The sequence below is a fragment of the Dipodomys spectabilis genome, unplaced genomic scaffold (genome assembly GCF_019054845.1).
Source record: "Dipodomys spectabilis isolate Male_0828 unplaced genomic scaffold, ASM1905484v1 ptg000095l, whole genome shotgun sequence".
NCBI lineage: Eukaryota > Metazoa > Chordata > Mammalia > Rodentia > Heteromyidae > Dipodomys > Dipodomys spectabilis.
The window spans coordinates 24,915,589-25,176,699 of NW_024870772.1; the positions used below are offsets into that span (position 1 = coordinate 24,915,589).

At 41.9% G+C, this 261,111-nt stretch overlaps 2 protein-coding genes, 1 non-coding gene and 1 pseudogene across 5 annotated transcripts; 2 read left to right on the forward strand and 2 right to left on the reverse strand.

Annotated features, from left to right (window-relative positions):
• Positions 1-22,851: 22,851 nt before the first annotated feature.
• Positions 22,852-130,753, reverse strand: Zmym2 (zinc finger MYM-type containing 2). The gene is given in 27 exon segments (XM_042685322.1): positions 22,852-25,296; positions 27,888-28,008; positions 28,531-28,782; positions 29,500-29,614; positions 39,900-40,051; positions 40,222-40,390; positions 43,337-43,431; positions 45,326-45,451; positions 49,138-49,306; positions 51,261-51,376; positions 53,380-53,509; positions 61,000-61,034; positions 62,018-62,183; positions 67,331-67,503; positions 69,999-70,149; positions 74,270-74,386; positions 77,606-77,721; positions 78,622-78,772; positions 82,595-82,666; positions 89,854-90,066; positions 91,961-92,055; positions 92,058-92,098; positions 92,100-92,126; positions 95,587-95,872; positions 101,483-102,339; positions 129,508-129,576; positions 130,704-130,753. Coding segments are annotated over 25 exon segments (4,128 nt in total). The 5' UTR covers positions 102,330-102,339; positions 129,508-129,576; positions 130,704-130,753; the 3' UTR covers positions 22,852-25,103.
• On the reverse strand, positions 63,354-63,472 carry LOC122112970 (annotated as a pseudogene).
• Positions 73,317-73,423, forward strand: LOC122112950. Its single transcript, XR_006148325.1, has one exon. It is a non-coding gene; the product is annotated as a U6 spliceosomal RNA (small nuclear RNA).
• Positions 130,754-207,562: 76,809 nt separating the features above from the next.
• Zmym5 (zinc finger MYM-type containing 5) lies at positions 207,563-242,706 on the forward strand. 3 transcript variants are annotated; one of them, XM_042685620.1, is made up of 8 exons: positions 207,563-207,659; positions 208,874-208,940; positions 217,617-218,109; positions 218,323-218,416; positions 236,117-236,399; positions 237,204-237,363; positions 238,630-238,839; positions 241,254-242,706. In XM_042685620.1, exons 3-8 carry the CDS (start codon positions 217,627-217,629, stop codon positions 242,004-242,006), a joined length of 1,983 nt encoding a protein of 660 aa, XP_042541554.1. In that variant the 5' UTR covers positions 207,563-207,659; positions 208,874-208,940; positions 217,617-217,626; the 3' UTR covers positions 242,007-242,706. The 3 variants fall into 3 exon arrangements, with proteins under 3 accessions (XP_042541554.1, XP_042541556.1, XP_042541555.1); XM_042685621.1 differs by lacking the exon at positions 207,563-207,659 and adding an exon at positions 207,694-207,730; XM_042685622.1 differs by lacking the exon at positions 208,874-208,940 and having other exon boundaries at positions 207,577-207,659.
• The last annotated feature ends 18,405 nt before the right edge of the window (positions 242,707-261,111 follow it).

Genomic DNA, 261,111 nt, shown 5'->3' on the forward strand with positions numbered 1-261,111 from the left:
TCAAGGCTAGCTACTTTACCATCTCACCACAATGCTACTTCCAGCCTTTTCTCAGTAATTTATTGGCAATAAGATTTGCATTGGACTTTCCCGCCCAGGCTGGCTTTGAACCATGATCCTCAGATCTCAGCCTCCTGAGATTAAAGCTGTGAGCCACTGGCACCAGTTCATGTATTAAAATCTGGATCCCAGTCCATGGTGATATTGGGAAATGGTGGTGGAACCTTACTACGTAGGCTTAGTGGGAAGCCTGATTGTTGTGGTGTGCTCTCAAAGGAAATATTAGGACCCCAGCCCCTCCTCACCTTTCTCCTAATACTGGAGTTTGCACTCTGGGCTTCTTTCTCTCCTCTGGCTTTTTAGCTCATGGCTGGCACTCAACCTCAGTAGGCCGTGTCCCTGCCATACCATGAGCATGAAACAATCCTTCAGTAAGAAGTCAATCTCTATTTAAAACCAGTTTTTTCTGGTTAATTGGAGATAAGAGCCCGGTAGATTTGTCTACCAGAGCTTGCTCTGAACCTCCATCCTCAGAACTCCCCCTTCTGAATAGCCAGGATTATAAGTGTGAGCCACCCGTGACCAGCCTCTTTCTCTCATTTTCTGGCCACCATATAAACAGCTCCTTCCATGTGGTGTACAGCTGCCTCTTTGTATTACAAGGTATTGGACACATTTTGCACAAACCCAGAAGTTCAGACAAAGGTTTTCTCTTTCATGTGTCTTGCCACAGGCCCAAAGGAATAGGCCACTCAGTCATGGACTTGAAACCTCCAAAACCAACTTTTTACAAAGTGATTTCGCTCAGATATTTATTATAGTAATTGCTAACACAATATATATACTTTAGATTTGACAGGATGATCCAACATAAATTACTTTTTATAACCACAAACTTCTAAAATGCACAACTTTATTTATTGTCTCCTGAATATCCTCTTATTTAATCCTCACAATAGTTAGGCAAAATAAATACTCCCATTACTATTTTATATAGGGAGAAGTTACAAATCAAGCCAAATGTGAAAATAACACAAGCACTCAAAGGTGCTGCTGCACTGAGTTCTTACAACAGGCCTGTGAGGTAGCTTCTACTGTAATCTCCCCTTTGCAGTTGGACACTGAGATACACAGTAGTTATAGGTCACCTGTCCAATATCAAAGAGCAAGAACTGTGGGGCTGTCTAGCTTCAGGTATGGTGGTTTTCCTTCTCTTCTTAGGCACATGACTCTTGGGGGAAAGTGTGAGCTTGTACACATCCAGTGACCTTACACCTGTCATACCATGTGGGCGTGCTAAGCTCTCAACAAGAAAGTCATATTCTCTCTCTCTCTCTCTCTCTCTCTCTCTCTCTCTCGCTCTCTCTGTCTCTGTCTCTCTCTGTCTCTGTCTATCTCTCTCTGTCTCTGTCTCTGTCTCTCTCTCTCTCTCTCTCTCTCTCTCTCTCTGCTGGTCCTGGCCAAAAAAAAACCCAAACTGGCACCAGTTGTCAATCTCTAATTTAAACATATTTGCTGTGTGCCATGACATGAACTTATAGTCCTAGTTCCTTCTGGGACTTAGGTTGGAGGATCAGCTGTGATTGTGACTTTAATAACATTGGGGTAGGGGAGAAGATGTGGCTTTTGGGGGGAATGTGGCTTAGTGGTAGAGTGCTTGCCTAGCATGCATGGAATCCTGGGTTGGATTCCTCAGTACCACATACACAGAAAAAGCAGGAAGTGGCACTGTGGCTCAAGTGGTAGTGTTAGCCTGAAGCAAAAGAGGCTCAGGGGCAGTGCCCAGGCCCTGAGTTCAAGCTCCAGGACTGGCAAAAACAAAAAACAAAAAAGCATTGTAGGGTTTGCACCGGTGGCTCATGCCTGTAATCCTTCCTACTAGGGTTGGTGAGATCTCAGGATGGCCGTTCAAAGCCAGCCCCAGCAGAAAAGTCCCCACGAGATTCTTATCTCCAATTAACAACACCAAAACTTGAAGTGGCACTGTGGCTCAAGTGGTAGAGTCCTAGTCTTGAGCACAAAGTAGCTCAGGGACAGTGCCCAGGCCCACTGCCCAGGCCCTGAGTTCAAGCCCCATAACCACCAACAAACAAACAAACATGTGAGCAAACATGGAGACACAATCTTAAAATCAATAAACAACATATTTAACAAAATTCAGACTATTGTTTTTATGTTGTTGTTGTTTTTTCTTTTTTTTTTTTTTCAGTCGGTCATGGACTTGAACTCTGGGTCTGGGCGCTGTTCCTCAGCTCTTCAGCTCAAAGCTAGTGCTCTACCACTTGTGCCATAGCACCACTTCCTGCTTTCTGGTGGTTAATTGGAGATAAGAGTCTCACATACTTTCCTGCCTGAGCTGGCTTTGAACTGCAATCCTTAAATCTCAGCCTCCTGAGTAGCTCAGATTACGGACATGAGCTACCAGCACCCAGCTTGGACTATTGGTTTTACAATCAAGTGATACTCTTTAAAATGAGCAATCAAATCCAGGAAGTGATTGTGTGTGTGTGTATACACGTGCACGTGTGGGCATGCACACCAATACTGGGAGTTAAACTCAGGGCCTCTCTAGCTTTTTCATTCAAGGCTGGCACTCTGTCACTTGAGCTCCACACTTCCACTTCCAGTGTTTGGCTCCTTGGAGCTGAAGGCCTTATGAACTTTTCTGCCCAGGCTGGCTTCCATCCATGATCCTCAGGTCTCAGGACTTGTGTAGCTAGGATTTGGAAGGAGCTACCAGCACCCGGAGAACTTTAGCTTTCATGGCCAGCGTCAAAGGACCTCCCAAAGAAGCTTAAAAATTAGAGGGAAAAAAAACAGAAATCTCTGCCTTTTAAAATGAAAGGAAACTTGGCCTATGTTGATTCTTGGTCTGAGTGGGAAGAGATTTTTACTACCCAGATGATGCATAATCTGTGCTCCTAGAGATTTGTACTTTACATTCACATCACCAGTGGGACAAAAACTTTTTCAGCTAAGAGTTGAGTGTAAGGTGCCTGAACACTGAGGAGCCTTGGAAACCCTCTCAGGGGGGATTGAATTTTATGCTTCACTTTGAAAACCCCCACAAAAGATTATCCAGTGAGCAGCCCTTGGAGAAGCTGTTCTCGCTCTCTCACTCTCATTCTCCCTCTTCCTTTCCCACTCCCTACTTTTAACAAGAAAAATTCATTTTTAAAAATTCACTCTGGCACAGCTCACAGATAAAACTCATTACACATGGGCTGGGAAGGTGGCTCAGTGGTAGAGCGCCTGCCTTGCATGCATGAGGCCCTGGGTTCCATTCCTCAGCACCACATAAGCAAAAAGAAAAAAGCCGGAAGTGGCACTGTGGCTCAAGTGGTAGAGCGCTAGCCTTGAGCTGAAGAGCTGAGGGACAGCGCCTAGGCCCAGAGTTCAGGCCCCACGACTGGACCAAAATAAAGAACAACAACAAAAAAACTCATTACACATACAAATAAATGAGACCCATGGGTAAGAATAAACAGAAACATGACATTGTAGAGGCAGACTTACAAAGACTTCTGATTTGATATTAGATTTGGAATGCAAAATGCTTCCGAACATGATATAAAGTAAAGTCAAGATGGCATATATGTGCTGAGAACATGAGATTTACAGTGATGACTGAGTAGAAGTTCTCAAAATTAACTTGCTAGATGCTAGTGGCTTGTGCCTGTAATCCTAGCTATTCTGAGGATCTCAGTTTGAAGCCAGCCTGGGCAGGAAAGTCCATGAGAACCTTATTGTCAATTAACCAGCAAAGAGCCAGAAGCAGAATTGGGGTAGAGCACAAGCCATGAGTAAAAAAGAACATCCAGCCCTTGGTTCAAGCCCCCGTCCTGGCATAAAGAAAATTAATAATTTAATAATAATTGAAATTTAAAATTTAATGGATGGATTTGACACACAAATGAAGAAAGAATTACTAAACTAAATCATTCAGGCAGAATAAATTATCCAGAATGAAGTATGACATAGAAATAAGTAGGAAAGGGCTGGGAAGATGGCTCAGTGGTAGAGTGCTTGCCTTGCATGCATGAGGCCCTGGGTTCCATTCCTCAGCACCACATAAGCAGAAAAAGCTGGAAGTGGCACTGTGGCTCAAGTGGTAGAGTGCTAGCCTTGAGCTGAAGAGCTGAGGGACAGTGCCCAGGCCCAGACTTCAGGCCCCAAGACCGACAACAACAAATAAACAACAACAACAACAAAAAAAACCCACACTCACCCCGCACATAATTAAAAAAAGAAAGAAAGAAGTAGGAAACATAAAAAGAAGACTGAGGGACATGAAGAAAAAGTGACAGGAAGTCTCAGTTCTGTTTATCCATATGGTAGAAGGGAGGAGACAGGGTGGTGACAGAAGTAATATATGAAAGCATTACAACTGAGAATCACATCCATAAATCCAAAACTCAATAATCACACATCAAAACCAACCATTTAGGTGCTGGTGGCTATGCCTGTAATCCTAACTTCTCAGAAGACTGAGATCTGAGGATCACGGTTCAAAGCCAGTCCAATCAGAAAAGTCAGGGACATTCTTATTTCTAATTAACTACCAAAAACCCAGAAGTGGAAGTGTGGCTCGAGTGCCAGAGTGCCAGCTTTGAGAGAAAAAGCTGAGGAGCACATTGGCCCTGAGCTCAAGCCCCAATACCATCACAAACACCAAAACAACAGCAACAACAAAAAATACATCATCAAGTCAGGGGACACCAGTGGCTCATGCCTTTAATCCTAGCTACTCAGGAGGCTGAAATGCGAAGATCACGGTTTGAACTCAGCCTAGGCAGGAAAGTCCATGAGACTAATCTCTAATACACTACTCAGAAAAAGTCAGAAGTGGTGCTATGGCTCAAGTTGTAGAGTGCTAGAGGTGAATAAAAGGAGTTCAAGGTCAGTGCCCAGGCCCAGAGTTCAAGCCCCAGAACTGGCAAGAAAAAAAAAAGCCATCAAGGTATATTCCAGTAAAAATATGAATACCAAAGCATGAAGATTATTGTTAAAAAGATTTCTCTTGGGCTGGCCACATGGCTTAGTGGTAGAGTGCTTGTCTAGCTTATATGAAGCCCTGGTTTTGATTCCTCAGTACTACATAAACAGAAAAAGTTGGAAGTAGCACTGTGGCTGAAGTGGTAGAGCACTAGCCTTGTGCAAATAGAGGCTCAGAGACAGGCCCAGGGCCTGAGTTCAAGCCCCAGGACCAGAAAAAAAAAAAGATTTCTCCTATTAACTTTAGATCATCTCTGTTACCATTTTTATTTATTGTCTTTGAGCTATTTTCTAAGTGCATGCTCCTACAAAAATAGGCTCATTCTATATATTTATCCTGTTATCTTTTTTATTACTATATCATGGAAATTTCCTATGCAAATGAATTTTTTTCAAAATTTTAATTCTATAGGCTTTATAAAATGATCATATTGGTGAGTATTTAAGTTCTTTCCAATTGTGTGCTATTTTTAAGGCAGGGAAAATGAGGCATAATTCAGAGAAAAACACTGATTACAAACACATAAGCACTTTAAGCTTTATATAAGCCTTATATAAGCCCTCATATGCTGCAGTATTAATTAAAAAAAAAAAAGAAGAAGAAGAACAATTCTCTCCCTCTGACCCTGCCTGCTTGCCCAAAATACTGTAATGGTGCGTTCTGAAACCTGAACAAGGAGAAACAAGCGCTTGGGAAAATGCTCCTCTTCAAACTATGTTTAAAAGATTTATTTCAAGGATAGACAAATGTCATGATGGGAGCGTGGTGTACTATCTTCCCATCTTTTTCCCCCTTTGCTTTACTAATAAACTTTCTTGGGGTTGGAGGTGTGGTTCAGTTGGTGAGTACTAGCCAATGAGCGAAAGCCTCAGGTACCGAGTTCAAATCCCAGTCTTGGACCTAAAAAAACCCTTCTTGGTCTTCGTTTTGTTGTGTTCTTAAATTCTTTGCTGAAAGAACATCAAGAACTCAGTACCCAAGGGCCAGGCAAAAGACTCCTCACTTTGGAAACCTCCTCCCTGGAGCATCACAAGTCTTGAATCTGGTTAGAGTTCCAGTAATGGTTGTAATTCTTTGATAATTCTTGGTTGTAAGTTCTGGTAATTCTTTGGCACAGCTTTCTAGACATAGGATTGCTGGAGTAAATGCTACAAAGGCTAAGGCTTCTGGTGTGTGTGTGTGTGTGTGTGTGTGTGTGTGTGTGTGTGTGTGTGTGTGTGTGTGTGTGTGTGTGTGTGCGCGTGCATGTGCGTGCACACAATTTCAAGTGTGTACTTGAATTCAGAGCCTGGACACTGTCCCTTGGCTCTTTGACTCAAAGCTAGCACTACCATTTGACCACAGCTCCATTTTTGGCTTTTTGGTAGTTAAGTAGAGATGAGTCTAATGGACTTTCTTCACCAAGCTGGCTTTAAACTACAATTCTCACAGTCTCAGCCTCCTGAATGGTAGGATTACAGGTGTGACCCACTGATGCCTAGTGTTTCTGGACATGTACTGCCACATTGATTTCCAGAATAGTCCATTGAGTCATCTAACCATACCCAGGTGAGTTCCAACAGGTTGGTGGACTTTCTCCCTGAATGCTGATTGATTTTCATTCATCTATTCCAAAACAAAAGACCTTAATGCTTACCAGCTAACCAGAGAACCCATGTGATACCTCACCAAAAACCCTAAGTCCCTCAAAAACATTAAAAAAAAATGAAAATGTGAAAACCTTTCAACAGTTTGTAAACTTTGCTTCCCCTACTTTTCAACATGGCTGCGTTTCATTTGCTTGAACAAAACATTTTAAAATGCAGTTGTCATCTATTCTATGGCTGGGAGAGTCAGACAGCACCCAGAGCTGGCCTCTAATCACAGTTCATAATCTCGTTTTCACATCTCTCTCTCTGGTTATCCTGCTTGACCCTGCTGACCCATGCACTTTGATTGTGCTGGTAAAAAGGGTAAGGGATTGAACTGCAACAAAAGCGAGGTCTGCATATTGTTTTCATGCCCTGTGCCCCATCCAGCCCTGCTGCTACATGAATAGAAACCATCTGGAGTCAAGCCAAAGCCACTTGATGGAAAACTCTGACTTCCAAACAGTATTCCTGGTGCTTAAAAAAAAATGCATCTTTTAGGTTGTCTCTTACAAATGTAGAGAAATATTTCTGATTTTGCTGGGCCCTGTGAGTTAACTAAAAATTTGGTATCTGTGCCCTTTGCTCTGAACTATTCTCTACTGCAGTCATTTTACAATCACCCCTGAGTGTCATGTGTGGAAGGCAAACCGCCTCTCAAATAGGCAATGCCTTCTTTTGTGTGTGTGTCAGTGTTGTTCAAATGTCATACAGCAAAAAAAAAAAACAGAGAAGTTACATTTTGAGAGGTTGAATTTGGAGCCTTTATTGGAGTGCCAGTGGTCTGCAGATGGACTCCTATCACAAAAGATCTGCACCCCAGTGAATATCCTTAACACTGAGCCATGAGTGCTGGGGCCAGGAGAGCTAGGGAGAAAAGAGCAGAAATACAATACCAACAAACCAGATCAACTCCAATGGGGAGCTGAAGTGGGACACCATGTTGACCAGAGAAGAGCCAAGAGACATGGAGACATGAACAGGAGGTTTGGCATCCTGGTATCTGAGCTGGTCTACACCTAAACAGGGTCAGGTCAGGGGCAGAGTCACAGGGAGCTTAAGAGGTCATGACCCAAATTTGGCAGGTCCAGTAACCTATTGTCCAACTCCCTGCCCTTGCCTCTAGGAATACAGGCACACCCATCACTTGGCAGGTGGGACTTCCCTTCTTCCACCATGAAGACCGGATGGACTGGGCCAGATTCAACTCCCTACCTTTGACCATGTGGCCAAGATGGTGCTGGCCAGATCCAGCATCCTTACTTTACCAGCAATGGGGCTTAAAGTCAGGGACGAGGTGCTATCCCTTAGCTCTTTTTGTTCAGGGTTTGTGCTCTACCACTTGACCCACAGCTCCACTTCCAGTCTTTTGGTGGTTAATTGGAGACGAGTCTTATGGATTTTCCTGCCTGCGCTGGGTTTGGTTCCTCAGTAGCTAGGATTAAAGGCATGAACCAGCAGCACCTGGATGCTTTCTTAGCATTTTAAAGAAAACAATCAAAAACTGGTGAGACCACCTGCCAAGCTAGTGGTAAAGTGATAACAACAGAACTCCAGAGACAAAGACTGAGCTAATAGCCATGCCAACTGTGACCTAGGACTGGTTTGATTCTCATCACTTCCCCCAATTCTTCCTATTTAACCTGAAGGCAATGCCCATCCTAAAGATGGCTGAAGATGTACTGAAGTGCTGTCTTCCCAAGGCTGCCATGCCAATATATCACCTTTCTCTGCCCGTTACTATGTCTCTTTATTTGGAAATATAAGGACAAGTGGCCCCTTGGGACTCCTGGACTTTGGGCCTGGGATTTAAAACATGTTTTCACTTTGATCTGTTATACAAAAATAAATCTTTACTAAAACTCCAAATAAGTAAATACAATTAGCCCAGGTTGAAAGAGGAAGAGCTGGCCATGCCACCTGGGATGCAGGGTTGGTTTGTTTTATGCAGAGCTGGATCTGAGGATCACAGTGTGAAGCCAGCATAGGCAAAAAAGTCTATTAGACTTTTATCTCCATTAAGCAGCAAAATGTCAGAAGTGACAGTATGCTCAAGTGGTAGAACACCACCCTTGAGCAAAAAAGCTCAAGGACAGCACCTAGGTCCTGAGGTCAAGCCCCAAGACTGACGCGCATGCACACACACACACACACACACACACACACACACACACACACACCAAATTACTCTTAATAACTGTTGGTAGCATGAATCTCTAGCCCCCAGCTGCATCAGTGGAAGGCCCCCCACCCAGACCTGCATTCCACCCTGACTTTCACAAAGAGGACTCTCCCTGGAGTTCCTGCCAGTTTCTCCAAGATAGGTCACATTCTCTCTGCCCAGACCTAACTGCCCACACAGTACCTCCTGCCTCTCACCCTGATGTTATAAGCATGCCCCTGAATAGGGAGAGGCGCCATTTCTCCTTCTCCCCTGGGGAGGGGGCCTTGTCAGCCTCGGCTGGCAATAAATTCCTTTTCCTGTACGTGACTTTATCTGTGTGGTCTTCTGGGATGGGTGCTTTCAATAACAACAATAAAGATAAAAACAGAAATGGTACTTTCTGTCCAATTACCTTATGCTTAGAAAAGAATAAGGGAAGTCAGGTGCGTGTGGCTCACATCTGTAATCCTAGCTACTCAGGAAGTTGAGATCTGAGGACTGTGACTTGAAGCCAGACTGCGCAGGAAAGTCTGCAAGACTCATCTCGAAACTACCAAAATACAGAAAGTGCAGCTGTGGCTCAAGTGATAGAGCACTAGCCTTGAGCAAACAACCCAGGCACAACACCAGGACTGGCACTAAAAACAAAAACAAAAACAAAAGCCCCACAAACAACAACAACAACAAAGTAGTGCTGTAGCTCAAGTGGTAGAGCGCTAGCCTTGAGCTGAAGAGCTGAGGGACAGCGCCCAAGCCCAGAGGTCAAGGCCCACAACCAAAAAAGAAAAAAAATCCCAGCCTGGGCAGGAAAGTCCACGAGACTCCTATCTCCAATTAACTACGATAAAACCATGGAGCTGTGGCTTAAGTGATAGAATGTTAATCTTAAACAAAAAAGCTCAGGGCAATATCCAGGCCCTGAGTCCAAGTCTACCCTCCCCTGCAAAATGCCTTTGTGTGTGTGTGTGCGTGTGTGTGCATGTGTGCGTGCGTGTGTGTGTGTGTGTGTGTGTGTGTGTGTGTGTATAGCAGTACATGCTCATGGGCGCCCACGTGCAATGGGTTCTGGAGCTGGAACTGGACCTACGCACTGTCTCTGAGCTTTTTTGCTCAAGGCTAGTGCTCTACCACTTGCACCAAAGCTCCTGGCTTTCTGGTGGTTCACTGAGGATAAAGAATCTCATGGACTTTCCTGCCCTGGCTGATTTCAAACTGCGATTCTCAGATCTTAGCCTCCAGAGTAGCTAGGATTATAGGTGTAAGCCACCAGTGCCCAGCAAATGTCTGTACTTTTATATAAATAGTGTGAAGATATGAAGATCATATGGAGGAAATGCTGGTGAGAGGTGAAATTTTATTTAATTTTTATTGTTATTATAAAGGTGATGTACAAAAGGGTTACAGTTACGTGAGTCAGGTAAAGTGCATTTCTCTTGGACAAAGTCACCCCTTCCCTCACTCTCTTCCAGTTTTGATGAGGGACAAAATTTTAGATATATTTTGTATTAAAATGTATCTCCTTTATGATTATAATTGTATATTCTGCTTTAACAAAGCAACGACTCAATTAAAAATAAAAAATCTAAAGGAGAATATTTCCTGATAAGAATGAGCATTGTGGCTGGGAATATGGCTTATTGGTAGAGTGTTTGCCTAGCATGCATGAAGCCCTGGGTTTGATTCCTCAGTACCACATATACAGAAAAGGCCGGAAGTGGTGCTGTGGCTCAAAGTGGTAGAGTGCTAGCCTTGAGCAAAAGAAGCTCAGGGACAGTGCCCTAGGCCCTGAGTTCAAGCCTCAGGACTAGCAAAGAGAGAGAGAGAGAGAGAGAGAATTGCCCAGAAAGCTGTAAATGTTTGCTGTCTCCATACAGATCTTTTTCATGTCCCTTTTGCTCCCCAGCTCTGATCTGCCCCATCAGCCTTTCATGACACAGTGGCTTCAGCGTTTTGTTCTGTTTGACTGAAAGCTTGAGCACATGACAGTCTCAGACATTTCATTCACTAGGACAGAGAAGCTTCTGGGTTGCATCATCAGACTCCGGGGAGAGGAGAAGCAAGAATAATGAGGATTTTAACAGCTACATCTGATCTCAGAAGGTTTGGTTCTCCACAGAAATATAACTGTGTAAAATTCTTTCCAACTTGTAGGACTACTAGAATGTGCCACAGAGTTTTCAGTTATTAAATAAAAACACTTCTCTTGGTAAATACTCCTCTGTGGCACTAGCTGACCTCATTCAAAAAAGAAATTCATTTTCAACATAACGACTTATACATCTCATTGTTGCAATGGGTCCACCTGTATCCCTCTTTAAACGATTTGTTTTTTCCCTTCCCCTCCACAAATTATAACAACATCAAATACAGTGAAAGTAGGAGTTATACCGTGGGGGAGGGACATACAAAGCAACAAAGAAATAATCTTATAAATGTGTTAGAAACAATCACATGAAAGAAAAAAATTTGAATACATATCTTAGGGTTCATTTCCCTAACATCAACTTAACTGACCTTTTCTGCTTGACTCAGACATATACTAGTTATTGCAAATAAGGGAAACCATGGGACCTATATTTCTTTGGGCCTGGCAACTTTGGCACAGAGGCGGGGGGGGGGGGGGGGGGGGGGGGAGGGGGGGGGGGAGAGGAGGGTTAGGTGGGGGGGGGTGGAGGGAGGATGGGATGGGAGGGGGAAACAAAGGAGGAGGCTACAATGCTTGATAAGAAATGTACTCATTATCTTGCCCATGTAATTGTAACCCCTCTGTACAGTATTTTCACAATTTAAAAAAAAAGAAATTTATTACACGGCCAGAGAGAACTCTCTTCCTCCTTTCCACTCTGGGAGAAATCATTGTAAACAGCTGGGCACCAGTGGCTCATGCCTGAAATTCTAGCTACTCAGGAGGCTGAAATACGAAGATCACCGAAGTCAGAACCACCAAAAAGCCAGAAGTGGAGCTGTGGCTCAGTGGTAGTATACCAGCCTTGAACAAAAAAAGACGCTGTCCAGGGTTCAAGCCCTGAGTTTAAGCTCTAGTACTGGTGTGTGCGCGCCACACACACACACACACACACACACACACACAAATGTTTTAAACAATGCCTAGGTGCATACCAATCATCCTCGTGAGGAGGGGCAGCTGTGTAATCTACTCTCCAATTTATGCCAAAATGAATATTTTTCACCCCGAAGGAGCAAATTCAAGACTCACATAGGCTCAAGGACACAACAGACCACAGAGTCTTACAATACAGAAAATTTCCCTTCAGGTTTGAGGGGAAAAGAGTATACTTTGACTCTTACAAGTTTTCAATGACAGAATGCTTTAGCTTCCTGTGACAACAAGAAGTTATAGTGGGCCAAGTCTGTGACTTTTATTTCTAATTAACTAACAAAGAACTAGAAGTAGAATTGTGCTTAAGTGGTAGAACACAAGCCTTAAGCAAAAAAGCTAAGGGACAGGAGCCCAGGCACCAGTTCAAACCCTAGTAAACACACACACACACACACACACACACATACAAACTGAACTGAATATCTGTGCCATTAAGCACACTCCTTGCTCCCCTTTTCCAGCCTGGGAGCCAGATGCTTCATGCAAGTGAAACTATGATATGTGTTCTTTTCTGTCTGGCATAATGTCCTTAAGGACAGGCTTCCTGAATAGTGTTCCATTATACAGATACACCTCATTTTGTGTTCATATTTTGGTAGACATTAGGTTGTTTCTACCTTATGACTATCGTGACTAATTTTTTAAATGATATATTTAGTGCCCACACACAAAAAAGTAATATATTGTCAGGCGCTGATGGCTCATGCCTGTAATCCTAACTACTCAGGAGGCTGAGATCCGAGGATTGTGGTTCAAAGATAGCCCAGACTGGAAAGTCTGTAAAACTCTTCTAATTAACCACCAGAAGACCAGAAGTGGAGCTGCAGCTCTAAGTGGTAGAGTGCTAGCCTTCATCTAAAAGCTCAGGATCAACATCCAGGCCCTGAGTTCAAGCCCCATGAGTAACAGAAAAAAAAAAAGTAATATATTTAAACAATTTAAACATAAATAGTACTAAAAAGCATATAATAAAAACTAGCAGCCAGACACTGGTGACTCATACCTGTAATCCTAGAGATTTTTTGCTCAAGGGTAGTGTTCTACCACTTAAGCCACAGCTCCATTTCTGGATTTGAGTAATTAACCAGAGGTAAGAGTCTCACAGGGGCTGGGAATGTGGCTTAGTGGTAAAGTGCCCTGGATTTGATTCCTAATTACCACATACACAGAGAAAGCTGGAAGTAGCATTGTGGCTCAAGTGGTAGAGTGCTAGCCTTGAGCACAGAGAGGCTCAGAGACAGAGCTCAGGCTCTGAGTTCAAGACCCAGGACTAGTTAAAAAAAAAAAAAAAAAAGAATATTACAGACTTTTCTGCCTGGGCTGGTTTTGAACCATAATCCTCAGATCTCAGCCTCCAGAGTAGCTAGGATTACAGGTGTGAGGCTCTGGTGCCCAGCTTCTTACCACAGAAGACCTGACTCTATACTGTGCACGTATCCACACAGATCTCCCCTCTGTCATGGTCCTGATGCAACGACGTCATGCATTTAGATACAATAATATCTTCATGTTTATAATATTTATTATCAGGGCCCAGGCAAGAGGCAGAGACAACACATTAGTGTAAACAAAAAAAGATTAACAGGGGCTGGGAAGGTGGCTCAGTGGTAGAGCGCTTGCCTTGCATGCATGAGGCCCTGGGTTCGATTCCTCAGCACCACATAAGCAAAAAGAAAAAACCGGAAGTGGCGCTGCGGCTCAAGTGGTAGAGCGCTAGCCTTGAGCTAGAGCTGAGGGACAGGGCGCAGGCCCAGAGTTCAGGCCCCACGACCGGACCCCCCAAAAAATTAACATAAAGTATTATTCAGTAGTTAGGAAATTATGAAGAGGGAAAAGGAGAACTCTAAAGAGGGCAGGTGCATGCAGCTACAGCTACCTCGTGGGTTCCAAAAGACACCAAGGCAGAGAGACTGGGCTGTGACCCACAAGCCTATGGGAGAACTGAGGCGGGGATATGCCACTGAGCTGCCAGTACAATTCACTAGGAAGCTTCCCCTTGGGCTCCCCTTGGCAGCCTCATCATGAAAACAAGAAAAACACAGCATGAGGCCCAATATAAACCCCTTTTCTTTAAATCTGAGATCAGGACTCAAACTCTGTACCTGACATGTTTGCTCACTGACTAGTGCTCTACCAACTGAGTCGTACAACGTCTATCCCTTCTTTTTCTTACAAATGCTTCCAGTGCTCTCTGCAGACAAGGCTCGACATTATCTTCAGTAAGATCCATACCACAGAGCGGAGAACAGGGATGGATTTAAGGCAGATTATAACACTCAGATTTCCTGAAACTTCTTTACCCATCTTCAGAGTATCTCAGCTTCTGTGGATTCCTATCTCCTCATCTTCTCATTGGGGGAATGAATAGAGCTACATTTATTTATTTATTTTTGTTCTTTGTGGGGCTTGAACTCAGGGTCTGGGCACTGTCCCTGAGCTCTTCTGCTCAAGGATAGAACTCTACCACTTTGAACCAAAGCTCTACTTCTGGTTTTCTGGTGCTTAATTAGAGAGAAGAGTCTGACTTTTCTGCCCAGCCTGGCTTCAAACCACAATCCTCACATCTCAGCTGAGTAGCTAGGATTACAGGCACCTTGCTTAGAGCTGTTTTTTGACAAAGGGATCTAGGAGGTAACTTTCTGAAAATGTGAATACAGTGAGTACAGAAAATGTGGTTGGTGCAGGTGGCTAATACTTGCAGAGTGCCAGCAAATGCCAAAGGCCCTATATTCAAGCTCTTACACCAGTGCATAAAGGAAAAACAGAATAAAACAAAAACACAAGTAAGGTTTTTTTAAGTGATTTACCTTCTGTTTTTTTCTTTTCAGATCTCCCTATACATACCAGATGATCTCCAATGCCAATCTTCTTGCTTCAGCCTCCTGAGTACTAGGATTATAGGAACACACCACTATGCCCACTCTTTTTCTTTACTCCATGAGTGATGCTTAGTTGTTTAAGGATTCAGTGCAGTTTAAATAATGATCTATTCCCTCTCCTCCAACTTTCTTTCGATATTAGAGCTACCCCAGTTCAAAGAATGAGCTTCTTTAAATAAATCTCTAAGCTAACTATAGCAAGAATATTTTCAAGTAAATAGGAAAAACACTAAATCAGTGAAATTTCTATTTAAAAAAAAGGTCTCGAGTGAAAAACCTGATCATCACTTTGCTGAAACAGCAGTCAAAAGCATCAAGGATAAACTTCACTTTTCCCATGAAAATCATCAATACTTTAATTAGTTTTAAAAAATTATTTTGTGTCAAAAAAAATTTTTTTTACCAGTACTGACATTTGAACTCAGGGTCTTGCACTCTTGCTTGTTTTTTCACTCAAGGCCATCACTCTACTACTTGATCTATGTCTAAACTTCTTGCTTTTATCATCAGATGAATTGGAAATTAGAGGCTTATGGACTTTCCTGCCCAGGTTGGTTTCAAACTGTGACCCTCAGATCTCAGCCCCTTGGGTGGCTAGAATTACAGCCACCAGGGCTCATCTCAGCTCCATGAATTTTTGTCAGAAAAGTTCAACAATCCTACTGGCCTGTCTATACATAGTTTAGCAGTGCTAAAGATTTATTGTGATGGGGGGGGGGAGAAATGGGGCACAACAAAGGAAGGGGCAACAGTGATTGACAAGAAATGTGCCCATTGCCTTACTCATGCAACCGTAACTCCTCTGTACAGCATCTTTACACTTAGGACTAAGCAGAAATTCTCAACATGAGAAAACAAACTCATGTTCAACCACTATTCCTAAACAATGAATAGCTTTGGAAATTAGTTTTTGGAAATTAGGCGTGGTGATGATGTTGATGCAAGTTTACTGAATTAAACCTAAAATTACAAGATAATCAGTACTTAGATGCAGAACTCATTACAATCCAGTGCCAGTGGCTCACACCTAGCTACTCAGGAGGCTGAGATCTAAGAATTACAATTTGAAGCCAGCCCAGGCAGGAAAGTCCATGAGACTCTTATCTTCAATTAAAAAGCAAAAAGAGCTGGAGATGAAGCTGTGGTTCAAGTGGAAATACCAGCCTTGAGTGAAAATGCTAAGGGAGTCAACTAGTGGCCACCACCCCCAGAAGAGGGAGTCTTGGATCTTGCCATTACCCATGTCAGCCCTCCTATATGCTACCACCCCATGGGAGGGTCTGGCTTTTTTCAAACAAACAAATCACCATCTGACAAATTGCCAAAAAAGGGAGAAAAGGGTAGGATGGGACAATACAAAGCAGAGGGTCCCTAATCACACAATGGACAACTAGTGGGACTTTCCAGGTCCCACTGCTCACTCTCCTGAGTGGCCTTTACTTTCTTTGGACAACTGTGGGGGTGGAAAAAGCAGGGATGACAATATCATTTCCATACACACTGACAAATGTATTTTCCAATCTCAAACTAACTACACTCCAACAATGTATTTTTTAGTATAATGAATGTGTAAAGACTATTCCCATTTTTCAAAACCCAACTGTGGGACTCAAGGATCTATGCAACTCTCAACTGGAATCAAATGACTAATCTGCAATGTATTGATAAGCCAAAAGGCCAACACTTTGCAAAGGGGAGACTCTAGCAGAATTCTAGAAATGCCTTTCAAGAGATGAATGTGCTCCATTAAAATCATTTGTTCATTGTTTAGTATCAGTATTCTGCCGTTTGAAATATTTTCTTTCATTCTTCCATGTGTATGTGTGGTGTGGTGTGTGTGTGTGTGTGGTGTGTGTGTGTGTGTGTGTGGTGTGCGTGTGTGTGTGTGTGTGTGTGTGTGTATCAGTACTAGAAATTGAACTAAGGGACAAAGTGTTGTCCTTTAACTTTCATTCAAGGCTGACACTCTACTACCTGAGCCACAGCTCCACTTCCAGCTTTCTGTGTGTTAAGTTGGAGATAAGAGTCTCATGAACTTTTCCTGCTCAGACCTGCTTCAAACCAGGATCCTCAGATCTCAGCCTTCTGAGTAGCTAGGATTATAGGTATGAGCCACTGGCACACGACTAAAAGGATATTCTCAGAGACAAAGTACTTAAAAACACCTAAGCTAGGGCTGGGAAGGTGGCTCAGTGGTAGAGCGCTTGCCTTGCATGCATGAGGCCCTGGGTTCGATTCCTCAGCACCACATAAGCAGAAAAAAAAAAAAAAGCCGGAAGTGGCGCTGTGGCTCAAGTGGTAGAGTGCTAGCCTTGAGCTGAAGAGTTGAGGGACAGCGCCCAGGCCCAGAGTTCAGGCCCCACGACCAGACCCATAAAAAAAACAAACAAACACCTAAGCTAGCAGACAAAGTATTTGCTAGCTTTGAACACTGGTTAAGCAAAATAAATATATATATATATATATCCATATATATAGTAAATTATTTCTACATTTTGAAATGTCTGTAAAAACATGTATTAGTGGGGCTGGGAAGGTGGCTCAGTGGTAGAGTGCTTGCCTTGCATGCATGAAGCCCTGGGTTTGATTCCTCAGCACCACATAAGCAAAAAGAAAAAAGCCGGAAGTGGCACTGTGGCTCAAGTGGTAGAGCACTAGCCTTGAGCTGAAGAGCTGAGGGACAGTGCCCAGGCCCAGAGTTCAGGCCCCACGACCGGGCCCAAAAGAAAACAAAAAACAAAAAACATGTATTAGTACCTACACAATATCTTCACAATGTTGCCAAAAGCTCTCAAAACCTAAACATACTGATTTTGGCTCTCCAGTTTCCAGAACCCTAAGCTAAGGGTAGAAGCATTGGACTTATGGAGGAGGCACAACACACAAATGCATGCAGCTGTGGAGGCATGTGTGCGGAGTGGGGGGGGGGGGGGGGGGAGGAGAGGTAAGTCAGGCAGGACAAGGACTCCAAGTGTCACTATTACCGAAACTGCTAAGGCCATCCCACTTACCCATCTGCTTTCAAGCTTGCAAGATTTCACTGTAATCGGCTACATTTTTGTCTTAGCATAAACTTGGCTAAACATGTTCTATCCATGAAAATAGTTCACCAGAAGCCTGGATTTCCTATTGCATTTCTGGCTCAGAACTAGACAGCCAAGTGGGAGTTAAGGAACACACACAGGCTTTCAGGCGCAAAGACCTAAATGTGTACCATAGCTCTGCATTTACTACTTGTACTACTTGCATGAGCCTAGGTATTTACTAGATCGTTAAATTTGGATAACATCAACAATACCTCATAGGTTGACACACAGAAAACATTCCAAAACTTATTGCTTTTATTCCCATAGCAGTGATCTCTCTCTTCCCCTCTCTCCCCCCCACCCCCACCCCCTTGCCCACTCCTCTCTGTCCTCCTGACTTTTTCCACAGCATCACTTCTGGCTTTTCTAGTTAATTGGACATAAGTCTCATAGACTTTTCTGCCCAGACTGGCTTCTAACCTCAACCCTAGAATTACATAAATAAGCAACTCATATCCAGCTCCATATGAACCCTTGTAGCAGACGTGTGTGTGCGGGTGATTTAGGGTAACCACTCAAATAAATTGGTGTTTCTAATACTGCATATTTGTTACAAGTATTTAATGATTATGGCAAAATGAGAGGCATGTATCTCTACAGCTCTTAAGTATCTGGACCTAGATGTGGATGAAGAGGTATCTAAAAACAATACTGGAGGCATAAACCAACACCCTATCTTTCCCTTGTCATTTCTCTTAGAAAGTTTCCTATGGAAGGATCTACAAACTTAAACAAACAAAAATCTCAAAAATGTATTTGCCAGGGCTGGGAAGGTGGCTCAGTGGTAGAGCGCTTGCCTTGCATGTCTGAGGCCCTGGGTTCGATTCCTCAGCACCACATAAGCAAAAAGAAAAAAGCCGGAAGTGGCGCTGTGGCTCAAGTGGTAGAGCGCTAGCCTTGAGTTGAAGAGCTGAGGGACAGCGCCCAGGCCAGAGTTCAGGCCCCACAACCGGACAAAAAAAAAAAAAATGTATTTGCCAATGAATGCACTTGCATAAAACTAGCTTCATGAAGAAAATATCTTTATAATATTTTATGTCATACTACTTTGTTTTTTCCTATAACAGTATTAGTGGTCTGTTGTGTGTGTGTGTGTCTGTTGACTCTGTAATTATTTGTGAGTTTTTAACCTATGTTGAAAATGCAACTTTTGGGGCCCATCCAGATCTACTAAATCAATCTCTAAGTAGATTTTTAAAAAACCTTCATTTTAACAACAAACATCACAAATATTTTGTTATTTTGTGTTTCAATCTTAAGTTGCCCCAAACCATCACACCCTTACACATTATCACAAGTCCCCAGGTTCTTACAAACGGAAGAATGAGGAACTCAAGTGGTACCAGTACACAGAACAAGTACATAAAACCAACACAAGTACCTAAAGCACAAAAAAAAGGGGAGTGGAGCAAGGGAGGAACTCCTTCATGCACCATAGGTCTTATTTCAAATGGTTCCTTTATTTTCAAAGTCCTTGAACTCAGAAGGTAATTTTAAAGCTAGGCACTGGTAGCTCTTACCTGGAATCCTAGCTACTCAGGAGGATCTAAGAATCACAGTTCAAAGACAGCCTGAGAAAGAAACTTCTTTGAGACTCATCTCAAAACCAAAACCAAAAACTGATTTTAAAGTTTTTAGAACTTACCTGGACTTTAGGGCATAGTTTATTCCAGTTACATGTCTGGTTTACAGCTATAGAAATAAATTGATTATGAGGGGTTGCACCAGACTCCTCAGGCAATTTTACATAATCAACAACACATTTCACCTCCCAAAAGAATATTATGCATTTCAAAAACCTCCAAGGATTTCAGCTGAAGGATGCTTTTAGGATAAACAAAATTGAAACTTTATGTTGAGAACTACTGCCACCTGCTGACACACATTCAGAACTACAAATACGGATTCAATGCAGGAAGATTTCATCTTGCATACTGTTAATTTTGCAAATGGTTTACTTATAAAAGCAACTGCTGGGGCTGGGAAGTTGGCTCAGTGGTAGAGCGCTTGCCTTGCATGCCAGAGGCCCTGGGTTTGATTCCTCAGCACCACATAAGTAAAAAGAAAAAACTGGAAGTGGCGCTGTGGCTCAAGTGGTAGAGCACTAGCCTCGAGCTGAAGAGCTGAGGGACAGTGCCCAGACCCAGAGTTCAGGCCCCACGACTGGACCCCCCCCCCCCAAAAAAAAGCAACTGCTGTGAAAGTCTTTAGTAAAGTTTTACAACAAAGCAGTAACACTGGATTTTGTGTTGGAATTATTTGTCTAGATACCTTAAAGTATTATTGCTAATGCATGATTAGGATATTCTAGCTAACACACCTTTGATATTATCCAGATAAGCCAGCATATCAGTGTCATTAAAATAATCAGAATCAGTTCTGCTTACCACTTCTAGCAAAGAGAGGCAACAGCAGTTGGAAGAACCTGAGTTTTAAGTACTCACAGGTAGCAATGACCTATGTATGCAATTCCTACTATAGACAATGTTAGCCTTGTTTTGGTGCCAGTCCTGGGGCTTGAACTCAGGATCTAGGCACTGTCCCTGGGCTCCTCTACTTCTGGCTTTCGGTAACAAAGGTAAGTTTCACAGACTTCCTGCCCGGGCTGGTTTCAAACTTCAATCCTCAGATCTTAGCCTTCTGAGCACCTTGAATTATAGGTGTGAGCCACCAGTGCCTGTTCATAGAAGCCTTTTGGAGTATTATGAAAATTATTTCTTCTCTATTCCCTGGGAGTTAAATGTATATTGTTTCTTGTCAATTCAACTCCCCACAAGATAAGAACTTTGAGCTGAGCATAGATGGCTCATGCCTACAATCCTAAATACTCAGGAGGATGAGATCTGAGAGCTGCAGTTCAAACCCACCCTGGGCATAAAAGTGAGACTTTTATCTTCAATTAATCACCAAAAAGCTGGAAATGGAATTGTGGTTCAAGTGGTAGAGTGCCAGCAGTCAGCAATAAAGCAAAATGAGTGCCTAGAGGTCATGAGTCCAAGCTCCCAGTAACAACCCACATGCGCCGCACGGGTGCGCGTGCGCGTGCGTGCAAACACACACACACACACACACACACACACACACACACACACACACACACACACACACTTTGGGAACACTAGTGTAATCTTTTTTTGTCTGCCCCCTTTAACTACCAGGGAGAATAGCAGTTCCTTGGCAAAAAATGAAATACATAGCAAACACTAAGCTGTGTGTCTATGGTTTATGCACGGGATTTAATTTTGTGTGTGTCAGTCATGGGGCCTGAACTCTGGGCCTGGGCACTGTCCCTCAGCTCTTCAGCTCAAGGCTAGAGCTCTACCACTTGAGCCACACCACCACTTCGGGCTTTTTTTTCTTATGTGGTGCTGAGGAATCGAACCCAGGGCCTCATGAATGCTAGGCAAGCACTCTACCACTGAGCCAACTTCCCAGACCACTGAATTTAATTCTGAGGAGTTACCTGAGGAGGGCTTAAAAGAAAATTAGGTCAGTTGATATTTCTGTTTCCTAGAGTAATATGTAACCTTGTCTTAAGATTCTAAGGTCAAAAATTCTTTATTCAAAATTCCTGGGACCAGAAGTGTTTCCGATTTTGGAATATTTGCATAGACTTTACTGGTTGAACATTTCTAATACAAAAACTCACTGTCATGTTGGCACTCAGAATGTTTTAGATTTTAGGCATTTTATATTACAGATTTTCAGATTAGGAACATTCAACTCATATTTTAGTTGCAAGTAAAATATTAGCTTCTCTTCTGTTTACTTTTTCAAAATGTCTAAATCCATGAACTTGTCTGAACTCAGTTAATAAAGACATCACTTGCCTGGGAGAGTGTTCTCCTAGTTCATTACTAAAAGGGCGGGGGGCGGGGAACACCACTTAGTGTATGTACCTCATAATATCTAATTTCCAAGGGAGGGAATAGTACAAATTTGGACACTCCACAGGTGTTTTTCTATTTTCTGCCCCAGATTGATATACCTAACCTGCCCTGAGTTCTGAACATCAGCTTATAAATTTTTTAAGTTCCTGTTAGAAAGATACCCCCAGAAACTACAACACAAAGTACCTGAATACTGGAAGACAGCCCTAAAGTTGATCTAATCCTAAAAACACAGAACATAGTAACAAATTCAGATGTTCTTTATGAGTAACCGACTTATTAAGGGGGAAAATTCAAAAGTACTATCATTTAGTTAAAGAAATTTATTCTTTTAAAATACTTTCATGTACACTTTCATGACTATTTTGAGGGGAACAAGATTCTCCTACAATCAATGTTATCTTAGAACAAAAATGACATATGTATAACAGTACATTTTGGAAGTAACTGGCAGAATAAAAATGTAAATGTCTATACTGAGTTAAGACTGCAACATATTTGCAGGTTAAATGGACCCACATTAAGAGTATGTAGTGCAAACCCAAACTTTCAATTTTTTGGCTTCTCCATTACTGTATTTAATACTATGCATAAATGAATTGCATCCATTTGCAAATCACAACTGGCCAAGACAAGGGGAAATTCCATCAGAAAAACAACGATCAATTTGAATGCATAGTACAGTATGCACCCTCCTCTTACTTCAGTAAGGTTAACACACTGGTAACAACTCCATTTAATAAAATAAAAACATAAATTACTATTAAAGCAAAAATATTTTCATGGGAAAAAACTGAGCTTCTTGCCTAAAAATAATATTGTTACCTAATACAGTAAAAAGCCTTCAAAAATGATTAATAATGATTCATTTTGCATGGGAAATGCACCTCCTTCAATATGGCTGATCATCTTTTTCACTGAATGATTTTAAGTGACAAAATCATTCTTCAGGACAGAAAAATATAGCATCTTCAATAGATATCTCAGGACAATAAAGCTGTATTTACAGGATGCTGTATTTACAGGATGCTATCTATAATTAGAAAACACAAGAAAAAATAAACTTCTACCATTTCACTTCCTTTTCCTCAGCACTCAGCTATAACCACACACACAAAGGAGATCCAAGCTTCAATAAAACCTGTTCTAGATGAAGTATCCCAAAACAAGTAGTTCTCACAAAATATTTTTTTTTCTTTTCACCCTGAGAATCAACTTAATCTATCATTGGATTACAATCATGATAAAGACAGGAGCTCTAAATCTTCTATGATGTCAAAATCAAACTGAGAATAGGCTTCACCTTAAAAAGCTAAAATATACAAATAAAGAAAATGTAAATAGCAAGACATGGTGCTTAATAGTAGTACCATGGGAGAAATTTATATTTGGTGAAATATACAAGACGTGACATTTGGGAAAATGTTTATTGCTGTTTTGATGGAACATAGCACCAGGTTGAAGAACAAAAAGATGGTTAGAATTAACCACCTTTTACTCAATATTATGCATTTATAGGAAAAGTGCATAAAGAACTTGCTCTGGAAAAAGGTAAGCTGGAGGAAATTTTTGTATCATGTTTTAAATGCTACCAACTTTTCTTCACAAAATAGACAGCAGTCTATTTTACTAAGGTAACTTGTTATCAGATTTGTTGTCAGTATGATTATCACTGAACAGATACAAAATTAAGGAACAGAAAAGTTATTTAAACCTATAAAACAAGTTATAATATGTAAAATTTGTAGGACAATAATTTGTCAGGTAATTAATTATTGTTTGAAAATAGTGATTATACCTGTGAATTTTTCCAAATCATGATGGGGAAAAGTTTGTTAGTGTGCTAACATTTATCCTAACAGAGAGAAATATCTAAGGGATTTGTAGATACTGACTACCTTCTTCATTGGAAACAGGCTGATTTCCCCTTGAACTATTCTTAATAACCAAAGTCACCAGGGTGACTTGGAACTTAGAAATAAGGAAATCACATGTTTGTATACATGCTAGACAAAGCTGGCTAAATAATTTAGTCTTTAGAAAGTAAAATTGTAAGTAAACTTCCTTATTCTAAAAGAAAATGTCTGAAGATATAAACTGCTATGCAGAAGCACAAAGTAGGTTTTTTAATGCAATCTTCTATAAGAAGTAATTAAAATTTAAAAGCCAAATAATCTAACATCAAATATGATTTTCTTCTGAGACAGATTTTCTCCATCAGTTTTTCTTTGTTCTTCAATTATTTGAAATAAAATTACTACATTGGTGATCTATATACTAAATGTGTTGCTACCTTAAAGTAACAGAACTTTCTGTAACAGCTATCAAGAGTAGCATTGCTAAAAATGATCTTACCTAATGTGTCAATCATGTCTGGGAGCAGGCACAATAAAAGTGGTTTAGACTACTATATAAGTAACATTGCAGCATGATCTTTATCTATAAAGAGGGTGGAGGGAGAGGGAGGAGCATAAATAAAAAGAATCTTTTACCAATAAAGGGGACCTTCAGATGTGTACGGTTGACAGAGAACTTATATTTTCATCAGACATTCTTACAGTGAAAAATGTCTTAATGATCCTGTTTTCAGCTTATCATCATTCTTTACATACATATATAATTAGATTATTGGTTGGGGTGATGCAGAAAGCCACAAATGAGAAAAGGACACTAAGTTTTAATAAGGGGAACAAAAAGTTGTTTTCACCAGCATAGATTCACATTACAGCACACCAATATCAACAGCATTCTCTTGTCTATTTTTGGTACAGAAGATGGTATCTCTCTACATAACCTTGTAAGGCTTCAAACTAAAACATAAAACAAACAAAAATAAAACCCAAACAAAACAAACAAAAAAAAAAACCCCAACCTATTAGTTTACAGTTTATTTAAAAATTTGTGAAAGACACTGCAAGTTCTAAACTTTTAGTAGTGCTACCCACAACCATCCGGTCAAGAACCCAATAAAAGCATCCACTCTTTTGAAGAAGCTTTGCAACAGTAGAGTTGTGCAATATGGATGTTTCGTACTACAAGAAAAAAAATTATACATGGCACATTCTCATTCATATTTTGTAATGTAAAAAGTTATAAACATACCTAATCAAATAAATAATAAAAAAGAATCTGAATGTATTTGTTAAGTATTCTAAAACCACTACATAGAATAATGGCAACTTTCACTCACAGATTATTTACATGGTAAAACCCAGTGTGGGTACACTGCTACAAAACTCAAAACAGGAAGAGTAAACTTGAAATGTTTTCCATAGTAAAGATCTAGCAGCATGAGTATCTAATGCTGTTTTATCCCGATTGCTTCTGAAACATTCCTTTTTAGTCTGTGTCTTCATCCAGTTCATAATTATCTTTATCATAAATATCTTTAACTAGAAGAACCCGTACAAGCATATTTTCCAAGGTGTTTCGGTCCAGTGAAGTCGATGTATACCAGACAGGGCTATCCGTAGAACTAGAGCACTCTGGTTGCAAATAAAAAACGTCCATTCTCTGATTAAGATTCTGTGGACTTTGGGGGAAAGGGAAAAAAAGTCAGTTTCACAAAATATACAAGAATTTCCCATACTATCCTTTCTTTCAAGAGACCCCCATAATCATATTACATAGCCAGATAGACTCTCTGCCTCGTTGCCTATAATAAAGTCATTAAAATAGACAAAAATTAGTTTTCGTGATAAAAGGATTACCTCCCTAGTACATTACAAACTGTAATTCAAAAACTCTAGACATCATTTTGTGTGTGTGTGTGTGCGCGCGCTAGTGCGTGCACTTGTGTGTGTGTGTGTAAGAGAGTGAGAGAGAGAGAGAGAGAGAGAGAGAGAGAGAAAGAAAGACAGACAGACAGAGTGTGTGTGAGCATGAGCATTGGCATGTGCTTGTCTGGGGTCTTGAGCTCAGGGGCAGGACACTATACCTGAGCTTTTGTACTTCAGGCTAGCACTTTAGCTACAACTCTCCACTTCTGGCTTTTTGGTGGTAAATAGAAGGTAAGCCTGCTTAGGCTAGCTTTGAACCCTAATCCCCAGGTCTCAGCCTCCTAACTAGCTAGGATTACAGGCATGAACCACTGGCACCCAGCTGAGACACCATTATTTTAATGGCAGTGATTATAATTTTAAAAATTCATCAACCTAAATATACATAAGTTTCAGGTTGAGGGAAATGTAAAACATATGACAGAAATTGATGAAACATAGCACACCTGTAAAAATCCTTACTTATAGTATTACACAATAGAAACAATTTCAAACACCGAAAGGGTAATACTAAAATTTTCTACCTGACAAATAGCCTCTACCATTGGAAGATCTTGATATCACTGTCATGGAGGAGACATTAATAAGTTCCTGATAGCTATCTTGGGAACTTAACTGGGATTTGTAAAGTTATTTAAATAAGAAAGTTCAAGATAACTTTTTGAAAATTAGGAAAGTGCTTAAACAATACATAATAAAATAATCTACGGTTCACAAATATTAAAAAAAAAAAAAACTTTGGTTGGAATCTGTTGGTTTCAGACTGGGGAAACCATCAGTAATAAAAATTAAAAGTAGAGCCAGGCACCAGTGACTCATGCCTGTAATTCTATCTACTCAAGAAGCTGAGATCTGAGGATCATGGTTCAAAACCAGGCCTGGCAAAAAAGTCCCCATGAGTCTCTAGTCTCCAATTAACCATTCAAAAACTGAAAGTGGCACTGTAGCTCAAGTGGCAGAGCACTAGCCTTGAGCAAAAAGACTCAAGGATAGTGCCAGGCCCTGCGTTCAAGCCCCACAACCACCAAAAAAGATGTGTCTGAATATGGTATGTCTTTCAAAACTTCTTAAATGAAAGCTTCATTTTTATCTTTACTTCTATTGTATCCTATATTTAAACATCTCTCTCCAACAGGAGTGAGCAAACTATAACTAGCTACTTGTCTGTGGAAAGTTGTATTATAACATAGCTAAGTTCCATGAATATGATATACACATACACACACACATAGACACACACATAGACATACTCACACACAGTCTGGCTGTTTTTGTGGTTATAACAGCAGAACAGAAGATACAACAGACTTAAAAGCCTTATGTTGGTCATGGGGCTTGAGCTCTTTAGCTCAAGGCGAGTGCCCCTCCACTTAAGCCACAGCACTATTTCCAGTTTTCTGGTAGTTAATTTGAGATCAGAGTCTCACACTTTCCTGCCCTGGCTACCTTTGAACCATGATCCTCAGGTCTCAGTCTTTAGAGTAGTTAGGATCACAGGCATGAGCCACTGGCACCTGGCAAAACTATTTCTTATCTGACCCTTTATAGACAAAGTGTGTGCCCCTGCTCTAAAATATGACAGCAGGGGCTGGGAAGGTGGCTCAGTGGTAGAGTGCTTGCCTTGCATGCATGAGGCCCTGGGTTCGATTCCTTAGCACCACATATGCAGAAAAAGCCAGAAGTGGTACTATGGCTCAAATAGTAGAGTGCTAGCCTTGAGCTGAGGGACAGCGCCCAGGCCCAGGCCCACTACTAAGGAAAAAAAAAAAAAAAGAAATGACAGCAGTAATCTTTTAGTGGTTAATTATTAACATATACTTAATCCTAAGATATGAAACATAAACTGGACATTTCATAATCATACTACTAAAAGTTATAACTGAATGAACTTGGATATAAGCCAGGAAAAAGAAATCTTAAAAATGACCAGTTAGCCGGTACTCACACCTATAATCCTGCTACTCAGAAGGCTGAGATGTGATACACTCAAATTCATGTTCAATACATTAGAAGAGGAGCTGGGCTCTGGTGGCTCAAGCCAGTAATCCTAATTATTCAAGAGACTGAAATCTGAAGATCAAGATTTGAAGCCAGCCCAGGCAGGAAAGTCCATGAGATTCTTATCTCTAGTTAACAACCAAAAAGCCAGAAGTGGATCTGTAGATCAAGTGGTAAAGTGCTAACCTTGAGCAAAAAAGCTCAGGAAAAGTACCCAGGTCCATAGTTCAAACCCCAAAAACATACACCCAAAAAAAGGATCAGTTAAAAATGTCACCTCTTAGTAGTGTTAAACTCAACCAACTTACAGTATTATTTTAAAAGGTCAAGTTCTATTAATGCTCACCTTTTGGATAAATAGCATTCAAACATTTTCACAGGACATCTTGAAGGATTGGCTGTGTTTTCTATTTGTTCAAATAATGGCTCATCATCTTCATGTTTTCTTTTTCCAGTAGAAATTTTATCTTAAAAAATAAAAATTAAATGTCTTAAAACTAATCTTGAAAAAAGACAGTGCTACTCTACCTTAGCTGTTTTAGCAAAATGGGACTAGGTGCCTTATAGACTTCTATATTGTAGTTTTTGGCAAAGTACAGTTAATTTCTCCAATAAAAGGAGCTGAGACATTATAAGAACACACAATTTGTCTTATTTTGTGAAAATTCCGTAGGTTCTTATCAAGATGGGTTTCACCAAGGCAAGGTTTGAATATTCCCACTACAGACAATCTTAAAAGATCTGTTACTGGGCTGGGAAGGTAGCTCAGTGGTAGAGTGCTTGCCTTGCATGCATGAGGCCCTGGGTTCGATTCCTCAGCCCCACATAAGCAGGAAAAAGAAGATGGAAGTGGCGCTGTTGCTCAAGTGGTAGAGCGCTAGCCTTGAGCTGAAGAGCTGAGGGACAGCGCCCAGGCCCAGAGTTTAGGCTCCACGACCGGACCCCCCCAAAAAATAAATAAAAAATAAAAAAAAGATCTGTTACTTTACCTTCAGTATCTGTTCCACATAAGGAAGACACTTGGTATCGAAGACATGCTTTGTTTTCCATTGTTAAAGGGTTTTTTTTCCAATGCCTAAACACAGTGCCAAAGGAAAGTCTTAAGTGTTGTTCCACTGTTTTCAGGCCAAAATACTTAGTGTTAAAGTAGAACAAGGTATTCAAAAGAGCTACTGGAGAGTGTGATCCTAGTTGTTTTATCCTCCAGAGATAGTCTTCTTCAACTCGAGAGAATATCGACCCTTAAATAGAGAGAACCACTTTAAAACAATTATCAACAATTATCATAAATAAGTTATTTCACCATCTAGAAATAAATAAATATATCTAACCCAAATCTCCACAAATAACAGGCCAACTGGAATAAATTTCAGAATTACCTATATAATAACATAGAGACTACGAAACTATCCCCTATCAAATTAGGAAGTGGGGCTGGGATGTAGCTCAGTGGCAAACGATTACTGTGCTCTGGGTTTGATCCATAGCACCAAAAAGAAAAAAGAAGGAGAAGAAGAAGAAGAAGAAGAAGAAAAAAAAACCCAAATCCAAAACTGATGTCTCCTGTTCTTCAATAGGATAAGAAGACAATGGTCAGAAAATAACTTAAATCTGTAAAATTCCTCAAAACAATAGGTGATTTCCATATACATACACATTTTTTTGAAACATCTGAAACTGTGGTTTAAGAGAAATTTACATCAGACTCTCCACTGTAAAGCTTAAGACATACATTTCCAGTTCTGTACTCCAGAGGAAGTTCATCACATTTCTTCCAAAGCTCTTATAAACACTACTTACTGACTCCATTTCTAGTTCAACAAGAGATGAACAGATATGTTTATGAATACTCTAAATAACTATGTTATCTAAATTATTTACTAATTATTTTTAACATACTTTCTGTAAATATAACAATCCCAGTATCGTTAGCATCACTTTTATTTAAATAGCATTACCATCTGGAAGTATGCTTGGTTGCCAACTTCGGAGTATTTTATTCAATTCTTGCTCAAACATCTGATATCCAGCATCAATAAATATGTTGTCCTTCCGATTACTTCCACACAAGTACTATAACAAAAATTATTGGAAGAAATTCAGTTGACTACAATGAATTTATCACACTTTGTATTCTCTATCACTCTTGATTTGCCAGTACTGTAAGCTTAATCCAGGACTCACACTCTTGCTCAGCTTACTTGCTAGCTCGCTTGCTCATAGCTAACACTTCACTACTCTTGAACAAAACTTCCTGCCCTTCTTTCTGCAGTCTCTAAGACTTTTCTTTTCCTGTTTGTGGGTCGTGGGGCTTGAACTCTGGGCCTGGGCACTGTCCCTCAGCTCTTCAGCTCAAGGCTAGTGCTCTACCACTTGAGCCACAGTGCCACTTCCAGCTTCTGTTTATGTGGTGCTAAGGAATCAAACCCAGGGCCTCATGCATGTGAGGCAAGCACTCTACCACTGAGCCATCTTCCTAGCCCCCAGACTTTTCTGGTTTGAGTGACTAGGATTAAAGACATGGGCCACTGGTGCCCAAGTATACTCTGTATCCTTTTTATTTCTGAGGGGTGAATGGGTGGGGATGGGGGGAAGATGTGGCATGCAGTCCTGAGGCTTGAATTCTGGGCCCTAGCTTCTTAGCTTCTTTTGCTCAAGGCAAGCACTCTACCACTACTTGAGCCACAGGCCACTTCTGGCCTTTTTTCTTTTTCTTTAACTTGAGTAGTATATAGGAGATAAGAGTCAGACTTTTCTGCCCAAACTGGCTTTGAACCATGATCCTCAGATCTCAGCCTCCTGAGTAGCTAGGATTATAGGTATGAGCCACTGGTGCCTGGCTTTAAAAAAAAAAAAAAAATTAAGGGGCTGGGAAGGTGGCTCAGTGATAGAGCACTTGACTTGCATGCATGAGGTCCTGGGTTCGATTCCTCAGCACCACCACATAAGCAAAAAGAAAAAAGCCAGAAGTGGTGCTGTAGCTCAAATGGTAGAGTACTAGCCTTGAGCTAAAGAGCTGAGGAGCTGAGGGACAGTGCCCAGGCCCAGAGTTCAGGCCCCACGACCAGACCCCCCCCAACCCCCCAGCCAAAAAAAAAAAAAAAAATTGAGTGATACTGGAGTTTGAACTCAAGAGTTACCACCACTTGCTAAGATACTCTATCACCTTATTTCCCAGCCAACATTAAAGAACATATTAAACACTAAAGTTTAGAAAATACACCTAGTGAGATTTAAAGAAAAAAATGTAAAAATGAATAATAACACTGACACAAAGAATGGGAGAAATTGGTAATTGACTATTAGATTATAAAACAACAGATTTTAATTGAATGTCAGCAATAATTACATAAATTTATATTCATATTTAATGTGAACACTTGGGTCTCTTAAAAGGCCTAAAAGCAAGGTCAACCTATCTATGTTCTATCAAGTTTTATTGGAACAGAAAACTCGACTATTGCCCATACAGCTTTCTTACTACAATGGTACTTTTCAATGGTTGCTGGTACAGCAATGCTCTATTAAGTCTAAACATTTACATGTGTCCTATTTAATTAAAAAAAAAAAGCAACCTCAGTCAAGATTCATTATGTTCATGAGCTGCTTTTTTGAATGGTAACTCCTTTGTATATAACTACTTAAAGATATTTTTTTTGGGGGGGGTGCCAGTCTTGGGGCTTGAACTCAGGGCCTGGGCACTGACCCTGAGCTTCTTTTGATCAAGGCTGGCATTCTACCACTTGAGCCTTACAGCTGCTTTTGGACCTTTCTGTTTATGTGGTACTGAGGAAATGGAACCCAGGGCTTCGCACATGCTAGGCAAGCACTCTACGACGAAGCCACATTCCCAGCCCCTAAAAAAAATTTGTTTGTTGTCTCTGTCCTTTTAATTACAAGTGTGCAATTAAAAACAGATACTGTCAAATTGGATTTTTTAAAAAATAAAGCAAGGCTTAATAAATAATAAGATACATACAAAAGAACCCTACTTTTAAATAAAGACTTAAAGTAAAAAGGAAAGGAAAAATGGTACACTCATAATCAAAACTGAGACTACAGTGTCATCATCTGAGTTAACCTAATATGATTAATATTGAAAACCATTAGAGTGATGTGACGACAAGTTCTTCCCTCCTTTGGGACTGGTCACAGGATAACCCAAATAGCATTTCTAAAAGTACTTTTTTCTAAACTATTGGGAATATTGGTTATGACGATAGTATTTCTTGGTTAAAATACCATGGTTCAATCTATTTGGAACTAATCAATATGCCTAAATTTTTATAAAGACTTGAGATTTTTAAGACTCATGTCTACTTATACATCACATAACTAATAAAATAAGTCACCTCTCCAAGTTTGGAACAGCATTTTAAATTTTTTGTTCTCATCATAAAACAATGCATAGGAAAAAATGAAGGAAATGACCTTAATATTTTTATCTATGGATGTAACAAAGTGAAAATTATTTCCATGCATTTAGAACCTTCAAAACAAGCCCTAAACTACTAGGCTCCAAATTTATTTCTACTAAAGCAGTTCTAAGCCAGCAGCCAGTGGCTCCTGCCTATAATCATAGCTATTCAAGAGGTAGAGATCTGAGGATCAAGATTTAAAATCAGCCTGGGCAGGAAAATCCATGAGACTCTTATCTCCAATTAATCACCAAAGACCCAGATGCTGAGTTCTGTGGTTCAAGTGGCAGAATGCTAACCTCAAGCCGCCCAGGAACAGCAACCAGGCCCTGAGTTCAAGCTCCAAAACTGGCACAATAAATAAACAAATAAAGCAGTCTTCTAAAAAGGTTTCAGGAGGCAATTAAATGATTTGCTGCTTTTGATGTTTCAAAATAAATACTTTTTTTAAAAAAAGTAAAATTGTTGTAGTCTTAAAAGCAATGCTATCATGTTGCTATTTTCCATTAAAGGCAGTCTCAATCATATAAACACTCACCCAACTTACCCATATATGGCTGCACTGTAATTCAAGCTTTTATAAACCATTAAGAACCTATAGAAATCTACAGAAGACAAGAAATCTGTGCTTGCAGAAACAGATCAGCATTTACTTAGAAATCCTGACAAGCCAACCTGAGCAGTAGCAACATTAGTAAAATTTATTTTTTCTTTTCTCTTCTTTTCCTGTTGTGTGTGTGCCAGTCCTAGAGCTTGAACTTATAGCCAAGCACTGTGCCACTTGAGACACAGCTCTACTTCCAGCCCTTTGGTGGTTAACTGGAGATGAAAGTATCACTTTCTTGCTCAGGTAGGCCTCAGACCGCATTCCTTAGACCTTAGCCTCCTGAGTAGCAAGGATTACAGGCATGAGTGGTACCTAGCTTAGTAAGATTTAGGGGTAGGTATATAGCTCAGTGATAGAATACTTATCTAGCATCCATGAAACCTCAGCATTAATCCTTACTACCATAAAACAGCAAAACTCAAGCATTTCATAGCATATATTATTTACATTAATTTATTTTATTTATACTAATTTATATTATATTATTATAAATAATTGTCTCAAATGCAAACTTATTTCCAAATCTTACTAGTCTCATTTTTCTTAGATTTCTTTGGATCCATGAAAGAACAAGAATTCCTCCCCCCTCCCCCAATTCTACTGCAACTGTACAGAACTAAACAAAAATATAATGTGCTGGTGGCTCACACCTGTAATCCTAGTGACTTATGAGGCTGAGATCTGAGGATCACAGTTCAATGCCAGCCCAGACAAGGAAGTCATCATCTCCGATTAACCACCAAAAAGCCAGAAGTGGAGCTGAAGCAGAAGTGTAAGCAAAAATCTCAAGGACAGCACCTAGGTCGAGTTTAAGCCCCAGGACTAGCACAACAATAATAAGTGAGCTACATATATATTTTAGTACTAATATTAAAAAATAAGAAATATGTATTCGAAGATGATTATTTTCCTTTATTCTTTGTTTTTTCTTCCACTGCTGGGAATCAAATCCAGTGCCTCAGAAAGCGAGGCAAATGTTCCACCAATGACCTATATCTAGAACAAAACATGCAATTTCAACCAATAAAAACTAATATGGGGGGCTGGGAAGGTGGCTCAGTGGTAGAATGCTTGCCTCGTATGCATGAGGCCCTGGGTTCCATTCCTGACCACAACAAAAGCAGAAAAAGCAGGAAGTGGTGCTGTGGCTCAAGTGATAGAGCGTTAGCCTTGAGCTGAAGAGCTGAGGGACAGTGCTCAGGCCCAGAGCTCAAGCCCCACAACCAGCAAACAAACAAACAAACAAATATGGAACTTCACATTTTAAAATGACAAATTCTTGAAATTTCATGCATTTTAGTTAGACTACTCCTTATTTCGGATTAGCCATGTAATCAAAAGGCCCTGTTTCTTCTTTTTTTGTTTGTTTGTTTTTTTGGGCCCGGTCATGGGCCTGAACTCTGGGCCTGGGCACTGTTCCTCAGCTCTTCAGCTCAAGGCTAGCGCTCTACCACTTGAGCCACAGCGCCACTTCCAGCTTTTTTCTTTTTGCTTATGTGGTGCTGAGGAATCGAACCCAGGGCCTCTGGCATGCAAGGCATGCACTCTACCACTGAGCCACCTTCCCAGCCCCAAAAGGCCCTGTTTCTTATTAATGTTTTGAGCTGAGTACTGATTCCTAGCTATTCAGGAGGCTGAGATCTGAGGACTGCTGTTTCAAGCACACCCAGGAAGAAAAGTCCTCGAGACTCTTATCTACCAATTAACCAGGAAAGAACTGTAGAAATGATCTCTGAGAATATAGCTTAAAGTTAGGACTGGAAGCCTGGCCCAAGTGGTAGAAGACTAGTCATGAGCAACAGAAAGCCAGGTAAGAGTCTTAACACTCTGTGATTCAAGAACCAGGATGGTTTTTTTGTTTTTGTTTTTTAGTGGAAAAAATAAAATGTTTTGTACAATAAAGCAGCATATGGGTAGGCAACTACTTAAAAATAGTGCTGCTTTTCTGAGAAACAGAATCAAAGTCCCATGAAAGTTAACAGACAGAGTCATTCGGTGCCTGTCAAATGATCCAAGACTCAAATTCCTTAGTTCTTCCAAAAAACAAATAACGTAAGTTAATTGAATATTGGGGAAATAGCAATACATTACAACTATGTACTGTCAATGAATGTTCTGGCAGGTTCTATCACACACATACCTAAAATAACTGTAAAGTTTAAAATACATTTAAATAAATAAGACATTCAGTTTGAGGGCTACCAAGTATACTTACCACATTCATGTGTCTAAAATTTGTTATTTTATTAAATGCCATTTGAATAAAGCTTTAGTTAAAAATATCACTAGTTTAACTACAAATCACTACTTCTGGAAAATAATTTACATTTCAGAGATAACATTTCAGCCTTCAGCTTCCTATGTCCAAAGGATAAGGGTGGGGGTAACCAGGTACCATCTTCAAAACTATTGAAGATTTAGGCTAAGGTGACAAAATACTTCCCAGTACACTAAAAGGCCTAGGTCTGACTCCCAAAACTGCAAAAGACAAAACAAACAACCCAAAAGCCACAAATACTTTTCATGTTTCACCCTGAATAGAAACTGAAGGTGTTTAACATATTGAGGAATATAGTACCTTTGCAGTATGGTGCTTATCTCTCACACCCCCCAAATCACCCCATCCCTATTTCTGCTTCCATTTTAAATCCCAGCTATACCAAGCAGTTCCTAGAAATCGGCATCCTTCTATTTATAATATCCAAGCTATGAAATCAGTCTAGGTACACAACAACTAATAATGGATAAAGAAAATGTACACACACACACACACACAGACACACACACACACACACAAAATGGAGTATTACACAGAAATAAAAAAGAAAAAATCATGTTTTTGCAGAAAAATAAACTGGAACATAGATTTAGAGAAGCCACGCTCAGAAAGATAAATTGTTTTTGCTTTCTCGTGGAAGCTAGAGAGAAAAAAAATATATCATGTATTTAAAATGTAGATTCTTGGGGGGAACCAGTAGGAAGAGGAAAAAAGAAGGTAAATGGGGATAAATATGATTAAAGCAAGCAAGCACACTCATATACACACACACATATTTAAAAACAATATAATGTAACCCACTGAAACCTGGTTAAAGGAGAGAGAGAGGTGAGGACAAAGGGAACTAAAAAACAGTAATAGGGCTGGGAAGGTGGCTCAGTGGTAGAGCACTTGCCTTGCATGCATGAGGCCCTGGGTTCGATTCCTCGGCACCACATAAGAAAAAAGAAAAAAAAGCCAGAAGTGGTGCTGTGGCTCAAGTGGTAGAACGCTAGCCTTGAGCTGAAGAGCTAAGGGACAGCACCCAGGCCCAGAGTTCAGGCCCCACGACCAGACCAAAAAAAAATAAAAAACAGTAGTAAAGACAGAATGGATTTGATGAAAAACATGATATATGGAAATATCATTATGAAATCCCTTGTACATAAAGGAAATTATGTCCTTATTTTCTTGTCTTTTTGGGAATGCCATGGCCTCTCTATCATCCTTTCTACCTAGTAAGGCTCTCTATTTACTTCAAAACTCAATTTAAGGGCTAAGTATGACAGTGTACACTTGCAATCCAAAGTACAGAATTAAGAGAAAGCAAAAGGGTTATGTTCTGAGGGTGACCATAGACTAAAATAATCTATCTGAAAAAAAAGCTAAAGCTAAAGGGGTTAGAGGTATGGCTCAAGTGGTAGAGTACTTGCCTAGCAAGTATAAGGCTCTAAGTTAAATCCATAGTACCAACAAAGAAAGAGTAGAAAAAGCAATTTAAAATATCTTCCAGCTTGTTATGGTTTTATTAGCACTATAAACTACCAATATATTTCTGTACTACCAATATACTTTAGGTATAACATTAAGCATTGTCTATTATACTGGTTTGTTGTTGTTTGTTGTTTGGTTTTGAAGACAGGGTCTCACTGTGGCCAAGACTGGCATTAAATTCACCATCCTCCTGCCTCAGCCTCCTGAGTTTGGGATTATAGGTACGTACTACCATTCCCAGTCTATAGGTCCATTTTAAGTAACTACTCATCAGACTCAAAATTTATTAGCCATATCACTTGGATAAACTACTACTTAACTATTTCAGAAAATAATGGTGACAATAATATTAGGATGCTAAACATAGAGCATCTCTCTAAGGAGCACAAGGCTCTAACTTCAATCCCAAGTACGGAGTGAGAGGGGATGAATACAACAAAAAACAGTAAACAGTCAATAAATTTAAGCTATCACCATTATTTTCTTAAACTCCAAAGTCTACTCCAATGTCAAGTAAGAACGCACTTAACTAATGTTTTCAGAATGAATCAATGAAGGACTAGCAATTCAAATGCACCTCATTATAGCTATTAAAAATCTTTAGTTTGAAGCTAGGTGCTGGTGTCTCACACCTGTAATTCTAACTACTCAAGAGGCTGAGATCTGAGGACGGCAGTTCAAGGCCAGCCCAGCAGGACAATGTGTGAGACTCCTATCTCCAATAAACCACCAGAAAACCAGAAGTGGCGCTGTGTTTCAAGTGGTAGAGTGCTCGCCTTGAGCTGAAGAGCTGAGGGACAGTGCCTAGGCCCAGAGTTCAAGACCCATGACAAGAAAAAAAAGAAAGAGGGGGGGGAGGGGAGGCAGGGAGGAAGGGAGGAAGGAAGGGAGGGAGAAAAGAAAGAAAGAAAGAAAGAAAGAAAGAAAGAAAGAAAGAAAGAAAGAAAGAAAGAAAGAAAGAAAGAAAGAAAGAAAGAAAGAAAGAAAGAAAGGAAGGAAGGAAGGAAGGAAGGAAGGAAGGAGAAAGAGAAGAGGAAGGGAGAGAAAGAGAGAAAAAAGAAAAAGGGAGAGAAAGAGAAAGAAAAAGAAAAAAGAGAAAGGGAGAGAGAAAGAGAAAGAAAGAGAAAAAGAAAGGGTGAGAAAAAAAAGAAAGAAAAAGGGAGAGAGAAAGAGGATAGGGAGAAAGAAAGAGAAGGAGAGGGAGAGAGAGAAAGAGAGAAAAAGAAAGTGTGGGAGAAAGAGAAAAGAAAGAAAAAAAGAAACAAAAGGAGAGAAAGAAAGAGAGAAAGAAAAGAGAGAAGAAAGAGAGAGAAAGAGGAAGGAAGGAAGGGAGGGAGGGAGCGAGGGAGGGAGGGAGGGGGAAAGAAAGAAAGAAAAAAAAAGAAAGAAAGAAAGGAGAGAAAGAAAGAAAATCAGTCATTAAGTCAGCTTATTATATTTTTATTTTAGTAAAAGAGTAAAAATATCTACTTATAAGTGACTTAACATAAAAATTTTTAAATAAGTCCAAGAAGGGAATTTGGAATATAAACCCAAAGGTTCAATCTAGAATAAACTAGGAACTTTCATGAAATAAAAAAGGGTAAGCATCTGAGGCAATGGGATAACAGAAAAGTAAAGGCAACAAACACAACGTGATCTTTAGTCCTTTTAGAAAGCAATCTGAAAAAAAAGAAAAAGAAAAAAAAAGAAAAGAAAGCAATCTGGTGCTAGCTTTAAAAATCAAAAATAAACCAGGCACTGGTGGCTCATACCTGTAATCCTAGCCACTCCTCAGGAGGCTGAGATCTGAACACTGAGGTTCAAAGCCAGTCCAGGCAGGAATGTCCATGAGACTTTTATCTCCTCCAATCAACCACCAGTAAACCAGAAGTAGCGCTGTGGCTCAAAATGGTAGCACACTAGCCTTGAGTGAAACAGCTCAGGGACAACACCCAGGCCCTGAGTTCAAGCCCATGACCAAACAAACAAAAACACTTTTCTTATGATTCAAAAAAACTTTCCCAGGAATCTTATCTCAGAAAAATACAGTGTTATCAGTACTTTAGGAGAATCAGTAAGATTGAGTGTTGAAAAGGAAACTTTTTATCTTCCACCATTTTCAATAAGAAAAAAACAAAAAAGTAGATACATGAGACTAACAATAATGTGGTAGGGAAAAAAAGCATCCACAGTTCTGGTGGTGATAAATTTGGTGTCAAGAGCACATGTTTACATACATAAGGTAGTATATGATGGGATGAACACATGAGTATGATACTTATGGCTAATTAATGTAAGAGTTTGATTTCATGTAACACTCTTCTTCAAAAGCTTCCATATGATATAAATATTGGACAATGAACATCATTCCTTCTTCAAAATCAGAAAGAAAATACATTAATTTATTTGTGAAGGAGAAAAACCCTTTCTATTTCATATATAGTAACAGTTAAACACTCAAAATTATGTTTAATTTCCCAAGGTACAGAAGAAGTAGCTAATTACTCCTATGTACATTCACAAGCTCTAACCTTTATAATTAAAAGCATCAGTTATTCTACAGATGTATATATCTAAGAAAACCATGCTCCCCACTTCACACCCTCCCCATCCTAGGACTAACTCAAGAGCCTGGGCACTATCTGTGAGCCTTTCTGTGTTCAAGGCTAGTGCTCTACCTACTTGAGCCACAGCACCTTCTGGATTTTTCCAAGTACTGTAGTTTTTTGGAGATAGGAATCTCACAGACTTTTCTGTTCAGCCTGGCTTCAAACCTCAACCCTGAGATCTCAGCCTCCTGAGTAGCTAGGATTACAGGGGTGAGCCACCAGCACTTGACTCACATACTTTTTAGCATTATCTTATTTCTAGTTTCCAATGTGAACATAACCAATTAATGCAACAGGCAGAATTACATGTACAACTCTTCCAAAAATAGCTTCTATTTCTGTACACACACTTGAAGTAATATTATAGTGCTGATTTTTGGAGTATATTTTAGATATATTTGCACTGAGCTTTGGAGACTTTTAAAGTTGTTTATAATTAAAAACAAACAAACAAACACAAAGCCAGGCACTAGTGGCTTACACCTCAAGCCTATCTACTCAGGAGGCTGAGATCTGAGAATGATGGTTATTAGTCATCCTGGGCAAGAAAGTCGGTGAGACTCTACTCCTATCTCCAATTAACTATCATAAAACCGGAAGTGGAGCTGTGGCTCAAAGTGATAATGTGCTAGACTTGAGCAAAAAAGTTCAGGGACAGTGCCAAAGCATTGACCTGCCCCCTCCCCCGCCAAAAAAAAAAGACTCATCTCCAATTAACCACTAGAAAGCCATCGTGATTTTGGTATGGTTCTGAAGAACTTTGAGGTTTTAAGAATATATGTACTGTGTTATAGAAACAAAAAGTACCTATGAAAATCCTTTAAAATATTCTAATGTTAACAAGTAGAACAAATTCTTCTCTTTCTTGATAAGCTCTAAGTTTCAGCAAACTATTCTTAATCTTCTACAGGTACAATTTTCTTTCCTAATACTACCACGGTGATTTTTTTAAATTCAAATTATCCTTGAAAGCAACCATCAAAATACCAACCTCCTGTATTCCAAGACAAAGATAATAGATACTGTCAGGTGCATAATTCTCCCCATTTGGTCTTCGGATCTCATTGACAAAATGGGCTAACCCATAGTTAAGCTCTGCTGTGGTATGAGAGAGTAAATCTTCTTTTAACTTTACTGATTTAGCTAAAAGGAAATAAAATAATCATTATTACTATGTCTTATCTAAGTTATTCTTTTAAGTATTTTAAATCAAGGCAGTTCAGATGTTGTAAGCTATAATTACAATTTTAAAATTAAAGGTAAAAACAGAAACTTTTAAATAGGTCTTAATAAAAAGCAATCAAAACACTTACAAGATTTTAACTCATCTAGTACCAGAAGATCTTCATCAAGTTGCCTAGTTTTGACCCAGTGCTTCCATGCATTTACACCATATGAATATTTGAAAGGAAAGCTGCATTCTGAGTTGTCAGAACTATCATCATGAGACTGGTATCCTGATATAGCTTTTCTCTTGGCTCCCTATTAAAAAAATTATTGTAAATTCTTGCTTAACACAACAGTACTTTATGACTTTATATAAACCATCACTCAACAAAGGCAAATTAAAAAGAAATATATTTACTTGCTTTAAAACTAGCCAGTATAATAGCCAAGATACGTAATTAACCCAGATGTCCCTCAGCAGACGAATGGATCAAGAAAATGTGGTATATATACACTAATGGAATTTTATGTCTCCATTAGAATAATATTGTACCATTCATACGGAAATGGAAAAAATTATGTTAACTGAAGTAAGCCAGATCCAAAGAAACATAGGTTGCATGGTTTCCCTCATTTGTGGTAACTAGAATGTGCCTATAAATAAACACAATGGATGGTAAACGATAAATTATACATAACTCTAGACATTCACACAGTGAGGTTAAAGGAGGACATTCTTAGAGGAGGATCACAAAGGCTCAAGAGCTATGTGCATATAAAATGATGTTTATCACCAACCACAATGGCTCATGCCTATAATCCTCACTACTCAGGAGGCTGAGATCTGAGGATCACAGTTCAAAGCCAGGCCAGGGCAGGAAAGTCAGTAAAACTTTTTATCTCCAATTAACAACCAGAAAACTAGAAATGGCACTAGTCTTGAGCAAAAAAGCTCAGGGACAATGCACAGCCCCAGGTCACTACTGATAAAAACTAAAAAAAATAGATAACATCAAGAAATGGAAAAATAAGACTTTTTGTTATTTTGTTCTTTGGTTGTTGTTTTCTCCTTTGTCTCTGTTTTTGATATCTGTACCTTTTGTTTTACTTGTAAGTTTATCTGTTTGGGGGAGGGTAAAGAGGAGCATAGAAATGGTGGGACAAAGGGTGAACAAATGTAGCAGTGATATTCACTAGACACTATGTTGGAAAAGAACCATTCAATGTGTGGGGGAGGAGAGTTGGGAGGAAGAAAAACTGGGAGAAAATGAGAGAAGAGGTGACACTGTTCAAAAAGAAATGTGCTCATTACCTGACCATGTAACCGCCACCCCTCTATATATCACCTTTATGGTAACAATAAAAACATTAAAAAACCAGCCAGGTGCCGGTGGCTCACGCCTGTAATCCTAGCTACTCAGAAGGCTGAGATCTGAGGATTGTGAAGATAGCTGGGGCAGGAAACTCCAGGAGACTCTTATCTCCAATAAACTACCAGAAAACAAGAAGCGCCTCTGTGGCTCAAGTGGTAGAGCACTAGCCTTGAGCTGAAGAGCTCAGGGACAGTGCCCAGGCCCAGAGTTCAAGCCCCACAGCCAACAAAACAAAACAAAACAAAAGCTACCTGGTATTAACGAATCTGACAATAGTTACTTAGAACATTTCATGAAATGCAACTCCTAGATTGTCATGTTTCTACACAAAGCACTTTGTACATTAAAGCAACAGTGAATATATTGAAAATGATTAAAAATATTAAGCTAACAATCTAGAATAAAAGAACTCTAATATTAATGCAGGAAATTTTGAACAACTCTTATAAAGAATGACCATTTTTTGTTTTGTTTTGGTGGTACTACAGGAACTGGTACATGCCAAAAAGCATTCTACAGCTAAGCAACATCTCTAGCTCCTGGATCTCACTGTTTAGCTCAGGCTGACCCTAAGCTCAACATCCTCCAAATATGGCACATGCATATAATTCTATTTGGAGGATGTGCTATCACACTTTCCATTTTTTGGTGGCATTGTTCTGATTTTTGATATATTATGATATATGCTTGAATTAGGGGCCTGGGTACACTCACTGAGTAATTTTGTTCAAAGGCTAGTCCCCTGCCACTTGAGAGCCAGCTCCACTTCCTGCTTTTTGTGGTTAACTGGAGGTGAATCTCTCAGACTTTTCCTGCCTGAGCTGGCTTTGAACCATGATGCTCAGCCTCCTGAGTAGAGCTATTATTTCAGGTGTGAGCCACTGGTACCTGTCTATTATCCTTCTTTCCTTTTCAAATTGTAGGTTTTCTAGCTAAGAAAAGTATGCTTATCATAGAACTATGAAGACTTTTTCACAAAAGTTTGTACTTTTAGCTGTTACATTTAGGTCTATGACCCATTTAATTAATTACTTTGTATGGTGTCAAATAAGAGTTCGCCTTCATCCTATTCCAAGTACTTCTTTTTCAGTTTTCTTTCTTTGGGGGTAAATTTATCAAAGCCATCTTTCTTATGGTGCCTTTAGATCTTCCCTTATGTTGGAAATCAAAAACAGAAAGTTGCTGATAGAATAATAAGACAATTACAACTACTAATACATTTATATGTATTAATAAGTGCTCTTACATGTTTTATGCTGACATGCTTAAAAGAGACCAGATATTATTAAACTGTGTACCTTTATTTCCTTGTTGGTCTCTCATTAAAAATAATGCCTATAATCCTAGCTACTCAGGAGGCTGAGATCTGAGGATCATAGTTTGAAGCCATCTGAGACAAAAAAGTCTGAGTCCAATTAAGCACCAAAAAAACAACAACAAAAAAGGCTAGAAGAGCAGCTGTGCTCAGGGGCTACAGAGCTAAAGCTCAGGGACAGCGCCTAGGTACTGAGTAACAAGCCCTGGGACCGGCACAAAAAACTAACAAAAATCAGTGAAAACTAAAATCACTCCCTTGTGTCTGTCTGTCTCTCTCTGTCCCTCCCTCCCTCTCCTCGCTCTATTGACTCAAAGTATCAGGGTCCTACATGCCTAGATCAGAAAATACACTTCTTAGCAAGTACTCTCTATTTTGAGTTTATCTCAAGATAAATTTTAAAGAAAAATTAAATGTCATGGTTCAAGTACAGTTCAAGACTTAAGTATTTTCCAATATAAAAAACTATCTTCTCATATACTTAGGCACAACAAATCCTTGCTGTATCTTTGTTCCGTTGGGTTACTGGTATATACAGACATTAAGAAAATACCATAAGGATGAATTTTGTACCTTTTTTTTAGACCGAGGTCTGGGCTGTTCTTCATATTCTTCCCCAAATACAGGTGGTAATAAAAACTCATTTTCCATATCAAGCTCCTCAGCAGCTGACAATTAAATCAGAAAAAGTTTTAGTTCAAATATAACAGTACAGCTTTGTCTAACATTCATACTTAAGCAGGATAACCTGCCTGGCGAGGAAGTTCATGTCTTACTGTACCAACCAAAGTCTGTGAGTGCTAATAAATCTATTCAGACTCCAAAAACACCATATATATGGCAAATACCAATACAGAATTTTAGAGGAAATATGTAGAATAAGGAAATTTATTACAATTTGAAATTCAGTTATACAATTTAGATATAAATGTGGTTGTTCACAAAAATAATCTCAGCTATTCTGAAGGAGAGAAAAAAGCATGACCTCCTTTAAAAAAAAAATTAAAACTAAAAGGGTTAGTGGTATAGCTCAAGTGATAGAACACCTGCCTAAAAAGTACAAAACCCTGAGCTCAACATCCAACTACGACCCCCCACAAAAAACATCCTGAAGAGTTGTGAAGATCTAAAGGGTAGCAGTGCCTGGTGCCGGTAGCTCACACCTGTAATAGTAGCTATTCAGGAGGCTGAGATCTGAGGATCATGGTTCAAAACCAGCCTGGGCAGGAAAAGTCCATGAGACTCTTATCTCCAATATAGATAGGAGGGAAGGAGGGAAGGAGGAGGGAAGGAAGGAAGGAAGGAAGGAAGGAAGGAAGGAAGGAAGGAAGGAAGGAAGGAAGGAAGGAAGGAGGAGGAGGAGAAGAAGGAGGAGAAGGAGAAGAAGAGGAAGGGGAAGGGAAGGGGAAAAGAAAGGGTAGTAGTGCCAAGTCTAGCTCAATTTACTCAATCTTCCTGAAACAATGTCTTATATTTTCATGTGCTCTACAGCCATTCACAGTTCAACAAAATAATGAAACTGGAGCACATGTTTTTTACTAACACCTGAAAATATTCTTTATGAATGCCATCAATGCTTTTAAATTTAAAAATAAATAAATAATACATAAATAAATAATTATTTCTGGGTTTTTTGTTTTGTTTTGTTTTGTTTTTTGTTTTGCCTGGGCTTGAACTTAGGGCCTGAGCACTGTCCCTGAACTTCTTTTGCTCAAGGCTAGCACTCTACCACCTGAGCCACAGTGCCACTTTCTGCTTTTTCTGTTTATGTGGTACTGAGGAATCTAACCCAGGGCTTCATGCATACTAGGTAAGCACTCTACCAGTAAAGCCACATTCCTAGACTATATATTATTTTTTCTCTATTTCAAAACTTTTTGTAGTGAACTTCTTACCATGGGCACACAATCATCTTATCTATGCCTCCCAAGTAGCTAGGATCGTAGATATAAGCCATGGCATAAGGCTAAGGTTTTTGGGGGTTTGTTGTTGTTTGTTTGTTTTTAAAGTTCAAAGGAGTTTGTCTTATATTCCTGTAACTCAATCCTATGTTTTATTGTAGAAAATAAAATATTCTTTTATTCGGGGGGAAAAAGAAAAAACAGAATTGTAGATACGGATCTCAGTGCTAAAGCACATCTCTAGTATCTGTTCATATACATATATTAAATATATAGATAAATATATTTTCCACATACACATTCTCTCACACACATAAGGAAATACAAGTATGGGGCTGGGAAGGTGGCTCAGTGGTAGGCTTGCCTTGCATGCTTGAGGCCCTGTGTTTGATTCCTCGGCACCACATAAGCAAAAAGAAAAAAGCCGGAAGTGGCGCTGTGGCTCAAGTGGTAGAGCACTAGCCTTGAGCTGAAGAGCTAAGGGACAGTGCCCAGGCCCAGAGTTCAGGCCCCACAACTGGACCCAAAAAAAAAAAAAAAGAAAGAAAAGAAAATACAAGTATGAACATAATAGGCAATGACATGAACATTAAATGGTGAACGATCTTAAGTATAGTTAAGACTCCCTAAGTAGATTAAAGTAACAAAATATTTTGATTACCTCTGGGGAAATCTATTTCAATATCCAAATCTGGTTCATATGGCACATCAGGCATGTTGGACTGTGTTTCTTGGTCTGAGTTCTTCATGAGATCTGAACCAATTATGTCAGTTTCAATAATCACATCTGTAATCAATTCATAATTTTATTAGAAACCAAAATATTGTTTTAAATCTGCCAAAAGGAAATTATTTAGGTATAAATACAATAAGAGAATACCTTTGTCATGAAAGAAAGAAGGATGCAGCTATCTGTAAATTACTATGAACTTCATAATTTTAATTAGATAATCTTTTAAGTACATAAAAAGTATTAACCTGGGCTGGGAATGTGGATTAGTGGTAGAGTGCTTGCCTAGCATACAGGCAATCCTGGGTTCTATTCCTCAGTACCACATAAATGAAAAAAGCCAGAAGTGGCACTGTAGCTCAAATGGTAGAGTGCAACCTTGAGCAAAAGAAGCTCAGGGACAGTGCTCAGGCCCTGAGGTCAAGCCCCAGGACAGGCAAAAACAAAAAACAAACATGTTAACACTATATAAATTTTGACTGACTCTTCTAAAATAAGTGTGCTGTGATAATAAAATAATTTATATTCCTTTCTCTTCTTTCTTCTTATTTTTTTTTTCTTTGGTGGGAGGAAGGAAGATGGTAGTACTGGGGTCTGAACTTGGGATCTTGCACACATGCTAGGTAAATACTCTATGACTTAAGCCATAACCAAACTTTATTGTTCAGTTATTTTTTATTTTAATAGAGTATCACATTTTTCCTTCAGGACCAGACTTCACTCATCCTCCAACAGGGGTCTGCTTCATACCACAAATTATATGTGTGTACCAACACACTTGGCCCAATATGTAGAATAATTCTAAAGGGACAATCTTGTTAGAGATTAACTGATGAGGACAAATAATTCTAGTTTTAAAACCCTCGAGTTTCGTGGGCTGGGAACGGGGCTCACTGGTAGAGCGCTTGCCTTGCATGCATGAGGCCCTGGGTTCAATTCCTCAGCACCACAGAAACAGAAAAAAAAAAGCCGGAAGTGGCGCTGTGGCTCAAGTGGTAGAGCGCTAGCCTTGAAGTGAAGAGCTGAGGGACAGCGCCCAGGCCCAGAGTTCAGGCCCACGACCGGACCAAAAAAAATAAATAAATAAAACCCTCGAGTTTTGACCTAAGAGTCTCTATCACTCAATATATATTTTACAATTTACAATTATTTACAATTAACGGCTAAAATTTCGATCAGCTGCTTTACATTTTTGTTGTAAACACAGTAATACACTTTAGTATATACTAAAGGGCAATTGTAGAAGATATAGAATTAGACACACAGTCATACAAACTGAATACAAATATTTTAGAAAAAATGCTTACACCTTCTATGAAGGATTTATGATATTTTCCTCCCTGTTATATTTCTTTTTTGGAGGAAAACTGGGGAACTAGGATTATAGCTCAATGATACAATGTTTGTCTATCACATACAAAGTGATATAACCAATCCAGTCACAGACAGACAGACACACCATTACTTTGGTGGTTTTTTGTTGTTGTTTGTGTGTGTGTGTGTGTCTGCCCCAGTCACTGGGCTTAAACTCAGGGCCTAGGCACTGTCTCTGAGCTTTTTGTGCTTGAGGATAGTGCTCTACTAAAGCGCCACTCTGGCTTTCTGGTGGTTAATTGGAGATAAGAAATCTCACAGACTACTGCCCAAACTGACTGTTAACAGAGATCCTCAGCTCTCAGCCTCCTGAGTAACTAGGATTATAGGCATGAGTCACTTGTACCTGGCCCTTCTTTTCCTTTGAGATAGGGTTCTTTTTTTTTTCTTTTGGTCGGTCATGCAGCTTGAACTCTGGGCTTGGGCGCTATCGCTTGAGCCACAGTACCCGTTTTCTGGTGGTTACTGGAGATAAGAGTCTCACAGACTTTTTTGCCCTGGCTGGCTTTGAACCATGATCCTCATATCTCAGCCTCCTTAGTACCTAGGATTACAGGTGTGAGCCACCGGTGTCCGGCTTCAGAGAGGGTTCTTGTATACAGCCCCAGACTTGCTTCAAATTTACAATATTCCTGCCCCAATCTCCAGAATGATGAGGTGACATATATATGCCACCATGCCTCGCTTCCACGTCACATTTAAATTTTAAACAAGTTTACAACCCATCAAATTACTTTCATAACCTTTGCTAAATACGTAATACTAGTATAATTATGAAATACATAGAGAACATCTATCCTCTAGGATAAAGGCAGCTCATGAACAAAATGAAATTCTGAAGCAAAAGACAAGAAGAAATAAATAAATTTAGAAACATCTACAACACGCTCATTTAGAATCATCATATACCATGTAGCAAGCAATGTACCAACTGAGGTTAAGATAAATTCTGGCATATATATGAAAATTATTTAACATAATAAATAATACTCACTTGGAAATTATTCTAAAAAGAACATCTGAATCATGTCTAAAGACAGTTTTATATCTGTTACTGTGTTTTATGTCTGTGTTAAGAGTAATTCTGAAAACTGGAAGTGGAGTTGTGGTTCAAAATGGTAGAGTGCTAGCCTTGAGCAGAAAAGCTCAGAGGCAGCACCCATGTCCTGAGTTCAAGTCCCACAACCGACAACAACAAAAAAACCTAACTAACAAAATATAGGGCTGGAGGTGTGGCTCAGTTGTAGAGCACCTACCTAGCAACTATGAGAAGCTTTGAGTTCACACCAAAGTACTAACTTCCCTCTGGCTTTAAAAAAAAGTCATGGTTTAATTTTTAAATCTTTTCATGAAAGTTCAAAGAAATATTCATTATTTTACTATTTATTTGTTTGTTTTGCCAGTCCTGGGGCTTGAACTCGGCCTGGGCGCTGTCCCTAGGCTCCTTTTGCTCAAGGTTAGCACCCACTTGAGCCACAGCACCACTTCTGACTTTTTCCCTGACTAATTGGAGATAAGAGTCTCACTCACTTTCCTGCCCAGGCTAGAGAAGCATTCAATTTAGAAAAGCCATTTCTGTGTGGAGATGGGAGGAAAGGGATGGTAGGGGAAAAACAAAGGAGGAGGCAACAATGCTTGATAAGAAATGTACTCATTACCTTGCTCATGTGATTGTAACTCCTCTGTACAGTATTGTCACAATAAAAAACTTATTTAAAAAAAAAATAGAAAAAAAAAAAAAAAAGAGTAATTCTGAGTTGATTTTGGGAATGAAATTCTATTACAACTAAAACAGGATGAGTAAGTCAAGTACAGTGGTTGCATTCTTCACATACTCAGAAGACCGAGACAGGAAGAGCACTTAACCATGAGTTCAAGACAAGCCTAAGGGTCTGGCAATGTGGTTTAGTGGCAGAGTGCTTGCCTAGCATGCATGAAGGCCTAGGTTCAATTTTTGAGTACCACATAAACAGAGTAACCCAGAAGTGGCGCTGTAGCTCAAGTGGTAGAGTGCTAGCCTTGAGCAAAAGAAGCTCAAGGACAGTGTATAGGCCCTGAGTTCAAGCCCCCCAGCAACATAGCAAGACCCTGTCTCAGAACAAACACAAAAACAAGGAGCACACAAAATCATTGCTTTGGCATTAGAGGATACCTGGTAGATAATAGTGTGGACCTCATAATACAAAAAACATTTTCATTATAGTAATTTCCTTTATACCAATATCATAAACATCAAAATATATCTGGAATACTGTAATAATCACAATGCATGCTCACATGAATGCACGCGTGCGTGCACACACATACACACACACACACACACACACACACACACAAAATGATATGCTCATTGACAAAGTGTAGCTCACTGTTGATGTTGGGTGACTCTGTTTTCCCCTCATTTTCAGTCATCATATCTGACATTGTAAGCAAATCTGTATCAAGAGGATCTGAAGAAACTTTGCTTTTTAGCTCAATTGCTGCAGGCATCTTCTCAGTGCTATCCAATGGAGCAGGCAGAAAAACAGGAACGGGCACCTAATTAATCAAATTATTTAGTGTTAGGTTACTGCATAATAAAAGATATTCTCCCAAGTAAATAATTACTGATACATTGTTTATTTATATCACTTTTTTTTTTAAAGCCTAGGAAAGAACATAAACTAAGATGTGAAGTCTAACAAAGAAAGCCCAAAATGGATATAGGTTATTACTTTTTGAAATACAAGTTGAAGATGGGAGCTGCTGGCTCACACCTGTAACCCTAGCGACTAAGGAGGCTGAGATCTGTGTGCAGTTCAGAGCCAGCCTGGGCAGGAAAGTCCATGAGGCTCTTTTTATCTCCAATTAACTGCCAGAAAATTAGAAGTGGTGCTGTGTCCAGGCCCTGAGTTCAAGCCCCATAACAAACAACAACAACAAAGCTGAGAGAAAATAAGGGTTTTTGTTTTTGAATGATGTTGGTTTGTTTGATGATGTTGTTTTGTTTCTTTTTTTCTAGTCCTAGACTTGAACTCAGGGTCTGGGCCCTCACAGTCCCTGAGCTTTTGTGCTCAAGGCCAGTACCCTACTATGGAGCCTTGGTTCCACTTCCAGTTTTTTTTTTTTTTGGTGGTTAACTGAGATAAGAGGATCCTGACTGGGCGCTGGTGGCTCAGGCCTGTAATCCTAGCTATTCACAAGGCAGAGATCTGAGGATAGCAGTTGGAAGCAGGTCTGGGCAGGAAAGTCCATGAGACTCTTCCCTCCACTTAACTCCCAGAAATCCAGAAGTGGTACTATGGCTCAAAGTAGTAGGACACTAGCCTTGTACAATAAAGCTCAGGAACAGTGTCCCAGGCCCTGAGTTGAAGCACCATGACTAACCAAAAAAAAAGAAAAGACTTCTGGGCTTTCTGCCGTGAGTAACACTGAGCCAAAATCCTCAGATCTCAGCCTCCTGAACAGCTAGGATTAGAGGTGAGTGCCACTGGCAGCCGGAAAATAAAATTTGAAATATTTCTTTCTTCCAGGTGAATGTAATATCTAAGATTGTACATAGTGTTCAAAGTATTACAAGTAATTTGGGATAAAATTCAGGTTTGGGTAGAAAAGTGTGTGTGTGTGTGTGTGTGTGTGTGTGTGTGTGCGTGCATGCACGTGCACGCATGTGTGTGCAAGCACATGAATGTGCACATAAACACATAGGTATGTGCATGCATGCTGGGCCTGGGGCTTGAACTCAGGGCTTGGGCACTATCTCTGAGCTTTTTTGTATTCAAGGCTAGTGCTCTACTACTTGCTCTAATTCTAGATTTTTGGTGGTTAATTGGAGGTAGAGTCTTAAGGACTTTCCTGCATAGGCTGGCTTTGAACCATGATCTTCAGATCTCAGGCTCCTGAGTAGCTAAAATTACAGGTATGAATCGCCAAGCCAACCAGCTAAAATTAAGTTGTTTTAAATAAAAGTCTAGGGCTGGGAAGGTGGCTCAGTGGTAGAGCACTTGCCTTGCATGCATGAGGCCCTGGGTTCCATTCCTCAGCACCTCATAAGCAAAAAGAAAAAAGCTGGAAGTGGCGCTGTGGCTCAAGTGGTGGAGCGCTAGCCTTGAGCTGAAGAGCTGAGGGACAGCGCCCGGGCCCAGAGTTCAGGCCCCACAACTGGACCACCACCCCCCCCCCCAAATAAATAAATAAAAAATAAAAATAAATAAAAGTCTAGTCTATGCTTCTGTTTTAAACCTTTTATCTTCACAAATATTTCCTATGAAAATAAGCCTAAATATAAACCACAATATGCACAGAGAAGATATAAATATTTGCTAAACTATCAAGAATAAATATTGAATTGATTAAGCATAAAACATGACTTAATGGAGATTTAACCAAATCCAAGTGGGAAGAGAGCCAAGGATGGCCTCCTCATCTACACTAAAAACTAAGTTAGCAACTGCAACTCACCCTGTGCCTAGAATAGAGTTTAAAAAATGGAAGAGAATAAATTTCAACTTACAGGAACAGGAACTGTAGTAGGAACAGGAATATTTTGGCTGTACATGTGCATAGGAACTGGGACATACACAGGCACTGGGATAGGCACTGGTACATATTCCGTTTTCCAATTTTCATCTAAAAACAAATATAAATATATCAGGAACAGTACATAAATAATTGTTCAGTGTTGAAAAAAAGCTAAGCAACACAGAAAAATTTAACTACTCCAGTACTCATTTAGTGGAAATTTCTAGTTACTGTAAGATTTGATTACTTAAAAACAGCAAAAATTAGCTAGCACCGGTGGTTCACGCCTATAATCCTAGCTACTCAGGAGGCTGAGATCTGAGGATCGAGGTTCAAAGCCAACCCAGGCAGGAAAATCCAAGAAAGTCCGTCAGATTCTCATCTCCAATAGATCAGTCAGAAAACCCGAAGTGGCACTGTGGCTCAAGTGGTAGAACACTTGCCTTGAGCTGAAGAGCTGAGGGACAGCATTCAGGACCAGAGTTCAAGTCCCATGACCATCAAAAAAAAAATAATTAAAAGCAGCTACTTTTTCCTAGAGAGTACAAGTAGAATTTTAAGGTGGCTCATGCCTGTCATCCTATCTACTCACAGGATCATAATTTGAAGTTAGCCAGGATAAGAAAATCTGTAAGACTTATCTCAGTCAACCATCAAAAGCCAGAAGTTAAGCTGTGGCTCAAGTAGAAGTACTCTTTCCCTCTTTCCAATCTTGCAGTATGTGTGTGTGTGTGTGTGTGGGGGGGGGGGGGGGGGGGGGGGGGGGTTGGGGGAGGCGGTTGTAAAAGAGACACCTACTAGCCTTTTTGCTGGTTAACTGGAGATAAGAGTCTTTGGGATTTGACTGCCCAAAATGGCTTCAAATCATGATCCTCCAGATTTCAAGCTCCTGAGTAGCTAGGATTATAGACATGAGCCACCAGCATCCATCTCAAGAAAATGTTTGATAGTTTTTTATGTGTTTTTGCATGTATGTATGTGAGGGTCCTGGGCACTGACCCTGAGCCTTTTTATTTAACAAGGCTTGCATTCTACCACTTAAGCCACAGCTCCACTTCTGCCTTTTTGGTGGTTAGAGATAAAAGTCCACAGATGCTGGGGGGGTGGGGGGGGAGGCTGGGAAGGTATGTGAAGGGTAAACAAAGGAGGAGGCTGCAATGCTTGATAAGAAATGTACGCATTATCCTGCCCATGTAATTTAACCCCTCTGTACAGTATGTTCACAAAAAAAAAAAAATTAAATTAAAAAAAAAATAAGTCCACAGATGTTAGGTTCTGGTGGCTCACGCCTGTAGTAATCCTAGCTACTAAGAAGGAGAGGGCTGGGAAGGTGGCTCAGTGGTAGAGCGCTTGCCTTGCATGCATGAGGCCCTGGGTTCGATTCCTCAGCACCACATAAGCAAAAAGAAAATAAAAAACGTAAGTGCCACTGTGGCTCAAGTGGTAGAGTGCTGGCCTTGAGCTGAAGAGCATCCAGGCCCAGAGTTCAGGCCCCACGACCAGACCCGCCCCCCCCCCCCCCCAAAAAAAGAAGAAGGTAGAGAGCTCAGGATCATGGTTCAAAAGCAGCATAGGCAGGAGAATTTGTGAGACTCTTATCTTCTATTAATCACAAAAATTTACAAAGTGGCACTGTGGCTCTAATGATAAAGAGTGCTAGCTTGAGCAAAAGGAGACCAGAGACAGCACACAGGCATAGAGTTCAAGCCCCAAGACCAGGAGAGAGAGAAAAAAAAAAAACTTCTCACAGACTTTCCTGCCCCAGCTAACTTTGAACTTCAATCCACAAATCCCAGCCTCCCAATTATCTAGGATTATAAGCATAAACCACTGGTTAAATTCCCTTTTTTTAAATTTGCTTACATTAGTTCTATACACAGGAAGGATTTCACTGATACATTTCCACACATTTACTTTTCTGGCCTTTATAAAAGACTATCTGATCATAAATGATATGCAATATTCAAGAAAACAGCCAAAGTTAGATAAGTAAAAATCAAAAGAAAATGACCCAACGATTCTATTCCGTAGCCTGTCACAAAACGAAAGTGTACATTTTTAGCCAATACGGTACAGGGTAGAGAACAATAAGGCAAAATTTCCTAAGTTACCTGTTTGGGAAGATTTAGACTGCATGTGAGGTTTACAGTAAGTAGCTTTTGTCATTGTCAAAGGTTTACAAAGAACCGCTTTGTTCTTCATCTCTTTGTTTGGTGTTGGAGAAGGGGGTGGTGCTGAACCCTACAAAGAAGCAAAAAGAAACATTTTTTTGACAGTCTTACCATTACTTCTTGATGCTTATGAATATATAGTTTCTAAGGCTTAAGGAGGAAACACACAGACAAGAAAAGTAATATCAAATTGTGTTATTGCTATGTGTACCAGTCTTAACTGTAGAGGATCAATGTAAATCTTAGCCTTAGGCTTGTTGAGTAGCAGGAATTATTTATTCTACAAATTTATGTTTCATTCAAAAGACACCATAGGCAAGCAAGTTTTTAAAAAATACAATTCTCTTTTACATACCAAATAAAGGTTATGAAGCTAAATTATGAAAATAATTTGGCTCTTTCTAATACCATCTTCCTTCACATCATCAAAATCTTCTCTAGTCATTCACAGTTGTATTTTTTTTCTTTTGTTACTCATGGGGCTTGAACTTTGGGCCTGGGTGCTGTCCCTCAGCTCTTCATCTCAAGGCTAGCGCTCTACCACCTGAGCCACAGTGCCACTTTGGGTTTCCTGAGTGGTTTATTTACTGGAGATAAGAGTCTCATGGCCGGGCTGGGAAGGTGGCTCTGTGGCAAAGTGCTTGCCTTGCATGCATGAGACCCTGGGTTTGATTTCTCAGCACCACATAAGCAGAAAAAGCCGGAAGTGGCGCTGTGGCTCCAGTGGTGGAGCCCTGCTCGCCTTGAGCTGAAGAGCTGATGGACAGTGCCTAGGCCTAGAGTTCAAGCCCCACAGCCGACCAAAAAAAAAAAAAAAAAAATCTCATGGCTCTTCCTGCCCAGGCTGTCTTTGAACTGCGATCCTCAGATCTCAGCCTCCTGAGTAGCTAGGATTACAGGCATGAGCCACCGGCACTCAGCTCATTCGCTGTTTTTAATAGTTCTGTTTTCTCTACATACTCAGTGACTTATAAGTCATTGTAAGTTAGGGAAACATTTTTTCTTCAGTTAAATGTTTGATGCTGTCATAGGCTGTCAAAAAAATAAGTTGTGGGCTGGGAACATGACTTAGTGGTAAAGGGCTTGCCTGGCATGCATGAAGCCGGGGGTTCAGCTCCTCAGTACCACATAAACAGAAAACGCTGGAAGTGGTGCTATGGCTCAAGTCAAGTGATAGAGTGCTAGCCTTGAGCAAAAGAAGTCAAGAACAATGCCCAAGTCCTGAGTTCAAGCCCCAAGACTGGCAAAAAAAAAAAAAAGTTGTGTAGAGGACTCACTTCCAATTGTACACTGTGGTGATATCCTTGTTAGAATCAAGAGCATTAAAAGTTACACTTGTCATGTAGTAACCCTTCAAAGGTTTTAGTACATAGTGATAATGGTTAAAGATTAAGAAAGATCTAAGAAGCTGGGTCCCAGTGGCTCATTCCTGTAATCTTAGCTACACAGGAGGCTGAACACTGAGGATCACAGTATGAAGCCAGTCTAGGCAGGTAAAGTCCATGAGACTCCATCTCTAAAAAACTAATCAGAAAAAGCTGGAAGTAGTACTGTGGCTCAAGTGGTAGAGCACTACTAGTTAGTTTCCAGCGCAAAGAGGCTCAGGGACAGTGCCCAGGCCATGCGTTCAAGCCCTAGAACCAGCCAAAAAAAAAAGAAAAAAGAAAGAAAGAAAAGGTCTAGGAGATTGGTAAGGCACATCTCTGTGTGTGTCAGTGATGTTGTTTCTAAAGACGCTAAAATCATGAGGGTTCAGACTTAATGAATGAATTAACCCCTTAATAGATTCATAATACTTACTGGGAGGTGGTGAAAGGCAGGATGTGGGGCCTACCTGAAAGAAGTAGGTGACAGGAGACATGTCATGGTCCCTTTCTATATTCCCCTGTTCTGCTGTCTACCATGAAGGTGAACAGCCTTTCAATCCACACACTTCCAATGCCATGATGTTCTGCCTTAGCATGGGCTCAGAATTAATAAGCCAAGCACTGTGGACTGAAATCTCTAAAATGGTAAGCCAAAATAAGTCTTTTCTCCTTTAGATTGATATCAGGCATCAGTCACAGTGATGAGAAAAGTAACTAATCTCAACATTTTGAAACTCAGGCTTTTGAAAGACAGTGTTGGGCCATAAAAAACTTGCCATACAAGGGTGTGTTTATTTTCAGTTCTCTGGAGCAATGAATAATTAACAATAATAAGCAATGAACAATAAAACTTTGGAAGGCAAAGTTTTCACTCTGGAGGTAGTATTCAACTTCTAGCATAACGCAGTTATAGAATCAGTCCCAGAATATTTCAAACATTATCCATGCATTTTTTTGTCATACTCCAACAAAAAATTTTATTAATCAAGTGCTCATGGATTCTGCGCACAGTATTTCATATGGTTTGTACTTAAAAGAAGTTCACAGTATTAAAGACAAAGTTGTGCAAACTGGATTATTTAAAGCTTCAAAGTTCAAGGGGCTGTGAAGACCACTTACAAGTTTCCTAACACCTTTATTTAAAAAAAAAAAAAAAAAAGCCAGGAGCCAGTAGCTCATGCTTATATTCCTGGCTATTCAAGATCTTGGTTCTGAGGATCTTGGTTAGAAGCCAATTTGAACAAGAAAGTCCATGAAACTCTTGTCTCCAATAAACTACCAAAAAAGCTAAATGTGGAGCTATGGCTCGGGTGGTACATGCTATCCTTGAGCAAAAAGGCTCAGGAAAAGCAAAAAGGCCCCGAGTTCAAGCTCTAAGACAAGCGAGCACACATGCATACAATCTGATTAGCACTAAAAACTAGTTTTCATAACCCTTTCCATGTGTAATACTTAGTATAATATTCTCTAATAGTGTCTGATCAACAGAACCCCCTCACCTCAGCAAGCACTAGATGAGGAGTTAACATTTTCCTAATCCTGATTAACTTGTTGTGCACCCAAAGTCTCACAACAATGCTCTTCACTATGTTTCTGTAAATGGGTCATAATCAGATCAATCTATACATTTAGGTAGCTTTTGAAATGGCCTTGTGCAATGATTCTTCCTTTGATTGTTATTATTTCATTAATATTAAATTCACAGCATTCTAACTCATGACTGTATGGACTTTTTTGTATTCAGGGATGCTTGATAACAGCATTTCAGCGCCACACTTGACAGCCCTTGTGGACAGCAAAATCACCAATAAAAGCACAAAAATGGGGGGGGGAGGGGGGATCAGAAACAAAACACGATACTAGTTCACAGCATGGAAGATGAAACCAGAAGGAACAACTGCCCTGATCTACCTCAAGTGGGAACATACATGTCAAGTGAATATGCAAACACATCAAAGTTCCATAGATGCTGATCCAGGAAAGTGGAGAAATTCACAGTCTCCAGAAGTAATGAAAGCTAGTTGTACTAAAAGAATCTTTTTCAGGGGGCTAGGGGTTTAATGCTGTGGAGAAAACATGACCTTGCATAGAATTGACTAGAAGAATCGGGTCCTTTTGTTTTAAAAGTCTGCAAAGGTATGTACTAAAAGTGAATAGTTCATTAACTTATACACACACACACACACACACACACACACACACACACACACACACTTACACACACGCAGCCAAGGAGGCTGGCAGAGAATTAGTTACTATATATTAATATCAGAGACAGGAAGTCTTGAACACAGAGCTAAGGAACTTAGTTCTAACGCTATTAGACCTTGAGTGAATCAATAGCTAGTGCTATACTCTTCTCAACTGTATAATGGGGGACAAAAACTTAACAGTCAGTGTCAGGCACTAAGGGGGTTTAAATTTTATATTCCCAAGGAAAAAAAAACTGATATTCTCATTTAAGAACAAGGAAATTAGCCGGGCGCCAGTGGCTCACGCCTGTAATCCTAGCTACTGAGGAGGCAGAGATCTGAAGATCGCAGTTAAAAGCCAGTCTGGGCAGGAAAGTCCATGAGACTCTTATCTCCAATAAACCACTAGAAAACCGGAAGTGGCACTGTGGCGCAAGCAGTAGAATGCTCATCTTGAGCTGAAGAGCGCTGGGACAGCGTTCAAGCCCAGAGTTCAAGCCCCATGAACGACCAAAAAAAAAAAGAACAAGGAAATTCAAAACTTACAAATGTTCTAGAATTATTTAATGTATCTGTGGCAATTCAGCAGTATTACATTATGGTAATTAACCATAGAAATTGCTCTAGTCAGGTGACAGGAGCTCAAGTCTTTAATCCTAGATACACAGGAAGCTGACATCTGGAGGATTATCTCTTTTCAAAATAATCTCCAAAAAGCATTGCTGAAATTATAAAGTGGCAGCCTGGCAAGCACCAAGGCCCTGCATTCAAACCCAGTACTACCACATAAAAAGGGGAGAAATTAAAGTTGGTGACATTTGCAGACATCAAACCTGTAAAAATTGGTGCTCTATAATCTGGCAAGGGTCACAGTGTTAGAATTCAAATAGATTCTTCCGATGTTAAAGCCTGTATTATTAATTACATATACTGCACCTATACGTGTTCAGGAAGAAAAATGACTAACATGTGACAAAGCTGAGGTGAAAAAAAAAACAATTCTATCTTGATTCTATAAATGAAAAAAGCTAAAGAAGAGTGAATTAAGTTGCACAAAATATTAAAGGTAAGATAGTTACATGATTTCAAAGGAAAAATGGGAGAGGGCTTTATAAAACAAAGCAATAGCCACAATGGCACTCTGACGTCTTTTCACTAATCATTTTGTCATATTATATGGCATACAATATGGTTTAAGATGAAAATAATACTTAGTTTTTTTATATATACTTTCAATGTATTTCAAAATTATTCCCCTGTCAGACTTACCCTTCACAAAAACTTTTGAGAACACTTCTTTTGTTTTGCTATTTTTTTGTTTGTTTCTAGTGCCAATACTGGGGTTTGAACTCAGAGCCTCTTACTCTCCCTTGACTTTTTAGCGTTAAGAGCCTTACAGATGAGGCACTGGTAGCTCCTGTTTGTAATCCTAGCTACTCAGGAGGCTTGAGAGCTGAGACTAGCAGTTCCAAGCCAGCAAGGTAGTAAAGTCCATAAGACTCTTTTCTCCTATTAACCAACAAAAAAAAAAAAATCTAGAAGTGAACCTATTGCTTAAGTGGTAGAGCAAAGCCTTGAACAGGGGGGAAAAAAAAGAAAAAGAAAAAGCTAAGGGACAGACCCTTGACCTTGAGTTCAAGCTCCAGTACTGGCAAAAAATAATCCAAAACACAACAACAACAAAAACCCACAGTGCTGGAAATATGACTTAGTGGTAGAGTACTTGCTTAGCATGCATGAAGCCCTGGGTTCGATTCCTCAGTACCACATAAACAGAAAAAGCTGCAAGTGACACCGTAGCTCAAGTGATAAGAGTAATGAGCAAAAGAAACTCAGAGACAGTGCCCAGGCTCTGAGTTCAAGCCCCAGGACTGGCAAAACAAACCACACACACACACACACACACACACACACACACTTCTCACAGACTTTTCTGTCCAGAATATACACATACACACACACACACACAACTTCTCACAGACTTTACTGTGCAGGATACACACACACATACACAAACACACACACTTCACAGACTTTACTGTCCAGGATGGCTTCAAACTGTGATGCTCAGATCTCAGCCTTCTGCATAGCATGAGCCACAAGGACATGGCTGAGGGAGAGTTTCTTAAAGGACTCTCCCACAGGGTCCTGGAGCACCAAACTAGGCAGAGGCTCAAATTCAAGGGCAATGTAGTTGCCTAACAGCACAATTTAAATCATCTCTAGATGATTTGTAATACTTAAGTGCAAATGTTATATAAATGGTGGTTATTTAGGGACTTTGTAAAGAGTTGCCATTTACTAGCTTAGGGACTCTACCTGTTCAATACAGACACAATCGCAAGACTGTCTACAAAGCTTAAGATATTAGGCGATCAGTAAACAAGGATTGCAGAAGAGAGAGACTGAGTGTGAAATGGCAAGAGGTTATCATAGGGAATGCTTACATCACTTCATGTGTATAAATTCAGCATAGTGCTTTGCATATGACAGTTTCAATTTGTGGGGGGAGGGAAATGGATGGGGGGGCCTGCGGTTCTGGGGCTTGAACTCAGGGCCTAGGCACAGTCTCTGAGCCTCTCTGGGCTGGAAACTAGCACTCTACTGCTTGAGGCACAGCACTACTTCTGTTTTTTTCTGAGTAGTTCATTGAAGATAAGAATCTCACTGATTTTCCTGCCCCAGGTGGCTTCAAACCGAAGATACTCCAATCTCAGCCTCCTGAGTGGCTAGGATTACAAGCGTGAGACACCAGTGCCCGGCTCAAATTTTTATTTTTAGAATTTTCTGGATTTTTTTTCCCCTCCAGTATTTGCAATACTAGTTAGTTAAATCATTTGGGAAAGTCAAGAAACAACTATGTAGTTAATGATTTCATCTCTGGCTACATATTATAGTCAACTGAAGATGATTCTTAGTCTTCTAAAGTAATATAAAGAATTTCTGGGCTGGGAAGGTGGCTCAGTGGGAGAGTGCTTGCCTTGCATGCATGAGGCCCTGGGTTTGATTCCTTAGCACCACATAAACAGAAAAAAGCCGGAAGTGGTGCTGTGGCTCAAGCAGTAGAGCACTTGCCTTGAGCTGAAGAGCTGAGGGACAGCACCTAGGCCCAGAGTTCAAGTCCACGACCGGCAAAAAAAAAAAGAATTTCTAGGTTAGAATTAAAGAATTTGATTCTTGCTAGATCAAGGAACTAAGAACTGATTTATTCTAAAAAAGAAAAAGAACTAAGCTGGAAGCTTATTGTAATGGAAATAAAATGCCTAAAGCACTTCATTTACTCGCTTACAGGTGATAGAAATTTCACAGAGTAGGTATATCCAAAGCAGGCAGCTGTATATCAAAAGTACTGCATTGACTTTTTAGTCTTCATTACATTTTAAGATTTCTTAAATGCTAGTTAATTTAAAAGCAAAATTCTTTACATTATAAAAAAAAAAAGGAAAAGATTAAATAAAAGAGGACATGTCTACAACTGAAACTTAAAACACTGAACAGATTCTAGCTAGCAACAGAGATCTTTAAGGCCTCTACTTAAGAAATAAATAATCTATCATAACTATCCTTTCATCCTCACTTGTCTACTATTCTACCAAATTTCCGTTTTAGGAATGATCCTTGTGTATAGTTCTGACAAACATGCAAGTTTTTTATTCCTCTTAGTCATACCTATCCACCTAGCAACTACTCAACTGTTTATAGTCACCTTATTCATATTCTTTAACAAAGACAGTCTATCATTTCAAACACACTATTACTACTATTTTATTAGAGAAATTTCAACTCAAATAGCATTTATATATCTATTTCCCTAATGTAGGTAGAAGCTATAATTAATTCATTATATATTCTTAAGTATATATGGAAGTCTCTGGTACTAGTAATTCAGCTAAATGCTTCTACTGTCTCAAAGGAAAGTATAATTTTATGGTAATAATCAGATTAAATTGGCCAAATCATTACAAAATTACAACTTAGTACTCTACTTAAGCAATACTTACTGTCATTTTGGTTCGTGATGTCTGACAGCCCTGATCTACAAAACACAAATGAACTTCATTAAGACAAATAGCACTTTCTTGAGTTTTTCAAAATGTTACTAACCAAAAGAATTTTTAACTATGTTAAGAAAAAAATTCAAATTTGAGTAGACTGTAAATAAATGTACAGTTACAGAGGAAGAATTAACTCTTCTCATTTTACTCTGAGTATACATACATTGTTTTGGATACCTACTATGTCCTTAGATTTAGTTTTGATTTAAATAAAATCAAAAGTTACTGGTTAGCAGGCCACTGGTAGCTCATACATGTAATTCCAGCTACTTAGGAAGCTGAGATCTGAGGATCAGTTTGAGGTCAGACCAGGCAGGAAAGTCCATGAGACTCTAATCTCCAACTAACCACCAAAAAACTAGAAGTTGGAAGTATGGCTCAAGTGGTAAAATGAAAAGCTAAGGGACAGCACCCATCCCATGGGATCAAGCCCTAAAATTGGCAGCATACATGTACGCACACATGCGTGCACACACATACACTTACAGGTTATGAAAGGTTTTTGTTGTTAGAACTTACAACATAGACTTAGCACATAAGACACTATTTGCCAAAAAGTTTCATTTAAAATTACCCAACACAAAACACTTTATTTACACAAGCAAAACTAATTAAAATTACATGTCACTTGACAGCAAAGTGATTATTCTTTCTAAACTTCTTGCCGTAATTGTTTAGCTTCTCTCTAGCCTAACTAAACTTTATTTTTCCTATACTTTAAAGATTTAAAGTATACTATTACTTTTAAAGATTTCCTATATGAAAACTTTGAAAGTGAATAAGTAAAAGCCAATGTAGCTATAGAAACATTATAGGGACTACTTTCTCCAGGAGAAACATGGAATTTGAATTGCTATTAAACTATCTCTAAAATAAGCTGTTATCAGTGCTATGGATTCAAATTTAAGAAAAAAGCAATTCTGACATAGATTGTTTACGAGTTACCACAAGAATTGCAACATACCATAATGTAAGTTTTCAGGTCCTTTCTGGGTTGTCATGTTGGGCTCATTTTGCTGACAGTAGAAACGTAATAAGCAGTGTTGATCACAAAAATGTTTCATTTCCCCACGCCACTGCACTCGCTCTTTTAGAGTTCCTTGAGATTTGCAACAGTCACACCTTGCAGCCTTTAATAAGAAAGGGATTTCAGACACTTAAAATTACAGTAATTAAAGTATCACATTTGTTAAGTATTCATGACTGATTAGTGATTACTAACAAATATGATAAAACTGTCTAATAAAAAATTGTAATTTGATGGGTGCCGGCAGCACTTGTCTATAATCCTAGCTACTCAGGAGGTTGAGATCCGAGGATCACAGTTCAAAGCCAGCTTTGGCAGGAAAGTTCATGAGACTCTTAGCCCCAATAAACCACCAGAAAACTGGAAGTGGCGCTATAGCTCAAGAGCGCTAGCTTTGAGCTAAAGAGCTAAGGAACAGCACCCAGGCCTAGAGTTCAAGTCCCATGACCGAAAATTTAAAAAAAATTATATATATAATTTTACACATGGATAGATTTTACTATCTACAATATATAAAACTGGAATGAGAAGCCCCCTTTTGGGTACAGGGGTTTGAGCTTATACTTTTATTATCTTTAAGCACAACATGTCAGTTTATGGTACAATGCATGTTGATCAATAGCATTCCTTTCACCATTCTCCCATTCCCCTCAAAGCCTCTTGCTCAGCTTTGCTTGCTGAAAGGTGCTCTGCTACTTGAGAGAGCCAATGTTGTTTTTTGTTAGTCATTTTGGACATGGAATCTCAGAGATTTTCTATGATCCTCTCAAACTCAGCCTCCTTTAGTACTTACAGTATCAGGTATGAGCCACTATTGCCAGGCTGACAGTCTTTTTCTATATTTACTAGATACCAAAGACCAATATTAAAAATGTGAAGATAATGAACACTAGTAGATCAAACTGATATAACCAATTTCATTATTTTAAAATAATTTTCAAGCTTGGCTTGGTAGCGCATGTCTATAATCTCAGCACTTGGGAAACTGAGGCAGGAAACCTACAAGTTTGAAGTCATTCTGAGGTATGTCTCAAGAACAAAGCAAAGCAAACACAAACATTAAAAGGCAAATAAAATAATTTTGAGCAGCATAATATTATTCAGGTAAAAGTCTCCTATAATTATACCATTTGGAAACTTTTAATGAATAAATAGATTTACTTTAGTTGTATAAGTTAATTTTAAAGCAAGCCAACAGACAATTGATAATATTAAATTATTTTAACTTTCTAATGGTTTAAAGCTTTTTTTTTTCCTTTTCTTTTTCCTCATCTCACGTCTCCCCATTTGCAATATAGACCAGGCACAGGGCCTGGGCTGAGTTTTACTCTGCCTCCTCTTTCTATATATAATCAGTGTAAGAACATAGCCTGCGGTTAGCACTAATAGGCCTGGTTTACAGCTTTTGTAAATACAATGAATTTTAATGGAAGTATCTTAAAACACTCAGCCTATTTGACAAAATGCTTCTCTTAAGACATTCAAGCTGACCTGCATCTAGTAATATGATTAGGAACAACTAATTTATGACTTCACATGAAAAAACCCAAACTTCATGCATACAATTACACTTGCAGGACAGGCTTTAGTTTTTAAAGAACTTCTATTTTCCTGAGATTTTGTCCATATTTATTTACTATTTCTTAACATATCAATCAGTGAATGGACCAAAAGGCATGGGATTCATTTCAAATATAGTTCTTTTCATAATTATGTTTACTGTAACTCTTAAATTCAATCTTTAGTTTAAAAACTTAATATTTGTTGCTTTATCAAAATTCCTAAGTACTCTGCAGTTCATAATAACAGTGATTGTGATTGCTCTAAATAATGGGGTGTTCTATATTGTGGGATTGTGAAATCTGTTTTATGAACTTCAATTTTCAAAATTCTTAGTCAAAGGGCATGAAGAGGTAGTAGTTCAGAAGTAAAACACTTGCATAGATTAGATGTGGGCTTAATCACCAGTACTACCCCCCCCCAAAAACAAATCGCCATCTAGGATATTAACAAATATTTAATCATTTATCAGACTTGTTTACAAGTCTTTAGTAGTCTCATATACTTGTTTACAAGTCTTTATAAGTCATAATAATAAACATACTCTTCCAAGTATGTCATAGGCTCTCTTTTTTCTATGGGTCAGATATATATCTTGCTGAATAAATATTAAACAAACACTTAATTTTACAAACTACAACAATTAGCTGAAGATTTTTAGACAAAACACTTCTCAAAAACTTACGAATCTTGGGGCTGGGAAGGTGGGTCGGTGGTAGAGAGCTTGCCTCCCATGCATGAGACCCTGGGTTGAATTCCTCAGCACCACATAAACAGAAAAAGCCGGAAGTGGTGCTGTGGCTCAAGTGGTACAGCAGTAGCCTTGAGCTGAAGAGCTGAGGGACAGCACCCAGGCCCTATACATTGTTGTATTACATGGTAAGCTCAGTAACAGCAGCACTGAATACCTACCTCAGTCATATAATTTTTTTTAAAGTCCCCATGTAAAATATTTACCCAAAGACCACACTTAAGTAACCACAGTGTTCTAGGTTCCAATTTCTTCTTAGTTTTTAACTAATTATAGTTGAGAAAAGTTAAACAAAAGGAGGTGAAAAGGAGGCAGATTTGAAAGAAATAGTGATGGTGTGGCTTGATTATCTCATTTACTGAAAAGCTAAAGTAAAAGTCCAAAACTAGCTGGGTGCTGGCAGCTCACGCCTGTAATCCTAGCTACTCAGGAGACTGAGATCTGAGGATCATAGTTCAAAGCCAGTGTGGGCAGGAAAAGTCCAGGAGACTCTCATCTTCAATTAACCATCAAAAAATGCAAAGTAGAGCTGTGGCTCAAAGTGGCAGAGGGCTAGGCTTGAGTCAGGGACTATGCCCAGGCCCTGAGTTCAAGCCCCACAACTGACAAAAAAGAAAAAAAAAAAAGCCCAATACTACTAAGTACTGTTCAGCTCTCAAAGTATACTTACTGTAAATTCTTTCTATAATTTTCACAAGAGCCCTGGAAAATGGGTAGTAGGAACTAAAATTCAGAATACTAAATTACTTGGGTAACATATTAAAAATGCAGGAAGGATGTTTTTCTTTTTGTACAATACTAGGATTTGAACTCAATGCTTTGTGCTTCTATGGGAGAGGTGTTAAGGCCTGAGAAGTGCCCTCTCATCAACTCCCCCTTTTTTTAAAAAAAAAATTTGGGGGGCCCAGTCATGGGGCCTGAACTCTGGGCCTGGGCGCTGTCCCTCAGCTCTTCAGCTCCAGACTAGTGCGCTACCACTTGAGCCATAGCACCACTTCCGGCTTTTTTTTTCTGCTTATGTGGTGCTGAGGAATTGAACCCAGGGCCTCATGCATGCAAGGCAAGTGCTCTACCACTGAGCCACTTTCCCAGCCCCCAACTCACTTTTTCGTACAGATACGGGGGCTTAAACTTAGGGACAGGATGTTATCCTTTAGCTTTTTTGCTCTACCACTTGAGTCACAGCTCTACCTCCAGGTTTTTGCTAGTTAAGTAGAGTCTCACAGATTTTTCTGCATGTGCTGGCTTCAAACTACAATTCCCAGATCTCAAGCCTCCTAAGTATCTCAAATCACAAGCCTCCTGAGTAGCTAGGATTTACAGGCTTGAGCCATCAGTGCTGGCAATCTTTTGAGCTGTGACACTCAAGAAAGATTAAGGAAAAAGGCAGGCATGATAGAACTTTGAAAGCTTAAGATACCAAAACTGGGTGCCAGTGGCTCACGCCTGTAATCCTAGCAACTTAGGAGGCTGAGATCTGAGGATAGTGGTTCAAAGCAAGCCTGGACAGAAAAGGCTGTGAAACTCTTATTCCTAATAAACCACCAGAAAACAGGAAGTGGCACTGTGGCTCAAGTAGTAGAGTGCTAGCTAGCCTTGAGCTGAAGAGCTGAGGGACAGAGCCCAGACCCAAAGTTCAAGCCCCAGGACAGGAAGGAAAGGAAAGGAAGGAAAGGAAGGAAAGGGAAGGAAGGAAAGGAAGGAAAGGGAAGGAAGGAAAGGAAGGAAGGAAAGGAAGGAAAGGGAAGGAAGGAAAGGAAGGAAAGGAAGGAAGGAAGGAAGGAAGGAAGGAAGGAAGGAAGGAAGGAAGGAAGGAAGGAAGGAAGGAAGGAAGGAAGGAAGGAAGGAAGGAAGGAAGAGAAAACTTGTTGGTATCTTTTTTTTGTTTTGATTGCCAGTTCTGGGGCTTAAACTCAGGGTCGGGCTCTGTTCCTGAGCCTCAAAGTGCTCAAGGCTAACATTGTACCACTTGAGTCACAGCACCATTTCCAGTTTTTTTTTTGAGTAGTTAATTAGAGATAAGAGCATTCTCATGGACTTTTCTGCCTGGGCTGGCTTCAAACAATGATCCTCAGATCTCAGCCTCCTGAGTAGCTAGGATTACAAGTGTGAACCACCAGTGGCCAGTTTGGGATGAGTGATTTTATTATAACTAGAAATAAGTCTGGTAATTGTCATAAGATATAAGGTACTTACCTGTCATCCCAACTACACAGAAGGTATAAATAAAAGGTGTGTGTCAAGCCCTAGTTTTACTAAGAAGAAAGCAAAACAAATAAACAAAAAAAAAAAAAAAAATCCAGGTATTTTATAAAATAACTACTCAAAACAATTACCGGTAATGTTCAACATTAATAATGGAATCATCAAAAATATTTCCATGTAAGCCAGGTGGTGATGGTGCACGCTTATAAGGAGGATGAGATTTGAGGATCGCAGTTCAAATCCAGCCTAGGCAAGGAAGTCCGTGAGACTCATCTCTAATAAACCACCAGAAAACAGGAAGTGGCCCTGTGGCTCAAATAGTAGAGCACTAGCCTTGAGCTGAAGAGCTGAGGGACAACACCCAGACCCTGAGTTCAAGCCCCATGACAGAGAAAAAAAAATGTTTCTATGTAGTGAAATAAAGTCAAAATAAATTCTGGGGAAATAATTAATCTACTTTGTTAAAACAGCTGTATCTCTGAGAACAAGGAGAACACAGACACAGCCTAAAGGGCAAGCAAGTTGGAGGAAGGCACATGGGCACATATGTATGGTTGAGAATTCTACTTAAAGTTATAACAAACTGAACTGACAAAGTAATTTAATATACAGTATGGTCAGAGCCAGGCAGAAAGTGTGTTTATGGTAAAAATAAATGAGTTACTATATTTGTTAGGGTAATCACTACAAAGATTTCGAAAAGATTCGACAAAGTAATAAAAGTCATTACTTGCCTTATAGTACCAATCCTGAAATTTTTTACAGCAATCTTCACTACAGAAATCTCTCACAACACCATCAAGTTCTTTAGTTGCACCTTTCTTACACAGCTGAGAACAATAGTTGCATGTAACACATCTTAATCCTAAACGCCTTGCAAAATCCTGCTTGTACAGTAGTTTGCAGCCTGAAAAATAAATATTAAATATTTTTTAAAAATTAAAAAATTTTTCAGCTGAGACAAAAATTACAATTTTATTAGTTTTTTAAATATCCAATGAATTTGCATATAGTTCTATCTCTTTCCTTACTGAAACTAAATTTACCATAATTTCAGCCTGTAAAAACTAGATCAGAATCTATTAAAAATATATTACATATAAAAATATGTTATGTGGAGTCAAGAAATTACTGCTTTAAGATTAATTTCTCAGGACTGTTCTTCATTCCACTTCAATAGAATCTTAAACACTAAAGTAAGTACCCTACAAAAAGCATTTTAGATCATGTAGACCACTGAAAATGGATGGATGTTGCCTAAGGAGACATGTCAGCTAAAATTTCTTCCTTTACTGAAGGAATAAATGCATTGTTTTAAGATATGATTAAGGTTCCACTTAGTTTTTTTGTTTGATTTTTGTTGATCATAGGGCTTAAACTCTGGGACTGGGTGCTGTCCCTCAGCTCTTCAGCTCAAGCGAGCGTTCTACCACTTGAACCAAAGTGCCACTTCTGGTTTTCTGGTGATTTATTAGAGATAAGACTTTCATGGAATTTCCTGCTGGGGCTGGCTTTGAACTGCAATCCTCAGATCTCATCCTCCTGAGTTGCTAGGATTACAGGTGTGAGCCACCAGCATCCTGCAGTTTTGGGGAGCTTTTTAAAATTTTGTGTAATGACTTTTTTGGTTTGTTTATGTGGTACTAAGGAATTGAACCCAGGACCTCATGCATGCTAGGCAAGCACTCTACCACTAAGTCACATTCCCAGCCTGCACTTAGTTTTTAAATTTTCATATATAGTTCATGCTGGCTTTGAGCTCTAGATCCTCATTTATACACTATTCTTGAATTATACTTTAAAATATTTTGTAAGTTTACCTCTATGAGCTTTATTTAACTAGATTTTTTTTTTTTTTTTTTTTTTTTTTTGCCAGTCCTGGGGCTTGAACTCAGGGCCTGGCACTGTCCCTGACATTCTTTGGCTCAAGGCTAGCACTCTGAGCTACAGTGCCACTTCTGGCTTTTTTTCCCTGTGTTATTTTTCCCTGTGTATGTGGTACTGAAGAATTGAACCCAGGGCTTCATGCATACTAAACAAGCACTCTACCTCTAAGCTACATTCCCAGCCCTTAACTAGATTTTTACTTAACCAGGTGTATATCTCATTATTTCTGAAAGGTTTAAAAGAAAATTAGGTGCAATAAGAGAAAGGAGGACAAAAAAAGCCATTCAATTTTTTAACATATATATATCCTTTTAAGTCTGTTATTATTCATCTAAATCTTTAAGGCCCTTCAAATGAAACCTATATTTTATTCAGTGTAAATTATGTATCTACTGCTCTTAAATCATTTTAGTAAAACACACATTGAAATTTAAATGCTATAAGATCACTGATACACATGTAATCAACACCAATAGGTTCATATTTATGATTTGGTAAGACTGCTATTAGATAAAAATTCAGGTGCAAAATAAGTACATTTAATATTCTTTTAACATTTTTAGGATTTTCATTTTTGTTACAGCTTTGCTCTTCAATAACAGTGAAACATGGCTGTTGGTGAAATGTACCAATTAAACTTAAATAGGAATGCTAGTTTCTTAAGAGGTACCACCTTACATACATAACAACATTACAAATGAAAATTGTGACATACTAATAATGACAAAAACCCTAAGCTCTGGGGAAAGTAGATTTAGAACTAGAGTTCTTTTTTACAATCTGCTTCCTGACACTACAGTAACAAAGTGAAAAGGAAATTCTCCAATATGCTCTATATAACAGAATCCAATGCTCCCCCTAAGTTTTCCCACTATAGAACTGTGGCTTAATGTAATTTTCTTTCTGGTATATATTAAATTACCTGAAGTACTTGAAACCAGAAGAATTTTGCATTTTGGAGATTTCTGTATTTGGGAATACTGGCATAGTCTTCAGTGATTTGAGCTTCCCTAATCTAAAAACTTTTTAAAGCATCATGTTAATGCTCAACAGTTTTGATTTTAAGTAAGGATGTTCAACTTACAGATAGAAATTTTGTAGGCTAGGTACTAAGCTAAGAAAGGAAAATGGAGCTAATGGGAAAGAATTCTAACTCACTTGGAAAATCATCTTTCAGGCCATAATGTAGAAATTTAAAATGACAGGGCATATCAGTGCATTATTATTAAAATTTACTTGCAATGGGAAAAAGTGGATAGTATATTTTTAGTGGTAAAATATTAAGAACCAGAAATCTGCAATACATGTAAAATAACAAGTCAGTTAAAAAAGTAAACTTGTTTTGTTCAGTGGCATTAAAATTGTGCAGCTACTCTGAACATCTGTTCAGAATCGTCTGGCAATGTCATGTTTTTAATGGTAACCACTTTATACTACTAAAGATAATAAAAATATAACAAACAGAAAACATTAAAGATCAATATAAATTATGACCAATACTATATATACACTTGCCTTCACTACAGAAAGGTCTCTTAACTCCAGAGAAATTTACTGTTTCATGAAGAGTCTTCTCCTCTTGACAGTATTCACAATATGTAACTATACAGTGCAACTTCTTATAGTCATCTGAACAAGTTTTGCTGCAGAACTGATGCACTTTGTTCTAAATGCACAATGAGAACCTTGGTAAGTATTTGACAACCAGCTCAAGAACAAGTTTAAAAAATTAACAAAACAAAAATAAAGTATACAAGCCAATTTAAGAGAAACATAATGAAATAATTTGCCAATTTAATGTTAAGATATTTGGAGATACATTTTCTTCAAACCACAGGCATTTAAACGAACCAATTCACTGCTAAATATAAACACAGCTCCAGCTGGGTGCTGGTGGCTCACCCTAATTCTAGCTACTCAGAAGGCTGAGATCTGAGGTTCACAGTTTGAAGAAGCCACCCAGGCAGGATAAGTCCAAGAAAATCCCTAAGACTCTTATCTCCAGAAGTGGAGCTGTAGTTTAAGTAGTAGAGTACTAGCCTTGAGCAACAGAGCTCAAGTATAGCACTCAGGCCCTGAGTTCAAGCCCCACAACCCACCAAAACAAAAACAAAAACAAAAACAAACAAAATTCAACACTACTGACCATTGTAAAATTACTCAGTTAAAGGATGAAAGCTATTATCATAAAAATATGAAGGCAAGCTGAGCACCAATGGTTCACATCTGTAATCTCAGCTACTCAGGACACTATGGTGGAAAGTCCATGAGACTTTTATCTCCAATTAACTACCAAAAAGCCAGAAACAGTCCCAGACATTGTTGGCTCACACCTATAATTCTAGCTATTCAGGAGGCTGAGATCTGAGGATCACTGTTTGAAGCCAGCCTGCAAAATAGTACCCGAGACTCATAAACCATTCACAAAAAGCCTGAAGTGACACAGTGGCTCAAGTGGTAGAGCGCCACCCTGAGCACAAAGAGGGTCAAGAACAGCACCCAGGCCCTGAGTTCAAGCCCCAGGACTGGCCAAAAAAAAAAAAAAAAAGCCAGAAATAAAGCTGTGGCTCAAGCAGTAGAGCACTATCCTTGAGCAAAAAGAGCTCAGAGACAGTGCCTAAGCCCTAAGTTCAAAGCCCCAGGACTGGCATTCCCAAATCCATACCCAAAAAGAGAAAAAGAACCAATCTATGACAATCTGGAATGGATATAGAAGGAAATAAAGGGAGATACAATAAAGAGAGATAACTACAAAGAAATACTGTTCTTACTGGTAGAAAGGAAAGAGGTGACATTATCCAAAAAGAAATGTACTCATTACCTAACTTATGTAACTATAACCCCCTCTTAAAAAAGTAAAAATTGGGGGCTGGGAAGGTGGCTCAAGTGGTATAGCACTAGCCCTGAGCACAGAGAGGCTCAGGGACAGAGCCCACGCCCTAAGTTCAAGCCCTAGGATCAGGGGATGGAGGGAGAGGGGGAGTAGTTGTACAAAGAGGTTACAATTCCATTAAGTAAGGTTATAAATGCAATGCATTTTGATCAATGTTACCCCATCCATCATTCTCTCCATTTTCCCCTTCCCATTCCTAATCTCTAGTTACACAGTTCAACTTGTACATATTTTTTGTATTTGCTCACTCTTTCTCCCTTCATTCATGTGTCCAGCCCCCCTCCAACATGTTCTACTTCTTGGTATTAATGTTGTTAAACCATTCATTAGTTCTTCAGGAGTTACACCTTTAGATTTCTCCCCTAAGTATACCATATGTTAGTGAGTTTGTGTCTATATGCATAAAACACTGCATATGTCATCATGTTTGTTAGTATTTTAGATGAGAGAAATATGTGCCTGGTACATCTTAACAGTAACAGGTCTATCATGGAATATTGGCACAGACTATCACATGGAATGTGCAAAACCTGAGAGTAAGTAGTTCGCTCAAATGGAACATAGTTAGCAACTGTTAAATTATTTGTCCTAGTCCCAAACCCACAACAGGCAAAACTACTTTTCAAGTGGCCACTCAGGCAGTTATTAACAATTTAAATTTCAGGAAGGCAGATAAGTGTTAGTCTGTATTTTCTATTAAAAGGGAAGAAAACCTAACACTTATCAGACACATGAGGGCCAAATAACCTTGGGCAAAAGAACTCAGGGACAGTGTCAGGCTCTGAGTTCAAGCTCCAAGCCCTACAAGCCCAAAATCAAAAAAGAGGGGGGGGGGGGGGGGGAAGGGGAGGGGCTGGGAAGGTGGCTCAATGGGAGAGTGCTTGCCTTGCATGCCTGAGGCCCTGGGTTCCATTCCCCAGCACCACATAAGCAAAAAGGGGGGAAAAAAAGCCAGAAGTGGCACTGTGGCTCAAGTGGTAGAGCATAGAGCACTAGCCTTGAGCTGAAGAGCTGAGAGACAGCGCCCAGGCCCTGAGTTCAGGCCCCACGACCGGACCCCCCCGAAAAAAAAGGAGGGGGTGTCTAGGAATGAATTCAAACTCATTGGAAACATGTTCCAGTTTGAATATAAAACTCATAGGAGGAAAAAGACAATAAAGAAACCACAAGTGGCAACAATGCAATAATAAGCAAGAGGACTTTACAGACTCAAGCTTCTGTGGGATAAGTTCAACTCTAATTCACCATAATAGTATCATTTAACTGATTCCAACACTTAATATCCATGTAAACAGAAGCAACACATCAAGAGTACAAAACTTGAGTAGCAATGATGAACATGGTGAAAAGAACCTAATTTTCAAGAATTATGAAAAATCAGTTTATGTAGGATCTTGAAGTCCCCATAAATACTGTTTCTGCATGGATTTTCTTTCTTCAATCCCCTTTCTTGTTGGAACTTGAACATTATTGGTAGTATCACTTAAAGAGGTATTAGTCACTAAAATCACTAGATGTGCCAAGCAGTCTCAAAACAATGACTGGTATAAATGCTCTGAAGAGAACAACAAACAAAACAATAAATAATTTTCCAGGCACTAAAATAAGAAAATTAGAGCTTTTTAAATACTTCACAAATCATGTAGTTCACTTCAGTCTAAGACACAGATACCGAGTAACTTACCAATCATCACTAATAAATGATGGCTCAAAAAACAGTTTGCTATTAGTTCCACACCTTGTATTTCATTATATACAGTTCATGCTATACCTCTCACCCCATCACAACACATCCCAAAAATTGAAAGAAAATAACAGCCAAAAGTAAGAGCTCCTTAAGATATAGTGGGCAGTGAAGGTCACACATCTACTAATGTCCCCTTTATGAAAACAAAAATCAGCACTCAGAACTGCTAGGGGCAAAAGAATATGGCAAAGTAGTGCTCACTTCAACAGCACATACACTTAAACTGGAACAATACAAAGAAAATTAACATGGTTCTGCAAAAGGATGACACACAAAATTTGTGGCAATTAGGAAAATCAATGAAGGTAAGACTAATAAACATTTCAAAATTTAAAGGTCTCTATTCTTTTATTTAAACACAGTTATAAAAAGTTATGGTAGGGGGCTGGGAAGGTGGGTCAGTGGTAGAGCGCTTGCCTTGCATGCATGAGGCCCTGGGTTCGATTCCTCAGCACCACATAAGCAAAAAGAAAAAAGCTGGAAGTGGCACTGTGGCTCAAGTGGTAGAGCACTAGCCTTGAGCTGAAGAGCTGAGGGACAGCGCCCAGGCCTAGAATTCAGGCCCCACAACCGGACCCAAAAAAAAAAAAAGTTATGGTAGCCTAGCTCACATCTGTTATCCTAGCTATTCAGAAGACTGTGATTTGAGAATCATGTTCTCAGACAGCTTGGGGCAGAAAAGTCTGTGAGTCTCTTATCTCCAATTAACCACCAGAAAACCAATAGTGCTGTGGCTCAAAGTGGTAGGTAGAGCATCACCCTTGCGCAAGAAAAGCCCAGGAACAGTGCCCAGGTTCCCAGTTCAAGCCTCATGACCAACAAAAAATAAAAATAAATGCATAATTTTTTTACAGTAGGGTCTGGGAAGCTGGCTCGTGGAAGAGTGTTTGCCTCACATGCATTAGGCCCTGTGTTTGATTCCTCAGCACCACATAAACAAAAAAAGCCAGAAGTGGCACTGTGGCTCAAGTGGTAGAGCGCTAGCCTTGAGCTAAAGGGCTGAGGGACAGCGCCCAGGCCCAGAGTTCAAGCCCCATGACCGACATTAACAAAAATAGCTTTCCAGAGACAGAAATACCATAATTATTTTATTTACTGGACTTTCATTTTAGCACCAGATAACATATGTAAGAAAATATGACTTACCTCCCATTCTAGAATTTCTGGTTTTGAACAAAAGGAATTTTTGCAGTAGTTGCATTTCAGCTGAATATCACTTGGTGCTACAAACTGGCCATTTGAAGATGACTGCATGCTTAGAGCCTAAAATAAAGAACAAAACACAATAAGCCTGGTATTTTAGAATTTCTACTTGTGACAAACATCTACTATGTGCAGAGAAAAAAAAGCTACCTTGTTAAATATTTTTAATATATAAACTATAAATTTGAAATGTCCTTAAAACATATTTATAAAACTGAAATTTATTTTTACAGAAGTATTACTATTTACCTAAAATAAGAAAATAATATGAAAAAGAAAGCATAATTCAATTATAATTTTCTCACTTGAAGGAGATAACATGTTAGCTGCAAAGTTCTGAACTAGCAAACAAATAAGTTAACAAAAAATAGTCAAGGAACAATGAAGCTAGGCACCTGTAATCCTAGCTACTCAGGAGACTGAGATCTCAGAATCATAGTTCAAAGCCAGCCTAGGCAAGAAAGATAGTGAGACTCTTATTTCCAATTAACAACCAGAAAACCGGAAGTGGCACTGTGGCTCAAGTGGTAGAGCACTAGCCTTGAGCTGAAGATCGCAGGGACAGTGCCCATGCCCAGAGTTCAAGCCCCACAACCAACACCCCCCCCCCAAAAAAAAATATCAAGGTACAATGAAGAGAAAAAGAAACCTAACATATACTTTATGTGTTTTCTGGGGAAAAAAATAAATCAAGTAGATTTAAGACATATACTATCAGGTGAATAACATTTTTTAAATTAAAACAAATTGAACCTCATTAAAGCTGACTGTTTCTCCAAAACTAAGTACATTAGAATCTGTGGACACTAAAATTCATATGCTAAAATATAAACCCTCCAAGATGATAATAGTATTAAGAGTTATACTTTGGGGGGGGCAACCTCCTAATTTAATTAGTGTTCTGATTTAAGGGAGTATGGAGAAAGAGGTCTGATGAACCATGTACATCTCTTTTTCTCTTATCATGCCATGAATTGTAAGAAGGCACCATCTATAATGAAAAGGCCTTTACCAGATATACATCCACCAAAGCTGCACCCTGAACTTTAAGATAGAAACTTCTGCCACAAGCTATCCATTCTAAAGCATTTTGTTCTAACAGCCTAAACAAACTAAAAACACTATCCTATCATGTAACTTTGAATATAAAGTTATCTGGTTGGGCATCAATGGCTTGAGAAAACTCCAAGTCTCCATCTCCAAAATAATAGCAAAAGCCAGGCTGGAAGGGCGGCTCAAATGGAGCATATCAGTCAAGCAGGTAAGCAACTCCAAGGTCCTAGAGTTCAGTCCCAGTACTACCAAAAACAAGTAAGTATAGATAATAAACTAATAAAGATATAAAGTTAAAAAAAAATAGCTAGAGGCCAGGTATCAGGGCTCATGCCTATAATATAATCCTAGTTACAGAGGGATATGTGGATCATGGTTTGAGGCTAGCATAGGCAGAAAAGTTCCTAAGACTCTTATCTCCAATAACTACTCAGAAAAAGCCAAAAGTAGCCCTGTGGCTCATGTGGTAGACCACTAGCCTTGAACACAAAGAGGTTCAGGACAGTGCCCAGGCCCTAAGTTCAAGCCTCAGGACCAACCAAAAGAAAAAAATAATAGTACACACACACACACACACACACAATGTAATGAGTCCCATCAAATTACAGGTACATTTTAATGAAATGAAAAAGGTAGTTAAGATATTTTCTATTATTAACTCCGTGGACCCAACAACATAAAAAAAAAAAAAAAAAAGATTAAAAACATTTAAGATTTGACAAGCAGCATATCAGATACTGTCTTCAATTACTTAATCTAATGATACTTTAATTTCTGGTGTAAAAAAGATAAACCAAGGCTGGGTGCCAGTGGCTCATGCCTATAACCCTAACTACTCACGAGGCTGAGATCTGAGGATCTCAGTTCAAAGCCAGCCCAGGCAGGAAAAGCCGTGAAACTCTCTCAAATAAATCACCACAAAACCAGAAGTGGCATTGTGGCCTAGGTGGTACAGCGCTAGCCTTGAGCTGAAAAGCTGAGGGACAGTGGTCAGGCCCAGAGTTCAAGCCCCATGACTGACCAAAAAAAAAAGACAAACCAGAAACAAACATTATATATAAAGTCTATGAACATGATCTCACGTTCTAAAACAGAAGTTTAATCATGAATGAATTGTCATGTAAAATATAGAGGATATAACTTAGCAAAGATAGCATTCATCTGCCTGGATTCAAACAGCTCAATTTAAATACAAATAAAACTATTGTAGGAACATTTTAAAGACTCTATTTTCAGTTTAAATAAACATAGAACAGTTTCTGGAATAAAGTAGAATTGTTGGATGAATTAACACGTGAAGCACTGATTTGAACCTTTAGGCAATACCTGAAATTTTCACACAAGAGGTAAACCTCAGTACTACCTACCTAATGCTTGAAAGAGGTACACCTACTAGTACTACCTAACTAATGCTTGAATTCCCTCTAAACTATTCCTTCCAAGTGGTCAACAGAGGAAGTCTGAATACTTTCAGTAACATATCTTCTGAGATTATCCATACTCCAACTTCGAAGAAGTTTGTCAGAAACTTCATTATAGTTATAAAGCTAAAATAACTGAAATTGATCCCATATAAAACTAAGGCCTGTCAGGTGCTGATGGTTCATGCCTGTAATCCTAGCTAATCAGAGGCTGAGAGCTGAGGATCATGGTTCAAAGCCAGCTGAGGTAGGAAAGTCTGTGACACTCATCACCAATTAACCACCAGAAAACCGGAAGTGGAGCTATAGGTTCAAAGTGTCAGAGTGCTAGATCTAGCGAAAGAGCTCAAGGACAGCACCTAGGCCCTGCATTCAAGCCCCATGGGAGAACAACGACAATACAACCCTAAGGTCTACCATAAACATCCAATGGCCTCTTGTTATGGCTCATCTCTAATATGGGAAACAAGAATGCTTCATGTTTCTAGGACAAATCTACCTACATACTATATTTATTAAAGAATAGTTTCCCTTTAAGAGTTTATTCAAATCATCGAATAGAAAATATTACACATCAAGGCCTAAATTTGACATTAAAATTTATTTCCTTCAAAATCTACATCACAATAACAACTTTGAATTCAATGTTATTTGTGCTAACAACCAAGTCTTCTGTGACTCATCCCATTTCTATTCTCTGATTTGATCCTCAATAAACTACATAAAAATTAATAAAGATACAGCATATTAGAATGATTATTTTCTATATGCATTTTATTAGGGGTTGGGAAAATAAATAACAAACCTGAAATTTAGCCACACAACTGGAATTGCAAAAGTTATACAGTTTTCCATCAGGCATTGTGGCTTGGTATTGAGGTAAAGAGGTTCGCTTACAAAAATGACAAATAATTCCCAAACCTAGGAAAGAAAAGACACATATCAATACCTTTACAAAGTAATGGAAGTACTTGTCTAAATATTAACTGACTTGAAAGTTTTAAATGGAACCTCCTATGACCAATTCTTATTACTTATATGTTCAAGATTATTTCATACAAAAAATACATTTTAAACATTTAAGATTACTTCATACCTTAAAAAATACAGACACTGAGGGAAAAGGTGACACTATTCAAAAAGAAATGTACTCATTACCTGACTTACATAACCGTAACCCCTCTATAATAATAAAAAACCCAGGCACTGGTGGCATACACTTATAATCCTAGCTACTCAGGAGGCTGAGATAGGAGGCTTGCAGTTCAAAGCCAGCAGGAAAGTCTGTGAGACTTTTTTTCCAATTAACCACTAGAAAGTGGAGCTGTGGCTCCAAGTGGTAGAGTGTTAGCCATGACCTTCAGAAGCTCAGGAACAGTGCCCAGACCCAGACCCAAGCCCCAGGATAAGCTAAACAAACAAACAAGTAAATAAAATTTTAAAGAAACTGACATTGAGCAAACAGGCATTGTACAAAATGAAACATAATCCCTACCTGACTTATGAAACAGTAACCAATCTGTACATCAACTTTATCATAACTATTCTCAAAAAATTTAAAATATTTTTCAAAAGACTGTTATGTCTCTAAACAAACATTGATATATTAAAAATCTGCTTTAATGCCGGACTAACAATTGAGGTAAATGCGTAACTATAAAGAGAACATCAGTATGTTTAAAAATTAAAAATGCAGAATGATCAAATTTATTGAAACAGTTTGCAAAGAAGGAATTAGTATAAGCAAGGTAAATAAAAGCAAAAATTGAAAGCAATTATATTATTGAAAGTTTTCACTTCCTAAATACCTGAAAGACTTACTTTGAGATTTTGCATATTTTGTCTTGTGACTGTTCATGCAAGCAGTTGAACAATATGGCTCCATATATCCATTTGGACCTATACACTGAGTCATATCAAAAAACCTGCACTGTGTCCGGCAACCAGTACAAGTTGTCAGTTTTCCATATTTCTAAAATTAGAAACATAAAAATAATTTTAAAATTAGACCAGAAAAAAATATCATATGCTTCATCTCCCCATATTTTTCCCTTGAGACATGGCCTTGCTATATATCCCAGACTGACCTCAAACTCCTGATCCTTGTGCCTCACTCACCTGAGCACTAAAATTACAAGCACAAATCAACATTCATTATACGTTTGGTGTTACAAGAATAATCATTTAATATCTAATCAGTTTCAGAGTAACAAATCTTTACCTACCTAGATAACCTACCTATTAGTTTCATGACTACTAAACTAGGTTCAAATATTTCAATTAGCATTGGCTACTTCTCTATAATTTAGCTTGAGTTATCTCTACATATAAATAAAACCTAAAGAGATAGCTATTTCAGAAGCTAAGATTTGAGGATTATGGTCTGGAGCCAACTCTCAGCAGGAAAATCTGTGAGAGTCCCATTCCAATTAACCACCAAAAAAACAGGAAATAGAGATGTTTGTGACAAGTGTAGAGTACTAATCTTGAGAAAAAAAAGTTCAGGGACCAGTGTCCCGGAGGGGAATGGGAGGTTGGGGGAAGGGAGGAAAGGAGGGAGGGAGGAAGGGAGGGCAGAAAAATCTTAAATTATCTACGTTCTGTAAATTTTTAAAGGGGGGAATTATATTGGGGATTCAAATCTGGGCCTTGTACTAGGCAGATGGCTGGTTGCTTAAATTATGCCCCAAGCCTTTTTTGCTTTATTTTTAGATCAGGTCTCAAGCTTTTTGCATGGGGTGTCCTCCATCTTTCTGTCTACTACCAACACTTGCCAAGTAGCTAGGATTACAACTGTAACCCACCAAGCCAAATGTTTTTTGTTTTATCTTTAAACTCCTTCCTTCCTATGTTCTTTACTTCCTCCCTCCCATCCTAGTGGTCCTCCTTCCTCCCTCCCTCTCCTCCTCCTCCTCCTCTCTTTCTCCCCCTTTCCCTTCTCCTCTGAGGGCCTGGCCTGGGTGCTGTCCCTGAGCTTTTGTGCTCAAGGCTAGTGCTCTACCACTTGAGCAGCTCCACATCTGGCTATTTTTGGTAGTTAATTGGAGATAAGAGTCTCAATGGATTTCCTGACTGAGGTGGCTTTCTCAAATCTTAGCCTGCTGAGCATCTAGAATCCTAGCTGCTCTAGTTAAGCATAAACCACTGGCACCCAGCACAATTATCTTATCACATACATATTCTACTTCGGTAGTTTTCAAAGCTTTTCTTATGGACAATGGATACTAAAAATGATGGATCCGGTTGCAAATATCTGTAATACCAATAATACTGGAGAAGCTGAGGCAGGAAAATCTAGAGCTGGAGGCCACCATGGGCTATACAGGAAAAACATGTCTCAATACATAAATACATACACACAAAAATAAAAGTGGGTTTAAAGTTGGTTGAATAAGGTATTTACTGTTTCAAATACACTCCCCAGCTCCCCAAAAATTTTACCATAGATGTAGGGAACAGTAGCAAAATTAATTAGGAGAAATTGGATATGTATGCTCTTAACCAAACAAAGCAAGTTGCATACAGTAATGTTAGAGTCATTAGAATCATGTGTCTCCTGATAATATGCACCTAAAGACACATTATCACAAGACTAACAGCCCCCAAATATATCATCTTCATGAATTCTGAGAAAGTACTAGACAAACACAAACTGACAGGCATCCTACAAAATGATCTATTCAAAATTATCAAGATCATAAAAGATTAAAAAATGAAGAGCTGTTTAAGTAATTCCCAACTGATGAAGAAACAGAAACTAGACATAACTTTACATCTCAAACAATTAAAAAACTAGGTAAATTATATGAATTAACTGTTCTGATTATACAATTCTCTAAGGAAAGGAAAATAAATGAAGTGGGTCCAACAGCTACCAAAGTTTGTAGACTAAAGGCAGTTAGGTGATAGGGTATACAAAACAGAAACAAGTAATTTCACTGGGCTGAAAAACAGGTGACGCTCTCAACTAGAATTTGGGAGTAATGAAGACAAGAGAACTACCTAAAAAAGAATCGTGACTATCCAAAGAGAGTTCCTCTTAAAAGAGGCATGAGGTGTGAGAATTGTTAGTTCTTATCAATTCTGATTTCTAAAATTTTTAGTTCCATCTCACTTTTAGTTCAAATAAAATATATAATATTCTTGCTAGATTATGTATGATCTATGTTCTACAAATGCACTTTTATTCTTCCTTAGTTATATGCAAAGCAAAAGATATTACATATTCTTGTAATCTTTTACATCAAATAGTTTTATGCATCAAGTATTATATTAAGATCTATCTTAACATTAAATATTTTTATGGTTAAACTTTGTACAACTGTTTGAAAATACTTTCTAAAACTGCCCTCCCCAAACAATAAAAAAGAACTATGTAGCCAGGCGCTGGTGGCTCATGCCTGTAATCCTAGCAACTCAGGAGGCTGAGATCTGAGGATCGCGGTTCAAAGCCAGCCTGGGCAGGAGAGACCGTGAGACTCCTATCTCCAATAAAACCACCAGAAAACCGGAAGTGGCGCTGTAGCTCAAGTGGTAAAGCGCTTGCCTTGAGCTGAAGAGCTGCGGGACAGCATCCAGGCCCACAGTTCAAGCCCCACGACCGACAAAAAAAAAAATTAAAAAAAAAAAAAGAACTATGTAATGTCTTCAACAAGCATCTTTCCACCTCTTATAAACTTAATGAATATAAATTTCAAAATCTTCATAAATCCCTACCTATATTTTGCTAATTTTAAAATGGTACATAATTTTATTTATTCATTCATTCATTTATTTTTGTCGGTAATGGGGCCCGAACTCTGGGCCTGGGCCCTGTCTCTCAGCTTTTCAGCTCAAGGCTAGCATTCTACCTTTTTTTTTTTTAATTGTGAAAATACCGTTCAGAGGGGTTACAATTACATGGGCAAGATAATGTGTACATTTCTTATCAAACATTATTGCCTCATCTTTGTTTCCCCTTACCATCCCTTCCCATCTCCCACCCCCTCACACACACACCCAAATGGTACATAATTTAAGAGATGCTGCTTGGTATATAGAAAATAAAGCTAAACCATAAATAAACATACAAATAAATGAGGTGTGAGAAATGATCTTTGCATATATGGCAATATAACAACTGAGGGCCAACTAAGAGCCATAGAACCACATGAAAGAAGCCAGATACAGCAGTCAGTGCCTGTAACACCAGCACTCAAGAGACTGAGGTAAGGAGGATCTTGATTTCAAATCAAGCCCAGGTTACATAGTGAGACTAAATAAAAACTTCCAAAATAGCCAGGTGCCAGTGGCTTATGACTGTAATCCTTGCTACTCAAGAGGCTGGGATTGGAGGATCATGGTTCCAAGACAGCTTGGACAGGAAAATCCATGAGACTCTTATCTCCAATTAATCAGCACAAAGGTGGAAGTGGAACTATGTATGGCTCAAGTGGCAGACCATTAGTCTTGAGCAAAGGGGCTCATAACAGCACCCAGGCAGAGTTCAAGCCTCAAGACCAAAGTCCAAAACACCTAGCAAAAGTTCATCAGATGACACAGCCTCAAAACCTTAAGATGGGAAATAAGCCAAGTAATTCTTTTAACTAAAAACAAAGCAAAACAATAATAACAACAAAAAGAAAAGCTTCCAAATGCAGAACAAAGTAACAGAGGGAGAGAGGGAGAAAAGGAACAAGTGAGGCAATTGAGATTCATGTAAGTTTTTCACACACACACACACACACACACACACAAACGGTGCTTGAAAAAATACCTACTAAAGGTCTTAAATCCCCTCTACCTTCCTACTTACCTCAGGCTGCATTAAGAAAGAGTCCTGCATATGTTCCCGAACCTCCTTCAGGAAGCTTGGATGGCTACCTACCTAAAAAAAAGATTTTAAAAGACTTTATAAATACATAATGGAAGGCTGCTAGATTCAAAGGTAAATAAGTATTCTACAAAAGTTCCTTTTACAAGGATGTAGGGAAAAAGGAACACCACTGCACTGTTGGTGGGAACATACATCACATCACAAGACACCTGCACATCTGTGTTCACACTTTTCACTATAGTCAAGTTGTGAAAATAGCCCAAGTGCCTTACAATAGACTATGGATTTTAAAAAATGTTCTTATACACAGTGGAATTTTACTCAGCAATTAGAAAGAATAATAAGTCATTTGCGAGGAAATGGATGGACTGAGAACAAATCATGTTAAGTGAGGTAAGCCAATTTCAGAGAGACAAACAGCAAGTGTTTCCTCTCATATGTTAAGTTAAACCTAAAATACACCAGGGTATGATTAATTATACATGTCTAGGCATTTATAAACAGTGATCAAAGGAGGATACTCTTAGGAGACTAACAGAAAAGCACAATATCTATGTGTATCTGATCATACAAAATATTTATCAAAATGAACTCCAGGAAATGGAAACAAGGTTTGTTCTCTTTTGCTGTTTTTCTTTTCTTTTCGTCCTGTTTGTTTATGTCTTTGGCAGTGTAAGGAAAAGCACAGAAATGGAGGGGGAAAGGATGAAAAATGCTGAAAAGGTGCTCACTGGACACTACACAAAAAATAAACATACAACTTGTGGGTAGGGATGGGAAGGAAAAACCGGGTGAGGGAAGGGATGACACTGCCCAAAAAGAAATGTACTTTTTACCTGACTTATGTTAACTTTAATCCCTCTGTACATCACCTTTATAGTAACAATTAAAAAAATTTTAAGTTCCTTTTAATGCTCTATTAAGACTTATAAATTCATTCCAACTTTTAAAAATGTCTATCTAACTGGGAGAAAGCAAAGGAAGCGTGACACTGTCCAAAAATAAATGTACTCATCTGATTTATGAAACTGTAACCCCCTCTGTACATCACCTTTATAATAACAATTTTTTTTTTAAAAATTTAATTCCTATTAAAGCCAGGCATGGGTGACTCACACTTGTAATATTAGCTACTCAGAAGGCCAAGATATAAGGATCCTGGTTCACAGCCAGCCCACACAGGTAAGTCTGAGACTTATATCCGATTACCCACAAAAAAAAAAAAAAAAAAAAACAGGACTGGGAGTGTGGCTTAGTGGTGGAGTGCTTGCCTAGCATGCATGAAGCCCTAGGTTCGATTCCTCATACCACATACACAGAAAGAACCAGAAATGGTGCTATGGTTCAAGTGGAAGAGTGTTATCCTTGAGCAAAAGCAGCTCAGGGACAGTGCCCAGCCCTGAGTTCAAGCCCCAGGACTGGCAAAAATAAAAATTAAAAATAAGTTAAATAAATTTAAATTTAGGAAAAAAAAAAAAAATTCAGGAATAGCGCCCAGATTGAGTCCAAACCTCAACACCGCCACAAAAAAAAAAAAGGCTATCTGTCCTGTCCTGTTGTTTTTTGGTTTTTTTGTTTTTGGGTTTGTTTTTTTTGGTTTTTTTTTTTGGGGGGGGGGGATTGGTTTTGTTGTTGTTGTTGTTGTTTGCCAGTTCTGGGGCTGCTTTTTGCTCAAGGCTAACACTGTAACACTTGAGCCACAGCACCACTTCCGGCTTTTTCAGTTTATGTGGTACTGAGGAATTGAACCTAGGGCTTCATGCATGCTAGTCAAACACTCTATCACTAGGCCATATTCCCAGGCCCCTGTTCTATTGTTACTGCTGTTCAATATACAGAATTACCAATTTATTATTACCAATTTAATTATCCAAGAAAAAGTAATGAAATGATAAAACATAGTATTACAATGGTAAAAGGAAATACAGAAGGTTTGCCCCTGAAAGTCACTTTTCTTAAATGACTTAATATATTCAAAAATCTCTTTAAAACATATAAAACTATGATAAAACCTCAAAACTTTCTAAAGTATCTTAAGATTACAATTCTCATCATCTGCAAAATAATGCTTCCAGTACATAATATAAATTTATACCCTTCTTCCTTACAGAAAAGTTTTAAAAGATGTTTTCTGCTTTCCATGAAAGAACAAAATGTTATACTCTAAGAGGGGAACTAATGAAAACCAATATGCCAATAATATGCCAATACCAGTATCTAAATATATTAGATATATCTAATTAGATACATCATAAAATTAACAAATATATATTTTACAAACAAATATAATTGTGACATAAGGACATAAGTTAAACAACAGAGTTTGTTGATGCTATTTTTGTGGGGAAGGGACAAGGAGTGTGACACAGAGGGTTGAGATTCATTGGAATACATTTTAAATGTGTGGAGATATGACAATGAACCCTCTCCCCCACTTACAATATAAGCTCAAGAAACAGAGAAAGAGAGAAGTCAAAGGAACATGTTTTTCTGGTGATGGTCATCATTGTCATTGTGGTCTTGAATTCAGGGCCTGGGCATTATCCCTGAGCTTTTACACTCAAGGATAGTTAGTGTTCTACCACTTAGAGCCACATCCACTTCCAGCTTTTTCTGGTGATGGTGGTAACTGGAGATAAGAATCTCTTGGACTTGGGGCTGGGAAGGTGGCTCAGTGGTAGAGCACTTGCCTTGCATGCTCAAGGCCCTGGGTTCGATTCCTCAGCACCACATAAGAAAAAAGCCAGAAGTGGTGCTGTGGCTCAAGTGGTAGAGTACTAGCCTTGAGCTGAAGAGCTTAGGGACAGCGCCCAGGCCCAGAGTTCAGGCTCCACGACCGGACCCCAAAAAAAAAAAAAAAAAAAAAGAATCTCTCGGACTTTCCTGTCTGGGCTGGCTTCCAACCACAATACTCAGATCTCAGCCTCATGAGTAGCTAGGATTACAGGTGTGAGCCACTGCCACCTGACTTAGGAAATATACTTTAAAATTCACCACACAACTTCTGTTCCCAGGGTATGTAAAAATTTTTCTAGCTAGGCCCTGGTGGCTCACGCCTACAGTCCTAGCTACTAAGGAGGCTGAGATCTAAGGACTACAATTCAAAGCCAGCCTGGGCGGAGACGTTTATCTCCAATAAACTACACAGTAAAAAGCAGATGTGGTACTATGGGGCTCCATAGTAGAGCACTTGAGCAGAGAGAGGCTCAGGGACAGAGCCAAGGCCGAGTTCAAGCCCCAAGACCATCAAAAAATAAAAAAATAAAATATTTCTAGCACATCTCACATAATGATCTCAAAACCTGTTGGTGATTTTCTTTATCAATAAAAAGGTATGCATGGTCAACAATGTATTTAATTTTAAATTTTGAACATAGGTTACAGGAATTCTAAATCACAATTGTGTGTGTGTGTGTGTGTGTGTGTGTGTGTGTGTGTGTGTGTGTGTGTGTGTGTGTGTAAGTCGCAGGGCTTTAACTCATGGCCTTGATTCTGTCTCTGACCTTATTTTGCTCAAGGCTAACACTCAACCACTTGAGCCATATCTCCACTTGTGGCTTTTTTGGTAGTTTAGTAAAGGTAAGAGTTGTACAAACTTTCCTGCCTGGGCTGGCTTCAAACCATGATCCTCAGATCTCAGCCTACTGAGTAGCTAGAATTACAGGTATGAGCTACTGGAGCCCAGCACCCAGACTTTTTGCTCAATGCTAGCAGTCTACCACCTGAATCACAGCTTCATTTTTGCTTCTTTGGAGATAGGAGTCTTATGGGCTTTCCTACCTGGGCTGGCTTCAAATTGAAATCCTTAGATCTCAGCTTCCTGAATAGCTAGGATTACAGGTGAAATCCACCAGCAACCATCATTCTTAAGATGAAAATATTTTAAGATAACTTTAATAATGATGGAGCTATGGGATCTAGCTCAGTGGCAGAGCATGGGCTTAGCCTCTGCAATGATCTGGGCTCAATCTCTGGCATACAACAAAAATGATGATAAAGAATACATTCTATATCCATTAGAATAGAATCACTTGGTGTCAGTAGATGTTATCCGGAATAGTAGATGTTATCCCGGAACACTGAGGAATTCTTAGTCCTCTCAGTCAAGTTAGTATCATCAGCCAAAGGGCAGAAGAGAATCAGAACTCCATACATTTTATGATAACAAAGGAGGTCAAGCAGAGAGGCTGGAATTCTATCTGGCAATAATAAGGCTATGGGCATTCTATCCCATGCCAGAACACTGTCAAATGAAGCCAGCTAAAATAGAAGGGTTAAAAATCCAGGGCTCCATAACATAAAACCTAAATTTTAGTCAAAAAATCATTATAAGAAAACTACAAATCAAATTTAAGACAATTCTCAACACCACAAAAGCAAACAAACATAACCTTGAAGTTCAATAAATTTAAAGTCAAACAATGCCAATACCAAAACTGCAAAAGACGTTAGAACTATTTGGCAAAGATTATTAAAGTTATCTTAAGAACACTTCAATCGGCAGGGCGCCGGTGGCTCACACCTGTAATCCTAGCTACTCATGAGGCTGAGATCTGAGGATCACGGTTCAAAGCCAGCCCAGGCAGCAAAGTCCATGAGACTGTTATCTCCAATAAACCACTAGAAAACTGGAAATGGCACTGTGGCTCAAGCAGTAGAGCACTTGCGTTGAGCTGAATAGCACAGGGACAGCGCCCAAGCCCAGAGTTCAAGGCCCACGACCGGCAAAAAAAGAAAACAAAAAAAAACACTTCAATTGTTGAGAATGTAATCCCTGGCAAGATGATTTAGAGTTCCAGGCAATACTGTGCTACATAGTGAGACCTTGTTTCCAACAAAACAGAGAATAAAACAAAACATCCCAAGAAACAGACAACCAGAACTGCTAAAGAGATCTGCAGGGCTGAAATAAAAAATTTAACATTCATGTCACTGAAGTCTTAAAAAGAGATGGTCAGAAAAATTCTCAAAGAAAATACTGTTTCAAAAATGTCTCAACTTAGGCAAAAGATGTAACTATATAGATAGAAGCTAAGCAAACCACAGAAACACAAAGTCACATTACAACTTGCTCAATCAAAAACTAAGCATAAAATCTTAAAACAAGGAAAAAAAATTTCAAGGGGGGGGGAACATAACTTAATGGAAAAGTACTATCAACATGAAGCTTAGTACCAGGTGCTGGTGGTTCATGCTTATAGTCCTAACTCTTCAGGAAGGTAAGATCTGATGATCACAATTTGAAACCAGCACAGGAAGACAAGTTTTCTGCTTGTGTGTCGAATACAAATTAAAGTAACACTGAAGATGCAATTTTTACCAATTAATGTTCTGTTGGTGAGACTATAAAAGAACAGGCACCTCCCTACATTATTGAAAACAATGTAAATGAGTACAACTCCAGAAAAGTTAAAAACAATATCGAACAGACTTCGCTAGCATAGCTAATCCTTCTCCTCAAAACCTACTCTAAAAGTATCTCTTTCCAATATAGCATAAAATAGTTAAGAGGTTAATCATCATCTACAATTTTGTAATGTGCAACTGGACATAACCAATCAACAATAGTAAACTGATCAAGTAGATTGCTGTACAGCTCAAGACTGTCATATACTGTTACCACCAAATCTTGGGAGCCACAGGTTAAGACCATGATTTGCTGTGAAAACATTCCCACTATGGCTAATTCAGATTACCAATACTAAGCCCATCATGAAATTAAAAAGACATACACAGAAACATGCATTTTTACATATGTAATTCCCACTACAGAAATGTGATCATCATGAATATCCCAACAATACATACAATATTAAAATGTAATGTCAGGAAGTATAGTACAGGTCAATAATCTCAGCATTAGGAAATTGAAGTTTTAGGGATCACAAGTTGGATGCCATCCTGGGCTATCTAGATACCCTAGTCTAAAACAACAACAAAAAGAAAAGTAGCTGGAAGGCTGGGAAAGTGACTCAGTAGTAGAGTGTTTACCTTGCATGCATGACGCCCTAGGTTCGATTCCTCAGCACATAAGCAGAAAAAGCCAAAGTGGTGCTGTGGCTCAAGTGCACTAACCTTGAGCTCAAGAGCTCAGGGATGGATGGAGCCCAGGCCCAGAGTTCAAGTCCCACAACTGACCAAAAAAAAAGTAGCTGGGCATTAGTGGCTCACGCTTGTAATCCTAGCTACTCAGGAGGCTAGATCTGAGGTTCACAGTTCAAAGCCAGCCTGGGCAGCCAAGTCCATGAGACTCTTATCTCCAATTAACCACCAGAAAGCCAGAAGTGGTGCTGTGGCTCAAGTGGTATAGCACCCACCTTGAGCTGAAGAGCTGAGGGAGAGCGCTCAGGCCCAGAGTTCAAGCCCCACGACCAACAAAAAGAAAAAAGAAAGAAGAAAAGTAACAAGTGATGTATTTTTATTATCTCCATTTTTATACAATATTAAGTATTAAACTATATATTCCTCATGTCCCCCTAAATGTAATTCCTGTCTTAAAACTCCAGTCTTCAGCCAAGTGCCAGTGGTTCATGCTTATGTCCATAATCCTATCTACTCAGAAGGCTGAGATTTGAGAATCATGGTTCAAAGAAAATCTGTGAGACTCTTATCTCCACTTAACCACCACAACGTCTGAAGTAGAGATGTGGCTAAAGTGGTACAGTACTACCCTTGAGCAAAAAAATCAGGGATAGTGTCTAGGGCCTGAGTTTAAGCTAGAGGACTGACATAACAAAAAAGATTGAAATTGGGGAGGAGGATTGGGTGGGGGCGGGGGAGGGGAGGGAGGATGAGAAGGGATGGGAAGGGGAAACAAAGGAGGAGGCTACAATGCTTGATAAGAAATGTACTCATTATTTTGCCCATGTAATTGTAACCCCTCTGTATAGTATTTTCACAATAAAAATTTAAAAAAGATTGAAATTAGCCTGAAAATTTAAATATAAACAAGCTAAGTTTTAATATTTTGAAGAATAATTGTAGAACTTCTAAAACTCATAAAAATGAAAATTGAATGGGAATCATGCTAATCCCATTTACCATCATGTGTAAGATCATAAGTTTATTTCCAATGACCTATGTATTTATTCATTTCAGATAGGTAATACTTATGACATGAAGACAATAATGCAACTAAATGAGAATCTTAAAATAAATCTGGTTAATAAATGCTATTAATAATAAAACTATCACAGTATAGCCAAAACAATGTCCAATTTTAATAGTACATGAATTACCTGTTTGTACTCACTGACACAACTTTGACAACAAAATCTTTTCTGTTGACCGTCAATCACCAGAACGTTATTTCCGGCACCTTTACTAGGTAAATATTCTCCACACTGTTCACAGCAATTCATTATAAGACCATTGGCCATTCTATATCTATTAAAGCAGTGGTCACTACACAGCTTATGAGTCATATTTTTAAAACTAACTTCATGGCGAATCTAAAAGAAAAAAATAAATATTTTTTAAAAAGATCTACTTTTAAGTAAATAACAAGAATGACCAAAAAAATTAAAATAAGTCCAATAAAACTTGTTTGGGAAAAATAAATACTAAAATAATTTCATAATTCTTTGAATGTTTTCATATACATAAAAACACATATATGACTTTTAAGGAACAAAAGAGAAAAATACACAGCAATATCATTATAAACTTCTTTAGAGATTTATTAAAATGATAGGAAATAGCCTGGTACAACTGGCTCACACTTGTAATCCTAGCTACTCTCAGGAGGCTGAGATCTAGGATTGAAGTTCAATGCCAGGTCAAGCAGAAAAGCCCTTGAGACTTTTTTTTTTTGATGGTCGTGGGGCTTGAACTCTAGGCCTGGGCACTATCCCTGAGCTCTTTAGCTCAAGGCTTGCACTCTACTACTTGAGCCACAGTGCGACTTCTGGTTTTCTTAGTGGTTTACTAGAGATAAGAGTTTTATGGACTTTTCCTGCCCAAGCTGGCTTTGGACTGTGATCCTCAGATCTCAGCCTCCTGAGTAACTAGGATTATAGGTGTGAGCCACCAGTACCTGGCTGAGAGACCAGAGACTCTTATCTTCACTAACAACCAAAAAGCCAGAAGTGGAGGTATAGTTCACATGGTAGAGTGTCAACCCTGTGGAGGAAAAAAAGCTCAGTACTGGAACAAAAAAATTAAAAATGTTTAAAAAAAGAACAAAGCCAAATTTAGATATATTGATAAATAAATAAGCCTCCTGGAAATCTTCATACAAATCATAAAAGGAATTACAACAAATAAAAAAAACATTTAGTAAAAAAGGGGGAGGAGGGCTGGGAAGGTGATTCAGTGGTAGAGCGCTTACCTTACATGCTTGAGGCCCTGGGTTTGATTCCTCAGCATCACATAAGCAAAAAGAAAAAAGCCAGAAGTGGCTCAGATGGTAGACCGCTAGCCTAGAGCTGAAGAGTTGAGGGACAGAGCCCAGGCCCAGAGTTCAGGCCCACTACCAGATGCCCCCCCCCCCCGCCCAAAAAAAATGGGAAGGGGGAGGAACTGGGCACTGGTGGCTCACACCTATAATTCTAGCTACTCAGGAGGCTGAGATCTGAGGATTTCGGTTCAAAGCCAGCCAGGGCAGGAAAGACCATGAGACTCCTATCTCCAATAAACTACCAGAAAACCGGAAGTGGTGCTGTAGCTCAAGTGATAGAGAGCTCGCCTTGAGTTGAAGAGCTGAGGGACAGTGCCCAGGCCCAGAGTTCAAGCCCCACGACCGACAAAAAAAAATGGGGGGGAGAGGAGTGAGGAAGAAACAATGTCACAAACAATTCAAATGAGGTATGTATACACAGGTTTCCTTTTACTCAATATCATAATCAATAATAAGAATTTTAAAATTTCCCTCCATGGTAACTCCAGACTGAGATCTGGAGGACTGTGGTGCAGTAGTCTCCATAAAAGCTGGAAGTTGAGCTGTGGCTTAAGTGGTAGTGCTCTGCCCTTGAGCAAAAAAAAAGCAGGGATAGTGCCAGACCAGCACCAAAAAGAAATAAATACATAAATAAATAAATTCCCTCTATTCCTAATTCCCAGTAACAGTACTTATCAGTCTTATGCAAACTATTTAAAAATAAACCTATTACTAGAAATTAAAAAAATCATTACGATATGATTTGTCTGTTTTGAACATCAAGAAAAAAATCACTAACATAATTTTCCCAAGTCAACTCTTTATGGAAAAATGGGTTACATGAGATATTTTTAAGAATGTTTATATATCCTTACTTTTAAGTAAATGTATTTTGATAAGGAGTACATAATAGCTATTAAAATGTAAATCCTAGTCAGATCTAAATGATAAATCATAAGAATACAAACCTCTGTTAGTTTACCACAGATTGTACATCTTGATTTATTTAGAGCTGCTTTAGTGGGATTCTGCTTGTCTTCATAAAGAGACAAACAAGATGTACTACAGAATTCCTGGAAGGACTCACTTGAATCCACTTGAGCAACAATAGTTCCTTTCATTGTAGTTATATCTCTGAAAAATACGAGGTACAACTTGAAATAAAATTCCCTTAAAAAATAAAACAAATATAAGATTAACAACTGACATTCTTCATTTCCACAAACTGAATTGTGGAAATTAAACAATTTTTAAACCTTTACTATAAAATATAGTTTCTTGGCAGTAAAAGACTTAGAAAAGTAAAGCTACTTAGCTGGGCAGTGGTAGCTCACATTTATAATACTAGCTACTCAGGAGGCTGAGATCTGAGTATTGTGATTTGAAGTCGCTGGGGCAGGATAAGTCCATTAGACTCTTAACCACTACAATGCTGAAAATAGAGCTTTGGCTCACACAGTGGTAGAGCACTGGCTCAAGAGCTCAAGAGCTCAAGAACTCAATAGCGCAGGCCCTGAGTTCAAGCCTCAAAACAAGCAACAAATAAAAAATAAAAATATAAATAAAAGATAAAAATAAATAAAGGAGTATACTATTAAAACCTTAAATTCAGCAAATGGAAAGACTAAAGATTGTTATTAATTAAAAGGAATCAATGTCAAGAACTAATTCATTAAGGTTTAAATTTGTATAGCTCCTGTTTAATTTCTCTCTCCGGGGCAAGAAGGAAGCACTCCATAAAAACATAACATATATTAAGAGGTGGAAATTCAAATCTTTTTTTCCCTTAAAGGAATTACTCCAACTCCCAAACATTTTACCAACCATTTGACAAAGCTCTCCAACTCCAAATAGAAACATTATGTTGATATTATTGATGACATTTGAAGTTCAAATTCTGAATTCCAAGATTATTGTTGTAATTAAGTCTATTTGTCAAGCAACCTAAAAACCTCAAAACAATTGTTTTCCTATTTAAATTTATTAAATATACACATATCAACCATATGCTCTTTCCTAAATGCCAAAATATAAAAATAGCTTCTTGGATTGCTTCCAGAGATAGTATAGAAAATCCAAATAGCTGTGATACTCTCCAATTAAGCAACAAAAAGCCAGAAATGGAGCTGTGCTCAAGTAGGAGTACTAGCCTTGATTCCAAAAACTCAGGGAAAGCACCCAGGCCCTGAGTTCAGGCCCCAAGATCAGTACAGTTAATAAATAAATAAATATGAACTATACAACTCATGGAGATGGAGGGAAGGAATAGGAGAGAATGAGGAAACAGATGACACTGTACAAAAGGAAATGTACTCAATACCTGACTCACGTAATTATAACCCCTCTGTCTATCACCTCTATAATAACAATAAAGTACATTTTGGGGGGGAAGGGGGGTCCCGTCGTGGGGCCTGAACTCTGGGCCTGGGCGCTGTCCCTCAGCTCTTCAGTTCAAGGCTAGTGCTCTATCACTTGAGCCACAGTACCACTTCCAGCTTTTTTCTTTTTGCTTATGTGGTGCTGAGGAATCACACTCAGGGTCTCATGCATGCAAGGCAAGCGCTCTACCACTGAGCTACCTTCCCAGCCCCAAAGTACATTTTTTTAAGTCTACATGGTTTTACCTTTCAGGTATTTCATTACAGTCTAATTATTTTTAATCAGTAAAGGCATGTCTAAAACTGAGTAGGAAGACCAGCTCATATCTTTCAAAGGCTAGCAAAACACTGGTTGGTACCTGGCTGGCTACCAGTGGCTCACATTTGTAATCCTACCTACTCAGAAGGCTGAGATCTGAGGATTAAGATTCAAAGCCAGTCAGGCACTGACAGCTACCCAGGAGGCTAAGATATGAGGATCATGGTTCAAAGCCAGCCCAGGCAGTAAAGTCCATGAGACTCTTATCTCCAATACACCATCAAAAAACCAGCAGTGGGGGGCTGGGAAGGTGGCTCAGTGGTAGAGTGCTTGCCTTGCAATGCATGAGGCCCTGGGTTCGATTCCTCAGCACCACATAAGCAAAAAAAAAAAAAACCAGCAGTGGTACCATGGCTTAAGTGGTAGAGCGCTAGCTAGCCTTGAGCTGAATTGCAGAGGGACAGGCCCTGAGTTCAAGCCCCATGAATGAACAACAACAACAACAACAAAGATCCAAAGCCAGCCTAGGAAAGTCCATAAAACTCTTATCTCCAATTACCAGAAAAACCCCAGCAGAGGAACTATGGTTCAATTGGTATAGCACTAGCCTTGAGCATAAAAACTTAGCGATTATGCCCAGACCCTGGGTTCAAGGCCCTGGACCAGAATGAAATAAAGAGAAAGAAAACCAGAGAGCTGGGCGCCATAATCCTAGCTACTCAGGAGGCTGAGATCTGAGAATCTGGTTCAAAGCCAGCCCAGGCAGGAAAATCCCTGACTCTTATCTCCAATAAACCACCAGAAAACCAGAAGTGGTTCTTTCTGTGGCTCAAGTAGTAGAGCACTAGCCTTGAGTTGAAGAGCTGAGGGACAGCTCCCCGGCCCAGAGTTCAAACCCCACAACCAACAAAAGAGAGAGAGAGAGAAAGTTGGTGCCTGAATCATAAAACTATTAAGTATTTCTAGTGAAAACAATTAGATGAGGAACCAAGGATTCGCTGACTTAAAATAATATCACTCTGAAGACTGTGTAAAATCTAACCAATTTTTAATTACAGAATCATATATAAACTACTTAACATTAAGCTAAATTCTTAGAATAATATGAGAGAATAACAGAATGTGTCTCTGATAAAGATGTACTGTACAAATAAATGGTCACATTAAGCCTCCTTTTACAACTATTAAAATAAGAAAAATATGTGCAATGTCAATAGAAGTAATAATAATAATTAGCAGTAAAGCTCCTGTCCACTCAGTGTGAACCCCCTAGGTTTGACCCCAATATCATAAAAACAAAAGTAATAATGTAAAAAAAATCATGTATTTCAACAAATTCAAGGATTCGAACGGCAATTATAGTAAAAACTAATTACAACTAAATGGCTCACACTTATAATCCTAGCTACTCAGGAAGCTGAGATATTGAATATCATGAAAAACCAGCCCAGGCAAGAAAGTCTGTGAGACTCTTAACTCATATTAACAACCAAAAGGCTGGAAGTAGAGCTATGGCTCGAGTGGTCAGGGATAGCACAGCACCCATACCCTGAGTTCAAGCCTCAGGACCAGCATGGACACTCACCTACATGCATGCACGCACGCACGCGCACACACACACACACACACACACACACACACACACACACACACGCTCGTGCTCACTTGCTCACTCGCTCACTCTCTCTCTCTCTCTCTCTCTCTCTCTCTCACTAATCACAAAGGATTATATATAAACTAATCCCAAACCCTACCAAATAGGCAGCCTTATGAATAAGCCACCTGAAGCTGGTAAACTTTCAAAGCCATTACAAACTTGGGTTTTGATTCAAGAATTAAAGTAGCTTACCAATCCTTAAAACATGGTCATTACCTCCAAGATTCTTATTCAAAATTTTCTTACAAATTTTACACCAAAATTCAACCACATGGAATTATGCTGAAAGGTAAACCTTACTTTTTACACATAACACAGAGTTTCTTTGGAGCAGGCTTATGGGAGAAGGAAGAAAGGCAGGCAGTTGAACAAAAGAGGTGAGCTGATCCTTTTCGTTGATAAGCTGTCTGTCCTTTCTGTAAAGGTTTTTTGCAGTTTGCACAAGTGACTTTAACTGGTTTAGTTGGTTGTTGTTGGGCTGAAGGCTGGAAAATTTGTTTAGGAAGTGAGGCCACTGGTGATAAAGAATCCACTCCTGGTTGTTTTTGATTTCGGGGAAATGATGCTGACTGGGAGATCCAAGAATCTTAAAAACAAAATGCGCAAGGAAAAGTAGTGAAATAGGAGTTTAAACACACCAATATTTATACTAGAGATTAATTTTTCACTTCCCCTTTTGTAAAAGTTTAAAATATTAGTAGAGCAACAATTAGCAAAGAAGTATTTGAGTTTTGGGTTGAAACTTCTGGCTCTCATTAACCATGTATTATAATCTTATTGTCTCAAGAACAGTTTGTACGTTAGTACTAGGGCTTGAACTCTAGGTCTTATGTTCTGGCTTAGCCTGTTCATTCACAGTTTGTGCTCTATCATTTGAGCCATGCCTCCACTCTCCTGTTGTAGCTTTTTGATGATTATTGAAGAAAAGAGTCTCTTAGATTTCTCTGCCCAGCTTGGTTTTGAACAGAGATATTCAGATCTTAGCAGCCAGTAAGATTATAGGTCTAAGCCATTAGCACCCAAGAAAGAACTTAGATTTTTAAATGACTCAAAACAAAACTAAGTGATGTAATATCAATTAGCTCAATTTAGCCATTTCACAATCCATAAATAATTCCAAATATATTTTAAACATCATAAAAATACTATTTGTGTTAGTTAAAAAAAAAAAGAAGAAAAACATAAGCAAGGTGCCGGAGGCTCATATTCAGGAGGCTGAGACCTGAGAATCACAGTTCAAAGCCAGTTAAAAGAAAGTCTGTGACACTTTTATCTCCACTTAACCACCAGAAGACAGGAAGTGGCCCTGTGGTTCAAAGTGATAGAGCACTAGCCTTCCACATAAAGAGCTCATTGACAGCATTCAAGCACCATGACAGACAAAAAGGAATGAATGAATGAACTGGGCACCAGTGGCTCATACCTGTAATCCACGTTTCTCAGGAGGCTGAGATCTAAGGATCTAGGTTTTCAGTTAACCTAGACAGGAAGCCATAAGACTTATCATCCATTAACTACCAAAAAAGCCAGAAATGGAACTGTGGCTCAAGTCAGAGTGCTAGATTTGAATTAAAAAGGCTCAGAGACAAGGGCAGGCCCTGAGTTCAAGCCCCAAAACCAGTACACACCCAAAAAGAAAAGATTCATAATCTACAGCTACCATTTGTAAGAGTATGATGCTAATTAAACTAAATGCTTAACTCCTGTCTATAAACTGGAAATCATCCAAGCTTCTTTGGCTCAGACCTATAACCCTAGCTATTCAGAAGGCCAAGATTTAAGGATCACCATTCAAAGGGAGCCATGGCAGAAAAGTCTGTGAGACTCTTATCTCCAACTAACCACCAGAAAACTAGAAGTAACACTGTGGCTCAAGTGGTAGAATGCTCCCCTTGAGCTGAAGAGCTCAGGGACATCACCCAGACCAGAGCTCAAGCCCCAAAACCAACAATAAACAAACAAACAAACTGGAAATCATACCAAATGCATAGGAATAGTAAACATTAAACAATATAATGTATATAATAAAGCATAATGAGTAGTATATAGGAAACATTAAAAATATTTACTAGTTTCTAGTTAGGAAGTATGCATGTATTTACAGAATACTTCATTAAGCAAGGAACACATATCAAAGTACAATAAAATCTTCATTAAATAGAATCTTTTTTTTTTTTTTGATCGGTCGTGGGGCTTGAACTCTGGGCCTGGGCGCTGTCCCTCAGCTCTTCAGCTCAAGGCGAGCACTCTACCACTTGAGCTACAGCGCCACTTCCGGTTTTCTGGTAGTTTATTGGAGATAGGAGTCTCACAGTCGCTCCTGCCCGGGCTGGCTTTGAACCACAATCCTCAGATCTCAGCCTCCTGAGTAGCTAGGATTACAGGCGTGAGCCACCAGCGCCCGGCACTAAATACAATCTTAGACAAATATAATGAGTCTGAAACAAAATAGTTATTCTCAAACAACTTTTTTTTTTGGGGGGGGGGGCGTCGGTCATAGGGCTTGAACTCTGGGCCTGGGCGCTATCCCTTAGATCTTTTGCTCAAGGCTAATGCTGTACCACTTTGAGCCACAGTTCCACTTCTGGTTTTTAGGCAGCTTTAGGTGATAAGAATGTTACAGACTTTCCTGCCAAGGCTGACTTTGAACCACAATCCTCAAATCTCAGCCTCCTGAGTAGCTAGGATTACAGGTGTAAAGCCACCAGTGACAGGCCCAAACAACTTTAAGAAAAGCTTTCCAAGGCTGGAAATGAGGCTTAGTGAGTGCTTGCCTAGCAAGCATGAAGCCCTGGGTTTGATTCCTCACATAAACAGAAAAAGCCAAAGTGGCACTGTGGCTCTAGTGGTAGAGTGCTAGCCTTGAGCAAAAGAAGCTCAGGGACAGTTCCCAGGCCCTGAGTTCAATCCCCTGTACTGGCATGCGTGCACGTGCGCACATGCACACACACACACACACACACACACACACACACACACACACACACACACACACACACACACACACACAGGCACTGTGGCTCTAGTAGTAGAGTGCTAGCCTTGAGCAAAAGAAGCTCAGGGACAGTTCCCAGGCCCTGAGTTCAATCCCCTGTACTGGCATGGGTGCACGTGCGCACATGCACATGCACACACACACACACACACACACACACACACACACACACACACACACACACACACACACAGCTTTCCATCTATATGCTCAGTTCCATGGCCTTTACATATAATCTGAGACATTTTTTTTTTAAATACTAAAGCCAACATATTGTTGATCAATCCAACATCACAGCATAGCATACCAAAACAAGAGGCTTGGGTAATAATAGAGTTCCGAGTTACTTTTTTTTTTGTCAGTCGAGGGCTTGAACTCTGGGCCTGGGCACTGTCCCTGAGCTTCCTTTTGCTCAAAGCTAGCATTCTACCACTTGAGCCACAGCCCCACTTCTGACTTTTTCTTTTTATGTGGTACTGAGGAATTGAACCCGGGGCTTCAGGCATGCTAGGCAAGCACCCTATCACTGAGCCACATTCCCAACCCCTATTACAAAATCCTTGAAGAGCATAGTTTATTGGTTCTGATCCATTTTATCTATCAACCTAATGGTTTCAAAGCAATATACATTGCTATTCAGGTTTGACTTCACTCTATAAAAAATTTTTAATTAAAAAAATCTAAGGTAAGTGAATTGATGCATACCTGTCATCTCAGGTCTAAGGAGCCTGAGGAAAAATATCAGATCAACCTGAAGTCTAAGGAGCCTGAGGAAAAATATCAGATCAACCTGAGCTACATAGTGAGTTCGAGGCCAGCCTAGGATACATAATAAGGCAGGCAATCAGAGAGGCAGGCAGGAAAACTATATACCCTCCAATTTTGTTTTCTTGCTTTCATCATCAGGATAACTGATCAGTTTTAATAAATGGGTAAATATACTAATCAATGGGCTGGGAAGGTGGCTCAATGGTAGAGTGCTTGCATTTTATGCATGAGGCCCTGGGTTCGATTCCTCAGCACCACATAAACAGAAAAAGCTGGAAGTGGCACTGTGACTCAAAAAAACAAGAAAGCAAATTACTACACGAACCAGGAATGCTATCTTGTAAAGGAAACAAGAGTCTCCTATCAAAACTTATGCTTGAGCATAAAATATTGGCTCCCTAAACTTTTTCAGTTTTATAGACTTACCCTCTGAATAAGTACTTAAAGGAGCCTATTTATACTTCAGAAAGACTGGGAGCATTGCTAAAGTGATAGATACTGAGTTCAAATCCTAGTACTGGCAAAAATAAGTCAGCAGAAGGTAAGGGTTAAGGAAAAGGGTAACTAGTGTAGGGATCACTTCCCTTGCAAGTTTGAGACAGTTCAAACCTTAGTGCTGCAAAAAATAAATCAATTAAAAAATCAAAATTAAAAAATAAAAGCCAGGCACCAGTGGTTTATAGATAACGTCCTAGCTTCAAGTCTGAGATCTAACCAGGTGCTGGTGGATCACACCCTGTAATCCTAGCTACTCAGGAGGCTGAGATCTGAGGATGGAGGTTCAAAGGCAGCCCAGGCAGGAAACTCCATGAGGCTCTTATCTCCAAGTAACCACCAGAAAACTGCAAGTGTGGCTGTGGCTCAAGCGCTTGCCTTGATCTGAAGAGCTCAGGGACAGCACCCAGGCCTAAGGTTCAAGCCCCACAACTGACAAAAGGGAAAAAAAGCATCCGAAGACATAAGGGTAAGACTATTTTTGAAAGTCTACATAGCACAGGTTAGCCTTGAACTGTTTTAATACGAATTAAAAACTAAAACTAAACTGGCAGTCAAAAACTAAACAGAAGGACCTTAAGGTTATCAAGTTGTATATAGAAAATATGACCGTTTTTGGCATGTCAATAATTCCTTTAAATGGTTTAAAAATGAAAAAGGCTATGTGTTTCTCTTTCGTCAAAAGAGCTGGGAAATTGAGAGCTTAAGATTGAGGGGTGTGGGAGTGGGGGGGGGGGGGGGACTTTAACCAACTCTTTTTAAAAAAAATGATTCCTGCTAGATGCCAGTGGCTCACTCCTATAATCCTAACTACTCATATCTGAGGATTTTGGTTCAAAGGTAGGCCAGGCAGGAAAGTTCATGACACTCTTATCTCCAATTAACCACCAGAAAACCAGAACGCTGTAGTTCAATGTAGTAGAGGACTAGCTTTGAGCAAAAGAGCTCAGGGACAGCACCTAGGCCCTGCCTCAGCTCCACAACCAATTAAAAAAAAAAAGATGAAAAAAGATTCCTACATGAAGAACAGAAATGTTTCTTGTTTTCTATTTCTCCCCACTTTACTACAATCCTTGCTAAAACTTTCAAAAAGAAATAGTAAGGGCTGGGAAAGTGGCTCAGTGGTAGAGTGCTTGCTTTGTATACATGAGGCCCTGGGTTCTATTCCTCAGCACCACATAAGCAGAAAAGCCGGAAGTGGCCCTGTGGCTCAAGTGGTAGAGCACTAGCCTTGAGCTGAAGAGCTCAGGGACAGCGCCAGGCCCAGAGTTCAGGCCCAATGACCAACAACAACAAAAAAGAAATAGTAACATAATAAACACATACAGAAAGCAGAAAGCAGAAATAAATCCAAATGCTATTTAATATACAACTGTTAAAGGTGGTATTAATCTTTATATCTTCTAATTCACAAAGTACAATAGCAAAAATATATTAGCAAAAAACAGATGACAAATCAAATGCCATACATATAGAATATTTTTAAGATCATGAATTATTTTGTGATTTACTCATCTATGGAAAAATATGCTGTTGACTAATTCCTGTTAGTTAAAAATCTCAAACTTGAAAGTCAATGAAATTAACATACTTTATATGAAAAAACAAAACAGCCAGGCACCAGGTGCCTCATGTCTATAATCCTAGCTACTCAGGAGGCTGAGATCTCAGAATCATGGTTCAAAGCCAGCCTAGGTAGGAAAGTCTATGAGATTCTTATCTCCAATTAACCACCAGAAAACTGGAAATAGCACTGTGGTTCAAGAGGTAGAGCACTTGCCTTGAGCTGAAGAGCTCAGGGATAGTACCCAGGCCCAGAGTTCAAGCCCCACAACCAACAAAAAAAGAAAGTAAACAGTAATAGCATCAATTACTATAATATAATGCAAACAAGAATCAGCTGTAATTTTAAATTGAGAGAATATCATTACTGCTTACCAGGATTATGATGAGATGCAGATTCTCCATTCTGAAATACATCTCCTGTCACATTCATTCTACCAGGATTAAAAGGTCCTACTCCAGTCTTGGTCTGGGAAGTTAAAGATGGGGTATATGTTTGTATATTAACACCAAAATTATTTGACTGCAGTCCGTTAGAAACATCTCCCAAGTTGGTATTCTGCAGTGATGTTACATGTGTAATCATTAAGTTCATATCTCTCCCATCAGTATTTTCTAATTGGCCATCATTCACAGAGTTTACACCTGTTTCTAAGGTTGTAACATTAGCAATCTGAATTTCAGAATCTGGTTCTGTAGTGATGCCACTATTACCCATTCCTGTATTTATCTTACTTCTTGAAAAACTGGAAGTAGAAAAATCCACATCATGGTTTCTGTTTTTACTATCAGAAGGTCTCCTTTCAATAAAATTGGAGGAATTTTTCTCTTGACCTTGATTTGTTTCCATGTCCTCTTCATCATCAATGACAATTGTTTCACTTACACTTCCCTTCTGAGAAATCAACTCTTTTGAAGAAGGAACAATTTTAGGATCATTTCCATGTAGTTCTTCATTTTTTGATGGTGTAAATGTTATGGTTCTTTGATCAGCAACCACTGGAGTAGAAGGTGGGGGAGGTTGTATAGGTTCAATGAAAACAACATCATCATCATCTTCCACTGATGAGTTCTGAAACTTAGTAGATCTGGACACTAAAGGATTAGATGGTCCACTAAATGAATTTCCTACATTAGTGAGACTAGTTGCCATGGTTGTACTTCCTAATAAAACAGGAGACTGATCAGTCAATTCTATTGATCCTACTGGACTTGTGTCCATGCCAAAGAACCTGATAAGAGAAATGGAAAGAGTAAAAATATCAATATGTGATTTTATTTGTTAATCTAAACTTTCATTTTCCTTATAAGTAAGAGTGGTATGACATCCTTGTGATTTTCAAATCAAGTAATCATTTTACATGGCTTACAGGTTAACTGCTACAGGATAACAAGGAAAACAAATACTCAATTTTCAGTAATTATGTGCAAAATATAATCCCACCACCATATTCTTTTAAGGGGTACACTACTAATTCTAAAATTTTAACATTGGAAACAGAAAAATTCAACAAATTTTCAACAAAAAAGTAATCAAAATTAACAAAATAATCCCTTTAATAACATACATGTATCCCATATAGTCACTGAATTAAATAAAACATCATTTCCCAATTTTGACCAATTTTCTCTTAACCTCCTTTATTTTGTATTGTCTGGCTCCTAGTAACTCCCTCAATAACTAACTCTTCCTCAAAATATAAATCTTTCTTGGCTCTACCCAGAAAAGTTAAATCCTTTCTCCAGAAACAATGCTATATGATGTTTTTGGATCTCACTATGTGTTCCAGGTGGGACTTGACTCTAGTTCAGCCTCCCAAATAATGATATTGTCTTAAGTGTGCCTACTACACCCAGCTTGCTGAATGCTTTACATCCATCCATATAGAAGGCTAAAAAATGGCCCCCAAGATTAACACATCTCAATCACTGAAACCTTCAAATATTCTATGATATGAGAAAAAATATTTGCATATCATAAAATATTTGCAGTATAACTATAAAGAAAAATTTTAGTTGGGTGCCAGTGGCTCATACCTGTAATCCTAGCTACTCAGGAGGCTAAGATCTGAGGATAGCTGTTCTAAGCCAGCCCAGGCAGAAAAGTCCAGGAGATTCTTATCTCCAATTAACCACAGAAAACCAGAAGTGGTGCTGTGGCTCAAGTGGTAGAGTGCTAGCCTTAAGCAAAAAGAGATTAGGGACAGCACCCAGGCCCAGAGTTCAAGCCCCACAATCAGCAAAATAATAAATTGAAAATTCAGTGAGTGAACCCTAAACCTAGTCAGCCACAAGGTACCCTTATAAGAAAGCTAGAAGAAAATTTAAGGGCAAAAAGGAGACAGCAATGTGACTGAAGAGGCATTAAGATTACAGTGACACAACCAGGGAATGAAGCAATCACCAGAATGTAGAAGCAATAGAGATTCTTCCCCATTGACTCCAGAGGAAGGGTGGTAAGTCTTGACATTTTGATTTGATTACAATGAAACTGATTTCAGCCACCAAGATTGTGGTTGGTTGTTGCAGGAAGCTCAAACAATCCATTTCTTAGTTAAATCTCCAAATAAACCTTAATATTATTAATTTTTCTTATGTTAATGATTCAGAATTTGTAGCTTTCTATTGGCCACGTGTGATCACATCTATAATCCTAGTTACTCAGGAGACTGTAACCCACAAGATCAAAGTTCAAAAATAGCCCAAGCAAGAGCTCATGAGATTCCATCTCCAACATATCCATCAAAAAGCCAGACTAGGGGCTGGGAAGGTGGCTCAGTGGTAGAGTGCCTGCCTTGCATGCATGCCCTAGGTTTGATTCCTCAGCACCACGTAAGCAGAAAAAGCCAGAAGTGGCACTGTGGCTCAAGTAATAGAGCACTTGCCTTAAGCTGAAGAGCTGAGGAACAGGGCGCAGGCCCAGAGTTCAAGCCCCACAACCGACGGATGACGACAACAACAACAACAACAACAACAAAAAAAGGAAAGCCAGACTAGGGTCAACAAATGCAGTAGTGATACTCACTAGACACTATGTTGAAAATGAACTATACACTTTGTGGGTAGGGACAGGAAAGAAAAACTGGGAGAGTAAAGGAAAGGGTGACACTGTACAAAAAGAAATATACTCATTACTTGATTTATATACTTGTAACCCCTCCGTATATCAACTTTATCATAATATCATAACAATATTAAAGAGCCAAACGGTAGCATGGCTCATGTTGGTAGAGCATCAGCTGAAAGAGGAATCAAGCTAGAAGCCCTGAGTCCCCCTCCCCCACAAAAAAAGAATAAAGAATTAGGTATAGTAATGCTAAACAATTACCCAAGTTACAATTATTAGGATGAGTACCCAAGCCTCCAAAGTCCAAACTCTTCATCACTCCCCTATATTCAACTAATATTTTCTGAATACCTAATATATACTACTACACAAAAGAATCTAGAGAGAGGGCAGAATTAGAATAATTTCTAAGTCAGTCTTGGTGTCACAAGTATGTAATCCCAGGCTGAACAGAACAGTGAATTTGAGGCTAGCCTGGGCTGGTCCTATATCAAACAAAAAAAGTAAAATAATTTCTAGTACAGGGTTTTATGTTGCTGTTATGCCAATACTGGAACTTAAACTCAGGATGTTAGCTCTAAACTTGGCTTTTCCACTCTAGCCCAAGCACTCTATCACTTGAGCCACATTTCTACTTCCAGTGTTTGGTGTTTTATTACAGACAAAAGTCTTAGGAACTTTTCTGCCTAGGCTGGCTTCAAAAAGAGATCCTCCTGAGAAGTTCACAAGCATGAGCTACCAGCTCCCAGTAAAAACATAGTTCTTGAGCAAATACAGAAAATGAGGCCACATAAATAAGGAGGTAAAAATCACTAACCCTGAACAGTAATCAGTTTGATCTCACAGACAGATAAAAGGAACCAATTAGAAAGAAAATATACGTAGACAGGCTGGGAAGGTGGCTCAGTGGTAGAGTGCTTGCCTTGCATGCATGAGGCCCTGAGTTCAATTCCTCAGCACTACATAAGCAAAAAGAAAAAAGCCGGAAGTGGTGCTGTGGCTCAAGTGGTAGAGCACAAGCCTTGAGCTGAAGAGCTGAGAGACAGCACACAGGCCCAGAGTTTAGGCCCCATGACCGGACCTCCCCCACTACCCCAAAAAAAAAAAAAGAAAGAAAGAAAGAAAAGAAAAGAAAAGAAAATATACATAGACCTGAAGCTGACAGGTGGGAAGTTAAAACTGTTTCTACACAGTAGCCTCATTTTTCACAGAATAAGACACCTGTGTCTGAAACAGACAGTGGTTGTTATTAAAGGCCCTAAAGGTAAGTGATAGAGAGCATGGGACTGAGATACTATGTACACATTCATGGAAATGTCACAATTTCCCCTGTATACTAACTTTAAAATACACACACAAGCCCGGTGCAGGTGGCTCATACCTGTAATCCGAGCTATTCAGGAGGCTGAGATCTAAGGCTCACGGTTCAAAGCCAGCCAGGGCTGGAAAGTGTGTGAGACTTATCTCCAGTAAACCACTCAGAAAACCAGAAGTGGCACTGCAGCTCAAGTGGTAAAGCGCTCACCTTGATCAACCAAAACACACACACACACACACACACACACACACACACACACACACACACACAAAATGAAGAGCCTCTGGAGGATAAACGGAAGACCAATATGAATAATCATAACTTTACCTAACAGTAATGGGACTGGTGACTGTATATCTTGCTGCAAAACCATTAAAAAGTAGAATGGTAACAGACTGAATAGCTAACTAGTCTGTTGTTGAGAACAATTATTTGAGGAAATGACACACTGAAATCTGATATAGCAAGATAGACCCAGATGTGAGAAAACTGGGAAGACAAAGAAAAACTAGAGGGAAAGGGAATAAGATTGACCAAGAGAATTTCAGTAACTTAGATCCTTCCCCAGGGTACCTGTATTGAAGGTTTTCCTCTCCACTAAGGTGAGGTAGTGGAACTTTTAGGACAAAGGGCCCAGTAGGAAGAAGTTAAGTCATGTGGTACACTTCTGAGAAAGCCCCTCCTCTCTATTCACTTCTGAGTGAGATTCCTCCACACAACTCCAAATCATGACAAACTACCATATCTCATACTGAAAAGCAATAGACCAACCAACATAGACTGAAGTCTCCAAAACGTGGCAAAATAAATGTCCTTAAAAAAAAAATGTCCTTTTATTCTTTTTTCTTTTTATTTTTGTGTATTTGTACTGGTACTGGTAGTGAACTGGTAGTGACTATTATCCCTTAGCCTTTTATTTCCACTTCTGGCTTTTTTGGTAATTAACTGAGGATAAGAGTGTCATGAATTTTCCTGCCTGGCTCTAAAACCCAATCCTCACAATCTCAGCCTCCAGAGTATCTAGGATTACAGGCATGAACCACCCTCACCTGGCTACTTTACTTCTTCATTTACTTCATATATTTGTTATAGTTAAAGGCTGGAAAAAAAAAAAACACAAGAATAAAACCAATATAGCTGAAACAAAGAAAGTTCAAAAAGAAAAAACAAGAATATAAACAAAAACTTACATATCAAGGCAAAAGATTTAAAGTACGTAAAAAATGTTTTAAGCATCTGGAAAAATGATTTAATACAAGTATAGTTAATATTTATTATGGGCCAAATATTCATATCAGTTGAATATTATAGCAAACCCATGAAGTAGAATCATTCCTACTTCTACTATACAAATGAAAAACATGCTTAAAAATATTTAATTAAGGGATCTGGGAAGGTGGCTCAGTGGTAGAGTGCTTGCCTTTCATGCATGAAGCCCTGGGTTCGATTCCTCAGCACCACATAAGCAAAAAGAAAAAAGCTGGAAGTGGTGCTGTGGCTCAAGTGGTAGAGAGCTAGCCTTGAGCTGAAGAGCTAAGGGACAGCGCTCAGGCCCAGAGTTCAGGCCACGACCGGACCAAAAAAAAATTTTTTTTAATTAAATCTTAAACAATAATGCAACTCTAATTTAAAAAAAAAAAAAAAGAACAGGCATTCAATACAATAACCAAATCAAGGCAAAGACTGCTGTAATCCTAGGCACTCAGATGACTGAGATCCAGAGGAACCTGACTCAAACCCAGCGTAGGCAGAAAAGTCTGCTAGATTCCATCTCCAAAATAACTAGTGAAAAACAGGGTTGGAGGTATAGCTCAAGTAGAGCAAACAACCAAGTCAAACAAGCCAAGCAAGCTATAAGGCTGAGTACAATCCCTATATCACAAAATAATAGTAATAATTTTAAAACTAATACACAAACTACAAAAGCTTTAAAGGAAGAAGTATCAAACATAAATAGGCTCAAGTCCTAGAGCTTGAATTCAGCCTGGGCACTGTACCCAAGCTTTTTTGCTCAAAGCTAGCGCTCTAGGCTGGAAATGTGGCTTATTGGTAGAGTGTTTGCCTAGCATGCATGAAGCCCTGGATTCAATTCCTCTGTAACATATAAACAGAAAAGGTTGGAAGTGGTGTTGTGGCTCAAATGGAAGAGTGCATGAGAAAAAGAAGTTCAGGGACAGAGCCCAGGCCCTGAGTGCAAGCCCCATGACTGGAGAAAAAAAAATAAAAGCTAGCATCTAACTACTTGACCCATAGTTCTACTTCCAGCTTTTTCCCCACTTCCAGGTTTTTCCAAGTAGTTTATTGAAGATAAGAGTCTCACAGACTTTCCTGTCTTGGCTAGCTTTGAACAGCTATGGTAGGATCTCAACCTCCTGAGTAGCTAGGATAACAGGTAGAAGACACTGTGGTCAAACTCGAAGGAGATTTTCTTAAAAAATAAGTTATACTGGGGCTGGGAAGGTGGCTCAGTGGTAGAGTGCTTGCCTTGCATGCCTGAGGCCCTGGGTTCGATTCCTCAGCACCACATAAGAAAAAAGCTGGAAGTGGAGCTGTGGCTCAAGTGGTAGAGTGCTAGCCTTGAGCTGAAGAGCTGAGGGACAGCGCCCCGGCCCAGAGTTCAGGCCTCACGACCGGACCAAAAAAAAAAAAAAATAAGTTATACTGGGTGATACAAGCCTGTAGTCCCAGCACTTGTAATGCTAAGAAGAATGGAGAGATTAGAGCCATCCTGGGCTTTAAAGCAAGAGTGTATTAACAATAACAACAATGGGTTAAGAGCACTTGCTTAATATTCACAAGGACCGAGTTTGGACTCCAGCATGGGAGTGGCTCCAATTAACTTCCAAAAATCTAGAAATAGAGCTGTGGGGTTAAGTGATAGAGTTTTGAGCAAAGAAACATAAAAGACAGCACTCACCCAGGACTGGCAAAAAAATAAGCAAATAAGATGTTGAAATACTAGTTAATATTGACTTGTTGTAAAACAGGAACCTGATCAATATAACCATTTTCAGAAAAGGTGAGGTTACAGTTCAGCTTAAATCTATCGGTTATAAAATGTGTAGACTTTTAAGCTATAGGTTCTCTAGATCCTTTTGGATTTTTCAGCATACTTAAAAAAAGAAGAAAACAATGAAAAGCCAGACCAGGTCCCTCTGGTGGGCTGCTAGATATCAGTCAATTCAGTATCCTAAGAAGAACAAGGAAAGTAGGTCTTTCCTCAAGACACAGTTTTCTAGAGTCATCTATTTCTCAAAGCAAAATAATCATAAAAGTGAAATACGGATACTGGGTCTAACTGGCATCATCTTGACATCTTGGTGGATGAAGGTAAAATCACACCCCTAGATGATAGGCATGCCTAAATTCCTAGAGGCAGGGACCAGGACATGGACATTAGGTCCAGTAGTACATGTGTTCATGTGCCATGAACTCAGGAGACTTTGAACTCTCAAGCTCCCTGTGACCCTGACTCCAATCATTACCCTATTTAGGCCCAGCACCTCAGCTGCCATGGTGTACCAGGCCTCAGGTCTCCTGACTCTCCTCAAGTCACCATGGCGACCCTCTTCAACTCTCCAATACAGTTGATCTGATTTGTTGAGACTATTTTCCTGCTTGCTTTACTACCCTCATGGCTCAGTTTCCTAACAGTATTAAGTGTATTCGAGGCTACAAGTTTTTGAGGAACATGTGTCCACTTGCAGTTGCCAACTTTGTAATAAACATAATTCCACCTCTCAAAATATAGCTTTTCTGGGGCTGGGAAGGTGGCTCAGTGGTAGAGCACTTGCCTTGCATGCTCGAGGCCCTGGGTTCGATTCCTCAGCACCACATAAGCAAAAAGAAAAAAGCCGGAAGTGGCGCTGTGGCTCAAGTGGTAGAGTGCTAGCCTTGAGCTGAAGAGCTGAGGGACAGCGCCCAGGCCCAGAGTTCAGGCCCCATGACCAGACCAAAAAAAAAAAAAAAATAGCTTTTCTATACCTCAAGATAGAATTTCCATATAGCAATAGTTGTTTTCAAATCTTAGACTATAACATCGAGACTGTTTCAACCACAAAATCCTTAGTCCTACAAGACAATCTAAACATTGATTAGGTATTCATTACCTAAATTAACCAAGGAGGAGGATATTCACCTAGATCAAACATTCAAAAACTATTTGGAATTCCTAGATCTTAGTTACTTTTGTAACTTGCCAATTCTAACCACCTATTTAACACTATACTTTTCTAAATGTAACTTTACTTATAATGTATGGTGTAAAAAAATGCTTTCCAGGCACATGAAGGAAGGATGAAAAGGGCAGCCGGGCGCTGGTGGCTCACACCTGTAATCCTAGCTACTCAGGAGGCTGAGATCTGAGGATCGCTGTTCAAAGCCAGCCCAGGCAGGAAAGTCCCTGAGACTCTTATCTCCAATAAACCACCAGAGAACAGCAAGTGGCGCTGTGGCTCAAGTGGTAGAGAGCTCACCTTGAGCTGAAGAGCTGAGGGACAGCACCCAGGCCCAGAGTTCAAGCCCCACAACTGTCAAAAAAAAAAAAAAAAAAAAAAGATGAAAGGGCTGGGCACCAGTGGCTCAGGCCTGTAATCCTAGCTATTCAGGAGGCTGAGATCTGAGGATCTAGCCACCCCTCCCAAACTTAATACACCAATTACTAAATGGGTAAGGGAGCAAAGAAGAGACTTCTCAGAAAAAGAGGTAAGAATAGCAAAGAAACAAATGAGGAAATGTTCATCATACCTGGCCATAAAGGAAATGCAAATCAAAACAACCCTGAGATACCATCTTTACCCCAGTTATATTGGCCAAGATCTTGAATTCTAACAATAACAAATGCTGGCAGGGATGTGGGGAAAAAAAGGAACCCTACTGCACTGCTGATGGGAATATAAACTAGTATAACCACTCTGGAAAGCAATCTGTAGGTTCCTCAAAAAAAAAAAAACTAGGGCCGGGCCCTGGTGGCTCACGCCTGTAATCCTAGCTACTCAGGAGGCTGAGATCTGAGGATCTCGGTTCAAAGCCAGTCTGGGCAGGAAAGTCCGTGAAACTCTTATCTCCAATAAACCACCAGAAAACTGGAAGTGGCACTGTAGCTCAAGTGGTAGAGCGCTAGCCTTGAGCTGAAGAGCTGAGGGACAGCGCTCAGGCCCAGAATTCAAGGCCCACCAACCAAAAAAAAAAAAAAAAATAGGGGCTAGGAATGTGGCTTAGTGGTAGACTGCTTGTCCAGCATGCATGAAGCCCTGGGTTCGATTACTCACTACCATATAAGCAGAAAAAGCCGGAAGTGGCATTGTGGCTCAAGTAGTAGAGCACTAGCCTTGAGCATGAAGAGGTTCAGAGACAGTGCCCAGGCCCTGAGTTCAAGCCCCAGGATTGGCAAAAAAAAAAACTAAACATAAACCTTCCCTATGACCCAGCCATACCATTCCTTGGCATCTACCCTGAGCATCAAGAGCCAGGATATAAGGACACCTGCACATTCACCATGTTCACTACCACACTATTCACAGTAGCCAAGATTCAGATGTCCCACAATAGATGAGTGGATCCAAAAATCATGGTACCTATATACAATGGAATTTTACACATCCATTAGAAAGAATGTCACCTGCAGCGAAATGGATGGAACTAGAACAAATCATGTTAAGATAAGCCAAGATCAGAGAGACAAATGGCACATGTTCTCTCTGATATGCACTGGGATATGACAAATTACACAGAATTCTTTTTTTTGGGGGGGGGGTTTGTTTTTTTTGTCAGTCGTGGGGCTTGGACCCTGGGCCTGGGCACTGTCCCTCAGCTCTTCAGCTCAAGGCTAGTGCTCTACCACCTGAGCCACAGTGCCACTTCCAGCTTTTTCTACTTATGTGGTGCTGAGGAATGGAACCCAGGGCCTCATGCATGCAAGGCAAGCACTCTTACCACTGAGCCACCTTCCCAGCCCAATTACACAAAATTCTAGATACTCACATACAGTGATAGCAAAAGAGGATTGTCTTAGGAGAGAATCACTAAAGTGCAATACCCAAGCAACTCTTCATATGAATATAAAATAATATACATACTGAAACAAAGATATGGAAACAAAGGACTTTTTACTTAATTTATTTTTTTTTCTGATGACTGTATTCTTTATATGTACTCACGTGCACATCTGTGGGAGGATAGGGGGAGGGCACAAAATCAAAAGAAAAAGGGTGAAGAGTGCAGTGGTGGAGTGTACTGACTTCACTGGACAGTGATGAAAATGAACTATGCAACTCATGGGTGGAGATGGGAGGGACGGAATGGGAGAGAATGAGGAAACAGATAACACTGTATGAAAGGAAATGTACTTATTACTGGAGATATGTAAAAGTAACCCTGAAGTATAACATCTCTTAAACAACAATACATGAGAAAACATAAAAATAAAAATCCAGCCAGGCACTGGTGGCTCACGCCTGTAATCCTAGCTATTCAGGAAGCTGAGACCTGAGGATCGCTGTTCAAAGCCAGCCTGGGCAAGAAAGTATCACCAATTAACCATCAGAAAACCGGAAGTGGTGTTATGGCTCAAGTGGTAGAGTGCTAGCCTGAGCTGAAGAGCTGAGGGACTGCACCCAAGCCCAGATTTCAATCCCCACAACTGACAATAAATAAATAAATAGGAATCCAAGAAAGCCAGGCGCTGGTGGCTCATGCCTGTAATCCTAGGTACTCAGCAGACTGAGATCTGAGGATCACAGTTCAAAGCCAGCCTGGGCAGAAAGTCCCCATGAAATTCTTATCTCCAATTAACCACTCGAAAAACAAAGTGGAGCTGTAGTTCAAAATGGTAGAACACTGGCTTGAGTGAAAAAGTAGGGCTCAGGGACAGTGCCCAAGCCTTGAGTTCAAGCCCCATGACTGACCAAAAAATAAAACATACAAGAGAAAAAAATGAGACCATATTAAGTTTAAAGTCCTACAAACCAAAAGAATTTAAATTTCAAATTTTAATCATTAAAACCCAAAACACTAAATTTCAACTGTCTCAGAACTAAGGGCTGGGCAGTCACCAAAGGCTTGGGAAGCTAAGGCAGGAGGATCTCAAGTCAGAGGCCAGCCTGGTTACAAAACAAGACCTTGTCTCAAAAGTAATAATAATAATATGCCCAATAAATAAGTGGGCTAAAGACTTAAAGAGAAACTTCTCTGATTAGGAAAGGATGGCCAATAGCCTCCCTAGCCATAAAAGAAATGCAAATCAAAACAATACCTCACCCCAGTTAGAATGGCTAGAATCAAGAACTCTAATAACAACAGATGCTGGAGGAGATGTGGACAGAAGGAAACCTACTGCACTGTTGGTAGAGTGTAAACTTGTTCAACAACTTTGGAAAGCAGTATGAAGGTTCCTCAAAAGACTCCACATATAAGTTGCTCACTTTTGGGGGTTTTGTTTGTTTCTTTCTTTATCCACTTTTCTTTTATCTGGTAGACTTAGGTTTATTTATCTGAGCAATAACTTCTATGTTGGTTTCAGAGGCTGGAATTAAAACAAAAACAAAAACAAAAGATTCCACATAGAGCTCCCCTATGACCCAGCAATCCCACTTTTGGGCATTCACCCAAATGATCACAAACAAGACCATACTAAAGCTACCAGCCCAACTATGTTTACTGCAGCATTATTTACCATAGCTAAGATATGGAACCAACCCAGATGCCCCTCACTAGATGAATGGATCAAGAAAATGTGGTATATATACACAACGGAATTCTATGCCTCCATCAGAAAGAATGACATTGCCCCATTTGTTAGGAAATGGAAAGGCTTGGAAAAAAATTATATTAAGTGAAGTAAGCCAGGCCCAAAGAAACATAGGTCTCATGGTTTCCCTTATTTGCAATAACTAGTATATGGTCTGAGACGAGCAGAAACGGTCAGATAAGTTGATGTTAGGCAAAATGGACCCAAGATAAGGATTCAAATGTTTTTTCTTTCTTGCGATTGTTTCTAACATATTTATAAGATGATTTCTTTGTTGCTTTGTATGTCCCTCCCCCACGGTATAACCCCTGTTTTCACTGTATATGATGTAGGTATAATTTGTGGAGGGGAAGGGAAAAAATAAATTGTTTAAATAGGGATACTGGTGGACCCATTGCAACAATGAGATGTTCAAGACCTTATGTCAAAAAATGAACTTTACAACTTGGGGTGGGGGGGGATGGGAAGGTATGGGAAGGGGAAACAAAGGAGGAGGCAACAATGCTTGATAAAAAATGTACTTATTACCTTGCCCATATAATTGCAACCCCTCTTTATGGTATTTTCACAATAATATATAAATAAATAAATAATAATAGTAAAAGCTAACAGAATTACAACTAAAAATCAGAAGATGAAGAGCTGCAAATTAATTAGGTCACCAGTGACCTGAAAAGAGTAGATTCAGTATAATTTTTCAAGTACAAATCAGAATGATTTCTTTCAAAAACTAAAGGGAGGTCAGGGACCCATCTGTCTTTACTCCTAACTACTCAGGAGGCTGAAATTACAGTTCAAAGACAATCCCAGTAGGAAAGTCCGAGATACTCTATCTCAAATTAACCACCTAAAAACCAGAAGTGAAGCTGTGGCTCAAGTAGCCCAGAGATAGTGCCTAGGCCCAGAGTTCAAGTACAGAAGCAGAACGCGCACACACGCACACACGCACACATGCTGTAGACGTACAGGGGGATTTGAACTAGCCTCTGCCCCCTTGGCTCAATCAATTGAGCCATATCTCTACGCCAGGCTGGTTATTTTAGAGTCAAGAGTTTCACACTTTGTCTGCTGGAACTGATTTCAAACCATGATCCTCTAGATCTCAGCCTCTTACGTAGAGAAGATTACAAGTAAGAGTCCTTGGTACCCGGCAAGAAAAAGAAATATGTAATAATCTAAAATACATGTCAATGATTGATAAGAGAGCACTTTCCATAATTACAGACTGATAAAAGATAACAGAAGCTAGAAACTATCAAAAGAGCACACAGTAAGTTGATGATAGTCCATACAGAAAGGTCCATAGTTGGGAGTCACCAACTATGCACCTATAATAGTCAGTGTAGATCTATCTATACTTTTCCCCCACTCTAGTGCTGGTGATAGAAGTACAACTTTTGCATGTTAGGTAAATGCTCTACCACTGAGTTACACTATTAAATGCCCTATTTAAATTCTAATCCTTACCTCACTTTAGCAATCTAATAAGAAAGTGGCGGGCTGGGAAGGTGGCTCAGTGGTAGAGTGCTTGCCTTGCATACATGAGGCCCTGGGTTCGATTCCTCAGCACCACATAAGCAAAAAGAAAAAAGCCGGAAGTGGCACTGTGGCTCAAGTGGTAGAGCACTAGGCTTGAGCTGAAGAGCTGAGTGAGAGTGCCCAGGCCCAGAGTTCAGGCCCCACAATTGGACCCCCCCCCCAAAAAAAAAGTGCCCATTACTATGCTTATTTATCAAGGGTACACTAAATTTTAGGGGTAAGTGATTTGCCTGGGATCAAAATTGTCTAACAGATTTGCTAAGGTAAAATTTAAGTTCAATAAAATTTATATGTAATTTGTACAACCAAAATCATAACCCAGTTTTAGAATCTCCCAACTGTCCCTTAATGGACAAGGCAGATTTCACTCTAACTCTGTTTCTAAATTCCTCATGTTCCAAGTAGCTTAGGCAACATTCAGCTGAACAAAATAGCTTTGTAAAGTAGAAAAACCACAAAATTAAATTAAATGTATGCTTAATTAAGCACACATCAAATTAAAAACTGCCCTTCTAATCTTCTTTTTGTTGTTGATGGTGGTTGTAATGCTTGAACTGTGGACTTGGGCGCTGTCCCTTGCTCTTCAGCTCAAGGCTAGCGCTCTACCACTTGAGCCACAGCACCACTTCCCGTTTTCTAGTGGTTTATTAGAGATAAGAGTTACATTGGGCTGGGAAGGTGGCTCAGTGGTAGAGTGCTTGCCTTTGCATGCATGAGGCCCTGGGTTCGATTCCTCAGCACGACATAAGCAGAAAAAAAAGCTGGAAGTGGCGCTGTGGTTCAAGTTGGTAGAGCGCAAGCCTTGAGCTGAAGAGCTGAGGGACAGCGCCCAGACCCAAAGTACAGGCCCCACGACTGGCAAAAAAAAAAAAAAAGAGTTTCATGGACTTTCCTGGTTGGGCAGGTTTTAATCTCTATCCTCAGCTCTCAGCCTCCTGAGTAGCTGGCACCCAGCCCTTCTAATCTTTTTTTTTTTTTTTGATGGTCATGGGGCTTGAACTCTGGTCCTGGGCATTGTCCCTAAGCTTTTTAAGCTCAGGGCCAGCATTCTACTACCTGAGCCACAGCACCACTTCCAGCTTTTTCTGCTTATGTGGTGCTGAAGAATCGAACCCAGGGCCTCATGCATGTGAGACAAGCACTCTACCACTGAGCCACCTTCCCAGCCCCACTTCTAATCTTAATCCTCACTAGATACCTTTCCACAAGACCCCAACATGCCTCTAAAACCCCATCCACATTCCAGAATCTCTCCAAACTGTTGATAAACTGTGCAACCTTGCCTCTTTAGAGAATAATTAGATTTAGGACACAGGATGCTATTACAAATACCTTGTGTTCTTTTTTAAAATGTAGAGAGAAGATGGGCCCTGGTAGCTCATGCCTATAATCTCAACTGCTCAGGAGGCTGAGATTTGACGAATACCATTCAAAGCCAGCCCAAGCAAGAAAAGGAGTGAGATTCTGGAGGCATAGCTCTAGTGAGAATGTCGGTGGTGAGCAAAAAGCTAAGGACAACATGAGGATGAATTCAAGCACCAACACAAAAAGAAATTGGAATATGCAACATTAAATAAGACAAACATTAAAAAAAAAAGTTTTAAAGGACAGACAGTGGTGGCTCACAGCTGTAATCCTGAGGGTGAGATCTGAGGATCGTGGTTCAAAGCGAGCTTGGCCTAGAAAGTTCATCAAACTTTTTTTCTTTTGCCAGTCCTGGAGCTTGAACTCTGAACCTGTGCACTGTCATTGGGTTTCTTTTGCTTACGGCTAGCACTCTACCACTTGAGCCACAGTGCAACTTACAGCTTTTTCTGTTTAAGTGGTACTGAGGAATTGAACCCAGGGTTTCATGCATGCTAGGCAAGCATTCTACCACTAAGCAAAATTCTCAGCCCTCATGAAATTTTTATCTTCAATTAACGACCAAAAAGTTGGGTCAAGCACTAGCCATGAGCACAAAATCTAGGAACAGGGCTGGGAAGGTGGCTCAGTGGTAGAGTGCTTGCCTTGCATGCACAAGGCCCTGGGTTCAATTCCTCAGCACTACATAAGCAAAAAGAAAAAAAGCCAGAAGTGGCGCTGTGGCTCAAGTGATAGAGCGTTAGCCTTGAGCTGAAGAGCTGAGGGACAGCACCCAGGCCCAGAGTTCAGGCCCCATGACCGGACCCCCCAAAAAAATAAATAAATAAATCTAGGAATAACATCCAGGCTCTGAGGTTAAGCTTCTGGACCACCATAAATTTTTTTTTAAAAAGTTAAATAACCAAGTCATAAGGCACAATACAAATGAGAAGTACAAATGTCATGTCAAAAACGAGCTTTACAATGTCGGTGGGGGGGGGGGGGGAAGGATTGAGTGGGGGGAGGGCGGAGGCTGGGAAGGGAGGTGAAGGGTAAACAAAGGAGGAGGCTGCAATGCTTGGTAAGAAATGTATGCATTATCCTGCCCATGTAATTGTAACCCCTCTGTACAGTATGTTCTCAAATAAAATAAAATTTAAAAAAAAAAACTTAAATTAGCTAAATTTCTATTTTATTTGTGTGCTTTTTTCTTGAGATAGTCTATAGAGTGGAAGCTGGCCTTAAACTTGTTATACTTCTGCCTCTACTTTCCCAGAGGGTGGGTTTATACTGATGTTCCACTATGCCCAACCAACTATGATAATGATTTAAATATAATTAAAGTAAGGGGCCGTGTCTCACCTCTGTAATCCTAGCTACTCAGAAAGCTGAAATCTGAGGACCAGAGCTGAAAGCCAGCTCAGGCAGGAAAGTCTGTGAAATTTTTATCTCCAAATTAAATACCAAAAAGCACTATCCTTGAGCGAAAAAGCTCAGAGTAGCCAGAAGCTGGTGACTAGTGCTCTACCACTTGAGCCACAGCAACACTACCAGCTTTTTAGTTGATTGGACATAAGAGTTTTACAGACCTTCCTGCCCTTGGTTGGCTTCAAACCACATTCCTCATATCTCAGCCTCTTGAGTAGTTAGGATAACAGGCATTAGTCACAGGCACCCAGCTTGCAACCTTTAACTTGTGAATCACAACTTTACTTACATTTTCTACATAAGTATTTTTATTATCTAATCTAAATGTATAATTATGTATATTTAGAAAGAAAATTTCACTGCAACAGATTTTTGTTCAGTTTTTATTATGTGAAGTTGCAACAATTAATTCTATTCCAAGTAAATTTCCCTTAAAAGATAGCTTATAATCAACTTTTATAATCAGGAGCATAGTTAAATATTCAATACTTTAGAGATGTTCTTAATTAATCCTTTGGTCTAATTTATTCACAAAAACAAATTTGTTCACTAAGAACATTTGAGAAAGAGAAAAGATTTTCTTACAATTTAGAGGAGAAACCTGACACAAAGTAAACCACTGATATAAAACAGAAATGTAAGTTCTCTGGCAATAATTTGGTACTATTTGAAGAAAACAACATATTACTGAAACATAAATGCATCAGTTTAAAAACAACAGACCTACTAATTATTTCTCCTAATATCCAAAGTTATTCTTTCTGTTGTTTTCTTTTGTTCTATTTCATTTTGAGACAGTCTTAATGCAATATGGCTTTAAAGCAATATGGCCTTGAATTCATGATCCTCCTGCCTCAACCTCCTCCAGTGCTAAGATTACAGGAGTGTCCCACCAATTCCAGCCTCAAAGTTAACCTTTTTCTTTTTTTTGTTTTTTTGTAGAGACAGGGAGTTAAAAGTCATCTCCAGCTATTTTTCCACTGTTCATATTCTTGGAGTTTTAGGGAGCGGAGCAAATACAGAGACTCGGAATTCAGGGCCTCATATTCTTGAGTTATTCTGGCTTTTTGTTGGTTAATTAGAGGTAAGAGTTCCTTTCCTTAGTAGATTGGCTTCAGACCTCAACTCTCATATCTCAACCTCCTAAGTAGCTAAGATTACCGGTATGAACCCCTGATGACCAATTAAGATTCTCATTTTTCTCCTGGAGCTCAATCAACCTATTTTATGCTTCTTGCTTGGCTGATGACAGGTCACCACAACTCCCACCCCACACATACACATCAGCTATTCACAGGGCTTGAACTCTGGGCCGGGGCACTGTCCCTGAGTTTAGAGCTTTACCACTTGAGTCACAGATCTACAGATTGTTTAGTAGTTTAGGCTTCAAACCACCATCTTCAGATCTCATGAGCCACTAGTGCCTGGATTCCAGCCCTTTCTTGCCCTGGTTATTTTGAGATAGATTCTCAATTTTTGCCAAACTTCTATCTGAACTTGGATCCTATTGTATACTTCCTGCTATAGCTGAGATAACCAACATGTGTCGCCGTGCCAAACAAACTTCTTCTGTTGAGATGGATTCTAACCAGGCTGGTATACCTCCTACCTGCTTCCCATGTAACTGAAAATGACAGGCACACACCAGCAAGCCTAGCAATTGGTTAAGATAGGGTCTCACACTTTTTGCCTAGGCTGACCTCAAACTGTAATTCTTCAGATCAGTACCTAATAATTCTTGAGTTATCCCTCTAGTTCTTGCTTTTTGTTGGTTAATTGGAGGTAAGAAGTCCTTTACTTAGAGGATTGGCTTCAAATCTCAACTCTCATATCTCAACCTCCTAAGTAGCTAAGATTATAGGTATGAACCTCTAGTGACCAATTAAGATTCTCAATTTTTCTCCTGGAGCTCAATCATCCTATTTTATGCTTCCTGCTTGGCTGATGAATTAGGTAGGACTGGACTACAGGCATGAGACATTTCAATTCCCAAAGTTTCCTCTTAATTCTTGAAATTGCAAACATGCAGCTGGGAATGTGGCTTAGTGGTAGAGTGCTGGCTTAGCATGAATGATGCCCTGAGTTCAATTCCTCAGTATCACATCCACAGAAAAGATCAAGCACTGTGGCTCAAGTGGTAGAGTGCTAGCGTTGAGCAAAAGAAGCTCAGGGACAGTTCCCAGGCCCTAGTTCAAGCCCCAGGTCTGGCAAAAAAAGAAAAAGGTGGGGGGAGGGGGGCAGGGGAAGAAAAGAAAAGGAATTTGGGGCTGGGAAGATGGCTTAGTGGTAGAGTGTTTGCCTAGCATGCATGAAGCCTTGGGTTCAATTCCTCAGTACCACATAAACAGAAAAAGCCAGAAATGGAGCTGTGGCTCAAGTGGAAGAAGCTCAGGGACAGGGCCCAGGTCCTGAGTTCAAGCCCCAGAACTGGCAAAAAAAAAAAGGAAACTGCAAACATGTTCAATAAAACACTTATCAAATCAGTAAAAATAAGACATACATTTCTTTCAAATTAGACATCATAATTCTACTCCTAGTTTTCAATATATTATGAAAAGAAAACAAAGGCAGTCATGTGACTAGTCACAGATAGTCATGTGATTAATTTATTATGCTAACTAATCTTCTTTTTTTCTAACTCTATTTTTCCTAAAATAGGTTTCTTAAGCCAGGCACTGGTGACTCACACCTATTATCTTAGCTACTCATGAGGCTAGGATCTGAAGGACACAGTTAAAAGCTGGCTCTGGCAGGAAAGTCCATGAAACCCATATCTTCAATTAATCACCAAAAAGCCAGAAACAGACCTGTGGCTCAAGTACTAGAGTGCTAGCCTTGAGCACAGAGAGGCTCAGGGTCAGTGCCCAGGCCCTGAGTTCAAGCCACAGGGCTGGCAAATACTAATATATTTTAAAATAGATGTGTTCAAATGAGATTTAATATAATTTTTAACACTCTAAGCTGATCAATCAAGTATTTGGTGCTGGCCTCCATAAAGATTCACTTCCCATCTCAATTTTAATACAAGAAATCTAAAATTACAGCTGTTCAAAAACAAGTTACACATATAAAAACTTGCAACTCTAACCAGTCACTGGTGGCTCCTGTCTATGTCCTAGCTAATCATGAGGCTGAGGTCTTGGCAGAAAAGTCTGTGAGACTCTCATCTCCAACTAATTAACCAGCAAAAAGCCAGAAATGGAGATGTGGCTCAGGTGCTAGAGCACCAGCTTGTAAGGGAAAAGCTAAGAAAGAGCACAAGGCCCTGAGTTCAACTCCCAAGGGAGGGTAAGGAGGGGTAGGAGGTAGAGGCAGGAAGGGGTAGGGAGAGAAGGAGATGAGCATCTAAGAGTAGTGGTCTCAGCACTCCAAATACTGAATGAAGAGACTAGTCTGGGCTACATAGTAAAGAGACCCAGATAAGCCTGGAGACCATGTCACAAAAATACACACATTAAAAAAATGACAATGCTGAGCCGGGCGCTGGTGGCTCACGCCTGTAATCCTAGCTACTCAGGAGGCTGAGATCTGAGGATCACGGTTCAAAGCCAGCCCGGGCAGGAGAGACCGTGAGACTCCTATCTCCAACCACCAGAAAACCGGAAGTGGCGCTGTAGCTCAAGTGGTAGAGCGCTCGCTTTAGGCTGAAGAGCTGAGGGACAGCGCCCAGGCCCAGAGTTCAAGCCCCACGACCGACAAAAAAAAAAAAAAAAATGACAATGCTGGGAATGTGGCTTAGTGGTAGAGTGCCTGCCTAGCATGCATGAAGCTCTGAGTTCAATTCCTCAGTACCACATAATCAAAAAAAGTTGGAAGTGGCATGGTGGCTCAAGTGAGTGTCAACCTTGAGCAAAAGAAGCTCAGGGACAGTGTCCAGGCCCTGAGTTCAAGCCCCAGGTCTGGGGGGGAGGGGGGGAAATCACATAGGGAGCTGGATATATGGCTTAGCAGTAGAATGCCTGCGTGACAAATGCAGAGACCAGTACCACTAAAACAAAAAGCCCACATGGCAGCTGAATATACATAATTCGATGAAGTCATAAAAGGGACCTAAACAAGGAAAGTCAAACAAACCCAATTTGTAAATAAAATGATCCTATATTTAAAATGATCCTATATCTAGAGACTCCACCCACAAGTTTCTAGAACTAATAAATAATTTTGGCAAAATAACAGGATATATAACCCACAAAAATCAGTAGCTTTTCTGTATGCCAACAATGTGCAGAGAAAAAGAAAAAAAAAAAAACAATTCTATTTACAATAGCCTTAAAAAAATATTTAGGAGTAAACCTAACCAAAACTTAATCAAGTTGAGAATCTCTACAGCAAAAAACTATGAAACTCTGAAGAGAGAAATCAAAGACACTGGAAAGTAAAAAGACATCCCATGTTCATGAACCAGCAGAATTAATATGAAAATATCATTGCGCCAAAGATGACTTACAAATTTAATGCAATACCTATCAAAATCATGTCATTCTTCACGAAGACAGAAAATCCAAAAATTTATATGAAATCATAAAATATTCCAACTATCCAAAGCAAATCTTGGAGAGAAAAAAAAGCAATGCAGGGAAGTATCATAATTCCAGACTTTACTACAGAACCACAGTAGCAAAAATAAGCTTGATACTGGGTGGGGGGAAAAAAAAACAGGCATGAGCCGGGCGCTGGTGGCTCACGCCTGTAATCCTAGCTACTCAGGAGGCTGAGATCTGAGGATCACGGTTCAAAGCCAGCCCGGGCAGGAGAGACCGTGAGACTCCTATCTCCAATAAACCACCAGAAAACCGGAAGTGGCGCTGTAGCTCAAGTGGTAGAGCACTCGCCTTGAGCTGAAGAGCTGAGGGACAGCGCTCAGGCCCAGAGTTCAAGCCCCACGACCGACAAAAAAAAAAAAAAAACAGGCATGAAATCCAACAGAATAGACTAGAAGACTCAGAAATAAACCCATATACCTACAGTCATCTGATAACTGTCATGGGAGCCAAATTATGTTCGAAAAAAGACAACCTCTTCAACAAATGGTGTTGGGAAAATTGAACATTCCTATGTAGAAAACTAAATGGATCCCTGTCAGTCATCTTGCATTAATATCAATTCAAAATAGATCAAAGACCTCAATATTAGACCTGAAACCTTGAAATTATAGTCCTCACTAAATCACAGTTCACTTATTGTGGCTTCACTGTTTCATGGATTTTAAAATATAAAAGAAAATGTAGGAAGTGGCACTGTGGCTCAAGAGGTAGAGCACTCACCTTGAGCTGAAGAACTCAAACTAAAAAGTTTTCACAGCAAAGGACAGTTACTAAGACAAAAAGAAAGAATGGCAGAAGATATTTTACCAGGTATACATCTGACAAGGGCCTAGTATCCAGAATATATAGGGAATTCAACCCTAGCCAGGCACCAGTAGCTCATGCCTGTAATCCTAGCAACTCAGGAGACTGAGATCTGAGGATCACAGTTCAAAGCCAGCCCAGGCAGGAAGTATATGAATCTCCAATTAACTACCAGAAAAACAGAAGTGGTGCTGTGGCTCAAGTGGTATAGCATCCACCTTGAGCTGAAGAGCTCAAGGACAGCGCCCAGGCCTAGAGGTCAAGCCCTACTACTGACAAAAAACAACAACAAAAAATTAAACTAAACCCCAGAAAGATTAATAACCCAATAAACAAACAGGCAAAGAAGCTAAATTTTCAGAAACAGAATGGCCAATAAACACATGAGGAAATGGTCAACATTGGTTGCCATAAAGAAAATGCAAATCAAAAAAATTAAAATTCTGTTTCACCCCAGTAAGATTAGCCATCACAGAGAACATGAATAACAAATGCAGATGGGGATGTAGGGAAAAAGGAAACCTATTAAATTGTTAGTAGGAATGTAAACACTTTGAAAGGTTTCAAGATTCCTCAAAAAAATTAAACATAGAACTAGCTATCCATGATCGAGCAATACCACTCTTGGGCGCTTATCCAGAATATTATGTCAACATACAGTAAAAATGCTTGCACATACATGTTCACTGCTACACTATTCATAATAGCTCAGATGCTCTACAATGGATCAATGGTCCAAGAAAATGTGGTGCATACATACAATGGAATTTTACTCATCTATTAGAATATTATGACAAGCATCAAGAGCTATGCCTGCAATACTAGTTACTCAGAAGGCTGGAACTGAAAATCACCATGGGAAGCCAGCACAAGCAGCAAAGTCCATGAGATTCTTTTTTTTTTTTTTGCTGGTCCTGGAGCTTGAACTCAGGGCCTGGGCACTGTCCCTGAGCTTCTTTTTGTTCAAGGCTAGCACTCTAGCACTTGAGCCACAGAGTCACTTCCGGCTTTTTCTGTTTGTGTGGCACTGAGGAATGGAACCCAGGGCTTCATGCTTACTTAGCAAGCACTCTACTGCTAAGCCACAGTCCCAGCCCTCCATGATATTCTTATCTCCAATTAAGCACCAAAAAATCTAGAAGTGACAATGCTAGTGTTGAGCAAAAAACCTCAGGGACAGTTAGATCCTGAGTTCAAGCTCCTGGACTGCTACCAAAAAAAAGATTATGTCATTTGCAGAGAAATGGATGGACCTAAAACAAAATTGGTTAAGTGAAGTCAGGCTCAAAGAGACAAACAGCACATTTTCTCTTATATACAGAAGCCAGATCTAAAATTCAAACATATATGTTAACATAAATAGGGCTTTATGAATATAGACACAAACTGACTAAAGGAGAGTAGTCCAAAGATGAAACTCTTCTGAACAACTAATGAACTGTGCAACAAAATGAATACTACATGTTTACAAAAACATGTTTGGGATAGGGATAAGCTACATATGGAGAGAGGAAGGGTGAGTAAATGCAGTCATTATACTCAGTGTACTTTATATAGAAATTGACCTATGTAACTTGAGGGTAGGGATTGGAGGGAGGAAAATGGAAGGGAATAATTTAAGGGGTGACATTGATTAAGATGCGTTGTACTTAAAATCTGACTTACAGAACTGTAGGCTCTCTGTACAACTACTTAATTAATAATTTTTAAATTGTCATCCAACACAATAAAGCAAATTCTTTTAATATTAAATGCAGTGAGGACAGTTTTCAATACCTAGATAGGAAACATACACTTCTAAATATACCTTGTGGTTTTTTTTTTTGTTTTTTTTTTTGGTTATTTGTTGGACATGGGGCTTGAACTCTGGGCTTGGGCGCTGTCTCTATGCTCTTCAGCTCAAGGTGAGCGCTCTACCGCTTGAGCCACAGCGCCACCTCCAGTTTTTCTAGTGGTTTATTGGAGATAAGAGTCTCACGGACTTTCCTGCCCGGGCTGGCTTTGAACCATGAGTCTCAGATCTCAGCCTCCTGAGAAGCTGGTTTACAGGCATGAACCACCAGCGCCCGGCACCTTGTGTTTAAAACAAGTATTAGACATATATACTCTATAGACATATATACTCTATAGACATATATACTCTATTAGACATATATACTCACAGCAATACCAGAGCATCTGATTAGACAATGAGGTCCTTTATTTCAACAACGTTATGTTTCCTTTGTACCTTAAATGAGCATATTATAATCTTACAAATCTATTATGAATACTACTGCACAAAGACTAGCTCCCTACCTATTCAAGTCTGGAATATTCTTATATCAGCTCTTGTGGAATATCTAAATAATTTATTCAGAAGGTTAAAATAAGTAGAAAATGACTGGATGCCAATGGCTCAAGCTTGTCTTCCTAGCTACTCAGAAGGTTGATATCTGAGGATTGCAGTCCAAAGCCAGACCATGCAAGAAAGTTTGTGAGACTTTTAACTCCAATTAACCACAAAAAGCCAGAAGTGGAGCTGTGGCCCAAGTGGTAGAGTGCTGGCCTTAAGGGGAAAAAAAAACTCAGACCCCTGTTTTCACTGTATTTCATGTCAGTCTAATTTGGGGATGGGAAGGGAAAAAAACAAAATGTTTAAATAGGGATATAGGTTGGCCCATCATAACAATGAGATATACAAGACACTACGTTGAAAACAAACTTTACAATTTGGGGGGGAGGGGAGGTTGTGGAGGTGGGAGAGAAGGGATGGTAGGGGAAAAACAAAGGAGGCAACAATGCTTGATAGGAAATGTACTCATTGGGCTGGGAAGGTGGCTCAGTGGTAGAACGCTTGCCTTGCATGCTCAAGGCCCTGGGTTCGATTCCTCAGCACCACATAAGCAAAAAGAAAAAAGCCGGAAGTGGAGCTGTGGCTCAAGTAGTAGAGCGCTAGCCTTGAGCTGAAGAGCTGAGGGACAGCACCCAGGCCCAGAGTTCAGGCCCCATGACCGGACCCAAAAAAAAAAAAAAAAAAAGGAAATGTACTCATTACCTTGCTCATCTAACTGTAACCCCTCTGTACAGTATTTTTACAATAAAAAACTTATTTTAAAAAATATCAAAAAAAGAAAAAAAACTCAGGAATAGTACTTGAGTGCAAAACCTAGGACTGGCATATACTGGAACACATACACATACTCAAAGTAGAAAACGTCCAGGCGCTGGTGGCTCACACCTGTACTCCTAGCTACCCAGGAGGCTGAGATCTGAGGATGGAGATTCAAAGCCAGCCTAGGCAGGAAAGTCCTTGGGACTCTTTATATCCAACCACCAGAAAACCAGAAGTGGAACTGTGGCTCAAAGTGGTAGAGCACTAGCCTTGAGCAAAAGAGCTCAGGGACAGCCCAGTCACATGACCAACAAAAATAAAAAATATATTTTATTGGGAGCCAGTGGCTCATGTCAGTCAGTAATCTTAGATACTAAGAAGGTTGAAATCTAAGGATCACAGTTCAAAGCCATCCCTGCAAACTTACTAGCAAAACTCTTATTTTCAATAAACTAGCAAAAAGCCAAAAGTGGAGGCATTATGGTTCAAGTAGTAGAGCACCAGCTTTTAGCAAAAGTGGGAGGGCCTGAGTTCAGTCTCAATACTGGCACCAAAAATACATAAATAGATCAAATAAAATATAAGCCGGGCACTTACATTTTATATATAAAATATATATGGTGACTCATGCCTATAACCCCAGCTGAGATCTGAGGACTGAGGTTCAAAACCAGACCAAGCAGAAAAGTTCATGAGAGTCCTATCTCCAATGAACCAGAGAAGGCCAGAAGTGGAGGTGTGACTGAAGTAGCAGAGCACTAGCCTTGAAAAAAGGGGGAAAAAAAAAAAAAGAAAAGCCCCAATATTAGTAAAAAAAGGGAAGCAAAAGGAGGGAAGGGGAGGAAGAAGGGGGACGAGGAGGGGAAAAAAGGAGAGGAGAGGAGAGGGGAGGGGAGGGGAGGGGAGGGGAGGGGAGGGGAGGGGAGGGGAGGGATGGTGGCTCATGCCTGTAATCCTAGTATTCAGGAGGCTGAAATCTGAGGATCACAGTTCAAAGTCAGCCCAGGCAGGATGTTCTGGGAGACTCATCTCCTATTAACAATCAGAAAACCGAAAGTGGCACTGTGGCTTAAAGTGGTAGAGTGCTAGCTTTGAGTGAAAAAGCTCAGAGACAGCACCCAGGTCCTGAGTTCAAGCCCAACAACTAACAGGAAAAAGGGACAGGCAGAGGGAAGAGGGGAGAGGTAAAAGGGGAGAGGGGAGAGAGGAGAAAAGGATGGGTACATGGAGGTTCAATATACTATTCTAACTCATAAAATTCAAAAGTTCCATTAGAAATATTTTAAAAAGAAAAAACTTAGAATGGAGCTGGATAAGGGCTCAATTAATGCTATCTTATCCTATTGTAGGATGCTTTCTAAAATTAAATAAAAGCCAGGCACTGGGGGCTCACACCTATAATCTTAGCAACTGAGGAGGCTAAAATCAGAGGATCATGGTTCAAAGCCAGCCTAGGCAGGAAAGTCTGGGACAATCTCCAATTAACCACCAGAAAAGCAGAAGTGGTACTGTGGCTCAAAGTGGCAGAACACTAGCCTTGAACAAAAAGAACTCCATGACAGCACCTCGGCCTGGAGTTTAAGCCCCACAACAGACAAAAAATTAAGTAAGAAAACATATTAAAGTGCCTGATGCCTAGAATGGTGTGTGTTTATTTGTCATTGTATTTCACAATATATATTCAGCAAACCCTTACCTTCAATAAACTATTTGTGTATCTGTGTTTGTGTGCCTGTGGGTACTACAGTTGAAACTCAAGGCCTCCCATTCTTGCTTAGCTTTTTCACTCAAGGTGGGTGCTCTACCACTTGAGCCACACCCTCCTTCTGGCTTTTTGCTGGTCAGTTGGAGGTGAGTCTCTTGGATTTGTCAGCCAAAGACTTGACTTCAAACCAGGATCCAGATCTCAGCCTCCTCAGGAGCTAAGATTAGAAGCATAAGGCACAAGCACAAGGCTCAAACTATTTTTGAACCCGTTTGGGGGTTTGTGTACAGGATCTGGGGCTTGAACTCGAGTGTTAGTCAACTTTTTGAGGACAAGGCTGTCTATAGCCTGCCTCAAACCTCCACTTCAACTTTTTTTTTCTTCTGGATAGAGATCTCTTACACACCTGCCCCCCACGCTACTACCCCAACAGAGGCGTCCAATAGAGATTCCTATATTTATGACTCATCTCTGACAGTAACTTACAGTAATTGTCAAGGGGCTCAAGAAATACAATGTAGTCAGGCGACTGCAATCCTAGCTACTCAGGAGGCTGAGATCTGAGGATCTGTTCAAAGCCAGCCTAGGCAGGAAAATCCTTGAGTCTCTTATCTCCAATTAACCACTCAAAAACCCGAATGGCCCTGTGGCTCCAGCAGTAGAGCACTAGCCTTGAGCTGAGGGACACCGGAAAGAAAGAAAAGAAAGAAAAGAAAGAAAGAAAGAAAGAAAGAAAGAAAGAAAGAAAGAAAGAAAGAAAGAAAGAAAGAAAGAAAGAAAGAAAGAAAGAAAGAAGGGAGGGAGGGAGGGAGGGAGGGAGGGAGGGAGGGAGGAGGGGGGGGGGAGGGGAGGGAGAAAGGAAGGAAGGAAGGAAGGAAGGAAGGAAGGAAGGAAGGAAGGAAGGAAGGAAGGAAGGAAGGAAGATGTGTCCAAGATCTTGATTTCGAACCTTAGTACTTAGTAAAAACAAATAAAAGATGTATCCAGTGCTGACTTCACTGATATTTTGTGACTAGTTACAATTTAACTCAAGGAAAACCTTACTTATCTTTTTTCACTGTCTAGCACATTACAAGTTACCTTAAAACCACCAAATTATAGGTGTTAAATAATAATTCTCATGTTACTCAGTTGGGGTTACTGTTAAGTGAGGACTAACACTGAAAATGGTAGGCTAAGAAACTAGAATACTACACTAGTTCTGATCAGCATTCTACTTGGTGAGGTTAAGGTAGTAAATACTCAACGTGTTGTGGATGCCATGCCCTTTCCTAAGCAAAGCCATGAAAAAGACTTAGCTACTCACAAACCATAAGACATACTTTCAAAATCTGTCTTTCAGATCATGCATAAACCGAAAGTTAAGAGGTTCTCTCTAGCTTCCCAATGCTTTAAATCAACTTGCCATTGTGACGGAAGAGATATGTTTAAAAAAAAAAAATGGTTGCACGCATACCATTTAAAACAAAATAATATTAATTCCCACTTTGGAACTCTAGAGGGCACCAGAAATATGCCCTCCTTCGCACTACCCCTCCTCCCCGGTAACGTGAGCAGCTGCAGAAGCCCGTCGTCTGGTTGCTGAGGTTGGTATTGCAGCAGCAGGAGCGATGTCTGCAGCGGTGCAAACAGCAGCGCCCACTCCCAGCTGCCTCACCAGCCATTACCCGGGCTTCGCCCCGAGGGCAGCTGCCACCCGAGAAGGCCCCTCCCCCTCAAAACAACGGGAGGGCCAAGTCCTCATGGCTGAACCCCTCCAACCTGACATAGTCCTCCAAACAGACCAGTAAATTACGAGCAATGGACTCACAATGGGGGTGCTTTCCTTCTCACTTTCGGCCAAAGATGCACCAGACAGGGTTGAAAGTGATCCCCAGCCCTAAGAGAAAAATGGAAGAAAAAAACACGAGGGGGGGGGGAGGAAAAAAAGAATCAATAACACCCAACCTGGTGGGAGCACCAAACCTATTCCACCAGAAGGAGGCAGAGAAAGGAATATGAGGTCACGGAGGTTCGGCCCTTCTATTATTAAACGCACCCCACGCACAACAGCCCCCTCCTACGTAAGTGGAACAAAATGACACAAAATATACATTTGGTGTCCAAAACTCATGTGAGAAGCAAAATCCAGAAGGGAAGGGGCCCGAAAACACCAAGCCTGCTCCTGGGAAAGAAGGGGGGGGGGGGAGGGCAAACGTTGCCCCGACGCCAGTAAGGGATTTGTATTCCCTCCTAAATTTGCCCACCAAGCGTCATCCCCAGCACTCTCCACACCAATTTGGAGTTTCAAGGTGGCTCACGTCACTGCTGGACCCACGTCGCCAATATTTGCCCCCCAGCAATTGCCCTGGGCCCGAGGTTTGCCCGCCCCCCCCTGCAGTCGGCGACCGGCAGCGCTGCCTCCCCGTCCGCCATTAGAGACCCAGCCAAACAATACGTGAGGATCAAGAGCCGCGCAGCGCAGCGCCAGGGAGAAGAGCGAAGAAGGGGACCCGGCGGGACACAAGCAAACACCCTCGCCACGCAAAACTTGGGGACCCTGGCTCGGGCCGACAGGGTGCGAAAGGAACCCTGAGAGCAGAAGGGCCCACACTGCCCGTCCTCCGCCCCCCCCCCACCCCCGAGGAAGAAAGAACATACCCCCGCGACCTCCCCGCGGCCCCCGGCCCCGCTCCGCGGCCCCTGCGACCCCCGCCCTCGAAGTCCGCCTCACCCGGCCCACCCGGCCGCGCCCGCACACTCGCAGCCCTCGGGCCGCACGCGAAGACGCCAGTGACATAAGCGTGGCCCCGAGCAGACCCCGAGGCCCCGACACGGCAGCGGCCACGACGGCCGCGCCGCGGGGTGTTAAGCCCGGGTCGGTGGGAGGCTCGGGAGGCTGCCCTCACCCATCTCCGCCTCCCCAGTCGCCTCCGCCTCCGCCTCCTCCTCCCGAGGCTGCGCTGCTCCCAGCCACCCCCACTCTCCGAGGCCCAACGCTGGAAAGACAGTGGGGATAAGCCTCACCCGGTTCTGGCTGCGGCTCCGCGGAACGAACCTCCCCTCCCCCGGCCCACCCCCCTTCGGCGACACGCACAACTCCGCTCAGTCCAGTCCCGGCTTTAGCGCTGGTGAGAGGAGGTGGAGGAGGTGGTGAAGGCGGCTGTGCGGCCGATCCTGGACAAACCCCGCCCTTCGCCCACTCATTGGCTCGAGGCAGAGGCGGAACTCGACGCCTCAGGCACACCCATTGGCTAGGCCAGCCTTCCTTCAGGAACCCCCTCCTCCAAGGGATAATCCACACGCCTGTCCGTCACATGCGAGCCACACCCCCGGCCTTGCCGTTCCACTCCCCCCTCCGCGGGCTCCGGCCTCAGCCGCGTCCCCTCCCCTCCCTGCCCCCGCCCCTCCCTGCCCCCACCCACCAAGTCCGCCAGGGCCAGAACTCGGAGTTGCGTAGCCGACCTCACGGGTCGCACTCAGGCCCGGAGTTGGGGTGTCCTCGGGCTAGCACCGGCTGAGTGACTGAGGTCGGGTTTCGGGGCTTCGCCCGAGTCTAGGCACCCGAATGTGGGCCCCCGGCTCGGCCGCTCCCAACGACTCGCTCGTGGAGAGACGAGGCCTCGATGTCCCAACGTCCTCCCTGTCCAGTCCTGGCAGCGCCCCGCGAGGGCCGAAGCCGGGCCCGGGCTGCAGCGAGGCCGAAGGGGCGGTCGGGGCCGCGGCCACAATGGGCTCCCGGGCGCCCTGCGGGCCGCGGAGGCGCTCCCGCCCTGGCCTCGCCCCGTGGGGAACTAGCCGTCCCCACCTCCCGCCAAGGCTGCCGCTGGAGGAGACGCCGTCCTCCATTTTGTCGGACCTGCTGCTGGAACTTGGGGCCCGCTCAAACCAGCCCTGGGGGGCCGGAAGCTCGCCCCCGGGCAGCCTCTCCTGGGCTCTGCGCGCTGACCCAGAGCACGGCCCCCCGCTTCCGGCGTGCGGGGCGCCGAGCCCCGGGGGGCGGCGCGACGGCGGGGGGGACCGACGCCTCTCCCCGCCGACACCCAGCAAGATGGAGGAGCCGCGGGCTCCCGGCGCGGGGTTCGCGTCCCGGGGAGGCTGGGGCACCCCGGACGCCGCCCTGACGCCGGCCCTTCTCGGCCTCGCCCGCGGCCACGTCCGGGTCGTCGGCGGCTGAGGGAGGCCGCGCTCGGCCGCCCGCCCCATCGCAGCGCGTCGCCCGGCCACTGAGGCCCTGAGGGCCGCTGTCCGAGCCCAGGAGCCCAGCCCGCTGCCAATGGCGCCGAGGCCCGGGGAGGGAGGCCCCGGGGCCTCGTCCACGAGGGGCTTCTCTTTTGTTCCTCGTCTACACCTACGTCTGGGGGCGGACGTCCTGCTGCTGATTTCCAAGACCACGGAAAGATGAAAGCGAAGCCTCAGCACCTCGCCCTGGCGGAGCTGGCTGGAATTACAGCTCGTGGGGTTGGTCGCCTTTCCCACCCAAATGGATGAATGAGAAGGCTCAACTTCACCAGGGCTCACTAATAAACGGACATATAAACTTCTGCCTGATGGGGATGACACACATGAATAGCTTAATAAAGTCAAGCATCAAAGGCTCTATAAAGACTTTTGTAAACTCCAGTAGACACCCCTTTACAGAGGACAATTTAGTAGAAGTTGAAAATTAATTCATAAGCGCTATAAACATACTACTTTCTTTGTTGAAAAAAGATCTAGAGCTTGAACCCATTTTTCTTTTCGGGAACATAATAGCACATTTTGTATTTTCAATACTCTGTCTTTGTGACATTTTGTATTAAGAGTAGTATTTGACATGGACATCCTGTTAATTATTTTCATGATAGAGACACCTTACTAAATACACCATAATCAGTTAAAAGCTCATTTTCTATCTCCATCCTTTATGTCCTAACAACTCCTAAATTTATAGTTAGGTCCATTAAGTAGAGATACTCCAAATAAAATATGTCATAGATTTTAAGGACACATTAGGTTGCTATATACTGTTCAATTGAAGGAAGATCTATACTACTACTAATTCCCTAGCATTATTTTATATTTAATTAACATTAATGTCAGTAATATTTACTTTATTCATTCATATCATTTTTCCATGAAACAAAACTGCTTACTACTTTCATGTGACCAGTGAGAATTTTACCTGACCTTGGGCTTCAAGAAAAAGGTGGTTTTTTTTGTTTTTTTTTTGGGGGGGGGTCCGGTCGTGGGGCCTGAACTCTGGGCCTGGGCGCTGTCCCTCAGCTCTTCAGCTCAAGGCTGGCGCTCTATCACTTGAGCCACAGCGCCACTTTCGGCTTTTTTTTTCTGCTTATGTGGTGCTGAAGAATCGAACCCAGGGCCTCAAGCATGCAAGGCAAGCACTCTACCACTGAGCCACCTTCCCAGCCCCTGAAAAAGTTTTTTTGACAATGTAAAATTATACTTGTTGTGGATTGTTCTTTTTTTTGGGAGGGGGGGGCGGGGAGGAGGGCATGTGTCCTGGTGCTTCGGTTCAGGGTCTGAGCACTGTCCCTGAGTGTTTGGCTCAAGGCTAGCACTCCACCACTTAAGCCTTAGCTCCACTTCTGGCTTTTTTGGTGCTTAATTGGAGATGAGTCTCATGGACTTTCCCCCTCAAGCTGGCTTTGAACTTCAATCCTCAGATTACTGCCTCCAGAGTATTTAGGATTACAGGTTTGAGCCATTGCCATCCACCAAGAGTACTTTTTTTCTTTTTCTTTTTTTTTTTTGGTCGGTCATGGGGCTTGAACTCTGGGCCTGGGCACTGTCCCTGAGTTCTTCAGCTCAAGGCTAGCACTCTACCACTTGAACCACAGTGCCACTTCTGGTATTCTGGTGTTTAATTGGAGATTAGAGTCTCTTGGACTTTCCTGCCTGGACAGGCTTTGAACTTCGATCCTCAGATCTCAGCCTACAGAGTAGCTAGGATTACAGGCATGAGCCACCAGTGCCCAGCAAGAATACTTTACTAAATATTTAAGGACTAGAAATGTAGCTCAATTAGTAGCTCACCTAACATGTATGAGGTTCTAGGTTCAATTCCCATTACTACCAAAAAAGGAGGAATTGGAAACATTTAAATGTCTTAACAGCATTATTTATCATTTCCAAAAGCCAGAAATAAATGTCTACCAAATGATAAATGGGCAAATAATTGTGGTATATCCATACAGTGGAATATTATTTACCCATAAAAAGGAATGAGGTTCTGATAAATGCTACAGCATGGACAAAGATAAAACTTGAGAGAATAAGCCAAGTAAGGGAACCAAGGCCATGAGTTCAAGTCTCAGTATAGGCACAAAATCAAATCTATTCCTTTAGTTATTCTCAAGATTACAGCACACAGTTATTGACTACAGCTGCCATATTACAAAAAAAAAATCTATTAATATAACTGAAATTTTCTATTCTTTGACCAATCTCTTCCCCCTAACCACCACTTCAATCCCTAACAATTCTACTCTTTTCCCCCACCCTGCCCCGCCTCTGAGTAGCTGGGATTACAGACTTGAGCCATTGGCATCCACCAAGAGTTTTTTTTTTTTTTGTCCGTTGTGGGGCTTGAACTCTGGGCTTGGGTGCTGAACTCTGGGCTTGGGCGCTGTCTCTGTGCTCTTCAGCTCACCGGTGAGCACTCTACCACTTGAGCTACAGCACCACTTCTGGTTTTCTAGTGGTTTATTGGAGATAAGAGTCTCTCAGACTTTCCTACCCAGGCTGGCTTTGAACCATGATCCTCAGATCTCAGCCTCCTGAGTAGCTAGGATTACAGGCGTGAACCAGCAGCCCTTTGCCTCAGAAGTCCTTTCTAGCAATACAAAGTTGAAGCTAATTATTGTTTTTTGTTTTGTTTTGTTTTGGTCAGTCGTGGGGCTAGAACTCTAGGCCTGGGCACTGTCCCTCAGCTCTTCAGCTCAAGGCTAGTGCTCTACCACTTGAGCCACAGTGCCACTTCCTGCCTTTTCTGTTTATGTGATGCTGAGGAATCCAACCTGGGGCTTCATGCATGGGAGGTAAACACTCTACCACTGAGCCACCTTCCCAGCCTCTGAGGCTAATTATCGCAAGGCCAAATTTTTGCCCACTGAGTCAGCTTTCCAGGTCTGTAACAAAATATCTGAGGTATATCAACTTATAAAGAGAAAAGATTTATTTTGGCTCATGATTTCAGACCTTTCTATCTCTGGGCATTTGCCTCTTTTGACTTTGGGCCTGTGTCAAGAACAGCGTGGCAAGGGGTACATAGTAGTAAAATTACTCAATCTTGTGGTTGTAGGGAAGTAAAGTGAGGAAGAGGACAAGATTTCAGTACCTCCCCAATAACCTCACTTAAAGGTTCCACCATTTCCCAATAGTGCCACAGGCTGGCAGCCAAATATTTAACATATATTTTGGCCTTTAAGAGACATTGAAAATACGAACTATAACACTCAAACATGAAAAAATATTCCTATTTTCAAAGGTATAAATATAAACACAGAGGGAGTTTTGTTATTTTGTTTGTTGGTTTGTTTTTTGTGCCATCAAGGGCATGAACTCTGGGCCTGGGCACTTTCCCTAAGCTTTGTGTGCTCAAGACTAGCACTCTATCCCTGAGTCACAGCTCCACTTCTGGCTTCTTGGTGGGTACTTGGAGATAAGAGTCTCCTCAAATTTCTGAATTTCCTGTGCAGGCTGGGTTTTAACCATGATTATCAGATCTCAGCTTCCTGTGTAACTAGGATTATACGAGTGAGTCACCAATGCCTGGCAACAGAGTGATTTTCAACAACAAACAATAATTACAGATTATGTGCTATTTGCCATTTCTCTGTCTAATTTTTAGAAGAATGTAAAAAACATGAAGAATAATTCTTATATCTAAGGATGACCATTGTTATATTTTTAGAACAATTATAGGTTTGTGGCAAGCTGAAGAAAATCATAGATGCTTTGATTGGGTTTATTGTTGTTGTCTTTTTGTTTTATTGGCCTAAAATTACCTACATAAGTCACATTAGCTCCCAACTTGAGATCTTCCTTCCTCTACCTCTGAGTGCGGGGCTCAGGTATAATAAGCCACACCATCTCACTTTTGAATTCATCAAACTTTCTTCCTATGCTTTTTACTTAATTTTCAATAAATTTGGGGAAACAACTGGCTAAATACAAATAGAAGTTGGTTATGACTAATTTAAAATTTTTCCAAATCATACATTTTTGTCTTAATTATATACCCAAAATAGTCTAGTCCTCTTCCCCATACTAGGACAACCTATGTAGTAGGTGGCCTCCAACTCTCAAACTTCTGCAGCAGCCTCTGAGTCGCTGGAACTACAGGCTTTAACCACCATCATGTCATAGTAGCTTTTTATAACACTAGTGAATAGCTGTAGAGGTGAATTTTTCTATTCAAGCGTGTCTTGTTTTGTTTGGTTGTTTTTTCAAAATATGAACATGGAAGAAGGAAAGGCAATTTCCTTGAAGAAAATGAAAAAACAGCATGTTTCCCAAATACTCCAGCTTTCCTTCCAGAGTTCGCAGCATTACCAGTTCCTTCTAATCGTCTCCAGAAACACTCATATAAAGAAAGTATAGATTGCTAAGCTGGGCTCTCGTGTCTCATGCCTATAATATTAGCTACTCAGGAGGCTGAGATGTAAGGTTTGCAGTTCAAAGTCAGCCCAGATAGGAAAGTCTGTGACACTTTTATCTGCAATTAACCACCAGAAAACTGGATATGGTGCTATGGCTCAAGGGGTAGAGTATTGGCCTTGAGCTGAAGAGCTCAGGGACAGTGCCCAGGCCGAGTTCTACAACCCACAAAAAAGAAGAAGAAGAAGGAGGAGGAGGAGGAGGAGGAGGAGGAAGAAGAAGAAGAAGAAGAAGAGGAGAAAGGAAGGAAGGAAGGAAGGAAGAAAGAAAGAAAGAATAGCTTGCTTTGCTACAACTTAATTTTTTCCACTCAGTAATCTATGTGAACCTAGTGCAGGCTCCTGAGATGTGAGGATCACAATTCAAAGCCAGCCTGAGCAGATAAGTCTTTAAACTCATATCTCCAATTAACCAGCCAAAAGAATGGAATAAAGGAATGGTTCAAGTGGTAAAGTGCTTAGCTAGCCTTGAAGGCAAAAGCTAAGCTAAAGGGAAAATCTATATAAAGGTCAATATAATAATTATACTTCATTATTTCCTGAGGCTCTATAATATTCAATATTATGATAATTCAGATAATCTTTCATGGAAAATCAGGCTGAAATGGCCATCATGATTTCACTGGCATGTCCATAGTAGGTAATCCTAACAATAGAAAATAGAGAGCCAAAAAGTTATGATACATTTCTTCACTCATCATAAGGTTAGAATGGTTCACATCCTAATTGAAAAAATTGGTCAGCAAAGGCAAAGCATAACAAATTTAATTAACCAAAACTGTAGCTAGGTTCCAATGGCTCACACATGTAATCCTAGCTACTCAGAAGTCTGAGATCTGAGAGTCATACTCTGAAACTAGCCAGGCAGGAAAGTCCATGAGACTCTTCTCTCCAATTAACCACCCAAAAGAGCCATAAGTGAAGTATAAGTGAAGTGATAGAGTGCTAGGCTTGAGTATTCAATAACCTGATTTATGAAACAATAACTTTTCTGTACTATACCATAATAACAATAAAATTATTATTGTAATTTTGTTGCTGTGGAGCTTATACTCAGGGCCTGGGCACTATCCCTGAACCTCTTTGTGCTCAAAAGTAGGGTCCTACCACTTGAGTTACAGTGCCACTTCAGGTTTTTTTAGTCATTAATTGGAGATAAGGGTCTCACAGGGACTTTTCTGCCCAGGCTGGCTTCCAACTGCTATCCTCAGATATCAGCCTCCTGAGTAGCTAGGATTACAGGTGTGAGCCACCAGCACTTGGCTATTCTTTTTTTTTTTAATGGTCAATGACAGTGCCCAGGCCCTGAGTTCAAGCCTCAGGACTAGCAAACAACAAACAAACCAAAAAGGATTTATATATGAGCAAGCCTCCATTAGTACATAACTGTAATCCCAGCTAATTCAGAAGCTGAGTTCTGAGGATTAGAGTGGAAGCCAGTCCTCACTGAAAACTCTGTGAAACTTTTACCTCCAATTAAGCAACAAACTGCCAGAAGCAGCGGTGTGACTCATGTAGTAGAATGCTATCCTTGAGTGAAAAATCTAAAGGACAGCTCCTATTCCCTGAATTCAAGCCCTAGTATTGGCACAAAAATGAATTAATAAAAATATTGTATATGATATTGGGAGCTAACAGAAAGAAAGAACCAAGAACCTAGGGGAAGGAGAAACTGTTTTTTCTACATGTTTTAGAAACATTCATTACTTACTTCCAAGTATAAGACAGGACTTCATCTGAGTAAGATTCATGGACATATCAGCACAGTAAACCAAAGAACTTCAATAAAACCAATCCTATTTATTTGTTTGTTTGTTTTTTGGGGTCTGGTTGTGGGGCCTGAACTCTGGGCCTGGGCGCTGTCCCTCAGCTCTTCAGCTCAAGGCTAGCACTCTACCACTTGAGCCACAGCACCACTTCCGGCTTTTTTCTATTTGCTTATGTGGTGCTGAGGGCCTCAGGCATGCAAAGCAAGCGCTCTACCACTGAGCCACCTTCCCAGGCCCTGTTTGTTTTTGTGTGAGGATACTGGACTCAGGGCCTGGACACTTTTTCTACTTAAGGCTAGCACTCCACCACTTGAGCCACATCTCCACTTCCAGCATTTTGCTAATTAATTGGAGAGAAAAGTCCAAGGACTTTCCTTCCAGGGTGTTGACCCAGAATCCTGAGATTTCAGTCTCCTGCATAGCTATGATTATAGGCATGAGCCATAGGTCTCAGACCCCTACTTCTTCCCTTTCCCCCAACCCTCAGTCCTGGGCACTGTTCCTGAGCCTTTCTGTGCTCAAGGCTAGTACTCTACTACTTGAGCCACAGTGCCACTTCCAGCTTTTGGTGTTTATGTGGTACTGAGGAATTAAACCCAGGGCTTCATGCATGCAAAGCAAGCATTCTACCACTAAGCCACATTTCCAGCCCCCACCCCCCACTACTTCTTTTTGTGGCCCCAAATAGTTCACAATCCAGCCCACCAATCTATTTTCTTTTTTAAAAAAAATTTTATTGTGAAAATACCATACAGATGGCTTACAATTACATGGGCAAGATAATGAATACATTTCTTTTTTCTTTTTTCTTTTTTTTTTGGGGGGGAGGGGAAGGGTCCGGTTGTAGGGCCTGAACTCTGGGCCTGGGCGCTGTCCCTCAGCTCTTCAGCTCAAGGCTAGCAGTCTACCACTTGAGCCACAGTGCCACTTCTGGCTTTTTTCTTTTTGCTTATGTAGTGCTGAGGATTTGAACCCAGGTCCTCATGGATGCAAGGCTAGTGCTCTACCACTGAGCCACCTTCCCAGCCCTGGTAATGAGTATATTTCTTATCAAGCATTGTTGCCTCCTCCTTTGTTTCCCCTTACTATCCCTTCCCATATCCCTCCCCCCCCCCCCCCCAATCTATTTTCATGTCTCCTGGGCAGCCTAACTTCTGGAGCATTAAGTAGTTCCTGTACCCTACCCTTTCAGTGCACTTTCTGGACACCTTAGTTTTGTGTTATTTCCTCAAACTAGTAAAGATATACCTTATGTTGAATCTGGAAAATAACTTCTTTTTTTTTTCCTTTTCTTTCTTTCTTTTTTTTTTTTTTTTTATCATGGGTCTTGAACTCTGGGCCTGGGCACTATCCTTGAGCTCTTCAGCTCAAGGCTAGCACTCTACCATGTGAGCCAAAGCACCACTTCCAGCTTTTTCTGCTTATGTAGTGCTGAGGAATCGAACCCAGGGCCTCATGCATGCAAGGCAAGCACTCTACCACTGAGCCACCTTCCCAGTTGGGTATATGCCCATTCTATAGGATGGACCAAATGGCCCATCTTTGTTTTGTCTCTTTTTCTTGTAAATGGACACTGGAAAGCTTATGGTAAAGTGGGTGATGTGATTAGTATTTCTAAAACTGCCCCTTGCTTGGGATCTAATTTGGTTTCAATGCTATTTTGTAATCAGATACATACTTTTTTAAAAAATAAAAAGGATATGAGATTTAAGTCTGGATTCTTGGCACAGTGCTGGTGCTTGTTATTCTTATTAGGTCTGCCCAAGAGAACAGCCCCTTTCCTGTTCCTCTTCACCTGCACAAAACCAGTAATCACCTGTCAATCACCTGGCTGAGTCAGCAAGGGGGTCAAGGACTCCATTCTCTGAAGTCACTTCCTCTTCCACTGAGGTCACTTCCTGAACTGCTCCAGTCATGCCTCTCTCAGACAGTGAGAGATTTCCCAGGCTCTGAGATCGCATCCACTGTGGTCACACCTCCTGCCTTTCCCTGTATAATCTGGCTCAACAAAAGTCCCCTGCTTCCTTTTCCTTCTCTTTCTTTCCTTCCTTCTCTTCCTTCCTTCCTTCCTTCCTTTCTTTCTTTCTTTCCTTCCTTCCTTCCTTCCTTTCTTTCTTTTTCTTCCCAGTCCTGGGGCTTAAATTGAAAGCCTGGGCACTGTCCCTGAGCCTCTCTGTGCTCAAGGCTAGCATTCTACCACTTGAGCCACAGCTCCACTCTGGCCTTTTTTGTTTATGTGGTACTGAGGAATCGAACCCAGAGCTTCATGCATGCTAGGCAAGCACTCTACCACTAAGCCACTTTCCCAGACCCCCTCCTCTTTTTTCTCTTTTTCCTTCCACTTTCTCTCCCCACATCTCCATCTGGTGTGGGCTGGCAGTTTGCTCTCCCTTCAATAAACTCTTTTCTGCCTGAACCATGTGGAGGTTTTCTTTCGATAAGCCTTACATTTGGTGCCCAAATCCAGGAGAGGATCATGTCAGGAGTCATTGGGTGCCCTGCTCTCTCTGAAAGTCAGTCGGCCTCCTTGACTGCCCTTCCTTGGACCAAACTGCCAGAAGCTGGAGGAACCCCACCTTGGACTTCTCACCTTTACCATTGCTGGCTATGCATCCATCCCACCATGTCCTCTCCACATTTGGTGAGTGGCTTGCCTTTACCATTGCTGGTTATGCATCTACCACACTGTTTCCTCTGTACATCTAGTGAGTTTCTTCCCTCCCCTCTATGTCTGGTGAGTGGCTACACTACTAGCCCTTTACTCTGTCTAGATGTGGCACCACAATGAAGGGTCCCTATGCCTCCTTGGCCTGTCGTTTCCCATTTTGGGGACACCTAAATTGGGGGATTTAACCCTCACTCTAAAAGAGGCACTGCAGGTGGAGAGGGACACTTTCCATCCATAACCTCTTAATGCTCACCAGACTCCTCCCCTTCTATATCCTATGGATCATGCCCCATTAAATCCTATGGGACGGTGGCCTGCTACTTTCTACGGAACTCCCCCGACCTCCATGTCCTGACTCCTTCCGTACATTTCTGGTTCCAATGGGATGCTACTGGTCGTGCCAGAGCCACAACACTCCCTTGGAATATCTCCTTCAGCCTTTAGATATTCTCCTATTCAAGTCAAAATGCCTTATAGGCTAGAAAATCCGTCTCACTAGCCCCACCTTTCGGCTGTGCCCTTGAGAGTAATGTAGAAGCATCCCAGGGACCCTCCTCTAGGTTCCCCCTCAAAGGCTAGCCCTTCTGGTTTGAAACCAGTTCTAAAATTAAAAGAAAACTATCTGTTTAGAAATTTGGCCTCAGTATCAACTGGACAATTGCAAAATTAAAAAGCTTAACTGTTTAAAAATTTGGCCATGGGCTGGGAAGGTGGCTCAGTGGTAGAGCGCTTGCCTTGCATGCCTGAGGCACTTGGTTCAATTCCTCAGCACCACATAAGCAAAAAGAAAAAAAAAAAACAAAACTTGGCCTTAATACCCATTGGATAATTGCACTCACTGAATTAAATACAGCATTTTTGACCCCACAGTATTGCTAGATTTGGACAATTTCTTCCAAGGCAATGGTAAATGGTCAGAGTTTCATAGATTCAGATTTTCTTTGACAGTCCTTCTCTGTCTCTCGAAGCAAACTCCCTCTGTTGAGCTGTAGCCACTTCTTCTATCTAGAAAGGTAATTTACCTTGTCTTATAGTTCTACCTCTTTCTCTGTGTGTGTGTCTCTCTCTCATGACCTGTGGACTGGAGATAATTTAAAATTGTCTTTCACTGTCTTTCCTCAAAAGCACCCACACTCTGTTAGAGTGTGCCCCTTCCTTTTTGTTTGTCTATTTGTCTGCTTGCTTGCTTGCTTAATAAAGCTCCACTAAGTTTTCTTACCACCATGACTTGTTCAGAAGCTCACCTTCTTGGCCACGTGGTAGGTTAAGGGTTTAGCCTCACCTGACCCTAACCCTTTCCACCAAGCTTACTACTACTCCAGCGATTTAAAAGGTATTTGATGATCAATTCATATTCTAATATGCCTTGCCAACAGACTTGCTGCCTATCTTCACAGGACCTGGAAACCGAGGCCCAACTATCTAATGTGCTTTGTTAGCATAGATGTCCAAACATATTCTGTTCTTGGTTATCTGTAAGAAATTCTGTTTGTTGTTGTCAAAAATTTTGTTTTAAGCAGGCTCTGATGGCTCACGCCTGTAATCCTAGCTACTCAGGAGGCTGAGATCTGAGGATAGCAGTTCAAAGCCAGCCCAGGCAGAAGTGTCTGTGACTCTTATCTCCAATTAAGCACCAGAAAACCAGAAGTGGTGCTGTGGCTCAAGTGGTAGTGCTAGCCTTGAGCTGAAGAATTCAGGGACAGTGCCCAGGCCCAGAGTTCAAAACCCACGACCTACAAAAAAGAAAAAAAATCATTTTGAGCAAGGTAAGTAAGCCAAAGGCAGAGAGACAAATGGCACATGGTCTCCCTGATATGTGAATGTTAAATCCAAAATGAAAGAAGATATGACCAAGTAAACAGGACTTGAGAAACAAAGGACCTCCACTCAATTTGTCATATTACTATTAAATGACTCCATGTTCTTGAACACATATATGATATATATATATATGTGCATATCTAAGGGAAGCTATGAGAAAGAAACAGAAACAGAAGGAAACAGAGGGATCCATCAGCTACACTGAACATTGATGAAAATGAACTAAGCAACTCGAGTATCGATGGGAGGGAGGGAATGAGAGGGAAAGAGGAAATAGCTTACACTAAGCAAAAGGAAAGAAATGTACATATCACCTGATGTGGAAGAAATAATTATTGTCTTATAGAAGTATAGCTTGTAGAATTCACAAATACTAGCTAGGCACCCGTGGCTCACGCCTGTAATCCTAGCTACTCAGGAGGCTGAGATCTGAGGATCGAAGTTTACAAGTCATCCCAGGCAGGAAAGTCTGTGAAACTCTTTTTTTTTTTTTGGTCCGGTCGTGGGGCCTGAACTCTGGGCCTGGGCGCTGTCCCTCAGCTCTTCAGCTCAAAGCTAGTGCTCTGCCACTTGAGCCACAGCACCACTTCCAGCTTTTTTCTTTTTGCTTATGTGGTGCTGAGGAATCAAAGCCAGGGCCTCATGCATGCAAGGCAAGCGCTCTACCACTGAGCCACCTTCCCAGCTCCTCCGTGAAACTCTTATCTCCAATAAACCACCAGAAAACCAGAAGTGGTGCTGTAGCTCAAGTGGTAGAATGCTAGCCTTGAGCTGAAGAATTGAGGGACAGCGCTCAGGCCCAGAGTTCAAGCCCCATGACCGACCAAAAAAAAAAAAAAATTCACAAATATTATAGATCATGATAATGACAATTTGTTTCGTGAAGATTAAAGTATGTTACTTTAGCTAAGTATCACTATCTCATAATACTGTGAAATTTATGTAATCATTTAATCTCAATTTAAAAAAAAAATTTTTTTTTAATTTTGCTGGGTGCCCGTGGCTCATGCCCATAATCCTAGCTACTCAGGAGGCTGAGATCTGAGGATCACGGTTCAAAGCCAGTCCAGGCAGGAAGACTCTTTTTTTTTTTTTTTTGTCGGTCTTGGGTCTTGAACTCTGGGCGTTGGAGCTGTCCCTGCGCTCTTCAGCTCAAGGCGAGCGCTCTACTGCTTGAGCCAGAGCGCCTAGTTTTCTAGTGGTTTATTGGAGATAAGAGTCTCACAGACTTTCCTGCCCTGGCTGGCTTTGAACCGTGATCCTCAGATCTCAGCCTCCTGAGTTGCTAGGATTACAGGCATGAGCCACCGGTGCCCGGCATGGGATTTTTTTTTTTTTTTTGAGGTGGGGGTGCTGGTCAGGGGGCTTGAACTCTGGGCCTGGGCACTGTCCCTCAGCTCTTCAGCTCTAGGCTAGCACTCTACCACTTGAGCCACTTCCCCCTCTGCAGTATTCAGTCAGACCCACAGAGGGAAAAATTACTCTTGTAGTATTTATTGTTGACAAGTTCCAGGTAAGCCCTGCTTAATGGTATTTCTTTCTTTCTTTCTTTCTTTTTTTTGTCGGTCATGGGGCTTGAACTCTGGGCTTGGGCACTACCCTCTCATTTCTTCAGCTCAAGGCGAGCACTCTACAATTTGAGCCACAGCGCCACTTCCGGCTTTCTCTTGGTTTTATTGGAGATAAGAGTCTCTCGGACTTTCCTGCCTGGGCTGGCTTTGAACCTCAATCCTCAGCTCTCAGCCTCCTGAGTAGCTAGGATTATAGGCATGAGCCACCAGCGCCTGGCGCTTAACTATATTTCTATTGGATCTCCTTGTTGCTTCAATTAGAAATAAAAGGGGCAAGGCTCATTTGATCTGAGGATCCCAGTTTGAAGCTAGCCCAGGCAGAAAAATGCCTCTGAGACTCTTATCTCCAATCAAAAAGCCAGAAATGGAGTTGTGGCTCAAGTAGTAGAGTGCTAGCCAATGAGCAAAAATGTCAACTGAGAGAATCCATCCCAGCAAGGAGCATCTAAACCCCTGGGACAAAGCCAGTCCAGGCAAGGAGGGACTGTGGAGGGAAGTACCAGGAGATGATGTCATATCCTACATGGAGCCGCTTTGTACCTGCCCTTTCAAAATTAACCAGAGATCAAGAGAAATAGTTAATGAGAACGCCTAATGTTCACACTGAACAGGAATTTAAAGTGAGCCTTAAACTCCATTTGTCGTGGCTCCTTCCTAGGTGCCATCCATTTCTATAATCCAGATATCCACCAAGGCCTCCTACTGGGCCCTTTCCCTTAACTACTCTAATCCGGCCCCATCTTTTTTGTTGTTGTTGTTGGGGCTTGAACTCTGGGCTGAGCCCTGTCCTTCAGCTCTTCAGCTCAAGGCTAGCACTCTATCACTTGAGCCACAGCGCCACTTCTGGCCTTTTCTGCTTATGTGGCACTGAGGAATCAAACTCAAGGCCTCATGCATGCAAGGCAAGCACTCTACCACTGAGCCACCTTCCCAGCCCATGACTGCTTTTTCTTAACCAATCTACCCTGCTCTCCCTTACCCAGTCACTAGTACCAGAAATAGTTAAGGGCATTTTCCACCAACTCAAAGACCACCTGGATATCAAATAGGAATGAGCCAATTCATCCAAGTTTTAATTTTCTCCCTGAATCCTTCCTTCTGCCATTTGTGTGCCCTCTCATATTTTTCCTTGTTGCTCAGCCCCTGCCTTGTTAGATTTCTTTGTTTTTATACAAGTAAGAAAATACGGGGCTGGGAATGTGGCTCAGAGGTAGAGCACTTGCCTTGCAATGCTTGAGGCCCTGGGTTCGATTCCCCAGCACCACATAAGCAAAAAGAAAAAAGCCGGAAGTGGCACTGTGGCTCAAGTGGTAGAGCGCTAGCCTTGAGCTGAAGAGCTGAGGGACAGCGCCCAGGCCCAGAGTTCAGGCCCCACAACCGGACCCAAAAAAAAAAAAAGAAAATACATGTTCACCACCAAGGAACAGTTGTCACTTCCTGCCTTCTTCCAGAACAGACAACTCCACTTTCTACCCCCTAAAGTTGATGTCCCTTGCCAGCAGGAAGTAGCCAAAGAGAATCAATGTCTTTTTATAACTATCAAAAGCCTGGAATGAGGTCGGCCTAGGAGAACAACACCCCCCCCTCCCCCTCCTCCTCCTCTTCCTCCTCCTCCTCCTCCTCCTCCTCCCTCCTCCCCCCTCCCCCCTTCCTCCCCCTCCTCCCCCTCCCCCCCTCCCCTTCCCCCTCCCCCTCCTCCTCTTCCTCCTTCTTTGTCATTCATGGGGCTTGAATTCTGGGCCTGGGTGCTATCCCTTAGCTCAAGGTGAGCATTCTACCACTTGAGCCACAGCTGGCTTTGAATAGCGATCCTCAGATCTCATCCTTCTGAGCAGCTAGGATTACAGGTGTGAGCCACCAGCCTGCCGGCAAAGCAACAAGTTTTTTTTTTCTCAGTCGTGGGTCTTGAACTCTGGGCCTGGGCACTGTCCATCAGCTCTTCACCTCAAGGCAAGCGTTGTGCCACTTGAGCCACAGTGCCACTTACCCCTTCCTTCCTCTTTACCGGCCTGAAACCAGTAATCAGCTGGCTGTCAGTGACCTGACTGAGTCAGCAAAGGACTCCAGACTGAGGTCACTTCCTCATCTGCTGAGGTCACTTCCTAAACTGCCCCAGTCATGCCTCAGACAATGAGAGTTCCCCATGCTCTGAGGTCACAATCACTGTGCCTTTCCCTATATGATCCAGCTCAACACAAGTTCCTCCTCTTTTTTTTCTTTTTCCTTCCCTTTTCTCTCTCCAAACTTCCACCTTGTGTAGGCTGGCAGTTTTCTCTCCCCTCAGTAACTCTTTTCTGCCTGAACCATGTGGCAGTTTCCTTTCAGCGAACCTTACAATTTTTTTGTGGACTTGAACTCTGGACCTGGGCGCTGTCCCTGAGCTCTTCAGCTCAAGGTGAGTGCTCTGCCACCTGAGCCACAGCACCACTTCTGGTTTTCTAGTGGTTAACTGGAGATAAGTCTCACCTATGTTCCTGCCTGGGTTGGCTTTGAACTGAAACCCTTAGATCTCAGCTTCCTGAGTAGTTAGGATTACAGGTGTGAGCCACCAGCTCCTGGAGAACCTTATAATGCTTGCATTAAGAAAAACTGATTTGCTGGGTGTCAGTGGCTCACGCCTGTAAACCTAGCTACTCACGAGGCTGAGATCTGAGGATCGCGGTTCAAAGCTAGCCTGGGCAGGAAAGACTGTGAGACTCTTTTTTTTTTTTTTTTTTTAGCCAGTCATAGGGCCTGAATTCTGGGCCTGGGCACTGTCCCTCAGCTTTTCAGCTCAAGGCTAGTACTCTACCACTCGAGCCATAGCGCCACTTCTGGCTTTTTCTGCTTATGTGGTGCTGAGGAATTAAATCCAGGGCCTCATGCATGTAAGGCAAGCACTCTACCACTGAGTCACCTTCCCAGCCTGACAGTGAGACTATTATCTCCCATAAACCACTAGAAAACCAGAAGTAGCGCTCTGGCTGAAGTGGTAGAGCGCTCGCCTTGAGCTGAAGAGTGCAGGGACAGCGTTCAAGCCCAGAGTTCAAGCCGCACGAACAACAAAAAAAGAAAAAAGAAAAACTGATTTGAGTTCAAAGGTTTCTAAGAGAATTCAGACTGCAGGGGGGAAAAAAGCAAAACTGGCAGCTTTGAAGAAACAGTCTGTGGGGCTGGGGCTTAGTGGTAGAGTGCTTGCCTAGCATTCATGAAGTCCTGTGTCTGATTACTTAGTACCATATAAACAGAAAAGGCAGGAAGTGGCACTGTGGCTCAAGTGGTAGAGCACAAGCTTTGAGCACAGAGAGGCTCAGGGACAGAGCCCAGGCCCTGAGTTCAAGCCCTAGGCCTAGCAATAAAAATAATAATTAAATAAAATAATTAAATAAAAGAACAGGCTCCAAAAGGTAAAGGAGGCTTGCCTAGTGCCTCAAGTTACAAAGAGTTATTCAAAAATGCAAATGAAAGCTAAAGTGAAGTGCTAAAGGACAGGTTGGTTAAAAAAAAAAGGCTTTGGAAAAAATTAAAAATGGGTTCCTGGATAAAGGCAATTTAAAAGTAAAATTTGTCGTATTTGTTTCAAAATGGAAAAAAAAAAAAAAGGACTACCAAAATGATTGTTAAATTGCTGTTTTAAACTTTTGCCTTTCCAAGTCTTCTGTGGCAATTACAGGCAGGCCCACAGAAAGACAGATGACCTTTTCAAGTTTGTCAGATGTAACTTTAGCTCTTAATAAGTTCCAGGTAAGACCATGCTTAAGAGACTATTTCTACTTGTTGCTTCGATTGGAGAAGAGGGGCTTTGGTGAAGACTCAATTGATCTAAAAACTACTATTTGAAGCCAGCCCGGGCAGAAGGGTCCCTATGAGATTCTGGTCTCTAATTAGCCAATCTGGAGTAAATATTGCTCCTACTGACATCTGATCATTGCAACCCCTTGGTAAAATAGGCTAAGGATTTAGGTCCATGGCTAGGCAGGGTTAGCATCCCTCAGTCAGCTTAAAGAAGTTACAAAAGATGGATCTTCACCTATCTACTCCCCTTAAGATCCAGGGGCCAAAGTCATTTTTGGAAAATGAGCAGGATAGATTAAAGGAAGAGGCATAAGAAACAGTGGTTAGAAATATCCAAGTGTGGAGACTACTTATGAAAAATGGTCGCAGACTCAAACCTTCTATGTCTGCCCAGAAATCCTAGCCTTATTGGTTAGTAAAGTTGTTACCCTGGTCAATTGCCCTGGGACACTGCCTGAAAGGTGCCTTGAAAACCAGTGGGGCACCAATCTGCAGAGCCAGTGCACCCAAAGAAAACAACCTGGAGAATATTGGAAGATTTCACTGAACCCAGGCTCCCACCTTAGGTTAAGTGTCTTTAACCTATCTGTGTAGAAAGTTGCAGGCAACCCAGCAGGAGATGTGACAATCCATCAGACCTGGGATATGCTGCTGTAGCCCATCACTGTTAGGAAAATGGAGAGCAGAAAAGGAATAGGCCAGACTTGATCATCAACAGGCTAGGACTGTTTGTTCCCAGTGAGGGGCACAAACTTTCCCTTGGATTTGGAGGTTATGCAACGGACTGGATTTGGGTCCAGGTTTATATGGTTTTTAAAAAGGAACCAGGGGGCTGGGAAGGTGGCTCAGTGGTAGAGCGCTTGCCTTGTATGCCTGAGGCCCTGGGTTCAATTCCTCAGCACCACATAAGCAAAAAGAAAAAAGCCGGAAGTGGTGCTGTGGCTCAAGTGGTAGAGCGCTAGCCTTGAGCTGAAGAGCTGAGGGACAGCGCCGAGGCCCAGAGTTAAGGCCCACAACTGGACCAAAAAATAAAAATTAAAAGGAACCAGAAAATAAAAAATAGCCAATGATCTGTTGCAGGTCAAGGGTAGTGTCCTTAGCCAGGCCCAGAGTGGAATGCTCTGCCTGGGGTGAGGGGACTTTTGGCTGAGCCCAGATCAGAATGGCCTGCCTGTGGGCAAGCACATGAGGGTGCCCCTGGTACTGTGGCTCAAATGGTAGAGCGCTAGCCTGGAGATGAAGAGCTGAGGGACAGCGCCCAGGCCCAGAGTTCAGGCCCCACAACCAACAACAACAACACAAAAAGACTTTTATTTCTCCTTTTTTTTTTTTTTTGTCGGTCATGGGGCCTGAACTCTGGGCCTGGAGACTGTCCCTCAGCTCTTCAGCTCAAAGCTAGTGCTCTGCCACTTGAGCCACAGTGCCACTTCCGGCTTTTTTCTGCTTATGTGGTGCTGAGGAATTGAACACAGGGCCTCATGCATGCGAGGCAAGCGCTCTACCACTGAACCAACTTCCCAGCCCAATGAAGGTCTTTTGAGCCATGTTTCCATCCTGGCTCTTTGCTGGTTAATTAGGACATGGACTCTCAAGGATTTTTTTTTTGCCCTGCTGGCTTTGAGCTGTGATCTACAAATCACTTCTTACTCCCAAGTAAAGCAATAAGGAGCTCAAATGGAAATACAATTATTTTTAATTACATATAACACTAATACTATATGAGGTTAAGGCATTGTATGTGTCAGTAGGCCTTTGTGATTACAATGAATAATGTAGGAATTGGTGTCCTTTTAGCTCTGTATCCAAAGTAGCTGACATATTAAACAGTAAAAAAAAAATGGTATTTGATGGGTTGGTAAGGTAGCTTAGTGGTAGAGTGCTTGCCTTGCATGCATGAGGTCCTGGGTTGGATTCCTCAGCACCACAAAAGCAGAAAAAAGCCAGAAGTGGTGTTACAGCTCAAGTGGTAGAGTGCTAGCCTTGAGCTGAAGAACTGAGGGATAGCGCCCAGGCCCAGAGTTCAGGCCCCACAACCGACAAAAAAAAAAAAAAAAGGTATTTGAGTTAAAAGGTGTTCGTTTGGGGTACCTTTCTGGGGGGAGGAGGGGAGGGTCAGTCATAGGGCCTGAACTCTGGGCCTAGGCACTGTCCCTCAGCTCTTCAGCTCCACATCTGGCTTTTTCTGCTTATGTGGTGCTGAGGAATCCAACTCAGGGCCTCATGCATGCAAGGCAAGCGCCCTACCACTGAGCCACCTTCCCAGCCCTTGAAGGATCTTGACATAAACACTTAAGTGAATTTTGTTTTACACAAACAATTACTTTCATTGATGGACATAATGAATGAGATACTAGTTTTCAATGTAAAGCAGCTCTTCAGTTCAAGGTTGGCGCTCTACCACTTGATCCACAGTGCCACTTCCAGTTTTCTGGTGGTTTATTGGAGATAAGTGCCTCCCAGACTTTCCTGCCACATCTCGCTTTGAACTGCAATCTTCATACCTCAGCCTCCTGAGTAGCTAGGATTACAGGCCTAAGCCACTGGCATGCAGCTTTCTAGACATTCTTTACATTCTCCTTACTTGGTTTCTCCACCACAGCTGATTAGGAGTGGGGCTGGGTTTCATTCTTTTTACTATTTCCATTGATAAGATTTTTCCTTCTAACAACCAGCACAGTTGGTAATTAACTCTTTTAACACAAGGTCCACATAAGTTATAATTGCAGTCAAAAAGAAAATTTTTACACCATGATGACAGTTTTCATGTATTATTATTATTATTATTTTGGTTGTTGGTCCTGAACTCTAGGCCTGGGCTGTCCCTGAGCTCTTCAGCTCAAGGCTAGTGCTCTATCACTTGAGCCATAGCTCCACTTCTGGCTTTTTTCTGCTTATATAGTGCTATAGTGCTGAGGAATCGAACCCAGGGCCTCATGCATGCAAGGCAAGCACTCTTCCACTGAGCCACCTTCCCAGCCCTCATGAATTACTTTTAAGACCATTTTGATGAGAGAGTGACTGCCACTTGAAATCCCACCGTAAGGCCTTTGTTTTTTCCTAGATGGTTGTCAAAGGGAGGGGTTTCTCCAAAGGGCCTATAGCAGCCTCCTAGAGGACTTGTGCCTTAGGGGAGAAATTAAGAATCCGTAATCTAGAGTAGACTCAGGAAAGAGAAAAGAAGATTAGTGTCGGAGTCTCAAAAAAACAAAAACAAAGATCAAAACAAAACACTAGTTTTGGGTATACGATCTGTCTAACTGCTACCATTATGAGATTTTCAGGTAGGGAAAAAAGGAGAGAAATAAGAGAGAGAAGCTGGCCCCAGCGGGTTTGTGAGCCAGTCACTGTCAGTGAAAGATTAGTGAAGGTCCCAGAACAGAGGCCCATTTTGGTGGTAGTCTGGCATAAGGTGGCCCATTTTAGAGATTCTTGGCAGTCAGAGAATCCAGACCAGCTGCAAAGAGGAGGAATGTAGTTACAAGAGCAAGAATGGATAAAAGACTTGGGCTTATGGAACCACTGATCCAGGATGGCTAACCTTTAAGAGGGAATCTAAAGGGGTTCACTTTAGTGAACCTGCGTCTCACTCTTAAAGGCACAAGTCAAAGGGTTGTCAGTGGGAATGGAGGCAATTTAATGGTAAATGATCTTCAGTCATCAGAGGTCATCAGAGAGAGAGAGAGAGAGAGAGAAAGAAAGAATGGACAGGGAAGGTGGAGCTTGCTACAAGACAAGGAAAGCTGCCTTTCTAGAGGAGATAACTGGGAGGCTTATGGCAGAGGACGTGGTGAGCAGGAGGAGAGCAGAGGGGGACCTCAGGAGTGTACTTCAGAGAAGGATTTGGTAGGCAGAACGGGGGTCTTTGGAGTGGAGGTAGAGGAGGGCTTGGGTGTAGGGAACCTCAGACCCCTCACCATTGGAGAATTGTTTCAGTCAGTGTAAGGAAACACCCACCTCGCTGGGCTAATCTCTGCCCTGCACAGTAGGTGAGGCACCTCCCACTTCCTGCCCCCAATATAAAAGGGGCCTCCAAAGAGCCAGACAGTGCCATTTTCTCCCTTTCCTCTGGAGGACTTGTCCTTGTCAGCTCTGCTGGCAATAAATCTTTCCTTCTACTTAACTTCTGTCCACGTGGTCTTTTGGGTTACTTTCTTTGGGTTACTTCCTATCCAGGTTTACATTTTCTCCTTCATTTTGGTGCCCCGTAAGGGGATGGGCTCCCCATGGATTCAACTAGAGAGCCCTGCCAGCGACCCTGGGACCTTACCCACTATTCTAGGCAGACCCAAAAGACTGCCGAGCTGGTTTCCTACTGACCAATGCTTCCTACAGTTCCGCCAGTGGCTGATAAAGGCCTAGCCTCCAGGTAAGTGAAGTCTAGAGGCTTAGATTTCACTGCAGGCTCTGTACCTATCTCAGGGAGTTCAAGCCTTCCCCCCCTCCCCCCCCCCCCCCCGAAAAACTTGGCCAAGTATCTAAGCCACATTTCTGAGGGCCTCCATGGCCAAGGGACACCATGGAGAAACATGACGACATTTCCCACTGATTGTTTGCCAATTTTTTGAGCTAAATTGCACTGTGTAGGACGCTTGGCAGCAGCTTTTGGTTCCAGATCACTTACCACGGGTGGGACACAATCTAACATTCCTTAGGACTCCCCCTTGGGTTGTTTCCTAAATAATCTAGAAATGCCTAACCTTGAATCTGACATTGGTTCACGGAGCTCATGCATTTCTGTACTGAGATCTGGCCCGAATATCCACTGGACAATCAGTCTACATGGCCCATTCATGGGACACGGGATCCTGATATTATACAGCATCTATCCAACATCTGCGGGCTGTCGGGCAAGTTAAAGGAAGCTAGCTACGTAGATGCCTTCGCTTTCTTTCTCTCCTTCCTCCAAACTAAACTTCTTCCTGAGTCCTTACGTGCTCCTGGCCACAAGGCCACCGCCTCATAATCCAGACTCTATTCCAGATCTGGCAGGAGAGTTGCTGCCATTTTGACCACGTGGGGCAACAGCCCCTCCCCGTTGCACCAGAGGAGGTGGGACTTCCACCAGAGGTGGCAGCCCTCAGCCCACCAGTCACCGTTCACGCACCAACCAAGGCTAAGACCCCCTTCTGTTGGCACCCCCACATCCCTCACAGGACAAAACCGGGCCTCACCTAGCCACTGTGAACCAGCTGTCTCAGCTGAAAGATGCCCTGGAGGTTGTTGCGCGCCTTACAGAAGCATTGAGTACCATCCTTACCCAGACCCAAGAGCCTGCTCCAGATCAGAGTTCTACCTCAGCTCACGTTCTCCCATTACGTGAGGTGGCAGGGGCTGATGGTATAGTCACAGTGCGCATGCCGTTCTCATTAAATGACCTAGCACAGATTGACATGCGCCTGGGATCTTTCTCACCAATCCCACTGCCTACATCAAGGAGCTGCAGTGTGTATTCCTATCCTATGAGGTAACCTGGTGTGATGGATACGTAATCTTGAGTAATACACGGGAACAGCGGGATGTTTGGGAAAAGGCCTGTCGCTATGCAGGTGAGACCCACGGGACCACCCCTAATCACCCAACTGGGACTGAGGCAGTGCCCTGACCAGGAGCCTCACTGGGATTACAATTCTCCAGGCGGCCACCAAAGGCAAAGCCAATTTATTGCCTGTATAATGGAGGGACTCAAACAGGCGGGCAGCAAAGCCAACTAGGACGAAATGGCCATGGTGATAAAAGACAAAAATGACAACGTATCTGCCTTTTGGGCCAGACTGAGTCAGATCGTCCTTCAATATACTAACCTAGATGCCGAGTCTGTGGACGAACAACGCTGTTAATGACTCACTTTATTAATCCGCTGCAGACATCCGGGATAAATTTAAAAACTAGACAGGGGACCACTAACACCCACTAGTGAAGCTATGGAGGCAGCCTTTAAGGTGTATCCTGGCAGGGAGGAAAAGGCCAAACAGCTCAAGTACCAGATGCTAGCCAAAATCTACCAGCCTCCGGCCTTGCAATCCACCCCTTCCCGAAGGGGTCCACCTGATTCCTGCTATGTCTGTGGTTGAAAGGGGCACTGGATGGAAACCTGCCCCCTGAAGAAGCTGTGCTACCGATGTGGCCAGACAGGCAGACCGTAGGGGCCCAGCCTGCTCACAGCCACGTGAACCAATCTGACCAGGCCCCAGGTACAAAGCCTCAGGGCATTGGGCCGTGGACTGTCCATCATCCTCTGGGGGACGGCAGCCATCCACTAAGACCCCATCTCCCCCTCCTGGCATTCTGGAACTGGCAGCCAGGGAAGACAGGCGGACTGGCCCCAACCACTCCCATCACCGAGCAGGAGCCCAGGGTGACAATCATGGTTGCAGGTAAGATGACCTCGCTTTTGGTGGACACAGGTGCTATGTATTCTGTGTTCACTGAGTTCCATGGCCAGACCTACCTAGGTGATACCTCCATAGTTGTGGTGGAGGGAAAACCTTACAACCACCCACCCCCCCCCCAAAAAAAAAAACTGTCATTTGTCTTTTTTCAGGAGTGACTTTATGTCTCCTTCCTTGTTATTCCCCACTGCCCAGTTCCACTGCTGGGCAAAGATCTTTTGGCCAAATTTGGAGCCTCTATTACCCTATGCCCTTCCCAACTGACACAACGTGATACTGACTGGGCCTCCCCCACAATCTCCTTGTTGATGGCTTTAGTAGGCTTACCTAGCAACCCCTCAGCTTTCCTTTTTTCACCTTCTGAGGTAGACCCCAAGGTGTGGGATACCCACAACCCCTCTATTGCTAAACACCACCCTCCTAATCATGTCTCTTTGAGGGACCCCCAGTGCTTCCCTTCACAACCCTAGTACCCCCCTCCCTCGCCACAGTCTTCTGGGACCGCAACCAATTATAAGAAAAGGGCTGTTACGGGGCTGGGAAGGTGGCTCAGTGGCAGAGCGCTTGCCTTGCATGCATGAGGTCCTGGGTTCAATTCCTCAGCACCACATAAGCAAAAAGCAAAAAAAAAAAAAAAAAAAAAAAAGCCAAAAGTGGCGCTGTGGCTCAAGTGGTAGAGTGCTAGCCTTGAGCTGAAGAGCTGAGGGACAGCGCCCAGGCCCAGAGTTCAGGCCCCACGACCGGACCTCCCAAAAAAGAAAAGGGCTGTTACGCCCCACTAATTCTCCCTATTATACCCCCATCTTAGCAGTATGTATAGCTGCCACCTTTGCCTCCACAATTTCAGACCTCGGACTCCCCTTTGCCTCCCCCAATGCTGTCCTCTCTCCCTCAACACCTGCGCACTTTTCTCTGGAAGTATGTGGACCAATATGAACCTAAGCCCTCCACAGTGCTCTCCAAGCCTTCCATCAAGGCTGGGACCTAGTGTACATTTCAAGAAATTACCTGCCAGGGGTACCTAGTTCCACCAAGCTCTCTGCTAAGTGAGAGGGACCCTACTCAGTAACTCTCTCTACTCCCACAGCTGTGCAGGTTCAGGGCTGTCCACATTGGATTCACATCTGGCATGTTAAATGTCATGTGCCTGATGGACCCTCATATATGTCTGAGCCAACCGGACCCCTATCTCTACAGATAAAAAAGATTGGACCTGGTCTTCCTCCCGTCATTGAGGAAACAGAGGACAAGTAACAACTTCATGTACAGTACCTGGCCCCCCTTCTCCCCTTATAGTGCCCCCTCTCAGCAGGAAGTAGCTCCAGACAAAGAGACCTTCGCCCATATTCCCTGCCCAGTACTCTACAAACTAAGCCAAAAAGGGGGGAAATGTAAGGAAACGCCCACCTCGCAGGCCTGATCTCTGCCCCAATGGCACTGCCTGCACAGTAGGTGAGGCATCTCTCACTTTCGGCCTCCAATATAAAAGGGCCTCCAAAGAGCACCATTTTCTCCCTTTCCTCCTGAGAACTTGTCCTTGTCATCTCTGCTGGCAATAAATCTTTCCTTCTACTCAACTTCTGTCCATGTGGTCTTTTGGGTTACTTCCTACCCAGATATACATTTTCTCCTTCAATCAGTAAAAGTAAAATTGAAGGTTCCAAATTCAGGTCAATGGTGACCATTTGTACGTGATATTGAGGCCAGATTTTTGGTAGACAAGTCAGTTTTCTTTAACGGTAAATCAGACAGCCGGAGAGTCATAAGATCAGAACAGCCAGGCACCTGTGGCTCACGCCTGTAATCCCAGCTACTCAGGAGGCTGAGATCTGAGAATCACAGTTCAAAGCCACCCCAGACAGGAAAGACTGTGAGACTCTTTTTTTTTTTGGAGGGGGGGGGGGGGTCCAGTCATGGGGCCTGAACTCTGGGCCTGGGCACTGTCCCTCAGCTCTTCAGCTCAAGGCGAGCACTCTACCACTTCAGCCACAGCGCCACTTCCAGCTTTTTTTTCTTTTTGCTTATGTGGTACTGAGGAATCGAACCCAGCCCCTGTGAGACTCTTATCTCCAATTAACCACCAAAAAACCCAGAAGTAGTGCTGTGGCTCAAGTGGGAGAGTACTAGTCTTGAGCTGAAGAGCTAAGGGACAGTGCCCAGGCCCAGAGTTCAGGCCCCTCAACTGACAAAAAATAATAATAAATAAAAATAAATAAAAAAGGGGCTGGGAAGGTGACTCAGAGGTAGAGAGCTTGCCTTGCATGCATGAGGCCCTGGGTTCGATTCCTCAGCACCACATAAGCAAAAAATAAAAAGCGGAAGTGGTACTGTGGCTCAAGTGGTAGAGTGCTCGCCTTGAGCTGAAGAGCTGAGGGACAGTGCCCAGGCCCAGAGTCCAGGCCCCACCACCGGACCCCCCACCCCAAAAAAAAGAAAAACTTGGTGGGACTATGGGGCCTGTCACACTGTCCCAGGTACCCCCAGGGCTTTAGGAAGGCAAACGGATGGAAACCAATAATTAAGAGAGGGAATCCCCACAGGTCCTAATTAAAGGATATCAGGGGGTCAGCAGAGCATGAGAGACCCCTGAGGTCTCTGGGGACCCCACAGACAGAAAGGGAGTCCACAGGCCCAGGACAGGGAGCCTCCATCATTGACCAAGGTGGGTTACCTTGTCCTGAAGGCTTTTGGATGGTAGGTGGAGTAGGTCATCAAATAGCAAAGAGTCTCCTGCCTGGAGATTGAGAGTCGGGGGACAGGATAGGCAGAGAGAAAAGCGGGAGAGGTAAGGACTCTTCTGGATTCATCCAGGGGGCAGCTGTCCAGGAGGCATGGACTGCTTATGTAGGCAAAGGCTCTGAGGTCATTTCAGGCAACTGTTTAGCTCAAAGTAGGCTTTGAAGGCTTTGTGTTCCCAGTGAGAAAGGCCTCAGAAAGAGAGGGAGTCTAGCAGAAAGGCTAGATGAGAGGCAGCCAGGAGCGGGTGGCCCCTCAGTGGAGGGGACCCAGTTACTCCTTGAGCTTTTCTTCTCCTGGGTCTTTTGGCACCATATGTTAGGAAAATGGAGGAGAATGGAAAAAGAATAGGCCTACAGGCTAGGACTGTTTATTGTCAGTGAGAGGCACAGACCTTCCCACGGGTTTGGAGGTATGGGAGGGACTGAATTTGGTTTGAGCTTATATAGGTCTTAACAAGGAAGCAGAAAATGAAGAGAAAAAAAAAAACAGGCTGTGGTCTCTTGAGTGAAAAAGCCAAAGAAGAACTAGATGCCCTGAGTTGAAGCCCCAATAAGGGAGGAGAAGAAGAAGGAGAAGGAGAAGCCGCTGGGCATTGGTGGCTCATGTCTGTAATCCTGGCTACTCAGGAGGCTGAGATCTGAGGATCATGGTTCAAAGCCAGCCCGGGCAGGAAAGTCCATGAGACTCTTATCTCCAGTAAAGCACTCAGAAATCCAGAAGTGGCACTGTGGTTCAAGAGGTAGATTGCTAAGCTTGACCTGAAGAACTGAGGGACAGCACCCAGGTCCAGAGTTCAAGCTCCATGACCAACAAGAAAAAAAAGAGAATAAATTAATTGAAACCCCTTTGTACACTACCTAAAGATAATAAAAATAAATAATTACTTTTTTCCTTTTCTTTCTTTTTTTTTTTTGTTGGTTGTGAGGCCTCAACTCTGGGCCTAGGCACTGTCCCTGAGCTCTTCAGCTCAAGGCTAGCACTTTAATACTTGATCCACTGTGTCATTTCTGACTTTTTCTGCTTATGTAGTGCTGAGAAATCAAACCCACGGCCTCATGCATGCAAGGAAAGCACTCTACCACTGAGACACCTTCCCAGCCCCATAATTACTTTTTTTTAAAAAGTGCTGCTGGCCAGGCACCAGTGGCTCACACCTGTAATCCCAGCTACTCAGGAAGCTGATCTGAGGTTCACTGTTCAAAGCCAGCCTGGGCAGGAAAGTCCATGAACCTCTTATCTCCAATTTACCACCAGATAACCAGAAGTGGCACTGTGGCTCAAGTAGTAGAGCACTAGCCTTGAGCTGAAGAGCTCAGGGACAGCACCCAGGTCCAGAGTTCAAGCCCTACAACCAACCAAAAAACAAACAAATTTTAAAAAAGTGCTGCTAGACACCGGTGGTGGCTGCTTTCTGATCACTGTTCAAATGCCTGGGTGTATGGTCAGAAAAGTCTGTGAGAATCTTTTATGTCCCCCCCAGAGCTGGGGCTTGAACTCAGAGCCTGAGCACTGTTCTTAAGCTTCTTTATACTCAAGGCTAACACTCTACCACTTGAGCCACAGTGCCACTTCCAGCTATTTCCATTTATGTGGTACTGAGGAATCAAACCCAGGGCTTCATGTGTGCTAGTCAAGCACTGTACCCTAAGGCACATTCCTAGTCTTCCCTGAGCTTCTTTTGCTCAAGGCTAATTCTACTACTTGAGCCACAGCACCACTTCCAGCTTTTTCCTGTTTTGTGGTACTGAAGAATCAAACCAACTACTTCATGCATGCTAGGCAAGCTCTCTACCACTAAACCACATTCCCAGCCCTCTGTGAGACTCTTATCTCCAACTAACCACCAAAATGCCGAAAGTGGAGTTATATTTCAAGTGGTAGAACACTAGCCTTGAGTATAAAGTCAGGATTGTGCCCAAACTCTGAGTTCAAGCCCTAGGACTGGCACACACACACACAAACACAAACACACACACACACACACACACATACTTTGCTTAAGGAGAAACTACATGTATCTAATTCTACTGCACAACTGATAGTAGGAATTCCATAATAAATACATTTAACAACTTACAATTGCTTGTATATTATTCATATTTACAGTATTTTCAGTTCTTTGCTATTGTACGTTCAGCTATAATGTGCATCCTGAGCCAGGTACCAGTAACCCATATCTGTAAAGCTAGCTATTCTGAAAAATCAAAGTTTAAAGATAACTGGAGCAGGAATGGTCATGAGAGTCCATCTCCAATTAATCAGCAAAAAGAAGGTCTTCAGCATCAAGTGGTAGAATACCAGTTGTAACCAAGCAAGCAAGAGTCAGAGACCTTGAGTTCAAGCTCTGGTATAAGGAGATGATGTTAAAAACATCTAAATTTGAAAATGCTAATAAATGACGCTGAGGAATCAAACCCAGGGCTTCATGCATGCTAGGCAAGCACTCAATCACAAAGCCACATTCCCAGAACCTCATTGATTATATTTTGTATATTTGGTACAGAAAACATTTTATTCCTGTTTGGTTACTTGGCTATGATTACAATTATATGCAAATATATTTTTAACTAAGAGGGGTTATTTTTGGAGATCAGGTAATGGCACACTTTTTTTCCCCCAAAAGAATAAAAAAAGTTTAAAGAACTGAGAGCTGGGGACTCATTCCTGTCCTACTAAGGAGGCTGAGATTGGAAGATGGTAGTTCAAACCCAGCTTGGGCAGGAAAATCCATGAGACTCAACTCCAGTTACCAGCTGAAACCTGGAAATAGAAGTGAGGTTCAAGTGGTATTTCACCAGCCTTAAGCAAAAAAACTAAGAGTGAGCACAAGGCCTTGAGTCCAAGCCACACTACCAGCATAAAAAAAAATTTTTAATCTTTAAAAAGAGTTCATTGTGGGCTGGGAATGTGGCTTAGTGGTAGAGTGTTTACCTAGCATGTTTTCTGTACCAAATCCTCAAAATATAAACAATAAGGGGCTGGGAATGTGGCCTAGTGGTAGAGTGTTTCCCTTGCATGCATGAAGCCCTGGGTTTGACTCCTCAGTACCACATACACAGTAAAAGCTTGAGCTGTGGCTCAAGCTTTGAGCAAAAGAAGCTCAGGGACAGTGCTTAGGCTCTGAGTTCAAGCCCCAGGAGACTATCTCTATAAACACACACACACAGCCTTTTTGTTAGAACATTGCATGAGAAAAATAACCATAAAGAAACCTTTAATTGGGGCTGGGAAGGTGGCTCAGTGGTAGAGCGCTTGCCTTGCATGCCTGAGGCCCTGGGTTCGATTCCTAAGCACCACATACACAAAAAGAAAAAAAGCTGGAAGTGGCACTGTGGCTCAGGTGGTAGAGTGCTAGCCTTGAGTTGAAGAGCTGAGGGACAGCGCCCAGGCCCAGAGTTCAGGCCCCATGACAGGGCCCCCCCCCCCCAAAAAAAAAAAAAAACCTTTAATTCTGGTAAATTCTGAAGTGAACTCCTTACAATGAAATGTGCAGAGAGTTTCTTTAGCAATACAGATAGTTGCTACTGTGTTTTTCAGTCAGGGTTGCCACATAGCCCAGCTCGACCTCAAGCTCACACTCCTGCTTCTGACACTACTCCCCTCCAGTGATGGAATTGTAGATATTCACTATCATGTTTGTCTGGTTCTGTGGGGGGGCTTTTTTGGGGGGGTTGTTTTTTTAGGCTCTGAGGGTTGAACTCAGGTGCTGTCTCTGAGTTTTTTATTCAAGGCTTGTGCTCTAGCACTTGAACCACAGCTCCACTTTCAGGCTTTTGATAGTTAATTGAAGGTAAATATCTCAAGTGACTTTCCTGCCACAGCTGGTTTTGAATGGCAATTCTTAGATCTCAGCTTCCTGGTAGGATTATAGGCAGGAGCCACCATTACTCAACCTGATACAAAACTTTAAAAGCAGAAACCCTGCCAAGCATAGGTAAACCTAGCTACTGAAGAGGCTGAGTCCTTCAGTTTGAAGCCAGGACAGAAAAGCACAGAAACTGTCTCCAGTTAACCAGCAAAATGGGACTGGAGGAGTAGCTCAATGGTAGAATGCCAGTCATAACCAGAAAAAGCTCTGCAGGAGCTTGAGATCATTAATTTAAGCCACAGTACCAATCCCCAACCTCCAAAAAAGAAGAGAAACTATAGAAGTAGGTAAATTTTACACATGAACAGTATAAATTGTATACAACGTTAGAAAAATTATGAAATTGTCATCAGATTTTTCTTGCAACAAATACTAGAATATCTCCCGAATTTCATATTGTATTCAAGTTATAGGATTAAGTAGATTAATGTATTCCTTAATAACGAATTAGAAAAGACTCAGAATTGATGGTTATACTAGAACTACCTCATGTAAAAATAAAATAACATTATAGCTAGTCTAAAAAAAGTCATCATAGGGGCTGGGAAGGTGGCTCAGTGGTAGAGTGCTTGCCTTGCATGCACGAGGCCCTGGGTTCGATTCCTCAGCACCACATAAGCAGAAAAAAAAAGCCGGAAGTGGCGTTATGGCTCAAGTGGTAGAGTGCTAGCCTTGAGCTGAAGAGCTGAGGGACAGCGCCCAGGCCCAGGGTTCAGGCCCACAACCGGACACTCTCCCCCCACCCCCCAAAAAAAGTCATCATAGCCGGGCGCCGGTGGCTCACACCTGTAATCCTAGCTACTCAGGAGGCTGAGATCTGAGGATCACAGTTGAAAGCCAGCCTGGGCAGGAAAGTCCATGAAACTCTTATCTCCAATAAACCACTTGAAAACCAGAAGTGGCACTGTGGCTCAAGCAGTAGAGTGCTTGCTTGAGCAGAAGAGCACAGGGACAGTGCCCAGGCCCAGAGTTCAAGCTCCAGGACCAACAACAACAACAAAAAAGTCATCATGAGGGCTGGGAGTATGGCTTAGTGGTACAGTGCTTGCCTTGCATGCATGAAGCCCTGGGTTCGATTCCTCAATACCACATGAACAGAAAAAGCTAGAAGTGGCACTGTGACTCAAATGATAGAGTGCTAGCCTTGAGCTGAAGAGCTGGGGGATAATGCTCAGGCCTAGAGTTCAGGCCCCATGACAGACAAAAAGACAAACAACAAAAAATAAAAGTCACCATGAGTAGAAGTACATTTGGGGAATGGGCATAGGTGGGATACACGAATGGAGAAAGGAAGAGTGAACAAATGTAGTCATTATATTCAGAGTACATTATGTAAAAAATGAACTATGTAATTTGGGGGTAGAGACTGGAGGAAAGAAATAAGGGAGAATGAAGGAAGGGTTTACATTGACCCAAAGGCATGGCACTCATAACTTATAGAATTGCAATCCCTTTGTACAACTACTTCATTATAATAGTTTAAAAAATATATTGGGAGTCAGGAGCTGGGAGCTGGTGGCTACACCTGTAATCCTATCTACTCAGAAGGGTGAGATCTGAGGATTGCAGTTCAAAGCCTGCCAGGCAAGGAAAGTTGATGAGACTCTTATCTCCAATTAACCACCAGAAAACTGGAAGTGGCACTATGGCTCAAGTGGTAGAGCACTCACCTTGAGCTGAAGAGCTGAGGGACAGCACCTAGGCCCACAGTTCAGGCCTCATAACCAACAAAAATAAATAAATAATGAAGTAATATATATGGGATGAAGGGAAATTTATTTATTTATTTATTTATATGTTTATTTATTTGTAGTAGTGCTATGTCTTGAACTCAAGGCTTGGGTACTATACCTGAGCTTTTTTTTCTCAAGGCTATACCTCTAACCCTTGAACCACAGCCCTACTTCCACCTTTTTTTTTTTTTTTGCCAGTCCTGGGTCTTGAACTCAGGGACTGGGCATTTCTTTTGCTCAAGGCTAGTGCTCTACCCTTGAGCGACAGCGTTACCTCCAGCTTTTTATGTTTACATGGTACTGAGGAATCGAACCCACGGTTTTATGCATGCTAGGCAAGCACTCTACCACTAAGCCACATTCGCAGCTCCACTTCCACCTTTTTTTACATGTTAATTGAGATAAGAGTCTCATAGACTTTTCTGCCCCAACTGGCTTGAAAATGTGTTTCTCAGGGGGCTGGGAAGGTGGCTCAGTGGTAGAGCGCATGCCTTGCATGCCAGAGGCCCTGGGTTCGATTCCTCAGCACCACATAAGCAAAAAGAAAAAAGCCAGAAGTGGTGCTGTGGCTCAAGTGGTAGAGCGCTAGCCTTGAGCTGAAGAGTTGAGGGACAGCGCCTAGGCCCAGAGTTCAGGCCCCATGACCGGACCCAAAAAAAAAAAAAAAAAAGAAAATGTGTTTCTCAGATCTCAACTTCCTCAGTAGCTAAGATTATAGGTATGAGCTGCCATATTTTCTTTATCTCTCAATAAATGCATATTATATGTATTTGTTGAACCATTTGAAAATAAATGTTAAGCATGAGCAGATTAGTGCCATACATTATTTTTGGGGGGATTTTTTTTTTTTTTTTTTTTTGCTTATTTTGTTGTGGTTGTTGTTTGATTATTTTTGCCAGTGCTAGGGATTGAATTCAGGATCAGGACACTGACCCTGAGCATTTGTGCTCAAGCCTAGGGTTCTTGAGCTAGCACTTCACTTCTGGCTTTTTGGTGGTTAATTGGAGATAAGTGTTTCTTGGACTTTTTCTAGCCTGGCTGGCTTCATACCACAATCATCACATCTCAGACTCCTGAGTAGCTAGGCATGAGCCACCTGAGCTTGGTTTTTATTCTGATTTTTATTGTTATAAAATCTAGTAAGTTATCCATGCAAGAAAAGTTGAAATTCTTTCAATTATACATTCTTGTCTATTTTCCTGTGTTTTGCATAGACTATTAACTGTGCAATGTTGAAGTATTTGAATTACTTTGAATTGTTTCTATTAAAGACAATACTGGTAAGAGTATTATGTGAGTTTTCTGTTACACATGCTCATTTCTGTAAGAATGTAAAAATCGAAGTGCTGGATTTTTTTTTTAGATGGCTATTTTATGAGAGGGAAAACATAAAAACAGTAGAATGAAGTATATAAAAATACTTTCCAGGATAATAGAGAATAATGGAAAGCACATAAATAAGCTCAGTGCTGATGGCTCACAACTGTAGTCCTAGTTACCAGGAGGCTGAGATATGAGGATCATGATTCAAAGCTAGGCTAGGCAAGAAAATCTATGAGGCTCTTACCTTTAATTAACCCCTGAAAAGCTGGAAGTGGAGCAGTGGCTCAAGTGGTAGAATGCTATCCTTGAGGCAAAAAAGCTCAGGGACAGAGCCCAAACCCTAGGACCAGCCCAAACAAACATACATGTTAAATTAAATCCCTTATAAAACCATTTGATGTTTAAAATATACTGTCCAGTACTAGTGGCTCATGCTTGTAATCCTAGCTATTAAAGAAGTGGAAATTAGAAGATTCTGGTTCAAAGCTAGCCCAAGCAGGAAGAAGTCTGTGAGACATCAATTAACCACCAAAAAGCCAGAAGTAGAGCTGTGGCTCAAGTGGTAGAGCACTAGCCTTAAGTACAAAAGCTCAGGGACAATATCCAAGCCCTGAATTCAAGCCCCAGTACTGACAAAACACATACATGCACACACGCGCGCACACACACACACACACACACACACACACACAGAACATAAACAAATAAAAATATTTTCATTGTTTTATTAAATAACATATGCTATTCCCTTTTTTTTTGGGGGGGGGGGGTCCGGTCGTGGGGCCTGAACTCTGGGCCTGGGCGCTGTCCCTCAGCTCTTCACTCAAGGCTAGCACTCTACCACTTGAGCCACAGAGCCACTTCTGGCTTTTTTCTCATGTGGTGCTGAGGAATCGAACCCAGGGCCTCGAGCATGCAAGGCAAGTGCTCTACCACTGAGCCACCTTCCCAGCCTCACTATTCCCTTTTTTTAAAAAAAGCATTCTGTTGAATAACAAGCAAGTATAAGTAGGGGTCTTTTGCTAAGTAGGCCATTAACTTCGAGTTCAATCTATTCAAGTGTATTTGCTTTGACTAATCAATCAGAGGTATAAAGAATCAGGGAAAATGAGGATGAATATGCTGGGTCATTTGCTTTCATGCATGAAAATATGAAAGTAAAGCTGGTGTCAGTGGCTCACCCCTGTAATGCTTTATATTTGGAGGTCTGATGATGAAGGTTTTAAGCCAGCAGAGGCAGAAAAGCCATGAGACTTCTTTCTCCAATTAACCACCTGAATTGGAGTTGTGCCCCAAACTCTGAGTTCAAGCCCAGTACTGGCACCAAAAGAAGGAGGAGGAGGAAGAAGAGGAGGAAGAGGAGGAGGAGGAGGAGGAGGAGGAGGAGGAGGAGCAAAAAATTTTTAAAAGCCAATAGAACAGTGAAACCTTTTCAGTTGTTATAAGGGGAGAAGAGTGACAAGCAGGCATGGTAAGAAGAGAACAGTCCCCCACAGTGTAACCCCTGCTTTCACTATATTTGATGTCGGTATAATTTGTGGAGGAGATGGGGAAAAACAAGTCGTTTAAGGATACAGGTGGACCCATTGCAACTATGAGAAGTACAAGTTGTCATGTGGAAAACGAACTTTACAACTTTGGTGCAGGGGCGGGGGGGGGGGGGGGGGGGAGAGGGGTTGGGTGGGGGGGCGGGGGGAGGCTGGGAAGGGATGTGAAGGGTAAACAAAGGAGGAGGCTGTAATGCTTGATAAGAAATGTACTCATTATCTTGCCCATGTAATTGTAACCCCTCTGTATAGTATGTTCACAAAAAATTAAAATTAAAAAAAAAAGAAGAGAACAGTTTGATTGGAAGGCATAAGATATATATATATATATATATCAGGTGGAAATGACACAACTCTCCACTCTGCCACAGCTAATAAAAGGCTAATGAAAGTTATAAAAAAAGAAGAAGAATTCATAACCTGTACCTATTCATGCAGAGGATTGATAGAATCAAACACCCATACATACATATATACGTATACATGTATAGTAATGCATACATATACAGATGCATACACATAAACATACATTTATATGTACACACATATATGTATGTGTGTGTGTATTACTCTCGCTTGAACTCTGGTCTTGTGAGAGCTTACTTAAAGCTTTTTGATTAATTGGAGATAAGAGTCTTGTGGACTTTCTTGCTCAGACTGGCTATCAACCTTGATCCTCGGATCTCAACCTCCAGAAAAGCTAGTATTACAAGCCTGAGCTACCGGCACCTAGCTAGAATCATATTTCTATGAAGTATGCAAAAATTCCAAATATAGTAATATATTTTAAAAACATACAATATGGGCTAGGAAGGTGGCTCAGTGGTAGAGCGCTTGCCTTGCATGCTCGAGGCCCTGGGTTCGATTCCTCAGCCCCACATAAGCAAAAAGAAAAAAGCCAGAAGTGGCGCTGTGGCTCAAGTGGTAGAGCGCTAGCCTGAAGCTGAAGAGCTGAGGGACAGCGCCCAGGCCCAGAGTTCAGGCCCCACGACCGGACCCAAAAAAATTAAAAAAAAAAAAAAAACAAACATACAATATGCCTTAACTGATAGGAGTTGTCTGAGAAATTCAAAACTGTTTAATATTTAAAGTCATTTAATACAATTATATACATAATAATTTTTGTGTGTGGGGGCTGGTATTACGGCTTGAACTGTGTGCCTTGAGTGCTCACTACACTAGCTTTCTTAACACTAATGCTCTACCACTGGAGTGATACATCTAGTCCATTTTTTTTTTTGTTTTGTTTTTGGGTCCAGTAATGGGCCTGAACTCTGGGCCTGGGAGCTGTCCTTCAGCATTTCAGCTCAAGGCTAGTGCTCTACCACTTGAACCACAGCGCCACTTCCGGCTTTTTTTTTTCTGCTTATGTGGTGCTGAGGAATCGAACCCAGGGCCTCAAGCATGCAAGGCAAGAGCTCTACCACTGAGCCACCTTCCCAGCCCCATCTAGTCCATGTTTTGCTGGTTAATTGGTGATAAGCTTTATTGCACAGGGTGGATTTTTTTGAAATGTTTTTTGAAATATATTTAAGTAGTTGTACAACAGGATTTCAATTCAACATGTCAGATGGTGAGTACAAAGTTTTTTTTTTTTTTTTTTTCAGTCATGGGGCTTGAACTCTGGGCCTGGGCACTGTCCCTGAGCTCTTCAGCTCAAGGTGAGCACTCTACTACTTGAGCCACAGTGCTTCTTCTGGTTTACTAGTGGTTTATTGGAGATAGTCTCCCGGACTTTTCTGCCTGAGCTGGCTTTGAACTGTGATCCTCAGATTTCAGCCTCTGAGTAGTTAGGATTACAGATATGAGCCACCAGCACCCCGGCTTTTTTTTTTAAGATAATTCTATTTATTTTTGGGGGGAGTCTGTCGTGGGGCTTGAACTTTGGGCCAGGGTACTGTCCTTCAGCTCTTCAGCTCAATGCTAGCGCTCTACCACTTGAGCCACAGCACCCACTTCCGGCTTTTTCTGTTTATCAGCCCTTTTTTTTTTTTTTTTTTTAATCTGGAGTCTAAACTCAGGATCTGACACTTTAACTCACAGGCTGTCACTGTCATCTGAGCCATGCCTTCAGATCCAGTACAATGCTTCCCCTACACCCACCCCCCACCAGTTCTGGGGCTTGAACTCAGAACCTGGGCACTGGCCCTGAGCTTCTTTTGCTCAAGGCTAGCACTGCACCATTTGGGCCACAGTGCCATTTCCGGCTTTCTTCTGTTTATGTGGTACTGTGGAATCGAACCTAGGGCTTCATACATGCTAGGCAAGCACTCTACCACTAAGCCACATTTCCAGCCCCTCCCTACCCCTTTCTTAAAATAATTTCAACACCTATCATCACTCTATTTTTCCTACATGCCAATGCACATAATCATCATCATTCATTCCTTTTGTAGCCCTCCTCTTCTGCTGCTACCCACCCATCATCTGAGTCTGTTGTACTTTCCTGACATTCTTTTTTTCATTGTATATTAATTGTACCTAGGGAGTTCACAATGATCTTTTGAGATGTGCATATATTATGTTTTGCTCAGAATAACTCACTCTGCTGCTCTCTTTCCCTCCACCCTGCTCTCTGAATTCTGTATTGATCAAGTTCCACCTGGCTATTATGCATTTCAAATTATTTACCCTCTATCTTTCATTTTACCTTTGCCTTTCCTATCCATCTACACAGTCCCAAAGCTAAAGTCACATCCCAAGCATGTATTGTAGTTATTTATTTACTTTTGCAATTTTTAAATTTTTATTATAAAGGTGATATACGGAGGGGTTACAGGTATATAAGTCAGATAAAGATAAGTCGTGGGGCCTGAACTCTAGGCCTGGACACTGTCCTTCAACTCTTCAGCTCAAGGCAAGTGCTCTACCACTTGAGCCACAGCGCCACTTTCAGCTTTTTTCTGTTTCTGTGGTGCTGAGGGATCGAACCCAGGGGCTCATGCATGCAAGGCAAGCAAGGAGTCCATTTCTTTTTTGACAATTTTAGCTCTTCCTTTGCTGTCTCCCAGTTTTCTCTCCCATCCCCACCCACAACTTGTATGGTTCATTTTCCACATAGTGTCTAGTGAGTACCACTGCTGCATTTGTTTATCCTTTGTCCCTCCATTTCTGTACCCCCCTTTACCCTCCCAAAGTCAGATAAATGAACAAACAAAACAAAAAGAAAAGAAAAGAAACCCTTCTTTCCATTTCCTGGAGTTCATTTCAACAACTATTATTTTACATGATCAGAGGCACATAGGTATTGCACACTTGTATTCCTCCCCTAACATGTCCCCCTTTGGTCTCACAGTGTATGAATGCCTACAGTCCTGTGTAAATTATCATGTCCCAGTATATTTTAGATCTAGTTTCTGCAGATGAGAGAAATAATGTGCTATTTGTCTCTCTGAGCTTGGCTTACCTCCCTTACCATGATTTGTTCTAGGTTGATCCATGTATTGTTTTAACCTAAAATTATATATCCTAGCCAGGTACTAATGACTTGTGCCTGTAATCCTAGGTACTCAGTAGTCTGAGATGTAAGAATTGAGGTTTGAAGCCAGCCCAACAGGAAAGAAAAGTCCATGAAATTCTTATTTCTAATTAACCACATAGTAGCCAGAAGCAGAAGTGTGGCTCAAGTGGTAGAGTATCAGCCTTGAGTGATAAAGCTAAAGGATAGCACCTAAGCCTTGACTTCAAGCCCCAGTACGAGCATACACACACACACACACACACACACACACACACACACGAGCTATATCTGTGTGTGTGTGTATGTGTGGCAACTCTTTGATATTTAGCCTAATCACTATCTTTGAGTGGAAGATGAAGTTCCCTCATTAGGATTCCACATTTTCTCCAATAAACAGATCTAGGCCACGCACCCACAGCTCAGGTCTGTAATCCTAGCCACTCAAAAGGTTGAGATCTGAGGATTATGGTTCAAAGCAGCCCAGGCAAGAAAGTCCTCATGAGACTCTAATCTCCAATTAACCACTCAAAACCTGGAAGTGGTGCTGTGGCTCAAATGGCAGAGCACCTGGTCTTGAGCTGAAGAGCTCAAGGATAGTGCCCAGGCCCAGAGTGCAAGCTCTATGACTGACAAAAAAAAAAAAAGGTTTTCTTTTCCAGTTTATATTACTTAAACAGAACAACATTTTATGGACATTAGCTAATTAATCGTAGTCCCAGATTTTACACTTATTGTCGTTTTCATTTTTGCTGTGGCTATTTAATTTTATTATTTATTATTTTATGTATGTATGTATGTGTATGCATTTATGTATTTGTTTGCTTGTTTTCTAAGACATGACTTTATCTTGTAGTCAGACTGGCATGAACCTCCAAGATCTCTAAATTCTGGAATTTCAGGTGTGGACCACCATACTTGCCTCTATATTCTTTCTCTAGATATAATTTTTCTTTACAGTTAGAAAGCAACTCTTGTTTTGTGCTGATCCTGGGGCTTCAACTCAAAGCCTGGGCACTGTCACTGAGTTTATTTTTGCTCAAATTTAGTGCTCTACTACTTGAGCCACAGCTCCAAGTTTGGCTTTTTAGTGGTTAATTAATTGGAGGTAAGAGTCTTACAGACTTCCAGACTGGCTCTGACATGATCCTTAGCTTTCAGCCTCCTGTTAGCTAGAACTACAGGCATGAGCACTGGCACCCAGCATTTATCTGCGTATGTGTGTACATGTATGCTTGTGCACAAGAGAGAGAGAGAGAGAGAGAGAGAGTGAGGCTTGAACTCAGGGCCTGGGCATTGTACCTTAGCTTTTTTGCTCAAGGTTAGTCTATTACTTGAACCACTCCTACACTTAAACTTTATACATCAACTAGTAATCCTAGCTACTCAGAAGGCTGAAATCTTTAGATCGCAGTTCAGAACCAGCCCAGGTAGGAAACTCCATGAGACTCTTACCTCCAATAAGCCACAAGAAAACCAGAAGTGGCGCTGTGGCTCAAGTAGTAGAGTGCTAGCCTTGAGCTGAAAACAGTGCCCAAGCCCAGAGTTCAAGCTCCATGACTGACAATAAATTAATGAATCATTAAATTATCTTGGGGGTTTTTTTTTTGGTCTTTTCTTTTTTGGTACTGGGGATTGAACCCAGGACATTGCACTTGCTAGGCAAGCGCTTTGCCACTGAGCTACATCCCAGCCCTAAATTATCTTGTTAAACTCAAAGAAAGAGAGAGAGAGAGAGTGGGAGAGAGAGAGAGAGAGAGAGAGGGAGGGAGGTGGGAGGGAGGGAGGGAGGGATGGGGAGGGAGGGAGAGAGGGAGAGAGTGGCTCAAACACGTACTTCTAGCTATTTGGGGGGCTGAGATCCAAAGATCAAGGTTCAAATCCAATCTAAGCAGAAAAGTGCTTGAGAAGCTTATCTCCAGTTAACCAACAAAAAAGCCAGAAGTCAAGTTTCGGCTTAAATGGAGGAACACCAGTCTTGAGTGGAAAAAGCTAAGGTCAGTGACTAATCCCTGAATGTAAGCCCCATAAGGGACACAAAACAAAAACAATTGGGAAAAAAACATAATTCTTGTGAGAAAATATGTAAGAGAAGAGAGGGTTCACATGTTAGAGCCATTGCCTAGCGTGCTCAAGGCCCTGACTTCAATCCTCAGTATTGAGAAAGAAAGGTCACTAGAAGATGAATGAGAATTCCCCTCAGCCTTGCCTCTAAACTTTCACAAATAAATCACAGGTCCTTGAGACTCAATCATGAAAAGAACTTCAGGATGCCTCAAAAAATTGAGAGTTTCACAAGGTCAATATTTTCCCAAGGATTTATTTTAGTATAACAAGGTTAATGTAGGGAGAACTAGAAAAAGACAGTTCCTGCTCCCATGCAGGAAATGAGAGTTAAGAATCAAGATGATGGCTCCTATACTTTTATACTTTTCAAAAATGTTTTTACTATATTGTTATTATAAAGGTGGTATACAGAGGGTTAATAGCCACATAATTCAAACAAAGAATACATTTCTTTCTCTTTCTTTCTTTTTCTTTTTTTTTTTTTTTGTTTTATTTTGTTTTATGCCAGTCCTAGAACTCGAATTCAGGGCTTAGGCACCATCTCTGAGCTTCTCTTTTGCTAAAGGCTAGAGACTCTACTTCTTGAGTAACAGCTCCACTTTTGGCTTTTTGGTGGCTTAGAATTAGAGATTTGTGGGCTTACCTGTACGAGGTGACTTCAAACTGTAATCCTCAGATTTCAGCCTCCTGAGTAGCTTGGTTTACAGACATGACACTAGCACCTGGCATTAATTTTATAGCTTTTATTTCTTTTCTTTTTTCTTTTTTTTTTTGTCGGTCGTGGGACTTGAACTCTGGACTTGGGCACTGTCCCTGCGCTCTTCAGCTCAAGGCAAGCGCTCTACCACTTGAGCCACAGTACCACTTCCAGTTTTCTGGTGGTTAATTGGAGATAAGAGTCTCACGGACTTTCCTGCCCAGGCTGGCTTTGAACCAGGATCCTTAGATCTCAGCCTCCTGAATAGCTAGGATTACAGGCGTAAGCCACTCGCGCCCACCATGTTCATAGATACACATTGACTATTATGACTGCATTCCCTTGCCCTTCCTTTCTTCATTCATCTACCTTCCTTCCCTTGACCTCAGCACCCTGGACACCTCAAGTTCTAGCTTCCTGGTATTCATTTTGTTAGACTGTAAATTGGCTGTCACCACTGGACTTCTTACCAGCATACCCCAAACTTTAGTTTATATATTTCTGTATATATACATACAATCCTGTATATGTTTACATATATATTTTAAAATTAGATCTCTACACATATGAGAAAAAACATGTATCCTTTATCCCTCCGGACCTGACTTATTTCATATAATGTAATTTTTTTCAAGTACATCCATTTCTCTACAAATGACTTAGTATCATCCTTCCTAATGGATGAGTAAAATTCTAGTATATGTATTTATCTTTCCTTTCTTTTTTATTATTATCTTTAACTAGTTATACAATGGAGTTTTCATTTAACAAAACTGTTTATGAATATAGTATATCTTAATCCATGTCATCAATTTCAGCATTCTTACTCATTCCTCTCCTACGCTTTCCTCACTCTACTTAATTTTTTTTTTTTTTTTTTTGACGGCCCAGGGACTTGAATACAAGGCCTGGACACTGTTCTTGAGCTTCCTTTGTTCAAGGCTAGCACTCTACCACTTGAACACAGCACCACTTCCATCCAGCATTTTCTGTTTATGTAGTATTGAGGAAATGAACCCAGGGCTTCAAACATGCTAGGCAAGCACTCTATCCCTAAGCCACATTCCCAGCCCCAGAAACTGAATTCTTGTCTACATTTTCCCTCTTGTCTTTTCATTCATCTATCCTTTTCTTCTTGACCCTACCTTTTACAAGTACCCACTTTCTGGTGTTTTATTTTGCTTTTTTCTGGTGTTTTACTTTGATTTTGACTTTTTTTGGGGGGGGGGTCCAGTCGTGGGGCCTGAACTCTGGGCCTGGGCGCTGTCCCTCAGCTCTTCAGCTCAAGGCTAGCGCTCTACCGCTTGAGCCACAGCACCACTTCCGGCTTTTTTCTTTTTGTTTATATGGTACTGAGGAATTGTACCCAGGGCCTCATGCATGCAAGGCAAGTGCTCTACCACTGAGCCACCTACCCAGCCCTTTGATTTTGACTTTCTAAGGAATTATACTAGTTGAGATTTCCCTTGAATGTACCATATTTCAGTTAATACATTTGTATACACTTTCATGCCACTCAATATATTTACTTACAAGTTTGTAAACTAAGTATAGCTTCCACATATAAGGGGAAACATGGATCCTTTGTTTCTCTGGGCCTGACTTACTTCACTTAACATAACTTTTTCCAAGTCTTTACATATTAATTTTTCTTGATCCATTACTCCATTGAAAGATATCTGGGCTGTTTCCAAAACTTGGCTATGATGAATAGTGCAGCAATGACATGGTTGTGCAAGTGGCTTTACTGTATCCTGACTTACAGTCTTTTAGATAAATGCCCACTGGTATAACTGAATCATAGGGTAGTTCTATGTTTAGTTGTTGTTGTATTATTCTTTTCTTTTTAGCAAGTCCTGAGGCTTCAACTCAGGGCCTGGGTACTGTCCTTGATAATTTTTGCTCAAGGCTAATGTTCTACCACTTGAGCTACAACTCCACATCTGGTTTTGTTTTTTTTTGTTTTGCCGTTCCTGGGGATTGAACACAGGGCCTGGGCTCTCTCCCTGAGGTTTTTTTGCTCAAGACTAGCACTCTACCACTTGAGCCACAGAGTCATTGCCAGCTTTTTCTGCTTATGTGGTACTCTAGGGCTTCATACATAGTAGGCAAGCATTCTACCATGATGCCCCAACTTCTGGCTCTGTGTGTGTGTGTGTGTGTGTGTGTGTGTGTGTGTGTGTGTGTGTGTGTGTGTGTGTGTGTGTGTACTTAATTGGAGATATGCATCTTATGGACTTACCTGCTCGTGCTGGCTTTGAACCGTGATCCTCAGTAGCTAGGGTTACAGGCATGAGAAACCTGCAGCCAGCTATATGTTTAGATTTTGAGGAATCTCTAAACTGCTTTCTATAGTGATTGGACAAGATTACATTCCTGCCAACAATTTATTAGAGTTCCTTCTCCTCTACATCAGGCCCAGCATCTGTTGTTATTTGTATTCTTTGTTTTTATTGTTTGGTCCTAGGACTTGAACTCTGGCCTTGGATACTGTCCTTGAGCTTTTGTGCTCAAGGCTACAACTTGAACCATAGCTCCACCTTTGGCTTTTTGTTGTTGTTGCTGTTGTAATTTAGTGGACATAAGAGTCTCTCGTGGAGGTTGAAAATGTGGCTTAGTGGTAGAATGCTTGCCTAGCATGCATGAAGCCTGGGTTTGATTCTTTAGTAGCACAAAAACAGAAAAAGCCAGAAGTGGCACTGTGTCTCAAGTGGTAGAGTGCTAGCTATGAGCAAGAGAAGCTCAGGAAGGGCTGGGAATGTGGCTTAGCATGGATGAAGCACTGGGTTTGATTCCTCAGTATCACATAACTGGAAAAAGCTGAAAGTGGCGCTGTGGCTCAAGTGGTAGAGTGCTAGCCTTGAACACAGAGAAACTCAGGAACAGTGCTTAGGTCCTGAATTCAAGCCCCATGACTGGCAAAACTAAAAAAAAAAAAAAAAAAAGAGTCACAGACTTTCCTGCTCTAGCCAGCTTTGAGCCATGATTCTCAGATCTCAGCCTCCTAAGTAGCTAGGATTATAGGCATGAGCTCCCAGCTCCCAGTGTAGTTTGTATTCTGCATGATGGCCATTCTAATTGTGGTGAGTTAGAATCTCAGCATTATTTTGATTTGCAATTTCTTTTTTTTTTTTTTTTGTCGGTCATGGGGCCTGAACTCTGGGTCTGGGCCCTGTCCCTCAGCTCTTCAGCTCAAGGCTAGCGCTCTACCACTGGAGCCACAGCACCACTTCTGGCTTTTTCTACTTATGGGTGCTGAGGAATCGAACCCAGGGCCTCATGCTTGCAAGGCATGCACTTTACCGCTGAGCTACCTTCCCAGCCCTTGCATTTTCTTTATGGCCAGAGATGTTACCTTTTTTTTTTTTTTCTGTGTGTATTGGCCTTTTTTAACTTCTTCTGAGAAGTTGCCATTCAGCTTATTTGCTCATTAATTAGTAAGGTATTGATTCTTTGAAGGTTTAGTTTCTTTTTCTTTTCTTTTCTTTCTTTCTTTCTTTTTTTTTTTTTTGGTCATGGGGCGCTGTCCCTCATCTCTTCTGCTCAAGGAGAGCGCTCTACCACTTGAGCCACAGCACCCTTTCCGGTTTTCTGAGTGGTTTATTGGCAATAAGAGTCTCATGGACTTTTCTGCCAGGCTGGCTTTGTACCATGATGCTCAGATCTCAGCCTCCTTGAGTAGCTAGGATTACAGGTGTGAGCCACCAGCACCCAGCTGAGGGTTTAGTTTCTTGAGCTCTCTTTGTTGTTTGTTTGTTTGGACGGTCATGGGGCTTGAACTCTGGGCTTGGGCACTGTCCCTGGGCTTTTTAGCTCAAGGCAAGCACTCTACCACTTGAGCCACAGCACTTTGGGCTCTCTTTATATTTTGGATATTGGGCCATTCTGCACCTAAAACTGTCAAAGATGTCCCATGTTGTAGGCTATCTTTTCACTTGTTAACTTTTTCCTTTGCTGTGCAGAAGTATTTTAGCTTTATACAATAATGTTCATCAATTATCTCTTATATTTACTGAACCTCTAGAATTTTGCTCAGCAATTTTATGACTTTTAAGAGGTGTGACCAGGGGCTGAGAAGTTGGCTCAGTGGTAGAGTGCTTGCCTTGCATGCATGAGGCCCTGGATTCTATTTCTCAGTACCACATAAGCAGAAAAAGCCGGAAGTGGTACTGTGGCTCAAGTGGTAGAGCACTAGCCTTGAGCTGAAGAGCTGAGGGACAGCGCCCAGGCCCAGAGTGCAGGCCCCACAACAACAACAACAACAACAACAACAAAAAAGAGGTCTGACCAGGTATCTGTGGCTTATTCAGGAAGCTGAGACCTACCAATTGTGATTCAAAGCCAACCCAGGTAGAAACATTCCTGAGTGTTTTTGTTTTTTGTTTTTGTAAGGATGCTGTACAGAGGAGTTATAGTTACATGAATAAGACAATGAGTACATTACTTGTAGATCATTGTTACCCCTTTCCTTCCTTATTGTTGTCCTACTATCCCTCCCCTCCCCCCAGCTCCCACACTCCTATCCTCCCTCCCCCACCTTGCCAGCTGAAGTTGTAAAGTTCATTTCCAATATACTGTCCTGTAGGTATCTTCATTGCAATGTGTCATCATGTATCCTTGTTTCAGGCTTTTGTTAATCCCCTTCCTCTCCCCAGATTAGACCTATGTATATACAAGATGCAGGATATCAAAATCGAGTACAGTGATAACAGGGGATATGCCATAGGGGAAAAAACATACAAAGGAAACAACAACAACAACAACAAAAATAATAAAATCACATGGTACATTTAAAACAGTAACTATAAAGACAGACTTCTTGTGCCCAAATCTTGGGATTCATTTCACTTAACATCAACTTATATATGGTCATTTGTTCATGGTTTTGAGCTTTTCAGCTCATCTGATAAGATTATCCTATATGGATGCTAATTATTGTAAATAAGGGAAACCATGTGACCTAAATTTCTTTGGGACTGGGGAACTTCACTTAATATAATTTTTTCCAAGTCTTTCCATTTCCTAACAAATTGGATGGTGTTGTTCTTTCTGATCGAAGCATAAAATTCCATTTATGTATGTACACATTTTCTTTTTTTTTTTTTTTTTTTTGGGGGGGGGGTCCGGTCATGGGGCCTGAACTCTGGGCTTGGGCGCTGTCCCTCAGCTCTTCAGCTCAAGGCTAGCGCTCTACCACTTGAGCCACAGTCCCACTTCCAGCTTTTTTCTTTTTGCTTATATGGTGCTGAGGAATCAAACCCAGGGCTTCAGGCATGCAAGGCAAGCGCTCTACCACTGAGCCACCTTCCCAGCCCATGTACACATTTTCTTGATCCACTTATATACTGAGGGGCATCTGGGTTGGTTCCATATCTTAGCTATGGTGAATAATGCTGAGATAAATATAGTTGTGCTAGTAGCTTTAGTATATAGCCTTGTTTGTGATCTTTTGGGTGAATGCCCAGAAGTGGGATTGCTGGGTCATAGGGGAGCTCTGGTTCCTCTATGGAGGAACCTCCATACTGCTTTCCAGAGTGGCTGAGTTTTATCTCCAATTAACCAGCAAAAAGCCAGAAGTAGAACTATGGCTTAAGTGGCAGAGGACAAACCTTGAATGAAAAAGCTAAGGGACCATGTCCAGCTCCTGAATTTGAGCCCCAGTACCAGGAAAAAAGGGGAGGGAGGGGTTGCTGGAAAGAGTGAGAAGGGAGTTTATCTGCTTTTTCAATTTACTTCGTAGATTTGATTTTTATAATTACCCTATTTCCTCATCAAAATGAAGAAGAAAGGAAGCAAGCAAGCAAGCAAACCAGAAAGAGAAACCAAAAAGAGAGAGAGAGAGAGAGAGAGAGAGACAAAGGAAGGAAGGAAGGGAGGGAGGGGAGGGAGGAAGGGTGGGGAAGGGGGGCAGGGAGGAAAGAAAGACAGACAGAAAAGCCAGTGGCTCATGCTATAAAAGATTCAAAAGACTCTTGTCTACAATTAGCAAAAAAGCTGGAAGTGTGGAAGTGGAGCTGTGGCTCAAGTGGTAGAACACTAACTTTGAGCAAAAAAGCTCAAGGACAGTGCCCAAGCCCTGACCTCAAACCCCAGGAATGGCACAAAGTAAAAACAGGAAGTGGATGGACTGAGAATGTGGCCTAGTAGTAGAATGCTTGCCTAGCATGCATGAAGCCCTGGGTTCAGTTCTTCAGTACTAAGGAGAAAAAGCTAGAAGTGCTGCTGTGGCCCAAGTGGTAGAGTGCTAGCCTTGAGCAAAAGATGCTAGGGACAGTGCCTATGCCAGGACTGGGGAAAAAAAAAATAGAGGTCTGGGAAGGTGGCTCAGTGGTAGAATGCTTGCCTTGCATGCATGAGGCTCTGGGTTTGATTCCTTAGTACCACATAAGCAGAAAAAGCCAGAAGTGGAGCTGTGGCTCAAGTGGTAGAGCACTAGCCTTGAGCTGAAAAGCTGAGGGACAGTGCCCAGGCCCAGAGTTCAGGCCCCAAGATCAACCAAAAAAAAAAAAAAAAGATTAGCTTGCATGTGGACGTGCCAGAAGCCTGATCCAACAATTGCCAACAAATTGCATTTTAAGTTCCCCAAACCAATGCTACTCCATTGTACAATTTGAAAGATTCTCAAAGGCATATGCTGAATGAACCAACCACTCTCAAAAAAATTTCATATATGATTTAATTTACATAGATTTTTTTTTCTGGTACTGGAGTTTGCACTTTCAGCCTTGTGCTCTTGCTTGGCTTTTCCCTCCTTCCCCAAGGCTGAGGCTCTACCACTTGAGCAGCAACTCAACTTCTAATGAGTTTGATGGTTAATTGGAGATGAGTTTCAATGATTTGCCTGCCCAGAAAGGGTGTCTGTGATTCTTAGAATTCAGCCTCCTGAATAGGTAGGTGCACACCTTGGGCTAGAATTCTTTTTTGTGTGTGTGCCAGTCCCAAGCACTGTCCCTGAGCTGCTGCTGCTGCTTCTTTTTTTTCTTTTCTTTTCTTTTTCTTTTTGTAGTTCATGGGGCTTGAACTCAGGGCCTAGGTGCTGTCCCTGAGCTCTTCCGCTCAAGGTGAGCATTCTACTGCTTGAGCCACAATGCTACTTGAGGTTTTCCGGTGGTTAATTGGAGATAAGTCTCACAGACTTTCCTGCCTGGGCTGGCTTTGAACCATGATTCTGAGATCTCAACTTCCTGAGTAGCTAGGATTACAGGTGCCCGGCCCTGAGCTTCCTTTGTTTAAGGCTAGTGCTCTACCAGTTGAACAGTTCCACTTCGGGTTTTTTTTTTTTTTGGTGTTTAATTGGAGATGAGTCTTGTGGACTTGCCTGGGTGGTCTTCCAATCTCAATCCTTAGATCTCAGCCTCTTGACTAGCCAAGATGACAAGCATGAACCACCACCACCCAGCTAAAAATCTTTCTTCTTTTCTTTCTTTTTAGCTGACTTAAAAAACTAGTGGGGGGCTGGGAAGGTGGCTCAGTGGTAGAGCACTTGCCTTGCATGCTCGAGGGCCTGGGTTCGATTCCTCAGCACCACATAAGAAAAAAGCCGGAAGTGGCGCGGTAGCTCAAGTGGTAGAGTCGCTAGCCTTGAGCTGAAGAGCTGAGGGACAGCGCCCAGGGCCAGAGTTCAGGCCCCACGACCGGACCCAAAAAAAAAAAAAAAAAACTAGTGGGTTTTTTGTTTGTTTGTTTGGTCGGTCATGGGGCTTGAACTCTGGGCCTGGGCACTGTCCCTCAGCTCTTCAGCTCAAGGCAAGCACTCTACCACTTGATCCACAGCGCCACTTCCTTTTTCTTCTTCTTCTTTTTTTTGATGCCAGTTCTGGGACTTGAACTCAGCTCTGAGCTTTTGTGCTCAAGCCTAACATTCGACTACTTGAGCCATAGCTCTATTTCTGGCTTGTTGGTGTTTAAGTAGAGATAAGAGTCTCAGGGACTTTCCTACCCGGGTTGTGCTAATGGGGATCCTCAGATCTCAGCCTCCTGTGTAGATAGGATTATAGATGCAAACCACAGGCATCTACCCTAGCTAAAATTCTTTTTTTTTTTTCTAGTACTGGGACTTGAACTCAGGGCCTGAGCACTGTCCCTAACTTTCTTTTGCTCCAGGCTCATACTCTACCACTAGAGCCACAGCACCACTTCTAGCCTTTTCTGCTTATGTGGTTCTGAGGAATTGAACCCAGGGCTCCATGCATGCTAGGCAAGCATTCTACCACTAAGCCACATCCCAGACTAGCTAAAATTCTTAAAATGACAAAAATTTGAGATGAATAAGTGGGTAGGTTTTAGAGATAGACTGGGAGTGAAATTATAAGAATGTGAATGGAGAACTTGGGGCATGTATGTGACACTGGAACAGTTCAGTGTTTCATTGCAATGCTGGTGACACAAGCCACACAAAATTAACATAGAATGGCATGCTAATGCCAAGTTCCTAGGCACCAGCAAACTTTGTAAAAAATATTTCCTCTGTTTTTGTAATTTTTTTGGGGGGGGGGTCCGGTCGTGGGGCCTGGACTCTGGGCCTGGGCACTGTCCCTCAGCTCTTCAGCTCAAGGCTAGCACTCTACCACTTGAGCCACAGCACCACTTCCAGCTTTTTTTTTCTTTTTGCTTATGTGGTGCTGAGGAAACGAACCCAGGGCCTCAAGCATACAAGGCAAGTGCATTACCACTGAGCCACCTTCCCAGCCCTGTTTTTGTCATTTTTAAATAACAAATTTTATAGATATGTTAATAAGAATATAAAAGAGTTTGTGATTTTTCAATTGGGACCCTCAGATCTCAGCCCTCTGGGGAGCTTCTAGAGAGGAGTGGAGGGAGGAAGAAAGGAGAGTAGAAAAGAAGGGGGGGAGAAGAAGGGAGGTGGAGGAGGGAAGGAGAGAGAGGTGAAGAGGGAAAAGGAAAAGAGGAAGGGAGGGGAGAAAAGAGGATGGAAGAGCAGGGAAGGAGAGGAAAGAAGAGGGAGGAAGAGAGGACAGTGAGAAGAGGGAGGGGAGGGGAAGAGAGGAGAAGAGAACAGGGGAGGTGGAGAAGGGAAGAGAAAAGGAGATGATGGGAAAGAAGGGGAGAGTGGAGAAGAGAGAATGAGAGAGAAGGAAAAGATAGATTGAGAAAGGAGGAAAAGATTAAGTTGAGAAAGCAGGAAAGGAAGAGAAGAAGGGACAGAAGGGGAGTGGAGAAAAAAGGAAAAGAGAAGAAATAAAGGAAGGGAGAAAGGGAAAGAATAAAGAAAGGAAATACTTTATTACATGCCCCTGGGCAGGAAATGCTGAAATAACCCACACAATGGTGGCGATGGATGGAAAAGGGGAGTCATACTATCAGAGCATAAAGTCTTCTTTGCTCCATACCCTGCCCATGCCTCCATTTTGATTGTGTTAGCCAGATGGGAGGTGTCACAAGAGCTCAGACACAGCAGTCTAAAGCAGTCACAGTGCTCACATCCATTAGGAAAGGGACATGAAAACCATATCTGATGGTAGAAAGCTAAGGATCCAGCTCAGTGTCTAATCTCTTGAGTAAGTACTAAATCTTCCCAAGAACAGGTAGTCCTATCCTTGAGCACAAAGAGGCTCAGGGACAGTATCCAGGACCTGAGTTCAAGCCTCACAACCAACAAAAAGATAAAATAAATCTTCCCAAGAACAGAAGCAAATTTCCTGAAAATTAAAGACAGGATTTAGGCTAATTCTCAATCTTTTTTTCTTTTCTCTCCCTTCCTTCCTTTTATTTATTTTTTGAACTCAGGGTTTCAGTGAGATCTTTTAGAGCTTTTTCCCTCAAGGCTGATGTTGTATCACTTGAGTCACATCTCCACTTCCTGCTTTTTGCTGGTTAATTGGAGATAAGAAACTCACAGACTTTCTTGCCTGAGCTGGTTTGAAACTGTGATCCTCAGATCTCAGTCTCCTAAGTAGTTAGGATTATAGATATGAACCACCAGCACCCAGCTATCTATGTTTGTATTACCTTTAAGTAGTTGTACAAAGGAGTTGCTTTATACACAGCAGTTTATGATACAATGTATCTTGATCAATGTCATCCTTTCAACATTCTCACCCATCTCTCTCTACCCACCCCTTCCCTCATTTTTCTCAATTTTGTAGAATATGCATTCAATTTTTTACTGCATCCTTTTTTGGGGGGTAGGGGGAGTCAGTTGTGGGGGCTTGAACTCTGGGCCTGGATGCCGTCCCTCAGCTCTTCAGTTCAAGGCTAGCAGTCTACCACTTGAGCCACAGTGCCACTTCCAGTTTTCTGGTGGTTTTTATTGGAGATAAGAGTCTCACAGACTTTCCTTCCCTGGGCTGGTTTTGAACCTCAGTCCTCAAATCTCAGCCTCCTTAGTAGCTAGGATTACAGGCATGGGCCATGTTCACTGGGCTTTTACTGAATTCTTTTCCCCTCTTCATTCATCTATCTCCTCCCCTTGACAATATCCTACCCCTTTCAAATAGTGTTTCTGGTGTTTATTTTGTTAAACTATGATTTAGCCTTTCTAAGGAATCACACTGAGTTCTCCCCAGAATCTTCAATATTTCCATTAATATATTTTTGTGTATACTTACATACCACCTATAGATTTACTTACATATTTATAAACTAATTCTAGCTTCAAAACATGCAATCTTTGTCTCTCTGGGCCTGCTTCACTTAACATAATTTTTTCCCAGGCCCTTCCATTTGTTTGCAAATGATGCAATATCATTCTTTCTAATGAATGACTAAAATTCAATTGTGTGTATATACTATTCTTTCTTTCTTTATCCCTTTTTTTTTTTTTTTTGCCAGTCCTGGGGCTTGAACTCAGGGCCTTGGCACTTTCCCCTTTTGCTCAAGTCTAGGACTTTACCACTTGATTCACAGCACCACTTCCAGGTTTTTCTGTTTATGTAGTACTGAAGAATCAAACCCCGGGCTTCATACACAGAAGGCAAGCACTATACCACTAAGCCACATTCTCAGTTCTATATACTACTTTTTCTTGATCTATTCATACATTGAGGGGCATCTGAGCTGATTCCATACATTTGTTATGATGAATAGTACTATAGTAAATATAGTTGTGCTGGTAGCTTTACCATCTCTTATTGTATAACTTTGAGTGGAATTGCTGGGTTGTAGGGTAGCTCTGTGTTTATAGTGTTTATAGTTTTGGGGTTTTGGGGGGGTTAGTTTTTTGTTTTTTTTTTTTTGTTTTTATTTTGTCCATTGTAGGACTTGAACTCTAGGCCTGGGTGCCATCCCTGAGCTCTTCTGCTCAAGGCTAGCACTCTACCACTTTGAGCCACAATACCACCTCAAGTTTTCTGGTGGATAAGAATCTCACAGACTTGGGCTGGGAAGGTGACTCAGTGGTAGAGTGCTTGCCTTGCATGCATGAGGTCCTGGGTTCCATTCCTCATCACCACATAAGAAGAAAAAGCCAGAAGTGGCACTGTGGCTCAAGTGGTAGAGCGCTAGCCTTGAGCTGAAGAGCTGAGGCACAGTGCCCAGGCCCTGAGTTCAGGCCCCATGACAAAAAAAAAATAAAAACTCACAGACTTTCATACCTGGGCAGGCTTTGAACTGTGATCCTCAGATCTCAGCCTCGTGAGTAGTTAGGATTACAGGCATGAGCCACCAGCACCTGGCTACGTTTAGTTTTTTTAGGAATCTTCATATAGCTTTCCAGAGAGGTGAATAAGTTTACATTTCCACCAACAGTGTACTAGGTTTCCTTTTTGCCCACATCTGTGCCAGCATTTGTTATTGCTTTAATTCTCCATTCTGGCCAATCCTACTAAGGTGAGGTGGAGTCCAAGTGTCTTTTTTGTTTGTTTTTGTGTGTGCCAGTCTTGGGGCTTGAACTCAGGGTCTAGCACTGTCCTTGAGCTTATTTGCTCAAGGCTGGCGCTTTACCACTGAAGCCACAGCTCCACTTATACCTTTTTTGGCAGTTTAGTGGAGATAAGAGCCTCCCAGACTTTCCTGCCCAGATTAGCTTTGAACGGTCATCTCAGTCTCCTGAGAAATAGGATTAGAGGCATGAGACACCAACACTGGGCCTCAATGTTATTTTAATTTGCATTTCCTTTAGGGCCAGTGGTATTGAGCATTTCGTCATGTGTCTATTGACCAATTTTATTTATTCTGAGAAGTCTCTATGTAGTGCATTGACCCATTTATTAATTGGATTGTTGATTTGTTGAGTTTACACTTTTTTTTTTTTTTTGGTTGGTTGTGGGGCTTGAGCTCTGGGCTTGGGCTCTGTTCCCTGCACTCTTCAGCTCAAGGCGAGCACTCTACCACTTAAGCCACAGCACCACTTCTGGTTTTCTATTGGTTTATTGGAGATAAGAGTCCCACAGCCTTTCCTGCCCAGGCTGGCTTTGAACTTCGATCCTCAGAGCTCAGCCTCCTGAGTAACTAGGATTACAGGTGTTAGCCACTAGCCCCCATGAGAGTTTAATTTCTTAAGTTCTATGTATATTCTGGATATTAGGTCACTGTCTTATGAATAGCTGGCAAAACTCTTCTGTTCTGTAGACTTTTCTGGTTGTTGTTGATTTTGGGGCTTTAACTCAGGGCCTCAGGGCCATCCCTGAGCATCCCTTGAACAAAAGTGGTCAAGGCTAGTGTTCTACCACTTCCAGCTGTGGCTCTAGTTCTGATTCTCTGGGGATTAATTGGAGATTAAAGGCTCAAAGACTTTCTTGCCTGGGCTGGGTTTGAATTGTAATCCTCATAGCTCAGCCTCCCAAGTAGCTGGGATTATAGATGTCAGCCACTAGCACTGCCAAGAATTTTTGAATTTTATCTTTTTTTTTGGTCAGTCATGGGGCTTGAACTCTGGGCTTGGGCGCTGTCCCATAGCTCTTCAGCTCAAGGCTAGAGCTCTACCACTTAAGCCACAGTGCCACTTCTGGTTTTCTGGTGGTTAATGGAGATAAGAGTCTTATGAACTTTCCTGTTCAGGCTGGCTTTGAATGGCAATCTTCAGCTCTCAGCCTCCTGAGTAGCTAGGATTACAGGTATGAACCACCAGCACCCGGCATTGAATTTTATCTTAATAAAGTAGTCATTAAGCCTAGCACTGGCTTGTGTGTATAATCTTAGCTACTCAAGAGGCTGAAATCTGAGGGTTATCGTTTGAAGCCAGCTTGAGTAGGAAAGTTCCTCAGACTCTTATCTCCAATAGCTACTAAAAAAGCCAGAAAGGGCCCTGTGGCTCAAGTGATAGAGCTCTGGCCTTGAGCAAAAGAAGCTCAGGGATAGTGCCCAGGCCCTAAAGTCAAGCTAAAAAACAAAAGTAGTAATAACAATGTCCCCCTTCCTTGGGTGTGTGTGTGTGTGTGTGTGTGTGTGTGTGTGTGTGTGTGTGTGTGTGTGTGTGTGTGTTTTAAGGCAGGGTCTTGCTATGGAGACCAGGTTGGCCTGGAACTCACAATGTAGGACAGGCTGTACTTGAATTCACAATCTTCCTACCTCCACCTTTCTAGTGCTAGGATTACAGGGATGCACTGTCATGCCTTCAATCATAATAGTTCCTTAATATGTAGTTTTCTTTTCCCCAATAATTACACTTTGAGAAGAACAGCACAATACAAACAAGATGCAGACATATACTTTATAAATGAAATTTAAAATGAACTCAAGTGGTTTTTTGTTTTTTTTTTGGCCAGTCCTGGAACTTGAACTCAGGACCCGGGTTCTGTCCCTGAGCCTCTTTGTGCTCAAGGCTAGCACTCAACCACCTAATCCACAGTGCCACTTCTGACCTTTTCTGTTTCTGTGGTACTGAGGAATCGAACCCAGGGCCTCATGCATGCAAGGCAAGCATTCTACCACTGAGCTAACTTCCCAGCCCCTGGTCACACCTCTTAAAAGCATTCTTCTACTAAGCCAGACTCATGTGCTTTTTTTTTTTTTTTTTTTTTTTAGCAGTTCTGTGTTCAAATGCTTCATTGGAATCAAAATGTAAGAGTATGCCAGATGCCATCTCAGGATTATGGCTGCAATCTAGCCAGGGAAAGAAAGTCTAAGAGATTCTTATCTTCAGTTAACCACCAAAAAGCTGGAAGTGGACCTGTGGCTCAAGTGTTAGGGCTCTAACAATGAGCAGAGAACTCAAGCCCAGTACCAGCACTGAAATAAAAACAAAACAAAAAAATCAGGGCTTAGACTTTCAGAAATCACCTTTAGCAAATGGACAAAACAAGGGTTGTATATTCCACAAATGTGGCTCAAGTGGTAGGGTCAGCCTTGGGCAAAAAAGCTAAATGCCAGTACTATGATATATGCATACACAAAACAAATGAATAAGTAAGCAATAAAATTTTATATGATTAATGAGTGAGAGAGACATTATTAGTTGCTCAGCAACATGCATTGGAAATATAGATTATTTCATTTTGACTGAATTTATTCATGTTTAACTTTTTAAGTGAATGAGGATTTGAACTCAGATCCCTAGTACTTTTCCCCCAACATGTATAACACCTCTTACATAAAATCATTACAAGCTGGGTGTGGAGGTTTATGCCTTTAATACTACTTACTCAGGAGGAAGAAGAAGGTTTATGGTTTTATGCCAGCATAGGTAAAGTTAGTAAAAGGTTCTATCTGAAAAACAAACTAAAAAAGGTGTTCAGTTGCAGCATAAAAGTAAAGCATTTACCTAGCAAGCGTATGTTTCTGAATTCAACTCTCAGTACAAAGAAAAAAAGATTCTAGTACAAGACACTATGTTGAAAATGAGCTTTACAACTGGCAGGGAGGAGAGGGAGGAGTTGGGGAGATGGGGAGGGAAAGGATGATAGAGGGAAAACAAAGGAGGGGATAACAATGCTCAATAGGAAATGTACTCATTATCTTACACATGTGACTGTAACCGCTCTGTACAGTATCTTTACAATAAAGAAAAATATATTTAAAAAAGAAAAATTCTAATTGTCACTATATAGCTAGACATAAAATCACAATAGCACAATGGGATACTGGGGATTACAGCTCAGTAGTGTAAGTAAAATATGTACAAATATAATAATGTCCAAATTACTCTGCACTAAATCCTATGTGAGTAGCCAGGCATTGATGGGTTTATTCCTTTTGTTGTTGGTGGTGGTGGTTGTGGGCTTGAACTTTGGGCTTGGGCGCTGTCCTTGCACTCTTCAGCTCAAGGCGAGCTCTCTACCACTTGAGCCACAGCATCACTTCCAGTTTTCTAGTGGTTTATTGGAGATAAGAGTCTCACGGACTTTCCTGCCTGGGCTGGCTTTGAACCAGGATCCTCAGATCTCAGCCTCCTGAGTAGCTAGGATTACAGGCGTGAGCCACCGGTGCCCAGCTGGGTTTATTCCTGATAATCTCAAGTTACATAGGAGGCTGAGATCTGAGGAACCAGTTAAAGCCAGCTGGGCAGGCAAGTCCACAAGACTTCTATCTCCAATTATCAGCAAAAAACTTGAAAGTCAGCAGGGTGCCAGTGGCTCATACCTGTAATCCTAGCTACTCAGGAGGCTGAGATCTGAGGTACTAAGCCAGCCCGGGCAGGAAAGTCATGAGACTGCTATCTCCCATTAGCTGCCAGAAAACCAGAAGTGGTGCTGTGGCTCAAGTGGTATAGCACCCACCTTGAGCTGAAGAGTGAAGGACAGTGCCCAGGCCCAGAGTTCAAGTGCCAGGACCTCAAAAAAAAAGAAGTTGAAAGTGAAAGTGTGGCTTAAGTGATAGAGCATCATCTTTAAGTGAAAAAGCCAAGTACCAGCACAGACAATAAATAAATAAGAAAAACAAAACAGCCAAGCAGCGTGCCAGTGGCTCATGCCTGTAATTTTAGCTGCTCAGGAGACTGAGATCTGAAGATCAAGGTTCAAAGCCAGCCTAGGCAGGAAGGTCCATAAGATTCTTACCTTCAATTGAACACCAGAAAACTGAAAGTGGAGCTGTGGCCCAAAGTGGTAGAGCACTAATCTTGAGCAAAAGAGAGCTCAGGGATAGCACCCAGGCCCTAAATTCAAGCTCCATAACATACACATATAATGCATGTATACATGCATACATACATAGCCAGGTGCTGGTGGTTCACACCTATAATCCTAGATACTCAGGAGGCTGAGATCTGAAGATCAAGGTTCAAAGCCAGCCTAAGTATGAAAGTCCATTAGACTCTTACCTTCAATGTACCACAAAAAGCTAGAAGTAGAGCTGTGACTCAAGTGACAGAACGTTCACCTTGCGTGAAAAAGCTCAGTAACAGTGACTAGCCCCCGAGTTCAAGCCCCAGAACCGACCAAAAAATAAATAAATATTCTATATGATTTGTGAATAAGAGACACATTAGTTGTCCAGGAACATGCAGTAGAGATAGAGATTATTTCATTTTGAATAGATGCATTTATGCTTAATTTGTGTGTGTGCGTGTGCACACATGCACGTGTGAATGTGTGTGTGTGTGTGTGTGTGTGTGCGCGCGCGCGTGTGTGCGTGCGTGCTGGGGCTTGAAATTCCAAACCTGGGCATTATCCCTTAGCTTTCTCACCCAAGTCTATTGCTCTACCACTTTGAACCACCTGAACCAGAGCTCCATTTCTGGGGAGGAGGGGGGTGGTTAATTGGAGATAAAGAGTCTTACAGACTGCTGCCTGGGCTGGCTTCAAACCAGTCTTCAGATCTGTCTTCTGAGTAGCTAGGATGACAGGTATCGGTCACTGGCACCTGGTGATGCTTTTCTTTATTGTCAGTTATGGGGCTTGAACTCAAGGCCTATCCCTGAGCTCTTTTTGCTCAAGATTAATGCTCTACCACTTTGAACCACAGCTCCATTTCTGGCTTTTTGGTAGTTAATTGGAAATAAGAGTCTCATGGACTTTCCTGCCCAGGCTGGCCTTGAACTTCAATTCTCACATCTCAGCCCCCTGAGTAAGTTACAGGCATGAGCCACCAGCACCTGGCTTTATTTTTTTAAATACTTATTCACATATAATTTTAGTATTTTGTCAGCATGTTTTTCAGAATGACTTCATAAAGATAACAGATTATATTCTTGGACCTTCAAATCTGGTTCAACATTCATTTCTAGCCTTAGCTCCTACTCCCCACAGACACCCAGTGCTTCAGGAACACCAAGCTCATCTCTGAACCTGTGCTAATATAGCTCTCTTTGTTTAACAGTGCTTTGTCTCCCTTGCAGCTTTGCAGAGTCCTTCACCTGTCATGTGTAATCTCTTCTGGCTTCCTGAGAATCTGTGTTCTCTTCTATTCTTCAGGCTTTCTACCTGGTACACTTGTGGTTCCTATAAGAAAATACAAGAGGTTGGTATTTTATAAACAGTTTATCCAGCCTGGGCCCTGATGGCTCTCGCCTATCTTCCTAACTCACTCAGGAGGAAACTGAGATCTGAGGGTCATGGTTTGAAGCTAGACCAGGTAGAAAAGTCTGTAAGAGTCTCATCTCCTATTAATTACTAAAAAGCCTGAAGTGGAGCTGTGGCTCAAGTGGTAGAGAGCTAGTCTCGAGCAAAAAACAACCTCATGGACAGTACTTTGACCCTGAGATCAAGCTCCAGGACTTATAAAAGTTAAAAAAAAAAAAAAAAAAAAGAGTTTAGCCAGGCACTGGTGGCTCAAAACTGTAATTCTAACAGGAGGTTGAGATCTGAGGATTTAGTTTGAAACCAGCCTAGGCAGAAAAGTCTGTGAGACTTTTTTTTTCTTTTTTTCTTTTTCTTTCTTTTTTTTTGCCAGTCCTGGGGCTTGAACTCAGGGCCTGGGCACTGTCCTGAGCTTCTTTTACTCAACGCTAGCACTCTATCACTTGAGCCACAGTGTCATTTCCAGCTTTTTCTATTTATGTGGAACTGAGGAATTGAACCTAGGGCTTCCTACATGCTAGACAAGCACTCTACCATGTAGCCACATTCCCAGCCCACTGTTAGACTCTTATCAAGCTAAAGTACCAGTAAAATCTAGAAGTGGAGGTGTGGCTCAAGTGATAAAGTGCCAGCCTTGACTGAGAAAGCTAAGGGTCAGTGCCCCAGCCTAAATTCAAGCCCCAGCACTAACACACACAAAATACAAGCTTCCACTAGGGATCGCTTTAATAGCTGTTACACTGGAATCAGGAGGCATCCAGACTTTAATACTCCCCTCAACAGAACTAATGGATATCACCACATAGACATTGGGTTGTGTATTTTTTTTACTTTTCTTGTTATTTTTTCCATGTATATCAGATATTCTGAACCCTATCCAATATCTTGTTTCATTGGTTTTCAAACCTCTTCTCAATCTGGTGTTACCTATGGTATCAAAACTCAGAATATGGGCTGGGAACGTGGCTCAGTGGTAGAGCGCTTGCCTTGCATGCATGAGGCCCTGGGTTCGATTCCTAGACACCATAAGCAAAAAGAAAAAAGCGGGAAGTGGCATTGTGGCTCAAGTGGTAGAGCGCTAGCCTTGAGCTGAAGAGCTGAGGGACAGCACCCAGGCCCAGAGTTCAGGCCCCACGACTGGACCCAAAAAAAAAAAAAAAATTAAAAAGAAAAAAGAATATGAAAAGTATTCTCTATCTGAGATGGCTTCTAGGCACTTTCCAAAGACTTCATGGTATTCCCATGAAAAGAATTTTCTCTTGGAAATCTCTGTTAAGAATGAAATAAGAGGGGCTGGGAAGGTGGCTCAGTGGTAGAGCGCTTGCCTTGCATGCCTGAGGCCCTGGGTTCAATTCCTCAGCATCACATAAGCAAAATGAAAAAAACCGGAAGTGGCACTGTGGCTCAAGTGGTAGAGCTCCAGCCTTGAGCTGAAGAGCTGAGGGACAGCGCCCCAGGCCCAGAGTTCAAGCCCCACGACCGGACCAAAGAAAAAAAACAAACAAACAAACAAACAAACAAAAGAATGAAATAAGAAAAGGGGCAGTGAGCCGGGCGCTGGTGGCTCACGCCTGTAATCCTAGCTACTCAGGAGGCTGAGATCTGAGGATCGCGGTTCAAAGCCAGCCCGGGCAGGAGAGACCGTGAGACTCCTATCTCCAATAAACCACCAGAAAAGCCGGAAGTGGCACTGTAGCTCAAGTGGTAGAGCGCTCGCCTTGAGCTGAAGAGCTGAGGGACAGCGCCCAGGCCCAGAGTTCAAGCCCCACGACCGACCAAAAAAAAAAAAAGAAAAGGGGCAGTGGTGGTTCACCCCTATTTTTAAAAGATGTTTAATAATAAGTAATGGCATAATGGCATAATAATAAGTAATGGCTCACGCCTGTAACTCAGGAGGCTGAGATCTGACAATCAAGGCTTGAAGCCAGCCAAGAAAGTCTTTGAGACTCTTACCTCTAATTAACCACCAAAAAGCTGGAAGTGGAGCTGTGGCTAAAGTAGTAGAGTTTCAGCCTTTAGTGAAAAGGCTAAGCTTGGGGCTGGGAAGGTGGCTCAGTGGTAGAAGCGCTTGCCTGGCATGCCTGAGGCCCTGGGTTCGATTCCTCAGCACCACATAAGCAAAAGGAAAAAAGCCGGAAGTGGTCCTGTGGCCCAAGTGGTGGAGCGCTAGCCTTGAGCTGAAGAGCTGAGGGACAGCGCCCAGGCCCAGAGTTCAGGCCCCCACGACCGGACCCAAAAAAAAAAAAAGAAAAGAAAAGGCTAAGCTTCGGACAGAAGCACATCCACTGCACTGGCAACAAAAACCCCTTTACTTTCTTCAATGTACTCTGCCCTCTGCTGACAAAACCCAGTATTGCTAGGAAAAAAATATTGACACCATCCCCATCCACGTTTATTTTCACATAGTTGGTGAGAAAGGGTGAGTTTAAAGCTGTTATACATTGGCAGCATTGGCAGCAGACACAGTGGCATTAGCTGGATACATCCATTATAGATTTTCCCACTAACATTTAACTGATGGTTTTCTTTTGTTGTTTCTGTTGTTTTGTGCCTGTACTGGGACTTGAACTCAGTGTCTTGTGCTTTTGTTTTTTATTTTTGTTTTGGCTTATGGCTGTTGCTCTACCAAGTTAGCCAAACCCTACTTCTAGCTATTTGGTGGTTAATTTGTGATAAGAGTCTCAGGAACTTCTCTGCCTAGGCCAACCTTGAACCTCAGTCCTCATATCCCAGCTTCCTGAGTAGCTGAGGTTATAGGTGTGAGCCACCAGCTTCTCTCTAGTGGTTTTCTTATCCATTGAATCTCGTCTGCCTACATTTCACAGTATGTTTCATTTTGATGCAGATTATCTTGTGACTCTTCTCAAATTACTCTTATCCTTTTATTATTTGTGTGTGTGTGTGTGTGTGTGTGTGTGTGTGTGTGTGTGTGTGCGTTCACGTGCGCACCAGTCACTCAGGGTCTGGGTGCTATACTTGAGCCTTGTTGTGCTCAAGGCTCTATTACTTTAGCCACAGCTAAAGTAATTACCTTGCTCATGTGATTGTAACCTCTCTGTACAGTATTTTCACAATAAAAAAATTATTAAAAAAAAAAGAACGTTTCACAGGCTTTCCTGTCTGGGTTGACTTTGAACCACAATCCTCAGATCTCAGCCTCCTGAATAGCTAGGATTATAGGCGTGAGCCACCAACAATTCACATCATCGTCATCTATAATTATTATTATCATCATCTATACATTAGTTGGGCAAGGGAGGCTCCCTCTTAACATTTCTTCTTTTTCTTTCTTTCTTTCTTTTTTGCCAGTCCTGGAGCTTGAACTCAGGGCCTGGATACTGTCCCTGAGCTTCTTTTTGATCAAGGCTACTACTCTACCACTTCAGCCACAGGGCCACTTCCAGCTTTTTTTGTTTATGTGTTACTGAGGAATCGAACCCAGGGCTTCATGCATGCTAGGCAAGCATTTTACCACTAAGCTGTATTCCCAGCCCCGACTCCCCCCCTTAACAGTTCTATACAGGTGTACAATGTATCCTACCAGCTTTCTCACTCTGCCTTATCACACTCCTCATTATCTCAAATAATTTTAACAAATTTCATTGTTTTCTCTGTGTGTGTGTGTGTGTGTGTGTGTGTGTGTGTATACCAGTAGTTTGTCTTGAGCTAAGGGCCAAGGCACTGTATCTTACCTTTTTTCTCTTTCTCTCAATGGGCCTACTTAAAAAAATTTTTTTATTTACTAAGTTAACTTTATTACTCATCTTTATTTAATTCTCAAATATTTCTCATTTTTAAATGTTACAAAATTCCATTAAATCACTCAATTTCTTTTTTTTTTTTTTTTTGAGTTTTGGTAGTTTATTGGAGATAAGAGTCTCACAAATTTTCCTTCCTAGGCTGGCTTTGAGCTGCAAAACTCAGATCTCAGATTCCTGTGTAGCTTACAAGCCTGCATCACCAGCACCCAACTGTAGAAAACCAATTTTTATATATAATGTGAGTTGAATATTTCAAATATTACATGGTACATCTTATTCTTGTAGCCCATGCTCATCTATGTAAACAATTGCACATTACCTTCCATAAATGCAAATTAGTGTGAGCCATCTACGTTGGCTGGATTGAATGAAATTTTGCTCCCCCCCAATTGTCTTCTGCATGGAGTATTTGGTTAGACGTGCTCCAACACCATTTTTCTATTGTCTGAGGGGAACTCGCAGACCAGTGCTTTGGATTTATTAGTGCAAATGCCTCCCCAAGGATTTCATTCACCTCTATAGTTCCATTAACTCAATTTCTTTATAGATTCTATGAAATTACTTATTTTCCTAATTTATAACATTTCAGTTTTACTTAGATGATTTTTGTAAACACCTTTAAAGAAAGTAGACTGCTTCCCAATGACAGGACTCATGATACTAAATACGACCACCTCAAAATTAGAGATGTGGCACAAAGGGTAGAGTGCTAAGCTTGAGCATAAAAGCCAAAGGGAAGTAAAGGGCCATGAGTTCAAATGAAACTAACAGCAAAATAAAAGGAAAAAGGTAAATATCATCCTAGAATTTCATGAAACAGAAATTAGACATTATCATCTTCTTGTAGATCTCCCAATAGAGAATGTTAGAAATGGAACTTGAGAAATTTTAGAAGATGGACTTTCAGGGAAGAATGACAGAGTACTGAGAACTTTTTTAAAAAACTTTCTACATGTTTTACATTCCTATGATTTCTCCCGTGTGTGTGTGTTCAACTACTTAAAATTTTTTTAACTATTTAAAATTTTTAAAATTTTTTTGTTATTATAAAGGTGATATACAGAGAAGTTACAGTTATGTATATCAGGTAAAGAGGACCTTTCTTCCTTTCTTTCCTTCTTTCATTCTTTGTTGGTTGTGGGGCTTGAACTCTGTGTGTGTGTGTGTGTGTGTGTGTGTGTGTGTGTGTGTGTGTGTGTGTGTGTATACTGGAACTTTGTATTGAACTCAGAGCCTGGGCATTGACTCTGAGCCTCTTTGTGCTCAAAGCTAGTGCTCTATCACAGCCTCACTTCTGGTTTTTGAGTGATTAAGTTGGAGAAAAGAGTCTCATGGGGACTAGTCTGCTGCTCAGGCTGGCTTTGAATGTCAATCCTCAGATCTCAGCCTCCTCAATAGCTAGAATTATAAGTGTGTCATCAGTGCCTGGCTAGAGGACTTTTTTTTTGGACAATGTCACTCTTTTCCTCTCTTCCAGTTTTTCCCATCCCACCCACAAATTGTATAGTCCATTTCTGTGCTGCTCCCACTTCCCTTCCCAAAGACAAATAAAAGAATAAATAAGACATAAAGAAAACAGAAACAGCAACAGAGAACAAAATCTTCTATTTCATGTCGATAAATATTATATGATTAGATGCATATAGACATTACACCTTTGTGTTCTCCTAAGAATATCCTCCTTTGTTTTCACTGTGTGTGATTATCTAGAATACTGTATGTATCTTGCCTTTTTCATTCAAGGCTGGCACTCTGCCACTTGAGCCACAGCTCCACTTCCAGCTTTTGGGTGGTTAACAGGAGATAGAAATTTCCTGGGCTAGGCTTTTTGTGACTTCCTGTGTAGCTAGGATTACAAGTATGAGCCACAAACACCTGGCTTTCATTGTACCACTTATACTCACGGAAGCAAACTATATCTGCCATATTCATCCTTCTCATTAGCCCTCCCCCATCCTGCTGATATCCACCCACTATTATTATTTTCTTGATACAAATTATGTTTAGATTTTCCAACACTCAAAAGTGCTTTTACCATTTCTTCTTGAATTGTACTCTGAGTTTTGTTTCAAATTCCTGCTTATTGAAATAAACTGATCCTTTATAGTTACAGATTCTGCATCTGTGGATTCAGCCAACCCAGACAGAAACCAAACTTATTAAATGTGCTAAATTTACAGACCTTCCTTGTCATCACTCTCTACTAAATGGCACAGTATAATTACGCATTTATATTACATTGGCTATTGTAAGTCATCTAGAACCAGAACAGTGGCTTAATGCCTGCCATCCTAGCTACTCAGGAGGTTGAGATCAGGAGGATTAAGATTAGGACTCAGGATTCAGGTGGACCTGTTGCAACAATGAGAAGTACAAAATGTCATGTCAAAATCAACATTACAATGTCGGTGGGGGGGGGTCGGGGGGTATGATTGGGTGGGAGGGAGGGGGGAGGCTGGGAAGGGAGGTGAAGGGTAAACAAAGGAGGAGGCTGCAATGCTTGGTAAGAAATGTATGCATTATCCTGCCCATGTAATTGTAACCCCTCTGTACAGTATGTTCTCAAATAAAATAAAATAAAATTTAAAAAAATAAAAATAAAAATAAAAAAAAAAAGATTAGGACTCAGCTTGTATAGAACAGTCCACAAGACTCCCATCTCCAAATAAAAAATAATGAACAAAACCTAGATTGAGTTGGTGCTGGTGTCTCATGACTATAATCCTAGTTACTCAGAAGGCTGAGATTTAAGAATCACAGTTCAAATCTAGCTTGCTGGTAGATATACCTCAGGATATTGGGGTTTGGGGTAGGAATAAGGATACCAACTCAAAAGGAACTTGGCAAGGCAAAGTTTACTTCTGGGGCTGGGAAGGTGGCTCAGTGGTAGAGTGCTTGCCTTGCATGCATGAGGCCCTGGTTCGATTCCTCAGCACCACATAAGCAGAAAAAAAAAGCTGGAAGTGGTGCTGTGGCTCAAGTGGTAGAGCGCTAGTCTTGAGCTGAAGAGCTGAGGAACAGCGCCCAGGCCCAGAGTTCAGGCCCAATGACCGGACCCCCCCCCCAAAAAAAAAAAAAAATCTGGCAAGCAAGCACACAGAACAGGAGGGCTGCTCTGTTTTTATCCCTAACACAGCAGGCCCTGCCCTTCTGCTCAGATTGGCCCAGCTCAGCTTCACAATCTGCTAGTTTGAAGAGGGTAAGATATACCCAATGTACAGTTTTACATACCTAGTTATAAAGTGACCAGTAAAAGACAAGCAATCTCAAAAAATATACATACCCTCTGCTACTTTCTTGAAAAATCTGAGGTGTGTCCTAACACCCTTTGCTAGTTTGGGACAATCAGTTAAAACAAAATTCAAAAATTCTAGCAGAGTGCCAATGGCTCATGCCTGTAATCCTACCTATTTAGGAGGCTGAGATATAAGGATTGTAGTTCAAAGCCAGCCCTGGCAGAAGAGTTCCCATTACAAGCTATTGCTCACGATGGCAGAGCACTATACTTGAACAAAAGAGCACAGGGACAGTGCTCAGGCCCTAAATTCAAGCCCATGACCAGAAACAAAAACAAAAAAAACCCTTATCTCTTTCCCTTTTCTTGTCAGTCGTGGGTCTTGAACTCTGGGCTTGGGCGCTATCCCTCAGCTCTTCAGCTCAAGGTGAGCACTCTATGGCTTGAGCTACAACACTACTTCTGGTTTCCTAGTTGTTTATTGGAGGTAAGAGTCTCACGGAGCCGGGCACCAGTGGTTCAGGCCTGTAATCCTAGATACTCAGGAGGCTGAGATCTGAGGAACGCTCTTCAAAGCCAGCCCAGGCAGGAAACTCTGTGAGACTCTTGCCTTGAGCTGAAGAGCTGAGAGACAGAGCCCAGGCCCAGAGTTCAAGCCCCATGACTGACCAAAAAAAAAAGAAAGAGAGAGAGTCTCACAGACTTTCCTGCCCGGGCTGGGTTTGAACTGTGATCCTCAGATGTCAGCCTCCTGAGTAGCTAGGATTACAGGTGTGAGCCACCGGCGCCAGGCTTTTTTTTTTTTTGCCTGTCATGGGGCTTTAACTCAGGGCCTGAACACTGCCTCTGAACTTCTTTTGCTCAAAGCTAGTGCTCTACCACTTGAGCCACAGCGCCACTTCAGGCATTTTTCTGTTTATGTGGTACTGACGATTTGAACCCAAGTCTTCATGCTAGGCAAGCACTCTACCACTGAGCCACATTCCCAGCCCTTCTCTCCCTTTCTTTACTTGTTCATATTTGTAAGTCCCCTCCTAGAAAACCATATGGACACACAGGAGAAACAGTTTATTGCCAGCCAGGTTGACAAGGCCAGGCAGGAAGATGGGAAGTCCTCTGAGTGTGTTCACACTAAAGCTGGGTTTTCTGATTGCAAACATTCCCTGATAGAGCTGGGGGTTGGGGTAAAACAAGACTCTGGGAAGTAAAGTTGTAGGAACAGCCAGGACTGAAGGCCAGCTGCAGTTAGGCCTGGCCAGATCAACTGATTTTGAGGGAGGCACCTGAGAAGGAGGGCATACTAACAGATACTGTCTTAGCAGAATAAGAAATTCAACAAGAGCCAAGCCGCCTGGCCAAAGCAAACATTTTTCAGAAAAAAACAATACAAGAGTGACAGAAAGGAAGCAACTCATTTGGATAGAAAAAATAGCTTTCTCAAACCACACAGGAAAATCTGTGAGACTTGTTTCTAATTAATCATCAAAATGCTGGAAGTGGCATTGTGCATCAAGGGACATAGCACCAGCCTTGAGCAAAAAGAAACTAAGGGACAACTCCCAGGCCTTGAGTTCACAGCCCAGAACTGGCATCCACACACACAGGCTAGTCTGGAGGCATGGTTCAAGTTGTGTTCCACCAGCTGACCAAGTGAGAGATGAGGTCCTGCATTCATACCAGGTACTGACAAAAGAAAAAAAAGTCATCTAGAGATGATATACACAAGAATGTACAAAATATACCCAAGAATGTACATAAGGGGTCTGGGAAGGTGGCTCAGTGGTAGAGCGCTTGCCTTGCATGCATGAGGCCCTGGGTTTGATTCCTCAGCACCACATAAGCAAAAAGAAAAAAGCCAGAAGTGGCACTGTGGCTCAAGTGGTAGAGCGCTAGCCTTGAGCTGAAGAGCTGAGGGACAGCGCCCAGGCCCAGAGTTCAGGCCCCATGACCGGACCCCCCCCCAAAAAAATGTACTTAAGGTTCCATGGAACTACTTAATCATTTTATGTAATGGTGTACATATGAGTATTGGTGGATTGTGGTGTACAGATAGTTCAGGAACCAATTCCCCATGGATAGTGAGGGAGGGATATCTCTCATTTCTGTCAGTGAGGACCTATGAGAAAAGCTCCCTCAGCTCTATCCTACAAAGTGTTCATTTGGGAAGACCTGGTAGTTCACAACTATAATACAAATTCCTGCTTTTTGGTGGTTAAACAGAGATAAGAATATCATAGACAATCTTGCCTTGGCTGGCTTTGAACTGTGATCCTCCTATCTCAGACTTCTGAATAGCTAGGAATACAGATTTGAGCCACTGACATCTGGCTTGTATTTTCTCACAAGGACAGTTTTCATTGGTGTTATGATCCATTCTCACACAAAATTAATTTAGCTCAAGAACTTTCATTAAAGCTGCAAAGATTTTTCCAAAAAAAACTGACCTTCACAGGTTCTGGGTAGACATGTCTTTGGGGAGGGTACCCTTCAATTTAGTGTGAGTGGTTAGGTACATGTGTGTTAATTAGGCGTGTGTGTGTGTGTGTGTGTGTGTGTGTGTGTGTGTGTGTTGTGGTAGTTATATCTTGCTTCTTGCTTCTTGCCCTTCAGATCCTTTACATATATACATTATTGTACAGAAATATAAGTATATGCATAGATAAAAATAAATGTAGGATTGAGAATGTGGCTCAGTGGTAGAGCACTTGCCTAGCATGCATGAAGTCCCAGGTTCAATTCCTAAGTACCACATAAACAGAAAAAGCTGAAAGGGCACTGTGGCTCAAGTGGTAGAGTCCTAGCCTTGAGCAAAAAAAAGCTCAGGGACAGTGGCCAGTTCTGAATCAAAACCCCAGGATTGGCACTGTGTGTGTGTGTGTGTGTGTGTGTGTGTGTGTGTGTGTGTGTGTGTGTGTGTGTGTATTAGTAAGGGAAGGAAAAGTTGCTAATTAGAAATTACACTGTCTCACCGGGTGCCAGTGGCTCTCGCCTGTAATCCTAGCTACTCAGAAGGCTGAGATCTGAGGATCATGGTTCAAAGCCAGCCCGGGCAGGAAAGACTGAGAATCCTATCTCCAATAAACCACTAGAAGCCGGAAGTGGAGCTGTGGCTCAAGAGGTAGAGTGCTCACCTTGAGCTGAAGAGCTGAGGGACAGTGCCCAGGCCCAGAGTTGAAGCCCCACATCCGACAAAAAAAAAAAAAGAAGAAATTACACTGTCTCAATAACAACAGATACTGGAGGGAATGTGGACAGAAGGGGACCCTACTGCATTGTTGGTGGGAGTATAAGCTTGTTCAACCACTTTGGAAAGCAGTATGGAGGTTCCTCAAAAGACTCCAAATAGAGCTCCTCTATGACCCAGCAATCCCAATTTTGGGCCTTTACCCAAATGTTCACAAACAAGACCATACTAAAGCTACCAGCACAACTATGTTTATTGCAGCATTATTTACCATAGCTAAGATATGGAACCAACCCAGATGCCCTTCAGTAGATGAATGGATCAAAAAAATGTGGTAGTCTATGCCTCCATTAGAAAGAATGACATTACTTCATTTGTTTTTTTTTTTTTTTTTTTGTCGGTCGTGGGGCTTGAACTCTGGGCCTGGGCGCTATCCCTCAGCTCTTCAGCTCAAGGCGAGCGCTCTACCACTTGAGCTACAGCGCCACTTCCGGTTTTCTGGTGATTTATTGGAGATAGGAGTCTCACGGTCTCTCCTGCCCGGGCTGGCTTTGAACCGCGATCCTCAGATCTCAGCCTCCTGAGTAGCTAGGATTACAGGCGTGAGCCACCAGCGCCCGGCTTACTTCATTTGTTAGGAAATGGAAAGACTTGGAAAAAAAGTAAGCCAGGCCTAAAGAAACATAGGTCCCATGGTTTCCCTTATTTGCAATAACTAGTATATGTCTGAGACAAGCAGAAATGGTCAGATAAGTTGATGTTAGGCAAAATGAACCCCAAGATAAGGATTCAAAAATTTTTTTGGGGGGGTCCGGTCGTGGGGCCTGAACTCTGGGCCTGGGCGCTGTCCCTCAGCTCTTCAGCTCAAGGCTAGCACTCTACCAGTTGAGCCACAGCACCACTTCCGGCTTTTTTTCTTTTTGCTTATGTGGTGCTGGGGAATCGAACCCACAGCAAGCAAGCGCTCTACCACTAAGCCACCTTCCCAGCCCATCAAATGTTTTTTTTCTTTCTTGCGATTGTTTCTAACATATTTATAAGATGATTTCTTTGTTGCTTTGTATGTCTCTCCCCCACGGTATAACCCGTTTTCACTGTATATGATGTTGGTATAATTTGTGGAGGGGAAGGGAAAAAACAAATTGTTTAAATAGGGATACAGGTGGACCCATTGCAACAATGAGATGTACAAGACGTTATGTCAAAAAATGAACTTTACAACTTTTGCTGGGGGGGGAAGGGCACGATGGGGGGGAGGATGGGAAGGGGAAACAAAGGAGGAGGCTACAATGCTTGATAAGAAATGTACTCATTATCTTGCCCATGTAATTGTAACCCCTCTGTACGGTATTTTCACAATTAAAAAAAAAATTACACTGTGGGAAATTTAAAGACTGATAGAATCTAAGGGTTTGCTTTTTATTATCATTTGGGAGAGCAATTTTAAACAATGTCTGTGATAAAATATTTCTCCCTGCAAAGTACTAAATAATTATTACAGGTATTATTGACTTTTGTAATCTTGTTAGCTCCAAGTTAAACTTTTTATTACTTACTATCTAATGTTATTAACAATATTATAATTTATATTTTTCATATAAGTTAAATTTAGAAAATTTCTTAATTATAAAGTCAAGATCTAAAAGCCAGTTACCTGGTCCTGGAGATTGTACACTGAGCGAAAAAGATAAGTCTGTGTGGGTGGGAATGGGAGGGAAAAACAGAGAGAGCTAAGGAAGGAGTGACATTGTCCAAAAAGAAATACACTCATTACCTGACTTACACGATAGTAACCTCACTGGGTGCTAGTGGCTTACACCTGTAATCCTCGCTACTTAGGAGGAAGAGATCTGAGGATTGAAGTTCAAAGCCAGCCCAGGCAGGAACTTTGGTGAGACTCCATCTCTAACAAACTACTCAAAAAAACCAGAGGTGTAGCTGTGGCTCAAGTGGGCTAGCCTTGAGCAAAACAAGTTCATAGACAGTGCCCAGGTCCAGAGTTCAAGCACCAGGACCAGTAAAAAATAACATAACATAAAATAGTAATCTCTCTGTATATCACCTTTATATGAATAAAAAATATTAAAAATAAAAAGATAGTCTTAACTGGTCACTGGTGGCTCAAGCCTGTAATCTTAGCTACTCAGGAGGCTGAGATTTGAGGATGGGGGTTCAAAGCCAGCCCAGACAGGGAAGTCGGTGAAACTCTTTTTTTTGTTTTTTGGTTTTTTTTGTTTTGTTTTGTTTTGTTTTGGGTCCGGTCGTGGGGCCTGAACTCTGGGCCTGGGCACTGTCCCTCAGCTCTTCAGCTCAAGGCTAGCACGCTACCACTTGAGCCATAGCACCACTCCCGGCTTTTTTCTTTTTGCTTATGTGGTGCTGAGGAATCGAACCCAGGGCCTCATGCATGCAAGGCAAGCGCTCTACCACTGAGCCACCTTCCCAGCCCTGTTTTTTGTTTTTTTTTTTGGGGTCCGGTTGTGGGGCCTGAATTCTGGGCCTGGGCGCTGTTCCTCAGCTCTTCAACTCAAGGCTAGCGCTCTACCACTTAAGCCACAGTGCCACTTCCGGCTTTTTTCTTTTTGCTTATGTGGTGCTGAGGAATCGAACCCAGGGCCTCAGGCATGCAAGGCAAGCGCTCTACCACTGAGCCAACTTCCCAGCCCCAGTCTATCTTTTTAAAAAAAAATAGACTATCTTTTTTCTTTTTTTTTTTTCCTAAGTGGTTTATTGGAGATGAGTCTCATTGACTCTCTTGCCTAGGCTGGCTTTGAACTGTGATCCTCAGATCTCAGCCTCCTGAATAGTTAAGATTACAGGCATGAGCCACCAATGCCAGGCCAGTCTGTCTTTATACTAGGTGTGTACACTTCATTATCAAAAGTGTGTGTGTGTGTGTGTGTGTGTGTGTGTGTGTTCTTGGGCTTTATATTAGGGCCTGGGCACTGATCCTTAGCTTTTTTGCTAAAGGCTAGCATTCTATCACTTGAGCCACACATAACTGTACTTCTGGCTTTTTGGTGCTAACTGGAGCTAAGAGTCTCATTGATTTTCTTACTCTGCCTGGCCTCTAACCATGATCCTCAGATCTCAACCTCCTGAGTGGCTAAGATTATAGGTGTGAGCAATGTTGTCCAGATAACATTGTCTTCTTGTTGCTACTTAATACTTTAACAAAAATATTTTAATTTTAACCTTGCAACATCCTATATTATCCTATTATAAAACAGAATGTGAAACTGACAGAGGCTACCATGGATTTTAAGTAGGCAGCAAATAATAAATGCAAGCCTGCCCTGGGAAGCTCAATGTAATGAAGGTACTACTTTTTTTTTGTCAGTCGTGGGGCTTGAACTCTGGGCCTGGGCACTGTCCCTCAGCTCTTCAGCTCAAGGAGAGCTCTCTACCACTTGAGCCATAGCACCCCTTCCGGTTTTCTGAGTGGTTTATTTAATGATCTCATGGACTTTCTTGCCCAGGCTAGCTTTGAATCATGATCCTCAGATCTCAGCCTCCTGAGTAGCTAGAATTACAAGCATGAGTTACCAGCGCCCGGCTACATATTCTCTTTAGTTTGCTCTTACACTCAATTTAAACAACCCTGCTATCAGGCTTACATAAAGAAAATGTACCTGGGTGCCAGTGGCTTATACCTATAATCTTTTCTACTGAAGAAATTGAGATCTAATGAAAGAGGGTCAAAGCCTGCCTGAGTAGGAAAGTCTGAGATTAACCAATGAAAACGCCAGAAATGGGGCTGTGGCTCAAGTGGTAGAGTGCTAGCCTTGAGCAAAAAGTACAAGGCTTTATGGCACACATAAAACAAACAACAAAATGTGTATGTGTAGGCACTAGGTCTTGAACTGAGAACCCTGTGTTCTCTCTTGGTTTCTCCCTCCTCCCACAGCCATACTTCCAGCTTTTCTTTACTAATGGAGGATAAATATTGGTTGAGTTTGCCCACGCTTCCTTAGAACCTTGATCTTCAGGTCTCAGCCTCCTGAGTAACTAGAATTACAAGCATGAACCACCAGAGCCCAATTTACTTTCTCCTTTTCTATTTCTGTTCTTTCTTTTTTTTGTGGTCGTGGGGCTTGAACTCTGGGGTTGGGCACTGTCCTTGCACTCTTCAGCTCAAGGAGAGCGCTCTACCGCTTGAGTCACTTCCGGTTTTCTAGTGGTTTATTGGAGATAAGAGTCTCGTAGAGTTTCCTGTCTGGGCTGGCTTTGAACCTCGATTCTCAGATCTCAGGCTCCTGAGTAGCTAGTAATACAGGCGTGAGCAACCGGCGCCTGGCTTCTTATTCTGTTTCTTTCCCTTTTCTCTCTCGCCTCTCTCTGCTTTCTTGTGCTGACCCTTAGTTTTTTAATATCTTTTTTAAAGTTTTTTATTGTGAAATTACTATCCAGAGGGGTCACAATCACATGAGCAAGGTAATGAGTACATTTCTTTTCAAGCATTGTTGCCTCCTCCTCTGTTTTTCCCCTACCATCTCTTCCCTCCCATCTCCACAACTACATTCCCCCACCACCACCCTTAGTTTTTTAAATCACAACAAGAATTCTACCACTTTCAACCTTTTGCTGGTTAATAGGAAATAAGTATCACAGACTTTCCTGCTAGGGCTGGCTATGAACCTCAATCCTTAGATATCAGCTTCCTGAGTATCTAAGTACTTAGCACAAGTCAGTTTTCTGTTATATCCTATTCTGATTTTTTGGTCTAACAGACTCAGCTCACCAAAGGTCTTTAGGAGATTTGGCTCCCTTGATCATAGGACTCTGCAGCCTACAGAACTATTAGCCAAATAATTTTCTATAGTTAATAATTTAATGCTTGTGGGGCTGGGAAGGTGGCTCAGTGGTAGAGCGCTTGCCTTGCATGCGTGAGGCCCTGGGTTTGATTCCTCAGCACCACCTAAGCAAAAAGAAAAAAGCCGGAAGTGGCGCTGTGGCTCAAGTGGTAGAGCACTAGCCTTGAGCTGAAGAGCTAAGGGACAGTGCCCAGGCCCAGAGTTCAGGCCCCACAACCAGACTCCCTGCCCCCCAAAAAAATAATTTAATGCTTATGCTATTTTAGTATAGCAGCTGAAACTCAAATCACAGCAGCATACTGGTGACAATTGCTACTGATAAATGATATTACTACACTAGTCATTATCAGGGAAAAGATGTCTATTTTTTTTTTTTTTTTCTGATCCTGAGACTTGAACTATGGGCCTGAGTGCTGTCCCTGAGATTCTTTTACTCCAGGTGAATATTCTACCACTTGAGCACTTGAGCCACAGAGCCACTTCCAGCTTTTTTGAGTAGTTTATTGGAGATGAGAGTCTCAAAGTTTCCTGCCCAGACTGGCTTTGAATCAGGATCCTCAGATCAGCCTCCTGAGTGGCCAGGATTACAGGTATGCACCACTAATGCCTGATTATGCCTTTCAATTTTTAAATATGAATGCCTGAGATTTGTGGAAAATGTAGGACTCCAGAAAAATATAAAAGATAAGGCTTTGGCCAGAGTTTAACATTTCAAGTAATCTTTGTGAAGCCTTAGTTTACAAACTCACTGTGCCTCTGGCTTTGAATTTACATGTTTAATGTTAGAGTATAATTATAACCTACAATTTATTAAAATGTTGGTATTGCTTATTGCATGGATTTCCAACAAGTAATTGACTACTTTGAAAAATTAGTTGTCAAGCCAGGCAATAGTGTCTCATGCCTGTAATTCTAGTTAAACATAAGGCTGAGATCTGAGGATCATGGTTAATCATGGTTTGAATCTAGCCGGGCAAGAAAATTCACAACTTTTTTTAAATCTTCAACAAACCACCAAAAAAGCCGGAAGTAGAGTGTGGCTGTAGTAGAGGTAGAGGAAGTAGAGGTATCATAGAGTGTAAGCCCTGAGTAGAAAAGGCTGTAAGAGGGGCCAGGTTGTCAATATTAGAAGTGTCCATGAAAAAACCAGCATTAATCAGGGTGCCAGTGGCTCAAGCCTGTAATCCTAGCTACCCAGGAGGCTGAGATCAGAAGTTCAGAGTTCAAAGCCAGCCCGGGGAAGGAAAATCCCTGAGACGCTTATCTTCAATAAACCACTAGAAAACTGGAAGTGGCCCTATGGCTCAAGTGGTAGAGTGCTCACCTTGAGCTGAAGAGCGCAGGGACAACACCCAAGCCCAGAGCTCAAGCCCCAGGACTGACCAAAAAAAAAAAAAAACTGAGAAAAACACAGAATTATATAATACAGAGGCTGGGAAGGTGGCTCTGTGGTAGAGCGCTTGACTTGCATGCATGAGGCCCTGGGTTCGATTCCTCAGCACCACATAAGCAGGAAAAAAAAGCTGGAAGTGGCGCAGTGGCTCAAGTGGTAGAGTGCTCGCCTGGAGCTGAAGAGCTGAGGGACAGCGCCCAGGCCCAGAGTTCAGGCCCCACAACCGGATCCAAAAAAGAAAATTATATAATACAAAGTTGTGGGGCTGGGAAAGTTGCTAAGTGGTAGAGTGCTTGCCTTGCATGCATGAGGCCCTGGGTTCGATTCCTCAGCACCACATAAGCAGAAAAAGCTGGAAGTGGCACTGGTGGTTCAAGTGGTAGAGCACTAGCCTTGAGCTGAAGAGCTGAGGGACAGTGCCCAGGCCCAGAGTTCAGGCCCCAGGACCTGCCCCTCCCCTCCCCCCAAAAAAAGTTATGCAGCACACTCCCACGAGCTTTTGTCTCAAATTGTTTTGTCTGGTAGTCATTGAATAGATCCTCACTTTTACCATAACTCACAAGAAGTGATATAAAGGGGATTTATTTTCTGTCTGTACTGGGGCTTGAACTCATAGTATCGTTCTCTCGCTTGGCTATTTCACTCAATGTTGGCACCAAACACTTGAGCCATATCTCCGTATATGAGCCTCACTGTCCAGTCCCACAGGTTTTGAAGTCTGATCCTCAGCTCTTGGCCTCCTGAGTAGCTAGGATTACAGACACGTGAGCCACTGCGGTCCGGCAGATGTGTGGGTCTTTCATATTCTATTTTCACACATGGTATAGCAATTTGGATTCATCAACAACGATTCGACTCAACACCTTCAGCTGCGATCTCAGCCAGCACCGCCAGGGCGAGACGCCGAGGCAGCGCTTTCATCTTTCCGTAGCCTCGGAAATAACAGGATCTCTGCCCAGGACTGAGCTGAGGACTTCGGGCCTCCCTCCCCGGGCCTCGGCACCATTGGGCTGGGCTTCTGGGCGCTGACAGCGGCCCTCAGGGCCTCAGTGGCCGGGCGACGCGCTGCGATGGGGCGGGCGGCCGAGCGCGGCCTCCCTCAGCCGCCGACGACCCGGACGTGGCCGCGGGCGAGGCCGAGAAGGGCCGGCGTCAGGGCGGCGTCCGGGGTGCCCCAGCCTCCCCGGGACGCGAACCCCGCGCCGGGAGCCCGCGGCTCCTCCATCTTGCTGGGTGTCGGCGGGGAGAGGCGTCGGTCCCCCCCCCCGCCGTCGCGCCGCCCCCCGGGGCTCGGCGCCCCGCACGCCGGAAGCGGGGGGCCGTGCTCTGGGTCAGCGCGCAGAGCCCAGGAGAGGCTGCCCGGGGGCGAGCTTCCGGCCCCCCAGGGCTGGTTTGAGCGGGCCCCAAGTTCCAGCAGCAGGTCCGACAAAATGGAGGACGGCGTCTCCTCCAGCGGCAGCCTTGGCGGGAGGTGGGGACGGCTAGTTCCCCACGGGGCGAGGCCAGGGCGGGAGCGCCTCCGCGGCCCGCAGGGCGCCCGGGAGCCCATTGTGGCCGCGGCCCCGACCGCCCCTTCGGCCTCGCTGCAGCCCGGGCCCGGCTTCGGCCCTCGCGGGGCGCTGCCAGGACTGGACAGGGAGGACGTTGGGACATCGAGGCCTCGTCTCTCCACGAGCGAGTCGTTGACCGAGGCCGTGCCCGGCGCCGAGGCCCTACGCTCTGCCTCAGTCACTCAGGAAGTCCACGCCCAAGAAGCTCCCAACTCCAGGGACAGACGGAGATATTCGCGGCGGTCCACGCCTATAGGGCTCCTGGCCCCAGCCGACCGGGCGGGTAGGGACGGGCTGGGCGGGGGCACGAAGGGGAAAGGACGCGGCGCTTTCGAAGGCCCGCGGTGGTAGTGGGGAGTGAAACCGCAGGGCTGGGGGGTGTGGCCTGCACGTGACGGACAGGCGAGTAGACGATCCTTCAGAGGAGGGGGTTCCTGAAGGAAGGCTGGCCTAGCCAATAGGTGTGCCCGAGGTGTTGCCGCCCGCGTCTCCTTCCACCCAATGAGCGTTCGAAGGGCGGGGTTTGTTTGGGCTCGCCCGCACAGCCGCCCCCACAAGTCTTCCACCTCCTTTCAGCCGAGCAAAGCGGGCGCAGTTCTGAGCGGAGTTGTGAGTGTAGTGGTAGGGGGGTGGGCCGGGGGGAGGGGAAGCTCGTTCTGCGGAGCCGCAGCCCGAACCGGGTAAGACTATTCCCGCTGTCCTGTTTTTCCTGAGCAGGCCCGTGGAGAGTGGGGGTGGCTGGGAATAGCGCAGCGTCGGGAGGAGGAGGAGGCGGGGAAGGTAGCCTCCCGAACCTCGCCCGGATCCGGACTTAGCCCACAGCGAGGCCTACGGTGGCCGCTGCGTGTCGGGGCCAAAGTCAGGTCAGGGGCGCCTTCGAGTGCAGCGTGAGTGCCGCCAGGGCCGTGCGGGCTCGGCCGACGGGACCGGCTGAGGCGGCCTTGGGGTGGGGGTGGGGGGGCCGCAGGGAGGTCGTCGGGTGTTTTCCTTTATCTCCTGAGGGGGACGGGGACAGGCCGAGTGGGTGCTCCAGCTCTGGGAGCTGAGCCGAAGGTCCCCATGTTTCCCGTGTCGATAACTGTGTTCCAGTGCTCCTCCGGGTCCTGCCCTCTTCTTCCAGGCTGGGCGGCTTCTGATATTTAGAGCAGGTTCTAATGGCGGATCAGGAGCCATTCACCGACTGCCGAGGGACAAACCTCAGGCCCTGGGCAACTGCTTGCGGCAAATTATGCCCGGCGATGACGTGAGCCGCCCCCACTTACGTGTCCGAGCTCTAGTGGCCGAGATGAAGCTGGGTGGGCAAATGTTGAAGGCAATGCTAATTCCTTGTTGGCTTCCAGGCAGCATTTGCCCTTCCCTTACCGTCCCTGAGAACGGCTTAGACCCTGCTTGGCCAGTTTTGTAATTTGAAAAAACAAATTTATCTCCCCGTTGCAGCTACTCTACGTGTGCGTGTGTATGCATACATACATACACATATATATGATTTCTACCCAGTTGAGGGGTAGAGGAAACTAGATTAGCGCAGGCACTTCTCCACGTCCTCAGGAACTGAGTTAGTACTGTGTCCAAATTGTTCATAACAAAATCTTTTTTCTGTGTGAGACCTGGCTTGGCTTTTCCGCTCAAGGCAAGCTCTCTACCACTTGAGCCACACCTTCACTTCTGGCTTTTTGGTGGTTAATTGAAGTCTGACGGATTTGTCTTCCTGGGCTGGCATTGAACCATGAGTCTCAATCTCAGCCTTCTGAATAACTAGGATTACAAGGTGTGAGCCACGAGTACCCTGCTACAAAATCATTTTTTATCTTCTCTTATTCTAGGGCCAGAAATCACATTCAGACCATTCTATTGAAGCATTGGCAAAAATTAAGAAGGAAAACATCCATTGTGAGTTATACTTTGATTCCTTGTTTAAAACATGCTAGTAGAGTGTTCTCACTGTGACATTTGGTTTCTGTTACCTTACAGGCAAAGAATAACTGCTTGAGTGCTTACATACCCCCAGTCAAACCAGGATAATCCCTAGGAAGGAACTGAGAGTCCATACTGGCACTTAAAATCACTACTGTTTCTTCTTTTTTTTTTTCCCTCCCTTCCTCCTCCCCCCTTTCTTCTCTTTTTCTCTTTTTTTCTCTCTCTTTCTTTCTCTCTCTCTCTCTCTTTCTCTCTTTCTTGCCATCCTAGGGCTTTTGAAGTGAGAGCCTGCTCACTGTTTCTGAGTTTGTTTGTTCAAGTTAGTGCCACAATGCCACTTACAGCTTTTTGTTAGTTAATTGGAAATGTCTCACAGACTTTTCCTGCCTATACTGTCTTGGAACGTTCTGAGTAGCTAGGATTATGGGCATTAGCCACCAGCACTTGTCTTAAACCACAACTACTTTTTAGAGTTCCAAAATAGCACTGAGTTCAATGGAATCTTATTTTTTGTTGTTATTTTTTATTTTAAACCTCAAAAACGTAATTAAGGGCTGGGAAAGTGACTCAGTGGTAGAGTGCTTGCCCAGCATGCATGAAGCCCTGGGTTTGATTCCTCAGTACAACATACACAGAAAAAGCCGAAAGTTGCATTGTGGCTGAAGTGGTAGAATGCTAGCCTTGAGCAAAGGAGCCTCAGGATAGTTCCCAGGCCCTCAGTTCAAGCCCCATGACTGTCACCAAAAAGAAAAGAAAAAAAAAATGAGGCTAGGCGTTGGTGGCTCACACCTGTAATCCTAGCTACTAAGGAGGCTGAGACCAGAGGATCGTGGTTCAAAGCCAGTCCAGGCAGGAATGTCCATGAGACTCTTAGCTTCAATAAAACACCAGAAATCTAGAAGTGGTGCTGTGGTTCAAGTGGTAGAGCACTTGCCTTGAGCTGAAGAGCTGAAGGACAGGGCAAGCCCCATGACCGACCAGGGGAAAAAAAAAAAAAGATAAGCCTCTCATTGTACCACAGGACTGTTCCTCAACTACTCTGAGTTTAAGATTGAGAACACTGGGGCCACCCCCTTGTAATGAGAATTGTGGGGTGCTCTGTTAATTACAACTATAAGTGAAGTATAGATAGGATGATGGAAATTAGAGGCTCTTCTGTGACAGGATTCTGGAGAGACTATAAAAAAAAAATTCTGGGGGCCTTGCTTCAAGTTATTGCCTAGCAAGCAAGCAGTAGGCCCCTTTTGTTCCACAAAAAAGTAGGCAGGGGCTGTTGGCTGATGCCTGTAATCCTCACTTCTCAGGTGGATGAGATCTGAGGATCCTGCCAGCTAGGCAAGCAAGTCTGTGTGTCTCTTATCTCCAGTGAACTGGAAAAGTGGAAAAAGCTGGAAAAGTGGAGCTGTGGCTCAAGTGGTAGAGTGAAGGGGACAAGGCCTTAGAACCTGAGTTCAAGCCTAGTACTGTCACAAAACAAAAAATAAATGAATAAATATGTAAGTGAAAACTACTCAATTATCTGTTTTAATGTTGAGAAAAGAGGTTTCTGTTATTAATTTCCACATCTTATATTTAAGGAAGACTATAATTTATGTACTCTAGCAATTTTCCAGGTAGCAGTAGCTCAAATAGTTATAACAGTATTCCAGTTGACCCCTGGTTTCTGAAACTCGACTATGGTTAGTGAATTATTTTTTTCCTTTCTTACTGTAAAGTGTAAACTTACACCGTATTTTCTTTTTTCCCAATACACCCAGAGGGTTCAATTCAGAATCCTGTGAATGCTTACAACTGAAATTCGCTTCATCTTTGCATTTATTTTCTTGAACAGTTTTTCCAGACAGGCTTTTTAAGGTATTTTATGTGTAGCTTTTTTAATTTTTGTTTTTTTGGTGTTCTAGTCACTGGGCTTGAGCTCAGGCCTGCGCTCTGCCTCAGCTTCTTTTGCTCAAGGATAGCACTCTACCACTTGGGCCACATGCTACTTCCAGGTTTTTCTGTTTATGTAGTACTGAGGAATGGAATCCAGGGCTTCATGCATGCTAGGCAAGCACTCTACCACTAAGCCACATTCCCAGCCCATGCATTTGTGTGTTTAAAAAAAAAACTTTTATGCTGGGCACCAGTGGCTCACACCTGTAATCCTGGCTACTCGGAAGGCTGAGAGCTGAGGGTGGAGGTTCAAAGCCAGCCTAGAAAGGAAAGTCTGTGAGACTCTTGTCTCCAATTAACCACCAGAAAACCAGAAGTTGCAATGTGGTTTAAGTGGTAGAGCACTAGCCTTGAGCTGAGGAGCTGAGGGTCAGTGCCAAGGCCCAGAGTTTAAGCCCCTTGGCCAACAAAAATAAATAATAAAAATTTTTACATACATATGAATAGTAAAATTTATAATGATAGATGACAACAGATATCAATGTGTTCGCAGAGTATTCAAAGAGCTACAAGGATTCTGAATAAATTATAAATATTTGAAAAGATGAAATGAGACATGGGTTAAGTGACATGTACAATGTCCTGGGTTCAATCCCCAGTACTCAAATATAAAAACAATAAAACAACAACAAAAATATTTTACCCAGATTTAAATATTATACAATATGTGTATGTATCAGAGCATTAAAAATGTGTTTTTTTAATGAAGTAAGCAGTGCTACCAGTGCCTATGTTCAACTTTTAAGTAGTCTATTTATAATATTTAGCATTTAATTGAATTAGTATTATATGAAAATTTATATTGGAAAAACAAATATTAAGCAGGGATCTGGTACCTCATGCCTGTAATCCTAGCTACTAAGGAGGCTGAGATCTGAGAATCACAGGTCAAATCCAGCCTGGGCAGGAACCTACAGTTGTATGTGTGGGCCAGCACTGGGGCACACCAACAGGTTTTGGGCACTGTCTCTTAGCTTTTTCACTCAAGGCTGGTGCTCTAGCACTGGACTTTCGTGCCTGGGCTGGCTTAGAACTGCAATCCTGATTCCAGCCTCCCGAGTAGCCCGAGTATAGGTGTAAGCCACTGGTACCTAGCAAACTCAGGTGACTTGATATAGCCAAACACTCAGAGTATGGCATAGGTAGATGACTAAATAAGGAGGCTGGAAGAAGCTAAACTCTTGTTTTCCTTCATGCTTTGGTAACAGGCCTTTCCTTACCCAAGCACAAGCTCTCAAATTGTGTTCTTTGGCAAGGACAGAACATAATGGGGACATACATGGGGACAGGGAGGAGGGATTATATTTTATTTTTGAAGGCTTGAACTCAAGAGCTTGACCTCCCACCCTTTTTTTTTTTTTTTTTTATTTTTTGGCTGGTGGTACTTCAGTTTTTCAGTTTCAACTCAGGGCCTTGGTATCTCTCTTTCTGCTTTTTTGCTCAAGGCTATGATCTGTACTTGAGCCTTACTTCCACTTCCAGATTTTTGCTAGTTAAATGGTGATAAGAGTCTCTCACTTTGTCTCCCCAGCCTGACTACAAACTGGGATCTTACGATCTCATACTCCTGAGCAGATAGGATTACAGGTCTGAGACATTGGCACCTGGCAATATTTCTCTTATTTATTTATTTATTTATTTTTTGTCGGTCCTGGGGCTTGAACTCTGGGCCTGGGCGCTGTCCCTCAGCTCTTCAGCTCAAGGCGAGCGCTCTACCACTTGAGCTACAGCGCCACTTCCCGTTTTCTGGTGGTTTATTGGAGATAGAAGTCTCACGGTCTCTCCTGGTCTCTCCTGCCCGGGCTGGCTTTGAACCGCCATCCTCAGATCTCAGCCTCCTGAGTAGCTAGGATCACAGGCGTGAGCCACCAGCGCCCGGCTTGTTTTGTTGTGATAGAATGTGATCTAGGCTGGCTTGAGCTTGAGATCCTCATATGTCAGCCTCCTACATAGTTATACAGTCATAATCCAATGGCACTGTACTTAGTTCTTGTGTGTGTTGCTGAGGATATAAGAATCTCACCATCGGGCTGGGAAGTTGGCTCAGTGGTAAAGCACTTGCCTTGCATGCATGAGGCCCTGGGTTCAATTCCTCAGCACCACATAAGCAAAAAGACAAAAAGCCGGAAGTGGTGCTGTGGCTCAAGTGGTAGAGCGCTAGCCTTGAGCTGAAGAGCTGAGGGACAGCGCCCAGGCCCAGAGTTCAGGCCCCGCGACCGGACCCAAAAAAAAAATCTCACCATGTATAGCAATCTTACTGCTGACCTATACATCAACTTTACATTCCAGACTGTTTGGGGGTAGGTACCCAAGTATCGAACTCAAGGCCTGGGGCTTAATTGCCTCTAACTCTTTTATTCTTCATTATTTTCAGGTAGGTTCCTGCCTGGGCTTGCCTGCATTGTGATCCTCCTACTTGTTCTTTTCATTGTCAGTAGGAATTGTGCTCAATGAGAATTGTGCTCAGTGAGTGTCCTTCCCTATAGCTAGGATAAAAGGTGTGCATAAAAAGGTGTGCATCATTGTACCCACTCTTTAAATGTAGTCACATAAACTTTTATGTCCAGGCTCATCTCTTTTGCCCAAGGAGCTAGGATTATAATTGAACCATCTGCCTGACTCCTAACCCTTGTTACTTACCTTTGAAATAGCCTTATGAGGATATTTTTTAATTTTTTTTGGGTTCAGTCATGGGGCCTGAACTCTGGGCCTGGGCACTGTCCCTCAGCTCTTCAGCTCAAGGCTAGTGCTCTACCACTTGAGCCACAGCGCCACTTGTGGCTTTTTCTTTTTGATTATGTGGTGCTGAGGAATCGAACCCAGGGCCTCATGCATGCAAGGCAAGCGCTCTACCACTGAACCACCTTCCCAGCCCCTAGAATATTTTGTTTAATTTGCTCACGTTAACAAAAGATAAATGAGCCAGTGCAGGTGGCTCACGCCTGTTATCCTAGCTACTCAGGAGGCTGAGATCCGAGGATCACAGTTCAAAGTCAGCCAGGGCAGGAAAGTCTGTGAGAGAGACTCTTATCTCCAATTAACCAACAGAAAACCAGAAGTGATGCTGTAGCTCAAGTGGTAGAGCATTTGCCCTGAGGGACAGTGCCCAGTCCCAGAGTTCAAGCCCCATGACTGCAAAAAAAAAAAAAAAAGATAAATGATTTGTATACATTGTACACATTAGTCACATATATTCAGTGGCTATGAAATAGCGTCTAGAGTTAGAATTCTTTGATACTTGAGTCCTGACTTACCCTTTCCAATATTGGACACTTGGGCAGGTTACTTTTATCTTCTAGTTTTAGTTTCTTTGTCAGTAAAGTAGAAACAGTAGTAGTAAGGCTTTCTTATGTAAGCAGGTAATAGTTATAAATATTTCATGGCATAGCACATATTAAGAATAAAAGTTACGGGCTGGGAAGGTGGCTCAGTGGTAGAGTGCTAGCCTTGAGCTGAAGAGCTGAGGGACAGCGCCCAGGCCCAGAGCTCAGGCCCCATGACTGGCAAAAAAACAAACAAACAAAAAGAATAAAAGTTACAGCTGGGCACTGATGGCTCATACCTATAATCCTAGCTACTGTAAGAGGCTGAGATCAAGTATCTCAAAGCCAACCTGAAACAGAAAAGTCTGAGAGATTCATAGCTCCAGTTAGACAGCAAAAGGCTGAAAATGGAGGTGTGGCTCAGGTGGTCAAGTGCTAGCTTTGAACAAAAAAATAAGGAAAAACATAATGCCCTTCATTCAAGTCTCAAAACCCAACTTAAAACAATGAATGTTGCTGGACATGTTGATACACACTTGTAATACCATCATTAGAGGGGTTCAGTCAAGGACAGCTTGGGTTGTATAGGGAGACTATCTCAAAAAAAAAAAAAAAAGCAAAAAATAGGTACTTGGGAGATTCAGCTTGGTAGGATCACAATTCAAGGCCAGCTTGGATGGAAATGGACCCAAAAACCCTTCTCTTCAAAGAAGGGGAAGTGATGGTGAACACCTAGCCACTAGGGAAAGCTTAAATAGGAAGCAAAAAGAAACAAAGGACCTCCACTCAATTTGTTGTATCATTTGTAAATGACTCCATGTTCTTGACCACATATATGGTATATATATATGTGCACATCTGAGGGAAGCTAGGTGGAGGGCACAGAATCAGAGGGAAATGGGAAAATATACAACAGAGGGGCCTGTCAGCTGCACTGGACATTGATGAAAAGAAACTAAGCAGCAACTCAAGGGCAGCAATGGGAGGGAGGGAATGACAGGGAAAGAGGGAACAGCTTACACAAAGCAACAGGAAAAAAATGTACGTAGCACCCGATGTAGAAGAAACAGTTATATTGTCAAAGCTCATAGAATTCACAAACATTATAGACCATGATAATAATTTGCCTTGTGAAGGCTAAAATGTGTTTATGACTTTGAAGTATCACTATCTCACAATACTGTGAAATTTGTGAAATTTATGTAATTACTTTATCTCAATTAAAAAAATCATTAAAAAAATAAGAAGCAAAAATACTTAGCACTAAAAAGGGCTGATGGCAAAAGTACCTGCCTGGCAAGCCATAAGACCCTGAGTTCAAATTTTGATAAAAATAAAAGGCTGGGAATATGGCTCAGTGGTAGCGTGCTTGCCTTGCATGCTCAAGCCCCTGGGCTCGATTCCTGAGCACCACATAAGAAAAAAGCCGGAAGTGGCACTGTAGCTCAAGTGGTAGAGTGCTAGCCTTGAGCTTAAGAGCTGAGGGTCAGCGCCCAGGCCCAGAGTTCAGGCCCCACGACTGGACCCCAAAAGAAAAAAAAAAGAAAACTTACTGTATTGAGATAGTAGTAATGACATCATTGCACAGCAAGTAAATATTTGCATAGCTAATGGGGAAAAAAATGCCAGTCCTCTCTCTCCCCTACTTACTTTTTTTTTTTTTCTTTTGGTCCTGTCTATCTTGGGGCTTGAACTCTGGGCCTGACCTCTGTCTGTTAGCTCTTCTGCTCAAGGCTGGTGCACTACCACTTTGAGCCACTGCACTACTTCCGGTTTTCTGGTGGTTAGTTGGAGGTAAGAGTCTCATGAACTTTCATGCCAAGGCTGGCTTTGAACCTTGATCCTCAGGTCTCAGACTTCTGAGTAGCTAGGATTACAAGCATGAGCCACCAGTGCCTGGCCCTCCTCTACTTTTTTAAAGTGGGGTTTATTATGGAATTTTAGCCATTTCCTTGAAAGTTTAGATAAGAATCCAGGCCTATGCCAGTGGCTCACCCCTGTAATCCTAGCTCCTCAGGGGGCTGAGAGCTAAGGATCATGGTTCAAAGTCAGCCTGGGCATAAATTCCCTGAGACTCCTATCTCCAATTAAGTACCAGAAAACCAGAAGTGGCACTGTAGTTCAAGTGGTAGAGTGAGTGCTAACCTTGAGCTGAAGAGCTGAGGGACAGTGCCCAGGCCCAGAGTTCAAACCCCATAACTGACAAAAAGGGGGGTGGGGGCTGGGAAGGTGGCTCAGTGGTAGAGTGCTTGCCTTCCCTGCATGAAGCCCTGGGTTTGATTCCTCAGCACCACATAAGCAGAAAAAGGCGAAAGTGTTGTGAAGAGCTGAGGGACAGCACACAGGCCCAGAGTTCAAGCCCCACGATGAGAAGAAAGAAAAAAAAAAAGAAAGGGGGAAGTGGGAATATGGCTCAAGTGGTAGAGTAAGTGAAAAGGGAGAGAGAAAGAGCTCAAGGCTTTGATTTTAAGCCCCAGTACCGTCAAGAAAAACACAGTAGAAGGGTTTGCACTCAGGCTTTATGATCACTCAGTTTGTTTGCTCAGCTTGTGCTCTACTACTTGTGCCAAGCCTGCAGACCTGCCCTTTTTCTGTACAGTCCTAGAGCTTGAACTCAGGGCCTGGGCACTCTCTCAGGGCATTTTTGCTCAAGTCTAGCTCTCTACCACTTGAGCCACAGGTCCACTTACATCTTTTTTGCAGGTTAAGTGGAGAGAAGAATCTCATGGACAAATCCAGCACAGTGGTTCACACCTGTAATCCTAGCTACTCAGGAAGCTGAGATCTAAGGATCAAGGTTCAAAAGTAGCTTGGGCAGGAAAATTTCTTGAGATTCTTAGCTCCAATTAATTACCAAAAAATATTTGGAAGTGAAGCTGTGGCTCAAGAAGTAGAATGCTAAGCCTTTCAGGGCCAGTGCCCAGGTCCTGAGTTCAAGCCACAGGACTGGCACGCATGCACACACATGCATGCCTGCACATACACACAAAAAACGTAGACTTTCCTGCCTGGGCTGGCTCTGAACCTTGATCCGACTCAGATCTCAGACTCCCAAGTAGCTAGGGTTACAAGCATAAGCTACTGCACCTAGCTTAGATCTGCTTTTTGATAGTTATCTTTGTTTTCTTTATTAGCTTTAAGTAGTTGTACAAAGGAGTTTTAATTCAGCGTGTCAATTTATGAGTAAAGTGTGTTTTGATCAATGTCATCCCTTCCATCATTCTCTCCTACCTGTCCCCAACCCTACCTTATGGTTATTTTGAAAATAGAGTCTCAGGGATTTGAACCTTAATGCTCCAGATCTTTGTCTCCTGATGGCTAGGCTTACTGGCATGAGCCATCAGTACCTGGTTACAAACTACCAAAGATTTGAAAATTTTACGAATGCTGTTTCAATGCAGTAAAATGAAAAAAAAAAAAAGTGTAATAAAACTTTTTTTCTTTTCTCTTACAGATTCTTTGGCATGGATAAGCATTCAGTGGGAGGATTAGAATTGACTGATCAGTCTGCTGATGTATTAGAGAATACAGCCATGGCAGCTGGTATCATGGACATAAGAAATTCATTTGGTCATCCAACTAGTCCTTTAGTCAATAGATCTATAAACACTTCAGTGGACGATGATGATGATGTTGTTTTTATTGAATCTATACACCCTCCTTCAATTTCTGCTCCAGGAATAGCCGATCAAAGAAACTTTCTGTTGGCATCATCAAAACATGAAAAGCCACAAGGAAATTATACTATAATTTTGCCTTCCTCAAGAGATTTACCTCCTCAGAAGGGAAATATATGTGACACAATTGTTATTGATGATGAAGAGGACATAGAAACAGATGAGGGGCAGGAGAAAAATTGTTCCACTTTTACTGAATGGGGACTTCCAGGAACTAAAACTAGTATCAAAGATTTGGATTTCTCCACTTCCAGTCTTTCAAGAAGTAAGGTAAATGCAGAAATGGGTAATAGTGTTTTCACTTCAGAATTGACTCTGAAATACATATTATTAATGGTACAACCTTAGAAACAGGTGTAAGCCCATATGATTACACATATGACATCACTATAGAATACCAACTTGGGAGATATCGCTAAAGGACTTCAGTCAAGTAATTTTGGTGTTAATATACAAACATACACCCCATCTTTAACTTCACAGACCAAGACTGGAGTAAGACCTTTTAATCCTGGTAGAATGAATATCGCAGGAGATGTGTTTCAGAATGGAAGATTTACAACTCATCATAATCCTGGTAAGCAGTAAATGATTTTATTTCACTTCTACCTTAAGCAAATTTATAGCTCTTCTTTTTAGTATTCAGATCTATTTACTTTTTTGTGTGTGTGCTGGTACTGGGCTTGAACTCAGTGCCTGGCACTGTCCCTTAATTTTCGTGCTGAAGGCTAGTGCTATACCACAGTTTACCACAGTTTCATGTACAGCTTTTTGCTGGTTAATTGGAGGTAGAGTCTCATGGACTTTCTTGCCTAGGTTGGCTCTGAACCTTGATCTTAGTCTCTGAGTACCTAGGATTATGCATGAGCTACCACTGCCAGCTTATTTACTTTTTTTTTTTTTTTTTGCCCAGTCTTGGGGTTTGAACATAGGGCCTGGGCTCTGTTTGAGCTTTTGCTCAAGGCTAGCACTCTACCCACTTGAGCCACAGTGCTACTTCCAGATTTTTTTGTTTATGTGGTACTGAGGAATTGAACCCAGGACTTCATGCATGCAAGGCAAGCACTCTTCCATTAAGATACATCACAGCCCTTATTACATTCTTTTTTTTGGTCCGGTCATGGGGCCTGAACTCTGGGCCTGGGCGCTTCCCTCAGCTCTTCAGCTCAAGGCTAGCGCTCTACCACTGGAGCCACAGTGCCACTTCCGGCTTTTTTTTTGTTTGCTTATGTGGTGCTGAGGAATCGAACCCAGGGCCTCATGCATGCAAGGCAAGCACTCTACCACTGAGCCACCTTCCCAACCCCCTTATTACATTCTTGATGAATTAATTTGTAGGCCCTTCAGGATATTTAATATAACTGAACAGTATATTTGGTCTGAAGTTTGAGTAAGTTTACTTATCTAATATGGTTTATATTAGTATTTTAATTGAAGATTTTTATAAGTACTATGACTACTCTTTCTTATTTTAATATAAAAATGGTAAGACTGAGGGCATAGTATCTCTATGATAGAGCACACGCTTAGCATACCTAAGGCCCTTGGTCCAGTCCTTCTAGTATAACAAATAAGTTAGAATAGTGTCACGAATCATAAACTGAAAACATAAAGTAATATTATAGTTGGATTTTAATATTGTAAGTTTGGAATTTGACTTTTTTTATTTTTACTTTTTTGTGTGTGTTGTGGTGGTGGTGGTGGTGAAAGTGATGCAGATGGTGCAGGTGGTGCAGATGTTACAGGTGGTGCAGGTCCTAGGGCTTGAACTGGGTACTGTCCCTGAGCTTTTGTACTCAAGACTATCACTCTACCACTTGAGCCTCAGCTCTGCTTCTGGCTCTTTTGATGCTTAATTGGAGATGAAAGTTCATAGATTTCCCTACCCTGGCTGGCTTTTAACCATGATCCTCTTAGATCTCAGTCTCCTGAGTATTATCAGATTACAAGTGTGAACCACTGATACCTGGCTTTACTTTGTGTGTGTGTTGGAGGTGGTAGGGATGAATCCTGGGGTTTAAACTTAGGGCCTTGGTGCTGTCCCTGAGCTTTTGTACTCAAGTCTTACATTCTACCCACAGCTCTACTTGGGATTTTTTTTTATTTTCAGTAGTTTATTGGAGATAAGAGTCTCACAGACTAGCCGGGCGCTGGTGGCTCACGCCTGTAATCCTAGCTACTCAGGAGGCTGAGATCTGAGGATCACGGTTCAAAGCCAGCCCGGGCAGGAAAGACTGTGAGACTCCTATCTCCAATAAACCACCAGAAAACTGGAAGTGGCGCTGTAGCTCAAGTGGTAGAGCGCTCGCCTTGAGCTGAAGAACTGAGGGACAGCACTCAGGCCCAGAGTTCAAGCCCCACAACCGACAAAAAAAAAAAAAAAAAAAAAGAGTCTCACAGACTTTCCTGCCCAGAATAGCCTTGAACTATGATTTCAGCCTTCTGAGTAGCTGGGATCATAGGTGACAGCCCACCAGTACTTGGCTCATTTTTGCTTTTGTAGTGTTTACTTTGGGGGAACTCTCAGATTTTAGGTGTTTTAATTGTTGTGTTTTTTGTTTTTCTTTTTGTCGGTCGTGAGGCTTGAACTCTGGTTCTGGGCGCAGTCCCTCAGCTCTTCAGCTCAAGGCTAGCACTCTACCACTTGAGCCACAGCGCCACTTCTGGCCTTTTCTGCTTGTATGGTGCTGAGGAATCGAACCCAGGGCTTCATGCATGCGAGGCAAGGACTCTACCCCTGAGCCACTTTCCCAGCCCCTTTGTTTTTGTTTTGTTTTGTTTTGAACTGAGGTACACTATAGCACTTAAGACACACACACACACACACACACACACACACACACACACACACACACACACACAAGACACACACACACACACACACACACACACACACACACACACACACACACACACACACACACACACACACACACACACACACACACACACACACACACACACACACACACACACACACACACACACACACACACCCGCCCCAAGCTCTGTTATCTTTCAGATATGGTCTTGGGTTTTACCTTGGACTACTATCTTCCTACTTGTATCACTGTGCTCAACTTACTTGTTATTATGGTGTTCTTAGTAACTTTTTGCCTTGGTGAAATCCTTTTGATCTTCATTCCAAGTAGCTGGCCTTAACAGCTGTGATCCTCTGGGTCTAGATCTAGTTTAAGTTGCTTGATTTTAAAAGTTGAGTTTTTTTGGTTTTAAGTCAGAACTATACTGAAAAAAAAAATTATTTTTGGCCAGTCCTGGAGCTTGAACTCAGGGCCAAAGCACTGTCCCTGAACTTGTTATTTTCTGAAGGCTAGCACTCTTACCACGTGAGCCATAGCACCACTTCTAGCTTTTTTTTTTTTAAATGTAGTACTGAGGAATCAAATCCAGGGCTTCATGCATGTTAGGCAAGCAGTTTACTACTAAGCCACATTCCCAGCCCAATACTGAATTTGTTTAATGTGATAGTCTTGTTCTGATCAAATTGAAACAAAAAGTCAAGTTGGATGCTGATAGTTCATTTCTAATCCTAGCTACTCAGGAGGCTGAAATCTGAGGTTCTAGGTTGTAAGCTAGCTGGAGTAGAAAAGTCCAAGTGACTATTTATCGCCAATTAACCAGGCAAAAGTTGGAAGAGGTCTGGCTCAGGTGGTAGAGAACGAGCCTTGGGGGAAAAAAAGCTAAGGAACAGTGTCCTGACACTGATTTCAAGCCCTAATACCAACACCCACACACCTACACTCGCATGTTTTGGATTGAATAAGAACAATTCCTAGCTGGGATGTGGTAAGACACATCTATAATTTCAGCACTAGAAGCGGGGGAAGCAATTGAATTATGTGTTTGAGACCAGCCTGGGCTACATAGGGAGACTATCTTAAAATTTTAAAAGATAGTCATCAGTTCATCTACCACTTGAACCATACCTCTATAGCCACACCTCTACTTGAGGCTTTTTGGTGGTTTCTTGGAGATTACAGTTTGATGGACTTTCCTGCCCAGACTGGCTTTGAACCTTGATCCTCAGATCTTAGCCTCCTCAGTAGCTAGGATTATAGGCATGAACACTGGTGCCTAGCTCCTATAAAACTTGCCATTCAGTAAAATACATAAATTTTCACCTTTTTATGATTTAGTGTCATTATGAATTGATTATTTGAAAAATTATGATTTACTGAGAGATAAACAGATTTTGTAAATGCCACCACTTTAGGAAGCTATCAGAGTCACAGTGATGGACACAAATTTCCAGAAATTCTCATTTTCATTTTTAAAATTCAAAATTTTATACTGATAAATATTGTCAAGTTTTTCATGTAACAGCTTTTTTTTTTTTTTTGGTGCCAGTATTAGGGCTTAAACTTAGTTTTTTGTTGTTGTTTTTGTTTTTTGTGGGTAATGGGGCCTGAACTCTGGGCCTGGGCACTGTCCCTTAGCTCCTAGGGCTTAAATTTAGTTACAGCACTGTCCGTTAACTTTTTTGTTGTTGTTTTACCATTTGAGCTCCACACCTGGTTTTCTGGGGGTTAGTTGGACATTAATTTTATTAAATGAATGTATCCTAGTAACCTAAATTTAATCATTCTTTCAACGAAAGTAATATTTCCTGGTGTGTGTGTGTGTGTGTGTGATTTCCTGGTGTGTGTGTGTGTGCGTACGTATGTGTACAGGGGCTTAACATGAGCCACAGCTCTGCTTTTGACTTTGGTGGTTACTTGAAGATAAAAGTCTTTCAGATTTGTCTGTCTGGACTGGCTTTGAATCAGGATCCTTAGATCTCAGCCTCCCAAGTACCTAGGATTATAGGCATGAACCTTGCACTCAGCTTCTGCTGTTCCTTAATATAACCAATCTTCTGGTGTTAGGATATCAGAATTGGTGGCTTGGCTTTAGTGGTAGAATGCCAGCCCTGAGCAAAAATCTGAGTGAGAGTACAGGACCTGGAATTCAAGCCTCAGTACTGGCAGAAAAGAAAAAAAATTAGCATGTAATAAAAGGCTAAAAGTTAGTAAAATTAATAATAATTTTTACTACTTTGGGCTAAGGTATGTAGTTCTTTGTTAGAGCACTTTCCTACCATTATGAAGTTCACTCTCCAGTAAAAATGAAGGAAAAAGTTGGGTGTTGATGGCTTACACCTGTTATCTTAGCTACTCAGGTGGCTATTAATAAATATGATTCAGAGATTGTAGTTTGAAGCCATCCTGGATTGAAAAGTACATAACACTCCCATCTTCAATTAACCAGCAAAGGCCTCAGCTAGTGGCATGGATTCTTGTTTGCTGAGCAAATTCAAGGCCCTATGTTGAAACCCTATTACTGACAAAAAAAAAAAAAGACCATAAGGTGTTCTCAGCACATGCAAATTGCCTTTGTTCTTGGTTCTTCAGAGGAACAATCTGATAAATCCTTAGAATTTTTTGAGTACTAGAAATGTCTTTGCTGTTTTTTTTTTGGGGGGGGCCTCCGGTCGTGGGGCCTGAACTCTGGGCCTGGGCGCTCGCTGCCCCTCAGCTCTTCAGCTCAAGGCTAGCACTCTACCACTTGAGCCACAACGCCACTTCCGGCTTTTTTTTTCTGCTTATGTGGTGCTGAGGAATCGAACCCAGGGCCTCAAGCATGCAAGGCAAGCACTCTATCACTGAGCTACCTTCCCAGCCCCATGTCTTTGCTATTTTTTAGACCCTTGGACATATTTGATGACGAGCTGTGATTAAAGAGGTTGTAGCTCAAATTTATGGGGAGAGAATTGACATGATTGAATTCAGTCATGTGGCCATTGATATCATCAGTTATACCTATGAAATGGAATCCTGGAAATCTCTAGACATAAGAGCTCAGTGCATCCTCTTAGTTATTGAACATATTAGTATGCCAAGAGGATGATGCTGTCTAGTACTACAGAGCTAACTTGCATTTGGAATCCTCTTAAGACCTTGCCCATCTCTTCATTTGGCAGTTCTTGGTTTATAACTTTTGCAATCAGTCTGTAATATAGAGCTTTCTTAGTTATGCAAGTCTTCTAGCATATTACCAAATTTTGGCAAGGGTGGAAGGTCTTGAAAATCCCTCAGATTTAGAGCCAGTTCATCAGAACCTGCTGGATCTAATGTTAATGCTGAATGGTTAGCCTCAGAATTATATTGTAATTGAAATTAGAATAACATCTAATAGTAAAGGTGACATTTTCTTCTTAGCGTGTATTGGAACAATTTGGGTTCACTGCCCAGATTACCTTTTTGTGCTGTCACCAACACAGTCAGAAATAAATCATGTGTTCATGCCACGACTGACAAAAAAAAGGAAAAAAAAAAAAGAAAGCCTTCTATTTGTGAGGCATCTAGCAACTAACGAAAGATTCTTAGGAATCTTTGATTTTAAATATTTATATTAAGGGGCTGGGAAGGTGGTTCAGTGGTAGAGCGCTTGCCTTGCATGCATGAGGCCTTGGGTTCCATCCTCAGCACCACATAAGCAGAAAAAGCTGGAAGTGGTGCTATGGTTCAAGTGGTAGAGCGCTAGCCTCCAGCTGAAGAGCTGAGGGGTAGTGCCGAGGCCCAGATTTCAGGCCCCACAACCGACCAAAAAACAAACAAACAAAAAAAGCCAGCCGGCCGTGAGACTCTTATCTCCAATTAACCATCAGAAAACTGGAAGTGGCACTGTGGCTCAAGTGGTAGAGCACTAGCCTTGAACTGAAGAGCTGAGGGACAGCACCTGGGCCCAGAGTTCAATCCCACCACTGACATACAGAAAAAAAAAAAAAGAACTAAAATTTTAACTTTATCACCTATAATAATCACATTAACTTTTACTTTGCTTTTGGGGAGGCAGATTTAAATACAACTGGCACTAATGTGGTGCTGACTGAGTACTCCACATCAGCTGAGCTCCATAATGACCAAAAAGTATTTAGTTTTTTTTAATTTTTGAAGCTAGGCACCAGTGGCTCATGCTTGTAGTCTAGCTACCCAGGAAGCTGAGATCTGAATATTGTGGTTTGAAGCCAGTCTGGACAGAAAAGTCTGTGAGATTTTTCTCCACTTAACCACCAAAATGCCAGAAGTGGAGCTGTGATTCAAGTGGTAGAGTGCTACCCTTGAGCAAAAAAGCTCATGAACAATTCACCCAGGCCCTGAGTTCAAGTACCAGGACTTGCACAAAATAAATAATATTTTTTTTTTGAAATTTCTTTTGTTTTGTTTTGTTTTTTTTAGTGCTAGTGTTGAGGCTTGCACTTAGCCTAGGTGCTATCCCTGAGAATTTTTTGCTCAAGGCTAGCTAGCACTCTACCATTTGAGCCACAGCTCCACTTGTAGCTCTTTGGTAGTTAATTGGAGATAAATCTGCCCAAGCTGGCTTCAAACTGCAATCTTCAGGTCTCAGCCTCCTGAGGTAGATTATAGGTGTGAGCCACCACACCCAGCTTTTTTTTTTTTTTGAGTCCGGTCATGGGGCCTGAACTTTGGGCCTGGGCACTGTCCCTCAGCTCTTCAGCTCAAGGCTAGTGCTCTACCACTTGAGCCACAGCGCCACTTCCGGCTTTTTTCTTTTTGCTTATGTGGTACTGAGGAATCAAACCCAGGGCCTTGAGCATGCAAGGCAAGCGCTCTACCATTGAGCCACCTTCCCAGCCCACATGCAAGGCAAGCACTCTACCACTGAGTCACCTTCTCAGCCCCCACTTACGGCTTTCTTTTTGCTTATATGGTGCTGAGGAATCGAACCCAGGGCCTCAGGCATGCAAGGCAAGCACTCTACCACTGAGCCACCTTCCCAGCCCCACACCCAGCTTTTTTTAATTTTTTTTTTTTACTCATTTCTTTCTTTCTTTTTTTTGCAGTCGTGGGGCTTGAACTCTGGGCCTGGGTACTGTCCATCAGCTCTTCAGTTCAAAGCTAGTACTCTATCACTAGAGCTACAGGCCACTTTTGGTTTTCTGGTGGTTAATTAGAGATAAGAGTCTTACAGACTTACCTGCTGGGGTTGGCTTTGAACCATGATCCTCAGATCTCAGCCTCCTTGAGTAGCTAGGATTACAGGAGTAAGCCACTGGCCCCTGGCTTTTTTACTCATTTCTTTACCACATGGTCAAAACCACATTTAATACATTTTTTAAAACGGTTGTTTTTAGGGGCTGGGAAGGTGGCTCAGTGGTAGAGTGCTTGCCTCGCATGCATGAGGCTCCGGGTTCAATTCCTCAGCACCACATAACAGAAAAAGTCAGAAGTGGCTCAAGTAGTAGAGCACTGACCTTGAGTTGAAGAGCTGAAGGACAGTGCCCAGGCCAAGAGTTCAAGCCCTAGGACTGACAAAAAAAAAAATTGTGTTTACTCTGTACATAAAGCATTTCAAAGTAATTCTCTGAAGTCACCAAATAGTTATGTGATCTGGCTCGTCTATAGATCCAATATATATACTTATATACTTCTGAAAAAGTACATTAGAATTAAGTGAGGCCAGGCATGGTGACATACAGCTGTTAATCCCAAAGATGCTGGAATCAAGAACCGGAAAAAGTTCAGAATTTTCTACCTGAAAAACAAACAAGAAAAATGCTAGGAATAGGGATCAATTACTTAACTATTTTAAAGTGGAAATAACAAATATAGCACCTACTAATGGTCCGATGTCATGGGAAAGTAACATGACAAAGTCAAATACACTTTGTGTGTTTGTTGTAGGCCAGTCCTGGGGCTTGAATTCTAGGTCTGGGTACTGTCCCTGAGCGTTTTTTGCTGAAGGCTAGTACTCTATCATTTGAGCCACAGCTTCACTTATAGCTTTTTTGGTAGCCTATTGAAGATAAGAGTTTCATAGACTTTTCAGCCCAGGCTGGGTTTATCTATGAACCTCAGATCTCAGCCTCCTAAGTAGCTAGGATTGCAGACATGAGCTACCGGTATCCAGCTCCAAATAATACTTTTTTTTAATTTAAAATATACTTTCTTTTTTTTTTTTTTTTTTAAATATACTTTTTTTTTTTTTGGGGGTCAATCCTGGAGGCTTGAACTCTGGGCCTAGGCACTGTCCCTTCTCTTCAGCTCAATGCTAGTGCTCTACCATTTGAGCCACAGCCCACTCCCAGTTTTCTGGTGCTTTATTGAAAATAAAGAGTCTCATTGTCTATCCTGCCCGGGCTGGCTTTGAACCACGATACTCAGATCTCAGCCTCCTGTGTAGCTAGGATTACAGGCATGAGCCACCAGCACCTGTCTTAAAATGTAATTTTATTCCTAAGAAATTTACTTTACCTGAGTACCAGAGACTTGTGCCAGTAATCCTAGCTACTCAAAAGGCTGAGAGCCACAGAATGGAACTCAGCCCCATCATACAAGTCTTAGAGACTCTTACCACAAACTATAAAAAGCTGGAAGTGTTAGTGGCTTAAACCTGCAATCCTAGCTACTCAGGAGTCTGAGATCTAAGGATCAAGGTTCAAAGCCAGCTCGGGCAGAAAAGTTAGGGAGATTCTACCTTCAATTAAGCACTAAAAAAGCCAGAAGTGGAACTGTGGCTCAAGTGGTAGAGCACTAAACGAGAAAAAAAATCAGTGATAATGCCCAGGCCCAGAGCTCCAGGACTAGAACAACAACAACAACAAAAAGCCTGTGAGAAGCAAGGGATTACTGGCTCCTGCCCGTAATACTAGCTACTCAGGAGGCTGAGATCTAAGGATTGCATCTGAAGCCAGCCTAGGCAGCAAAGTGTGAGACTCTTTTTTTCTTCTTCCTTCTTCTTCCTCTTCCTTCTCCCCTCTTCTCCTTCCCCTCCTCCCCTCCTCCTCCTCCGCCTCCTCCTTCTTTTTCTTTTTCTTCCTCTTCCTCTTCTTCCTCTTCTTCCCCCTCCTCCTTCTTCTTTTTGTCAGTCCTAGGGCTTGAACTCAGGACCTGGCACTGTCACTGAGCTTCTTTTGCTTAAGGCTAGCACTTTAGCCACAGCACACTTCCAGCTTTTTCTGTCTATGTGGTACTGAGGAATCAAACCTAGAACTTCATACATGCTAAGGAAGCACTCTACCACTAAGCCACATTCTCAGCCACTCTGTGAGACTCTTATCTCCAATTAACCACTAAAAAGCTGGAAGTGAACCTATCGCTCAAGTGGTAGAGTGCTAGCCTTGAACAGAAAAACTCAAGGATAGTGGCCAGGCCCAAGTTCAGGCCCCTAGAACCATCACCAAAAAAAAAAAAGGCTAGGAGAAGCCAGGAATTAGTGGCTTATGCCCTGTAATCCTAGTGACCCAGGAGCTCAGGAACATTACCCAGGATTTAGTTCATGTCCTAGTACCAGCAAAAACTAAAATCTTTATAGAAACTTAAGTACATTGTAAATTTAAGAACATAGGCAGTGTGTATATATGTATATACATAAGTGTGTATATATACATATGTGTGTATACTGTATAAGCACATACATACGTTAATCTCACTTTGTTGCCCAGGCTGATCTTAAACTCAATCCTCCAGCCTCCCCAGTAGGAGGTTGGTGTCACTGTACTGGCATTTTGTTTCATTTTTATGAATGGGTATTAAGGTGAATTATTTAGTACCTTTAAGTTCCCTTTTACATTTTCCCATGAATAATGGCTAAACACTATCCATCACTCCTCCTTAAAGTACCTGACATCTTTTAGGGAATGGAGAGTCAAAGTCAGTCAGTGGCTATTTCTTGTTGGTGTAGAGAATAGACCTTGTTCAGGAGTCTTTGCCCTTGCTCTCTGTCACTGTGACATCAGGGTTTTCAGATCTTGTTTGATCCAGGGGTAGTTTATTTATTTTTTTTGGAGTATATCCTTTGGAGATCATAATCAGTGGTAGTTGTGTTTAAGGAAGATAAACACAGAGAGCAAGAAGTTAGGACCAGCTGGGAAGGTAGCTCAGTGGTAGTGTTTGCCTTGCATGCATGATGCCCTGGGTTCAATTCCTCAGCACCATATAAGCAGAAAAGGCCGGAAGTGGTACTGTGGCTCAAGTGATAGAATCCTAGCCTTGAGCTAAAGAGCTGAGGGACAGTGCCCAGGTCTAGAGTTCAGGCCACACAACCAACAAAAAGAAAGAAAAAGGGGGAAGTAGGTATAGGCACCAGAGGTAAGAAGCAAAAAATAAAAATAAAGTTAGGACCAGTGAGACAGCAGTAGTAAATTCAGCAGAAGAGTATGATTTCCCAGGCAGGTGATTTTATTTTATTTATTTTGTGACAGTACTGGGACTTGAACTCAGAGCCTAGACACTGCCCCTGATCTTTTGTGCTCAAGGCTTTTGCTCTACCACTTTGATCCACAGCTCCACTTTCCACTTTTTACTAGTTAGAGATACAAGTCTCACAGAAGTCGGCCACTGGTGGCTCATGCTCGTAATCCTAGCTACTCAGGAGGCAGAGATACAAGAATGAGATACAAGGATCATGGTTCAAAGCCAGCCCAGGCCCGGCACCAGTGGCTCACGCCTGTAATCCTAACTACTCAGGAGGCTGAGATCTGAGGATCGAGGTTCAAAGCCAGCCCGGGCAGGAAAGTACGTGAAACTCTTATCTCCAATAAACCACTAGAAAACTGGAAGTGGTGCTAGCCTTGAGCTGAAGAGCTGAGGGACAGCACTCAGGCCCAGAATTCAAGCCCCATGACTGACAAAAAAAAAACAAAGCCAGCCCAGGCAGGAAAAATAAGAAGTTGAGCTATTGCTCAAAGTGGTAGAGCATTAGCCTTGAACAAAGAAGCTCAGGGACAGCACCCAGCCCCTGAGTTCAAGTCCCATTACTAAAAGTCTCATGGACTTTCTTGCCGTGCCTGCTTCAACCCATGATCCTTACAACTCTGCACCCACCACAGATGCAGATAATAATGAGGAATGAGTAAAACATTATTGTTTTCTTTCCCCATATGAATTCAGAGGACCAAGATGACAGGAGAGTCCCTGAGTTCATAGTACAGTCAAGATATTGCATTGATCTGGGCTCAGCTACATTTGCTGAATTATCTGAAATGTGAACATATTTGACTATAATTATGGCATACATCTGGCCCTGTATCCCAGAATATTGAGAGCCATTCGTTTTGAAGTATTGCCTATCTCAGAGAAATAGTTCTAGTACTTGAAGCTATGGTTTTCCTTGAGTTTATGTTCATTTCCCAAAAAAATCTGCTGTGAAAGTCAAAGTATGTGCGCGTGCACACCGTTAATGAAACTTGAACTTAGAGCCTGGGCATGGTCTGTTAGCTTTTTCACACAAGACTGGCATCTACCATTTGAGCCACAGCTCTACTTCTGACTTTTTGGTAGTTAATTGGAAATAAGAGTTTCACAAACTTTCCTGACTGGATTAGCTTCAAATCAGGAACCTCAGACCTCAGTCTCCTAAGTTACAGGCATGAGCCACCAAGTGTCAGGTGAAAGTAGAAGTTTTGACAGATACATTGGGGCCTGAGAGAAAGTCATTGGTAGAAATTCCCTTAAAGCCTTTGAGTTAGAATGCAAAGGTCATCCAGAGCTCAGATGAAGTTTTTCATGCAAAAATAATAACCAGCATGTGTGAGACCCTGATTGTTGTTGTTGTGTTGGGGGTTTTTTGGTGCTGAGGACTGATCTTAGGGCGTACACTTGCTAGGCAAGAGTTCTTTCACTGAGCTAAATCCCCGACCCTGAGACCCTGGGTTTGGATTTCCAGTGCCATACATAAGCATATACTAAAAAGTAATCAGAAATAAGATGCAGCAAGGTCATATGGCAGAAAATCAAGCAGGGAAGAGGGGCAAGACAATAGGGTTATCAGGAACAAAATGTTAAAATAGAAAACATTATGAGCCCAGGCATCAGTGGCTCGTGCCTATAATCTTAGCCATTTAGGATGCTGAAATCTGAAGATTGTGTTTCAAAGCAAGACCAGGCAGGAAAGTGAATGAGACTCTTTAGTTAACTATCAAAAAGTTGGAAGTAGAATTGTATGTGGTTCAAGTGATAGAATGCTATCCTTGAGCAAAAATGCTAAGGTGAGCACGAAGTTCTTAAGTTCAAGTACCATATGGCACATACATACATACATACAAAATCCTAGGTTCTTGGGAGACAGAATGGATTTTAAGTTCAGACTGGTAAGTAAAAGTTTTTGAGATTTCCTTCTCAATCTCATAGCTGACATACCAAACTACATTGGTAAATCATGATGCCAAGCACGTCTGAGCAGAAAGTCTGCAAGATTTGGTTTCCAGTTCTGACACAGTTATATAGGCTTGTGATCCCAGTTAAGTTGGGAATTCTAAAAGTTAAGCAGATCATTAGTTCCGTGGCAAGCGAAAATTTACCTTAAAAATAGCCCATGCAAGCCAAGCACCAGTGGCTCATGCCTGTAATCCTAGCTACTCAGGAGGCTGAGATCTGAGGATTGCAGTTCAAGCCCCCTGAGACTCTTCTCTCCAAATAACCACTCAACAGCCAGAAGAAGAGCTCTGGCTCCAGGTGGTAGAGTGCTAATCTTTAGCAAAAAGAACCCAGGAACAGTGGCCAGGTCATGAGTTCAAGCCCCACAACTGACAAGCAAAACAAAACCATGAGATCGCCGGGCGCTGGTGGCTCACGCCTGTAATCCTAGCTACTCAGGAGGCTGAGATCTGAGGATCGCGGTTCAAAGCCAGCCCAGGCAGGAGAGACCGTGAGACTCCTATCTCCAATAAACCACCAGAAAACCGGAAGTGGCGCTGTAGCTCAAGTGGTAGAGCGCTCGCCTTGAGCTGAAGAGCTGAGGGACAGCGCCCAGGCCCAGAGTTCAAGCCCCACGACCGACCAAAAAAAAAAAACAAAACCATGAGATCCACAAAATAGAAATATCCTTTGTTTTTGTTGTTGGATTTGGATGGGGGGGGGGGGGGGGGGGAATGTATTCTTTTTTTTTTTTTTTTTTTTTTTTGGGTCCGGTCGTGGGGCCTGAACTCTGGGCCTGGGCGCTCTCCCAGCTCTTCAGCCCAAGGCTAGCGTTCTACCACTTGAGCCACAGTGCCACTTCCAGCTTTTTTCTTTTTGCTTATGTGGTGCTAAGGAATTGAACCCAGGGCCTCAGGCATGAAAGGCAAGCGCTCTACCACTGAGCCACCTTCCCAGCCCTTTTTTTTTTTTTTTTTTGGTCAGTCTAGCACTCTACCACTTGAGCCACAGCACCACTTCTGGTTTTCTGATGGTTAATTGGAGATTGGAGTCTCAAACACTTTCCTGTCCAGGCTGGCTTTGAACTGTGATCCTCAGATCTCAGCCTCCTGAGTAGCTAGGATTACAGATGTGAGCCACCAGCACCCAGCTCTTTTTTTGTATTCTTAAGGAGGGGGGAAAGGGGCATAAAAATGGAGAAAGGAAGGGTAACATGCAGTTAGAATATTCAATATACACTATGTAAAAAACTATGGAACTTGTGGGCAGGCACAGGAGGGGAAAAATGGAGATGGAAGAAAGCAAAGGAAGGAGTGACATTGTCCTTATACTCATTACCTGATTTATGGAATTGCAATCCCTATAACAAAAAATGATGAAGGATTTAACACTCCAAAAAAGTACATATATAGTCTATGAGAAATGCTTGGAGACATGGCTCAGCAGCTTTTATTTGAGATCATTAGTCTCTTGCTACATGCAGTGTAGATGAACCTGAGTAGCCAGGATTGGAAGAGACGTAAGCTACTTGTTCCTGGTCTTTTTTTTTTTTTTTTTTCCTGTCCTGGGGCTTGAACCCATTGCTTGGGTGCTGTCCCTGAGCCTCTTTGTGTTCAAGGCTAGTGTTCTACCACTTGAGCCACAAGCACCACTTGAGGCTTTTTCTGAGTAATTTTTTGGAGATAAGAATCTCATGGACCTTCCTGCCTGGGCTGGCTTTGAACTGTAGTCCTCACTCAGATCTCAGCCTCCTGAGTAGCTGGAATTATTGGCATGAGCCACTGGCAACTGGCAGCTCTAATCTTTTTTCATGTGTATGCATGCTGGTACTGGGGCTTGAACTTAAAGCCTAGATGCTGTCCTTAAGCTTTTTTACTACTTAAGGCTAGCACTCTACCACTTGAGCCACAGCTTCACTTGTGGCATTTTGCTTGTTAATTGGAAATAATAGTCTCCTGTAGTTTCCTGAGTAGACTGGCTTCAAACCAGGATCCTCAGCTCTTAGCCCCCTAAGTAGCTAGGGATTGATTACATGCTTGAGCCACCAGCACCTACTACAAGATGTGCCAATCTGTCATTCTTAAAAGAGGACTGGGAATGTGACTCAGTAGTGATTGCCTACTATGCATGAAGCCCTAGGTTTGATTTCTCAGTAACACATAAACAGAAAAAGCCAGAAGAGGCACTGTCACTCAAGTGGTAGAGTGCTAACCTTGAGCAAAAGAAGCTCAGCAACAGTGCCCAGGCCCTGAGTTCAAGCCCCAGTACAGGCAAAAAACAGCAACAACAAATTTTTTGTTCATTCTGATTTGATTTAAACTGTAAAAGAAAAGAATTAGACAATGCTCAACAAGAAAGGTACTCATTACCTTACTGCTGTAACTGTAACCCCTCTGTACAGCATCTTGACAAAAAAAATAGAAAAGAATTTGAAGTTTTGGCAGAAGTTAGAAACAATAGATGACACTTTGAAGTGAGTATGATGATATTTGTAGTGTTATATTTTACATTACATTTCTTAAACTATTTTTTGTATTTTTCTTTATTGGTACTGGGGATCAAACCCAGGAACTCAGAGCTGAGATTATGGTTATAAACCCTAGCAGGGCGCTGGTGGCTCACGCTGGTGGCTTGAAGTCGGCCTGAGCACTATTATCCCTCAGCTCTTCAGCCCAAGGCGAGCACTCTACCACTTGAGCTACAGCGCCACTTCTGGTTTTCTGGTGGTTTATTGGAGATAGGAGTCTCACAGTCTTTCCTGCCCAGACTGGCTTTGAACCTCGATTCTCAGATCTCAGCATCCTGAGTAGCTAGGATTACAGGCGTGAGCCACCAGCGCCTGGCTAACACTTAACTTCTTTTTGTTGTAGTGCTCAGTTGTGTGTTGCTAAGTAAGCACTGAACTACTTAGCTACAATCTTAGCCTGCCATATCTTAGTTTTCTCGGATATAAATTACAATTATGTCTAATTTACTAGTGTTAATAGGCAATAAATAAGATAATGCTGTGCAAGTGCATTGCTACTGAGCAACATCCCAGCCCATATTAATTTATTTTTCGTGCTGATATTAGGGCTTGAACCCAGGATCTCATGCTCTCTTGATTTTTTTTTTTTTTTTTTTTGCTCAAGGCTAGCACTTTGGGCTGGGAAGGTGGCTCAGTGGTAGAGTGCTTGCCTTGCATGCATGAGGCCCTGGGTTCGATTCCTCAGCACCACATAAGCAAAAAGAAAAAAGCCGGAAGTGGCGCTGTGGCTCAAGTGATAGAGCGCTAGCCTTGAGCTGAAGAGCTGAGGGACAGCGCCCAGGCCCAGAGTTCAGGCCCACGACTGGACCCCCAAAAAAAAAAAAAAAAAAAAAAAAAGGCTAGCACTTTATACCACTTGAGTCACAGTACTACTTCCAGCTTTTTTGTTGTTAGTGGTGATGGTAGTGATTGTCATGGGGCTTGAACTTGGCCTGGGCACTTCACCTCAACGCAAGCACTCTACCACTTGAGCCACAGTACCACTCTTGGTTTTCTGGTGGTTAATTGGAGATAAGAATCTCATGGACTTTTCTACCCGGGCTGGCTTTGAACCATGATCCTCAGATCTCAGCCTCCTGAGTTGCTAGGATTACAGGTGTGGGCCACCGGTGCCCAGCCACTTCCAGATTTTTAATGGTTAATGGAAGATAAGAACCTCATAGACTTTCCTGCCCAACTGGCTTTGAACTGTAATTCTCAGATCACCACCTCCTGAGTAGCTAGAATTATAAAATGTGAGTTATCAGTGTCTGCTTATCTAAAGCATTTTGAATGAAAAGTGTAATGTTACAGTTTTCTCAAAACACAAAGCAGAAAAATTGTTGGTTTAGAGTGATGAAGATGTGGAAGGAAGTTATGAGGCAAAAGCAGTAAAATAGTGTCAGTTGGTACATATATGGATCTTACATGTAAAAGTTTCTCAACGTCTTCATTTTACATTTTTCATAATGCTCATGAAGTAAGTAGATAGCATACACACACTACCAGTATTCCTCAAATGTTCTAGATAGCTATTCTTTCACTACAGTTATCTATTTATTTGCATTATCCTTTGCTTCATTTTATAAATGTATAACTTTTCCTGTTAGGAAGAAAAAGTTTAATGTTTTGAGTGTGCCATCTAACAATCTACTAAATTCAGAGATAATGTTTTTTGTTTTTTTGTTGTTTTTTTTGGGGGGGGGTTCCGGTCGTGGGGCCTGAACTCTGGGCCTGGGCGCTGTCCCTCAGCTCTTCAGCTCAAGGCTAGCGCTCTACCACTTGAGCCACAGCGCCACTTCCGGCTTTTTTCTTTTTGCTTATGTGGTGCTGGGGAATCGAACCCAGGGCCTAAGACATGCAAGGCAAGTGCTCTACCACTGAGCCACCTTCCCAGCCTCAGAGATAATGTTTTAAATCTAAAAAGCCCAACTAGCTAGTGGCCATCACGTTTCACAGTTCTAGGGGCCATTTATTAGTGGCACATAGAAATATATGATGCCTTAGAATGCAGAGTGCTTATGTTTCTTGGATTATAAGACTGGCTGGCTGCTTCATCTCTGGATTCTTTTTTTTTCTTTCTTTTTTTGTCAGTAGTGGGGCTTGAACTCTGGGCCTGAGCACTGTCCCTTAGCTCTTTAGCTCAAGGCTAGCGTTCTACCACTTGAGCCACAGTACCACTTCCAGTTTTTGATAGTTTATTGGAGATAAGAGACCCACAGACTTTCCTACCTGGGCTAGCTTTTTGCCGGGAACCTCAAATGGCAGCCTCCTTAGTAGCTGGGATTACATGTGTGAGCCATCAGCGCTGTCTCTAGATTCTTAAAACCTTAAAATTTAGAATATATTCCCGGAGCTGGGAAGGTGGCTCAGTGGTAGAGCACTTGCCTTACATGCCTGAGGCCCTGGGTTCGATTCCTCAGCACCACATAAGAAAAAAGCCAGAAGTGGCGCTGTGGTTTAAGTGGTAGAGTGCTAGCCTTGAGCTGAAGAGCTGAGGGACAGCGCCCAGGACCAGAGTTCAGGCCCCACAACCGGACCAAAAAAATATATATATATATATTCCCAATGTGTATTTGTATTCTATAACTTTTTCTTGTGTTTAATTTTTAAGATTCTTGGATCTCCCAGTCAGCATCATTTCCTCGAAATCAGAAACAACCAGGAATGGATTCCTTATCACCAGTGGCCTTACTTCCTAAACAGAATTTCCAAACTACAGCCCAACAACAACTTAAACCAGCTAAAATCACTTGTGCAAACTGCAAAGAGCCTTTACAGAAGGGACAGACAGCTTATCAACGAAAAGGATCTCCTCACCTTTTTTGTTGTACTACCTGCCTTTCTTCTTTCTCACGTAGACGTACTCGAAGGACACGGAATATAATATGTAAAAAGTAAGCAGTACTTTTCAATGTTTCTTTGTTTCACTGAACACTAATAGTGAGCTTGAAGGATTCATGAATAGAATTGTTTTAGGGATGTTTTCAAGCCAAGTGTCAGGGCACGCCTGTACTCCTCCCTTCTTGGGATGCTGAGATCTGAGGATTCTGACTCAAAGCCAGTTTGGGCAGGAAAATCTATGAGACTCTTATCTCCTGTTAACCATCAAAAAGCCAGCAGTGGGCTAGGAAGGTGGCTCAGTGTTAGAGTGCTTGCCTCATATGCCTGAGGCCCTGAGTTGGATTCCTTAGCACCACATAAACAGAAAAGACCAGAAGTGGCACTGTGGCTCAAGTGGTAGAGTGATAGCCTTGAGCTAAAGAGCTCAGGGACAGCGCCCAGGCCTAGAGTTCAAGTCTCACAACCCAAAAAAAGAAAGCAGTGGAGCTATGGCTTCAGTGCTAGAATGGGTAGCCTTGAGTAAAAAAGCTAAGGCTCTTGAGTTCAAGACCCAGTATTGCACGCAAACACACACACACACACACACACACACACACACACACACACACAGGTGTGCTAGAGCTAGCTGTAGGTTCATTTATGCTGTACTTAATCTTGGTAGGAAAATGTTGCCTTTGCCTCTGCCATTGCCTCTGCCATTTTTCTTAAACCTTAGTTCTGCTAAGTGGCTTTTGCTATGTTCAAAAGTTATAGCTGTTTCCTAGGATCGAATAAAAGGAAAAATGTCGATGTTTATATAAGTATGACTTACTAATACGCATTTTTTCTAAATTGCATGTCTTTTCCTTGTCTTTCAGAGATACACCAACAAAGAAAGCTACTGTTCTTCCAGTAGAATCAAGCAGATCCTCCCAAGGATTTTATAGCACACCTTTGTCTCCCTATGAAGACAACCAGAATATTAGAAAAGGAATTTATATTAAGTCAAGATGTATAATCTGTAGTAAATTAGGAGAGGTCTGGATTTTTATACCTAAATTATTTGGGCCAATGGATAATTCTAATTGTTTTTGAAAGTTTTAGGAAGGATATATATTTTTTATTTATTTATTTTTGTGGGTCACGGGGCTTGAACTCTGGGCTTGGGCGCTATCCCTCAGCTCTTCAGCTTACGGCAAGCCTTCTACCACTTGAGCCACAGCACCACTTCCAGTTTTCTAGTGGTTTATTAGAGATAAGAGTCTCATGGACTTTCCTGCCCGAGCTGGCCTTAAACTGTGATCCTCAGCTCTCAGCCTTCTAAATAGCTAGGAGTACAGGCATGAGCCACTGTTGCTCCTCTTAGGAAGGATATATTTTAGTAAAATAAAGTAAGGAGAAATGGAGAAAGAGAACATTTTTTGCTCCCCAGCAGAAAATAGGAGTTAAAGACTCCGGTAATTTTTTAAGTGCTTCCATCTATGTAATGCACATATCCTAGTTGTACATCATGATGTGGAAAGGAAGAATAAGGATATGCTAGGTCAGGGGCTGGGAAGGTGGATCAGTGGTAGAGTGCTTGCCTTGCATGCGTGAGGCCCTGGGTTCGATTCCTCAGCACCACATAAGCAGAAAAAGTCAGAAGTGGCACTGTGGCTTAAGTGCCAGAGCGCTATCCTTGAGTTGAAGACCTGAGGGACAGCACCCAGGCCTAGAGTTCAGGCCCCATGACCGACAAAGAAAAAAAAAAAAGATTGCATTTGAGCCTTGCACTGCTGGCTCACGCCTGCCACTAGCTACTCCAAAGGCTGAGATCTGAAGATTGGGGTTCAAAGCCAGTCTTGACTTGTGAGACTTTATCTCTAACCTCCAGAAAACAGGAAGTGGAGCTGTAGCTCAAAATGGTAGAATGCTAGCCTTGAACAAAAAGATTCAAGGGCAGCACCCAGGCCCTTTATTCAAGCCCTCCTGAAAAAAAGATTGCAGTTCAAGCTAGCCCAAACCAAAAAGTCTGAGGCTTGTCTAGTTAACCAACAAAATGATAGATTGAAGGTATGGCTCAAGTGGTAGAACACAAGCTATGAGCAAGCAAGAAATAACAATACATTCTTGAATATATTTTTACTGAAGTAGTAGTTCTTTGTTTCTATTGCCAAAACTATTCATTACTTTGCCTATTGTACTAATCTGATTTGTATATTTTATTAAAGAAGATACTACATTTAATTTTATTCAAAATTAGAGAAATGGTGAGTTCATATATTTAACAAATGTCGGGTGTTTTTGTTTTTGTTTTGTTTTTAGATTCGCCATGAAGTCAGTGTTAATAATGTAACACATAAACTGTGTAGTAACCATTGCTTTAATGAGTACCGATTGGCCAATGGTCTAGTAATGAACTGCTGTGAACAGTGTGGAGAATATTTGCCCAGTAAAAATATTGGAAACAGCATCCTGATTGGAGGTCAGCAGAAGAGGTTTTGCTGCCAAAGTTGTGTTAATGAATATAAACAGGTAATTCTTTTTAATGTGATTTAATGGTCAAGTAAATAGTAGATTTATCCTCTTGGCATACATTAACTAGATTTATCATGAAACTTTAGTTCCATTTTGTCATTATGTCATTTGAGTTGATTCAGGTAAATACTTCATTGTTGTATATTTGTTTTAAAGGTTTGCTTTTTGTTTAATTTTGCTTTTTTGTTAAAGTCAAGAATGGTTTTCTCCCTTGTGCCATTTTTTGTTGTGTTCCTAATACCTTGATAGTTCTAGTTAATCTACATGCCAATCAAAATTTGATATTGTGGAAGTGTGGCTCAGAGTGGTAGTGCACTTGTCTGGCATGTGCAAAATACTAGGGATCATAGCTTATTAACTGTCCAACATTCCTAGCAAACATAAGGCTCTGGGGGTTCAAACCCTAGTACTACCTTCTCCCTGCTTCCCCTGCCCCCCCAAAAAGCAAGGTGCCAGTGGCTTATGTCTAACTACTCAAGAGGTAGTGATTGGAAAGATTGCCATTTGAGGCCAGCCTAGGCAAAAAAGTTCAAAAGACTATTTCATCTAGATCTAGTTTCATATTTTTTGCCTTTGTGCCTAGACTGTGATACTGTTTATGCCTGTGAGATGATAAGCATACATGACCATGCCCAACTTTTTTGTTCAGATGGGAACCTCTTTCCCAGTCTTCACCTTCAGAGAAGCTGTGAACCACTGTATGTGACCTAAATGATTGTGTGTGTGTGTGTGAGAGAGAGAGAGAGAGAGAAAGAGAGAGAATGTGAGTATGTTGGTCCTATGGCTTGAACTCAGGGCTGAGCATTGTCCTCAAGATTTTTTGCTCAAGGCAACTCTGTTCTACTTGAGGCACAGCTACACTTCTGGCTTTTTGCTAATTAATTGGATTTTTTGCTAATTAATTGGATTTTCCTGTCCTGGCTAGATTCAGACTGTAATCCTGAGATCTCAGCCTCCTGAGTGGCTAGGATTCCAGGCATGAGCCACTGGCACCCAGCTAAATAACAACTTTATTAAGGTATAATTAATCTACAGTGTGTTCACTTACCCCAATAGAATCCTCTTGTTTTGTCAATAGTCATGTTCATCTTTTTTTTTTTTTTGGTGCTGGTTCTGGAGCTTGAACTCAGGGCATGGATGCTGTCCCTGAGCTTTTTTGCTCAAGGCTAGTACTTTATTACTTGAGCCTCATCTCTACTTCTGGCCTTTTTGTTTATTGTAGATAAAAGAATCTCATCAACTTTCTTACTGGACTGTCTTCAAACTTTGGTCATCAACTCTCAACCTCCTGAGTAGCTAGGATTACAGGCATGAGCCACTGGTGTCCAGCTCATTTCTGTCCTTTCTTCTTCCAAAAGTCCTAGGCAGTTACTGAGCAACTACCTTTTGTCACTATAAATTTGCCTGTTCTTGGGGCTGGGAAGGTGGCTCAGTGGTAGAGTGCTTGCCTTGCATGCATGAGGCCCTGAGTTTGATTCCTCAGCACCACATAAGCAAAAAGAAAAACGCCGGAAGTGGTAGAGTGCTAGCCTTGAGCTGAAGAACTGAGGGACAGCACCCAGGCCTAGAGTTCAGGCCCCACGACTGGATCCCAAAAAAATAAATTTGCCTGTTCTGGACATTCCAGCACAAATGGACTCATGTCGTTCCTTATCTCTATCTTCTTTCACACTTCATACTGTTTTCAAGATTTGTCAGTCCTTCATTTGTTACTTCATACTTCTAAATGGAAAATTCAGCATTTTTATCTATTCATTTGTGAACAATTCAGTTCAGGATGTTTTCTATTGTGAATGATGTTGCTATGAACATTTGTTTATAATTGCTGGGGCAGGGGGCGCTACTGGAACTTGAACTTAGGGCCTATGTTCTAGCTTTTTTTTTTTTTTTTTTTTTTGGTCGGTCGTGGGGCTTGAACTCTGGGCTTAGGTGCTGTCCCTATGCTCTTCAGCTCAAGTCAAGTGCTCTACCGCTTGAGTCACAGCGCCACTTCCAGTTTTCTAGTGGTTTATTGGAGATAAGAGTCCCACAGATTTTCCTGCCCAGGCTGACTTTGAACCGCAATTCCTCAGATCTCAGCCTCCTTAGTAGCTAGGATTACAGGCGTGAGCCACCGGCGCCTGGCTTGGTCAGCTTTTTGCTCATGGCTGGCACTCTATTTTTTGATTCACACATCTAGTTCATGTATATAATTTTTGTATAAAAATAAATTTTAATTGCTCTTTTTCTTTGGCAGTTCTTGGGATTTAACTCAAGGTTTCACACTCTGTACTACTTCAGTACATTGTTAGTACTGAATTAGTCCTTAGTACTGAATTAGTTAGTACTGATTGTTAGTCCTTAATTTATTTTGGGTATATACATTGGAGTAGAATTGCAGGGTCATGTTTAATTCTCCTGTTTCTTCTCAGATAATGGAAACAAAATCAAAAGCATTATCAACACCAGAAATCAGAAAAAGGAATTCCATTACAGAGGAAAATGAGACAAAATCATTTGGATCATCAGATGTGCTTTTGGAAAAAATAGATGAAATACCAGAAAAAAAGGAAAAGGCTACAGAGCTACAGGTTTCTGCAGAATGTAGTCCAGATATACTACTGAGTGAACAGAATGTGAATTTACCTTCCATGTCAGCTATAGCTGATAAATTTCAAAAGCAACTGGAAAACAAAGAATCTGAAGACCCCATTATACCAATTGTGCTTTCTGCAGATCCAGGTACATGGCCCCGAGTTTTGGACATTAAACAGCGAGATGCTCTTATTGAAAATGAGCCACCTCAAGTAAGAAATTTTAACTTTCCAAAAGACAATACAGGGAGGAAATTTTCAGAAACTTATTATACAAGAATTCTTCCAAGTGGTGAGAAAACTACTAGATCCTGGTTACTTTATTCTGCCTCAAAAGATTCTGTATTTTGTCTGTATTGCAAACTCTTTGGGGAAGGAAAAAACCAACTGAAAAATGAGAATGGGTGCAAAGATTGGCAGCATTTATCACATATCCTTAGTAAACATGAAGAAAGCGAAATGCACATAATCAATAGTGTTAAATATTCAAAACTAAAATCTGAATTGGAAAATAATAAAAGCAATGAAAGTGCAGAACACAGATTATATGAAAATGAGAAAAGTGATGGTGTGGTACTTTTGTACACATAATATCCTGATGTGTTTTTGAGATGACATTGACTTACATTACTCAGAAAAAATCTGCACTGTAAGTCAGAACCTTTATGTTGTGAGACTCCTACACAGAGTAACTTACAACAGCTATGAGCAATAAGTCCAGTAGCAAATAAATACTGTTTCTGTTCCAAATGCTAAATAATTCAATAGTTGTTATTACAGGTTTTAGTAAAGCTAATTTTTTATTTTCTGAACCTTAAAAAAAAGTCAATTGGAAACTTCTAAACATTGATTTGGAGGGGTTAGAGACATAATTCATTTAGTAAAGTTAGCACTCTACCAGTGAGCAAAAGTAGCAGACACCAAGTTCAAGTCCTGGTCTTGACCCTTAAGAAAAAAAAATTTGATGTTTGAGATTTGCCATTTTAATAGAATTAGTTAATACTCTGTTCATGAACAGAATGGGGTCTGAACTACAACTTTTTGCTATTAAACCAAATACTTATTTCTTTTGAGCAAAACATTTTTCTATTTGAGCAAAACAACTTCATTTGTTATATAAAATGATTAAAATGGTTAATTTGCATTTTATTGGTTTATATTTTTGTTTTTAATTTAATTTGTAAATGTTTTTGCCTTTATTATTGTATGAGAACTTTAAGCATAAAGAATATATGCCTATTTTTATGTTGTTACAAATATAAGAAATATTAAAAATATATTGTTAACCTTTCAACTGTTGTAGATTTTTTTTCTTACATGTGAAATTTGAGAAATAATGTATCTAAATATTTAAATGACCAACCAGTTTCATTATCACTATAAATTTAGTAATTCTCCCTTTGTCTCCAGTTTCTGATTCAGTTTCATCATGTATTGAATTCTTACATATACTTGGGCTTAATTCCTTACAGGGCTTTTCATATGAAACAAAATAGTATATGACAATAGCTAAGTAGATGCAGTCTTCCAGCTGGGCTGAAATAGTAATACTTACAAATTCAGTGTTATACCAGGGCAAAAAGCTATTTCTTGGAATAAACCTAAAACAATTCTCACTAAATTAATCATTCTCATTAAACTATCATGAGGATTTTGTTGCTTTTTTTTGTATGTGTGTGACAACTGGATCATTTAATCTTTCAGACTTGAATTTGAATATGGCTCTGAGATGTCTTTTAAAAATCTAAAGTGGCTGGGTGCTGGTGGCTAATGCTTATAATCGTAGCTACTCAGGAGGCTGAGATCTGAGAATCATGGTTCAAAGCCAGCCCAGGCAGGAACATTGTGAGACTCTGATCTTCAATTAACCACCAGAAAACCAGAAGTGGCACTGTGGTGCAAGTGGTTGAGCACTCGCCTGGAGCTCAGGAACAGCACAGGGGCCCAGAGTTAAAGCCCCACGACCAACAAAAAAAAAAGAGAAAAAAATCTAAAGGGTTTAATAAAAATGTCAAATTGATTCATTAAGAAAATATAGTTAGATCTTCACCTTAATTCTTTATCATACTACATACATACAAGATCTCATAACTTCATAATACTGAGCTAAAGGAACAAAACAAGCGAAATCTTTCCTGGCACCCATGGCTCATACTGGTAATCCTGGGTACTCAAGAGGCTAAGATCGGAGAATCACAGTTTGAAGCTAGCCCCAGGCAGAAAATACATCTCCAATTTATTACCAAAAGTCTGGAAGTAGATCTATGGCTCAAAGTGATAGAGCAGCACTAGCCTTGAGCACAAAAACTCAGTGACAGTGCTCAGGCCTGACACAAAAAGAAAAGGGACTAAAATTTCCAAAAGTGGCAGTTTCACAGGTATACTTCCTAGCTGTAGTTTTTAATGTGTTGAGCATAGCTCAGTAAAGCTCTAGGGGACAATATTCAACCCCTGAGTTCAAGATCCAGTATAGGGACCAGGAAAAAAAAACAAAACAGCCAGGCTTATGCTCATGCCTATAATCCTAGCTATTCAGAAGGCTGAGATCTGAGGATAGTGGTTTAAAGCCAGCTCTGGCAGGAAAGTACTATTCCTGAGTGAGGTAGAGGAAATGTTTCCTAATTTTCCCTACTTTAACCTTGTTAGATAAATCCTGGCTAAAATTTTTTTTTCTTTTTTTTTTTTTAATCTCGTGGGGCTTGATCTCTGGGCCTGGATGCTTCCCTCAGCTCTTTAGCTCAAGGCTAGCACTCTACCATTTGAGCCACAGCAACACTTTCCAGTTTTCTTTTCTTTTCTTTTTTTTTGGGGGGGGGGGGTCCGGTTATGGAGCTTTAACTCTGGGCCTGGGCGCTATCCCTCAGCTCTTCAACTCAAAGCTAGTGCTCTACCACTTGAGCCACAGCCACAGCGCCACTTCCAGCTTTTTTCTGCTTATGTGGTGCTGAGGAATAGAACCCAGGGCCTTGTGCATGCGAGGCAAGCACTCTACCACTGAGCCAACTTCCCAGCCCCCACTTCCAGTTTTCTAGTGGTTTATTTGAGATAGTTTCACTGACTTTCCTGCCTGGGCTAGCTTTGAACCGCAATCCTCAGATCTCAGCCTCCTAAGTGGTAGGATTACAGGCATGAGCCACTGGTGTGCCTGGCTGTGGCAAACACTTTTTTTAAAAAAAATTTAGCTAACTTAGAGACTTGAAGGAAATTTTTTTTTTGGGGGGGGTCCGGTCGTGGGGCCTGAACTCTGGGCCTGGGTGCTGTCCCTCAGCTTTTCAGCTCAAGACTAGCGCTCTACCACTGAGCCACAGCGCCACTTCTGGCTTTTTTCTTTTTGCTTATGTGGTGCTGAGGAATCGAACCCAGGGCCTCAGGCATGCAAGGTAAGCACTCTACCACTGAGCTACCTTCCCAGCCCAACTTGAAGGAAAATTTTGAGTCTAGTACTTGGAATTTACTTTTTGTCTTTTTTGTGCTAGTTTTAGGATTTAATTCAGGGCCTGGCCATTGTCCCTGATTTTTTTGTTCAAGGCTAGCACTCTACCACTTGAGCCACAGCTTCACTTTCAGCTTCCTGGTGATCAGTTTGGAGATATGCTCTTGCCTGAGCTGGCTTAAAAACTTGATCATCAGATCTCAGCCTCCTGAGTAGCTAGGATTACAGGGGTGAGCCACCAGCACCCAGGCTAATAAAATTATTTTTTTTAAAGCCAGGCACCTGGATTAATAAAATTATGTATTAATAAAGAATAAACTAGATGTTCAGATTAATAAAATTATATTTAAAATGAATAAGCCAAATTAATTATTTTTTTAAGGGGTACATTGTGCCAGGTGCCAGTGGCTCATGCCTGTAATCCTAGCTACTCAGGTGGCTGAGATCTGAGAATCACAGTTCAAAACCAACCCAGGGCAGGTAAATCAGTGAGACTCTTTATCTCCAATTAACCACCAGAAAACCATAAGTGGCACTGTCTGAAGAGGTAGAGCACTTGCCTTGAGCTGAAGAGGTCAGGGACAGCACTCAGGCCCAGAGTTCAGGCCTCAGGACCAGACTCCCCCCCCACCCCCCCCAAAAAAAAATACTCAACCTCTCTTTTTCTTTTTGCTCTTAATTTATATTTTTATTGAAAAGATACTGTACAGGGCTAGGAAGGTGGCTCAGTGGTAGAGCACTTGCCTTGCATGCCTGAGGCCCTGGGTTCGATTCCTCAGCACCACATAAGCAAAAAGAAAAAAGCCAGAAGTGGCGCTGTGGCTCAAGTGGTAGAGCACTAGCTTTGAGCTGAAGAGCTGAGGGACAGCGCCCAGGCCCAGAGTTCAGGCCCCACGACCGGACCCAAAAAAAAAAAAAAAAGATACTATACAGAGGGGTTACAGTTACATGAGCAAGGTAATGAGTCCATTTCCTATCGAGCATTGTTACCCCCCTCCTTTATTTTTCCCCTACCATCCCTTCCAAAGTTGTAAAGTTCGTTTTTAACATACATCTCATTGTTACAATGGGTCATCCTGTATACTTATTTCAGTATTTTGTTATTTCCCTTTCCCTCCCCAAATGAGAAAAATGTATATACAAGATGCAGGACACCGGAATCAAATACAATGACAACAGGGGTTGTACCATGGGGGAAGATAGTACATTGTAAGTACATCAAAAACAAAAACAAGAAAGATAGAATCTCTTGTGTCCCTATCTTGGGACACATATATATATAGCTTTTAACTTCTTCTGCTTGTCCTAGACATATACTAGTTATTACATATAAGGAAAACCAACCCCAAAAAACATAGAATCAACAAAACAAAGAGTTGGTTCTTTGAAAAAATGAACAAAATTGACAGACCCTTAGCAAATTTTATTAGGAAAAGAGAACACACCCATATAAACAAACTCAAAATGAGAATGGAAACATAACCACCAAAACAACCAAGATTCAGAACATTATAAGGGAATACTTCTCAAACCTTTACGCTAATAAGATTGAGAATGTGGAAGAAATGGATGAATTTCTAGCAAATACTGACATGCCCAAACTAAATCAAGATGAGTTATACCAACTCATAGCAAGCACTGAAATAGAGACCTTCCACCCAAGAAAAGCCCAGGACTGGATGGATTTACAGCTAAATTCTACAAGGACTTCAAAGCAGAACTTCACACCAATACTCCTCCAACTCTTCAATGAAACTGAAAGTTCACTACCAAACTCCTATGAAGCCATCATAACCCTCATCCCAAAACCAGGCAGGGACTCCTTAAAAAGAGAGGGAAATACCGGGCACCAGTGCCTCATGCCTGTAATCCTAGCTACTCAGGAGGCTGAGATCTGAGGATCACGGTTCAAAACCAGCCCGGGCAGGAAAGTCCACATGAGATTCTCCAATAAAAACCACTAGAAAACCGGAAATGGCGCTGAGGCTCAAGTGGTAGAGCGCTTGCCTTGAGCTGAAGAGCTGAGGGATAGCACCCAAGCCCAGAGTTCAAGCCCCACAACTGACAAAAAAAAAAACTTCTCAACAAAATTTTGTACTTCAACAACTCATCAAAAAAATCATACACCATGATCAAACAAGATTCATTTCAGGGATGCAAAGCTGGTTCAATCAATATAATTCATCACATCAACATGACCAAGGAGGGGCTGAGAAGGTAGCTCAGTGGTAGAGCGCTTGCCTTGCATGCCTGAGGCCCTGGGTTCAATTCCTCAGCACCACATAAGCAAAAAGAAAAAAGCCGGAAGTGGTGCTGTAGCTCAAGTGGTAGAGCGCTAGCCTTGAGCTGAAGAGCTGAGGGACAACACCCAGGCCCAGAGTTCAGGCCCCACAACCAGACCAAAAAAAAAAAAAAACATGACCAGGGAGGGGTCTGGGAAGGTGGCCCAGTGGTAGCATGTTTGCCTTGCATGCATGAGGCCCTGGGTTCAATTCCTCAGCACCACATAAGCAGAAAAAGCTGGAAGTGGCGTTATGGCTCAAGTGGTAGAGTGCTAGCTTTGAGCTGAAGAGCTGAGGGACAGTGCCCAGAGTTCAAGCCCCACTAGTGACCAAAAAAAAAAAAACCATGAGCAAGGATAAGAACCACATGATTATCTCAATAGATGCACAAAAAGCATTCATCAGCCGGGCGCTGGTGGCTCACGCCTGTAATCCTAGCTACTCAGGAGGCTGAGATCTGAGGATCGCGGTTCAAAGCCAGCCCGGGCAGGAGAGACCGTGAGACTCCTATCTCCAATAAACCACCAGAAAACCGGAAGTGGCGCTGTAGCTCAAGTGGTAGAGCGCTCGCCTTGAGCTGAAGAGCTGAGGGACAGCGCCCAGGCCCAGAGTTCAAGCCCTACGACCGACAAAAAAAAAAAAAAAAAAAAAGCATTCATCAAAGTCAAACACCACTTTATGATGAAAGCTTTGGAAAAATTAGGAATTCATGGAACATTCCTCAATATAATAAAGGCTGTGTATGACAAACCTACAGCCAGCATTATACTTAATGGCAAAAAGCTAAAGCCATTTCATCTAAATTCAGGAACGAGACAAGGATGTCCACTCTCTCTACTTCTCTTCAATTTAGAATTAGAATGCCTAACAAGAGCAATAAGACAAGATCCAAACATAAAAGGGATCCAAATAGGGAAAGATCAAGTAAAACTCTCCCTCTCTGCAGATGACATGATCTTGTAAAGAACCCCATGGACTCCACTCCCAAGTGACTTGAGCTGATTCGAAACTTTGGCAAAGTAGCAGGATACAAAATTAACCCTCAAGAATCAATGGCTTTCCTGTATGCCAACAATGAGAAGAGTGTGGCTGAAATCAGGAAAGTAACTCCTTTTGTAATAACTGCACAAGAAATAAAATATCTAGGAGTTGAGTTAACTAAAGAAAGAAGTGGAGGATCTCTATGATGAAAATTTTAAAACCTGAAAAAGGAAATTAAAGCAGAAATGCTCAACTTCTCTGGCCATAAAAGAAATGCAAATCAAAACAACATTGAGATTCCACCTCACCCCATTTAGAATGGCTATAATCAAAAAATTTAATAATGGACTGGGAAGGTGGCTCAGTGGTAGAGTGCTTGCTTTGCATGCATGAGGCCCTGGGTTTGATTCTTCAGCACCACATAAGTAGAAAAACTGGAAGTGGTGCTGTGGCTCAAGTGGTGGAGGGCTAATCTTGAGCTGAAGAGCTGAGGGACAGTGCCCAGGCCCAGAGTTCAGGCCCACAACAGACAAAACACACACACACACACACACACACACACACACACACACACACACACAAATCTAATAATGATGCTGGAGGAGAGGTGGTCAAAAGGGAACTCTACTGCACTGTTTGGTAGGAGTGTAAACTTGTCCAACCACTCTGGAAAGCAGTATGGAGGTTCCTCAAAAGACTACACATAGAGCTCCTCTATGACCCAGCAATCCCACTTCTGGGCATTTACCCAAATGATCACAAACAAGGCTATACAAAAGCTACCAGCACAACTATGTTTATCATAGCATTATTCACCATAGCTAAGATAGGGAACCAATCCAGAGGCCCCTCAGCAGATGAATGGATCAAGAAAATGTGGTATAAATATATATAATGGAATTTTATGCTTCCATGAGAAAGAACGACACTGCCGCATTTGTTAGGAAATGGAAAGACTTGGAAAAAAAATCATATTAAGTAACCCAGTCCCAAAGAAATTAGGTCCCATGGTTTCATTATTTGCAATAATAAGTATACATATAGGATAATCTTATCAGATGAGCTAAAAAGCTCAAAAGCCATGTGCATATGACTATATAAGATGATGTTAAGGAGTTGGGAAGGTGGCTCAGTGATAGAGTACTTGCCTTGCATGCATGAGGCCCTGGGTTCAATTCCTCAGCACCATATAAGCAGAAAAAGCTGGAAGTGGTGCTATGGCTCAAGTGGTAGAGCGCTAGCCTTGAGCTAAAGAGCTGAAGGACAGTGTAGGCCCCACAACTGGCAAAAAAAAAAAAAAGGATGATGTTAAGTGAAATGAACTCCAAGATAGGGACACAAGAGGTCTTTCTTATTGTTATTGTTTTAAATGTACCATGGTGATTTTATTATTTGTTGTTGTTTCTTTTGTATGTTCTTTCCCCTATGGCATATCCCCTGTTGTCACTGTACTTGATTTTGGTACCTTGCATCTTGTATATACTTATGTCTAATCTGGGGGAGGGGAAGGGAAATAACAAAATGCTGAAACAAGGACACAGAATGACCCATTGCAACAAGGATACCACAGGACAGTATATTGGAAACGAACTTTACCACTTCAGGTGGGAGGGGTGGGGGAGAGGGAGAGGATGAGGAGGACTGTGGGAGATAGGGGAGGGGAGGGATAGTGGGACAACACCAAGGAAGGGAAGGGGTAACAATGATCGACAAGTCATGTTCTCATTGCCTTAGTCATGTAACTGTAACTCCTCTGTACAGCATCTTTACAATTTAAAAAAAAAAAACTGCTAAGAAATTTTTTTAAAAAGCGTGAAAGGGATTGTGAAAATGGAACAGGCTCCAAGAAAAGATGGAGAGCCGGCACCAGTGGCTCACACCTGTAATCCTAGCTACTTAGGAGGCTGAGATCTGAGGATCATGGTTCAAAGCCAGCCCAGGCAAGAAAGTCCTTCAAACTCTTATCTCTAATAAACCACCAGAAAACCAGAAGTGGCACTGTGGCTCAAGTGGTAGAGTGCTAGCCTTGAGCTGAAGAGCTGAGGGACAGTGTCCAGGCCCAAGAGTTCAAGTCCCACAACCACAAAAAAGAAAAGAAAAGGAAAGAAAAACATGAAAAGATGGAGAATCAGTGGAGGCAATTTCTAAACCATGAAAAATTGCAAACAATTGTGGAGGTGGGAAAGGGACCGGGAAGTGATGCAGTGTCTTTTGCTGCAGCTTTGCTCCTTTACTTTTTTTTTTTTGGTCGGTCGTGGGGCTTGAACTCTGGGCCTGGGCGCTGTCCCTCAGCTCTTCAGCTTAAGGTGAGCGCTCTACCACTTGAGCTACAGCGCCACTTCCGGTTTTCTGGTGGTTTATTGGAGATAGGAGTCTCACGGTCTCTCCTGCCCAGGCTGGCTTTGAACCGCGATCCTCAGATCTCAGCCTCCTGAGTAGCTAGGATTACAGGCTTGAGCCACCAGCGCCCGGCTGCTCCTTTACTTTCTATGCCCTAGGATCAAGTTCACTGGTTATGGTGACGTGCAACACAGGAAGGTATAGGGAAGCAGCCTGACAGAACCCATCCATGTTCTCCAGGTGATCCAAGTTGTGTGACAGAATCCAGGAACGGTGACTTGTGAAACTGCACCTCTCCAGCTAAATCCACCCTTCCTCCAATCAAACTGGATAGGGTTCTGGTGGGGAGGGGCTGCAGGAGCAGCTCTTAATTGTGACTTTATCATTCATCTAATCAGGATTACAAGATTCTGGCCACACATCCTATTTTTCATGTTTCTCTCTGACCAATGGAATACAAGAATTGAGGCCATGCCCACGATCCATGCTGCCTAGTAGCACTATTATTCCCTCTATTGGCTTACACCACTACTAACAGTTGAGGGAGGTAGAGGTGCTGAGTGTTGAGTGAGAGAATTGTGGTGATTTTGGAGATACTGTAGGAAGCAGACATGGTTTGGTGGTGATGGCAAGAATAGAGGTGATTTCAGAGAGCCTGGGAATGTGGGCCCCCCACTAGCCCATCCCCGTGGTGGGATATCTGAGCAAACAAGATGGAAAAAAAATTAGCTGCCAGAAATAAACTACTGCAAGAATATTAGCAGCGGCAGAACCTGATAGACCTGCAGAACCCAAGAAAAAGAGAAATTAAAAAATAGGTAAGCCCAAGACAAACACCACTGGAGACTGTAATTCAACTGAGTGCATAGCCAAAGACCTCATTGGCCCTGAGCCTTCTCCATCTTTGGGCACTGCCAGAGCTGCCAGGGTCAAGAGTGTCACAGATCCCAATAATGCTGACGACCTGGAAAGGCACTACCAACACTTGGTGCTTGCCCTGGACTCCAGCAGAATGAGAAACCAGCAGCTCTCAAATGAGATCAAACAACTGAAGCAGGAAAAGAAAGACCTGTAGGATCAACAGAGCAAAGAGAATGAGAAGATGGTCTGTGGGCAAAAATCACTCATAACAGAGCTGGAGCTCCACAAGCTAGCAATACAGATTACTGGGTTCAGAAAATTTTGATTTTCTATCTGTTCTGGCTCATGTGCATTAGGTGGCCAATGAAAGAGAACTGAAGCATAAGGGTCTTGCCAGCCTCCTGCAAACTTCACAGCATTGTGCTGCAAAGCCAGAGATGACACTGTCTACAGACTCTACCATGCAGAATGAGACTGACAAGAACAACCTAGAGCTCATTAAAGACCTGGATGATGTGAAGCTGCAGCTCCTAGGAAAGACCAGAAGCTAAGATGACCTGGATGAAGAGAACACCAAACTGCAGGAGAGGCTGGAGGTGGTCCTGACACAGAAGGCTGATATGAAAATCAAAGCACATGAGTTGCCAGGCACTGATCGCTCATGCTTGTAATCCTAGCTACTCAGGAGGCTGAGATCTGAGGATTACAGTTCAAAGCCAGAAAACTCCCTGGGCAGAAAACTCCTTATGAGATTCATCTCCAATTAACCACTCAAAAACTATAAGTGCTGGTAGAGCACTAGCCTTGAGGGCAAAGAGGCTCAGAGACTACACCCAGGCCCTAAGTTCAAGCCCCACCCCACCCCCATGCCAAAAAAATGCATGAATTACAACAAGCACTAGGGGAGCGGGCAGAGTTGGAAACTAGACCACATGAAAGAGGTGGTGACAGAATTAAGTTGGAGAAAGATACTTTTACAGAGGACCTGAGGGTAGAGAATTCCATATGGAAGGAAAAGGTCCAGTACCTCTTGGAACAGATGAGCCAACTGAGAGAGGAGAAAGAGCAAGGGATGAGGGATGAGGCAATTGGATCTAGATACTGACCTGGTGGAATTGAGAAAGCAGCTGGTAGAGATGCTGGTTCCATAGTCCCCCTGAGGATCATCTCGGGCTGATCAGCAGCTGCAAGCCCAGGCCTACCAGATGCAAAGGAGCTAAAGAACCGGGAGGAACAACTTCCTATCCAGATACAGGAAAACGAGAGCCGTGGTCTCCAGAACCTGGAGCAACAGAAGCAGCTGTGGACACTGGAGAAGAAGGCTGAGGAATGAGATAAGCATGCTGAGGATTGGCACAAGATTCTAAAGACAATGGAGAGAGACCGTGAGATGCACACTTGTACACAACTTGTGCAGCTTCAGGATGCCTTCCACAGGCTGAGTGGTGAAGAGGAGCTCACCCAGCATTCAGAGCAGCAGGTGAAGAAACATCTGCAGGAGAAGCTAGTCCAACTAGAGGAGAAGTTAGGAGAATGGAAAGAGAGGGTGGAGTTAAAGAGCCAAGTGGCTCAAAATTTGCATCACTAGTGCCTGGATCAGTTGCAAAAGCTCAGAGCCACCTGAGAACAGCACATGGCTTCTAATCAGCAGCAGACCTCAGAGAAGGAGGCCCTGCAAAGGCACCTGAGGCATACCAGTTGCTGGAGCAGCTTATTCAGGAGCAGGTAAAGAGCAAATTTGGGAACCAGAATGTGCCTCAAAAGTTGTAGGACAGCTGGGCGCTGGTGGCTCACGCCTGTAATCCTAGCTACTCAGGAGGCTGAGATCTGAGGATCGCGGTTCAAAGCCAGCCCAGGTAGGAGAGACCCTGAGACTCCTATCTCCAATAAACCACCAGAAAACCGAAAGTGGCGCTGTAGCTCAAGTGGTAGAGCGCTCGCCTTGAGCTGAAGAGCTGAGGGACAGCGCCCAGGCCCAGAGTTCAAGCCCCACGGCCGCAAAAAAAAAAAAAAAAAAAAGTTGTAGGACAGGGGCTGGGAAGGTGGCTCAGTGGTAGAGCACTTGCCTTGCATGCCTGAGGCCCTGGGTTCAATTCCTCAGCACCACATAAGCAAAAAGAAAAAAGCCAGAAGTGGCGCTGTGGCTCAAGTGTAGAGCGCTCGCCTTGAGCTGAAGAGCTGAGGGACAGCGCCCAGGCCCAAAGTTCAGGCCCCACAACCAGCCCCCCCCCCCCCAAAAAAAAAAAAAAAAAAGTTGTAGAACACATTGAAGTACCTGGAAGCAACAAAACAAGACCGAATGAGCCAGGCACCAGTGGCTCCTGCCTATAATCCTAGCTACTCAGGAGGCTGAGATCTCAGGATCAGGGTTTAAAGCCAGCCTGGGCTGAAAAGTCCCCAATTAACCACTCAATAACTAGAAGAAGAGCTGTGGCTCCACTAGCCTTTTAAGCAAAAGAGCTCAGGGACAGTGCCCAGGCTGAGTGCAAGCCCTACGACCAACAAAACCAAACAAACACAAAACACAAAACAGAAAGAATGAACAACTGGGGGCCCAGCAGAGCTTCCTGGCTTTGCGTAGGGAAGGTGAAGGAGCAAACAAAGAAGAAGAAAAGAGTGAAGGGGTGGCTCCATCTGATGTGACTGTCCCAGAGGATGTAGACAATCCACAGTCGTGGGAATTTTTATCTTGAAGCACTATGAGTTGCTGAGTCAAAAAAGGTGAAATTCAGCTGGCATCTGTAGGAGCAGTAGGCCAGCTGAAGATGCAGCCCAGTGCCATAGAAAGCTGGAGCACCAGGCCCTCCTCCCCAAGAACTAGAACCATGGCATGTCTGGAGACAGGAAGCAGGACACACAAGTGCTCAAGGAGAAGCTGAAAATCAGCTTCACCCATGACCTGCCTGGCAAGGTGGATTACCAGAATCAAACATCGATACAGCCAGCTATCCAGGCATATCATTGCCATTGAAGAGTCCATAGTTATCTATAAAGAACAGATGAGGGGCGGGGCTGGGAAGGTGGCTCAGTGGTAGAGTGCTTGCATGAGGCCCTGGGTTCGATTCCTCAGCATCACATAAGCAGAAAAAGCCAGAAGTGGCGCTGTGGCTCAAGTGGTAGAGCACTAGCCTTGAGCTGAAGAGTTGAGCATCAGCGCCCAGGCCCAGAGTTCAAGCCCCAGTACTGACCAAAAAAAAAAAAAAGAACAGATGGCAATCCAGGATGAGCTGCACTCCAGATGAGTGCATCAACCAGCTGTCCTAGAAGAGGGAGAAGGAGCTGCAGGAGCAGCTGTTGCACCATGCAGGTGAAGGTACTGAGTATCAGTACAAGATCCTGTCAGCCACCCACAGCCTAGCTGCTGATGTCACCTCAGACCTGTTAGGTTCCATGAAAATGGAAGTTATGGAGGAGGAGCAAAGTTTTGACGAGGTGCAATTTGAAGACAATGTGGAGCCTGCTAGGGTGCCTTAATCCCTTGGAGAACTCCAACATAGAGCAGATCATGCTGCTGCTGCCCAATATCCAGTACCACCAAGAGCCCTCTTCCCCTTACTTCTCCAGACTGATGCAAATGATGAGTCTGAGATAATTACTATCTAAAGACCTGGAAGCCACCACCTGGAGAGTGGGCTCCTATCATTTTTCATGTACCTTGGGACCTGGCAGCTGGGTAGCATTCTCTCAGGCCTTGTTATAATGGGCTATGGGAAGGAATAACTGTAGGCCAGACAGGGCAGAGGCTACTGGGAGGTGGCCCAAATGGTGCCCATGTGATGATTATTACAACGGGAGATGGGGAATGATGGCATAGTTTTTTTCTATTAGTATATTGTATTAATGATATTATCTTATAAACTACTTCCATATTAGCATACTCATATTTTCTGATATATTCTTTTGTTGGTGGTGGTGATGGTTATGGGGCTTGAACTCTGGGCCTGGGTGTTGTCCCTCAGCTCTTTAGCTCAAGGCAAGTGCTCTACCACTTGAGCCACAGAGTTACTTTTGGTTTTCTGGAGATGAGTCTCATGGACTTTTCTGCCCAGGCTGGCTTTGAACCGTGATCCTCAGATCTTAGCCTCCTGAGTAGCTAGGATTACAGGTGTGAGCCACCAATGCCCAGCTTCTGATATATTCTTATGCTGATTCATGGAGTAGTTTTCATAATTCTCTAGGTTTTGTTTTTTGTTTTTGTTTTTTTGCCAGTCATGGGGCTTGAACTCAGGACCTGTGTGCTGTCCCTGAGCTTCTTTTGCTCAAGGCTAGCACTCTACCACTTGAGCCATAGCAACACTTCTAGATTTTTCAAACCCAGAGTTTCATGCATGCTAGGCAAGCATTCTGCCACTAAGCCACATTCCCAACCCTCTAGATTTTTTTTGGGGGGGGTGGGGAGGGTCGGTCACCAGTTTTCTGGGGTAGTTTATTGGAGATAAGAGTCTCATGGACTTCCTGCCTGGGCTGGCTTTGAGCTATGATCCTCAGATCTCAGCCTCCTGAGTAGCTAGGATTACAAGTGTGAGCCACCAGCACCTGGTGCCCTCTAAATTTTTTTACAGAACAACTTATTTTCTCAAATGAGTTATTTCATTATTTAACTTTATATGTTGGTATATTTCATGTATTTTTAAAAATTGTACTCTGTACCAACAACACTGAATTTACTTGTTTGTGTTTTATTAATTTTTTTTGTCAGTCATGGGACCTGAACTCTAGGCCGGGGTGATGTCCCTCAGCTCTTCAGCTCAAGGCTAGCACTCTCTACCACTTGAGCCACAGCACCACTTCCAGCTTTTTCTGCTTATGTGATGCTCAGAATCGAACGCAGGGCCTCATGCATGTGAGGCAAGCACTCAACCACTGAGCCACTTTCCCAGCCCCATTGTTTGTATTTTAATACACCATGATGGTAGTACCTTAAGGTGAAAAAACAGTAATAGAACAAATGGAGACATCCTACAGTGGAAAACGTGCAGCATAGAAGTGTTGAAATGTAGTGCAGAATAATATAATACACAATTATAGAGCATCTATAGTGAGAATATCAAGCATCTCAATTTTTCACTTATGAATTGTTCAAGTTATAAATGTGGCATATTAAGCCAGGTACCAGTGGCTCATTCCTGTAATCCTAATTGCTCAGGAGATTGAGATCTGAAGATCACGGTTTAAAGCCAGCCGGGGCAGGAAAGTCTGTAAAACTCTTATTTCCAATTAACCACCAGAAAACCGGAAGTGGCTCAAAGTGGTAGAGTGCTAGCCTTAAGCAGAAAAAACTCAGGGACAGTACTCCAGGTCCTGAGTTCAAGCCCCAGGACCATATTTCTGTTGAATCAACTAATATATTAAAGGTAAAAGAATGCATGGTGCTGTGGCTCAAGCCTGTAATCCCAGCTACTCAGGAGGCTGAGATCTTAGGATCATGGTTCAAAGCCAGCCCCAGGGAAGGAAAGTTTCACAAGACTCTTATCCCCAATGATCCACCAAAAAGCCAAAGTGGAAGTGTGGCTCAAGTGACAAAACCACTCACCTTGAGTGAAAGAGTTCAGGGACAGCGACTAGGCCCAGAGTTAAAAAATCCAGGGCTGGGAAGGTGGCTCAGGGGTAGAATGCATGCCTTGCATGCATGAGACCCTGGGTTTGCTTCTTCAGCACCACATAAGCAGAAAAAGCCGGAAGTGGCGCTATGGCTCAAGTGGTAGAGTGCTAGCCTTGAGCTGAAGAGCACAGGGACCACACCCAAGCCCAGAGTTCAAGCCCCATGACCAACAACAACAACAATAAAAAAAGAATAAGCTGGGTTCTTGGTGGTTTATGTCTGAAATCCTAGCTATTCAGGAGGCTGAGATCTGAGGATCGAGGTTGGAAGTCAGTCCAGGCAGGAAAGTTCATTAGACTCACAAATTAACCACCAAAAAGCTGGAAATAGAGTTGTGCCTCAAGTGGTAGAGCACTAGCTAAAAAGTTCAGGGACAGTATCTAGGCCCTGAGTTCATATATTAGGACAGGCTCGCTCTATCTATCTATCTATCTATCTATCTATCTATCTATCTCTGTATCTGTATCTATATCTATTTCTATATAATTTTATTATTAAAGAGCTGTACAGAAGGGTTAAAATTCCATGAGTCAAGTAGTGAGTACAATTTTTCTTGCTTTCTTTGCTTTTCCCCACTTTCCTTCTCCTGTCCCAGCTTACAAGTTGCATACTTCATTGTTTACATAGTATATATTGGACACTATGTATTCTGTACTAGGGCTTGAACTCAGGGCCAGGGCATTTTTTATTAACTTTTTCACTCAAAGCTAATGCTCTACCACTTGAGACATATCCCCACTTCTGGCTTTTGGTAGTTAATTGAAGTCTCATGGACAGCTCTGCCCAGGCTTACTTTGAACTGAAACTCTCCTATCTCAGCCTCCTAATAGGATTATAGGTGTGAACCAACAGCATCTAGCTTAATTTTTTTAATAAGCTAAAAACTAAATCACAATATCAGGGTGAAATTCCATACCATTAGGTTAGAAAAAACTTGGAAGGCTGATTAAATTGTAAATTGAGAAATTCTCTTTGATTGGGCTGGGAAGGTGGCTCAGTGGTAGAGCGCTTGCCTTGCATGCATGAGGCCCTGGGTTCGATTCCTCAGCACCACATAAGCAAAAAGAAAAAAGCCGGAAGTGGCGCTATGACTCAAGTGGTAGAGCGCTAGCCTTGAGCTGAAGAGCTGAGGGACAGCACCCAGGCCCAGAGTTCAGGCCCCATGACCGGACCCAAAAAAAAAAAAAAGTCTCCTTGCTTACATTAGATTGGAAAGACCTTGTAATATGAACAAGGTATTCAGTAGAGAGCCCAGAGCCCAGAAGTGTCACATTCTGGCAGTATGGCTAAATTAACATTAAATCACTGTGTCATAAAATATTTTCAGGAAATCTGCAAGGTCAAAATATTTTAATAGGGGGCTGGGAATGTGATTTAGTGGTAGAGTGCTTGCCTAAGATGCATGAAGCCCTGGATTCAATTCCTCAGTACCATATACACAGAAAAGCCTAGAAGTGGTGGTGTGGCTCAAGTGGTAGAGCACTAGCCTTGAATAAAAGAAGCTCAGGGACAGGGCCCAGGCCCTGAGTTCAATCCCCAGGACTGGCAAAAAAAAAATTAAAAAAATATGTATATATATATATATATATATACATATATATGTATATATATTAATATATATACATATATATACAAATATATATTTATATATATACATATATAAATATATATATTAATAGGGCTGGGAAGGTGGCTCAGTGGCAGAGTGCTTGCCTCACATACATGAGGCCCTGGGTTTGATTCCTCAGCAGCATATAAGCAGAAAAAGCCAGAAGTGGTACTGTGGCTCAAGTGGTAGAGCGCTGGCCTTGAGCTGAAGAGCTGAGGAACAGTGCCCAGGCCTAGATTTCAAGCCCCATGACTGGCAAAAAAATAAATAAATAAAATATAATTAATTAATTAATAATGGCTCCAAGATATTGTTGACCTTTTGACTGGATATTTGCACTGATAAAATTATTTGCACTATTGGTACCTTAGTTTGAATCAAGGAATTGAATGACTGTCATCATTGTTATCTTCAATGTAGGCCTAGTTTTGTTTTATTTTAAACTTAATTTCTGATGAAGCAGTAAAGTTTGTTAATTTTTGTACACTAGCATCCCAATAGCTGGGAGGCTTTTAAAGAAGATCATGAAATTAGGGAAGAGGTGACACTGTTCAAAAAGAAATATACTCATTACCTGACATTTTTTTTTTTTTTGGTCGGTCCTAGAGCTTGAACTCTGGGCCTGGGTGCTGTCCCTGAGCTCTTCAGCTCAAGGCAAGTGCTCTACCACTTGAGCCACAGCACCACTTCCAGTTCCCTATTGATTAATTGGAGATAAGAGTCTCAAGGACTTCCTGCCCGGGCTGGCTTTGAACATCGATCCTCAGATCTTAGCCTCCTGAGTAGCTAGCATTATAGGCTTGTGCCACCAGTGCCTGGCTTCATTACCTGACTTATAACTCCTCTATATCACCTTTACACTAACAATAATTTTTTTAAAAAAGAAAAACAAGAAAGGATTGCCCCGGCCCACATGGTCAGTCAACAAGGGCTCAAAGAGGAACTGACCTGAATGAGAGACAAACCAGACATGAGGAAGGAGACCAAGACAGGGTTCTGATCAAGGTCTCAAACTTTATTTTTTACACAGCAGTATATATAGCACGCTGAGCAGGGTAATTAGCATCAGCAGGTCAATAGGGTTGCTAGACACCAAAACTGCAAAGTATATCTTTTTTTTTTTTTTGGGTCCAGTCATGGGGCCTGAACTCTGGGCCTGGGCGCTGTCCCTCAGCTCTTCAGCTCAAGGCTAGCGCTCTACCACTTGAGCCACAGCGCCACTTCTGGCTTTTTTCTTTTTGCTTATGTGGTGCTGAGGAATCGAACCCAGGGCCTCAGGCATGCAAGGCAAGTGCTCTACCACTGAGCCACCTTCCTAACCCCACCAAGACTGTTTAAAAACAAATTATTAACTGGGGGCAAGTGGCTTAGGAGGCTGAGATCTAGAATCACAGTTTGAAGCCAGCCCAGGCAGACAAATCTGACTTATTTTCAATTAACCATCAAAATTCTGGAAGAAGCCGGGTGGTTCATGCCTGTAATCCTAGCTACTCAGGAGGCTGAGATTTGAGGATTGCAGTTCAAAGCCAGCCCAGGCAGGAAAGTAAGTGAGACTCTTATCTCCAATAAACCACTAGAAAATGGAAGTGGCACTGTGGTTCAAGCAGCAGAGTGCTTGCCTTGAGCTGAAGAGCTGAGGCATAGCACCCAAGCCCAGAGTTCAAGCCCTGAAACCAACAACAACAAAAAAAGAAAAACATTTTTTTTTGCCAGTCCTGGGGCTTGAGCTCAGGGCATTGTCCCTGAGCTTCTTTTTGCTTATGTGGTACTAAGGAATCGAACCCAGGGTCTCATGCATGCAAGCATGCACTCTACCACTGTGCCACCTTCCCAGCACCCCCCCAAAAAAATTCTTGAAGAGGAGGTGTGGCTCAAGAGGTAAAGTACCATCCTTTGGAGAAAAAGCTAAATATTAAGCAAGGGCATGAGGCCTTAAGTTTAAGCCCTAGTACTGGAACGTATACACACACACACACACACGCAAATATCGAATATTATATCTTCATAACATAAACAGTTGTTATATATAGTGTGAGGAAAAGGTGTTTTAATTGATTTCTATTGCTATACCAGAATCCCTTGGCCTATATAATTTATATTTAAAAAGCACAGAGGAGGGATGACTAGTGTAGGGTTTTTGTTGTTTCTTTTGGTACTGGGGATAGAATCCAGGGACAGGTTCTCTACCACTTGACTATAACCCTAGTAGACATAAATGACTTAAAAACTTATCTTTATTTACTTGCAGTGCTAGAAGCTAGGAGTCCAAGATCAAGGCGTGGTTAATAGTTGTTTCATCTGAGTTTCTTGACAGTCTTTCCTTTGTCTTTGAATGGTGGTCTCCTTTGTGTGTATTTATGTCTTAATATTCTTCCCTCTTCCTTCCCCTCCCCATTCCTCTATCTCTTTCTCCACTATTAGAGATTGAATCCCTGGCCTCTGGAATGTTAGGAAAAATTCTCTGCCATACTTGGAATCTTAATCTTATCTCTTTTGTTGTTGTTGTTGGTTGTGGGGCCTGAACTCTGGGCCCTGGGCGCTGTTCCTCAGCTCTTCAGCTCAAGGCTAGCACTCTACCACTTGAGCCA

Bases quoted from the DNA above. Each gene is read 5' to 3' on its own strand.
- Zmym5 (XM_042685620.1), top strand. From the start codon at position 217,627: ATGGATAAGCATTCAGTGGGAGGATTAGAATTGACTGATCAGTCTGCT. The intron at 218,110-218,322 runs GTAAATGCAGAA...TTAACTTCACAG, and splicing joins CCAGTCTTTCAAGAAGTAAG to ACCAAGACTGGAGTAAGACC. The intron at 236,400-237,203 runs GTAAGCAGTACT...CTTGTCTTTCAG, and splicing joins CGGAATATAATATGTAAAAA to AGATACACCAACAAAGAAAG.